Source organism: Schistocerca nitens, chromosome 4, assembly GCF_023898315.1.
Source record: "Schistocerca nitens isolate TAMUIC-IGC-003100 chromosome 4, iqSchNite1.1, whole genome shotgun sequence".
Lineage (NCBI taxonomy): Eukaryota > Metazoa > Arthropoda > Insecta > Orthoptera > Acrididae > Schistocerca > Schistocerca nitens.
Window position 1 is genome coordinate 573,687,343 of NC_064617.1, and position 288,358 is coordinate 573,975,700.

A 288,358-nucleotide genomic window follows, 5' to 3' on the forward strand; every position below is an offset into this window, starting at 1 on the left:
TGACCCCATTCATTCCAAGTATGAAGCCCATATTCTCCAGTAACCGTTTCTTGTAATCCTTCCGATACAAACGCATCTCATTTCCCTGTGACTATTGGAGTTTCATTTTCCTTTACATTCTGAATTACCCTTTCAACATCCTCATATACTTTCTGTACCTCTTCACCTTCAGCTTGTGAATCCGTCTTGTAAACCTGAACTGTCGTTGTGGGTGTTCGTTTGCCGTCAATTCTGATGAGAACAACCGCATTCATGAACTTTTCAGGGTAACACACTCTCTGCGCCACCCTCCTATACGTGACGAATCCGACCTCCAACTTCCGTTATACCATTTTCTCCTGCTGTTGATATTAGCGTGTACTCATCTGACCAGAAATTTTAGTCTTCTTTCCATTTCACTTCATCGGCGTGCACTCAATCTAGATTAAGCCTTTGTACCTCCTTTTTCAGATTTTCTAGTTCCCCTACGACGTCCAAACTTCTGTCACTCCAAGCAGCGACTGGTAGAACGTTGTCCCTTCGTTGATTACTATATCTTTTTCTCGTGGTCACCTTCCCATTAGCAGCCTGCTATCAGAGATGAGATTAGGCGCGATTGGGGGATTATTCTGGAATTCTTGGCCAGTGAAGAGATCATCATGACCCTTTTTTCAATTATAGGCCACATGTCCTATGGGTACACGTTATGTGTCTTTAATACTGTGGTTTCCATTGCTTTCTGCTTCCTCATGCCGTCGATCATTGCTGATTCTTCCGCCTTTATGGGCAGTTTCCCACCCAGAGAGCAATAGAGTGCCCTGAACCTCTGTCCACTCCGCCGTCGGCATAACGAGGATCACTTCGTATGCCGCAAGTCTTCGGTCACCAATTCCGATGTTTTTTAATTCAAAATTTAAGTGTTGGCGCTGTTTGAACCCGGGACCGAGAACGCTTTGATTACTTATCAAAGACGATACTATTCGACCATATGGTACCACAGGGTTTACTACGTGCACTCGAGATAGCTAACACGGCACTGTTACTAGAGGTTATTTGTGTTTGAAGTCGTGTTTTCTTGAAGGTTTGAGCTTGTTTTCTTGTCAGTTTCTGACACGGAGTCAATTGCGGGTTGGGTGAACGAGGAAATCGAATTTAATGATACTGAGGCCAGTTTGTTTGGCGACTATCTGAAGACGATGATCCTGAATACTCTCCTTAGAGGTCCGATCGTGATTCCGACATCTCAGATTCAGGCGTACCAAGAAAAAGATGACTATTTTTTAGATGACCGTGCTTTGGAAATAATTGTAACCAAAACGAATCGTTATGTCGCGCAGCGAATTATTGTTAGTATTGTCAACAAGAAATATAGAGAACACAGAAGACTACAACACTGGGTGGACACTAATTATGAAGAAATTCATTTTTTCCTCATTTTTCTTTTTTTTTTAATATTGGTCACAGAGTATACTGTACAAAAATTAATTAAGTAAAAGTGTATACCGCAACAGGTTTGAATTCTTTTTTGAGTGTGCTATATTTTCGTAAAGATATGGTAAAAATAATGGCAAACTGTACAAAATGTCACCATTAGTTCATCTCCTAGACGACAAATTTCACAAACCGTTTTGTAGTGGTGAGAAAGTGTGCATTGATGAAACTATGGTGCCTGTCAGAAGAACGCTGGGGTTTCAGCAGGATAACGCAAATGTTGTCTCAAACTATGTGTTCATGACGGTTACACCTCGCATATGAAAGTGTATGCTGGAAAAGAGATTGCCCCCGCAGATTATGAAATGTCTTCTAGTGTAGTGATGGAGTTGATGGATCTGTTGTTCAACGCTGGACGCCCTCTGAACGTCGACAGTTATTATCAAGCATCGCCTTAGCCCTTAAGGCGAACGAACATCCAACCCATCGCGACAATACATAGGGGAGTAACAGAAAGTACAATCCATCGACCGTAGCGAAAGTTAAGGTCAAGAAAGGTGAAATGTTATGCATGCAGAGTAACACAAGTGCTATTAGAAGAAAATGGAAAAAGAAGAGAGATGTCTTGTTGCTACAATACTAAAGAAGTTCCAGAAATGGTAACAACCGCCTAAACCAAAGGTTCTACCACAAAACCATCAACGATTTTCGAATATAACTACGCAAAATCCTTCACAGACATGTCAGATCAAATAGCATCTTTCGAGGAGCAGTGAAGTGGTACTGCAAGACTGGATTCGAGCTCCTCGCAAATACAGCAGCTTTTAGTTATCGTGCTGTCTATAAGCAAGTAATTGACAAAACTGTGCACGTAACTGAATTTCGAGAGAAAGTTCCACTTGCACCGACAAACACTGGAAACCCGAAAAATGTACCAAGAACACCAGGAACATCAAGTTCAGGGTATCATGTCTTGCAAGAACCTGGCAGCAAGAGAAACAGGTGCACAACAATTACCGATGAAACCCTCACAAATTTGAAGGCGATGAAGATTTGAACAAATCAAAGCAAGTCATCACAAACTGTAAACCTTGCCTGAATAAAAATTTCAGGTGCTTTAACTGTATTTTCATAATTCACACATATAACTGCTGTGAACTTGTAAACCAACCCGTTGAGTCAATATGTATTCCACTTTTGTATTAGTTTTTGTCTGGTTTTCCAAACAGTTAATGTCATGCGTTTGAAATGCGGAGAGTAGTATTGATTTCTGCCTAATTCCCATAAACGTGGCCTAGCTGGTATGATATTGAAGAACTTAACTTCAGAGGCCATGTGTGTAACAGTTATCACACCGGAAAGGGCCTCTTCCTGGTACATAACATTGGGTAGTTCATATCCGGCAGCCAAACTGTAAACACCCTGGAGTCATGTATGTTTATGTATTTATCAGGCACAGTTCCGCGTTTTATTAACTGTCTAGAGTATACTTCCACCACCTTTAGTGTAGATACGAACAGTGATTACTGTGTTCAGATGCGAGCTGAGTTGGTGAGCCTTCCGTGGCAGCTCAAGGTGGTGCTGGATTCGGTCGCACAGGCTAAGGCTGTTTCAAATGCGCATCACTGAAAATTTTAGTTTTCTAAGGCTGATAGTATCAAACCTTACGCTGAAGTTTAATGTTGTCAATTGCTTAGTTGGCCGACAGGTGTGGCCGATCGGTTCTAGGCGCTTCAGTCTGGAACCGCGCGACCGCTACGGTCGCAGGTTTGAATCCAGCTTCGGGCATGGGTCTTGTCTTAAAGATCAGGCATAGCAGTTGACTTGAATCGACTATGAGCAGAATTCCTGTCGTTTATCATTTGGCACATTTTAGTTGTCTACCTAGTAACAGGACATTTTTTTTTACTCAGTTTCCACAATTCGCGAGATGATCATGAGATCAAAGGTTGAACATTGACATGAGGCACTAATAGTTTCGATGAATTTTTCCGATCGGATTGCTGCAGGATCTCTGCTTGGACTGTACTAATTATTCCATGATAATGGTGGCTCCCCCCCCCCCCCCCCCCTCCTGTGGTTGTGGACTGGATCACTTGAAAAAACATAGCAAGAAACCTGTTTTCGTATTTCTTTATTTATGGGAAGACGCATTTCATGTACTCCGGTTGCTCTAAAACATTTATATTTTAATAAACATACGTTTTTGTCTCCTGCATTTGGAACGCGGAAACTGACTTTTGACGATACAAAGCAAGAAAATATAAGTTACAAGAAGAAAGGAAGCTAATTGTAGCGTTCAAAACGCTGTGGGGAAAAAATGTAACATTGATAAATGTCTAAACGTTCAAGCAAATTCATGACGGGTGTAAACGCGAAATGTGTCTTGACATAAAGAAAGCTAAATACAGTTACCTGGTTAATGTATTTGTTCAAGTAAGTTCGCCTCCACGGGCGATGAAGATCTCTGGTCAGCATTTAGTGCAAGTGGCGTAAATCAGAAGTGATTATTATTTCCCGCACCCATGGTGTTCTGGATTCTGGTAACTAAAGGAGAGGAGATCGTCGCAGTATGGTGGGTCTCTGATGTTGCAAACGGATAAGAAGAGGGAAGATATAAGGCCTAGATGATGACGTGTATAAAAGAATGGCTTTCTGTCTTGAAGTACCGCAGTTAGGGATACTGACATTAGCAGGGTCAAAGTTGAGAGCAGAGAAAAATAAACTTAATAGCTACAAGATTAAGATATGAAACGAAAGTTAAATTAAAATCCTGTTACGATGACATCGTCTGTAACTTTTCTAATTCATTAATTAATTCCGTAGATATATTCTTATCAATATAAAACTGCAGAACAGCTCACAGTATCCATGGCTCCTCACATAATGGCGGGTGTATGTTTGACGTTACGGAATGCAGTGTTAGTGACTTCCAATGACGAGTTTGTTTGCCATCCAAAATGCAGAAGTAAACATTGATCCAATGAATGATATCGAGAATCTAGAGACCAGATCGTCGAAGAGGCTGAAATGGCTAGAACATTTTTCGGTAGCCAAAAGGATACCTTATTATGAGGCGAGCCGTAACACAGGTTAGCTCTTAAGGAAGAATAAATGGGAACGCCGTAAAGGCCTGTTGATTGTGTTCGAAGAATGGAAGTTGTCACACTTCTTTATCCAGACTTCAAGACTTGCGAGAGGTGTCTACCGACAACATTTATTGGTTTCAACGAATTAGACTGGTGAAGTACCACCACTAGAGTAGGCAAATCTATTTAAAAAAAAAACATTTTGAGGACTTACTGAATCAAGGCATCACAACAATGGTGACAGCAAAGGTGTGGGCTCAGTTTGGTAGAATGTAAATCCGCGAACGATCACAGGAAGAAATTTGTAAACTGCTAAAGGCCTTCAAGAACAAGGAGGTAGTAATACCACAGATGAGATGCTCCGCTTGCGAAACATTGATTGATACTTTGAAGCTGTTAATATCTGTCATCCGGACAGCAGAAAAAATTCCTGAAGAATAGAAGGGAGCAATTATACGTACATCTTCAAGAAGGGTGATTCTCCGCTACCGAGAAATGTCATTACTTGAAACTGGTTATAAAGTCTTTACAATGTTGCTGCTTGACCGCATGTAACATTTGGCTGAAGGAAATTTACGCCACCATCAACGTGGCTACGTCATGGACGGTTCACTGTTGGCGACATATTTACCTTGGGTCAGCTGAGTTCAATGGGGAATCACACGTTATCACCGTTGAATTTGATAACCTTGCGACCACTCCATATTATGGGTAACGTTAGAGGAATTTCATATCCCATCGAAGTACATCCATCTAACGGCAGCTTGCTACTCTCAGATAACTTGTCAAGCACTGTACGGCAACCAGCTATCGTCACCAATGAAACTGGCTGTATTCCTTCACAACGTTGCTGCTACGCCACATGGAATAATTGGTTGAACGAATTTTAGGCTGCTATCAATGTGGATTCGTTCATGGGCTGTCGATTGTTGACCATGTATTTACCTTGAGGCTGCTGAGAGAAAATTTATGGGTTGTATCGGGGAATACACCTTATCTTCTATGGTTTTAGACACGTTTCTGGCACTAATGACCGCTCCATGTGAAAGGTCTCTGTTGGATTCCTTTCATGTTTGATTTCTCAAATTTGTTGTCTTTTATGGAATAAATTCCTCTTCTAAATTTACTGTGGCGTTTCTGACTATCTGGGAGGAGACTGAGTAGTGGAACGTGTTACTTTTACACGTAAACAAGAACGATCTGTCACACTACTACACTTTAAAGCACAGTTTATATGTAATTCTTATATGTAATTCATGTCACACAGTCTCATACGGAACCTACATCCGCCTTCTTTTATATACTGTGTATGATAAGATACTGTCATCCCCCTTCCCTTCTGTGTGAGAGGATGAATGATCAAATGTGTTTGTAGTTGCATGCTTGAGGGTAGCAGACAAGGCTGTCTGCTAGAGAACAGTAGGACCAACGTCGGAACAGGTAGCTACGGTTCCTAAAAGCAAAGAGGTTTCTATTCTTAGTATGGTCCGGTCCGTCCCTTGTCATGTTGGTATAGGAAGCTGCCCCTCTGGCCCCTTCCGTTTTGTCTTTGTGAGCCACCCTCAGGGAAGCACGCTCGGTAGTAGGCAGTTGCAGTCTGGCGGTAGGCAGTTGCAGCGGGACCGTGGCGAGCGTCTGAAGTGGTAAGATCTCCGGCTAAGCGCGTGTCTGCTAAGTCCATAGGACAATGGATTTGTTAAGTTCAGCCTAACTGAAAATTTAATCACCGTGATTTCAGGTTTAGCTCTAAAATATCTAATGCTATCTTAAATTGCAGCGGAGTGTAATTCTCGTGTCAAGTTCAGATTATTTTGCGGTAGTTGCTTTGTGATTACTTTGTGAGTAAGGTGGAACCACGTGTTGGTCAGTAACTCTAACTAAGATCAATCTTAAATGCGAATGCTTGTGTGATTATAACGTCTGGTCTTGATAATATTTTCAATATAGCAACTTTTCTTTATGTTCAACCCACGTGGGGTGTACTTCGTGAGACCAGTACCACGTGCTTATATAACTGTTTGACCCGTCAGGTTAACAGTAAGACGTTGATAACCAGTTCGAGGTTTTTCTTTTGTAATTTGCTTTTCGATCTAATTTATTTTAATTATGAGAATTGTTGTGGAGTTATACGCTTTGTGTAAACCAAGTTGACCACGTGAAGCATGTGGTGTAATCATCAAAGTAGCCCTCAGCTATTCATCTTGGGAAGATTTCACAAAGAGTTAATATGAATTTAGTATACCAGTGTGTGGTAATTACATGACGGACAGGATTGTGCTACGAACGTAATTTCTTTGACTGAAAATTTGAATCTGTTGGTTGTGGTTAACTTTCTCTTGCATGTGTTTCAATGTTCTTTGTGTGTTGTTTTATGAATCCAGTGTTGTATGCAGACTCCCAATCTTGGCTCCATATTTTATGTGTTCCGTAAGATTCCAGCCTCACATTTTCACAATCGTAAATAAGGCACCAGCTCAGTTATAACTCACGTATGATATGCTGAAATTTCAATGAACAATCTTAAAATAAATTTGCAAATATAAACTGATTTCTTTCTTTTTATTTAAATTCTCCTTATATATATATATATATATATATATATATATATATATATATATATATATATATATATATATATTACCGGTTGTTGTATGACTGTAAAAGATTATAATCAATGTTAGTCTGATTGGTAATGTGGTAAACCTAGACTAGATGCCCAGTCGTGAAACAGTTGCTTAGCAATGCAAGATTAATCGCCCCAGACAGTTCACAGCTTGTAACCCGCTTTTATTCTACTATTAGCATCTGATTTCAGCATAGCAAAATTCCTGTAGAAATATTACAAATCTATTCTCAAAAATGAACAAACCACACATAAATCGCAAAAATACATATTCAAACTAACCTAAATTAGTTCAAAGTATGGCTACTCATCAAGTATGAATATATTTACGATTTTCACTGAGTGATTGTGTATTTCCCTTCCTACCGCCTGTTTTTTCGACTAAGTTATAAAATAGGTACGGCGGCAGAATGTACCGTGAGCTCGGACTTGCGTATTGTACACATACCCTGCGATTATACCGGGTGTTTAGGTGAATATATAAGCAAATTGAATAAGCAACTATGTCAGTTCACTTTGTAGCTGGTCATTCAAATATGTGGGCTCGGCTACGTTTTCGACAATATTTTGCTTAATGTTGCGTGATTCCTGCACCCAGGCATCTTCAGTATCATTTTCACCCTCTACTGATAGATTATTCACCTGCATTATTGTGGGACTGTCAGGGAGCACTACGTTAACGTGCCGACAACAGTTCGTGCACAACATCAGGCGTCCTGATTAACACCGATTCAATCTGCTTACGTGGTATATTGAGGTGCAGATACCACGTGCCAGGTCAGTTTTCACCTTCATTTCACGGAGATCATCTAAATTCAGGATACAAGGTACGGCGAGATTTCAAACCACCAGGAATGAGCTTGGAAATACTTATTTTTCCAGTGTTAGCTCTACCTGCACCTGGTTTTTTATTAACTGCCCCTTCCCTCGTGGGATTCCTACCAGTTTTCTACTGGTAAAATTGCATCCTCCTGATCTTATCCACATAACGGAACAATTGTTCATCTATCACGGACGTGCTGGCACCTGTGTCCAGAATCACTGTAATTAAAATATCGTTTATTTTAGCCTGAAAGGCAGCCTGAATTAATTTTATATCATCCCTACTTCGCTGTCGCGGTTCAGTTATTAGTTCGTCGTTTAAATGCTGGCCATCATTGTACTTCACCATACACACGTTTACATTACGCGAGCCCCCTGCTCCTCCACTGCCGACCGACTGGAAGGGGCCTACAGCGGTCGGCCGGCCTCCCGCTGCAGGTGTCTCACCTGTGACGTCCACAACCCTCGCGCTCTCGTTTTGAGCCCAACACTGACTCTGTGGTACATACGCTTCGGCATTAGGATTAGGTGGATGCGGCGGTGGCGGTGGCATGAGTATAACGTTAAAGTGATAGATCGTTACATTATTACTTGACATTTGACTTTGTCCCTGCCAGTTTGCGGGCCCTGGTCGTTGCCAGTATTCGTTGGCAGTGCGCATGTTTTTTCTGAGGGACATTGTGGTTACCCCTCCTTCACCCCTCCTATTACGGTTGTATTGTTCATTGCCGTTTTTACTCCGTGAGTAAGTAGGTCGTCAATATTGCTTTCCTTTCGCATGGCTAGGTTGCCAATTACTGTTACTCGGCTGATGGTTATGTCCCGCCTGCCTTTTATTGTACGCTTCACTGTTTGAAGACTCATTATTTTTCGCGAACCCGTTAGTTCTGGGGCTGCTACTATTCGACTTTCGTGATTTATTGTGGTTTTGATTACTCTCCGCAATGCCATATTAGTTTTGACGAGCATCTTCTTGGATTAAGTCAAAACAGTCTAGTGCTGATATAAATTGTTCTACGTCCATGTCTGGGATATGCACGAGATTTTCTCGAATGGCGATGGGTAATTTTCCTTGAAGAAAACATCTCTTGCCGACATCAGTTCATCCCAATATCGCGTCGTATTAAGATTTTTCTCAAAATACTTTCTTAAATTCCCCTGGCGGGGGTTGAACAGTTCGGGGTTGTAGACCTGTTTTCTTAAACGTTCTTGTACATATCAGGACCTGAACCATGCAAGAAATTTGTTTTCAAAATCAGAAAACGACGTGCACCTTTCGGCCGTTTCTAGTGCCCACAGCGCTGCATCTCCTATTATGAAAGATGTGGCAAATTGGATCTTTTGCCTCTCTGTCCATGAGAGGCAAAACGTTTTTAAAACTTTTTATAAAGACAACAGGACGCACTACCTTTTGTCATCATTGTATGTCTGAAACCGTCTATGATTTATCAACGATTCATCAAGATTTACTTGGGGAAGAGTTGGTAATACGCCTGTATCTGTGACACCAACAATGCCCGTAAAAGTCGGTGGAGTCTGGCTTGGCTGACTCGCGCAGACAAATTTCTCGTCACGGGGTATATTAACTGGAATGTTGCCATATTCCTCGTTTGATAACTGCGCATGTGGTTCAAGATGTTGTCTAGCAGGATCAGGCCGCCGAATCAACACTCGGCCACCGCATCGTAGACACGCTTGATGTAGAGTTGGGCAACACGATTCTCTTTTTCCGATTAGATTCCTACGATTTAATCTTGCATTGCGAATCAATTCCTACGATTATTTCACGATTGATTCTAGTCTGAAATTGTCAATGGGGTTAGAATCGAACTGTGTCATGATAAGATATGCCAGAAATAGTTTATTTATGAGTAAACATGCATATGACTTTACTAGTGTGATTCTCGATTCATGCGTGTAATGCCTTAAATAATGAAAGGTCACGTTTGATTTGATTGCATCTATTGTTTTATTTCGGTCTGCCAGGAAAGAGGAATCGATTTGTGCTAAAGGTGGTGCAAAATTACGTGGTATGCCAGTTTGGTTATGTGGCTTGAACGTATCTAACTGCAGACGTCTGTTTTATAGTAACAAAATGTAGCAGTGTGGCAGACGTGGTTTGGCTCATATCATCGTATGTTTTTCTGTGCCTTCGAAGCATAGTGAACTAAGAATCGATGAGTCGTTGGAACTTGGAATCGTCACGACTCGGAAACACGCAATCGTTCTTACGATTCTTTTGAACGTCGATTCGTCCGTATCACGATTTGATTCTTACGATTCTTTATTTAAAGTCGTTCAAATGAACGACTCATTCACGAATCGCCACAACTCTAGCTTGATGATGCGTGGATTTAAGTTCTTCGTGGGGTCATCAACTGCCCGGCTGATGGACCTCATTTATCCCTTAAGCACCTCATGGGCATTGTAAAGGTTATTAACTGTGTCGTCAAGGTCACAGATTCTTTCTGGATCATCCTTGTTTTATTCTACAAATTCCGATACTTGTTCTTTTATCACATCAATCTCCTGCGATAGTTATGAAAAGATAGCCTTATCTCTTTTTTCTATAAGGTCGTTTAATTGCTGTACAAGAAGGGCATAACGCTCTTTTCTCACGTTCGTTACGTTTTGATTGTAAGATGTTCTTTACCTCACCTAAAAATGCTTTTAACGTTGTCTGTCCCGGATATCTAATTGTGCTAACAACTTCGCAAGAAAGTCAGGACTGGACCTCCTGCTACTGATGCACTATCAGCTGATGCTGTGACATCAGTCTTCGGTTGTGGTATAATTTCATGAACATGTGTGCTCACTTGAGCTTGTTTAGTGTTATCATTAAAATTGTGATATGTTGGTCCCTGTTGTGGTTCCTTTTGAGGAATTTACGAATGGGTATTCTTCAATGGGTCAGTTATTTGGAGCTCTTGGACATTATCGTCCACTTCCTTATCAGGTAGACCCTCACTCTTGGTCCGCTTCTACACACTTAAATGAAATTGTCTCACTATACACTAAAAAAGAAACACACAAAAGCTACCAATTTCTACTTAAATTCTAGTTCTTTTGGTTATGTAAGACTATCATTAACCAAATTTTTTTTCAAATTGACTCAGTACTTGAGCCTGTACATGAATTGAGCTAGTACATCTCCACAGAACTTTCTGCAACTGCAGTGCAAGTTTTACCTATTCTAGATTATTAATTATCGAAAACACTGCAAAACTGTCTTGTGATCTATGCTCTGAAGTTAACATAGTGCACATTTTACTTTAAATTACTTTACACTAATCTGGCAAGCAATTTCTCATGAAATATGCACTGCACTAAACTATTTAAGTCAGACACTCATTTTAGTAAGTCAATCGTTTTGACTTCACTGCAAAAATATGCAACTGTAAATTCATTAAAATATGTAGACAATATAAAATTTTTCACTGTGCTGAGTGCCTGGCCCCCTACGCATTTATTTCTTTTCATCCCCCAGCCAGCAGCACTTGTATTTGCGCTCTAACCTTTTGTAGTTTTTGGTTTATTGTTCTGGTTATACTTTTTTTCTCAAAGCTGCAGCCCAAGGATCGGTTACTGCAAACACTGCTTGTACGATTTTGATGGAAGTCGTACATAAAACAGTTTGTTTTTACAACATTAAAATGTGTACCATCTAGAATTTCTGCGTACACAAAATTTACATTTACTTCTAAGTTTTCGTTTGAGATTCTGAGTTTAATCAAAAACTAAATACAGCTGTATATCTGTTTGCACATCTGTTCGGATATATTTATGTAAGGGTTTCGAGTTGCACGCTTTGGGCTCCAGTTGTGGTGTAGCTTTATGTACCTCCACAACTGCGATATTTATATTAATCGATGGCACGTGCCCCACAAGTTGGTCGCCATTGTGGTGGTTCTTTTTAGGTATGTATATTGGTATTGTTGGTATTTTTATATTATGTAAAGTTGGAGTAAGTTTTATTTTGCCTGGTTCACAACTGAGAAATTATTTAAGTTATTGACACTGTTATGGTACCTCTAGCAATTAGTTTCCCGACAAGCTGTGTTTATATCAAAAGACATCACCAACACACAGTATACCAGATATACAGTTGCATGATTACTTTTGTTAGATTGTAATGCTGAAGAGATTCTCGCATTATCCGTTAAGCGGGGATCAAAATTAAATTACTGAAATCACGTTAAATGAATATGGTTCAATATTACAAAAAAAGACTGCTGTTACTGTTTCAAAAGAAGAACCACTAACCAAGAGAAATCTCCTACATTTACATTCATTTTTAATTATTTATCACAATTATCAAATATTTATTACGGCTCTAGGTCGTTATCATCTACAACAATGGCGTTGACCTCTGTGCCAGTGTTCCCCTATAAAATTTGCATAAATCATTTGTATGTACCACTTCATGAATGTAGGAGTTGTTACAGGAAGAAACAAAAGGCGAATGTGTCCATCCTTTTCGGAAAGGAACAGAGATTACAATAACAATCACATATCATATTAGTTGATTACATAGTCTTTTCGTTTTTTCTGCGATTATATTTATTTCGTTATGAAGTCAGTTTTATTACATTTGCGAAGTTCTTCAATATTATTTTTTCACGTTGTGTGGCATACCGCCACAAGTTGTTAAGACTTTATAATGAACATGTTTTGTTATACATACAGGGTGGATCACAGACGATAGGAAAAGCTGACATATGTGGAAGTATATGATACCAGAAGCTAAAACGTTGCAATGAACATGGAACAGCAACGAGCTGATTGCGAGATGACGTAGAATGTGTGATTACGAACTGCCAGTGACTACAGTATGAAATATTGTGGTGACTAGTATAAATGAAGCACATGAAGTGTAAACGTTTCGTTGAAATCCCATGCTATTTCGCCTCAAATACCATCAGATGTTGCAGATTTTTGGGGAATGTGGTACAGTCATGATGGGACACAGGCGCGGTTTGCTGCTGGTGTAGGATGACAGTCGCTAATATGATCCGAGGTGGACAGGAGGAGCAGAGAGCTGAACCTGTATCTCGACCTTCAAGGTCACCATACCTCAATTCTGTGGATTTTTCTGTCTGGTATCATGTCAGAACTGAAGAGTATACTCTCCCTTTGATACGGTTAATAAATGGGGACATCGGACTAAGCAGTATTGTCAAGATTTACTAGATGATCTGAAATAGTATGAAAGAATTCACTGGAGAGCCAGAGACTAATATACTATTGTATGAAAATGCAAGGATAGCATGAGGACCACCTCTAACTGATACAGTAGATTGTAGCTTGTAACTCGCTGAAGCAGTATTTTATTTCTTGCTAAGACAGGCAGTGAGTGAAATTATATTCCAATTAGATTGGGAATAACCTAGCGTTTGTATTCACATTAATAGTAACTAGGGCAGTTTGGCTTTAGGAAAAGTAAAGGGACGAGAGAGGCAATTCTGACGTTACGGCTAATAATGGAAGCAAGGCTAAAGAAATATCAAGACACTTTCATAGGATTTGTTGACCTGGAAAAAGCGTTCGACAATATAAAATGGTGCAAGCTGTTCGAGATTCTGAAAAAAAGTAGGGGTAAGCTGTAGGGAGAGACGGGTCATATACAATATGTACAACAACCAAGAGGGAATAATAAGCCGGCCGAAGTGGCCGTGCGGTTAAAGGCGCTGCAGTCTGGAACCGCAAGACCGCTACGGTCGCAGGTTCGAATCCTGCCTCGGGCATGGATGTTTGTGATGTCCTTAGGTTAGTTAGGTTTAACTAGTTCTAAGTTCTAGGGGACTAATAACCTCAGCAGTTGAGTCCCATAGTGCTCAGAGCCATTTTTGGGAATAATAAGAGTGGACGATCAAGAACGAAGTGCTCGTATTAAGAAGGGTGTAAGACAAGGCTGTAGCCTTTCGCCCCTACTCTTCAATCTGTACATCGAGGAAGCAATGATGGAAATAAAAGAAAGGTTCAGGAGTGGAATTAAAATACAAGGTGAAAGGATATCAATGATACGATTCGCTGATGACATTGCTATCCTGAGTGAAAGTGAAGAAGAATTAAATGATCTGCTGAACGGAATGAACAGTCTAATGAGTACACAGTATGGTTTGAGAGTAAATCGGAGAAAGACGAAGACGGAGCAAGGAGGACATCAAAAGCAGACTCGCTATGGCAAAAAAGGCATTTCTGGCCAAGAGAAGTCTACTAATATCAAATACCGGCCTTAATTTGAGGAAGAAATTTCTGAGGATGTACGTCTGGAGTACAGCATTGTACGGTAGTGAAACATGGACTGTGGGAAAACCGGAACAGAAGAGAATCGAAGCATTTGAGGTGTGGTGCTATAGACGAATGTTGAAAATTAGGTGGACTAATAAGATAAGGAATGAGGAGGTTCTACGCAGAATCGGAGAGGAAAGGAATATGTGGAAAACACTGATAAGGAGAAGGGACAGGATAATAGGACATCTGCTAAGACATGAGGGAATGACTTCCATGGTACTAGAGGGAGCTGTAGAGGGCAAAAACTGTAGATGAAGGCAGAGATTGGAATACGTCAAGCATATAATTGAGGACTTAGGTTGCAAGTGCTGCTCTGAGATGAAGAGGTTAGCACAGGAAAGGAATTCGTGGCGGGCCGCATCAAACCAGTCAGTAGACTGATGCCCCAAAAAAAATAAAAAAAATAAAAAAAAATTAATTAAAAAAAAGGGCGATAGTTCGTACTCAAGTTAAACGGCTGTTCGTAACTACAGTCCTGTACCAGATTTCGTAGCTAATAAACACTTAAGATAAACGTAGACCTTGGGTGCCTCTGGTGGTGCCGCTCATAACTTGTTGCCCCAAGCGGCGACTTGTGTTGCTTGGACCTTGCCGGAGTCTGTGGGATTATAGGGTGGTATAAAGTTGCAGTAATTTTCGTGTTCAGTACCTTCTATGGTGGGACACGTCACGTTCTCAGGTGGCTGCAGTCTGTTATCAAGACAAACATTATAAACAATGAACCTAGAGTCCCTGGGAAGTTGCGAAGCAGTTAGCGTAATATTTTTAGTTCAGTGAATACGTCCGCGAATACAAAAATTGTGAACAGATCTGATTTTGAGTCATGTGTGCTAAGATGTGCTGAGGAATATGATGCCAACCGTTCGGCTCAAGATGTCGATCCCGAGAGGATCATTACAATCGAAAATGCTATTTCAAGTGATCACGAAACAGGAAACGAACTTTCTACCGAAGAGTATGATGACGAAGATGCCATCCAGGTTTCTGGAAGAGAAGACGAAAACTGTGTGTTCAGCGCACTGAAAATGTACAAGACTTCTTGTCGCTATATCTTTCAATACGCTTGTTTTGACAGTTGCCAGTATTTTACAGTTTTTCTATAGTAGTAAACGCATGCTCTTTTCTTTTAGCTTAGACCTTAAAAAATGTGTATTCGATAGAAAATAATTTTTATTTGAGTTATTTTTCTTTGATAGTAGATTTGACAGAAAGATCGTATCTATTTTTGTAATACCTGTAGTTCTATATTTTTTCGCTTTATTTTGTTTCTAAATTGGCTCCAAATACAAAATTTTGTTTCATAATAAGTCTTAGTGTACGTATACGATCCACAACAACTACAACAAAAATCATTATCAGACACACCGCACTTTTTTGTTTTGGAGTCCCCAGGAATCCGCAGCACATTTAGTGTTAAAATTTCCGACCACGTCGGTTAGGGGTTAACCGCCGCTGAGCGTAGTGCCTCTGAACGGCTACCTCAGTTTGTCGAGAGGGTGTACGCACACCAATGCTTCCTGGGATGGGCCTTTTTGTTGGTTTCCTACCAAGCTTAATTAAATTATCACAGTGTTTCAAATGGTCAGATTAGCAAATGCTGTTCAATTCAGCAGTTTCCACACTCATTGTTAGCGTGTCGACAGACAATGATAATGGCTTTATTTTTTGCAAAATAAAAAGAGGGCAGTCCAGTACCCCCTGAATCGGCGAAATGTGTCCACGGGTCACATAAACATGGCTGGCCGGGTTTATCAGCTTTGCAGCCGTGGTGCGCCGCAAGCGCTGTGGTAAACCCGGAGCGTTAGCGCGCGGACAGCACATGTGTGTGCGGCGCTAATGGCCCTCCGCAGTCCGTGTGGCAATATTTGCTGGTCGGCTCGTGCTATTTTTGCGTGTTACCAACATTTCTGTCATTAGTTGTCAAGGCTTGCAACAAATTATGAGCACGTAATAAGTGTCTTCTATCGAATATTCATTGTATTCTGGTAGACAGCACAGGTTTCCTCCAGCCCAGGCTCAATCGAAATGTGTATTACGTGAGTGTCCGTTGCTAGGATTGTAAAAATGTGTGTTCGTGAATTAACCCAGCTCGCAGCGCCAAAATATTTCTGAAGTATTTAAAACAATATTGATAGCAGACAGTGTGATAAAGTTAGAATTTTGGTCACCGCCAGTTTCAGCTACAACTTTTCACTTACATTATTGCCACCTTTGCAGCTTCCAGCTGCAGCGAAATATCCGTCAAGCTGGGATCAGTGATCTTGTTCAATCGGTGACAGTCATGGAAGTTCAATAAGAGGAGTTGTCATCATGACTCATACTTGAAGCCGACGACCGCTTTGTCAGCTACCCCAACAGATTACCTTATGGTGGAAGTGTTTTCATACAAAACTACCAGCTTTTGTAATTTACTAGTGTACTAATCTGATGTGATGTTAAGTTCAAAAGAATTTTACAATTTAGTGTGTAAATGGACTCTTTCAAGAGATATTCTCTTTTATATACATGAATTTTACGATAAGAAGAGTAGTTAGTACCTTTGTTATAACTGTCTAACAATACAGTTTCAGTTACCATTATTTAGGCTTAGGTCAATAGGTTTTTGTACATTTATAACAAATCAAACATTCGTAACTGCGATTGGGAAAATTTGCAACACCGATACCAACACCCATGGCCGAGTGCACCAACCACGGTCAAAAACAATGATAACCAAGGTCCCGCGATCATGGTTAAAAGTAAATCGTGTTTAAAATGTTTTTGCAGTGCACCATCGTTAATCGCTGGTCATCAAACAGTCGTCAGCCAACCGTGCATTTGACTGCGGTAAACTCTGAACATTGGAATGGAACGTGCCTTGGCGATTCAAAGATATTAGTAAACATGAGTAGTAAATGTGGTGCTACAGAAGAATGCTGAAGATTATATGGGTAGATCACATAACTAATGAGGAGGTATTGAATAGAATTGGGGATAAGAGGAGTTTGTAGCAGAACTTGAATAGAAGAAGGGATCGGTTGGTAGGACATGTTCTGAGGCATCAAGGGATCACCATTTTAGTAGTGGAGGGCAGGGTGGAGGGTAATAATCGTAGAGGGAGACCAACAAATGAACACACTAAGCAGATTCACAAGGATGTAGGCTGCAGTAGGTACTGGGAGATGAAGAAGCTTGCACAGGATAGAGTAGCATGGAGAGCTGCAACAAACAAGTCGAAGGACTGAAGACCACAACAACAACAACAGAAAACATGAAATTGCACAGATAATAGCTGGTGAGTTAATTCTTTGTCACATTCTCTCTTTGCTGTGTTTTCCGTCGACAAGCAGAAGTGTGTAAACGTAACTCGGTACCTATTACTGATCTGTTCGTTTTTTGGAGAATAATGGAGAATAAAAGAAGAACACCGAATTTTTCGAAGTACGAGATAGTTGTACTTCTTGAATTGGTGGGTGCAAATGCATCCGTTCTTGAAAATAAGGAAACTGACGGCTGCAGCTTAAAGGAAAAACAGGGAATGTGGTCCCATTTGGAAGCGCAATTTAATTGTACTCCTGGTAAGATTTCTCATAAATTAATAACTTGTCTGGGTTAATCGTGAGCATAGGATACGGAACACGCTGGCTTTTAGTTTGAAATCTGAAAGTGTTAGTGATGTACCACTAAAACATGTGATAAGGCTATGTACATTTACAGTTGGAATTGTTTTATTTGACTAAATTTTAAATCCAATGCTGTGCTACTGTTAACTAAATATTACGTGATTAACGGAAGCTTTCTTGTTGAAAATTGTGAACATACGTTTCTCAATTAGCGCTGTGCCGTATTCTTCATATATGCCTACACCACTTTCTTTTTAATTAACTCATATGTAAACAACAGCCATATATAGATCTTAGATTTTTATTGCAGTTATAAGTTAAGAGTCTCAGAATGCAAAATGGACTGATAAATGTAAATAATATAAGAATTAATTTATGGTTCTACAAACTACAACAGTTATTAATTATCAGGTGTGACAAAAAGATCCTGTGACAGGCTGAAAACCTGTAAAGAAGACTTCGGAAAGATCTTGCAGCAGAAAAGTTGGAAGTGTATAAAACAAGTGGGGGGAAGCAAACCCAAAAAACCAAGATCCATGATCGGGCAAAACTGTTTGAAATTGTTGGTTCCTCAATGAAACTGTTAACAAATGCATACGATTCCGATGAACAGTTTAGTATGAGTGTGGATGTTGTTAATATGCAGTGCAGTGCAGTGAGGTCACACCACCTGCTTCAGTTGTCGAGTTAGCGCAGTGCACACAACCTGGCACTTCCCACATACCTGACGTAATACAAAATAAAGACACATCAAAGAATGTTCTGGTGGATGTCATCCAGGTGCTGTCTGTTTCGCAGTCTCTTGATCCATCCAAAGCAACATTTTCACACCGAAAAATACATGGCATCGTCGCAGGATGCCTGCAGAACCAGGGCCATCAGGTTCGGGAACAGTAATTGAAAATGTGTGCAAGAAGAGAGTGGAAGTACTGGAGGCCCAGTAACACATGATGAAGGCAGAACATAAGAAGGGGCTGAGGATCAAAAATGTAAAGATTCTGGGCCTAAAAGAAAAACTAAAATACTGGAAGAAGAAGAATGCCAGTAACATGTGATTTTTTTTAATGTATTAAAGTTGTCTCACAGTTCATAGGGGTTCTCTGCGTTTGTCCCGTTAGTGATGACTGCTACTATTCTAATTGTTGTCTGTCTAATATCTGCTTACAGCTTATATGATCTGAACTAAGTTTCATCCAGTCACATAGAATTAGAACTACTTCATAAATAAAAACAGTTTAACAACACTGCTGTTTACATAATTAAGCTACATGTCAGTTGCAGGCTTGTAGCCATGATGTCAGATGACATTTCTACTTAAAAGACTTAACAATGAGGTAGACTCTTAATGAAACAAAATAATAGTAATAAATCATCCTTCTTACTCTGTCTTTGAGCTGAACGCAATCTGCTAATGTGTGTAGCGCCAACAGTAAAATTCGGAGGTGATGGGTATTATGGTGTGGTCGTGTTTTTCATAGAGGGGGCTTGCACCCCTTGTTGTTTTGCGTGGCGCTATCACAGCCCAGGACTACATTGATGTTCTAAGCACCTTCTTGCTTCCCACTGTTGAAGAGCAATTTGGGGAAGGCGACTGCATCTTTCAACACGATCGAGCACCTGTTCATAATGCACGACCTGTGGAGGAGTGCTTACACAATGACAGCCCTGCAATGGAGAGGCCTGGGCAAAGTCCAGACCTGCCTGAATCCTATAGGACACCTTTGGGCTGTTTTGGAACACGGACTTCGTGCCAGGCCTGACCAGTCGACATCAACATCTCTCCTCAGTGCAACACTCCGTGAAGAATGGGCTGCCATTCCCCAAGAAACCTTCAAGCACCAGATTGAACGTATGCCTGCGAGAGTGTAGCCTGTCATCAAACCTAAGGATGGACCAACACCATACTGAATTTCTGCACTGTAGATGGAGGTCGCCACGAACTTGTAAGTAATTTTTAGTCAGGTGTCCGGATAATTTTATCACATACTGTACCACTTCGGTTTAGGCTTTTGTTCAGTTCTGACTTACTTTGACAAATCTGTAGCGTAGGTATAGACAGCCATTCGAGTCTAGCTCATAGACTGATAGATGAAAAATTGAGATATATTAGTGAAGGACAGTGACAGTCCATCACTCATACACATAGAGGGTGTCACACCTAACTCCACTACCTCATATATTACAGAAACGGAACAAACTGTTAAAAACGCGATTGGGCAGGGATGTACCTACGTCAGGGGCTTACTCAGCGGGCAGAAATCCAATCCATAAATGTAAACAGACATCACTTTCAGGATGAAGTTACTTTTTCTTAAATGACACATTTACGTTTTTTTCTACAGAAATGAATTATTTTGTTTTCTATTTACTTATGTTCTGCTTGTAGTACGTTGCTGTGACTAACATATCCTATTACGCGGGCATCATATCCAATAAAAATCAGATTTAAAATAATGTAATAAAAAAAATGGCTCTGAGCACTATGGGACTCAACTGCTGTGGTCATTAGTCCCCTAGAACTTAGAACTACTTAAACCTAACTAACCTAAGGACATCACACACATCCATGCCCGAGGCAGGATTCGAACCTGCGACCGTAGCAGTCGCACGGTTCCGGACTGCGCGCCTAGAACCGCGAGACCACCGCGGCCGGCTGTGTAATCAAAGAAGTTGATAATGAAGTTCAATTCTTGGCTACATTATTTGATATTTGATTTTTGGTGAACATGACGCAATGCATGAATATTAGGAGATGTTAACCACAGATACGTACTAGAAACAAAAAAATAAAATAAAAAAGGGGAAAAAATTTAAAAAGTCAAATAAATGAAACTAAAAAATATCTAACGTTTTCGAATTTAAGCTCTTTCTCTGACCTAAATGCATGTCTCTCATTTATTGTTTTCTATTCACTTTAGCGGTTGTTGCATCCCTTCACAACCTTTAGAATCGGTTCGCCTTCTTCCTTTATTATATTTTGGCATTCATTATTTTGTTTTCTTGGTTTTCAGTATTTATGCTTTGCGAAAGATTCTCAGTCGTCACGACGTTTCGTTACGGTATGACCACTGCAGTTGATACCATTGTTTGTACGATGTGACTCATCATAATTTTCAATTAAGGCCTGTCTGTTTATTACAGTATACTGATTTTATTGTTTTTTGTAATATTGTGTTGCTATTATATTTTGTTTAAGAGTTGCTATTAACCCATACCACTTACACTTCTTACACTTCATTGTTTACTGGACCTGCAACGCTCATGATCCCTGACATCTCTCTCGTAGTTATGATCTACATGACTACTATGCAGAAATGCGATTAATTATTTCTTTAATTTATGATGACTTAGTTTAGAAAGCAATGGAAATGGGCACTTAGGGTCTTCAAAGACCCCAGCTTCTTTACCTGACTCACTGTTGCCAGAAAATGGCGGAAGTTGGCAAAACTTATGAACAATGAAGGTTACTCAGTTGTTAAGCTTCAGATAGCATTGTTGATGCGAGGGAATTTGATAATGGCTGGCTTTATTAGGTAGGCACGATATTTGTTTTTAAATCTTACAGTTTTACATGTATGTATGTCATTGTTCATAAAAGGAAAGAAATGTCTGGTCCTTTTAACTCAAGTAAGTCAAAATTATGAAAACTGGGAACTTTAGCAAAATCTTTTTTCTTATAAGTTAGGTTAGAATTTAAATATAGGATTAATTTTTTGTTTAGGATTGATGAAAAACTTGTTTGGGTTGAAGAGGCTGGTAAGGTTCCTCTTGAGGTGTGGGATACTGCTGATATTAATAATGAAAGTATTTCTGATCTGAATGGTGATCAATACTTGCCCTCAGATAGTGAAGTCATAAGAGAACTAACTGCAAAATGGCTCAGTAAGTGCCGCTATAACGTAGCTGACAGTTTTTTCAGCGGCATACCTCTAGTGAGAGAACTGCTGTAGGGGAAAAACACCTATGTCGGAACTCTAAGGAAAACCAACATTGAAATTCGTAAGGAGATGCAGCCACAGAAGTAGAAGTAAATTCCTCTGTGTTTGGATTCTCTGATCCCATATCAATAATATCATACGTACCAAAGAAGTCAGCAGCAGTTATACTTGTCTCCTTACACTCATAACGAACTGTAGTTGGTTACGAAAAGAAGCCAGAAGTAATAGAGCATTACAACAAACATAAGGGGCTGTTGACACCATGGATCAACTTGTGGGAACCTATAGCGTGAAACGCAGAACCAAGCTCTGGCCCCTTGTACTCTTCTATAATATGATTCACATTGCTGGAATCGCTGCAATGATTATATGGTTGCATCATCACCTACAGTCCGCCCCGAGAGCTGAACGGTCAGCGTGACAGATTGCCGTCCTAAGGGGCCCGGGTTCGATTCCCGACTGGGTCGAGGATTTTCTCCGCTCAGGGACTGGCTGTTGTGTCTTCATCGTCATTTCATCCCCATCCGGTGCGCAGGTAACCCAATGTGGCGTCGATTGCATTAAGACCTGCATCCAGGTGGGTGGACCTGCCTCCCGGCCAATGACGCCAAACGCTCATTTACATTTCCATCACCCACAAAACATGACTTCAAATCAGAAGAGGAGACGGTTGCTGCTGCAGTCAGGCTTGTGCATCCTTACGCCAACACAAGACTTCTTCATAGGAGGTGCCTTCAAAATGGAGCAAAAAGTGGTCTCCTTTCTCTTGGATATGACTATGAGCCTAAAGGAATCAGTATACCTGTGAATCACCAACCCACCACCAAAAACAAAGCTGATTTTTGATCCCTGAAACCTAAAAAAAAATAAAACAATTTATAACTATTGTGGAAAACTTGTATGCAGTTCTCATTCCAGCCAGATTGTGATATGCTTAGAATGTGATAAAAATGAGTAAGTATATCTTGGTAACACGGTCCTTTCTATCACAGTAAAATTAGAACAGGTATTTCATTTACTGAAGATTTCATTTTCTTTTCGTTTTTGTTACGATCACTGTAGATACCACAACAACTGATAAATAAGAAAATATATCGGTTGTCTTCAGAAGGATAAAATAATACGGTATGTCCTGGTAATTTTTAACATGTAAGAATGTAAATTGTACAAAATAAAAGATGTTTTTGCAACAAAAAGCTATGTAAAACAAAATTATATAACGATGTACTTTCGCCCATACAGTATAAAATATAAATTTCCTTTTGATATATATGATGCACTAATAATAATATCAGTGTGTAATATAACAATTTGATGTTACAACAAGGAAATAATGGCAAAACCTATCAATAAACAAAGTGCTTCAGTCATATGAACTGGCGTACTGGAAGACCCCAAGTGACAAGTCATGTAACTTTTCCAATGTGCCCAGCGAATTGCTAATACAATGAATGCGTACATGACAATTAGTTGAGAAGAATCTGTGTGTCATTATTTTATTCTTCGTTCTGAATGTTTTTGATTTATTTCTTTATACTTTTTACAAATTCACATGTACGGTAAATTTCTTTTAAATAACGACAGTTGATGCTGCATAACAAATTGGATCTCTATTGTAACCTTTATAATTTTTTGATTAGTACAAGGACCTAAAAATGGTGTCAATGAGACACTGAAACTGGAAACTAAATAAAATTGTTAAATAAAATTACGCTATTTGTATCTATTTTCTTCATTACCAGTCGCAGACCCATTCCATTTAAACAAGATAGAATTACATAAAATATCACCACTAGTTTTCATTTCGGTAGAAAAGTTTTACATGTGTAATTAAAAAACGTGTCTGTGTGTTGATAGCGATGTCCCTTTACTTTTAGGAGTTGTGCATTACTGCTTATTGTGTGAGTTCCTGACATAATCGCATCCCTGGCCAACTGCTTTTTTCACATATTCTTTCGTTTCGGAAGTTTATGAGGTGGCAAAGTCAGGTGTAAAACACTGTACAGTGGAAAAAAGCTGTTCCGCTATTACAGATACGGTTTAGCTTGGAACATTTACCGATCCGCCTGGACAATAACAGTCAAGCGTATGGTGGTGGGGCACGTTGTAGTAATTCAGGCTAGTATCTCTCTCGTCCACGACCAAATATCATTTTGGTCGGCGTAGATGAATATTTGTGCCAGTGTATCACGTAACTGACTCTTTCTGCAGTGTGGGTTCACAGTTAGACTGGTGTTATTTTTATTCCTTTTTGCAGGCCTCCCGTAGGTAACGTACGCCTGATATCTGATGAAGTTGTGTGTAAAAGTCCACCAAACTGTTAACCATTCTGTCGATGGGTAAATTTTGTAAAATGGAGATGCAGGTAGATGTTGGAGTGCTCGTTGATATGAAAAAGCTGTATAATGGTGGACAGTCTCCTCCTCCATGTAACTTGCAGCAATGAAATACGACTGCACAGAATGCAGTGGAGGTACCATCTCGAATATGGAATTTGCGGAGAGATATCACTCGGCCTAGGGGCGTTTAACAACGCTTTAGTGAGTGTTTCCAGTAGATGAAAAAATTCTGCAAATTGTTCTGACCTACAAGATATCGAAATGTACTAGACGACTGCGAGGACTCAAACAGGTTTCGGAAATGGGTGAGGCCGTTGTTTGAAATAGTTTATTGAAGGACGACACAACTGCCAAAGCCACGACTCTGAGAAATTGTTTCCGCATTGCGGGGTAAGGGGGGCATCAGGGGGTTGGGGGGGGGGGGTAGGGGAATGCATAGCTGTCACATTAACAATGTGTTGAAATGCCGTAGTCTGTGGCATCGTCAAGTACTTTAAGAAGATGGAGCACAACTGCAGGATTAGCTGAGACGAATATTTTCAGTTGTTTGTGGAACGCAACAGTCTGGAGCAAGTGTGATTCGTACTTGACTTCTTCACTGCTCGTCAGTAGTGGGGAAAATGGCTACCTACAGAATGTGCCTCTGCCATCCTTATCATGTACTTCTATGAGCTGCGCAGTGTTTCCTTTGACAGGAGTAGTGACGCTCACTTCATCTTTACATACTTGCACGCCTTACATATAGGCATGTAATGGGAAGTACTCGAGGACAGAATGGAAAGTATAACGTCCCTCCCTTTCGTTAACAATTATATATTACTGTTTATAATCCACGATGACATCGTGTATAGACATTTACTGTTTATCAAGCAATGTATATTCAAGTGCAACAGGGGTGATAGCAAACAATTGTAAACAAGTTTTCGTAGATTTTTGACACCAGTGTTCAGGGGCGTTGAGATGTTGCGTAGTACCGTATTTGAAGTCCAGGGTGTTAAATGGCATGGCATGGGGTTAATAGTTATTCTATCAGAAAATGTGGTTTATTTATCATTCCACTTAAAGGTTCACACGTATTTCCACATTGACACATGAAAATGTCAACACATAAAACATAGAAATATATTCATTGTCTATCTGCCATACACAATGCGAAGAACTTAACAAATGTTAACTTGGCCCGCATCAGTAAGAGTCTGACGCAGTTAACATCTGCGAACAGTAATATATGATCAGCTTTTCTCTCTCGAAACTTCTAAACTTTCGATGAGTCAACATTATGGTAGTGTGAATTGCGTTTCTAGATCATTTATCGAGTATAGATCACTAAACGTTCATTGAGAATATGAATTTATGGTAATATTTTTTAATAATAACAGTTGATAGTGGATGTTAAAACTTCTGCAAATATTGAAAACAGTAAACGTCCCGATATGTTACAATACCGATGAAATATCAGAATTAGAAGTATAAAAACATAAATGGCACAATAAGTTTTGTCTACACTTGGAATAGCCTGTTAAAACTATTAATGAATAATGTAGTTTTGTCTAAACAGGATTTGGTGTAGAAGTTCTGCAAATCAGTTTTCATAACGCTTCTTTGCATGAAGTGAACGTATCGACGCACAAACAAAAAGTATAATTACGGAAAAATTTACGCAAGAGATTTAGAAACGTTCATAAATATACACAGTAATGGATTACGTACGTTTTAAACAGAAACAAGAAAATCTGGCCAGAATGTAGGTGGCACTTCACTAGTTGGGAAGAAGATTCTGTCTGACCCTGTTTTATTGATGGCACTGAAAAGGTGGTTTACAACAGCCCAAGCATAGAATGCTACCGATAGCGGGAACCCCTGTCTCAGACCTCGATGAAAGTTTATGTGCGACTTGTGGTAGTGATGGACCCTAATTCTTATTTTGGTGCGCAACCTGCATCCTGTTGTGATACAAAAATCTAGCGTGCAAAGCCGCTAGTCAGTTGGCCGTCTAAGAATTATCTGTCAGTCGTGAGCATTCTGGAAAACTAAAAATGCGAAAAACAAGTAAGTGTTGGCATGGCACCTCATGGCTCGATCTAGAAAATGGTTCAAATGGCTCTGAGCACTATGGGACTCAACTGCTGAGGTCATGAGTCCCCTAGAACTTAGAACTAGTTAAACCTAACTAACCTAAGGACATCACAAACATCCATGCCCGAGGCAGGATTCGAACCTGCGACCGTAGCGGTCTTGCGTTTCCAGACTGCAGCGGATCTAGACTGGTATTCTCCAAATTTAGATTAATTGTTTTTTCCATTGGTGCGTTAAAAATCCGAATGAATTGAATTGAGTTGCGTGATAGTTCGATAATGCTGCAACTTCCGCGGTTAAGTTTGGTTGGCTGTTATGATGGTGATATCATTTGTGAAAGTATGGTAGTTTGATTTATCGGCTTTTCCGGTCTGATTTGTGAATATCAGCCAACAGACAAATAATAATATATAATGACAATAGTATGTGATCAGAGTATAAATTCATAATGGTGCTTCATACAAACTTTGAACGCTTGACAATGGCTTTTATGCGTAAGGTCCGTTCATTGTAAAGTTTGACCGTGAGTGACTCTTTTGAAAACATTTCTTTATAGGTCTTCATAGACTGAAAAACCCGAAAGCTTCGGCTCGTGCTAGACCATTCATAATATTTGTAACACGGAACCTTTAGCCATGCCAAGACGCCGTTTAAATCGAACAATAGCTTGCAACATAAATGAAACACAAGAACAAACAATATCACAATATTCACAAAATTTCATACTAAATTACAGTACATAGACACTTACATTAATTCTGTTGCTGTTTGTAAATGTGAGTACGCCTAATGAGATTGCGCTCAATAAAGCTGAATAATGGCGGTGTTCCAAATTACTATCTGCAGCGATGACACATACGCGTCCTATCTGGACCGCTACAAGAACATAAAAGGTGCCGCTCATCGGAAAGACAACTGAACTGCGCCATTATTCTAATTTTTCAGCGGTTTCACGCCACAGTCGATGCTAATTAGTATCTTAAGTAATTCTTTATTTATATTTTCAACTTATACCTACGTTTTTGCATTATATCAACGCCCATCCTGCAAAAGTTCCTTTAAAGTAGGCCACTTACGAGATCGTTAAAAACTGGCATACGTTTGGTCCGGAGTAAATATTAAAGCTCTTTATAAAAGCACGGTACGTGGGTAGCGTCTTTGATTAGTAATAAAAACCTCCTCAAAACCGGGTTCGAAACCCGCCACGGCTTAAATTTTGATTAATAGTCATCATTGGCAGCCGAAGACTTCCGGCATAAGAAGTCAGCCTCATTCTGCCAACGGCCTTATCAAAGAATGCGCAAGACTGGACACAGGTTCAGAGCACTTGCCTCCCCTTGGGATAGGAAACTGTCCCTGAGGTGGAAGAATCAGCAATGACCAACAGCGTGAGGATGCAGGAGGCAATGGAAGACACTGAGTTAAAGACACGTAACTTATATGCACAGGACTTGTGGCCTGTAATTGAAAAAGTGTGATGATCTTTCCGGAGGTAAAGGACTCCTGAATTATTCCCCATTCGGATCTCCGGGAAGGGACGGCCAAGTGGGAGGTGATCATGAGAAAAAGATTGAATAACCTACGAAAGGATAACTTTCTTCCAGTCGGGGCGTCGAACGTCAGAAGTTTGAACGTGGTAGAAAAGCTAGAATATCTCAAAAGGGAAATGCAAAGACTTAATTTGGATACCGTAGGAGTCAGTGACGTTAAATGGAAAGAAGACAATGATTTCTGGTCATATGAGTATAGGGTAATACCAACAGCAGCAGAAAATGGTATAACGGAAATGGTTGCATGAAAGATGTCAAGAAATCGAAACAGAAATGATTGTCGGAATGACTGATTCAGCATATAGGGAAGTCAAAACAACCATCCGCGAAATCAAAGCAAGGGTGGTTACATTAAGAGTGCAACGGGAGGTTCACTGTTAAATGCAGAGGAGAGAGCGGATATGTGGAAAATGTACATTGAAGACCTCTATGAGGGGAAAGAATAAACAGGACTCAATGTAGAAGAGATAGGCAATCCTGTACTGGAATCAGAATTTAAGACAGCTCTGGAGTACTTAAGATCAAATAAGGCGGAAGGCTTTGATTACATTCCATCAGAGTTCCTAAAATCATCGAGGGAAGTGGCAACAAAAGGACTATTCACTTAGGTGTGCAAAATGTATGAGTCTGGTGACATACCATCTGAATTTCGGACAAATATCATCCACAGAGTTCTGAAGACTGAAAGAGCTGATAGGTACGTGAATTATCGCAGAATCTGCTTAACTGCTCATGCATCCAAGCTGCTGGCACATATAATGTGCAGCAGAATGGAAACTTAAATGATCTCCTGAATTGAATAAACAGTCTAATGAGCACAGAATATGGATTGAGACTAAATCGAATAAAGACGAAAGTTATGATAAGTAGCAGAAATGAGAACAGCGAGAAACTTAGTATCAGGATTGATGGTCACTAAGTACATGAAGGTAAGGAATTCTGCTACCTCGGCAGCAAAATAACTCGTAACGGACGGAGCAAGGAGGACATCAAAAGCAGATTAGAACTGGTAGAAAGGGCATTCCTGGCCTAGAGGAGCTCACTAGTCGCAAACATATGGCTTGATTTGAGGAAGAAATTTCTGAGAATGTACGTCGAAGCACAGCATTGTACGGATGTGAAACATAGACTGTTGAAAAACCAGAATAGAAGAGAATAGAGGCATTCGAGTTGTAGTGCTACAGAGGGATATTGAAAATTAGGAATGAGGAAGTTTTGTTTAGAATCGTAGAGGAAAGGAAGACGTGGAAAACACTGACAAGGAGAAGGCAAAGGACGATAGGACATCTGTTAAGATAACAGGGAATAACTTTCATGGTACTAGAGGAAGCTGTAGAGGGTAAAAACTGTTGAAGACGACAGAGATTGGAATACATCCAGCAACTAATTGAGGACGCACGTTGCAAGTGCTACTCTGCGATGAAGAGGTGGGTGCAGGAGAGTCAGAAGATTGATGACTAAAAATATAAATAAATAAATAAATAAAATAAAATAGAAGTAAAGGCTTTTGGCGTAGAATCTGCTTAAGGTGCGTTATTGGCTGGGGGCTCGGATCTGCTGTAAGATTTCCATTACTTATTCTAGGTCGAAGAATTTGAAATGTAGAAGGGTCGCCCTCTCCGTCTTACGCAGAGGTTTCGGGGTTCGATTAAGTCATGTCGGGAACTGCCCAGCAGCCGCGCTCACATTACTGTAAAATACCTGATACTACTCGGCTATTTAATCTTTATCTCCCTATGTGTACTATAAGTTCTGTAATTAAGAAATGTATGATCGTGGGCTTATGAAATTTGAATGCAGAATATCTCGACCTCATCACGTTCCATTTCGAGGCAATACTGGTATGGTCTTTTGAAAGACATCAGACGCTTCTGTGGCTTACTCCCTTAATGAATGAAATGAAGTGAAGTCCCATGCTTCTTTACAGAGCGTAGGGGAACGATGCGGGAAACCCGCACCGCCTTACTAGGCAAGGTCCTAATGGAGGTGGTTTGCCGTTGCCTTCCTCCGACCGTAATGGGGATGAATGATGATGATGAAGACGCCACAACAAGACCCAGTGATCTCGAGGCAGGAAAAATCTGTGACCCCGCCGGGAATCGAACCCGGGACCCCGTGCCCGGGAAGCGAGAACGCTACCGCGAGACCACGAGGGGCGGACGCTCCTTTAATATTCGCTTCTTATATACATACAGGTTGAAAATTAGTTAAATCGGGAAACTAAAATAAACTTTTTTCTCCATCGTGCTAATTACCTTTCAGCATTTTTTAATCCAATAGAGGGTGTAATTTCTCTCAGCACGCTTGTGATTGGGTATAACATATGTACGAATCAGACGAACGAACGAAACGTCGTTCACGTGTAATTGTTAATCCATTTTACTTACTGCGTGTGCACAGGCTGGAAGCAGATGATTGCCCACTCAGAGCACAGTTTTGACGGTGGTTGCTGGAACAGTGTCAAATGCATCCTACATTCCCGTTCTCTGTTCTGTTTATAGATAAAGCAACATTCGTGCATGATGGGGTCTTTAACATCCATATGTTGCATGTTTTGTGTCAGGTTAATGAACATGCCACATTTACATGCTCGTAAATCGTGGTTGTAAATAAATGTGTGGCCAGTTATTAGTGACTGTTTAAGTGTGCCAAATGTCCTATCTAGGCCTTTAAATGACAGGCATTCTTACAATTTCCTTGCCAGGACATTTCCAGAGCTGCTGGATAATGTTACACTCGATACAAGACAGCACATGTCGTGCCATCATGATGTAGCGCTGGCACAAAGTTATCTTCTCAAGGTTAGGAAGTGACTGATATTGTGCAGCTTGGTGAGGAAGTTACTGATATTGTGCATTAAAACACCCTCTCGTGCCAAGTCGTGCATTTGTGATTTAAAATTCTATCAAATTATTGACATGAAAATCCAGAGTAATAATAACGCGCAGCGATAATATTTGACTGTAGCGCTCGGCGCTTGTGTAGAATCTTTGACTCAAATAACAAGCCCACTGTTACGATTTCTTGGATACTTGAAATTACGACCAGCTTGTAGGGAATTCGTTGTGCATGTGACTGTATTGGTTTTATCATTAATATTTCATCATTAATCAGTTAAACATCGATTACGAACGATTAATTACGATTCTTGGTGAAGTAAATATCTCACACACGTCAACATTTCGGTTCAGCACTGTTATTTTGTGTAACGTCGTCTTCGTAACTTGATAACGATCTCAACATTCTACCGACTGTCGCCGAGCTTTAGCCGAGGCCAAGTACAAATCAAACCAAATCATCAAGAAGAAGAGGCGTTATACAGTGATGGTCCTGTACCACGGCCTACTCGAGTCTCTGATTTGAACTCTCTGGACATTTTTGTGTGACGAGAGACGCTCAACGTTGTTCACAAAATCCCCGTTCAATGAGAAGGGATCTGGTCGCCTGTATAGTAACAACATCTATAGGAATAATGGACGCTCTTGCAATCTTCGACTGTGTTAGACAGAAGAGGCATCTTTAAACCTCCGCTGCAATTGAAGCAGTCGTGTTTTCTTAATGACGTTGTCTCTAGGTAAAGAAGATTTAAAACCTGTTAGGCATACTTTTTATCCTCTCAGGAAATCACATTACAAAAGATGTTTCCTGAATTTTATCCATAGTGGATGCTGTCGAACTCCGCGACTGTTCCTTTATGGGGTTGTAGAAAAATATCCATTACCAGTCACAATAAAAGGTTGTTTATTCGTCACACGACCGGTTTCGGGCTTGCGCCCATCTTCAGGTGTTTATACATTCATGTACATGTTTGTACTGTTGGAGATCAAGAGAGAGAGATGGTGCTTCATCTTTTTTATCTCCAACAGTACAAACATGTACATGAACGTATAAACATCTGAAGATGGGCGCAAGCCCGAAACCGGTCGTGTGGCGAATAAACAACCATTTATTGTGACGGGGAGCGGGTATTTTTCTACAACCCCGCAAAGATGTTTCCATTTCCCCATGAATCATCCTAGAGTTTGTTAGTTTAATTAATTTTCGTACAAGAAAACCCTCTCTGCCGGTTTTAAAAGTTCTCACAGGTAAACATGACATTAGAGAAAAATATTTCTTTCGGTGTCTCTTGCAATCTCCCAGAACTTGTCGATTTAAATAATATTCACCGTGCGACCAACCAACGTCAGCCACTCTTGCAACCGGAATGAAAATGACGCAAAGTACAGGAGACAGTTGATCAAATGTAGCATAACTACCCCTCTATCATTTCCTTTATGTCGAAGTAGTATTGTTTATTCTCCCATTAGAGGTATCACCTGGATGAAAATTTTACATCTCTGGTCTGCGAATGAGTTTTGAACTGACATGTAGATTTAGGTTGTAGTCAGGGACTGGCATTCGGCTGCTCTACGGGGGGCGTGGGCCCTCTTTGGAAGGGTACGTGAAGAGAAAGTTTCTTCTCACGGTGAGTACACGTAATGTAGCCGCCCACACACGCGCTCTGCAAAGATGCCGCGCCCGAACGCTTACGCCCGCAGAACCGCACTCAGGACGCCCCTGTGTCACCATATGTATATCAGTTACACTCTCACAAACCGCGGCGTGTGGAGGCCCAGGATCAAACTGTGATGTCCTCTGTCCAGCGCCGCCCTATCACTAGCTGGACCAGAGAACGGCCTTTTCTTCTGACGCCTACAGACGAGCTTGCTAATTTCTCTTCGGAGTGGTCTGCCGGGATTCGCCTGCGCTGTGGCCTTCAATTCGGAGTATTTTCTCTGCTGTTATAGAGGGGGCGGCTTTCAAGGGCCGGTTTGGGAAATGCAACTCATCCTAAAGCCGATTATTGATGTCGATGTGTGGAAGCTCCCTCTGGCACACAGCCGGGCACTCTTATTTGTCTTGCCGACACAAATACGAATAGGCGGAGGAATGTTAAAGCTTTCTGAATACCAGGATGCCAGGTCACTCGACGCTGGCTTCGCTGTTGAAACAGCTCTCTCTCTTTCTTTCTTTCTCTCTCTCCCTCTCTCTCTCACTTCCTACGTGGAAGTTTCGAATAAATTATATTTTCATGAAATATAGTTGGGACGCAGCTTTTACGTCACGATTTCCACTCCCAATTGGCTGACCGTAAGTTAACAGTTCTGACTGGCTAAAGTGCACATTTAGGGGCGTTTCCTTTCCACGGACACTGAGGAGTATACGAAGAGACAATATTAATAAGTACATTCCGTTCAGAGTCTTCCACGAAAACAGTCTAGTTTCGTCACCGACGAGAGCGCTCTCTCTGTGAGATTTGGTGGCTTCAGATGTTAGCTAACTGGCGCCACACATTGATACACGCGGATTTCGCCTCCATCACGGAATTGTGAAAGGAGCAGACCACGGCTTCACGTCCCTGTAGGCGTCTTTTCGTCTGTGAGCTCTGCTCTGGCCCGTATCTGACAGATTAGGAAAACAGGACATGAATGCGAGGTTCTGTAATTCCAACTCGTCTAAATGGAAGAATGGGACTGCGGCTGGTCGATGATTTACAGAAAACAGATACAAAACAATCGTAGATCTGTGTAACAACTCTATTACGCTACCAGTTTCGGTGCCTGATTGGCACCATCTTCATGCCCATATACAAGGAACAAGATTAAGTCAGCCAGTTGTTTGTACTTACTAAATGAACCACTGCATCAAACAAATTTGCGTAGACATACGTACAATAGGCGTGGACACTTTGCACATCCGACAACTAATGTTCCGGCGTAACATCAAGCGCCGGCACGTCAGCATGGAACGTAATCGCAGAGACGACGTCAGCCAATAGTACACTGACTAGGAGTGCACCACAACAGAAGCGGCCTCTACCCGAAGAGAATATAAGCGCTGCTCCAGCGAGCCTCGGCCGCACTAGAAGAGCAACACTAGTAGAGCCACACTAGAACACCGGCACTAGACGATCTGCACTAGAAGACGTACTAGAAGACGAGCCGTCATTCTAACATTTGACCTGGAACTTGTGCCTTATATTAATTGCTTCCATGGAAATTGTTTATAGCGAAGAACACTTTGGGATGGTTGGCTTTACCATCAATCCCGTAAAACATCAAACTACCTGGGAGAATACTGTAACTCACACATTCTAATGTCTCAGAGAGATCGCAGAAAATTCCAAATGGCGCTATTTTATTATTTAATGCTTGTAAAATCTGGTGAGTGAACGTGTAAATGGCATTCTCAGTAGAGTGACCCACCTGAAACCCAAACTGTGATCATCTAAGGATGCTAGAGTTGATGCTAATTTGAGATACTATTCTAGAATATATCACCTTCTAAATTTTGGAAAATAAAACAGGTCTGTACCTATTGACATCTCTCTTCATCACATTTCTTAGAGAGTGATTAACAATGGCATAATTCAGTCTCTCTGGAAAAACGCCTTGAGTTGTGATGCACTACATATTTCATGTAAGACTGTGCTTATTACATGGCCATAAATCTTAATACTCTATTGGGAACACCACCAAAACTAACTGAGCTATAATTTTTGGGGTAATTTTCTTAACTTCAGAAGGAGAAGTTTGCCATACATTCATATGACTGAATTTTGGAAAGTTACATTTCCAACAAAGCGCTTCAATTTTGGTCTTCAACTGTTTGTCCCCATGCTTCCTGCTGTATTTATGAAATGATTAATAAACGCATTTGGTACCTGTGACGGACCATTTATTGACAGTCCATTCAGTTCATTAGTGAAGTTCTCTTCTTCTATGGCTGATTGTCCTGTATCTCGTTTCACTACACTCGATATAGCTCTAAGTCTGTTGTCGGAAGTATTGATTTTTGATACCATGTGCCTTTTCTTTGATATTTTAATAACCATTCTTAGTAATTTTGAGTAGTTTTTGTAGTGTGTAACTACTGGAGGATCCCTACTTGTTCTTGTCAAAAGATAGATTCTCTTTTTCCTTTCACAAGATACTTTAATCCCTCCTGAGATCCATGGCTTTTTACGTGGCTGTTTAGACTACGGTACACCGAAACTAGTAGCATAATAAAATTATTTCATAAATTTATGGCTGTTGGATACCTTTTTTCTACAAGTCAAATACAGTTCGTGATAGAAATTCTCATAGGGATTTCCTGTAGCTCCGCGATAATATTTCTCTTCTGTTTCAACCATCGCTTTCATTCATCCGAATAGATCGTTGCAAAAGTGGCCCATGTAGAGTCGTGCCCTAATCTTCAAATCCTTGCGTGACTGTGTAATACTAAGACAATTAATGCCTAGTAAAATTCTCTCTCTTTCATCGCCAAAGGCCGCCTTAAACAAGACAGTTTCGAATGACGGTTTCACCCATCCTTCCAGTTCAATGCAACCCTCCAGACGACGTCTGTGATGTAACCCAGTAATATCCGATTGTTTACCAACAGTTTATTATCGTTATTTTGGTTCATATGTAAATGTTTTTTTTTTCATCGTTAACACACTAGTGTTGAAACACGTATGTGTTCATTGCCAGCGATGGCGAGGCATGACAGGATCTCTGACCAGAGAGTTATTTATCGTTGCTAGTCTGCGCTTGACCGCGCGAGTCGACAGTTGGAGAGTAGTAGCAGTCTGGTACAGTTGCGTGTACCGAGTCGGCAGGAACAGTTGCTAGTTGCACTCTGTCTGCAGCAGTAGTAGTCAGTCGGCAGTTGTGTGTAGCGAGTCGGCATGCGTCCGCGGTGTGCTCTGCCCACGAGTCTGGTCAGGAATGTGGTGGACGATATGTATATTATTGTAGAAGGTAATGAAGCAGCATTGCGCTCAGCTAATAATGTATGGTAATTGTAATTAATTTGTTCAAAAAATGCCCCAATAATAATTTTTTATAAAGTAAATCTTTTAATTAAAAGTAATTAATTCAATTTTAAGAATTTTTCCACTCTGTTGAAGAAAAAGCACTTATTTCAATTTAAAGAATATTTCCTATGCATTTCCTCCAAGAATCAAAATTAAATATAGGCCAGCATTGCACGGAGCTGTGCCAAAAAATTAGAGCAGATATAGATGCAGTTTTATTGAGGTAAGAATTTATCAGGTTTAATTATTTCACAGGGCCGAAGGTCAGCGACGCTGCCCTTATAAGATTTATCAGGTTTAATTATTTTTGTTGAGATGATATATTCAGTTCATGGTTCATTATTTAATTAATGTTATTGTGGGTTTGTGATCAATCTTCATCCCTTAACGATATTTTGTGGGGAGTTTACATTTGCGCAATTTTTAGTCTTTAATTTTGCAAGGAGGTTACGCTTGGCTCATTTTACTATTCAGTTAATATGGACTAACTTTATTGCTTGGAGGTTACACTTGGCGACATCCGGACCAGGATCGTATTTCTTTGAGAATCTTCTGATAAGTAGTCATATATCTGCTCTTATCCACTTAAAAATAGTTAGCATTTGGCGCAACGCTTTTTCTAATTTGTCAATTTTTTTTCCATAGATCATCGGCAATTTGTTGCTCTTTGTTGTAATAGTGTTTGTTGGATTTTTGTGTTGTCTTTGTTTCATTTGTGAATAATTGTGATTGTGTAAAAATGCCGCTAAAAACTGTTAATAGTACATCTCGAGGTATAATGAGTGAAATAACCGACTTAAACAACCTGACCGATAGTACTTGCGACACGCAGTGTAATGATGACAATCCTCCATTTACGGACAATCAGTATGTACCGACCACTAATGTTGATTTTGATCCTAGGGATGAACAGACGAACTCAATTGTGTCCTCTGTTAATTTGACGACAATTGATGACGCGGGGCGTTCTGTTGCAATGAGCTCTGCCCAGCTCAACACAACCGGTTTGCAAAATTTAAGTAATGAACAGACAAATTTGTCTAATGAAAACGAACAGTGTAATCAGAATGCGTCGGATTTATTTAATTTCGATTTAGTGACCAACAGTGTACATCCGATTACCAAACATCTTCAAGAATCACAGAATGTCCAAATGGATACACAAAACGTGACAATTGCAGACAAACCATCACACAGTACTGAGAATAGAGATGTTCATTTTAGATTTGATCAAATTATGGCAATATTGCTAGAACAGAAAGAAGAATTCAAACAACTTAATAAAAAACAAGACAACCTTAAAGAAGGCCTTAAACAACAGAATGAAAGACAAGACAACAATCACAAACAACTTAGTGAACAGATCAAACAACTTAATGAAAATCAAGACAACCTTAATGAAAAATTAGACAACAATTCCAGACAGCTTAGTGAACAGATTAGAGCCGTTGCCGCGCAGTGTCATGATACTAAGGAACAATTACGCGAGGAAATTGAGGCTTGTGCTAGGAAAAGTAGCGAAGAAATTAGATCTGTTGCTCGAGAATTAAGGGATATGCAAACAGCTGCAACAGAATCACTTAGAGACGAAATTAGTGCAGTCGGTAAACAATGCTCTGAGAAGGCAACACAATTACGCGACGAGTTTAAGTTAATGACAGCAGAAGTTTCGCGCACAATGGATGCAAAGATAGACGCGAAATTCGACCAACAGAACACTCAAATTAACGAACGTTTTAATCATCACCTACAAAACAGTGATACGCGTTTCCGTAAATTTATACAGGAACAGAATAAAGTAAAACGACAAGTCATGGAAACAATCACAGCACAGAGACAAGAAGACAAACGTAAATTGTTCGCGAAAGCAAAAACATACGTAGATAACAATATTGCTACAGTGTCCGACGAAATTAATACCATCAAGCAGTTGAACACAGAATTGCGTGATGAAATTTCCGATCTAAAATCAAAAACGAACACACACACAGCAGACTTTCAGACAGTGACAGACAGACTCGAACAATTAGAACTAACACAGGATTCTGATGTCATCAAAGCTGATGTTAAAAAATTGAGCAAAACCACACGTAAAATACAAAAGCAAATTAATGCTTCTGACACAAAAACCGATGATCAGGTAAAAATACTGACTGAAAAATATGATGAATTGGCCAGTCGTATTGACGTTATTGAAAGTAATAATGACAGCAAATCAGACGATACTGCACCAATTTTGTTTAACCAAACACCTGAATTCCAAAATTTACAGCAGACAATCAATAAGATCGATTCATCTAATAACACATTGCGTAGAAAATTGTCAAGCTTACAGCAAGAGGTAACAGAGATAAAAAATATTTCAGTTAATAACACGTCACAGCATACGGCGAATTCCGAACATTTCTCACACTCACACAGCCAGTATAATTTAGGTAATCTACAAAGAGTACATGAGTTAGATTCCAAACAGTCCCAGTCAAATAGATTCTCATACAGTCCTGAACCTGTTCAGACATACAGAGACGATAATTTTGATTACAAACATTTTCTATCAGTGCGAAAATTTAAAGTATTTAAAAATGACAGAGCACAGGTACACGCTTTGAACTAGATCCGACAATTTGCATTTGTATTTTCAACAGCATTGCCTGTAATGCAGAAACTACAATTAGCATGGATACAGCAATTTATTTTTGAATTTTCACCGGCATTGCCTGTAACGCAAAAGCTAAAATTTATTTGCAGCGCGTAATAGACCTCAGGGGATTCATTACACTTTAATGAGTATGTGCCGTAGCGTGCACAGGGCCCCGAGCTGTAGTAGTGGTGTTTCATCTTTAGTTTTCTGCACTGCTGCCTTCTCTTCTACTATCCTTTATATCTATCAAAACAGCTCTTCAACTATCGCCCTATCTAGGATTAAGCATGAGTCAAGAACACCCGATATGACAAATTTTACCGAAAGTGGCAGTTCTTTTAGACACTCCCGAAATGAGAACTATCGCCGTAACTTTAATAACAGATAAAATTGTAATCATCAGTTTGTATAGCATTTTCTGCAATCGTTAAAATTATCAGCAGTCGCAAACACATTTTGGTAATAATAGAGGTTTTTCTCCGCAACAGCATCAAAGTCAACTGGTTAGAAAAATGGTTCAAATGGCTCTGAGCACTATGGGACGCAACTGCTGTGGTTATCAGTCCCCTAGAACTTAGAACTACTTAAACCTAACTAACCTAAGGACATCACACACATCCATGCCCGAGGCAGGATTCGAACCTGCGACCGTAGCAGTCGCACGGTTCCGGACTGCGCGCCTAGAACCGCGAGACCACCGCGGCCGGCCAACCGGTGAGCATACCTAACCAACAATGCAGTCTACAAGGTCAACCAAACTTTAATGTTTCGCCGCGTGCACGTATAGTCTCAGATCCAACAAATGGTAGCGCACAGCAACAAGGAAATAACAACGTACAGACAAAAATGGTTCAAATGGTTCTGAGCACTATGGGACTCAACTGCTGTGGTCATCAGTCCCCTAGAACTTAGAACTACTTAAACCTAACTAACCTAAGGACATCACACACATCCATGCCCGAGGCAGGATTCGAACCTGCGTCCGTAGCAGTCGCACGGTTCCGGACTGCGCGCCTAGAACCGCGAGACCACCGCGGCCGGCTTCGTACAGAAAACACACTACTTCAATTCCTATCGCAATGCACTGTATAGAAATGACTATCATGACAGACGTAAAATTAATGAGCACAATTTTCAGCGTACATATAATAACAGTCGGTCTCATCAGCAGTAAGAACATCAGCAACAACATATAATCATGAATGAACCAGACAATAGGTATCATCCAGAACGTAATACGTTAGGAAGAATTAACAGAACAGTACAAATAGTGGAACTGCCACAGCATCCTCCCGAAATAATAACACGCCAGATAGAATTTGATTAAATACAGTACAGGTTGTATATTCCAGTTCTGGTATGATTTTTTTTTTTAGTTGTAATTTAATTGAAAGCTTTGTTGCTTTGGTAAAAATAAAATTGGTTCTTTTTGTCGTGACAGAATAAATTACTATTAATCACACCAGATTTGTCGGAGAACAGCAGCAACATGTGTAATTGATCCAGCTTTAAGAAATTCTATTACCTTTTAGCGGAAAATTCGTGCGGTACTCTCCGACGTTAGAAAAGTCGTGGTGTTCCGTTCGGAGCAGGAGGCGGCTGTCTTTTCTCATTCACGATATCGAAAATTACTAAAAAAAATGAACAGAATTTTTTTTTTTTTCGGAGGAAGATCGCACAGAGAAAACAGACGGAAGCTACATGAAAGAAACCTAAGGCACCAACTAATTGGATTTGTACGAACACATAAACGGAACTGAAAGAACTTGGAATAAATACTATAACGATGTCGTCACGACAGCCACCTGTTCCGACAGAACACACGCTGGATCATAAGCTGCATAAATCTTTTAAACAGGAAAGATTATCACAAGTATAATTAATGAAAATAAGGTTGAGAGATTTTCTTTGAAATTAAATAAACTTCAAGGCTTCAAGTATTATATTATGAAACGGAAACTTACATTAACATGGCCACCCATTGTGGCGGTGGAGCGAATTTTCATGATATACATTCTCGCTTGTTTGTGGCTACATATATTTTTTTAATCACTTAAACTCTTAAAGTTACAATAAAATGATTATATCAGTATGGAGCACAATACTTTTGCGTCCGACTCGCAACACATTCACAGAAGAACATCTAGAGAGCGGCGCGGCTCCCTGCAGAAGTAAAAATTGACAATTGTTATTTTGAAACATAGGTGCATCGTTTTTTTACTCATCGATAGCAGCATATAACAGTTTATAGCTATCGTGATATTCTGCGCTTTTCAGGAGCGCGGCAAAGATATCTGGTTACAACATTCATTGGTATATTTTAAAAGTTCGCGCATACTGACGCGAATACAGAAAAAAAACTTTTACATGTTAAAAATCGCAGTGATAAAGGCTGTAATGTCACACAGTAAAGCAAGCAATAATTTTGACACGCAGAATCTTGTTCACGAAAACGTTATCTGAAACATGCTTTGTTGAATGCACTACTTTTATCGCACCCAGATCTTACTAGAAGTTTTTTCATTGCCACCGACAGTTCTAACACCGCTTTGGGCGTACATATTTCAGGAAATTGAAGAAGATGGTTCTGCAATAATTAAAAACATCGCATTTGCAAGTCGCATTCTATCACCTGCTGAGCGAAATTATTCTGTTACAGAACTTGAAACATTATGACTTGTTTGGGCTTTTACGAGATTTCGGCATTTTCTTTATGGAAGACACACTACAGTTTACACAGACCACAGAGCTATACAGTTTTTACGTTCTGCTAAACTTACTCACGACAGATTAAGCAGCTGGAAACTTTATTTGCAGGAATTTAATTTTACAATAGTTCACATTCCCGGCACACAAAATGTTGTAGCAGACGCACTATCTCGTTCTCTCGGCAACAATCAGCAAGACATCGCAACCAACTTCTGCAAAGCAAAGTTCAGCGTCATGTACAATCAACAAGTTGCATTTGAAAATTTTATTTCGTCGTCATTACAGGACATAGCACAAGAGCAAAGTAAAGACAACGTGTGGAAAGAGATTAAACACCTCTGGCAAGATAGGAATAATGTTACGATTAGAAACCATTCCACTGTACGCAATGACATTGTGTTTCGCCGCTCTCATCCTGACAACAACAATTGGTTATTATGCATTCCTGACGAACTTGTTAACAAATTAATCTGGTATACTCATTTAAGTTACGCACATTCCGGAGATAGAAAATGTTTTCTTATACTGAGACAGAACTGTTATTTTACCAACATGGAGAAACGTTTACGACGAGTTTTAGCGTCATGTAAAATCTGCCAGAAAGCTAAGTCAGACACAACTTCTCATATTCCTCCAATATATCCCATTGTACCTGTTAAATTAAGACACATGGCCGCTGTAGACATTCTTGGTCCGATTCCCAGAACTAGTAGAGGTTTTTGCTTCATCTTTGTCGCTGTTGAACTCACTTCAAAATTTGTTACCTTCAGTCCGTTACGCAAAGCTACTGCTAAAACTGTTTCGAAAGCATTTGTAAAACATTTTCCATTTCTTGTGAACGAATAATGAAAGAAATTGGTAAACTGTGTAGAATATATTGCCATAAAAGACATATTGATTGGGACACACACATACACTCATTCCAGGATGTAATTAATTCCATACCGAATGAATCTACTATGCTATCTCCGTCTGTTATACTGAAAAATGTTGAACCACATAACAAAATTAAAGAATTAGTAACATTTCCTACATCTCGTCGACTACGACACCATGAAATAATTGACATTGCTTTGAACAACATCAAACGTGCCGCAGAGCGCCGGAGAAGACAACAAAAACAGGTTTGTATACGCCGTGACTTTCACGTTGGACAGAAGATATTAGTACGTACACACTATTTATCCAACAAAGTAAAAGGTAGGTGCAGTAAATTTGAACTTCTATACGCAGGTCCATATCGGATTCGCAGCATTCCTCACCCCAATGTTGTACACGTCGAAAGTTTGAGAACCAGAAAATCGAAAGGAAACCACCACATATATAACATCAAACCCTTTATTGAATGAACATGCTTTATGATTTATCACACTGTAATGCCATTTCCTATTTTCTTATGACCACTTATATAATTATGTTTATATGACTACTTACTGATGATTATCGCATTTTTTCTTGGCAAGTGCTCGGCAAGGTAAGGCTAGCAGGTCGCTTTTCTCTTCGTTACACATTAGACCGTGCACATTTTTTCAAATAAACTTACAATTTTTATGACCACTTGTTGTTGTTGTTGTTGTGGTCTTCAGTTCTGAGACTGATTTGATGCAGCTCTCCATGCTACTCTATCCTGTGCAAGCTTCTTCATCTCCCAGTACCTACTGCAACCTACATCCTTCTGAATCTGCTTAGTGTATTCATCTCTTGGTCTCCCCCTACGATTTTTACCCTCCACGATGCCCTCCAATAATAAATTAGTGATTCCTTGATGCCTCAGAACATGTCCTACCAACCGATCCCTTCTTCTGGTCAAGTTGTGCCACAAACTCCTCTTCTCCCCAATCCTATTCAGTACCTCCTCATTAGTTATGTGATCTACCCACCTAATCTTCAGCATTCTTCTGTAGCACCACATTTGGAAAGCTTCTATTCTCTTCTTGTCCAAACTATTTACCGTCCATGTTTCACTTCCATACATGGCTACACTCCATACAAATACTTTCAGAAATGACTTCCTGACACTTAAATCTATACTCGATGTTAACAAATTTCTCTTCTTCAGAAACGCTTTCCTTGCCATTGCCAGTCTACATTTTATATCCTCTCTACTTCTACCATCATCGGTTATTTTGCTCCCCAAATAGCAAAACTACTTTAAGTGTCTAATTTCCTAATCTAATACCCTCAACATCACCCGACTTAATTCGACTACATTCCATTATCCTCGTTTTGCTTTTGTTGATGTTCATCTTATCTCCTCCCTTCAAGACACCATCCATTCCGTTCAACTGCTCTTCCAAGTCCTTTGCTGTCTCTGACAGAATTACAATGTCATCGGCGAACCTCAAAGTTTTTATTTCTTCTCCATGGATTTTAATACCTACTCCGAATTTTTCTTTTGTTTCCTTTACTGCTTGCTCAATATACAGATTGAATAACATCGGGGAGAGGCTACAACCCTGTCTTACTCCCTTCCCAACCGCTGCTTCCCTTTCATGTCCCTCGACTCTTATAACTGCCATCTGGTTTCTGTACAAATTGTAAATAGCCTTTCGCTCCCTGTATTTTACCCCTGCCACCGTTAGAATTTGAAAGAGAGTATTCCAGTCAACATTGACAAAAGCTTTCTCTAAGTCTACAAATGCTAGAAACGTAGGTTTGCCTTTCCTTAATCTTTCTTCTAAGGTAAGTCGTAAGGTCAGTATTGCCTCACGTGTTCCAGTATTTCCACGGAATCCAAACTTATCTTCCCCGAGGCCGGCTTCTACTAGTTTTTCCATTCGTCTGTAAAGAAGTCGTGTTAGTATTTTGCAGCTGTGGCTTATTAAACTGATAGTTCGGTAATTTTCACATCTGTCAACACCTGCTTTCTTTGGGATTGGAATTATTATATTCTTCTTGAAGTCTGAGGGTATTTCACCTGTTTCATACATCTTGCTCACCAGATGGTAGAGTTTTGTCAGGACTGGCTCTCCCAAGGCCGTCAGTAGTTCCAATGGAATGTTGTCTACTCCGGGGGCCTTGTTTCGACTCAGGTCTTTCAGTGCTCTGTCAAACTCTTCACGCAGTATCGTATCTCTCATTTCATCTTCATCTACATCCTCTTCCATTTCCATAATATTGTCCTCAAGTACATCGCCCTTGTATAGACCCTCTATATACTCCTTCCACCTTTCTGCTTTCCCTTCTTTGCTTAGAACTGGGTTTCCATCTGAGCTCTTGATGTTCATACAAGTGGTTCTCTTATCTCCAGAGGTCTCTTTAATTTTCCTGTAGTCAGTATCTATCTTACCCCTAGTGAGAAAAGCCTCTACATCCTTACATTTGTGCTCTAGCCATCCCTGCTTAGCCATTTTGCACTTCCTGTCGATCTCATTTTTGAGACGTTTGTATTCCTTTTTGCCAGCTTCATTTACAGCGTTTTTATATTTTCTCCTTTCATCAATTAAATTCAATATTTCTTCTGTTACCCAAGGATTTCTACTAGCCCTCGTCTTTTTACCTATGTGATCCTCTGCTGCCTTCACTAATTCATCCCTCGAAGCTACCCATTCCTCTTCTACTGTATTTCTTTCCCCCATTCCTGTCAATTGTTCCCTTATGCTCTCCCTGAAACTCTGTACAACCTCTGGTTCTTTCAGTTTATCCAGGTCCCATCTCCTTAAATTCCCACCTTTTTGCAGTTTCTTCAGTTTTAATCCACAGGTCATAACCAATAGATTGTGGTCAGAGTCCACATCTGCCCCTGGAAATGTCTTACAATTTAAAACCTGGTTCCTAAATCTCTGTCTGACCATTATATAATCTATCTGATACCTTTTAGTATCTCCAGGGTTCTTCCATGTATACAACCTTCTATCATGATTCTTAAACCAAGTGTTAGCTATGATTAAGTTGTGCTCTGTGCAAAATTCTACCAGACGGCTTCCTCTTTCATTTCTTAGCCCCAATCCACATTCACCTACTACGTTTCCTTCTCTCCCTTTTCCTACACTCGAATTCCAGTCACCCATGACTATTAAATTTTCGTCTCTCTTCACTATCTGAATAATTTCTTTTATTTCATCATACATTTCTTCAATTTCTTCGTCATCTGCAGAGCTAGTTGGCATATAAACTTGTACTACTGTAGTAGGTGTGGGCTTCGTATCTATCGTGGCCACAATAATGCGTTCACTATGCTGTTTGTAGTAGCTTACCCGCATTCCTATTTTCCTATTCATTATTAAACCTACTCCTGCATTACCCCTATTTGACTTTGTGTTGATAACCCTGTAGTCACCTGACCAGAAGTCTTGTTCCTCCTGCCACCGAACTTCACTAATTATCACTATATCTAACTTTAACCTATCCATTTCCCTTTTTAAATTTTCTAACCTACCTGCCCGATTAAGGGATCTGACATTCCACGCTCCGATCCGTAGAATGCCAGTTTTCTTTCTCCTGATAACGACATCCTCTTGAGTTGTCCCCGCCCGGAGATCCGAGTGGGGGACTATTTTACCTCCGGAATATTTTACCCAAGAGGACGCCATCACCATTTAATCATACAGTAAAGCTGCATGCCCTCGGGAAAAATTACGGCCGTAGTTTCCCCTTGCTTTCAGCCGTTCGCAGTACCAGCACAGCAAGGCCGTTTTGGTTATTGTTACAAGGCCAGATCAGTCAATCATCCAGACTGTTGCCCTTGCAACTACTGAAAAGGCTGCTGCCCCTCTTCAGGAACCACACGTTTGTCTGGCCTCTCAACAGATACCCCTCCGATGTGGTTGTACTTACGGTACGGCTACCTGTATCGCTGAGGCACGCAAGCCTCCCCACCAACGGCAAGGTCCATGGTTTCTTATACAATTATATTTATGTGATTACTTACTGATGATTGTCGTATTTTTCTTGGCAAGTGCCCGGCAAGGTAAGGTTAGCAGGTCGCTTTTCTTGTCGTTACACATCCGACCGTGCATATTTTCCAGATGAACTTACACATTTTGTGACCACTTATGCAATTATATTTATATAACTACTTACTGATGATTGTCGTATTTTTCTTGGCAAGTGCCAGGCGAGGTAAGGTTAGCAGGTCGCTCTTCTTGTCGTTACACATCAGACTGTGCATATTTTTCCAGATAAACTTACGTATCTTATGAATAATTACGCAATTTTATCTAGTGACATATTAATTTTATTAAATTCTCTCCCCATTAAAGTCTTTAATTCTCGCCTCTATTAACTACACAACATACAAGCTGTACACAAACAAGATTACGTTTCTTGTCGTTATACACCCCAGACCGTGCACATTTTCCATTTTTTATGTATCTATGATTGTTTTCCTGTTTTTTGTATGTACTATGAAATATTTAAGATATAACAAACACCAGTTGACTTTGACATTTTTGCCCTATGATATCTCAACATCGTGACTGTTTTACATTTTTGCTGCTGCTTTGTGATATTCTGTGTACATTTTTACATCTGAACACTGTCTATGTTTTTTGACATAATACGTTTTCTGTCATGCTATGCTGTATGCTTAATCATATCACTATAAACCAGTTTTCATCTAATGGGTATATGCATTAAATGCAAGACATTAATCTTTGTTCATCATTTTCAGAAAGAAATAACGTGTAAAGGAAATAAATTAAACAGAAATGGGAATTTCACCTACGGAATAAACGAAAGAAGATGCAAAAACCTTATGAGGACGAGTAAATGGATCAGGATTAACAAGCATTAACAAGAATATACTATACACATCGTAGAATAGCAGTCTTAACTATTTTTTTCTTTCAGAATACGAAGCGATTGATGCAGGCTGTCAGACAGAACTTCACATCTTAGTTTTAGTGAGGAAATATGCTAGAAATAAGGAATAGTTGTGTAATGAATAATGAAGTGATTTTTTTTTTGCAGATGATAATGAATGGTGATGAATAATGATGAAGAATATGCAGCTATGAATAATGAAGTTTTTATTTACAAGTGATGATAATAAGGGAGTTATGATAATGAAGTGATGGATAATGAAGTTTTTTCTTTACAGATGAGGATGATGTTGAAGTTTATGTATTTATGCTCTGTAGTTATTTAAGTATTTGTTGCAGTTCGTTTTGACAGTATGTGTTGTATTGCATAGTATGATGACTGAAGGTTTTGGGAAGGACAGCTAGAGAACACATTTTATACACATTTAACTACCTGTTAATTCGAAGTTCACTACTTTTCAGCATAAAATGCGTTTCTTCTTTCAGTCTAATAATCTATTTTTGTATATTTTGCAGGAGAAATTATTCATGAAATTAATGTACTATAAGCAGTTGTTCATTAAACCCATGTCATTTATGAATGTGATTACATATACTCTACTTGTTTCATAATCTTGATACAGCTGACTCATGACGTTACACATCTTCATTTGCAGTAATAACTCAAAAGCAACTATTGTTATTAATTATCGAACCCAAGGCAATGCATTGCTAGCACAAAAAAAAATGCTTTGTAAATGGCAAATGAATGCCACTGATTAATAAGATGAAATATGAAGACAATGTTTACTATAATTAGATTAATTATGCCATTTATTAACTCATGTTCTCTGTAAATGATTTCTGATGGTAATTGGGCAATGAATGCCAATGTTCTCTGTAAATGATTTCTGATGGTAACTAGGCAATGAGTGCCAATGTTCTGTGTAGATGACTTCTGATGATTGTAATTAGGCAATGAATGCCAATGTTCTCTGTAAATGATTTCTGATGGTAATTAGGCAATGAGTGCCAATGTTCTCTGTAAATGATTTCTGATGGTAATTAGGCAACGAGTGCCAATGTTCTGTGTAAATGACTTCTGATGATTGTAATTGGGCAATGAATGCCAATGTTCTCTGTAAATGATTTCTGATGGTAATTAGGCAATGAGTGCCAATGTTCTGTGTAAATGACTTCTGATGATTGTAATTAGGCAATGAATGCCAATATTCCCTGTTAAGTTACTCATGAACATTATTCTGTAATACTATGTACATGGTACAGAAATGTTCAATGACTAGGCGATGAGTGCCACCCATTACTAGTGTAATTCTCAATGAAGACTAGTATGTGACTTAATGTCCTTCACCTTATAACCTAATTTCCTGGAATTACTGCAATATCCGTTTGTCCTGTATAGCCTCATGATCATGGATCACTATCTTTGGTTTTTGCACTAATTCTACGTTGCTGTAACAGACAAGAATGTGGTGTTGACACGACATGCTGTCCACCACAATGAGCGATGAGATGCTATTATGATCCCACTGTTTGGTGTACCTAGTGTACTACCAAAAGGATAACATGGAATATTACTACGACATTTCAGTGTCTTGGCCACGCTGATTAATACTTCTGGGAAAAGAACTGTAGATTGTCTCACTTGGTGTTGTGCTTCTGTAAAAAGATATGGACTTTCAGTGCAGCTGCGTGCAACCTAAAGTGCTAAAACCATGACGCAATCGTTTCTATTCCTTTCCTAATTCTTGTACAATGAAAAAGTCATATACAGTGCGTGTGCACTTCCTTTCATTTGTTAATAAGATCAGTTGTCCTGAAATTACTAAAGACTTCTATAGTGCATGTGCACTTTATTTCGCTCCTTGATATGTTCATTTGTTGAAGAAAAATACTAGAGAGTATTTCAGTGCATGTGCACTTTATGCCATTTGTACTCATTACGTATACATTTTGTGGTTTTCTGATATGTTCTGTACTACAGTGCGTGTCCACTTTTGTCATTTCTCAATATGATTTGTACTCGTTGCGTATACATTTGTGATTTCCTGATATGTTCACTACTTCAGTGTGTGTGCACTTTATGCCATTTGTACTCAGTGTATATGTATTTTGTCATTACCTGATATCTTCTGCACTACTGTGCGTGTGCACTTTTGCCAATTGTGAATATGTTTTGTACTTATTGTATATATTTTGTCATTGTCTGATATGTTCTGTACTCAGTGCATGTGCACTATATTTACTTCATGTTCTACACCTATATATCTGTATATTCTGTGATTGTAAAGTTAATTAGTTAAGAAAAAATTTGTTGCTCATGGCAAGTCCAAATGACTCACCATCGCTGCCAAATTTTTGCCCCCCCCCCCCCCCCCCCCCCCAGTGGAGGGTTATGAAACACGTATGTATTCATTGCCAGCGATGGCGAGGCATGACAGAATCTCTGACCAGAGAGTTATTTATCGTTGCTAGTCTGCGCTTGACCACGCGAGTCGACAGTTGGAGAGTAGTAGCAGTCTGGTACAGTTGCGTGTACCGAGTCGGCAGGAACAGTTGCTAGTTGCACTCTGTCTGCAGCAGTAGTAGTCAGTCGGCAGTTGTGTGTAGCGAATCGGCATGCGTCCGCGGTGTGCTCTGCCCACGAGTCTAGTCAGGAATGTGGTGGACGATATGTATATTATTGTAGAAGGTAATGAAGCAGCATTGCGCTCAGCTAATAATGTATGGTAATTGTAATTAATTTGTTCAAAAAATGCCCCAATAATAATTTTTTATAAAGTAAATCTTTTAATGAAAAGTAATTATTTCAATTTTAAGAATTTTTCCACTCTGTTGAAGAAAAAGCACTTATTTCAATTTAAAGAATATTTCCTATGCATTTCCTCCAAGAATCAAAATTAAATATAGGCCAGCATTGCACGGAGCTGTGCCAAAAAATTAGAGCAGATATAGATGCAGTTTTATTGAGGTAAGAATTTATCAGGTTTAATTATTTCACAGGGCCGAAGGTCAGCGACGCTGCCCTTATAAGATTTATCAGGTTTAATTATTTTTGTTGAGATGATATATTCAGTTCATGGTTCATTATTTAATTAATGTTATTGTGGGTCTGTGATCAATCTTCATCCTTTAACTGATATTTTGTGGGGAGTTTACATCTGCGCAATTTTATTCTTTAATTTTGCAAGGAGGTTACGCTTGGCTCATTTTATTATTCAGTTAATATGGACTAACTTTATTGCTGGGAGGTTACAGTGTGTGCTCTTAAGGGTAAATAAAACTGGGCAAACTGGACTTATTCGGATTTTCCGTCGTTTAATTACATCCTGTCATTTTCTGTTATTTATGTGATAGTGCATGATAGGGGTCCATAGGCCATTTGCAAGGTCTACTTTCTGCATTATTCCTTGTGCAACTCTTCTTTGCATTACGCGCCTGAACTTCTGGAGAGTATGTCGGTCTCCGGTAGAGAACAGTCGGAAGCAGATACCAGACGGACTAGTGTAAGTCAAGGCTATATGACCGACATCTTGCACCTGCATTGTCTGATTAATGATAGGTTTTGCTGTAAATGGTCCAAAAATTTGTATAGTTATTAGAGTGCTGCCGTATTTTGGAGCGAATCGCTTCCACTGTGTCTTTGCCCAGCTATGTCTTAAAACCGTGTAATTCGATATTTGGCGCGCCTGTGCTACCACTAAACTCCCTTTTAATATCTGGAGTGGCAATAGATTCATTTTCTTTGTATGTTAGATAACCTTCTCTTAGACGGCACAAGTTTCTGCCCTTTTAAATACTTTGACTTGCATGGCGCCACTGATATTAACTGTAAATGTGATCCCATATACCAGTTGTTGCATTTCACAATCTATTACATCCGGCTGTAATTGCATATGAGCATATCTCTTATCTAAATGTCTAATACCGGTAGCTACTTCATACAGGAAGGCCGACTGGAGTAAGTGCCATTCGGGTCACACATTAACCAACTGTGGTTTTCTCGATGTATGATGCAGTTCAACGCAATAATTAAATTAAGGTTTAGGTTTAGTTCTGGACTGCGCAGTTTAAATGGCCCATTACCACGTATGAGTTCTGAGATTGGCAAAAAGTTTGGTGAGTTTCAACTTAATTTATTCCTGTTGCTTCAAGACACAGAACTCGACGGAGTATCAATGTTTAAAACTTTCATGTAAAAGAGTGGAGAAGTTATTCCTCTGCGGGATGAGAGCAAAATTGTATATTTATTGCCTAAACAGAACAACTGGACCGACAGATGGTACGTTATTCACAACTGATTCAAACCCAATATCGTCTGCAACGTCAGGTACGAATACTTCCTCCATCTGTTTTTCGTTAGAGTCTTTTGTTTTTGTGGTGCAAAATGTCCTGTTTACTTCCATAGTAGCGAAACGGAATGTTTGTGTATTCATAACTGTCAGACGGTCGGACGTTTCGTTTGACTAGAGGATCTTTGGATCGTATTTTAAGTCGTTTTTTACTTGATCATCTAATTTTTGCTAAGCAAACTCTTGTAGTATTTACAGGACACTTCTTTCACTCATCTATCAATTGTGTGTAACTGTTTGAGATAAAAAAGGTAGCTTTGTACAGATTTTGTTATATGTAAGTGTTCGTTGCACGTTTTTGGGTTTCCGTGGGTGTTCGAAGTTTAACTTCGGTGACAGATTCAAGGGAAGAAATGAGTTCCTTAATAAAAGACAGCTCCTCTCTGGTGTCAGTATTTGTCTTGACTGTAGTTTCTGAAGCATTTTAGGATGAGTTTGTGTATCAATGAATTAATCGTATGTTTCCTAAGCATTCTAGTTGCAGGTGTCACGGATATTTCAAAACTTACCTCGATGGAGTATATTTGTGTTGGTGCTTGTTCCGTTTCCCTAACAACCTGCTAGTCAGTTTTACTTGTTGGACTCAATTCGTGGTAACAGTAGCATACCTTGACTCCGTTATAAGCTTCTCAGCGTCTCCTATATTCCCGTCAAACGCAAGTACATTGCACATGTAACTGATCAATTTGGGTGCATGTGCGAACGGACATGGTTTAGACAGACCTTCTCGTATGTTAGAAATGGCTCGTTCGCGAACTAACCGGTCCAAAGGAACGGTTCACGAAGATGAACGGAAGGAGCGAGGAACGAGTTCTACACAACTGTCACTCATAGTTCACTGCGGTCACTGCTTTCTGCTTATAGTTCACGAGAACTGGAAACGGTCGGTCTCGTTCCCACAACGGCACGTCGGCCGGTCTCGTTCCCGTTCCCCTCTCTGTCTCGGTCTCGGTCTCCCTCGGCCGGACTCGTCTATCTTTGTGTGTCCACTTGTCGCAGATCCACTGCCGACTGCTCGTAGTTAGTTCAGTATCGAGTTGTTGTTCGTTTCGTTTGGTGCACACACCAATTCTAGATCTGTTTCAAACCTTTTTTGAACTCTGGACTTTTGGTTCTTTTCGTATTCTATTCAGCATCCACGACCGGTAATTAAAACACATTTTATAATTACGTAAATTACATAAAAATTGCGTTGTATGTAATGCAGTATTTTCAGGTAACGAAAGGGCATATCAGCTTACTGCACTATTTCGATAAACAGCAGAAGACATACTTGTAAAAAGGAAAGTTTTTTTGTTATTACACGTGCAAAGAAAGTCGGAACGGCACACACGAGCGGCCATTTTCCTTCTTTTTTTGATCCAAGATAAAACAGCATGTTCATTGTTACGGAAGGCAGACTGGCTTACTCCATAATCGAGTGTCTGGTATCACATTTTGTAAAGAGAATATGATAACTCCTACAAATTATTCCAGTGGCACAGGGTGGCGCACGAAAAATCGGTCCCACATACTAGACTGCTCATTGTCGCCCACCAATCGCCATCTGCTGAATGGAAGTTGTTGTTTGCATTAGCTTATTTTTTTGTATCTTTACTGCCTAATTAGTATGTGCTTATCTATTCCGCTCGTAGCGGTCAACAAATCGTGCGTAACTGGCCAGCAGTCTGTACTCGGGGCCGATTTTTCGTGCGGCACGCTATATTATTTCTCTGCGATCAGCCCCATTACGTACAGTTGACTAACGAGAGGTTTTGCAGAATCACGAAAATTACTTCTACTGGTGTGTGAGAATTCTGTAATGAATAAAAACTCTGTACTCCAGGGGGGAGGCAAGTGCCCCCTTTTGGCACCTTTCATCTTCGGTCACCTATGCTAGTCATTTTCAGCTTTTCTTAAGAACCATAAGCCATGCACAAATTAAAGTTGAAGGAGTAGAAAAGAACGGTTCCCAAAAAGGAGCAATCACCAGTGAACTATTTCCCAAGGATGAACAAGTTTGCCCATCTCTGTCGTATGGTCAGAGTTTAAAAATCATACACGTTAATGTCAGAGGGGACAAGTATTTCTAAATTAAAGTGAACCTCTGGAATAAAATTAAAAACTTTTAAATGGATGGTGGTTGACCACCACGTACCATACGCAGTGAATCATTACAGAAGTTGTTACAGTGCAATTTCTAAAATATCATTATGTCGTCTAATAGTGCTGATCAAACTCAATGAGTTCGCTACTTTCTCGATTTTACCTAAGGACTCAGTATGACTTGCTTTCACACTGGTTCGTAATTTCTTGACATGTTATTTCTAATTTCATACCAACGGCATCTGAAGTAAGTCAAAATGAAATTCATATGCTCGCTCTCATTGTAAACTTACATTCGAAATAGACTGATCACCACTGTTAGCTATCTGCTATTTGCAGTAACCGTAAAGGAAGCTAAATAGTTCGTAAGAGAGATTACAGGGCACTCTCACTTTTGATACGGTGTCATGCAGCTTATTTTCATAGGTAAGGAGGTGGGTGATCTTTATTACTTGGTTGCTATATTTGATACGATCTGACTTCATTCATATGATGAAATGGTTAGCAGCAGTTAACACTCTTATGAAGTCAGATAAAGCGATTAGTTCTGGTTACTTTGGTCTGTTGATCCCCAGCTGATCGCTTTTTTAACCAAAGAACTCACTTTACAGAAAGCTTTTGTCAGATAAAAATGTTTGTGCAGCTTTTCTTTAGCCATCTTTTGTCATGATGATGTTGAGAATGAATAAATCAATTGTTATTTAGACCACAACTCCTCCCAGTGTTCTGATTTACATAACCCTTGCCATTTTATTAGTCTTGGTTGTAATTGAAGGAATCAGATGCTTGCAGTTGGCGAACCGCTGCCGGGGTCTAGGTCCTTGGCACTTCTGTGATGCTGTCATTTGGCGTCCTTCCCAATCTGGTACAAATTATGTTGTCAAGAAAATAAAAATATGGTTCACTAGTATGTTGTAGATACTTATTCCTCTGATTGTGTTGTTTATGTATTTATCTGTTTTATTTACAAGGCATTTGGGTCAGTGACTTTTGAATTACACGTTGACCGTTTTCCCGTCGTTGAATACAGCGTTGTCGAATTATTTTTCTGGTGTTTACTAATGTGTTTTTTTGTATTTGGTTGTTTGTTGTCTCTGGATCTAGTGTACTATAGTCATAGTCTCGGACTGCAAACTGCTTTGTAAATTCTTTTTGGCATCTTTATATCTGATGTGTAATTCCTTTCGATACATCGAAATTAAACACATAACCAGTTTGTAGTTGCCATACACTTCTTAACGTGCTCTTAATGAAATTAACAGTAACAACGATTGTAATAAAAGGCACCTGCCCTACACAAAAACCAGCAGGACTCAGATTTAAACGTTATTACATTGAAGTCCGATAGAGACAGATCTTTCAAAATTTACTCAACCAGTTTTCACTAATTAAAACAATGTTCATAAAACCACCATTAATCAAATTTAACTGACATAACTGAATCACCCAAACCTTTTAAATATGCTTCATGACTTACATAAAAACTAGCTTTCACATAACTCATATCAAATTCTACAACTGCTTCCAACAATTAAGACAACTTTCATGGACTGATCTTAAGCAATTCTAACATATTAAAAGTATTATCAGATTTATAACTCAGCTAGGCTTCTCTTCAGTATTACTTACGGGTACGAGGTTAACATACATTTCATCCCCAGAGTATAATAATAGCATATTAAATAGTCTTAAAATGGGGCCGTTTCAATTTAACGTTGAAAATTAGTGGTGAACGCGAGCAGACCGAAAAGTTCTAACAAATACAGGAGATTCATGGACCAGAAGGTGAAGTAGAACTATACTCAACTTGGAGCTACAATTAAGCTTCCGGAAAACCACAACGCTCCAACGGAAAGATGGAATTGCAGGACACTAACCACGTAACCATAGACACCGATGAAGGTCCTTAAATTCCCCTCTTCCACCGTGATATCCCGATTGGAGTTAGCTCGCGTCAACCACTGCCAATTATCTGAAACATAAACACATCAGCGGCAGAACACATTCTGGCGCATTATACACTCAAAACATATCTGCTCAATTGGTTATAAATAAACCTTTAATTATGCACGGCACAAAATGAACCCAAGCAGAACTAACCTACGTGAACACTTGCCCAGTAGCGGCTCTTAATATTTTATAAGCCTATCCTTTAGAAAAAACCAATAAAATAATAACATAGAAAAAGGAAATAGGGAAAATTATTTTGGCCCGCTTTCGAACGCCAGGCACTGACTTACGCACTACTTGGTATGAACTCTAGCTACGCATTAAGCACGGCGTCACGTCTATTTGGCATGTGTAACTGGCAATCCCTTAAATGCCATCAACATATCAGGTGGCCATACCAAATACAGTGATAAGCAACTGAAACAATCAGGATAGTTTTGTGTACACTCGGATACTCTATTACCATGAACAGAACCCACCAAGGAACAATTCGACGAATCCAGTTCATTCACTTAGAGTAACATGTAACAGAAGTGAAGGAAATCTGTCCTTCAAATCTCAAGGAATTCCCAGTCATCGTCGGCAGCGGATCAGCGTTCCAACGGCTAAACACGCCGCAGCAACTGCCCACCCTCCGTCGTACCGACTCGGCCACTCGCCACGCTGCATGCATCCACAGCGCCACACGTCACTGTCACTCACACAGCTGATACCCAAACTCAAGCCCCTCCAGCAGAGCGCGCGTGAAGCAGTTAAATAGCCATCCATCAAAGATGCGAAGAAGACAAGTAGGCATCGAAAAGAAAATCGACTCACTACTACCGTGATGACAATCGATGGAGACTGGCACCAACAGTGCACCAGCTCAATATTGTACTGCGTGGATCTTCTGAGTTAGATAATACTGTTGTCCTCATGTTGCACGGATAATTAAAGTTCGTTGTTGATAGAGAATTTGAATGGTAACTAGAAGTAGGGCACAGGGACAAGTAGACTGGGAGCGGGAAAATGAAGAACATGTCATGGAGGAAGAGCGCAATGAAATGGTGGAGACACAGTTTGAACGTACTGAGGCGTTACTGTTGATCGATATTAGCAACAACGATGTCATGCAGCAAGGAAATCAGGGAGACAAAAGCGATATGGTTTATCTTGAGGGGACAGACAGTGTCAGATAGCTCGTGATAGAAGATGTGAGCGTATCACAACATATCGAAGTGGAGGTGATTATCAGAAAACTGGACAGAGATGACAGGGAGGTATCAGAACGCATTGATGCGGAAACGACACCTCAGATATCAAGTATGAGTTCGGTCGATCCTACACTGAGGAAAAGGAAGAGGATTTCAATCTGATGGCATTTTTAATGGGACTGGAGAAGAAAATTGAAGGACTAAATGGGATGGAGGAGAAGATTAATGAGATGAGGACGGACATAAAAAACATCGGTGCTCTGGTAAATCAGATGCGCGCGGAATACAAGTCATGGGCAAATCAACTCTAGGAAAACTTACATAAAGTAAACACCAAAGCATCAAAAGTTTAAAGATTGCATATGAGGCTAAGAAGATATCAGAGGGCGCCAAGACGGTAGCAACTTTGGCAAGCCGAGTAGCGGCTGAAGCACAGTAAAAGCACAGAAAAGCAAGGACGAGAGACAGTGATCAATTTGAACAAGAAAATCGAAAGTGTGGAAAAGCGGCAAAATGGCGCGGATTAGCGCATCGACACGAAAATACGTGAAGCCACTGATCATGCGACAGCGGTCCAAGGAGAAGAACCTGAATGAGGTGCTAAGGAAACAATTTAAAATGCGGCCAAGGGTGAACGCAACAGAACCGGAAACAACTTCGGACGACATGGATGACTGCATACCGTTAGCAGCGAGCAGACAACATGTAGAGTTGAACGTTGCATTTTCTCGAAGCCGTGGAGGCAGCACAGATGAGGGTATGTGGAACAAGGGCATCCAAAAGACTGATAATTTCCGTAGGACGGAAGTTGTCAACGAAACTCCATTCGATTTTCAACACTTCTTACAAATCCGAAAATTCCAAGTTTTCCGAAATGAAGGTAATTTTACTTGCCCACACACTTGGATATCGCAATGTGACCTCTCTTTACCTCCAAATTCGCCTTCAAAATACAAATTGGACTTTATTTGCAGGCACTTGCTAGGGTCAGTCGTGGAGAAAACGCGCGGAATATCAGCGACGTGTAGGAGTTGTCAGGAGTTCAAGGACAGCTTCCTAAATATCTACTGGTCCAAGAAGGTACAAGAGCGCATCAAGTACGAGATGATTATTGGCAAAGATTTCGCGAATTCAGGGTACAAAAGCCATTTCAAGTTCCTTGATGCAATGATTCACAAGAACCAGTCTATTGATATACCACGCTCTACCGTCTGTGGTGCGTGTTGTGCATGTCAGGATGTGGTTGAGGTGGAAGTGGGGTTTAAAAAATTTCTACTCCGGTCTGCAAACTGCCTCCAGTTTATTGAGAAAACATTCATTGATTGACCTAGCCGGGTACATTATGTGAGTTTAACGGCCCTAACGCGCAAACAGATTGAGCCGGGGCTCGAAAAGTGCACGGAGGCAACCGGCCAATGCGTCTGATCTCGTCGGGGGCCTGTCAGTAAAAGAGAGCGATCCACACGCCTCGTTCGCGCCGCTCGGCGCGGTGGGCTCTCACACGTGATCTCCTGGACTTTTCTGATTGGCTGTTGTAGGAGCTCTGCCTAGGCAAGCGACGCTTCCCTAAGCGTCACCCCGTCAGCAGAAAGGTTGTTTGTTCGTTGAGCACGTGAACAAGCCGTGGGATTGCGGCAAATACTGGAAAAATCTGGTGTGTTGCCAACCCAGGGCCCGTGCGCGGCTTTGTGAAGATCCATTGCCATTCATAGCTCACGCATTTAAAAAAAATTCCCTTTTCTGTTATTGAAAATAAAGGATTCCCGTACTCAGTCTGACAGCACCAGTACATTGTGGGTGCTATTCTGTAATTCTGCGCAACGGATTAATCTAAGATGTACCCTTTACCCTGTGGCTCCTTCAAGATGCAATTTCCACCCGCACACTACTACAGAAGTCAGACCGACGCTCCTAACGTTCTAAAGAGAAATGCCTGAAAAACTTTCAGCCATAAATATCTTCTGTAAGGAAATGACACAAAAATTCACAAAATTTCTTACGTAACTAGTGGGATACTTGGGTACTGGAGTAGCGCTACTTAGTGTAAGAAAAACATGAAACTAACGAAAATTCTTATTTCTTTTGCAAAAATTCTGAGAAATCACAATGGCACTTTTAGTTATGAACTGAACAAGTTATTTCTGGGTTCTTTTCGGAATGTGAAGTTACCTCTTAAGGATAGGATTCGCTAGTGATATTTCTGTACAAAGTTTAAGATTGTTAATGACTTGGCAGAATAGCTGAGAGCCACGCCTATTCAACTTGAATAATTATCCGTTAGAATTTTGCTAGGTACAGTCAAGGCTGTTGCATGTGAAATGCAGTGAAGTGTATTGTTGTGGAGGAAATATGGGGCTCGCAAGAGCTGTAACGCACAATACCGTAAGCTGTGATGACTGCCGTCTGCGCCGCTCGCTGTTGACAAATAAGATAACTCTCGTTCTATCTGGATTGACCTTTGCCAATCAAACTCTCCCTACGCCTTGATGAAGTCAAGGAGTCCTATTCGCCCCTAGTCTAACTATTGGCGTGGTACACTGGTCAGATAACCAGTCCACTGCGATGCCACTCAAAAATTCCCTTGCAGGCGTTTAACTGTAACTCTGTCCGTTCACACTGCACAATAAGTGTGGGGGACAACACAGTGAACAATGCTTAATCGCAAGGACTCAATACAGAGTCGCACTCCGATTCGCTCTCGACAGTCAAATACTGAGGAGAGACTTGTTCCTCGCTCTTTGAGTACACGTACGAGTGCACACGCTCTCGTTACGTGTTCTCGCTCCAAGAGCGACAACAGAATGGCCCCTCTCCATGCCAGTCGTGAAGGGGTATATCTTTCGATCTCTTCCATTACTCCTTCAGCTCAAGGCGTCAGGAATATCGTCTGCCAATCAGCATTGCTCTTCTAAAAAGGGAGAATGATGTTTCGTTTAAGGCGACCAATCCGGAAATATGTAACATCGGCGTTTGGCGTTTGCTGTCTCCCTGTGAAAACCTCTGAAACTGCATGCTATGTTTGTAAAGAATGCGTAGGCTGGGCGCTCCCACACAATGTAGCGGTATTTGATTTTAAGCCGAACACAGGCTTATTCTCCCCTTTCACTCGGGCAAATGCTGTCCGCTCCATGGGCGGTCGCCATCCGACGTAGATAGGCTGAATCATCCTCTGAAGGGAGCGGCCTCTCGGCGTGCGGTCAGCCTCTCCCGAACTAAAAGCTCTTGTGACTGTCGTGTCTTGAATGTGTGTGTGTACGCCAACCTCGAGTATCTCAGCCCCGTTGCGCACTTGTTATTTCCGTATCATTTACATGAATTCATACAACATTCACTTTATGTTATCGAGTTTGGGTTCGAATGAAGCGTCTTGATGTACGGAATATGATTGTTAGGGCAGAATATGTAAGCAATGAAGGTCAGGAGACCATGACGCCTTACAACCGGTTAAATCATATGTCACCGTTTGACCAAACTTCCGTCAGTATATCAAGTATTAGCTGACAGGTGTAATGTCGAGCTCAGTACATTCCGTAACACACTTTACGAATTCGCATTCTGAGCAGAGACTATCAGAGGACACAGAAGAAACTCTGACAGATACGTCGCAAGCCCTATATCGCGTCCGCAACATAGCAATTATAATAATAGGAGCGCAAATGTACGAAATGGAACGCCTTATGGAAACCATTCGCGGTCGGGAAATTTTATGAGTAATTAAATGGAGCAACGAAGAGACTCGAACTGCTATGCTTATGTAATACGCAACAGAAGCTGGAATGGAAGGAGGAATGAAGGCTATGAACCACAAAACAATGGTTGACGAAACCATGGATCCGGTTTCAATGACAACAGAAGATGTGGGCTATGAACAACGGAGGAAATGGAAATGGAGGTCGTTTCGAGGAAATTAAGATTCGGGGACCGAACGCAGGACAGGGGCGCGAGGAAACGTCAACCAACGTCAGTGACTAGTTGAATATGCAGAAAAGGCACAAAAACCATCTGCAATCGAACTCGGACCTAGCCTCACCAATGTCATTAGATGCCGGCCATAGTGGCCATGCGGTTCTAGGCGCTACAGTCTGGAGCCGAGCGACCGCTACGGTCGCAGGTTCGAATCCTGCCTCGGGCATGGATGTGTGTGGTGTCCTTAGGTTAGTTAGGTTTAAGTAGTTCTAAGTTCTAGAGGACTGATGACCTCAGAAGTTAAGTCCCATAGTGCTCAGAGCCATTTTTTTTTGTCATTAGATACGACGATCTTGAAGAAACGTTGCTGGACGAAAGAGCGGGGTTCACTCATAATGATGTGCATCCAGTCATTAAGGTAACCAAAGCAGGAAAGGAAGTTAGACCAATTCTGGACAGTGGCAGTGAGATTTCAGCCATCGCAGAAGATACTTACAGACAGTGTAAGAAACTGTAAGACTGGGCAGAACTATCGTTGAAGAGATTAAGAATAAAACGAGCAATAGTAGGAAAGGTAACTGAAGTGGATATACAGAACAGGCTAGAGCTACTTTGTCAATGTCACCTGTAGGTGAGAAACTTCCTGATTGTGCCAAAACAGACAACTGAGCTGATTATCAGGACCGATTTTCTAAGTGAGTACAATGCAATACTACATGTAGGTCGTGGTACAGCGACATTAAATAAGTAAAAAAGCATCATACTTCGGTTCATTGATCGGGCGACGTGGGCGCAAGTGCCGGCGAGGTGCCTTAAGATCTGCTTACATCCAGAAGACTGGCATTTACTAAAGTCGAATTCAGTGCTGAGAGATGAAAGGGATTGCCAAAGTGACACAGTGGACACTGAGGGCAAGATTTGTCTTGCGATACAGGAGAGGGTTTGTGGTATTGACAGTATTACCGAAGAGGATAGGGCAGAAGTACAAACCTGCCACTTAACAACATTGAAGTGTTCCTACCTAAGAGACGAGCCATCAATAATTTCCAGAATGCATTCCATGTCAAAGAACATCAGAAGTTCTTCATCCCACCTTATCCCATTCCAATCGCATACAGAGAGAAAGTCCGAAGAGCAGTACCGAGGGTGTTGGCAGAAGGGATCATAGAAACTGGTGTGTCTACAAGCAATAATCCATTTCAGGTAGTTGAAAGGAAGGATGGGTCGATACGTCTCTTGCTTGAGGTAAATCAACACGACAATCTTGCCAGAAACAGACCATCTGCAATAGCTGGAAGATCTCTTGAAAAGATTTCATGGGGGAAAGTGTTTTCGTCAATTGATCTCCGTTCAGGTTTCTGGGAAATTGAATTACACCCTTCGTGTAGTCAATACACGGTTTTCGTAGATGAAGGACGCTGCTGTCAGTTTCAGCGATTGTCCTTTGGCCTCAATATACCACCAGCAGCATTCAGTAGTGGGTTGAACGGAATTTTCACGGAAAAGCTGAAGAACAAAATCTCGTACTATGTTGTTGATATCCTCATCGCAAAGCCCTATTCGTATGAATACAACAAGGTACTTGGCGAACTGCTAGGAGAACTAAGACAACATGGTGTCACAATTAATTAAGAAAAATCTTGTTTCGGAACGAGGAAGGTGGATTTTCTTGGGCACGTGACTTCGGCAGAAGGGATAGCACTTAATCTGGAAAAACTCGAAGCAACTGTCCAATTCCCGAGACCACAAACCAGGAAGAATCTGAGAGGGTTCATGGTAGTCGTATATTTTTATAAGAATTTTATTAGAACGATGGAGAATGGCACTCCAAGGCTTTTTGCCTTAACGGGAAAGAAGAAGCCTTGGATATGGGATGACGCAGAGGATCATGAAATCAATTCTATTAAACAGTCCCTTCTGAAGGCATCTGTCCTAGCTCACCCTGACTTAACAGCGGTGTTTTTGCATGTGGACTGATGCAGCGAAAACATTTCTTGGCGTAGTAATAGTCCAACAAATTATGGAAGAGGGCACATTTGGGAGCCGGGTCCTTACAAAGTGCGAAAGCAATTACTCAGTAACTGAGTTGGAGGCATTGGATATCATGTGGGCTTTCTAAAAATTCTAATATTTCCTGCTCGGACGGAAGACCCATGTCTGTACAGATCACAGAGCGTAGGAATTTTAGCTGTTGGCCAAATTGGGACACGATAGGCTGACATGGTGGGTTCTGTTCTTCCAGCAATCTGACTTCAGCATCACACATGTCCTGGGAAGAACCAATGTAATTGCGGATGCACTTCCACGTTCACCGATTGAGAGACCAGATGCAAAGGGAGAAGATGCGGAGGATAGTCATTTTAGTCTATTCTACTATGGGAAGTCGCTTTCGAGAACTTCATGGATGCATCATTACGGGATATAAGAAGAAAGCAGGATAAAGATCCGTAACTGAGGCAGCTGAAAGAACGTTGGAAGAACCGCCAGGAAGTGGAATTACGAATGCTCTACCTTGTAAGGAAGGGGATCTTGTTCCACCGACGAAACGCAACAAGAACTATATGGAGCCTTTGTATACCAGACGAGTTAAATTAATAAGTTAATCTGGTACATCCACTTAAGTTATTGTCACTTTGGACCACGGAAATGCTTGCTTAAACTGAAGGATCTGTGACATTTTAAGGACATGGAAAGACGCATAAGGAAGGTTCTATTCATATGCAACTTAATAAAAATTCTGTCCTGATCTGAATAATTTGCCAACTGTGCAATGGCACATAGATTATTTTACCCTGGTAAATGAAATTATTAGCTTTACTCATGGGAACTTTACTTGAATGTACCTTTTGGTTCAATGCAAGAACAGGATGCGGAGAACGACATAAGGTGTGAGATTAAACTCTAATTTTATCTAAAAAAATATTTATTGTTCAAACTTTTAAGGCACATGTGAAAAAATAAAAAAAACTTCTATAGCATGGATTTACGAAAAAGTTTCACAAAACGCTTATTGCATCAACAATGGGATTTCTATCTAGCTTTTAGACATTATTTAACCAAAGACAACCTATTTTCTTAATTATTCTTTCTAGTTTCCCCAGGTATGTGCCGAGGTTCGCTCAATATATAGCTTATTATGTGCGTAGCGCCAATTCTTACTTTTATGCTGTCACGAACTGGCTGCCTCCTGCAGGCATCTATCTCCGACTCGAAATACGTCTGCTGTCTCTGCGCATCTCCTCACCACTACTCAAACTTTTACCGCATGCACCTAGCTCTGTTAGCGGCCAAAGATCTTACTACTCGAAGATGTACTACTCGTCCAACCTTGCGGTTGGGAACTAACGACATTTTTCACTGGCTCTATCCTGATCGAATCTCAGCACATACCTTTCAGAAGGACCTGAGGATGGTGTGTCGTATGTACTGTCATCGACAGCACAGCATATGGGACATGATGTTGATGTTCAATTCTCTTGGCGCTGATAACTGTGTTGAACAGAGAGCCAAGAGAGAAAGTATGGGAGCTACTGGAAATTCCCTTGCGGAAATAGATTCCACACCAAGAGATAACCGGGGTGGCGCCGTAAAGGATTCGGGTAGATGGAAGGAGCGAGAAGACAAGAAGGCTCTGGTCCATGAATTTCGCGTTGGACAGAAGGTTCTCGTCAAACCGTTTAGGCTCTCCAACAAACAGAAGAAACAGTGCCAGAAGTTCTTCAACATGTATAATGGAGCTCTTTGGATAGGCCATGTCGCGCACGACAATGCATATGAGCTGGGGTTCCTAAGGTCTGGACGTTCGGCAGGAATGCATCACATATCGTACATTAAACACTTCAGTGAATAAAGTTGGAAGTCACGACGGCAACAGTAACAGCAGGAAGAAGGAGAAGAGAAGAAAATAGAAGGGGGAACATACAGTGGCAATTTCTTATTCTGATCAAGCCACAGGTAGTTTAATGGCTGTTGACTTCCAGACATGAGCGTAGTTGTATGTTTTGTTTATTATAATAGGGTTAATCTCTTTAGATTTTTTTGTGATTCACTATGGTAATTAGCACAGGGTTTTCTCCTGTTACTCCAAGTAGTAAGAGTTTTGCATTGATAGAATATCACTGTACAATTATTTCTTCGTCACATATATCAAGTTCATAGATGTCTAGATGGTCATTCCAGAGCTGACTAATTATAATTGTTGAGAGTAGAAATGTGCCGATTTCACGACGGACACTTCGTTGTTTATATGAGTTCCATTTCGCATGAATTAATATGTTCTCATAGCATTATTGCAGTTTGCACGGAACGACAGAATCAGGTGTCACAAAAACGATAGAATTTTGTGTCTTTGAGTCCAAAACAAGTGCATGAATATTGGGGACGGAATTCTTCTCGTAACATCTTGGAGTTCAGGTACAATGAAACTTCTTCCCTTTATTTTGTGTGCATCCCAGTAAACGCCCTTGTACGAACCGCTATACAATTCGTAGCATAGTGTGTGAGAGAGGCGTCGTTGAGATTAGTTTGCGAGACGCGTGGAGATAATTGCAGGATGGTCGTGCATTGCCCACGCGAGAGGAGTGTTGACTTTCTTGCGTGTTTTCGCCATGGTTTGTGATCATTGCCCAGTGCAGTGTGTCTTTGCTGTGGGCTATTTGTTTTCATCGCCAGTGGCACGATGTATTTGTGGTGTGTTTTTCGTCTTAGGATGTCGCCTTCGATGCGAAGTTTCCCGCGATTTGGATATTTTATTCGAATGTGGTTATCGCGTCTTATGCGATTGTTGTCCTATTTGGTTATTCGCTTGTGGATTTCACATGTGGTTTACCGCACTATTGTGCGATGACATTCATGTGGGCTTTCGCGAGTGGTTCGCGAGTTCCTGAATGGTAAATCTAAGGCGATAGATTCCACTACGTGGTGTAAGCACAGAATGTGCAGTAACTTCGGTATGTTTTCTCAGAGTGAGTGACGGACACCATCAATTTGTGAGAAAGAGAGGAATGGTAGAAATGCAGCTTTTCAGTCAAATATCGATAATATTTGTTTCAGCAGATGGAGGGGAAAATATGTACAGCAACCTGAAAAATTTTTGTGTCAGTTTCAGCAAAAAGAGAATTTCGTAGCAGTACAGATTCACGCCATATGCCAGCATTAGTGTCACCATAACGACTAAGTAATGTGGAAGTAATCTCTAATATCTTGAGTAGTTTGTATGTCTTTTATAGTGATTGAGTTGCGTGAATAAGTTGTAGACATAGATGGTGTGAGAGAGACTGAAGTGAATGTGGAGTCTAAGCCAGCTTAGTACTCTGAGTTGCAAGGAAGGTTGTGGGAAATTAACAAACACTACCATAAATTACAATATCATGACCTCACCACTACTTAAGATTATAAAAATTTAGACAAAGAAATTCAATAATTTAAACTTATTGCTGTAATACAATCAAAGAATAATTGAAGAATAGAATCAACTTTTATTTTTGTCAAAAGAGCTCTGTAAACAATTTTTTTTGGAGTAATCTTGTAACGCAATCCTGTACAACTTTGTTAAAATTTTATCTGTATTTATCCTGTTAACATAGTTGTAAAAACACAACACTAAGCCCACATTGTGCAGACTACGATAGCTGAGTGGCTGGCAATGTATCAGGCAGTTGGAGAGGACACTGACACTGGGGCGGCTACAGAAGCTGGCAGTCATGGTGCACCTGGTAAATCGGGGCAGTCATGGTCGTTCGCCAGCCCTGTTATATGCGGGAGGCGCAGCTGGCTGCAGTCAGCATTGACCCACTTAGCGACAGCAGGGCAGCTGGTCGACGTGACATCATTGGGCTACGTGAATGGAGGCAGGTGCAGGCGAGCCTCTGCGCGCCATGTGATGTCAAAGAGCTGGTGCCCCTGTGCCATGCGACTATTTTCGCCGCCGCTTCGGGCTTCCAGGATCCCGTGGGCCCTACCGATGAATGGAAGGGCAAGGGGGGCCAAAGGGGTGATGATGCAGAGTCCTGAATGGAGGTACTTACGTGTAAGGAGACATGGGACGACGCAGACAGCGACAGCAGGTGCTGATTCACCCCAAACATGTGTCCATATGCTGCCCGGCTTATCCCATGAACGTCTTCGCCGATGGCAATGTATTGCCGACAGCCACGTCATCCAAGACGGTCAGTATTTGAGACACTAGTGATTGCTGTCCACACAGAATGAGGAGGTCCTGCCACACTGAGGCTGCTGCCTGTATTGTACGTGCCGAGTAAAAGGGGTAACCCAAGTTGGAAAACTCATCCTGTATAGTTGCCACATCTAAGCTGATACATGACATGTCTAGTGGTGTGTTTATTCGTGGGACAATTGTAAATTGAAAAAAACTGGACTCCTTAAAGACGTTTGAGAAAGGAGCTGTAGGAGGTATTTGTTGTTTTCATTAATTTGTTTTGTATGTGCCTTGCTATTTTCAATTTTACAAGTTTACATGTATTTTATGAGTTTTCTTACGAAGTTTTATTTTTTCTTAGTAAACTCATATATTATTTTTCATTTCTTGTACAGATGCACTTGATTTTTGTCATGTATGTGTTGTTTTGATGTGTTGTCACTTACATCTTTGACTAAAGGAACAGACTGGCACATGTTAAAGAACAGAACAGATGACACATTCCACAAGACCACTATGATTCTTTTATATTGGGTGAATGTGGGAACATTTGTGACCCATGTTCTGTCAAGGAATGAATGCAGACCAGTGCGTAGTTGCACAGAGGTAGTAATTTTCTATGGGGCAAGGAATCCTCATGACAATATTATATTCTGTTTAGGGAAATAACCTTCTCAGGCCACAATTTCAGATGAATGAGCAGATAAATGTCTGTATGACCCTGTAACCGTTTAGTAATTACGGTATGACCCGTGGTTGAATGTGGTAAAGACATGGTATAACATTGTGCTGGGGTTTTTGGTGAACAAATATCGATACATGTTTATTTATTTGATAATGATCCAACTCAAGCGTCACTATTTATTCTGTTCCGTGTCACACTAACCATTTTATAGTGTGGCACTCCCCAAGAATAAATTTGAGAGGAATGGGGACGGTGTGAGAAATTGCTGGGTGCTCTCACTTTTGATACGGTCTCATGCTGCTTAATGTTCACAGCTAAGGTTATTTTTATTACTTTGTTACTATATTTGATACAATCTGACTTCATTCTTATGATGAAATGGTTGGTAGTAGTTAACGTTGTTGCTTGTCTGCTCCAGTGAAGGCATAGTGGTAGGCTTTACCTGCGTTTGAAGGGAGAGGGTACCGTGTTAATTCGCTGCAGTGAAAGCGCACAGTGGCTGAGAGCCGAGGGGAGCTTTCTTTCTGTGGAACCTGGGTGAAAACATTTGCTGACAGCCAAGTCGCATGTTGTGCAGACACGTTGGGTGGCGCCGGCCAAGAAGTCGCTGCAGCTATGAGCAGGGCATTCCAAGATCTAAGCAATAAAGCAGAGTATGGGCCCTTGTTAGGTAGAAAGCCAATGCGATGGTGAAGAGTTTCTGCGAGTTCCGTGGGACAGGGCAGTGGTACCCAGGCGTGCAGGCTCTGCTACAAAACATACACTCCTGGAAATGGAAAAAAGAACACATTGACACCGGTGTGTCAGACCCACCATACTTGCTCCGGACACTGCGAGAGGGCTGTACAAGCAATGATCACACGCACGGCACAGCGGACACACCAGGAACCGCGGTGTTGGCCGTCGAATGGCGCTAGCTGCGCAGCATTTGTGCACCGCCGCCGTCAGTGTCAGCCAGTTTGCCGTGGCATACGGAGCTCCATCGCAGCCTTTAACACTGGTAGCATGCCGCGACAGCGTGGACGTGAACCGTATGTGCAGTTGACGGACTTTGAGCGAGGGCGTATAGTGGGCATGTGGGAGGCCGGGTGGACGTACCGCCGAATTGCTCAACACGTGGGGCGTGAGGTCTCCACAGTACATCGATGTTGTCGCCAGTGGTCGGCGGAAGGTGCACGTGCCCGTCGACCTGGGACCGGACCGCAGCGACGCACGGATGCACGCCAAGACCGTAGGATCCTACGCAGTGCCGTAGGGGACCGCACCGCCACTTCCCAGCACATTAGGGACACTGTTGCTCCTGGGGTATCGGCGAGGACCATTCGCAACCGTCTCCATGAAGCTGGGCTACGGTCCCGCACACCGTTAGGCCGTCTTCCGCTCACGCCCCAACATCGTGCAGCCCGCCTCCAGTGGTGTCGCGACAGGCGTGAATGGAGGGACGAATGGAGACGTGTCGTCTTCAGCGATGAGAGTCGCTTCTGCCTTGGTGCCAATGATGGTCGTATGCGTGTTTGGCGCCGTGCAGGTGAGCGCCACAATCAGGACTGCATACGACCGAGGCACACAGGGCCAACACCCGGCATCATGGTGTGGGGAGCGATCTCCTACACTGGCCGTACACCACTGGTGATCGTCGAGGGGACACTGAATAGTGCACGGTACATCCAAACCGTCATCGAACCAATCGTTCTACCATTCCTAGACCGGCAAGGGAACTTGCTGTTCCAACTGGACAATGCACGTCCGCATGTATCCCGTGCCACCCAACGTGCTCTAGAAGGTGTAAGTCAACTACCCTGGCCAGCAAGGTCTCCGGATCTGTCCCCCATTGAGCATGTTTGGGACTGGATGAAGCGTCGTCTCACGCGGTCTGCACGTCCAGCACGAACGCTGGTCCAACTGAGGCGCCAGGTGGAAATGGCATGGCAAGCCGTTCCACAGGACTACATCCAGCATCTCTACGATCGTCTCCATGGGAGAATAGCAGCCTGCATTGCTGCGAAAGGTGGATATACACTGTACTAGTGCCAACATTGTGCATGCTCTGTTGCCTGTGTCTATGTGCCTGTGGTTCTGTCAGTGTGATCATGTGATGTATCTGACCCCAGGAATGTGTGAATAAAGTTTCCCCTTCCTGGGACAATGAATTCACGGTGTTCTTATTTCAATTTCCAGGAGTGTATTTGTGAAGGCACGAGGCTCTTAGCGAGTTTATGGCCGTTCTTTGGAAAGTTCGAAATGGACGCAACAATAATGATCTTTTTATAGGGGTGTGTGTGTGGGGGGGGGGGGGGGGTTCAAAATGGCTCTGAGCACTATGGGACTCAACTGCTGAGGTCATTAGTCCCCTAGAACTTAGAACTAGTTAAACCTAACTAACCTAAGGACATCACAAACATCCATGCCCGAGGCAGGATTCGAACCTGCGACCGTAGCGGTCTTGCGGTTCCAGACTGCAGCGCCTTTAACCGCACGGCCACTTCGGCCGGCGGGGGGGGGGGGGGGGGGGTGATGGTTCCATCCAAGCCATACTTCTAGCGAAGACACGGCATTAACATGTGGTAAAAGAGGGCGCAAAACTGAATCTTTCCACCTTTTCTCCCAATTAATTCTTGAAGTCGCTGGTTGCTCAAATCTGTGTATGCAGAGCAGGGGACTTGGTCCCAGCTTCGAATGCCGAGCTCCAGCTCCTGATTGGGTTGTGCTAAAGTAGGTGTAGTCTAAGCATGCTAATGTGCTATTTTTTATTTATTTCTTTGCATAATTTGACTCCTGACTGTTTTAAGAGAATGTCATTAAAAGTATAGCTTCGTCAAATTACACTTTACACCTGAAAATCAAGTTTCAATGGAGGCATCCATACACCCACTGTAGCCAATCTCTGCGATTTGTCCATTTGCGACTCTGATCGTCGGTTCTATCCCTTTGAAGCTATTGTAACACTGAGGGTCGAAGAGAATATCGATATAGGTGCTGACCTTACCTATCAGACGTCTCAAATATATGATCCCGAAAAAAGAGGGTTGAAAAAGCGGTTATGGCGGCACTTAGCCACAGGAGTCAACGAAAGACAAAGCACAGCACAGTTACTATCCTCGAAGTTAGTGTAGATGGAAGCAAGGTGAGATGAACGGGAAACTAGATAATTTTCCTCATAAGGAACCACTGAAGAGTGAAGTTACTGAAGGGGCAACAAAACAGGCCGACTTTAAGGAGCCATGTTTTCAAGTGGCCGCCATTGTGAAGTGCATTACAGGAAATTAGATTTTCGAGGTTCACGCCATAGAGAACTTAATATTGACAATCTACAGTCGTGTTCAAAAGTATCCGAAGGACCTGAATTGCATTTCGCCTAATTCGAATTCAACCCACATAGCGCAGCTGTCTAGCAGGTCCTCCAATCGCCCCTCGGTACAGTCGTTTGACTATTGAAAATGGTACCAACAAGTCACCGCTAGAAAACACTGCTCTGTATCGCAATAACTCAAGATGTAAAGTAATATTAAGGTACTACAAATATCAGGGAACATCTTATCACAGATAAGACGGTTCTTCAGGCTTGTAAGTTCACATTTATTACAATAAATGACGTACATGAAATGTTACCACTCTCATTATTACGTCAGATAGGTAATTCACGTAGTAAGTTCGTCGTATTCATGATTTCCTCTTAAAAATAACATACCGTACTTATTATTTAACACAAAATGACATTAAAAATTTAAATTATTCACGAGCAGCCAGTTGAGAATATGTATGAACTTCAAATGATACGAAGAACCGTCTCGTTCTGCATATGGATTCAAACCCAGGTCATGCAGACTAAGCAAAGACTTCGTGACTGACGGAAACTAACAGTCATACCTGACTAGGCATACAGAGAGTGATATACCTCGATTTTAGACAGTATCAGTTAGCAAATATCAACTTTAAATTACATAACGTAAACATTGTTAACGGACGCGAATTCCTACCCAGCATCTATTGTCCTTGCTAACGAGCTACGAGAGATGTTAAATATTGCTTCTTCACAAGTAACTTACTTGAAATGCCGTGAGGTAAAGCTTTGTGTTGGACAGGGATTCGAACCCAGAACCTAATTGGATTCTCATCGAAGCACAACCAACTGTGACATATCGGATTTTCTCGGCAGTAGCTAGATGTTTTAACTGAAATGACGAGACGAAACATTATTTTTTTCTTTCCCAGGACTCCAACCTGGCATCTATCGCTGTTATATTCTAGAGAAAACGAACGCTAAAAATGGGTTTGTTACAAAAGCAGCGACATGTGAGCATGTTTGAACTAGAAATAATATGACGAAGAGTTCAGTGCTGACTGGGAATCGAGCCCCACACATGTCGTTGTTAACTGCACACAAAGAGACGTGAGCTACCGAATTTTTCTCCACCAGCAGGTCGGAATAACATCCTTGAATTTACAATGATTTCGCAAACAGTTCTGTGTCTCACTGGGACTGAAAAACGTGAGATAACGTTAGTGTTGACAACGAATGAAAATACATTAAAAATCAAAATTATTACCCACCAGCAGATGGGTGTTCTCATGCTAGAGCTTGATAATACATAATGAAAGCTTTAGTGCCGGGCCAGGATTCGAACCCTTTCACGCGCAATATGTGCGGATGTTGAGTAATCTGCAGTTTTGAACAAACAACAAATTGCAGTCGAGCTGTATTGTCACGTAGGGATCAAATTCCGCGTTAAGGGTGGTCTGAGTTGCATTCCCGGATCAGAACCCATTCTATCGACGTACAGAAGCTCATATAAAAGATAGAATAAGTGTCCTGTGACCCTACATAGCGTTTGTTTCGTCACTAGAAATAAATAACTAGTATAAGAAAGGTCACTGTTGATAGAGTTTCTACGTGTCGCGACTCCTGACTTTATTGTGGTTCAACCTAACGTCTACTTGGTAGAGAAGGAATATCATGTTTAACATGAATGTCAGACCACAATGCCATTATACCTTCTTCACTCGGCGTAGCCAGAAGAGAACAGAATCTGTCTCTCCTTATCAAAAATCATCAGCAGAAGTTGGAATCGTACCCAGGCCATACCTACATGAACCTAGCATCAATCCAAGAGACCACCAAATTCTCTTCTCTGTCACACCTTTTTCTATCATAACAATGTTGCTCCACACTACATGATAATTCTGACACACAGACTCCCTGTAGTGGTTTACAGCATGTTCAGTACACTCAATTACTTGGTTGACCGAATCGCCATGAACTTGCTGCCTCGGCTACCCAGTGCATACATTCGACTCTATTTTGTAATCACCGAAATATAATCACGTAACTGACACCTACAGAAAACTGCCAATAGTGTAGGATGCATACCTTTAAACAGGAAGTGTTCCTTTCGACTTGAGCTACTCTATTGCGCTATCTGTTAGTTAGAAAAGTCGTGCAGTTCAAAAGAAAAGCTGTAACTGTCTGTCTCTCAGAAGTCTAGATCGGGCCATATGCATTATCTCACAGCACTGTGCAATGCGAAAGTTCTGGAGTTGAGTTTTGGAGGTATTGTAGCTACGTGTCAGCTAGTAGCGTAACGGTAAGCGTCGCACAGTGTTGATATGTCATCGCGAGTTGGGGTACATTCACTGCTACACTTTTTAAAACGCCATACTGCTGTCTGCTGAAGTTATCGATCTAATGGAACTTTGAACATAATTCTCTTCACTTCTCAACCCAAAATAGGCGCTTGTGGAAGAAGGGCTAACTTCGGCGACATTTTGTTCTTTTCAGGTTTGATAGATGGCCAGGCTGCGGATGCATCACGAAACTTTTGTATTGTATATGGGGAGAGCGTATCATGCCAAAATACGTCAGAAACGTATTTTCTACATTAGCTGTCGCATGGCAGTGGCATTTTATTCTTCATAAAACCTTGTTAGACAGCTTTAAATCAGAACAAGTTTTCTACATGCATGTAATCAATAACCTGCATGTGCATTGTTAGACTGTTATAGATAACTTCAGAGAATTGGCATATATCGTTGATGATTAATTTCTCTCTCATGTTAACTAATGTTTTAGCAACACTGAAAGCAACTGTACGGAAATTGTGCACTGTATTATAAGAAATGAAATGCAACTACGCACGATAACCTTACGAAGAAAGTCTGATTCAATAAAACTGAATATCTGTACACAAACGTGCCTCCATCGGCACGAATTAGTAAAATACTAATCACTTAGATTTCGTTTGGGTCTGTATTTGAATGGTATGCTGTGTCATACTAATGTAGTACGCAAAGGTGGCATTTCATAAATAAAGTTATGTATTCCTAGAAACTCAAAATTTGTTTGTCAGCAGCGGAAAGTGACGTTACCTGTTGTGCAGCATTGTGAATTTTTCAACATTGCACTATGAGCCGAGACTATGTTCTTGCAATTTTCTTATCGATGTGTGATCTGACTGCTTGTAGCTCTTTCACAGAAGGGCTAAAAACGTTACAGTCAGCAAGACTGGAACCGCAAACCAGAACAGACGCTCTCTTAGGTTAGCACGTTTCCACAGAGCTAGGGAAGAGGCATGCGTCTAGGTCTCCTCTTACGAGACCAGTAGTGGCTGGAACTCGTAAACCACTATTTAAAGGACGAGATTAGATGCGATTTTCACGTGCAACGACTTTCCTGGGCTGAAAGCCGTGAATATACAATCTTTTGTTACAGCTCAAGCGTTAATAATTACTCAGATTATTCAATGGAAATGACAGGAAAAATCAAGTGAACTTTGAGGCTTAATTCCGTGCACACCAGGAAATAACTCGTCGATCACAGAGTTGCAAAATATACCTTGCCTTGTTGCCAAATCTCAGTTACATTACCAGCAGGAAGAAGACGAACCGATGTGATCCAACAGTGGGCTGGGAAGTGACCATAGCTGACGTCTCAAAGACGCGGCTGCTACGGCCTGGAATACGTAATCCGTCTGATTCACATTTCTGTAACTGGGTTTAGGGACTGGAGCGTAGTTACTAATAATACTCAGAACTGACTGTAAACTAAGCTTCATAAACCAGTAACTCTCATTGTTGTTTTTATATATCTTTCGTAAGTGTACTCAAAACTAAGAAAATCATTGACGAACGTTTTCGTGCCACGCCGATAATCGAGCGCAATAAACAAATAAAAATAAAAAAGTCTGTGTGCGTGTTTGTGTGTGTGTGTGTGTGTGTGTGTGTGTGTGTGTTACAGAGAGAGAGAGAGAGAGAGGGAGAGAGAGAAGAGAGAGAGAGTGAGGGAGAGATAAAAATAAAAAAGAATAAGAGAGAGAGAGAGAGAAAAAAATTGTTGCAAAGGAACTGAATCATGGTATGTAAAGAAATCTTTCATTAAAATGACATGTTCTACATCATTACGAAATGTCGTATTCATGATCTATGGAATAAGTATTAATCTAATTAATCTAATCATATCATATTTCTGACTACTCATGAAGAGGCACGAATTACCGAAATTTTCGAAAATATCAGTAACTAAATCTGAACATAAAAAAAAACAAGACGACAGTTTTTGTGAGAAACCGAGACTCCTTTAAAGACCCTTTCGTCCCTGTCAACTAACCACGAAAGATGTGTGATATACCTCCATTCAGAAGGAACAAAGCATTTAACGATGAAGCGCATGATGTGAAGTTCTATGACGGAGATACGAACCCAGCACGCAATCGGATTGTTAACGAAGTAAATTCAAATGTTACATATCGGTTTTTCTTACCAGCTGCTAGATGTTTGAATATAAAATAAGGATACAAATTTTTGTGCCTGAGCGACAATCGAGCCGCACACCTACCGTCCTTCTTTATCACCCACGAACATAACTTAAGTAACACTTGCTTACTCGCCAACAGTAATATGTGTGCGTGTTTGACCAGAACTAACGACACTTATTGCGATTGTTGGTAACACGTGAACAGACATTAAAAATGCACGTTAATTTTCACTAGCAAACTGGTATGCACGTGATAGGGCTTGAAATGAAGTTATGAATATTTTTGTACTGTATCAGGATTCGAACCCACATACTTACCTTTGGAGGAGACCTAGAGAAGACTGCAGTCTTGGGAAAAGGAACGAAAAGATTGAACTATACTGTTCCGAGAGATTCAGCTCCTCGAAAGATGAGATACGAATTCGAATCACAGTCTAGCACCAAATTTTTCAACATCTCTAGTTCAATCAAGTACAAGAAAAATAAGAGCCCTGTTCCTTTAAATGGCTATCGTTTCGTCACATAAAATAAAATTTTCTAATGTAAGTAATTCTACTGGAGACAGTATTTCTGTTTACCATGACTTCCGCCTATGTCATTTCCCAACGTAAACCGGCCCTGCCCAATTGCTAATGAAGGAACTCGATGTTTAATGCGGAATCTGGATTATAACGTCTTTCTCTTGAGGTTACCAGAGGTAAAGTAAATAGGTTTGTGCCTCTTAAAAGTAAATGCCTGAAACCACGCATTGCACCTGTGATAGTTCGTTCCACCAGCCCATTGTGGCCACATTTCCCAGCCTCAGGAGTGTGTTGTAACGGATGATGTCCTTGGGATTGGGATGTTTAAGGGGGACTTAACAGCTAAGGTCATCAGTCCGATGATGTCCTTAGCTTACAAAATTAATCACGGTGGAAAAAAAAAAATGCGAGTCTATTAAATGGTTATGTAGAAGCAATTTTATGACATGGAGATTATGCTATTCTCATGTCAGCAGGATGTAAAGACTCTTCGAGGCATGATAGCCTCGATGTAAAGCCATTTTGAAATATTGACTAATTCAACAAATTTCTTAGTTCGAGAAAATCCACTGTGAAGTGTGAAGTTACCGAATAATTCGATTATTACCGTCATTGTTACTATCATTCTCTTCATACAGTGCTTGAAGATCATTTAATGCCTTTTGGTCATTATAGAAGTAGTTGTCCAAGAATTGGTTCTTCCTCTGTCTACGGAGTCCTTTTCATGTACATATCAAACATCAGCAATTACTCGCAGATTACATTAAAACTATAGTAATTGATGAAGACGTTACTTGATAACAAAACGCGCTACCTTTCTTAATTTACTTGCGCCTAGAAATGGCTGTCGACTACTGCCAAACCAATAGCCAAGGGATCTTACTGCCTTCCGTTATACGTCGCTGTTAGTTCTTCCACAAGATTTGATCGACGTGACCTGCTTCAAGTTGTGCATGGCAGAGAATGTTTTAGAAAATTAATAGGTTTCCTTTGCAATAAACAGCAAAGATTTTCATTGTAAGCTATCCAAGTTCAAAATTTCGCATTAATAGTTCAGATTTAGTATTCACTTCTATAGTGCAAGAAAGTATTTCACAGTTGCAAAACCCGCATCCCACTCATTGACCTTATACTTAGTCGCTGACCATAAATTCTAGCTCAGAGTGACACCAGTTTAAGTAACCTAATGTAGCGAAGACTGTTTGCCAGTGCTCTTTTTCACCGGAAAATATGCAATTCACTCATTGGGCTCCAATAGTACACTGTAACAGTAATTTCTGTGTGTATGCAATGCATGCAGATTGTGGAATTTAGTGGTGCTCTCTCTTCCACTTCTGTATACAATATGCCTGACCTAAACGGGCCCTTTATCCTTACAGGCCCTGGGCAGTGCAACATCATACTGACAACAGTAATGTGCTTATACTGACAGCCTCACTGTTCGTTTTAGCTGATTTTGTAATCATTTAAATAGAACAACGTGACCTTCCAGTGGGAGACATTTCGTCCCCCTTTTCCTTGTGTGAAATTTGTCAGTAAGCGAAATGTGGCAGAGTACAGCCAGTAAACGATTGGCATATCACGATTAAGTGCCGTTAAGACGATTCCTTTAAACATTGCCGTAGCTGAAGGAATTTAGTTTCTTCTTAAATCGTCCTATGTAGCAACGTTCACAGATATCTCAAATAGGAAAAGCTCTTTATCCAGGTACGAAGGTTGTCAGACAAACTTCCCACGGTTTGTGTCAGGTTGATCTTTTCGTCTGGTAGCACTGCATAAGTATTTTGTCTAAGAGGTATCACAAGTAGTGTTCCTGTAGCTGTGGGAATCATTGGTTGAAAACGAGTTTAACACCAATGGGTACAGTATTGCCAAATATTAAAAATGATTATCAATCTAAGTCTGAGTTCATCCACAAACTGAGGCCTTTTTATAATACGGTAGCTAGACTGTGTATCCTTGTCTTCTTTGCGTGGGCATTGGAAGTCATTTACACGCACGTATACAATACTATGAATACTTCGAACACTGTAGCTATCGTTGCTCTCAAATCTAATTTTAGTAGATGAGAGGATACAAAGAAACAATCAGACTCATTGGTGTGGACAGAAACTAAAGGGCAAATGCGGGCACTACGCAGATCTGCGCTTTTTCTTCTCCCGATCTATACAAATAGTGTATACAAATCCGCGTATGCATTGCTTTCATAACGTTTCCCTCTTGTTTAGTCTACTAATGATGAAGTGGATCCGCACCCATGAGTCTGATTGTTTCTTTGTAACCTGCCATCTACCATCTTTGTGTGTTATTGCTAGGTGTCCAAAAAGCAATAAATTATGCCTGCTCCCACGAGGTATTAGAACGAGGTCGCAAGAAGGCTAACGCATTATAATCAAAATACACTGAGACGCCAATTTGTCCGTCGTCAAGGTGTAAAGTCGGTAGAAATAGTTGGGTATTATTGACTACATCACCGGCATCCCATTGCCGTCTTGTCTTTCGTTTGTGTGATGCTCATGGTGCAAGAAATATTTGTGTTTTGCTTGCTTCTGTGACGGGTTTCAGCCCACTTGATTCGAGCAATCTCACGAATAGACTGTCAATAATTGGAATTACGCAATAATACACTTAAAATGTGTATTTTTGCATTATGTATCCCGATGAAAATAAATGTAAATAGATTATATGCCTACTTGCTTATTACTCGCGCTTCTCTATGCTTTCCTAAGAAAATAAAAAGAAAAATAAAGGGAGAGAGACAGAGAGAGAAAACAGAAATGTATTTCATATATCAGCTCGGTGACGCCATGTTCGTCTCGTGATGTAAAGCAAGGATAGTTGATAGGTAGTATGTCGTTGTACTAGCGATATGTATGGCTACAGGGTTCTTCCTTTTCTCTCTGCAATCAACCAGAACAGAATTCAGTAACAAAGAGGTAAGAAGACATATGCAGTGCGACAATTAAACACTCAGTCTTTCTTGGTTATTTTGTTAATCCATAACAATCGTCTGTAATGCAGTAAACATCTTTGATTACTGATTTTTATTACTACCATTGTCATTGTTATTCGTCACCACACAACAGATTTCCTATCACTCACTGCTGCCGATGCACGTTACGAATGCATCAGGATGAGTGGAATGTGGGATGTTTCGTCACGGTGAATGTACACATTTCTCTCGGCGTCTTATGTTCAGGGTAATATGAAGATCTCAGTATGAGCAGACGACAACGGGATGCCGGTGATACAGGCAATAATATCCAACAATTTCTGTCGACTTAACACCATTACGACAGACAAATTGTTGTCTCGGTGTACTTTGATTATAATTCGTTAGCCTTCTTGCGACCTCGTTCTAATACCTCGTGGGAGCAGGCATAATATTTTGCTTTTTGAACACCGAGCAGTAACACACAAAGATAGTAGATGGAAGGATACAAAGAAATAATCAGACTCATGGGTGTGCATCCAGTTCATCATTAGAAGACTAAACAAGAAGGAAACATTACGAAAGCAATGAGTACGCTGGTTAGTATACATTATTTTTATAGATCGGAAGATGAAACAGCGCAGATCTGCACTTTACTTTCTGTCTTAATGGGCATGATTTTTAGTTTCTTCTCTTCTGAATTTTCAAACGAATTGATTATTACATGGCACAGAATAATTAGTTAACTGTTTATCTTACAGCTTCCATTCGCACCACCATTTTTCTACATTCTCGGTCAATTCATGAAATTCTACCTGTATGATCACAAGACTGCACACAGATGCAATCGATTTCGAGGTGCAAAGTGTTTGTTATCTTACTTTTTGTGAAAGGTGGCCAAAGTTTATTTCCAAAAACTTTTTATTGTACTGAAATAATCTTTTGTCACAAAGTAACAAGGTAAGTGTTTTATTTGTATATATTTTTCGGGAAATTGTAATCGTTATGGAAGATTATACACCTGAATGTTTGACACAACTGGTAGGAGAAAACGCTGCATATTAACCAAACCACACGCCTCCTCTCCGTATCCTGCTATGACATAAGCATGGGATTCTCCTCACATACCGCTACAGAGCTGTTCCTAGCACAGCTGAGAATTGGCAACAGCGTCACAAACATTTGGCAACACTGTGACAGTGCAATCACTTCCACGTATGGTACTGAATTGACTCGCTAAATTCGCTTGATATTCCCTTTCCATTTGAATGAATCATGCTATATAACCCTCATGTAAACTAAGACAGTGAGACTTAAAATTCAAATTTTGGCTAAAGAAATGCTGTTCTTCACATAAGTGACAACTTTTATTATCTTTCACGATGTGTTATGAGGTTGAGAAACCAATACCATGAGAGTGGAGTGCTCGCTGTAGTGAGTCCGTAGCCCCGTGGTACAGCCCGTGTCTCGTGTCGCAACTGCTCAATGAATCGTCAGTTCTAACAGTGGTAGGAGCCAGCGTGTGCGAGCTTTTTTTCTGATTTATTTTATGGAGCTACGAATTTCCAGAAAAAATTCCGTAACGAAATCGGAAGAAAACCCTTTACACTTCAAGTCCTCTTGGTAGCTCGACCCAGTAAGTTGTGTTAATGGTCATAGATCTTGGCTTTCTGACTGTCAAGCTGCTTCACAATACAAGCGTCTCTGAAGAAATTCGAATCGACCGTCAACGATACGAATTTCAATCTTGTTCTTCACATAAGACTCACATGCCAGGGTGATAGGTATGAAGGGATTGAACCTCTTGATTACTGTAGGGCCTCTATGCTAAATTTCCACAGTAGCAGTTAGGAACTCTCTGCAGACATTTACTAACAGCGGCTCTAGCGACTTACTTTTTCTCTGGGTAGCTTCAAATATGGGCACCTTTGTCGACTTAAGTCCAATTGAAGATTTTAAATATCACTTCTGAACAGCGTTCACTTCTCCATTAATTAATGTATAGATCTCAAAACAAGAAATATGCCTGAGTAGCTATTTAGCAGGTTCAGAAAGGTATTGACACTATGTTTTGCGTCCATTTACCAGAGGGAATCAAAGAAAGGAACCAAACACATTACACTGCATTTACTCTCTGTGCCTTGACTAACACATACAAATCCATGAAAAAAATAAATTATTTGAATAATCTCCTGTGCAAGGAAAAAGAACAGGATATGACACTTTAATTACAGGGCACTAGATCACAAAGAAATTAAGTATTGCATACTAGTGTAATATAATACCAAATAAAACAGTTTTGTGCCTCCGTTGCAATAGAATGTGCAACACAAATTGTAGACAGATTTTATGGGTCACCACTCAACAACATTAAAGCATTTCACATCGTCGAGAGTGAGGAGTGGAGCAGATGTTGCCGTCAGAAGGTAGGGCAGTGCCTCAGCCCCCGGCGGTAGGCAGCAAACGGGTCACAGAGAACTCAGACGCATGCGGTGTTCAGAGGCGGATGGTCGGCCAAGAAATCTCTCGCTAAAATATTGTTGAACCAAACTGTTAATACCAATGTGACAGAGAGCGAAATATTTTGTAGATACGCTTGCAAATACACTCACAGCTTCAGCACCGAGAGGAAAGGTGTGATAAAAATTACGTCGATGTGTGCTCTCGGTTGCCAGATGTCGTGCCAGCTAGTCCTGCATTTTACTTCAAGACTACAGTCGCAGTGGAAAATGATGCACTCAGATTGCACTCAAGACTTCCTCCAGGAAGTGACGCAGTCTACAATATAGCCAGATCTAGCATATTGACAGACATAGAATTCTGATGGCAGCACGATTGTATTGTCCAACTTGCGGATAATTTTTTAGTTTAAGACTGTACTTACAACACATATTGCACGCTGAACACCCAGAAAAATTAACAAAACAAAATTATTTTATGAGAGCAACGTTAGCTACAGCGTTCGAAGTATTCATAGTATTGTATACGTGTGTGTAAACGGCTACCAACGTCCACTCGAGGAAGACAAGGATAGACAGTCTAGCTTCAATATTATAAATACGCCTGAGTTAGGGGATGAACTTAGACTAGGTTGATAATCATTTTGAATATTTAGCAGTACTGTACACATTGGTGTTAAACTCGTTTTCAACTAATGATACCCACAGCTACAGGAACACTACTTCTGATACCTCATAGACAAAATACTTACGCAGTTCTACCAGACGAAAAGATCAACCTGACACAAACCGTGGGAAGTTTGTCTGACAACCTTCGTACCTGGATAAAGAGCTTTTCCTATTTGAGATATCTGTGAACGTTGCTACATAGGACGATTTAAGAAGAAACTAAATTCCTTCAGCTACGGCAATGTTTAAAGGAATCGTCTTAACGGCACTTAATCGTGATATGCCAATCGTTTACTGGCTGTACTCTGCCACATTTCGCTTACTGACAAATTTCACACAAGGAAAAGGGGGACGAAATGTCTCCCACTGGAAGGTCACGTTGTTCTATTTAAATGATTACAAAATCAGCTAAAACGAACAGTGAGGCTGTCAGTATAAGCACATTACTGTTGTCAGTATGATGTTGCACTGCCCAGGGCCTGTAAGGATAAAGGGCCCGTTTAGGTCAGGCATATTGTATACAGAAGTGGAAGAGAGAGCACCACTAAATTCCACAATCTGCATGCATTGCATACACACAGAAATTACTGTTACAGTGTACTATTGGAGCCCAATGAGTGAATTGCATATTTTCCGGTGAAAAAGAGCACTGGCAAACAGTCTTCGCTACATTAGGTTACTTAAACTGGTGTCACTCTGAGCTAGAATTTATGGTCAGCGACTAAGTATAAGGTCAATGAGTGGGATGCGGGTTTTGCAACTGTGAAATACTTTCTTGCACTATAGAAGTGAATACTAAATCTGAACTATTAATGCGAAATTTTGAACTTGGATAGCTTACAATGAAAATCTTTGCTGTTTATTGCAAAGGAAACCTATTAATTTTCTAAAACATTCTCTGCCATGCACAACTTGAAGCAGGTCACGTCGATCAAATCTTGTGGAAGAACTGACAGCGACGTATAACGGAAGGCAGTAAGATCCCTTGGCTATTGGTTTGGCGGTAGTCGACAGCCATTTCTAGGCGCAAGTAAATTAAGAAAGGCAGCGCGTTTTTGCTATCAAGTAACGTCTTCATCAATTACTTTAGTTTTAATATAATCTGCGAGTAATTGCTGATGTTTGATATGAACATGACAAGGACTCCGTAGACAGGGTAAAAACCTCTTCTTGGGAAACTACTTCTATAATGACCAAAAGGCATTAAATGATCTTCAAGCACATGTGTTCCAGCAACGGTATGAAGAAAATGATAGTAACAATGACGGTAATAATCGAATTATCCGGTAACTTCACACTTCACAGTGGATTTTCTCGAACTAAGATATTTGTTGAATTAGTGAATATATCAAAATGGCTTTTCATCGAGGCTATGATGCCTAGAAGAGTCTTTACATCCTGCTGACGTGAGAATAGCATAATCTCCGCGTCAGAAGATTGCTTCTACATAACCATTAAATGGACTCGCAATTTTTCCACCGCGACTAATTTTGTAAGCTAAGCATATCATCCGTTACAGCACACTCCTGGGGCTGGGAAATGTGGCCACAATGGTCTGGTGGAACGAACTATCACAGGTGCAATGCGTGGGTTCAGGCATTACTTTTAAGAGGCACAAACAGATTTACTTTACCTCTGGTAACCTCGAGAGAAAGACGTTATAATCCAGATTCCGCATTAAACATCGCGTTTCTTCATTAGCAATTGGGAAGAACCGGTTTACGTTGGGAAATGACATAGGCGGAAGTCATGGTAAACAGAAATACTGTCTCCAGTAGAATTACTTACATTAGAAAATTTTATTTTATTTGATGAAACGATAGCCATTTAAAGGAACAGGGCTCTTATTTTTTCTTGTACTTTATTGAACTAGAGACGTTGAAAAATTTGGTGCTTGACTGTGATCGAATTCGTATCTCATCTTTCGAGGAGCTGAATCTCTCGGAACAGTAAAGTTAAATCATTTCGTTCCTTTTCCCAAGACTGCAATCTTCTCTAGGTCTCCTCCAAAGGTAAGTATGTGGGTTCGAATCCTGATCCAGTACAAAAATATTCATAATTTCAATTCAAGCCCTATCACGTGCATACCAGTCTGCTAGTGAAAATTAACGTGCATTTTTAATGTCTGTTCATGTGTTGCCAACAATCGCAATAGGTGTCGTTATTTCTGGTCAAACACGCACACGTCTTACTCTTGGCGAGTAAGCAAGTGTTACTTAAGATATGTTCGTGGATGATAAAGAAGGACGGTAGGTGTGCGGTTCGATTGTTGCCCAGCCACAAAAATTTGTATCCTTATTTTAGATTCAAACATCTAGCAACTGGTAAGAAAAACTGATACGTAACATTTGATTTTACTTAGTTAACAATCCGAATTCATGCTGGGTTCGTATCTCCGTCACAGAACTTCACATCATGAGCTTCATCTTTAAATGCATGAACACTTTGTTCCTTCTGAATGGAGGTATATCACACATCTTTCGTGGTTAGTTGACAGGGACGAAAGGGTCTCTAAAGGAGTCGCGGTTTCTCACAAAAACTGACGTCTTGTTTTTTTTTCAAGTTCAGATTTAGTTACTGATATTGGCGAAAATTTCAGTAATTCTGCCTCTTCATGACTAGTCAGGAATATGATATAATTAGATTAATTAGATTAATACTTGTTCCACAGATCCTGAATACGACATTTCGTAATGATGTAGAACATGTCATTTTAATGAAAGATTTCTTTACATACCCTGATTCAGTTCCTTTGCAACAATTCTTTACTCTCTCTCTCTCTCTCATTATTTTTTATTTTTATCTCTCCCTCACTCTCTCTCTCTCTCTCTCTCTCTCTCTCTCTCTCTCATTCTTTTTAATTTTTATCTCTCCCTCACTCTCTCTCTCTCTTCTCTCTCTCTCTCTCACACACACACACACAAATACACACACTCACACAGTCTTTTTTATTTTTATTTGTTTGTTGTGCTCGATTATCGGCGAGGCACGAAAACGTTCGTCAATGATTTTCTTAGTTTTGAGTACACTTACGAAAGATATATAAAAACAACAATGAGAGCTACTGATTTATGAAGCTTAGTTTACAGTCAGTTCTGAGTATTGTTAGTAACTACGCTCCAGTCCCTAAACCCAGTTACAGAAATGTGTATCAGACGGATTACGTATTCCAGGCCGTAGCAGCCGCGTCTTTGAGACGTCAGTTATGGTCACTTACCTGTCCACTGTTGGATCACATCGGTTCGTCTTCTTCCTGCTGGTAATGTAACAGAGATTTGGCAACAAGGCAAGGTATATTTGGCAACTCTATGATCGACGAGCTACTTCCTGGTGTGCATGGAATTAAGCCACAAAGTTAACTTGATTTTTCCTGTCATTTCCATTGAATAATCTGAGTTATTATTAACGCTTGAGCTGTAATAAAAGATTGTATATTTACGGTTTTCAGCCCAGGAAAGTCGTTGCACGTGAAAATCGCATCTAATCTCGTCCTTTAAATAGTGGTTTACGAGTTCCAGCCACTACTGGTCTCGTAAGAGGAGACCTAGACGCATGCCTCTTCCCTAGCTCTGTGGAAACGTGCTAACCTGAGAGAGAGCGTCTGTTCTGGTTTGCGGTTCCAGTCTTGCTGACTGTAACGTTTTTAGCCCTTCAGTGAAAGAGCTACAAGCAGTCAGATCACACATCGATAAGGAAATCGCAAGAAAATACTTTCGGCTCATAGTGCAATGGTAAAAAACCTACAATGCTGCACAACAGGTAACGCCTCTTTCCGCTGCTGACAAACAAATTTTGGGTTTCTAGGAATACATAACTTTATTTATGAAATGCCACCTTTGCATACCACGTTAGTATGACACAGCATACCATTCAAACACAGACACGCTTCTGTACAGTTTTTTTTTTTTTTTGGTCATCAGTCTACTGACTGGTTTGATGCGGTCCGCCACGAATTCCTTTCCTGTGCTAACCTCTTCATCTCAGAGTAGCACTTGCAACCTACATCCTCAATTATTTGCTTGACGTATTCCAATCTCTGTCTTCCTCTACAGTTTTTGCCCTCTAAAGCTCCCTCTAGTACCATGGAAGTCATTCCCTCATGTCTTAGCAGATGTCCTATCATCCTTATCAGTGTTTTCCACATATTCCTTTCCTCTCCGATTCTGCGTAGAACCTCCTCATTCCTTACCTTATCTGTCCACCTAATTTTCAACATTCGTCTATAGCACCACATCTCAAATGCTTCGATTCTCTTCTGTTCCACCGTGCGACTGCTACGGTCGCAGGTTCGAATCCTGCCTCGGGCATGGATGTGTGTGATGTCCTTAGGTTAGTTAGGTTTAAGTAGTTCTAAGTTCTAGGGGACTAATGACCACAGCAGTTGAGTCCCATAGTGCTCAGAGCCATTTGAACCATTCTTCTGTTCCGGTTTTCCCACAGTCCATGTTTCACTACCATACAATGCTGTACTCCAGACGTACATCCTCAGATATTTATTCCTCAAATTGAGGCCGGTATTTGAAATTAGTAGACTTCTCTTGGCGAGAAATGCCTTTTTTGCCATAGCGAGTCTGCTTTTGATGTCCTCCTTGCTCCGTCCGTCATTGGTTATTTTACTGCCTACGTAGCAGAATTCTTTAACTTCATTGACTTCGTGACCATCAATCATGATGTTAACTTTCTCGCTGTTCTCATCTCTACTACTTCTCATTACCATCGTCTTTCTCCGATTTACTCTCAAACCATACTGTGTACTCATTAGACTGTTCATTCCGTTCAGCAGATCATTTAATTCTTCTTCACTTTCACTCAGGATAGCAATGTCATCAACGAATCGTATCACTGATATCCTTTCACCTTGTATTTTAATTCCACTACTGAACTTTTCTTATATTTCCATCACTGCTTCCTCGATGTACAGATTTAAGTGTAGGGGCTAAAGGCTACAGCCTTGTCTTACACCCTTCTTAATACGAGCACTTCGTTCTTGATCGTCCACTCTTATTACTCCCTCTTGGTTGTTGTACATATTGTAAATGACCCGTCTCTCCCTGTAGCTTACCCCTACTTTTTTCAGAATCTCGAACAGCTTGCACCATTTTATATAGTCGAACGCTTTTTCCAGGTCGACAAATCCTATGAAAGTGTCTTGATTTTTCTTTAGCCATGCTTCCACTATTAGCCGTAACGTCAGAATTGCCTCTCTCGTCCCGTTACTTTTCCTAAAACCAAACTATTCATCACCTAGCGCATTCTCAATTTTCTTTTCCATTCTTCAGTATATTATTCTTGTAAGCAGCTTCGATGCATGAGCTGTTAAGCTGATTGTGTGATAATTCTCGCACTTGTCAGCTCTTGCCGTCTTCGGAATTGTGTGGATGATGCTTTTCCGAAAGCCAGACTCATATATTCTACACACCAACGTGAATAGTCGTTTTGTTGCCACTTCCCCCAATGATTTTGGAAATTCTGATGGAAAGTTATCCATCCCATCTGCCCTATTTGTCCGTAAGTCCTCCAAAGCTCTTTTAAATTCCGATTCTAATACTGGATCCCCTATCTCTTCTAAATCGACTCCTGTTCCTTCTTCTATCATATCAGACAAATCTTCACCCTCATAGAAGCTTTCAATGTATTCTTTCCACCCATCTGCTCTCTCCTCTGCATTTAAAAGTGGAATTCCCATTGCACTCTTAATGTTACCACCGTTGCTTTTAATGTCCCCAAAGGTTGTTTTGACTTTCCTGTATGCTGAGTCTGTCCTTCCGACAATCATAACTTTTTCGTTGTCTACACATTTTTCCTGCAGCCATTTCGTCTTAGCTTCCCTGCACTTCCTATTTATTTCATTCCACAGCGACTTGTATTTCTGTATTACTGATTTTCCCGGAACATGTTTGTACTTCCTCCTTTCATAAATCAACTGAAGTATTTCTTCTGTTACCCATGGTTTCTTCGCAGCTACCTTCTTTGTACATATGTTTTCCTTCCCAACTTCTGTGATGGCCCTTTTTAGAAATGTCCATTCCTCTTCAACATTACTGCCTACTGCGCTATTCCTTATTGCTGTATCTATAGCGTTAGAGAACTTCAAACGTATCTCGTCATTCCTTAGTATTTCCGTGGCTCTGAGCACTATAGGACTTAACATCTATGGTCATCAGTCCCCTAGAACTTAGAACTACTTAAACCTAACTAACCTAAGGACATCACACAACACCCAGCCATCACGAGGCAGAGAAAATCCCTGACCCCGCCGGGAATCGAACCCGGGAACCCGGGCGTGGGAAGCGAGAACGCTACCGCACGACCACGAGATGCGGGCAGTACTTCCGTATCCCACTTCTTTGCGTATTGATTCTTCCCGACAAATGTCTTGAACTTCAGCCTACTCTTCAGCACTACTATATTGTGATCTGAGTCTATATCTGCTCCTGGGTACGCCTTACAATCCAGTATCTGATTTCGGAATCTCTGTCTGACCATGATGTAATCTAATTGAAATCTTCCCGTATCTCCCGGCGTTTTCCAAGTATACCTCCTCCTCTTGTGATTCTTGAACAGGGTATTCGCTATTACTAGCTGAAACTTGTTACAGAACTCAATTGCCGGCCGGTGTGGCCGTGCTGTTCTGGGCGCTACAGTCTGGAACCGCGCGACCGCTACAGTCGCAGGTTCGAATCCTGCCTCGGGCATGGATGTGTGTGATGTCCTTAGGTTAGTTAGGTTTAAGTAGTTCTAAGTTCTAGAGGACAGATGACCTGAGCAGTTAAGTCCTGTAGTGCTCAGAGCCATTTGAACCATTTACCGTTTTATAGTTGGAGCTACGATGGCGTGGTGAAAAGAAGTGCCTTGCATGTTTTTATCTGGAAAGTCTTTACTTTCTTTAAACAAAAAAACCGTTATTAACCCTTTGCATTTTTATTCTTCATGTCTACATATTTATTTCCCAGCATAGTCACGCTGGCGACCAATACATTTCCCAACGAGAGATCAGACTGTTGATACCGTCTTTGTAGAATGATTGACTTGTTAATGGAGTTGCAACCTCACCTATGCTAATACAATATGATTCCCGGGAGTTTTGATAAAAGATCAAATTATTTTCGGGGTGGTGCTAAATTGCTCTTAAAGTTGTGTGACAAAAAACTATCGTATGTCGCAAAACTTTAAATTTCTCTGTCTTACTTATACGCCACGTCTGTTACATCTGGAAGCTATTCGATGAAACAATGAAAACCAGAAGACTATGAGATCAAAACCACTAACTGTAACAGAAACGAATGATATTTGAACCTGCCGTATTATTCCTTTGCTGTGGATTCTAGTTGGTGTAGATGTAATCACTTACATTATCGTCTCTGAATAACCATTTCTTTTCATCCTTACGATCAATGATATTGTCGACCACTTGCATCTAAGAGGTCATAGGTCATTTATATTTTTTCCTTTATCTATGGCTGCAGCTTACTGACATAGCAGTGTTATTCGGTAACAAACAAGAAACTGATTTATCTTCCAGAATTTGCTGCAGCATGGGCGTGTAATTAACCCAGAGCCTGCCAACTAGAACACATTAATCACGGAGGTCAGGCGGGATCAGCTTGGTGCGTAAACAAACCATCAGTCTTACACAAATGCCCGGCGATGTTAAACACGTTACACACCTGCGGCAACAGTAGTACACGTCTCCCTTCAAGTAACTTTCTCTGTGTGTTCGTAAGTTGCTATAGTACCAGAAGTATGTCATATAAGGGATGAAGTTAGCAATGAGGTCCTTAAAATACGATGGATATTTTGGCAATCTAAAGAGAATTATTACTATCCAGACCACGTAAGAATTGAAGGAGTGATAATTAGGAATATTGTAATGTACGAGCTCCTGACTATAACTAAACATACCCGTATCTTAGGTAATTGTTGTGGCACTAGTACTCCGCAATTCTAAATTTTGAACTGAATTCGAACCCGGTTTATGTAAGAGTATTACACGCTTCGAAGCATGTTATGATTGAATAGTAGAAAAAAATAAACCATTTCCATAGTTAGATTTATTATCGTATATGTTCGTGGCTTTCTGATATAGTACTCAATGGAGGCAAATAAAATAAGTTCTAAAGCAGTTAACGACAGGTTGTGTTCTTTGAAAGTCAGGGCAAATTTTTTCGATGTTACCATGATATATGTTTATGCCCCTACGAAGGAATCAGATGAAGACGAGAAGGAGAAATTTTACTCCAAACTGGAAAAGAAAATCAGCAAAGTTCAAAGGCATGAGGCAGAAATGATCCTTTGTGACCTGAATGCAAAACTATTGAAAGAACAAATGTATACAAACACATTAGGAAATGAATGTCAGGATGAAGTCAGTAATGATAATGGAGTAAGGCCGACAGATGTCAGTCGTCAATGGTAAAATGATGATAGTAAAAAGCAAAAGGCATCCAAGGAATTATATTAAGAAATGCACATTGGCATCGGCAGATGGACTTACAGGAAACCAGATAGAGCAGGTAATTATAGATAAACGGCACGTGTCAGACGTGGAGGTCAGTAGCCGCAGAGGGACAGACGGAGACACACGCCATTACTTACTGTGGGTCAGATATAGACAGAAGGTAGACATGATGTGAAACATAACATGTAGGGGTACAGTGAAACACAATATAGCAATTCTCCAAATTAATCGAAAGTAGGAAGAACACCTGAGACATCGGGGGAGATTATCGCGACAAGAAACAGCACATGAAAGAAAGGGGATGTGGAAACCAAATGAGGGATACTGAAAACAGTCGTCAGTGTAGCTACTGGGGAGGGCAGCATACTGAAGAGCAATGACGTACTTCAATGAGAAATACTGACTGATAGTCATGAGAAAAATGAAACGAGACAAATAACGCTGCAAAGGAAATCAAGAATAGAGGCCGAAGACTGTAGATAGAAAGCAGCTGGTAAATTGTGTAGGGTGAACGGATGACAGTATGAAAGCAGGGAGGCAGAGCTGTTGGAGGGAATGAGAACAATAAGATACAAAATTTCTATGAAAGATCTAAGGAAATGGGCAGAGGATCGCAACCAAGAGCACTCGTCCATGAGGACGAAGAAGGAAAACTACATCTACATCTACATCCATACTCCGCAAGCCACCTGACGGTGTGTGGCAGAATACTAAAAATTGGGGAAAATAGCAGGAGCATTTAGCTGAGTTACTTGGTGGAAAGTAGAGAGTGAAGAGAGAGAAAGCTTTGAAAGAGGGAGAGGAGGAACTGAGCCTGGAACTGGAATTAGAATCAGAAGCGGAGGAGCAGGTACTCGAACCACCATACTTATAAGAAGTGAAGATTGCAATTAAAAACTAAAAGAATAATAATGCAGCAGGAGAAAATGGCATAAAGACCGAATGATTAATATTTGGGGTTGTTAATGAATTCATGAACGAAATATGGATAAACGAAGAAATGGCTAACGACTGCAGCATGGGAATAATCTGCCCACTACATAAGAAAGGGAACAAAGGCAGAGGGCAGCAACTACCGCGAGATTACTCTCTCAGATACAACGTGCAAGGAGTTTTAGCCTCATGGCTAGAATGCCGGGCGAAACTGTTACTTAGGTATTATCAAGTTGGATTTGGGAGGAATATATCCATAACCGACTGGACGCTTCTATTGAGACAAGTGTGCCGCGCGGGATTAGCCTAGCGGTCTAGGGCGCTGCAGTCATGGACTGTACGGCTGGTCCCGCGGAGGTTCGAGTCTTCCCTCGGGCATGGGTGTGTGTGTTTGTCCTTAGGATAATTTAGGTTAAGTAGTGTGTAAGCGTAGGGATTGATGACCTTAGGAGTTAAGTCCCGTAAGATTTCGCACACATTCGATCATTTTTGAGACAAGTGCTAGAGAAATTTTATTGAAAATGAAGCCACTACATCAGTTTACGTTGATTTGAAACAAGCATGAAACAGCCCAGACAAGGAATAAGATTCTCCCAAGTATGATGGATTTTAGAATCCCGCTAAAATTACTGAGATTGACCGAAATGACTATGTTAGCAACAGTTTGTAAGGTCAGAATAAAGCAAGAGTTGTCAGGAGAGTTTCATGTGGAGAATGGCTGCGGTAAGGAGATGTGATATGTGCGCTACTGTTTAACTTAGCAATAGAGAAGGTCCTTCAACAGATGCCAACAAATTCAGGAGGTCCATGTGGTGACATACGATGATGTAGCATTAACTGCAATAAATATCAGAGGCTTGAGGGATAATTATGCTCTACTGGAAGGAGCAGCGCGGAGTTTAGGACTGGTGGGGATAGAGTAGAGACTTGAATAACATAAATGGGACAGAATATCAAAGAGTGGAAAATGTAAACACCTACGGTTAATAGTAACAGAAGATAACAGGCCAGCATTAGAAATTCAAGAAAGGATGAGAAATTGAATCCAATATTACTATTCCTATCGGGATGTTCAAGTCCAGAATTGTTAGTAGGATTAAATACTAAATTCCAGATACATTTGACTGTTTAAGGACCTATAGTAACTTAGGGATCGAATGGCTGGGTGATGGCCACAAAAGAGGAAAGCTGGTTACCGTGACAGGAAAGGAGGCACTTGAGAATTATATTTGGAGTGTTAAGAGAGGAAGGAAGCTGGTGAGTAAGGAGAAATGCAGAACTCTACACGCTTTTTTACAGATAAATACTGTAGCGAAAATCAGGCAAGGAAGAATAATTTAGGATGGACATGTAAAGATAATGGCAGAAATTCTAAATGTTAAGAAAGTGGTTATAGGAAAGCACGACGGGAAAGAGGAAGACCAAGGCAAAGGTGGTTTGAAGGTGTGGAGGAGGATCTCAGAACAATGAGAGACAGGAATTTGAGAAGGAAAGTGATGGAAATAGAATAATGGAGGCAGGTTACAAGGAGGCCAAATTCTACAAGAAATGTAGCGAGGAACAGTAAGCAGGTATCTTCATAGTTATTGAAATTTAGTCATGTCTCATTATACTCTATGTCCCCAGTTTTTTAAAAATGAAAATCCTGTTATATCGGTTTTTTATAGTCAATATTTGTATTGCAAGGACTATTTTATATACACATAAATGATGTGGCGGACAGGTTGGGCCGCTATCTGTGGTTGCTCGCTGAGGATGCTGTGATGTGCAGAACGGTGTCGAAGCTCAGTTACTGTAGGATGACACAAGATGACCTAGAAAAAATTTCTAGTTGTGTTGGGAATGGCAGTGGGCTCTGAATCTAGCAAATGGTAGGATAATACCGATGAGCAGAATAAACAAACCCGTAATGTTCGGACGGGCATTAGCAGTGTCGTACTTGGCGCAGTCAAGTCGTTTAACTATCTGGGCGCAAAGTTGCGAAGCTATATGAAGTGGAATGTGCATGGTAGGATTGCGGTAGTGAGGACTAATGGCTGAATACAGTTTATAGGGAGAATTTTAGGAAAGTGTGGTTCATGCGTAAAGGAGAACGCATATATGAAGCTGGTGCGATGTGTTCTTGAGTACTGCTGGAGTGTGTGACATCCGCACCAGAAGACATCGAAGCAGTTCAGAGGCGAGTTGCTAGATTTATTGCGGGTAGGTTCGATCAGCATGCAAGTGTTACGGTCATGTAACAGGAACTCAGGTGAGAATAACTCGAGGGGAGATAACATTCATATCGAAGAACACGTCTGAGAAAGTTCAGTGAACCGGTATTTGAAGCTGTCTGCAGAACGATCCTACAGCCTCCAACATATATTTCGCGTAGTGACCACGAAGACAAGGTACGAGGAATTAGGGCTCATACAGAGGCATACAGACAGTCGTTTTTCCCTCGCTCTGTCTGCGACTGAGACTGGAAAGGGCACGTCTAGTAGGGGTGCTGTGGCTTGAGGAGTATGTGTGTTAGTGTAAATGTAGAGTTGTTCTTGGCTTGACGCAGTAAATGGCTCTGAGCGCTATGGGACTTAACATCTGAGGTCATCAGTCCTCTACAACTTTGAACTACTTAAACCTAACTAACCTAAGGACATCACACACATCCATACCTGAGGCAGGATTCGAACCTGTGACAGTAGCGGTCGCACGGTTCCAGACTGAAGCGCCTAGAACTGCTCGGCCACAGCGGCCGGCACCTGACGCAGAAATGGCGTTAACATAGATGAACTTTTCATTTCTTGTGGTAGTAAATAATAAACTTATATGTGGGATCTTACTGATTATACCACTTTTTAAAGTATTCGATATAACCGTGTACTTCGTTACAGTATATAAACTTAAATGCTATGACATTAAAAACTATTTGTTTTAGTCTCGTTGTTGGTAACGGAAATTCGTCAAAACCCGGCGAAGATTTTAACGGAGACATCTCTCTCTTCAGTAGTTAAGAAGTGGTTGGATGAGTTCAGACGTGTAGTACTCTCCTTGAGGGTGATTGACACCAACAATGTCCCAAGAATGGAATCACAAATGAGGGCATAGAAGCCTAGGCTGCTGCAGTTCCCAACTGAACAGTCTGTACTCAGATGCAGGAAGGATGTCTGAGCAAGTGGATCGGAATATTCTGAAAAAAAAAGACTCAATACCAATACCTAAAAACTTTTAACCACTCTAGCATTCCAAACCAGCACCATGTGGGCTGCAGGTATTAGGATTTATTTGACGTATTAGACGCAATAGGCATATCAGAATAATATGTATCGTAATTTTACATGACAACTCACTAAGATAAATTTTGAATAAGATTGTTGCTAGCTGACCCAAAACAAATTCAGAAACCAATTTCTCAGCAACATAAGCGGATCTTCCATAAGAATACGAAAATTAAAAACAATGAATAAATGTAAACTGTGGAAGGTATTTTAGTCTTCAGGAAAAATCCGATGAAGAAATACTTGAGAAAGGGCCTGCACTGCGAAAGGAAAAATAATCTTTTATTAAAACACTGACGCCATCTACGGTGATGTTATGGCAATGGGTTAACTACGGAATTTTCAGTACTATCAATTACGACATCTGCCACATGCAGCAAATCTGACACAATCACAGAATCTGAAGCACGTTGTACCCAGATATGTGCTATGTATGGTTCTGTCAGATTAACTTACTCAAAAATATTAGGTGCGTTGTAAGAACGTGAGATTGGTTGAGGGATGACAACCAGTACCCAGTCACCTCGCTTACGTATAGCGAAAGCACTGAATGCATCAAAAGCGGGACGACTTTTTTACTGCCTTCAGGAGTCAATAATGGTGCAGAGATTCTAAGAAAACGGTCATTTTAAAGTTCGGTGTTGTTAATAACCATATTATTTGCTGAAAAAGCAAAAAGCAATAGCAAACGGTTCTCACAACATCAAAAATTTTCTAATAGAGGAAGCTAAAAGAGTTATTATGTTTTTATTTTGTCATATTATAGGAATTTGTATCACGTTGTTACACAAACGGCATATAGTAATTCTCCCTTTTCCATGGTTTCCCTGTGCACATGTTCATATATTGCCTCCTCCACGAATTTGAAATTTTTTTAGATTTATAAGCAAACGGAAGCTGAGAGGTAATATGATCGGGCGTCAGCCATCCGGATTACAACAATACCGCCCAAACACTTAACTTAGTTATTGAGAGTAATAATCAACACACTGGCAGTCTCGTACCCCATTCCGTCCACCGAAAAAGGCAAAAGTTCACACGATGCCTCACGGCAGATGGATTTCATATTTTTTCTCACATCCATCGTATCATTGGTGTGAGAGGTCTACGAATTCACTGGTGCACGTGTTTCCGCAATACATATTTTATTTTCAAACGGGTACACGTCTCTAAAACCAAAATGTGTTATTTGTAAAGCGTTGCAACACACCAGGTGCACAGTGTGACCACACGTGGTCTAGGGGCAGTTCCAGTCCGGCTGTCGTAGCGGTCGGTCGCGCGGTGTTTATTTGTGTGCGCTGTAGCCAGTGTTTACAAGTCAAGTGAAGTCGGTGCCGCCTCGTGTAGCGTATACGACCTACAACTTGGTTACGTGGGAAGTGATAGTCTTTTCATTTTCCTACGTGAGTAAGAAGATATAAAACATGAACAACAATGGAAACCTTACCCCGGAAGAATACTGTGAAGCTGAAATTCGACAAGAACAACGAGCGGCCAACAGCCGCAAGTCAAGTGGATTCTGACTTGCTAAGTAGGCTCATGTAGTGTCAGTCATCTCAGATTATCGTAAAGCATGTTTGGCCACTTTGATGGTTGGCATTACGATCAGGCACTTTCAGTGCGGTCTCAGTATGTGAGGCTTCATGTGAACCAGCTGGTTAGAAACTTGTCGCCAGACATATCGACTGCAAGTATGACAGATTTGTTAGCAACATTTTCATGAAACATATTAATGTTACCACTTTAAGATAGGTATTTACTACATACAAGGCAATTAATTGTAAAAGTGCGTAATTGCGTATTTCACTGCATAGGCGTAGCATATGGACAGAGAGAGGGGGGAATGAGAAGACTGAAAGGGAGGAGAAGGAGGAAGACATACGGCAGAAAGCCTTCTGACTACGAACTAATGCGCTTGCATGGGATAAGTATGGATTGAAATGTCAACGTAATTAGAGCGTGACGTTTACAAAAGTCATTTCTCGTACATTCTTCTTACGGGCACATTTAAACTGATAAAATTAACGAAGTAGCCGAATAGGCTGCTGGCATAATAGGTCAATTAACACAGATCAATAAATGACGAATATCAGGAATAGTTCGTGTAGTCGGATATTTTTGTACTGGGGTAGGAAGAAATGTTACAACACACTAAAAGTCCCGACTGGTGAGGATGAGTGTGGCGAGGTCAGTCTAAAGGTCACTTTTGTACGTGTTTCCAGAATAACTCGGTAAGGTGGCCGGCAGCTGACACGTATTCCAGTACAACATTTAAATACATTAAATTTGCTAAAAAACTGTCCTGCATGTTTTGCTGTATGACTAATAGATCGTTCAAAACGAGAAAGATATTTGAAAAATCTCTTGGTTTATGAAGGTCATCTGTAACATTGCAGGTTGCAGAAAACGACAGTGCTAGGGACAGCTGAATCAGGATATATATATATATATATATATATATATATATATATATATATATATATATATATATATATATATATATATATATACACTCCTGGAAATGGAAAAAAGAACACATTGACACCGGTGTGTCAGACCCACCATACTTGCTCCGGACACTGCGAGAGGGCTGTACAGGCAATGATCACACGCACGGCACAGCGGACACACCAGGAACCGCGGTGTTGGCCGTCGAATGGCGCTAGCTGCGCAGCATTTGTGCACCGCCGCCGTCAGTGTCAGCCAGTTTGCCGTGGCATACGGAGCTCCATCGCAGTCTTTAACACTGGTAGCATGCCGCGACAGCGTGGACGTGAACCGTATGTGCAGTTGACGGACTTTGAGCGAGGGCGTATAGTGGGCATGCGGGAGGCCGGGTGGACGTACCGCCGAATTGCTCAACACGTGGGGCGTGAGGTCTCCACAGTACATCGATGTTGTCGCCAGTGGTCGGCGGAAGGTGCACGTGCCCGTCGACCTGGGACCGGACCGCAGCGACGCACGGATGCACGCCAAGACCGTAGGATCCTACGCAGTGCCGTAGGGGACCGCACCGCCACTTCCCAGCAAATTAGGGACACTGTTGCTCCTGGGGTATCGGCGAGGACCATTCGCAACCGTCTCCATGAAGCTGGGCTACGGTCCCGCACACCGTTAGGCCGTCTTCCGCTCACGCCCCAACATCGTGCAGCCCGCCTCCAGTGGTGTCGCGACAGGCGTGAATGGAGGGACGAATGGAGACGTGTCGTCTTCAGCGATGAGAGTCGCTTCTGCCTTGGTGCCAATGATGGTCGTATGCGTGTTTGGCGCCGTGCAGGTGAGCGCCACAATCAGGACTGCATACGACCGAGGCACACAGGGCCAACACCCGGCATCATGGTGTGGGGAGCGATCTCCTACACTGGCCGTACACCACTGGTGATCGTCGAGGGGACACTGAATAGTGCACGGTACATCCAAACCGTCATCGAACCCATCGTTCTACCATTCCTAGACCGGCAAGGGAACTTGCTGTTCCAACAGGACAATGCACGTCCGCATGTATCCCGTGCCACCCAACGTGCTCTAGAAGGTGTAAGTCAACTACCCTGGCCAGCAAGATCTCCGGATCTGTCCCCCATTGAGCATGTTTGGGACTGGATGAAGCGTCGTCTCACGCGGTCTGCACGTCCAGCACGAACGCTGGTCCAACTGAGGCGCCAGGTGGAAATGGCATGGCAAGCCGTTCCACAGGACTACATCCAGCATCTCTACGATCGTCTCCATGGGAGAATAGCAGCCTGCATTGCTGCGAAAGGTGGATATACACTGTACTAGTGCCGACATTGTGCATGCTCTGTTGCCTGTGTCTATGTGCCTGTGGTTCTGTCAGTGTGATCATGTGATGTATCTGACCCCAGGAATGTGTGAATAAAGTTTCCCCTTCCTGGGACAATGAATTCACGGTGTTCTTATTTCAATTTCCAGGAGTATATATATATATATATATATATATATATATATATATATATATATATATATATATATATATCCCACCTGGCTAGCCGCGCGGTCTAACACATTGCTTTCCAAGCGAGAGGGGGTGCCGGTTCCCGGCACGAGTCCGCCCGGCGGATTCGGGGCAAGGTCCGGTGTGCCGGTCAGCCTGTGGATGGATTTTAAGGCGGTTTTCCATCTGGCTCGGTAAATGCGGACTGGTTCCCCTTATTCCGCCTCAGTTACACTATGTCGGTGATTGCTGTGCAAACACTGTCTCCACGTACGCGGACCCCATAATTACTCTACCATGCAAACATTGGGGCTACACTCATCTGCAGTGAGTTGTTCTCGGGGGTGGGGGTTCACTGGGGGCAGAACCGCACAATAACCCTGGGTTCGGTGTGGGGCGGCGGTAGGGTGAGTGGACTGCTGTAGCCTGTTTTGGGGTTGTGTACCACTGAGGGCTACGGCGGGGACGAAGCCTCTCCGTCGTTTCCAGGTCCCCAGTTCAACATATATACCGGTACAGCTAATACCCAGTATGTGTGTGTGTGTGTGTGTGTGTGTATTCTACATCTCTCTATAAACCACTGGAACGATTTCAACCACATTTGGTACACATACTACTTATTGACTGTTTGGGGAGGAACCAGTTAATACAATTAGGGGTAAGGGAGGAGATGAGAGGGTTTGGTAACTTCTGACTTCTAGGTTACCTTTCATGAAGGACACGTTGTGCAGATTCAAGAGGCTATAAGTACAGATAACAATACCTTAGTAGAAACAGGGGATGAAGTAGGGGAGGCTGACGTGGAGAGAGGTAGGAGGAGGAGGAGATTCGTTGAGAGGTGGAGGAGGATACAGAGACATGGAGGATGAAATTTACACTAAATAGAGGCAGGGGGAGATGGACAGAGAGAGAGCAGAGGAAGCCATGCACAGAAAGAGTGATATAAGCACATGGCCAAAGAGAGAGGGATGTAGTGATGGGGAGGCGTAGATGGACCGAGAGAGGAGGAGGATATGAGAGACAGAGAGAATGGAAATTAAGATATGGATGGAAATAGTGGACGACAAGATGCTCAGAGAGGCGGGATCGGAGGGGGTGTGGCAGAAGCCAAGGTAGAGAGGGGTAGTGTGCAGGTGGAAAAGGAAGGGTGGGAGGAGGCAACAATACAGAGAAATGGCAGGAGGAGGATTTGTATAGGGATAGGGGGAGGAATATATGAACAAAAATAGATAGGATGAGATGGACAGAGAGAGAGTGACAAGGAGATGTGAGCAGTATATCCTTGCCTTGAAGGTGAAACAGAGAGTAAATTGCCAGTTTTGCATCACCTGGTTTCCGAGAGTTCCGGAACCTTTACAGAAAATTGACATAGGGATCAACATAAACATCATTTCCGCCCTTTCCATTGCTCATGAAAACCACACATTGCATGTTGTACCAATATACAGCGAGACCTCAAGAGATGGTGGTCCAGACTGCTGTACACACCGGTACATCTAATACCCAGTAGCACGTCCTCTTGCTTTGATGCATGCCTGTATTCGTCGTGACATACTATCTATCTACAAGTTCATCAAGGTACCTTTGGCCCAGATTGTCCCACTCCTCAGTGGCGATTCGGCGTAGATCACTCTGAACGGCTGGTGGGTCACTTCGTCCATAAACAGAACTTGTCAATCTATACCAGGCATGCTGGATAGGGTTAATGTCTGGAGAACATGCTGGCCACTCTAGTCGAGCGATGTTGTTACCCTTAAGGAAGTCATTCACAAGATGTGCACGATGTGGGCCAGAATTGTCGTCCATGAAGACGAATTCCTCGCCAATATGCTCTCGATATGATTGCACTATCTGTCGGAGGATTGCATTCGTACATCTTACAGGCGTTATGGCGCCTTACACGACCACCAGCGGTGTACTCGGCCCCACATCACGCCGCCCCCACACACCAGGTAACCTCCACATAGCTGCACTTACTGGACAGTGTGTCTAAGGCACAGTTTGCCTCCAAACACGTCTCCGACAATTTTCTGGTTGAAGGCATTTGCGGCACTGATCTGTGAAGAGAACGTGATACCAATCCTGAGCGGTCCATTCGGCATGTTGTTGGGCCCATCTCTACCATGCGCATTGTGTCGTGGTTGCAAAGATGGACCTCGCCAGGGACGTCGGAAGTGAAGTTGCGCGTCATGCAGCCTGCAGCGCACAGTTTGAGTCTTAACACGATGTCCTGTGGTTGCACGAAAAGCATTATTCAGCATGTTGGCGTTGTTTTCAGGGTTCAAATGGTTCAAATGGCTCTGAGCACTATGGGACTTAACATCTGAGGTCATCAGTCCCCTAGATCTTAGAACTACTTAAACCAAACTAACCTAAGGACATCACACACATCCATGCCCGAGGCAGGATTCGAAGCTGCGACCGTGTTTTCAGGTTTTCTCCGACCCGTAATGCGTAGGTTGCGGTCATCTACTGCAGTAGCCTTTGGGTGGCCCGGGCGAGGCATGTCATCGACAGTTCCTGTCTCTCTGTATCTCATTCATGTCCAAACACTATTGCTTTCTTTCAGTCCGAGAAGCCAAGACACTCCCCTTGTTGAGAGCCCTTCCTGGCCCAAAGTAAGAATGCGGACGCGATAGAACCGTAGTATTGACCGTCTAGGCATGGTTGAACTAGAAACAACACAAGCTGTGTACCTCCAACCTGGTGGAATGACTGGTACTGATCGGCTCTCTGACCCCCTCTGTCTAATAGGCGCTGCTCAAGCATGGTTATTTACATCTTTGAGCGCGTTTAATGACACCGCTCAACAGTCAAAGGGACTGTGTTTGTCATAAAATACCCGCAGTCAACGTCCATCCTCAGGAGTTTTGGAAACTGGGGTGATGCAAACTTTTTTTGATGTATATATTAAAAACGGGGTGATGCAAAACTTTTTTTGATATATATATTACATTAGGAATTAGATTAGGAAATGAGACACTTAAAGTAGTAAAGGAGTTTTGCTATTTGGGGAGCAAAATAACTGATGATGGTCGAAGTAGAGAGGATGTAGAATGTAGACTGATAATGGCAAGGAAAGCATTTCTGAAGAAGAGAAATTTGTTAACATCGAGTATAGATTTAAGTGTCAGGAAGTCGTTTCTGAAAGTATTTGTATGGAGTGTAGCCATGTTTGGAAGTGAAACATGGACGATAAATAGTTTGGACAAGAAGAGAATAGAAGCTTTTGAAATGTGGTGCTACAGAAGAATGCTGAAGATTAGATGGGTAGATCACATAACTAATGAGGAGGTATTGAATAGAATTGGAGAGAAAAGGAGTTTGTGTCACAACTTGACAAGAAGAAGGGACCGGTTGGTAGGACATGTTCTGAGGCAAAAGGGATCACAAATTTAGCATTGGATGGCAGCGTGGAGGGTAAAAATCGTAGAGGGAGACCAAGAGATGAATACACTAAGCAGATTCAGAAGGATGTAGGTTGCAGTAAGTACTGGGAGATAAAGCAGCTTTCACAGGATAGAGTAGCATGGAGAGCTGCATCAAACCAGTCTCAGGACTGAAGACAACAACAACAACAACAACAACATATGTTACACAAGCCTCGTCAGTAAATAAAATCAATTTAATAAATAAGTCATCCCTCTGAATTTAAAGTTGAGTCTATTGGCAGAATTCAGTGCGATGCATACAATCCGTACCAGTTAATTCTTGGTGGAGACTGGTTTGGTAAGGATGATATTGATGGCGATGCAGAACAAGGGCAACACTATTCCGGCTGATGCCATATTTCGTTGCGATTTGACGCGAACTAACACAAGGGTCTCGAACCATAGTGGCAAGAGTACCAATTTCCGTGTCCTCGTTAGTAACTTTCCTTTGCCGGATATGTGTATTTATCATACACGTATTTAAATGTATGACGTGTAGGGTGTGTACGTTGAGTATATCTTTCAGCGAATAAGTCTCTATCTCTCACTGAAATCGTTGGCATTCTCCGTAAATGAGAAGCATATCGACTTGTTCTTCGAGGTAATACATCATTCTAATTCGCTTGATTCGACGATAGTAGTCTTACCGTTCCTGTTAGTGTTGTATTGCGACACCGTCGAATGGTTTTTACATGAAAATTGTGCGTTAGATGGATACGCCGTATTCGGCGAATATTTACTATTTGCACGATATACGAGACAGAATTGTCAGAGCGTCGTCGTTTCGAACACCTTTTGTAAATGGACGTTCATACCAGCTATGAGACCTTCAAAGACCTTACTGTTACGCACCATTGGATTCATCTCGATAGCCAATATCAGAAAATAACTATCAAACTGTAGCATCCCATTCAAAAAACAAAGTTGACCTTCCTATCTCTGAAGCGACCCTACATAGCAACAAAAAACCAACGTCCCCAAATGGTCCCCGTTGTCCCAGGCAACTTTTGTTCTACAAACTTTTCAGCTCCTGTTATACTGACTCTAAGCACTGGCCATCTGAGATCATCAGTCCACTAGACTTAGAACCACTTAAACCTAACTAACCTAAGGACATCACACACATCCATGTCCGAGGCAGGATTCGAACCTGCGAACGTAGCAGCAGCGTGGTTACGGACTGAATCGCCTAGAACCGCTCGGCCACAGTGGCCGGCTAGTTATTCTTCGTGGAAAAAGTTAGTGACTCACCTCGATCAGTAAATTTGTTAGGAACGGGATGATTTGCTGTGTTAGTTTTTTCATTGTTTCCGAGTGGATATCTTCTGCTGACGAAGCATATCACAGCAGCGCTGGCCAGTCACACTGTACGTCTTTGGTCCTTGCGGCCAGTCTGTTCAAAAGAGAATGGGCCAAAGATAAACATAGTCGCGAAGCCATACCACAGGATGACACGTTCACTATGCACAGGAACTTCGTGCACAGCGACTGGAGGTGAAGTTTCCCACAAGCGGGAATTTTGTGTGTTCACCTCACCTGTCAAAGAAAACTGAGCTATGTCTGTCCATAGGATGGTCCAGGGCCAGTCCTTGTCAACTTCAATCTTTGCGAGAAACTGGAGAGCAAAGTCAACACGTCGTGCGACCTGCGGTGCCAGCTGCTGTGCGATATGGATCTTGTACGGATACCATTTGAGAAGGTTTCGAAGCACCTTCTGTATAGCGGGCCAATGGATGTTCAACTGTCGTGACACAGCACGCGTACTGCCTGACTATCGGGAACTGCGCTCAGCGTTGCCTGCCTCACCAACAGCGATTTCATCAACCACCTGTGGTGCAATCGGTCATCGACCTCTTCCCGGAGCGACACCCACTTCTCCAGCTAATTCAAACATCTTCATGATGCTCCGCACAGAAGATCGGGAAGTAGGATCCGTCCGTAATCCTTTCAACCGGTGATATTCTCGAAATCCAGCGGCACTGTTACTGTCGTTTTTATAATAGAGCTTCACCAATAATGCCCTGCTCCTTTCTTCCAAGCTCATGTTGACATATCAGCAAGTGCACTGCAACTGGTCAGATGTGTGTGACTATGAATCACTCTGACTGGTCACGGCACCAGGTGGCCATGGTAGGGACAGTATGGCGGCACTGTGACGCATGGAAATCATGCACCCCATACTCTGGACATTAATGCTACTAAGTTTAGTACTCGTACGGTAATTAGTTTCCGTATTATAACGCGTTCTGTAGGGAAAGTTTAATTATTCGCCCCCCTCTCCCCCCCCCCCCCTCCCGCCGGGTATAACCCACCAAAATACACGCAACAAGATTTGCCCACACAAGACGCATAACCTTGCAGGCGGAAAATAACTAATCAAAACGCAAAGTACCAGGAAAACACAAATATTTTAACGTCATGAATAATGACACATTGAACATTAAACGAAAATTAAGAAGTCCAAAACGACGATAATTTAAAATAGAGAAACAAATCACAACTTTATGACAGTTCCCAGATTGAAGCCATTGTGTTCTCCTACGAGCGACACACTCCTCAAATCTCTTGATCAGACACAGGAACAAGGAACTACAAAGACAGGAGGGTAAACAGAGTCCGATATAGAAGCAGCATGCCACACACATGCGTAGGAGCTGAACTAATAGTAATTATCACGCTCTCAGTGAGGAACAAGAGAAATCTTTACAAATGCCTTATGGTATCGGCACCGAAGCTAACGACCGAGAATGCAAAAACCATTGTACGGTAAGATACAATGGAAAAGCTTGTATTCAGCAGAAGATGCGTGAATGATGACGACACATAGCCTGCCTCCAAATCTGGTCGGCTCTCCATCACGCGGGGTCTGAGGCACCCTGCCACGCTTCGCGCGGCTGCCTCCGTCGGAGAAGACGTCCAGGAGATGCTTAGCCAGACTAACTTATAAGTCACATTGGTGGTACAACAGACCATCAGCCATTGCCCCAAGGATAAGGGCTGTCCGTGTTAGTTTGCTCACTGCCTCTTCTGGAAATCAGTGTCAATTCAACTCGCGGCTAGCATGATATATCCCCTTTATAAGATAGTTTGTGGCAGGTATCGATCGCACAACTGTTTACGAATGTGTACTTGTTTAGATGGGATAAAGGAACCCATGAGAAAACGAGAAGTAGAAGAAGACGAGAAAGCATAGGAACATAGAAACTGATGTCGATAGGCTGTATGGGATGTGGCACAGTTGTAGAAATCACACAGTAGAGAGAGACTACTGTAAAGGCCTAGTAGTCGAATTGCAGATGGACAGCCGGAAATTAATTAAAAGAATTACCAAAGGCTATCCTCAAGGGTCGATCTGTGGCCCAATCTTCTGGACCATAACAATCGAAACCCTCCTACAACTTCTGGATGGGGATGACAGGGACGACGGGATTGTCGCCTACGCAGATGAACTATTAGTTGTAGTCACTGAAAACAACAGAGCACAGTGAGAAGTGTAAGCCAATGGGATACTACAAACAATTACACAGTAGTGTCCAACAATAAACTCAGGATAACCGGAAGCAAAACAACATGGACATTACTGAAAGGTTCACTCCAAAGGAATCTTTCTGTTAAAATTGGGGCTGGCCGGAGTGGCCGAGCGGTTCTAGGCGCTACAGTCTGGAACCGCGCGACCGCTACGGTCGCAAGTTCGAATCCTGCCTCGGGCAGGGATGTGTGTGATGTCCTTAGGTTAGTTAGGTTTAAGTAGTTCTAAGTTCTAGGGGACTGATGACCTCAGAAGTTAAGTCCCATAGTGCTCAGAGCCATTTGAAGGATAAGCAGTACTATTTCTCGACTAATAACTATATCTGTGTGTGTGTGTGTGTGTGTGTGTGTGTGTGTGTGTGTGTGTGTGTGTGTGTTGTAACTTCCCCGCAGAAAATAATGAATGAGGATTGATCATAAACCCACAATAATATTAATTAAATAATGAACCATGAACCGAATGTAACATCTCAACAGAAATAGTTATATCTAGTAAATTTTTATAAGGGCAGCAGCGCTGACCTTCGGCCCTGTATTCTGAATAAAAAAAGCCAAAATTCTTACCTCAATAAAAAACTGCATCTATATCTGCTCTTAATTATACATTCTTCTACACAGCTTCGTGCAATATTGATTCTTGGAGGAAATGCATAGGAAATATTCTTTAAATTGAAATGAATGTTTTTCTTTAAAAGAGTTACTTTATAAAAAATTATTATTGGGGCATTTTTTTGAACAAATTAATTACAATTAACATACATTATTAGATATGCGCAATGCTGCTTCTTTACTTTCTATAACAATACTCTTCGTCCAGAATCGTGACCAGACTGGCGGGCAGAGCACACAGCCGACGCATGCCGACTCCCGCTCAGTACAACCGTCCACTCGCTACTGTCGACCGACTACTACTACTGCCGACTCGCTACACACTACTCCAGACTGAGTACTACCGACTCGCGCGCACAAGCGCAGACTAGCAACAGCTAACGATAAACTACTCTCTGGTCAGAGATTCTGTCATGCCTCGCCCATCGCTGTTAATGTATACGTCTTTCAGTGTGTGTGTGTGTGACTGGTGGTCAGCAGCTCGAAGAAAGCATTCCGAAGTGTTCACCGTTAGTCACATTCGGTGATGGTACTAACAAATCTCTCCTCTATCCTATCATCTTTTTATGCTCTTTTAAGAAGCTTTTTTAAGCAACAAAATCTTATTTATATTTTAACCTCATATTATTGTTACATTGAAAATTATTATTCTTTGTAAATGTTGTAGGTAAAACAAAAGAAAAGAAAACGACAGAAAGATGAAAAATGAGAGTCGTAAGATGTACGACCTGTTTTAAAACATCAGGTAACAGGTCTATAATTTGGCAATTAATAAATAAAAAAGTAAATGTCATACCCGCCCTATACGAGAGAGGTACATTGAACTCAACAGTTTTCATGCAAGATGGGTCCCAACCACACATAGCTCGTGAAGTTCACCTGCTTCTCCAAAACAAATTTGGAAGCGATCGAAATTATCAGCCGATCTTTTCCAAATGCTTGGCCAGTGCGATAACCCGCCCACATTCCCTGTGATTTCTGGTTAATGGGCTACCGAAGGACAGGGTTTACCAGGGGAACATTCACACATGTGCTGATCTGCAACGTAGCATATCAAGAGAGATAACCAGTATACCAACGGACAAGCTTTCTTCAGCTGTGCACAATGGAATCCTGCGCTTTCAGACCCTTATGGACACTGATGGGCGTAATATTAAGCCCCTTTTGTAGCAGTAATGGTACTGGAATATAATGGTATGATGTACCGTAGCAGAAGATTGAAAGTGTTTCAATTGAATTTATTCTGCATTATTTCTCCTCCCCATGTCCTTGACATTAATGCTACTCTGTTTGGTACTCGTACGGTAATTAGTTTCCATGTTATAACATGTTAAATGGCGAAAGTTTAATGATAGCCGCTCGGTACTTCCAAGCCAGGCTTGTGTTTCACTTAGCTGTGATTTATCAGCCCCTCTTAACGTCTTCCTTCAAAATATGTTTTCCGCCCCGTAAGATGTTTAAGTATTTACTGTTTCCGCCTCGTGGCGTGATTTGAAGCAGAATCTCGGTTTGCCGGTGAACTTTACAATCAGGTGTAAAAGGGGGGGGGGGGGGGGGTTTACTTGTCCACTTACCTTCTTAGCTTTTAGTAACTTATCACAATAGTTTTGTCTATGCTGCCAGCGTGTCGTCTGATAACGTAAGTTTTCACTCGTTTTACTTAATAGCTTTATCTCTGTTTATCAGACTACCATTGAATGTTTGTGCCTTGGGACGTGTACCCACAGATTACTTAGAAAACGGGGAGTTTGGTGAGCAGCGTGTCGGACCTGTCCTAAGTAATTTCGGGGCCGTTCGTCCGGATCATATTGCCCGTTGTGTGAGGGCATCATAACAAACAGCTTTAATGGTTTCTCTTTCCGTTTAATGAATTCCGTTTAGGTAAACCTGAATTATTTGTAGTGTTTTGTCAAACACATGCCTGTTTTGAAGACTGTATTCCTAACATGGTATACTTGTTGTAAAACACTGTTACTTGGAGTATTCTTGAGCTTAGTAGTTAATCCTTTATCCTTTGACAAAGGAATAGAAAATTTTATGAGATTGTTTAATGGATTATGAGAACTGTTCTTAAATTGTTTTATGAGATTGGATGGTTTTGTCACAATATATCAAGGTGATGAAGACTTAACAGGTAAAGTTACAGTCCCTGTGAGTGTCGGTAAAAATCCGATAAGAATGATGTTCAGTCCATATTTTGTCTGGTTCCCTGGTGCTTCCGCTTCTGGCCAACCTTATGACAGTAGTGATTACCATTCTTGAAGCAAAGCATGTTTGTTTATGAAAGCTGAGTTATATTGAACATATTTGTATTTAAAATTCTAATTTAATACTAGTTAGTATTGCATATGGATAGGTATTATCTGTTGTTTTTTAGGTTTATGTTTCAAGTACATCCTTCTGCTATGGAGCGTCGAGTCATGGTGGGACTGGGCTGTATTCGCTAAGACCAGTTCAGATACGAAAATAAAATCCAAGGATTGGCAGAGGGTGGCGACGTCGCAGAGCTATCGGTGTGTTTTCGTGCTTGCATGAGTGCAGGTGACGGCGGTGCGTATTGTCCAGGAGAGCGTGGCCATCGGTCACCGAGTGGCTTCCCTGTCAAGGATAGAGCAGACATTAAAGATACTTCTGTTTAGTGCCCCATCGCTCACTCAGCTGTGCCGCTTATAGGTGCAACTTACGCATTGGTTGTGATAGTCACGGATTCCTAGTTAAAACCTGAGGTTGATCAAGTCCATAACAGAACGATAGATTTGCAAATTAGTGTAAGCGCCTTAGATTATGAGAGTGTCAGAGGCTTAGTAATTGCGAAATCCGGTGGTTATTGGAAAGGAACCATTTCTCAGGGGCAAATAAGTGGGGTTGTAGAGAATCCACAATCAAGTTTTGCTAAATTACCTAAACCCTTCTTGAATGTGTTGTGCGGGGTAGAAAGCCTTGCTATCGATACTCAACAGGGGATGGTTAAATTTTTGTGGTTTAGTATCGTCTTAGAACAAGAAATTAACGTTTTTAAAATGTTTTGGGAAATCATTTCTCAATTGATGTAACCTTCGTGTCAAGGATCCTTGCCTTATAAGGTGAGTGAGGTCTGAGCGAAGAAAGGACGTTTAAGGGAATTTCCCATCTGCATGCTAAGGTAGATCCTGAGTACCAGGGTTAAGATCGATCTCTTTAATGAATATTTTGTTCGTGTCCAACATGATTACAAGAACATAGTTGAGTATATTCTCGAAGTGCACACGGCAGCTGCGGCCTTTGGACTAGAGTTGGCTGAGCATGAGATTGTTGCCACCATTTCATAAGGGATTAAACTGGAGGATCATTCCAGGGTCTAGTATGTCGAGAGGCCGACAACGTATCGTGACTTGGATAAACTAGTCACTCTTTTGGAGGGGGCTAAACAAGCTGATCAAAGAAGAGACAGTGAGAAGACGTGATCTCAGTCTTACACCAAACCCACCTCAGGCGCGGTTTCCGCTAGTAATATGAGGTTCCACCAACCTAGGTGTGTCATCGCTCTGGTCGGCTGGGGCACTTTGCACGCCAGTGCGAGTTCAACGGAAAAAAGCGTGGCGGGGACGGCGTGGCATTTCTTTCACGTTGTGGAGTGCATGTAATAAAGTAGAAGGGGTGACCCATAATGCTCTTCCGTTTGTGTGGGTGTACATGAGTCATGAGCCATTCTGTACACTATTAGATTCTGGCAGTAGTGTATCCTTAATGGATCGAAGGTGGTACTTCAGACACCGGACCAATTGTAAGTGTCCCAATAGAAAGCCTGTGGCCAGAAATTGTAGAACTATTAATGGTCAAGCTCTTCCTCTGATAGGACCCATGTGCATTTCTTGTTGTGTTGGTGGATTTTATTGAGTAATGGAGATAATGGTGGCAGAGGGTTTAAGCACCCACCTCCTCTTGCTGTGTGATTTCGGAAATAAAACAGGTCTGAGGTGAAGTATTGCTCGTGCCGCCTTTCTAGGAGGGCAGGTCTTTGTAATACTAACGTTAGTGGGGCGGAGTTCGATGTTGCACACATACCTCCTGATCAGGTTGAGGCTCTCCTACAGATGTTGCATTTTTCCCAGAAGTGTTGACGGATAAATTAGGTGTGACTTACCAAATCGAATATCGGCTGTTGTTTTCAACCATTTTCCAGTCAGCAATCCCCTTAAAGGCTATCTCCACCTGAGACGAAGGTATTGCTTTAGTTGTTACATAAAATGCTCGCTGAGGGGTTTGTAAAGCCGTTCACCTCGCCATTTGCATCTGCGGTATTTTAGGTGCCTACGAATAACTGGGGGGGAGGGTGTTGGGGGGGGGGGGGGGGTGCGGCATTTCAAACCCGTTGTGGACTATTGTGTGCTTAATCCTTAATCGTAGAATAATCTTAGAGTTTGTCCGTCTAACTTCTTCCGGCAGAAATTCATTCCAAAGTTTTCTGAGCTATTTCTTCCGTTAAACCTGCTGCGAAGGAAGGACAAGCTGTTTGTCAGGACAGACAGCCGGCAGGCTGTGTTTGATGTGCTTAAGATCGTTTAGTGTTATGCCCCTGCTCTGACCATTCCTGACTTCAATCAACCCTTCGTGGTTCAAACCAACGATTCCAACGTCGCCGTGTTGCTTCGGGAGGTGGGCTGTCCGAATTTTGCCTCAATGTGTGCAACATTAGGAGTTGCGATAACGTTGTAGAGGATATACTGAGCAGAATGTTCGAGGAGGAGAAGGCGGCTTCTCCTTCCCATAATGCCGAGGTGGTAAAAGACCTTGTTAATTCAGTCCTTACCGAGGTGCCGGTATTGTCTGCTGACCTTGAGCAAAAACAGGAGAAAGACCCCAATTTGCCCTCCATTAGGGAGCAGTTGAGAGCCAGTCAGCAAGTTCCCAGGTACGAATTACGAAAGGATATTCTCTGCCGTGACAGGTGCTGGTGTGAAGAGTTTTAAGTCTTCTTACCTGCTGTGCTTGCCCTAGATGTTTCAAAATATTATCATACTTCGGTTATTGAGGGGGTTGGGGGTGATCTGGTGGTATATAAAACCATTCACTAGATCCGTCAGAGTCTAACCTGGCCCACAGTGTATCGTGATGTTAGAAAAGTGTCTAGTCAGTATTGGGTACGCAAGATGACTGAACCCCATTGCAGTGGGCGTAGGGGGTTGCTTAAGTCCACTTGAACGGACGTCCCCATGACACAATGCACCAGGAACAAGAGTGGACGCAACATTCCTTTGGAAAACCAGATTTCGAGACTGGCGGTGGGTCGTCGTCATCCACAAATAGCTCCAAGATTGTCCACTGTTTGTCACCACACAGCGACTTGGGATGCTCGGTGACCCACTTCTCGTTTCCTGTTTGGGTGCAGAGACCATGGAGCATTTGTAAAGGCTGATTTGCTCCCCGCTGCGAGCGTGATATTATGACTGGTAGGTTCGTGCCCGTGTTTGTGTCTTGCTTCTTCTAAGTCGGACTCGGTTAAACCTACTGTTGTTGTTCCCTATTCCTGTGTCTCTGCAAGCGATTTTAGGACCGTTTCGCTAGAATGAAAACATAAAAGACTAGCTCCAATTTGGTAACTGTCATAGAGTTGTGATTTGATTGTATGATTTAAATTATTGGGCTTTGGACTACTTGGGGTTTTGTAATTTTTTTTAATGTTCGATATGTCATTCTTCGTGACGTTAAAATATTTTTGGTTGCCTGGCACGCTGTGCACTAAATCGTCAATTCGTTTTGAGTAGTTATTTGGAGCCTGCAATCTTATGCGTGTTAGTGGGCAAAATTTGTCGCATGCAATTTGGTGGGATATACTTCCAAGTAAAGGATGTGTTTAACTTAGATGACATTTATCTGTTCACGTCTCCCGTCTACCTATGATTTCCGTCCCACGAGACCGTTAAGTATTAATTGTTTGTGCCTCCTGTCGGAATTTGAAGCTGAATCTCGGTTGGTCGCTGAACTTCTTTATAATCAGGCCTACTTGCGGGTGGTTGCGTTGGCAGTTACCCTCTTATCTTTTAGTAACTTATCGCACCTATATTGTCTGAGCTGGCAGCGTGTAATCTGATGACATAAGTTTTTACTCCTTTCAGTTAAATGTTACTTCTCTGTTCATCAGTCTGTCATTGTATGTTTGTGTTTTGTGGCGCGTACCGACTGATTGCTTAGGAAAGGAGGAGTGTGGGAATCAGCGTATCCGGCCTACCCTAACTAATTTCTGGGCCATTGGTCCAGAATAGGTAGCCCAGTGCTTGGTGATTTCTTATCAGGCAGCGTTAATAGTTTTTATTTCCTTTTAATGAATTCGTTTCAAGTAAACTTTAGTTACTTATGGCATTTTAGACAAACACAATCTAAGGATGTTTATTGTTTGCCAGTTTTGAAGACTTTTTTCATATCATGTTATCTTTCTTTCTTTCTTTCTCAGGGTCTTTGTCCCACTCCAACACGGGGTCGGCTTTGTTATGACGGATTCGGCGGTGTTAATTGCAGAGGGTGGCCGGATGCCCTTCCTGACGCCACCCCCAACCCCCTGGGACGGAATTAGTGTGACCCAGCTGTCAGAGTCTAGTGTAAGTCATGAAATATTGCAAACGTTTTCAAATGTCTGTGAGTCGTGTAACTGAGGCGGAACTTGGGGACCAGACCGGTATTCACCTAGCGGGATGTGGAAAACCGCCTAAAAGCCACATCCAGAATGGCTGACATACCGACCCTCATCGTTAATCAGCTGGGCTGATTCGATCTGGGGCTGGCGCACCTACCCGAGTCCAGGAAGCAGTGCATTAGCACTGGCGGGTACTTGCTATAAAATACTCTTCCTTGGGGCATTCTTGAGTTTTGTACTTAATCATTTATCCTTTAACAAGGGAAAAGATCTTCCGAAGATGTTGCTTAATTGATTGTCAGCAACTGTTCGAATGTTTTGTCATAATATGTCAAGTCCCTGTAGACATAATTGGTGAAGGTACTCTTCCTGAGGACTGGTAATAAAAATATTGATACGAATGATGTTCAGTCCTTATTTTGCCCAGTCCTTACACTCCCAGAAAAAGCTACACCATAATGCGCAGTACTTCGGTCTTCCACTCCTGACTGAAGATGATAATCAAGCTCTTCTTTAGCCATCTGTCATCTGTCATTCGCATTGTATGATCATACAAAGCGATCTTTTGTCTTATATTCTATCTGTGTTGCTTTCAGGAGTCTCAGTCACTTGCATAATCATTGTGTCTCAGATAGTCTTGCCGAGATATTCTACTAGATTTTCTGAGATAGTCCATCTCATGATATATCAAGATCTTCTTGGCCATCTTTCATCTGTCATTAGTATTGTATGTCTATACCAGACTAGCTGACGTTCTTGTATTCCATCCCCTGTTGCTTTCTTGAGTCGTTATCGTTTGCCTAATCCTTCTATTTCTTTCATGGTCTCTCCGAGATACTCTAAGATTTACTGAGATAGTCCATTTCTACAATTTTCAGTTTGTTTCTATTTTTTCCAGTTATTTCCCAACACTCGCATCCGTAGGTTCCACGATACTTCTGTAGATATTTAAAGCAATTATCTTCTATTCATCACTCTCAGTTACACATTGTAAGTTACACGATTTGTTAAGATCCCCTTGAGTCATCTTCAGATCTAAGAGCTAAAGATAATCCATGTGCAACTGAGACTGATGAATGAATTAGAATAGTTTTTATATTAATGCCGATTCTGATTCTCTCAGAACGAATATGTCAGCTATATTGACTTGTATAGAGCACCTTCTTTACTTTCCAACTTACATTCGACCATAGAAGAGGATTTATCTTCTGGATCGCTGCTTTCCTATGGAGTACTCCTTGCTGTACTTCTCACTTACGTGTTTCGTTTTGCAATTGGATAATACACAGGTACGTAAATTGTTTACATGCATTGATGAGTGAGCCATTTACAATTATGTTCCCTACATTTTCTCCACAAGCGCAGTTATTCAGTCTCCTGATAATCAATTTCAATACCCACGTATTATAATCTTCTCATTATTATCTTAGCATGTAGCAAACACCCTCTCATTCACTGTTCACCACTACGTGATCATCTGGGAACAGAAAGATGTACAAACACTGATCCCTTGTCATCTCAATGCCCATTCTTGCACGTTTCTGATTACACAGGTTTCCTGGATGTATGTATTAAACAATGTATAAGGTAAGCAGCATCCATGTTTTAGTTTATTTGTAGTTCTGAAAGGCTGTGGCGAAATTTTATTTCCCACTTTGATTATACAATCTGCAAGCTTGTATATACTGCACATACTTCTAATATATGTCCTTTTACGCTCACCCTCCCTCAGCACCTCCAAAAGTTTCTCCAGTGGCATTGCACCATATGTCTTTTCGGTATACATACATAAAAACTAAATGGATACTTGTATTTATTTCCGGCGTCTTTGCCAGTTGTTGTCTTAAAGGAAAAATGTTGTCACTACAAAATCTTCCTTTCCGGAAACAACTTTGTTCTTCCGCATCCATCAACATTTCCCCTACCATGACTTTTACGATCCGACCATACAACCTACCAACAGCGTTCGTAAGTCTTAGTCCACGAAAATTTCCACATACCCTCTTACTACCTTTCTTATAAATTAGACTAATATACGTCACTTCCATTCCTTGGGCACTTATTCTCCCTCTACAATGCGTGCGTTATACAACTTGCTCAGACGTTCCGGTAACAAACTTCACGAATGCATCACTATTTCTATTGGTGTGTTTCCTAGTTCGGGAGATTTTCAATTTCTCTCACGGATCTTCCAACGTCTTTTCTTGTTATTGGGTCTGCATTTCTCACACATAAGTCGTTCTCGAAATCCAGTTATACTCATTATACCATGTTCTCTCATTCGTTTCCAACGTCTGTTTTTGTTACTGGGTCTACATTTCTCACACATAATTCATTCTCGAAATGCAGTTGTAGTCATTATACCCTGTTCTCTCATTCGTTGTCTTGAAATCACCGAGCGAGGTGGCGCAGTGGTTAGCACACTGGACTCGCATTCGGGAGGACGACGGTTCAATCCCGTCTCCGGCCATCCTGATTTAGGTTTTCCGTGATTTCCCTAAATCGCTTCAGGCAAATGCCGGGATGGATCCTTTGAAAGGGCACGGCCGATTTCCTTCCCCATCCTTCTCTAACCCGAGCTTGCGCTCCGTCTCTAATGACCTCGTTGTCGACGGGACGATAAACACTAAATCTCCTCCTCCTCCTCCTCCTCTTGAAATCATTTTCCAATTCTTTAATACCAATAACACGTATGTGGCCTCTCCCTCACTTTTCTGAAGCCTTTCACTATTTCTCAGGGTTCTACTAACTTTGTATCTCTTGTACATCTATCTGTCGTCTCACATTTCTTTTCAATCTCGTTTTCCCTATTAATAATTTACTTCTTTAACCTCCCTCTTGGTTTCCAAAAACTTCTGTCCTTCACGTGTCTCTTCCTCAGTCAATTCTTCTACATTTTCTTTTTCACTTCTATTTTTTCGTCAATGTTCCTCGTCCATCATTCTGGACTTTGTTTCCTGCGTTCGCCTTGAGGACCTAGCGCATCATATACTGCCTCACCACGTGAGTGCATCATTTTCATTTGTTGAAAGTTTTGTTCGGTTTTCTGCGTTCATTAGAACTTTTCAGCTTGCTAGATAGTCTCAGTTTATAAAGAAATTTCTTATTTTAGACTATTTAGATCATATCTAACGGCATCGAGAGTATTAATAGACGTACTATCTGCCTGAGGCATACCTATTTTCCCCATATGTAAAGATAAACTTTTCTCCAGGCTGGATGTGGCTGTAGTCAGATTACGGGCCTGTATACACCCTCCCTTCACTCAATCTAAGTTCAAAATATTTCTTTTTGAGGAGGTAATCTACGATTGTTCTTAAATCTCTTGAATTACTCTGCCACGTGTATTTATGTATTAATATATAGGGGAATAAACCATCTAAAACGTTCAAATTCAATGTAGTGCATGTACTTACTAGTCTTTCGCCATTTTAATTTGCAGCAGCCTTGAAACTCAGGACGAGGATTGAGGAGAGCGAAGGCACTAGGAAATGAAAACGTTAATTAAAATTTTTTACGAACTCTTATTTTATTTTTTAACTTTGCAAAATTTCACAAGTAATGAGAAGGCGCTACATTTGAATCATTTACGTAAGCTGAAGTAACTTGACAATGCTGTGTTGAGAACTTGACGTCAATAAGAGGAAAGAGAATAGTCTGAATTCTCGCACAATGTAAGATTTAAGAATTATAAATACTTTCTGAACAGCAATTTGGAATCCAGGTCAGTGTTCGCCTGTGCGCAGGAGAATAGCTGTTCAAATAATTGAATGCACTTCGACAGTACAACTACAAAAGAGAAAAGTTTACACTAAAATGCAATTGAACATGGAGCAAAAACAATCATGACACTAAGTAAATCAGATGAAAACAGTCGGATTATGGCAGCAGATAAATGATTTCATTTTAATATATCTCCTCTAACCAGCTTGTGGCTAACAATAATAATTTAAACCATTAGCTTAAATCGTTAAAACAATGTTCTGTAGCAGAAACGTTAAATGCATTTATGACAAGACTAGAACAATATTAGCAGACCAAGTTATGCACATAGTTTAGCGCATAGAACAGTTTCATATTTTTTTTCTTTTATTAGGACGACAGGGAGTGTAACAGGGAACATAAATACAAGTGACTCTGCTGTACACTGAAACTTGAAGTCCGTATAACCACTTGCAGGAGGAGTCATGAAATATGTTTGATGATTAAAAAATAACTTTTTTTGGAAAATCTGAAATTAATTGTGTCAAGTAGGAATGGACGCAGCAAGAGAATTAACCTTTAGTTATACTATTAATAAGCAGATACATCAAATACGTCCAAAGCACACCTTTATGAGTGCAGCCGAGAGACTTCTCCAGATTAGTTCCTAAATCTATCCGTCTACAACAGGCAACATGCTGGAAATTGTAAATGTCATATCACTGCACGTGCCTCTTCAAGCACCCCACGCTTACTGCAACTTGCTTCGGTCCACTGAACCTCACTAATATCTAATAAATCAGTATCAAATGATGCCGGATACGCGGATCTAAGCTGCAGTTAGAACAGATTAATCATATGAAAGTTGTAGTCTGCAGAATTTGACCACCACGCCTGACTAGCTTTTGATGACACAAATCAAAATCGTCATCTTGCAGTTTCCAGACATGTGATTCAGATGCGCCATTGCTAAGCACAGTCTGACACACAGAACATCAGTCTTACGTCACTGGGGTTGAGTACCTGACTGACTGCCGGCCGAGGTTGAGAAAGTGTGGCGACACAGAATGTCTTTACAGGGGCACCGTGGAGCCACCGAGACGGGCGCTGCAACGCATGTTGGCCCACGGTACCATGCAGAGATGATCACAATCGATCTATCGTACTGAAACCACGATCATACTCTCCCAACCTTTTCCATATTCTAACTGGGTTTTCTCTTTTGATGCCAGTCAATTGTCAGGATGAGCATTACTGCAAAGGGCATTTGATTACAAAGCATTATGTCAGGGTGCAAAACACTAAATAAATTACTTTTTCTCTCTGAACAACATGTGGGAGGGTGGGTTCTTCCTTGGCTCAGGTGTGAGGTAGAATGAAACAGCATTTTTACCTAAGATAACTTTTATTGAAGATTTGTACAACGGTTTTCTTACTGGATTGTTCTGGCTGGGAGAGCGGCAGCTGTGTCGTTTGCGAAGCCTTCATGCTGCGTGAGCGGCGGCGTCTGATTACGCCTGGCGGTGTGTGTCTCATGTCGCCGTTTCGCCCAGTTGACTGGAGACGCGCATCGTGCTGTGGCCCGTTTAATTATACAGAACGAAGTCGTGAATCGGATGGTGATACCTTGGATGTGGCGTCCCAGTGTTTCTCTTTTTATAAGCGGCCGCGTGTGTCAGTGTTGTTCGTCTGCCAGCGGAGGGGCGCGGCGGGGGAAGGCCAGTGTCCCATACTCGAACAACGGACTGCAGCTTGCCAGTCATCGGCTGTCAGATCTTCATCCCAGCTCACAGGTGACTGCTGATATGTGGCCGTCTCCTTCTCGTCCTCACGAGTCACCCGGGTACGTAAAAATCAGTCTTCAAGTAACCTGTCTTCTGGCGGCGAGGCTGCTGCTTGCTATTCCATTACAGCGGCGGACTTGGTGCTTCTGTGAACGATGTAGTCTCTTCCTGCATGACGGTCTTCAGCACCGAAACTGAGCTGAAAACTGCTCCTCTCTCAGGCCGACAGGTCTCGCGTAATTATTCACTTCAGTTTACTGGAGGTGAACGACTTAACGGTCATTGCCTCTTCTGTCACGTTGAAAAGCTTCTCGAAGAATCCTCTTAACGTCGGTCATTGGCTCTTGGAATGTAGGCGAGGGCCTTTGATCACATGTGACAACTGAGAAACACGTGAGCCGGTCGGGCGATGCCCTGACGGCTGAATCGAAAGCGTCCGCTTATGTGGGGAGGGCGATGTCTTCTCTTGCACGTGCTGACTTGCAAGCGCCGGACGTTGCCACTGCTGCTCTGTCCGCTGTTTGCCAGTGTGTAATTCTTCTAAACTACTCTAAGTTTTTCATTTATTTATTAATTTCTACTTCACTTCACATTGATTTCACTAATTTATTTACCTATCTTAAGTACCACTCAAAAATATCTTCTTTCTGCTTCAGCAACCACCTATGAACCTATTCTTCCATTAAAATCTCTCGTAAGGTCTATTTCCTTTCAAGATTTTATCTTTTCAATAACACTTGCAACTTCCCCATCTCTCATTTTGCCATTTCATTATTTGTTGGGACGTACACTGCCACTAACGTGCACCCATGTCCCTGCTTGGAAAAGAACACAGTTATAATTTTTCTCATTTATTTGTTTTCTCTGCATCAAACAGTCTTGTCATAAACATGTCACAAATTGTCCGACCTGATGTCTTCTCCATGGTCGTAATGCACCAGTAAATAGACTAGATCTTCCAGTGAAGACCAACCGTTTTGTGTCCGCACTCCACACTTCCACACCTGGTCTGTTGCCCAGGGCGAAAAAAACGTTAATAGCATACTCTTACCATAAGTAATTAGAGGTACTAACAAACATAAAAACATATTTCCATTTACATACTTTACATCCTGTATGTTCAAAATCCATTTGGTCAAGTCCATCGTATCATAAAAGTTTTCTGTTGGAATACTATAGTCTTAAATCAGCAATAGTAATTTCAGCAGTATGTAAATCAATATAATAGTAGATTCTCAGCATGTTCTCAGTATGCTGACAAGGAAATATTCGACACAGTCTCTGTCTGGTTACTGGTCATACACCTCGCAAGCACATAAGCTTTTTAGAAGGTGTTGTTATCTTAAAGTAATACCCAGTAAAATTGACTTTCGCCGACCATAAGAATGAGTAAAGTACTTTATTTCATCTTCCGGTGTTATCTGCACAGAGCTATACCGACAGCAGCGTCGCTGTTGTTGTCTGTCTTTTCTTCTGTGAAGAACAGTAATACTTTATAACCCAAAGACCCAGAGCCCTTAATTTAATGCGACTTTTTTAAAATTACTTGGGCAATTTTGTGTTTAACAAATTTGAAAAGAGTGCAGCATCTAACACATCGATTGTTTGATGAAGCTCTAATTGCGCCATAGCCGTAATAGACGCCTATCGTATGGTGATGTTCTCCTTGTGTAAACAGTAGAATATCTGACGGACTGACTTTATTGTACCATGAATAAAAAGTTTAAACAATCGCGAACGTAATCGATTTGGGTCACAGTAACAGTTTCGTCGTGTAAAATAGGGACGATGTTCCGAAGTTTGTCTCATACACTTGTCCTTATCCAAAAAGTTTGTATCCTTTATTTTTAGAAATTATTTAAATATAAATGTTGGTGCCATCTTTCAGAGCAGCCCTGCATCACGAATGCACTGAAAAACAGTGATATGAACATGTGGCGTCTGTCGAAGAAATCGTTTTATGGCGACCTCGTCATTTATATAGTAGACACTGTCAGTACCTCCAGGATCAATACTGCGAATAACTTCAAAGTAGATACTGAGAAAGTGAATACCACACCAAGCAAACTATCGTTTATAGAGAGGGCTACCACGAAAATTAGGCAGTCAAATACTGTTGTGCCTGACGGAATAACATTCATCGGCACAGTGGTACGTTCTTCGGCTAGCTTCTGGAGGAGGAAGGGTTGATACTAAACACACACAAAATATGAGATAATGTATTGTAATTGTCAATGCGGTACGGTCTGCGGCTACGATGAATTTTCGAAAGATTTTCTGATGTGTTCAGCTGTCATTCTCTTTATTTTCTGCACGATTGTATAATTTCGGGCTTAGGCCATTATCAGGTATATTTATTATAACCCGAAAAAGATGAAATACCTAACTTCGTTACAATCCATGACCACAGATTGTTACTGACGTTGGACGCTAATCACATTCTACAGTACAAGATAGTAAGCTCTTCTCTCAAAGAAACCAACTACTCAATACAAACTATATAATTCTGTCGGATCCAATTCTCACACTGCTTGCTGTGCTGAGACGATGTTGTCGACAATTATTGCAGTTTGGGCTAAACGGCACTCCGCTCTGACGTATGCTCCAATTTCGCTCATTCGTTGCTGCTTCTGGCAGCAATTATGCTTACGTGTGGTTCAGTCGCGAGGTACCAACTTTGGCTTGGGTGTCCGCAGCTCGTGGTCGTGCGGTAGCGTTCTCACTTCCCATGCACGGGTTCCCGGGTTCGATTCCCGGCGGGGTTAGGGATTTTCTCTGCCTCGTGATGACTGGGTGTTGTGTGGTGTCCTTCGGTTAGTTAGGTTTAAGTAGTTCTAAGTTCTAGGGGACTGATGACCATATATGTTAAGTCCCATAGTGCTCAGAGCCATTTTTTTTTGGCTTGGGACCTTGTTTTTCGGACACCACAAGTATAGTAACAAGAAAGGTAACTGCGAAGAAACTGGGGTAACAGAGAAAGAGGGAGCTACAAAAAAGACAAGAGTAATGGCAGCAGAAGGGGTGTGAAAATATAGAAACAGAAGCGGACACTTAGAGGATTCGTTTAACACGTAGAAAGTCAAAATAATCATAGGTGCAATTAAAAGCAAAGAGTAATTCCACTGTTAAACTCAAGAGTGCGGAGAGAGACACTCTACGAGGGGGAGTAGGTGTCTGATCAAAAGACAGTTTGGAAGACGTAAAGGATTCAGTATTAGAGTCAAAAATCAGCAGAGCTTTATTTATCTATACTAAGGATCGAGGAGCCACGAAGTCTAGATTGAACATGAAATGTTGTTTGTTTGGACTTATTACGCCTGTTCACATTATAAAAATTCTTCATTTATGTTGGTGCCATTAGGCTTCACACTTCGTTAAAATCTTTCTCAAAATGACAACATCCATACATGATATAATTAAAAACGAGTTTTCATGGTTTGTGACCGGTGTAATTGAACAATGATCATAAAACAAAGGCTCCATACCATTATAAATGAATAACTGGCATACTAAGTTGTACTGGCATAACGCCTTTGTTTTGTGACCATCGTTCAATTACACTTGCCACGATCGATGGAAAGCTGTTTTAATTATGTCTTTGAACGGATGTAGTCATTTTAAGAAAGATTTTAACAGTGTGTGAAACCGTAATGGCACCAACACTAATCAAGATCAGGTTACCTTCTATTCGGAAAGTGGATGCACTCAGCGACTGTATTGAGTGCTGCACTCTATAATTTATAACTATTCAAGATCGTTTAGTGATGTGAACAGGCTACATTGTTAACCGAAAGGCGTAATCAGTCCAAATCAAGAAGACATCATGTGTGATCTTGAATTCATGGATTTTAAATACCTAAGATAAATAAGGAATTTACAAAAGATCGCGTATCTCCTGGTTGACAATGTCAATAAAACAGAGGTTTGGTTGACTCGTAAACAGGGCTTTGGTTGACTTGAATTCAACTACGACAAAAGAAGTAGATAACATTCCCTCAGTATTTCTAAGACCTTTGAAGAAAGTTCCAATCAAATGACTTTTCAAGTTGGTTTATAGAATCTATGAGTCTGGAAACATTCCGTTAATCTTTCGTCCACACAGTCTCTAAATCCCTAAGAGGGCTAGGGTAGAAAAGTGCGACAACCATCGCACAATGCGCTTAACTTCTCATACGTTCAAGTTGCAGACAAGAGTAATACACAGAAGAATGGAAATGATAACTGAGGACCGGTAAGACGATGATCAGATTAGCTTTACGAAAGTTAAAGACATCAGAGCGAAGGTTCGGAAATTTCGCTTGATGGTGGAAGCAAGACTTACGGAAAATCAAGCCACGTTCTAGGAATTGTCGACCTAGAAGAAGCTTGCGACGACGTCCTCGGCACATGATATCCTAAATTCTCAGGGGAATAGGTGTAAGCCATAGGGGAAGGCCAGTACTATGCAGTAGAAGAACAAATACGGGAAAAACGAATGAATGACAAAAACTAAGTGCTCGGATTAGAAAGATTATAAGACGTGGATGTATTCTTTCTCCCCTACTGTTCAATTTATACATAGGAAGTTCAGGTTTGGGATTAAAATTCAGGGTGAGAGCATAACAAAATAAGATTCGCAGCCGACATTTCTACCTGAAATTGAAATTGGAAAGAACTATCAGGATGTGTTAAATGAAATGATCTGTCCAACGAGCACAAAATATGGATTGAGAGTAAACCAAATGAAGACGAAAATAAATAGGAGTAATAGTAATGACAATGGCGATAAACTTAACGTTGAAATTGTGAACCACAAATTAGACGAAGTGAAGGATATCTGCCGTGGACAGAGATTGCAAAAATAACCAAGAAATAATGAGAACATGTGGTGCAAGTGCTACTATGAAACGAGGAGGTTGCCACATGAGCGGCAGTCACGGAGGGAAGCATCGAACCAATCAGAAGACTGATGACCTCCCAAACATGTGCAGAATAATGTCTGAAAGCACACTGACTATTTGCAAGCATCCAGTATGAGGCCCTCAGCATAGCTGCAAATGTGTGCAGTGAAGTATAAAAATCAAAGCCAATGGCTATACTTATAATAACTATGCGTTGAAAATCCTGTAAGTGACATTAAACAAGGTTTGTCACAATGGAACTTTCATGGTGTGTAATACGTCGATCTTGAATAGGAGGTGGATTAATTACACAACCAAAATGGATATGAAATGGTTTATTAGGTAAACTGCAGTTTCACGTTTTGTTAAGTTTGTAGTTTTCTTTGCGTCATACATCTGTGTATGTGCGAGGGGAAAACACAGAATCAGTGTAAGGATATATATGGTAAGAAAACCGTTGTTGTGGCACGAGGTTAGGTCTGCGTAATGTCATAGTTTACGGAAAAATCAGAACACTACAAAGCCGTCGATCAGTTAACACATCATGTTTCACAGCTCTTCTACTGTGCCGTACCGATTCACATGCGTATTGTTTATCGTTTCCAACTGTCAACTGCAGTACAGTATAGGTCTGCCGTAAATAGAGATATTAACCACCAAGAGCAACGACAAACTGCTGAACGGTTTTTGCCTAATGAGTCCTGCCTGTCGTATCAGGAAGCTCATATCAGCTGCGATTCATATTAAACCTGTCAGCTTTCATGTGGATTATCCGCCATCATCACGTACAGTGACAATCGGGATTTGTTTCACTCACGCAAATACTGGCGGGACACGTGGAATACGTGGATAAGCTGTTCATCGGTCGCGATTTCCTGCCACGTGCTGAAAAAAAGCAGCTGATATGTCAGTTGCGACAAATCAAATATCAGCGTGTGTTTCAGAATTCCAATGCGGGAGTGAGGACCTACATCCAACTCTTAATGCGGGAAATCCGACAGATAAGCCTGAGATCATCGCAGTGAAATTAGCGTTTATACATTCGATTTTGGTTAAGTATTTGAACGCCGAGCGTCCGACATTCACCGCAAAATTTACGTGATAAAGAACACTGAAAACATGTCGAGATACTGTGATCGGCATTTGTCATTTAGTGAAAAGTTCTGTAGATCTCGGCTTCAAAAAATGGTTCAAATGGCTCTGAGCACTATGGGACTCAACTGCTGTGGTCATAAGTCCCCTAGAACTTAGAACTACTTAAACCTAACTAACCTAAGGACAGCACACAACACCCAGCCATCACGAGGCAGAGAAAATCCCTGACCCCGCCGGGAATCGAACCCGGGAACCCGGGCGTGGGAAGCGGGAACACTACCGCACGACCACGAGATGCGGGCGATCTCGGCTTCAGTAAGTGTTTCGGCAACATGAAGCTCGGTCACGACAAACCATGTGAGGTAAATAGCGCTAGGGTCCCAATAATAAAAACCAACAATGTTACACCTGCTTATTGCTAGGAAAAGAGTCATTTACGTTCGCAATGTAAACGAAGATCTTATGAAGTTGACTTCCCTTACGTAGTAATATACAGGGTGTTACAAAAATGTACGGCCAAACTTTCAGGAAACATTCCTCACACACAAAGAAAGAAAATATATTATGTGGACATGTGTCCGGAAACGCTTACTTTCCATGTTAGAGCTCATTTTATTACTTCTCTTCAAATCACATTAATCATGGAATGGAAACACACAGCAACAGAACGTACCAGCGTGACTTCAAACACTTTGTTACAGGAAATGTTCAAAACGTCCTCCGTTAGCGAGGATACATGCATCCACCCTCCGTCGCATGGAATCCCTGATGCGCTGATGCAGCCCTGGAGAATGGCGTATTGTATCACAGCCGTCTACAATACGAGCACGAAGACATTTGGTACCGGGGTTGTGTAGAAAAGTGCTTTCAAATGACCCCATAAATGAAAGTCAAGAGGGTTGAGGTCAGGAATTGGTCCACCTCTACCAATCCCTCGGTCACCGAATCTGTTGTTGAGAAGCGTACGAACACTTCGACTGAAATGTGCAGGAGCTCCATCGTGCATGAACCACATGTTGTGTCGTACTTGTAAAGGCACATGTTCTAGCAACACAGGCAGAGTATCCCGTATGAAATCATGATAACGTGCTCCATTGAGCGTAGGTGGAAGAAACATGGGGCCCAATCAAGACATCACCAACAATGCCTGACCAAACGTTCACAGAAAATCTGTGTTAATGACGTGATTGCACAATTGCTTGCGGATTCTCGTCAGCCCACACATGTTGATTGTGAAAATTTACAATTTGATCACGTTGGAATAAAGCCTCATCCGTAAAGAGAACATTTGCACTGAAATGAGGATTGATACATTGTTGGATGAACCATTCGCAGAAGTGTACCCGTGGAGTCCAATCAGCTGCCGATAGTGCCTGCACTCGCTGTACATGGTAAGGAAACAACTGGTTCTCTCGTAGCACTCTCCATACAGTGACGTGGTAAACGTTACCTTGTACAGCAGCAACTTCTCTGACGCTGACATTAGGGTTATCGTCAACTGCACGAAGAATTGCCTCGTCCATTGCAGGTGTCCTCGTCGTTCTAGGTCTTCCCCAGTCGCGAGTCATAGGCTGCAGTGTTACGTGCTCCCTAAGACGCCGATCAATTGCTTCGAATGTCTTCCTGTCGGGACACCTTCGTTATGGAAATCTGTCTTGATACAAACGTACCGCGCCACGGCTATTGCCCCGTGCGAATCCGTACATCAAATGGGCATCTGCCAACTCCGCATTTGTAAACATTGCACTGACTGCAAAAGCACGTTCGTGATGAACACTAACCTGTTGATGTTACGTACTGATGTGCTTGATGCTAGTACTGAAGAGCAATGAGTCGCATGTCAACACAAGCACCGAAGTCAACATTACCTTCCTTCAATTGGGCCAGCTGGCGGTGGATCGAGGAAGTACAGTACATACTGACGAAACTAAAATGAGCTCTAAGATGGAAATTAAGAGTTTTCGGACACATGTCCACATAACATCTTTTCTTTATTTGTTTGTGAGGAATGCTTCCTGAAAGTTTGGCCGTACCTTTTTGTAACACCCTGTATGTTCTGCGTATGTTATAAATGTTATACGGTACTATGTTTAGTTTCAGCTCTAAACAGCTGTACATAAATTGTCTTCACGTCTTCATGTGGGGTACGTTTTCACCTTTTTCGAGTATTTTAGTGAGAAAACCCTCGACAAAATAAAACTTATAATTCGTCTCTCTAACTATACTATCCACCCACATTAATGCGACCACCTCTCAAAAGCCTCTATAACCACCTTTGGCAGCGCTTACTGCTGCTAGACGAGAGGAAAGAGAATCATAGTGATTCTGGGAGTGGAGCCTTGCCGACCACAGAACCGTGGCCAGCTGCGCTAGCTTCTCAGTTGAGGCTCCATGGCGCGAACAGCCCCAACAAAGTTGTCACATATGCTTTCGACGGGTCTTAAATCCGGGAAGTCAGATAGTCAGGAGAGTACAGTGAACTCATTAAGGTGCTATTCGAACCACGCATGTACGCAACGAGCTGTGTCACACGTTGTATTGTCGTTCAGGTATATGGCACAGTGCCGAGGAAAAAAAAAACTTCATGTAGGGGTGGACAAGGTTCAAGGACAGGTACATATCTGCGTTTCCCCTCTGCGCCATCCAGAATGATGAGGTCACCCAGGGAATGCCACAAAAGCATTCCGCTGCTTTTAACGCACTGTCCTTCTTTGCTTTCGGAAGATACACGCTGATGTAAATCTCCCGGATTGACATTACACGTGATTCTTCTGAAAAGGCCAAAGATCTGTTCTCAGATGAGGTGCAGTTGCGGTACTTGCTTGAAAATTCCAACAAATAGTCAACATTGGTGCATGAACCAGTCGCCTGCTGCGGGGGCCCACACACAGCAACGTTCGCTGAACAGTCGTGGTGGTGGCGCTGTTGATAGCCCCTTGGTTCATGTGCACCAATGTTGGTCAAAATTTTTTGCTCAAGAGCGTATACTTACTCTGTGGGAGGGTATGTTATGAGCCCCTAATGGACTGACTGTAGTAAGGGCAAGACAAACTGACCGTCAATCATCAGTACTGGTCGTTGAATGTTCGTGCATTCTGAGACAGACTGTTGTCACCCTAATCGTTGCCAAAGGTGTCACACTGTAATTGCCTGACTAAAACTGTTGCGTTGTCACAGTGAACAGATGATTAACTAATTAACGCTGAGTGCCGACCACTTAAACCATGTCGTTTCTTATAATAACAGCCATTTTTTTTGTTTTTTAATAATAGGCAACACTGAACTGTGTCATTACCTACTTCTGGATTACTTTTATAAATTGTTACACATTTCTTTCAGACAATATTTTTTGTATAGGACACTGTGAAACAGTGTTTGTTGTGTATGAGTGTTTTGCACTCGCTGCCCTGACATGTAATGTCTTTGCCTATAACAAATACATAAAGTATTTTCGGATTCAGAAAATGAAGAAACGTTCTAAAAGAACTAAATGTATCAACGATTGTCTTTTACTATCCAAGACATACTCACTTGAATTCTTCTCGCACACAATCCAGACCAGTATTCGAATCGACGACATCATAATTCTCGCTGTCATTGTGGAAATCTGTCTCCACTTCGTGTAAATTTTCGTCGCCCACAAGAGAACGTGAAGCCGTCTTTCGTTTCTTTACGTGTTGATTGAACAGCTGCCTCCGTTCAGCAGCTTAGCTTTGTACTACAAACTACTGTTTTACAAACTTTACTTCCGTCGCAACACAGTGAATACCGATTGAGGCCACCAATATACGTGGGTTCGTATTCAAAACGGGAGAAATCCGGGATTGGCAGTTTACGGAAACTTTCGCGTCCCGTCAATTGATGGGTTTGACGGTCAAAGGTTTAATAACAGTATTTTCACTTATGTTTAAATGCGCTATGCAATATGAGACACGATCACAGATGTTTACCACTTGTTTTGGATACCATTTTGAATATCATTATGAAATCTCTCGTTGCTAGAAACATGTACCGTATGTGAAGGTAACAGTTGAAACCTCTTTATTTAAATGAGTGTGTCTGTACTTAAATTGCTGAATGACTAAGAAGATGAAACTTCTACGTTATTTGATTCTGAAACAGCTGTGTAAAACTGAACGTACACTGAGCCTACTTTCTCTTTACTTTTTTTTTATCATGTCAACACTGACCCACAATATGCCCACCGCAACGCAATCTGACTACTCAAAAAAAATTTTACCCGGACTTCAAATAATTAATTCAAAAGAATGGCCCTGACTAAAAAGTAATCTTAACAATAACCTCTACATTTCATTAAGCACTTACCTCACAAAAATCTTCATTACGCGAACTACTACAATACAGCGAGCGTCATTACTGCCAGCAAAATAAAAGTTTTAACTAGTAAAGGTACTAACTACTAATAGGCATGTGGTTAGCAAAGGAAAGATTTTGTTGCAAACCAAATAATGTATTTTTTACCTTATTGATGTGACATCCAGTACAAAGATATATAATCATGAACATTTTTCAATCTCCAAGTCGGGTACTTCCAGATCGTTAGCATACGCTAAAAAAAAAAAAAAAGGAAAAGAAAGAGGTGTTGCCGAAGGATGTAGATAACCTAAGTAGGACACTTCTCTGCCCTCGTTTGACCGATGCTTTGTTGGTGACCAGGTTCAGTCTGTGTGTCCACGTGCTAGCTGCGAAGCTGAGTACTGATTCGAAGAGCGCATACTTGTGTGTCCGCACGACTGGAAGAAGTAGTCTGTACTGTTTATAATTTAGCCTCACTAGTTTGTGTAGTAATTTTTCTGCTTTGTCTGTTGTTAGCCTTATGTGTTCCTGGAAATTCAGTTGTTCCTCTATGTGTACCACAACTTAGCGAGTATCGTGTGGTCGTTTGATGTTTGTGTCCCCAATTTTAACAAAAATGGTTCAAATGGCTCTGAGCATTATGGGACTTCACAGCTGAGGTCATCAGTCCCCTAGAACTTAGAACTACTTAAACCTAACTAACCTAACCGAGACAGGATTCGAACCTGCGACGGTAGCGGTCGCGCGGCATACGCTAACACTTCAGACCTCTACTCTCCATCAATGCTAACTTCTCACATCTAACATCCATCACTGCTGGCTGTTCACCTCCAACTGCCCAACTTCCAACTGCCCAACACTACTGGCGATTAACTTCCAACAACGAGTCCAACCAGCCACACAGTCTCTTACAAAGAAAGCGCAGTCAGAGATCCAATGCAAAGCGCTACACAGCGCTGTCAGCACAGAAGCAAAAAAATGGTTCAAATGGTTCTGAGCACTATGGGAATTAACGTCTATGGTCATCAGTCCCCTAGATCTTAGAACGACTTAAACCTAACTAACCTAAGGACATCACACACATCCATGCCCGAGGCATGATTCGAACCTGCGACCGTAGCAGTCGCGCGGCTCCGGACTGAGCGCCTAGAACCGCTAGACCACCGCGGCCGGCAGCACAGAAGCAGCCCACTTACACGGTCTCCATGATGCACATTCACGAATCCACGTTACTTCCGTCTGAAATTTATACCAAAACAGCTGATCGATATGAGACACTTACGCCGGTGATCTGTCAGAATAGGAGACAAAGAAACGTTCCTCCTCTCACTCTACACTCTCAGTGGCAGCGCTACTTATCCCTCTTCCTCTAAGGCAAGCGGTCAAATCAGCTTTGCTCACTTCAGAATTTACTAAAGTTAATTAAAACTAAGCAAATCTTAGACTATTACTTCTGCGTAAGGGATTTTGTTTGTTTCTGAGCATAATGTTAAGAAGCTCTTATAGTTAGCTGTCGTTTTCGGATTTGGCTGTTAGTTGCTTATTATTGCAAAATGAGGATGAGACTGGCGCACAAACCCTTGACTGGAGGCGTATGTGACCCACAGGCTGCAGTTGGACGACCGCTGATGTAGGCGGTCAGTTTCTCAGAAGTTGCACGTCTATTCGCCCGCTCATATTTCCGCACGCGTCGTTCACCCCTATCATCTATGGCCCGTGGTGCACTATACTTGGCGTCTGTTTTGGATAGCACCAGTTTGGCATTCACAATATACTTTATCCACGGCGGCACGAAAAAATTTACAAACGTAGACTTTTAGGAAATGCTTCCCCTCTGGTCCGAAAACCAATGACCATGCCCTTTTGGATGTTAGATACGTCGCTCCGTCTCCACATTACGACAACGACTGTCTTTTCGTTCGCGTCCGCCGACGCGCTTTATATACCCTTCACTGCTAGTGCTGCCACTGGCTGTCTGTAAGTGTTTATTACACGTCGCCGGTGGTCACATTAACGCGATTGTACCCTGAACATCTACATCTGACACATACGCCCCTAGCCTCCCTAACGTGCATGGCGGAAAGTACGTTGTTCCCATATTATTAATTACCATTCCTTCCCCAATGGAGGGAGGGACGAACTACTGTCTACATGTTTCTGTATGACCCCTGATTTTTCTTGTCTTCGGATTCATTACGTGCGATGTACGTTGGTGGCAGCAGAATCATTATGCAGTCTGTCACGAACGCCAAGTCTCTGAACTTTCTCCATAATTTTCGCAAGAAGAACGTCATCGTCCTTCTAGGAACTCCCATTTATGTTCACGGAGCATTTCCGTAATACTCGCGTGTTCGTCGAAGATACCGGTATCAAATCCAGCATCACGTCTTTGCAATGCTGTGAAATTTTCTTTTAAACCATCCTTGCTTGCATTCGAAATATCGAGCAGTACTCAAGATCTGGTTGTGCATATCATCTGTGCGTGGTCTCTCCCAATAGCAAGAAGTCGCCTTTGCTACAACTGAACTTAGGTGCTTCTTCCATTTCACGTGAGGTTAAATATCAGGGGGGTAACATTGCAAAGCCAATCACTCAACGACATCAATTGCTTCACGAGTAAACAGTCACAGCTTGCTGCACACACTCTCCGTCAGACTTTGCATCTGAAGAACTTGAGGAGATTTATTTTGCTTCCCAAGAAGAGCGACTTCAGGGAATCAACATACTCTACAATAAATATAATACACTCCTGGAAATTGAAATAAGAACACCGTGAATTCATTGTCCCAGGAAGGGGAAACTTTATTCACACATTCCTGGGGTCAGATACATCACATGATCACACTGACAGAACCACAGGCACATAGACACAGCCAACAGAGCATGCACAATCTCGGCACTAGTACAGTGTATATCCACCTTTCGCAGCAATGCAGGCTGCTATTCTCCCATGGAGACGATCGTAGAGATGCTGGATGTAGTCCTGTGGAACGGCTTGCCATGCCATTTCCACCTGGCGCCTCAGTTGGACCAGCGTTCGTGCTGGACGTGCAGACCGCGTGAGACGACGCTTCATCCAGTCCCAAACATGCTCAATGGGGGACAGATCCGGAGATCTTGCTGGCCAGGGTAGTTGACTTACACCTTCTAGAGCACGTTGGGTGGCACGGGATACATGCGGACGTGCATTGTCCTGTTGGAACAGCAAGTTCCCTTGCCGGTCTAGGAATGGTAGAACGATGGGTTCGATGACGGTTTGGATGTACCGTGCACTATTCAGTGTCCCCTCGACGATCACCAGTGGTGTACGGCCAGTGTAGGAGATCGCTCCCCACACCATGATGCCGGGTGTTGGCCCTGTGTGCCTCGGTCGTATGCAGTCCTGATTGTGGCGCTCACCTGCACGGCGCCAAACACGCATACGACCATCATTGGCACCAAGGCAGAAGCGACTCTCATCGCTGAAGACGACACGTCTCCATTCGTCCCTCCATTCACGCCTGTCGCGACACCACTGGAGGCGGGCTGCACGATGTTGGGGCGTGAGCGGAAGACGGCCTAACGGTGTGCGGGACCGTAGCCCAGCTTCATGGAGACGGTTGCGAATGGTCCTCACCGATACCCCAGGAGCAACAGTGTCGCTAATTTGCTGGGAAGTGGCGGTGCGGTCCCCTACGGCACTGCGTAGGATCCTACGGTCTTGGCGTGCATCCGTGCGTCGCTGCGGTCCGGTCCCAGGTCGACGGGCACGTGCACCTTCCGCCGACCACTGGCGACAACATCGATGTACTGTGGAGACCTCACGCCCCACGTGTTGAGCAATTCGGCGGTACGTCCACCCGGCCTCCCGCATGCCCACTATACGCCCTCGCTCAAAGTCCGTCAACTGTACATACGGTTCACGTCCACGCTGTCGCGGCATGCTACCAGTGTTAAAGGCTGCGATGGAGCTCCGTATGCCACGGCAAACTGGCTGACACTGACGGCGGCGGTGCACAAATGCTGCGCAGCTAGCGCCATTCGACGGCCAACACCGCGGTTCCTGGTGTGTCCGCTGTGCCGTGCGTGTGATCATTGCTTGTACAGCCCTCTCGCAGTGTCCGGAGCAAGTATGGTGGGTCTGACACACCGGTGTCAATGTGTTCTTTTTTCCATTTCCAGGAGTGTAATAACGTATCAGAAAAACAGAAACCACATCTTAGGGCTTAAATTACTTGACTTAAGGATACATGCAATCCTAGTATTTTATAAGATCCAGAAATTGAAAGACAATTATCAATTTTAAGTTCTGTGAGCGCTATTGTCGGAACAGTGATGGGATACTTATGTTCGAATAAGTGTGTCTGAGGGCTACCAAAAGAGATGTACTTGACATAACAGAAACCCTTCAAGTACTGTCCTCTCCCTTGGCTGCTGCCTCTTCTCCAGGAAGTACAGGACCTCTCACCGATCATCAAGTTGAATGCGAGTGTCGCGTCAGTGGTACGTCCAAGGGCAATATGCAGCTAGGCAGTGGCCAGGGAGACCTCAGGGTACTAGAGCCTTCCCTCCATGGCTGACGTACTGTGTCTCACTGAAACTGAAGCTGAACCAGTGCGACACACATCGTTCCATAGCCAGATGTGTTCAGCGTCAGAGAGAAAGCACCGCAAATGTGAAGTGTGTTAGTGGTCGTCATGGTGAATGCGGTAAGGAAAGGTATCTTTTAGGGAAATGACTTCAAGAAATAAGAAGAATCATTTTGTGCACTTTGATGCTCCAAGCAAGGGCGTTAATTATTGAGAGGACACAATCAACAAGTACTAGTGGAAGGGCTGAGTAACAAGATGAGCATCGTTTCCTTCTTTTATAAAATGTCTTGACAAAATTTATTACTGACATACCATTCGACAATTTACTACAAATATTGATAATCTCCATTGTTTGGACTAAACCATGTACTAGCTGCAATAATTATTTTTTTTATCTATTAAAAACGTGCAGTATCAGGAAAAGTTCATTTACATAGAGAATCCAAATTTTCCAGTATGTTACTAAAGTATTACAAAGGCAGTTTACTAGTGTTACTTTCTCATTGAAAGGAACAAGTACTTCAGTATTTTCGAAGTATTACTAAGGTGAGTATTAATTAAAACTTAACAAGAAATACGAGAAATTACTAACGCTTCTGCACGTCAGTTTTTACTACTGTCAACTGAAGCTCCCTTCTTGATAAACAAAAGCTAAACAATTAAAGCATAAGACAACAAATGCTGGTCGTAAGATCCTTCAAAAAATTGGACACCAATAACACTAACAAGACTTAACGTAAAATGATCCCCCTGTGGTATTTTCCCTTTTAGGTTGAAAGGACACAGTCTTAAGAGAAGAAGTAACTTGCTTACAAGGGAGAGGGTTTAGCACATTTGGCGAAAACTTAGAAATAGATATTACCAAAACAGAACTGCAAAACGGATGGTAGAGAGTTGAGCACCAAGCAGTCAATAATCACTAAGTCGTTGCAGCGTAAACAAGAGTCGTCGTCCGGAACGAGTGTCACAGAAATGTCAAAGAAAGGTCAGCATTAAGACTTCGACCTAGCAGAGCAAGGAAGTCAGGCAAATATCTGGTCAATCAAACCGTCTGGCCGGAATACACTAGTGACGGCTGGCACGCCGCAGTAACTGCCGCAGAACTTTATACTGTAAGCTCCCACAAACAAGCTCTGCTACTGCAAAATGTGCTCGCTGGAGACCTCTCCAAACTAACCCGAAACAAGTACGCTGTGCCTCTTACACCGTCCTCTCCACAACTTCCACTAACCCTCGTCCCCCTTCTCACCTACCGAGCGAGGTGGCGCAGTGGTTAGCACACTGGACTCGCATTCGGGAGGACGACGGTTCAATCCCGTCTCCAGCCATCCTGATTTAGGTTTTCCGTGATTTCCCTAAATCGTTTCAGGCAAATGCCGGGATGGTTCCTTTGAAAGGGCACGGCCGATTTCCTTCCCAATCTTTCCCTAACCTGAGCTTGCGCCCCGTCTCTAATGACCTCGTTGTCGACGGGACGTTAAACACTAACCACCACCACCACCTTCTCACCTCCACAGTTCCTTCTCCAGAGAGCGCTAGCACCCCAGATAGCCAGAGATGATGCTCAAGATGAGGTATCGATTTCGAAACAGTCTCTTCCCAGAGGATCGAACTCCCGGGAAATGTGATCAGAAAGGAAAGCATATAAATTAATGAGAATATGCTGGCTTCATCTGGCTGATGTGCATTCCTGACAGTCTAGATTGTCGGACGCGGCATCCTTCACTCTTACCATGACGGGGTGGGGACCTTGAGGACGCCGCCACAAGCTTGCTCGATACCTTACCTTCCTTAAGAGGGCCTTAAAAATTTCGGACATAGACCATGACGCCTACTTGGAGTTTGCAAGCCGGAGCCTGCAACTGTAGCGCGCATCTTCCCTTTGGTGGACCACAGCGGTCCCTCGCCCTGCCCCAGCTTTCTCTAATCACTTCCTTATTAACCTGATCTGAAAGCAAATCAGCTATTTCCCGCAGGTCACATAGCTGTGAACTTACAGAATATGCAAACATGAAGGACGCTGACACGGTTTGATAGCCTTCATGTCACTCGCTGCTGAAGGCAAAATCCAACTACAGAAAGGAGTTATTCCACTTCAGTTGCTTCTCTGAGTGATAAGTACAGCTTTCAGATTCCTATTAACCTTTTCCGCGAAAGACGTTTGGGGGTGGTAGTTAAAAGACGGATGGAATGCCAAACAAAACCGGCGAAACTGCTGAGAGACGAGTGCCGGGGCATTATCATTAACAGGGCTAAAAAGCGAAATTATGTTACTAAGGGGCTTAGTGCTGTGTCCCGCTGTCACTCCTCCGCTCGTCACTAACCTCGCAAAATGTGAAAAAGCGTCGACAGCAACAACAATATAACGATAACCCACCTAAGTCGGGGAATGGGACGAAACATAGTCGATAGAGAGGGTTTCCATAGGATGTTCGCAATGGTGGACTGCAACAATCCATTCTCGTCACCCACATTAGGCTTTGCACGTTTAATTTCACGGCATTGCTCAACCATCTACCTAACATCCCTGTAGAGGGAGGGTCATGACACGTGCTGTTTAACATTACCAATAAAATTACAGAGTAAAGTCATTTTCCACTGCCTATCGTCCTTGGTCGGTGAACACAAAATGCCCCTTTTAGGTTCGTTCTTGGACACTACCTCTCCAGATTGAAGATACTGTTTGTTCTGGGACAGTTCTGAATGGATATCTTGTGGTTGGACAAGGTCGCTAAATAACTGAGGCAACTCAGCTAAGATGCCACTGACATCGGCTTTCGTATCAGTCACTCGCGGAAAAGCATTACCTTCATCCCTAGACTTAAACCTATGGGTTAGCACGTCAGCAGCGACATTTTCGTTGCCCCTTATATACTTCACTAGAAACTTGATCCCCGAAATTAGCACCGCCCGTTTCACAATACTCACCTTTTACGAGGACGTGCTAGGACCCACGAAAGGGCATGATTGTTCGGTTCGAAGGTGAACTCTTGGTGTTCTTAGAATTTAAACATCTCTGTTCAAAATAGAACAGCAAAGGGCTTCAAGTTCGTAGGTGGAGTACCTGGCCTCAGTAGCTGTCAAAGCGCGTGATGTCTAAACAATGGATCGATGTTCTCCATCCCGTTCCTGCTACAACACGGCTGCTAACGCAGAATTTGACGTGTCGGTTTCCCATATAAAAGATAAATCAGAACTGAGGACGGCTAGTACGGAGGCGTTACTAAGTGACTCAGGCTCTTCAGTGCATCGAAATCCGTCTACTGACTTTCAGTCTACCTGATCGATTGTCGCTTTCTGTAAATTCGAAGGGGCTGGCAGCTCGGCGAATTTAGGCACAAACTTACGAAAAATTTTATCATACCGGTAAACAGAGCTACTCCCTTTTTAGTCGTAGGAGGATGAAAATTGTGAATATCCCGAGTTCGTGACTGGTCCATTCGAAACCCGTCAAACAAAACTAGAAAGGAAATCTTTGACCGCATTAAGTTAACTTTTGAAGGTTTAACAGTTAGGCCCGCTTCCCCCAATCTTGGCAACACTTGAAGTCCTGCTGTAAATGATGACTTAACGTCGACGGTTGTAAGGGGACTGGAACTTGATATCATTCAAAGCAGGATCGAGCAAGCGGGACAGAACCGCCGGTGTGGTAAGCAACTCTAAAGGGACACGACTAAATTCGCACAAGCCCTAATCTGTAACAAATGCCGTCGCAGCCTTTGATTCCTGCACCAGGGCAATTTGATAATAATCTTGGTTCAGAATTAGGACGGTGACGTACCTTGCCCCGGCAAACCACGTAAGAAAATGGAGCAGATTTGGCAACGGAATCGATTCCAAAACAACTTGTTATTACAAGCACCAAAAGATACGGTACTCAAGGCTAGAGGAGAAACGGGCAAGAGAAACTGAAACTGAACAGTATCAAAAAACGAACATCAATAAAAAAATTCATATTGAAGTTAATGAAGTGTGCCCAACGAGGGGAAGTATCTTTTCAGGTTGCAACGTACTAGCAACGGGTTACCCTTACCGTGAATAAACGCCTAGCTACAAATATCAAGTTAAACAAGACAGTATGTAATGAGCACTTCAATACGTCCAACGAACCACTCGGGCAACGGTTAACCAAAACTTGATAAAAATTACACAATAGTTGTTACCACTATCAAGGGGATCTCCCTTCTTGATAATCAAAAGCTGAACGGTTAAAGTATAAAACAACAAACACCGGTCGCAAGACATTTTAAATTAAACACCAAATACACTAACAAATGATCTCCCTGTGGTAATTACCTTTTTAGTTTAAGAAAACATAGTCTTAATAGTTCCAGTAATTTGCCTACAATGGAGAGGGTTCAGCACACTTGACGAAAATTCAGAAACAGACATTACGAAAACGAGACTGTGTAACGGACGGCAGAGTGTTGAGCACGAAGCACTCAGTGAAGCAAGAAAGCCGGGTAAATATCCCGTCAAACCACTCATCAAATGATCCGGCTGGAGTACACTAGTAAATACTGCCACGCCTTTATAACTACCGCAGAGCTCTATATCGTTAATGTCATCACAAGGTGGTCCGCCCCTGCAACATGCGCTCACCGGGAAATATAGCCAAACGAACTCAATATACGTACGCTTCGCCTAAATCACCGTTCTCTCCCAAGATTCCCCATATCCCTTGGCCCGATTGTCAACTTCATCGTTCCTCCGCCAGAGAGCGATAACTCCCCAGATACCCTAAAATGGTGCTCCAGCGCGCCAGGAACGAGGTATCGACCTCACGACACGGCCCACGCTTGTGTGTCTGTGCCTCAAGGCCTTATACAACGAGATAGAAAAGATTTTTACCGCTGCGATTGAGGAATAGAGTTTAAATAATTGCAGATCGTAGTGCAGTAAAAGGTGGTTCCCTAGATCTGAAGATGGCCAGCAGAAAGCCCGAAACCGGTTATTAGTTTTAAATAAATTATCATATGTTATACTGACTGATCCAATAAGTGACCTTATAAAAAATCTTCAGATCGCCGATACATTAATTCGTCAATCGTACTGACATTTTTGGAGACGACTTTACTCATCCAACAGTCGATTGAGAAAGTTACAATTTAGGAAGTGATAAATGAGATAATACATCCTGCGAAAATATACTAAATTCTTTCTTTTAAAACTATTTACAACTGACACTGCCCAAGTGCCACTCACCGATTCCGATACACTTCAAACATGTGTAGTCTACGTCAAAATATGCGACACGTATTTTGTTATACGTGCTCATACTGCCGTGGAAGTAGTTTTATCCTCCAGAAGAAAAAGCGGTTGTTACCTTTCTGAGCAAATATCGTCGAAACAGTAGGAGATATAGCAAAAAACATAATTTACATAACTGCTACTGTACTTACAACTGTGCAAACACATCTTTAAAAGTTCTGATATATTTCGAAATGCTTCCCTCACCTCAGTTGCAACGGTAAATTGTTTATGAGTAGTTAATCTAATAGTATATTTAACAGAAAATTCAACTGTATATGATAACGTTACATCCTGAAATCGTGGTAGTCAGATATCAGTTGGACGTTCCCCTTTACACCGCCGGTATACGGGAGCTCTGCGCTCCGTATGACGCTTGTCTTGCATGGCGATTGATGCGCCGTATGACTCTTGTCACTCATGGCGATTGTGCTGTTCGCAATTTCGCAGCGGAACGACAAAAGATGGGCTCCTGAAGAAGTTAATTAAAACAATAAGGTCTCGCTGTCTGTCGAGTCCTGGAATAACCAACGTGGAGATGACGGGACGCTGTTCCTGTTTTATTTCTTCATGGTCTTTTGTTTTGTTTGTTTACTATTTGTTTCGTTTCTTTGGTTGTTTGGATTTGGACACGACGTTTGACATCAACTTTCTTATTTCACAGTATTTAGGTTGTGTTGCATTATCTCTGATAGTCAGTGCAATAGTGAGTGAACGTTGTATTATCCATTGCAAAGAAGTGCTGCATACACATATACATTGTTCACCATGAACATCTGATTATTGCAATATTATTGCACAATTTACAGCATGTATCACAATTTTTAAAGCAATAATTAACAGGAGGTTCACATTTATCAGGTTTTCCTGTGATGTACCCCTCTTGAACCACTCATATCAAAACATGTTCACAAATCGAATAAAAACTGATTATGGTTCAAAGATTGAATTTTCAGTATATTATTCCTCATGAGCAAATTTACATCATAGCCGTATAGTAGGATTATATCAGAGAAATGGTTTCGAAAATTCTTCCACGGTCGGAATGTGTAAACATCATGTGGTTGGATTAAGCCGGTTTTTCCAGGAGCAAGCGTCATAATTTTTACGTCCTTATTACATTTGTCTTCGTTGTTAAATGTTTTTCCTTTCTCCTGTCCAGGAATCGAAACACAGAACAGATCGGTCACCAACAGCACGTAATTAAAAGTCCACAAACCACTTTACTGCTAGATCTGAATTTAATTTTTAGATGTTGAAGCAAATGCAACAGTATTATCGGTTTTATACCTCGCTTGTTGATCAATGGGTCCCAACTTGCCATCTGTATCCTGCATGGCTATAAGCAAAGAGGATTCTAAAACACCACTTGCTGATAGGATTCGCTGTATCGTCTAGCTATGGGATAACGAATTCAACGATTCAGCAAGAAATCTAGTTTTGGGTGTTGCTTTAAAGGATAGGGTGCGCTCTGCGTGTGTTTCGAAATTCAATCCAGATTGGTCCAAATTGTAGACATTGTCGTCTCCTACGGATGCAATATTCAGTTTTACCTGTGTCACAAACATATTAGATTATTCTACTAATGGTTCTTTACTGATTAATTGTTTTTGAGTAATAAATTTATTAATCTTTCTGGAAATAGTTCTACGCCTTGCTTTAAAATGGGGAACCTATTTCGTAGATAACGTGAGTAGGTGGCACGAGAAATTAACTTCATCTCTCGCCCTCATAGCCCTACGTTTCTGGTCCACATCATCAACAAGTAGTGATCCATCGCATGCCTTCTGGAATTGCTGCAATAAATATTTGGAAATCTGTAATAATTAGTCCCTTTGTGTCCCACTTTCAGTGACCTGTGTTTCCCATCATTATAGTGATTTTGTATCCTAAACCTTTTTAAATTATGTTGGACTGTTGTTAAACTCTTATTCCTCTTCTGCTTATGTCAAAACGAAACTGGCTTTTTTATATTCGAAATGAATTACCATTTTACTCTTCTTACTGTCTTCCACGACATCCTCATAACCGTCTTCAAACACCTCTTCCACTGGGCACTGTGACAGCCACAGGAAATACACTCTTGTCATCATAGGTCAAAGTATTGTATGTGTCTACAGATACGTCGGTGTTGATGGAGTCTTTAAAAAGGTTCCCTATATGTAATGCGAACGATGTTTCCTCGTCGGCAATGATAGAGTCGACATTGTATTTCGGATGATCCAAGCTTTGGTGTAATACGTTCTTGGATTCATCGTGCTTTATTCGGAATAAACGTGTTTTCATTCAATCTGTTATACTCTGTATACGCTATTACAATTCAGTCCGATGTTTGGTCTGCATATTCCGGCCGCCTGGTCATGGTAGCGGTGATTACCAAACTGCAGTACCTGCGCCTGTACGCACACAGTTGAAGTGCATGCATACATTAATGCATATCTCTCCAATTGTCCGGCCGTCCATTACTTCCTCATCATCGTGTTTCTGCCATGCGCGCGTGTGCGAATGTCTAGGGTACACCGAGAGCGTCCTCCTCGAGTGCCGCCTCCCCCCCCCCCCCCACCCCTCCCCTACCACCACACAGAGTACACTTCGCATTATAAGTCGCAATATACATGTGGCCAAAGTAAGTCCATATTAACGCTTCCTACATGTCATAGTTACCACAACCATTGTAATAATTTCCCGTAATAACCTCTTCGGGCAATTCATCGCAAATAAATGGAATAAGGAAAAAAGGATGTACAATGTATGACGATTCCTGCTGGAACAACCGGTTTAATCCAGCCACTTGATGTTTATTCGGTCAGACCGTGGAAGAATTTTCGAAACAAGTTCTCTGATGTAATCCTACTATACGGCTTTGACGTAAATTTGCTCATGAGGAATAATTAATAAACTGAAAATTCAATCTTTGATTCATAATCAGTTTTCATTCGAATTGTGAACATGATTGGATATGAAGTGGTTCAAGAACGGATACATCACAGGAAAACCTGATAAACGTGTACCTCCTGTTAATTATTGCTTTAAAAATTGTGATACATTCTATAAATTGTGCAATAATATTGCAGTAATCAGATGTGCGTGGTGCACACCGTGTATGTGCATGCAGCACTTCTTTGCAGTGGATAATACAACGTTCACTCACTATTGCACTGACTATCAAAGCCGGCCGATTTGGCCGAGCGGTTCTAGGCGCGTCAGTCTGGAACCGCGCGACCACTACGGTCGCAGGTTCGAATCCTATCTCGGGCATGGATGTGTGTGATGTCCTTAGATCAGTTAGGTTTAAGTAGTTCTAAGTTCTAGGGTACTGATGACCTCAGATGTTACGTCCCACAGTGCTCAGGGCCATCTGAACCAATTGACTATCAAATATAATGAAACACAACCTAAATACTGTAAAATAACAAAGTAGATGTGAAACGTAGTATCCAAATCCAAACAACCAAAGAAACGAAACAAACAATAAACAAATAAAAGAAAGACCATGAAGAAACAAAAAGGGAACAGTCTCCCGCCACGTCCACGTTGGTTATTCCTGGACTCGACAGAGATCGAGACCTTATTGTTTCAATTAATTTCTTCAGGAGCCCGTCTTTTATGGTTCCACTGTGAAATTGCAAACAGCATAATCGCCATGTGTGACAAGCGTCATACGGCGCACAGAGCACCTTTATAGCGGTATATAGGGGATACTTACAACTTAAATATGACTACCAAGACTTCGGGATGTAACTTTATCATACATGTTTGAATTTGTTGTTAAATATGCTATAGATATAGTACACATACACATTTTACCGTTTCAATAACTGTGAGGTGAGGGAAGGATTTCGAAATATATCAGAATGTTTAAAGACTTGACTGCACAGTTGTAAAATACAGTAGCAAGCATGGAAATCATTTTCTGTTATATGTCCCACTGTTTCGACGATATGTGCTCAGAAAGATAACAATCGATTTTCCTCGGGAAGGGTTTTCACCACTTCAACTGCTATATGGACACGTGTAAGGAAATATGTGTTACATATTTTGACCTAGACTACAACATGTTCGAAGTGTATCGGAATCGGCGAGTCCCAATTATGTAGTGTTTCTTGTTAGAACGCAGAGTGCGGAAGCCCACTCATGGCGTAAATATAATATCTACTAGTGACTAATGAACCACACTTCATTAAAGTGTAAACATGTAGCAATTGTAGCAACATTGTTTACCAAAGTACGAAGGGCGCTTACAACATGCTGAAAGATTTACGTACCCAGTAAACTACTCTGAGGAACAGAAATAACAGATCTTTTGAAACACCGTAACTTCCTCCGTTTGCAACACAGATGTTTGAAATGTGGTTCAAATATGCCTAAATTTTCTCTGGAATGGTGCAAAAGCTGGAAACCTCTTGACACACATACAATTCTAGTTTGGGAGTCGACGCCCCAAGGAGTGGGTTGGTTTCATTGACGCCCCTTATCCATATACCGTACAATTCTAGTTGTCTGCTTGTGGTGCATACAAATACTTCCAAGGTTGTCTCTATACAGAATCATTTTGAAAATTCTAAAATGTCGACAAAATGTGGATAGGGTTTCTTAGAGGGACTCTTTGCTGTTTTATTCAAGCATGTGTCAGTGTGCCCCAGAAGTGCCAAGAGTGTCAAAGCTTGTCAATAAACGTTGTCCGGTCACTCATCGCATTGGGAACTGCTGTTTTCGACCGCGAAATGTTTGGAAGTCGACGCCCCAAGGAGTGGGTTGGTTTCCTTGACGCCCCTTATGCCACCCCGTGAAGTTTTGCTGTGGCAGTTCTGAGATGCAGTGTGCCTGACATATTTTCCTCCGCCATTCATACAAAGATCGCGTAATTTAAACGCTGGGTGTCACAGTTCTGACTTCCATCGATTAGGCGGCAACACAAAGGGAGTAAAGTGGGTAAGAGGAGATGTGACGACCTATCGATCACGTGACTCGTCAACGGCGGCGTTGTGCAGAATAGTGGTGAACCTGTGTGCCAATGTGACATCATTAATCCATCTTACATGTCAGATGACGTTCGGAGCTCTGGCCATTTTTGCGCATGTGTCGATAGATGGCTGCTTGAAGTGTCGTCAACCTGGAGGGTGACGCCACAAGGCGCCACGCTTTTGAGCCCTTACTTTGGAAGCTTGTAGTCACCTTTGAGCCACATTTCAAACTTCGTGTTCGCACAGGGAGAAAAGTATGCGTTTCGATAAAGTGATCCTTTAACTCTCTTGTGCAGAGTAGATAACAGGCAGTAGTTTTGTATATCAAAATAACATTCCACACTCTTAATTCTACTTAGAAGCGCGTGGAGAAATATTTGTGAGTAAGTAAGCAAATGGAGAAATGATGAATTTCATTTGCAAACGCTCTTTTAAAATCGGATATCTAGGAACAGTTCAATTCTTACCTCAGCCTAAAGGCGAATGACGTGGACAGTGAGTCAGTGGCTTTGAGAAACTGCTGAAATTACATAAAATAGACAAGGTTCCCTAATCCAATGGAATTGCTGTCAGATCCTGACCAGAATCTGCCACTGAACTAGCATCTAATTTGTACATAGTATACAGCTGATCCGTCAAAGGAAACGGTGATCAGTTACTGGAAGCCAGGAATGGTTTCACCCGTCCACATGAACAGCAGCAGAAAGAATCCACTAAACTACCTTCCAATAAAGTTGACATCCGTCTGTTACAGAACCATAGAACATATTCTGAACTCAAACATAATGAGATACCTCGAAAGGAATAACCTGATCCACGCCAACTAACTTCCCATCCCCAAACGTTAGTATCTTTCCACAATTACGAAGATTGGAACTCTGATAGTGGCAACTATTTATTTACAGCTCGCACAAAATAGATACGTGCTTCAAAGTTTTACTGACCGTCAAAGTAGTCACCAGCGTTGTGTAAAACCAGTTGCCTACGATGTGCAAGTCGTAGGATACTCTTAGCAATGCTAGTTGTGTTGACAGTTCGAGCGGCGCGGTCTACTGCCCGACGAATTTGTAGCAGTTCTGAAGCGAATGTCGTGAAGTGTTTCATTCAGTCTACAAATCGAGTTGAACTCACGATAGCTTAAGTCAGGGGAGTGCAGTAGGTGGTACAGCACTTAGCATCCCCATCAGTCAAACAAATCAGCAACAGCTTGCAGTGTACGTGCTTGAGCATTGTCCTGCAAACTGATGGTCAGGTCCTGTAGAAAGTGTCATCACTTCCGTCTCTAAGCTGGTTGTAGGTTGTGTTCCAAAAATGATCAGCACAGAGACAGAAGTGATGACACTTTCTGCAGGACCTGACCATTATTTTGCAGGACAATACTCAAGCACGTACAGTGCAAGCTGTTTCTGATTTTTTCGACTGATGGGGCTGCTAAGAGCTATACCACCTACTGCACTCCCCTGACTTAAGCCCTCTTACAGTTTACACAAATATATTTTTCTAAAAGTGTGTGTCTGAAAGTTTGAGACATAAATTACATGTGTCCTGAAACTGAATTAGGAACAATAATAGCAAAAAAAAAAAAAATCTATCTCAACTTAGATACCATCAAAATTCACAGGATATAAGACTGTAGTAAGCCTTCACTTTTGTCATCATTACTTTTAGCACTATGATTCTGAACACAGATCTACATACACCTGGGGGGAGTGCAGTTTGTTTCTGTCTTCATCGGGTCGTCAGATGTCCTGTTACTGTTTTCATTACTGAGGGAGGTGGGCAAGGTGGGTCTTTACTTACTCAGCTTCCTGTGTTTTGCCGGTCGTACCCCCAAACCAGCGAGCCGTGTCTGATCTTTTGTCGGCATAATGTACAGTCAGCTCCTGAATGGTTGCGTCTACTTGACTGGTAGGTTCTCAGCAGTTGGTCAGTAGAATGCAAGCCCATGCGTGTGGGCAACAAGCTGGGAAGTATCCTGCGTTAAACGTAATTTGTGTAATTTCTGAATTCCTTGGCAATTTCAAGAACCAAAATTTTCATGCTACTTTATTGCCAGTAACTTGGGAACGGACACTTGTAAAAATATAAACACTTTTACTTTTTTTTTGTGAATGTAACGGGATTCTTAACTCCTTGGAACTCGGTGTAAACTTAAGGGTGACGTCGTATAACATCATAAGGACTCCTCATACTAAATTTATTTTTAATCATTGAATTCTTGTTCCATCTATGTATGAGTTTTTCCCGCCGATATCTGTCACCGTATATCCAAAATTGCTTACTTTTTTTTAAAAGAAAAAAGAGTTGCTTCTGCTCGATTAATAATGAAGTGGTGAGAACGCACTGCTGTCATGTTCATTTGTCACTGGTTACTGTTTGACGAAGTCAGGGATGTACACATCTGCTTGTTCTGCGGACTCCGTACATTTCAACTATGCGACTGACATCCAATAGGAATTCTTATATTAATTGGATCCGTCATAATTACCGTCACATAAAGTAGTTATAATGAAAAACACTATTGCTACGTTGATAAAAAGCTGATGGGTAAAGAGTGCTTAGTCAATGAAGAGCGTGGTCGCAACAAAACTCAATGAAATTAAAATTAATGCTCAGCTCATTGACACCAGGAAAACTTTTGCAATGCCGTGGATAAACTTAACACTACCTGATACCAGCATGCCTTTTCAGTTGACAAGAAGACAGTTGTGTATTGAAATTGCATTTCCGATCACTATAAAAAAGTCACAGGGACAAACACTTCAAAGAGCAGGATTGTATTTATCAAATCCCGTCATTACTCACTCATGTAGCCTTATCAAGGGTAGCTAAATAAGCTAACAGTTTCGTATTCCTAAAGAAAATTAAAAACTAAAAAGTACACAAAGACTGCACTCCTACTTCAAATATCGTTTACGCCGAGGGACTGTAATGCTCGGTAAGGGATGTTGTTCAAAATTATGTATGCGTAAATGTAAATATAATCGTACTCTCAGGAATATTATTTCATGTCGTTCGGTTCATTTTTAAGGGTGTTTTCTCTTCATTCCAACAATTACCTTTATCTCAACGACTGCACTTACTCCAAATGCCGGCATTCTTATTCATTATAAAAGTCCGAAAGGATCATACAGGTACCCTGATCAGGAAAAAAATGGTTGCAGTTTCACAGAAATATATGAAAAGTTTTTCCTTACCTTCGTTGTTAAATGTCCAACGCACTAACGAACAGCCTTACGAAGCTCACTGCCCAAAGGTTTGTACTGTAAAGTACGCGAACCACTGACCACGAACCTACGTTGTTCCCTGCAGGTTCACGTGCAGCTGTTTGCCGCGACTGCGTTATTGCGCATGTGGATAAGTTTCGAACCAACGTGCTGTGAAACAATTTATTATTGCGCATTGAGATCCACATGCTCCAATGGAAGCTACTGGCGTCGTTCTAAAGAACTAAGTCCTACAAGCGTCCACCATCTCCTGCCTGGAAAGAGAGATTGAAAAAATTGCAAGAGCTAGCGGTGAAAGATGGGCCGCCACCAGATCAATGGCTTGCCTCATGCGGCAGAGGACCGCGGTCTGTGTGTCTTTGATCTTGGTCGAAACAGATTGCAAAAGTCTTTGCGGATCGAACGTTACGTGAAGTGAGAGACTTGGGTGGTCTGCCCAGTAAAATGGCGTGTATTTGGGTTATTGCTTACTTCTAGGGCATCCCTATTTTATCACTTCAGATTTACTATTAGCTCTACGAGGGATAGTCACACGTTTTAATTACTACCTCCAAAAAGTCGGGCTGTAACAACGCATGTTGGTGATGGTGGTACCAAGGACGTACAGAGAGGCTTCCCATGCCTTACATCACTCTTACTGGCAGCAACATACAACACATTTTGTAACGTCAGGCACACCGAACTTTTCTTCTAGACTGATGCAGCAGATGTTGGAAAATCACCCGCCTTTTTTTATTTAAATATAAATAAAGATATTTTGTTAATAAAGAAACATGCATTTTTAAGTGCATTGTTAGTTGTATTAATTGTAGTAGTGATACAATCAGAAATGTCGAATTTTAGCTAGGCACCAGCATATTTTCACATGCAACATTTCGTATATTTAACATATCTGAAAATTTTAACATCGTATTTTCTCATCTTCTTCATAATTTGTATGTCAGCTGACTTTATTATTGTATTACTTATTTAGTGTGACTTAGTGTATCGACAGTACATCTGTTTGCCCAGAGTAAAATTAGTTGTAAAACAATAACCACGATTGGCAGGTAGGCTATGTATGTATATCAACAGTAGGATAGTCTTCCTTTTTTCTTCAGATTTCCTATGACAAACAACAAGGTAATGCAACAATAGGGCACCAACTCAATATAATCAAGTAGGCCCTTCTTATCTTAGGGCCTCTGGTAAATACTCTTTTCCAAGAAAGAAACAGAACCATACCGGAGTATTTTTCGTACCGTGACATGATCTCACTTATTCAAGTCGCAGTGAGCGTAGCCGGGATTTCTCTTTCTAAATTATCGGTAACAGACTGTTGCCTTTTCATGTACAACTTAATGTCGAGCTTCCTGCGTACGCTCCCAACTCATAATTTGACAACTGTCATGTTTATTAGTTCAAACGCATGCGTTCCTGGCTTGTTAATGGCTCAGGTACTCTATCACATGATTGATCTGGCAACTTCGCAGATTTTAATCCTCTGGGAAATATCTAGGACTATTGGAACAGCGGATAGAACGTAGCGCTCAACATTCCCGTAGTTTGCTAGCTCTGCGGGTTTTTGGAAATCGATTATTGGCTTCAGCTGGATATGACATACCTGGGGAAACTGGCGACTTCTCTTCTTCACTGAACTGAGGTCATAATCAAGGTTAGAGGTGGTGGAGGCATGATGTCTCGTGCGGTGACTAATTTCTTTCTCCGGAATACTTTTTTTCTATTTTTTTGCCACATGAGTCGGTTATGTTAGCTATAAAGATATTGCAACGAATGTACCGCTTTTCTTGAGGGGGTATAGTGCTCTCATGCGAAAAAGAGGTAAGCGGAACGATAAAGGCCCTACTGATTGTTAGGTCTGCCACACTTCTAGGAAGTTGCAACCGTTTTAAGGCGGATGCACAGCTGTTTTCTGAACATGCAGAGCAATGTAAGAATCATATTTCTCGCGACGTATATGAAAGTCGTAACCACTAATCAGAAAAACCGCGTAAATGCTAATCACTGTCACCAAATAATCTATTTTACCGGACACGGCGCTTAAACTTATATCTACATCTGCAAACGAAGAGTATCATATTGACTGAAACTACGAAACAGCAAATCGCTGATCTTGGAAACACTACGTAACCACCACGATTCAAGCAAAACAAAGCCATTCTCTTCCAAGTAGACGTTGACAAATCAATTTGAAAACTGTCCACAAGCCAAGTATGGGGTGAGTAAGTAACTCATTCCACTTGAGTGCGTCATGTGGGAGTGCCACTCATTCTGGAGCGTGGTGGTACAAATCCCCTCCTAGCCATCCGCACAGTTCAGGTTCTCCAATTCTTCCTTTCCTACATTCCTTGAGGCAAAAGTTAGTACTGCCTGTTTGAAATCGACACAGGCGGTTTTCTTCCCTAGCATTCCTAATGCGAAAATGTGCTGCATCGTCGAGGGGACGTTCAATCCTAGCCGTCCTTCCTCCCAGCAAACTCGTCCTTCCTTGCTTCCACGTCTGTTATTATTACATGTCAGCTAATATACGGTGCATGATAGTGATTGTGGTTGATGGGACCAAACAGCGAGGTCATCGGTCCATCAGATTAGGGAAGGATGGCGGAGGATATCAGCCGTGCCCTTTCAAAGTAACCATCCCTGCATTTGACTGAAGCGATTTAGGGAAATCACGGAAAGCCTAAATCATGATGGACGGACGCGGGTTTGAACCATCGTCTTCCCGGATACGAGTCCAACGTGCTAACCACTGCGCCACCTAGTACGACAGTAGTGCCCGTTCTGTATTAGATATAATAATATGAAATGTACATAAAAATATGAATTGTACTTGGTATATTCACCTTATATGACCTACTCGTATATGTTTGCGTTGTCTTCTGTGCACACATTCTACGTAATGAAAAATTTTATTGTTTTCATTTCTAACTAGCTGCTCTAATATGTATAGGTTCCCCCCAAACCCCCTCCACCACCGTTCCTGTTCATCTCCTTCTCCCCTTTCATTGTCCGTCCTCTACCTGTTCACCTTTCTCACTCCATCTCCTCGTCGCCTGTCTCTCTGTCCATTACCTCACAACCCTTTTCTCTCTCCATCTTCTCCTTTGCCTCTCGCTCTATCTTCTCCTACCCCCTCTCACTCCCTGAGTGCATCACCCCTTGAACCCTTTCTATGTCGACCTGCTCCTCCCTCCCCTTTACATCACCTGCTTCCCACTCTCACTGTCCTCTCCTAACCCCCTCTCACTCTGATCTTGAGGCTTGTATATTGACATTGCACATTCAGATTCTATAGTAATGTATTAATCATAATGCGATAAGTCGTCCGGTCAAGAATTTCTCGAGATCTTCGGTGAGAACTTTTCCCATTCATATATTACATACTACTTTATATATTACATATATTTTAAAACAGATATATAAGAACATGCGTGTATTATAATACGACGTTGTGTCAAAGTTCGAAGCAGTGAGTGAAGAAGATTCGGAGATTTAAGATTTAGAACAACCGAACATTATCATGAGACCCTCCCATAAGTAAATGAAACCACGCGCTTACTCGAATGTAACGTTGTACCAAAATTTGTGAGGAATAGGTGAAAAGCTTTGGGAGCAACGATTTTGAGCAAACGAACTTTTACATATTTCTTTATTTACATTTTTTTTGTATGAGGTAATCTTTCAAACTGGTTATCATTGTAGCAAACACGAATTATGCAGCTATGCTGTATTAACTCATTAACATGCATCACTTGAGCGGAAGGTTTTGTTCATTGTTGTTAAACTGCTTTCTGCGCAATTCATAATGTGTAAATACTGTCGATTAGACAGGTGACTCGTCAGCCATCTGCCACATTGTACCGCGAGGGTCTAATCTGAATTAATGGACAGCTCGTGTAATCCTTGCTCGTCCCAGGCACTGGCTGTGAATCTCTATTACACACTGTCACCATGGGAGGCATTTGGACATAAATATAAACAATGAGCCCCTGGGGCTCTACTCAGGCTGGACAAGCGTTAAACGAGCGGTTAGGACATTCATTTAGCAGTATTAAATGAACGTAGTGCCATGTATGTTACTGGAGCCACAGCTGTTAGAAACACTGTTATAAACACTGTTAGAAACGGCTACCACGATGATATTTGAAAGACTATTGTGCGGTCAACCGTAATTCGTGTTCTTATCTCACTACAGTTTTCAGATTTTTCTAGCTTCAAGACTTTTTCATAGAATTTCTGTAGTGCAAAAAGTAAGAAGTATGGGCGATTTGTACTAAGCCAAGAAACAGAAAAAATCCATTAATTGGCGATTCTTCCCTAAGGTATTCCAAAAAATAAAATTAATAATTAAACTCGCATTTAAGAAAGGAACTACCTTAAAATAATGTCACTTACCTTAAAGAATCGCATTTGATTTGCTTGGTAACATTTGAGAGATTACCACAAGATTCACAAATAGTAATCAAACATAGGAATTGAGAAAATTGGGATGTGACGAAGTTGTAGGACATACCATTACGGTCTAGAGTAACCTCAAAACTCACTTGAAACTTTTTAAATTTGTTGCTAGTAATGATCTATACCTGTTTCATACATAAGAGTTCATCTTGAATAGAAATAAATTTGCTGTGTGTGGTGTTCTTTATTCTCAGATAGATTCGATAGTTAATATCATTTCTGAGCGACATAATATGATCAATATAATCGTTGCTCAAAGAGGCACATGTACTGAAGGCAATTTCCTATCACTTTGAATAACGTGGATCAGTATATTCTAACCGATGCACTATACTCAATGTGACGGAAAGTAACGATCCTTCCGTTCATCTTGAGTCTAGTAGCATTCTGTTAAGCAACGATGTTATCGATATAAATTGTAAATGCCGTATGACTAGGGCCTCCCGTCGGGTATATTGTTTCGAACAGAAGATAATCTCAAGAACAGTGCTTGTTGTCAATGAATTTTTCATCCATCTTTCACGTGTTTGGTGTTTCTTTCATTCTTACCTTTTTTAGATCCAATGATGCTCATCACTGTTTGTGTGCTTAAGCATGACTACTCATGTGATATTTGTTTCCCATTCCATCAAAGACACGGAGACTGTCACGAATGGAGAGCTTTTACTCCACACAGCCAATTTGACTGAAAAATCGTTAGAAGTCTATAACAACATTCGGTTAAATTACGTTCTAAATACGTGGGTAAGGAAATAAAGATTACAAGTTATCTAATAATCATTGATATTAAATCCACTAAACATTAATTCATCTGAACAACACGAGAACGAATTTAACAACTAACTATGAAAATGCTAAAAGAAATTGACTTACAACGAAACCACACCTTGAAGATAATTAGGAACGTATTCACTAACATTTAACGCTTTTACGATTATAAGGGAGATGCTGTCTAAAGCACCTTCATGTCAACTTTTCCCTATTACCTAGCCTGTTTATTTTACGTGTTCTGGAAATGTACTTACATTTTTTGTGATATATAAGACGACAACGTAAAGTAAAAGGATTACGTGACTGTGTGCGGTCATCCTTGACAAGCCCTACAAGTCTTAATTTCGTTAGGCACAAGGGTTTATATATCTAGATCACCAATGCTCTTGGAATATAACGAAAATGTGGCACGAAGAGAACTTTCTATCATCGAAAGTAGTAGCTTTTATTGAGGTGCGTAATGTACCCTTTCTCTCCCCAGTATGGGTAATTACTTTATGTTTATTCATGACAGTAAAATATGACCGAAATCAAGAATTCACTACAATGCCAGCAAGATAAGGAAAAACGTAATCATAAGATATGAAAGAAGGTATTGATTCCTTTACTCTCTTCTTATTACCTAGAAAAGTCTGCTAGAGATCTTTTTATTTTCTTATGCGAGATTGATGACTATAAAACTCGTTGTTGTCAGTTCATTCTCAATGCAAAGAAATAATTTGAATGACAATAGAGTTCGTTTATAAACAGAGATTGCATTTACGACTTAAAAAATGGTGAAATGAGAAGACGATAGAGTGCTTATAACATGCAATAGTCTCGTCACCAGACTGACTGCTTACAACTAATTAGAAGACCAGGAAACATCCGAAAACTTCCTTAGTACATGCAATGCAGGGTTGCGGTGTGTTACAGCATAATGATGACATAAGTAAAATAATATTATTATTTCACTGATGAATTCAAGCTAGAGGCATAATGTAATCTTCTAGTTGCGAGGGTCAGCAAGAAAGAAGATAATTACTGTATACTACTATTGTAAAAAGAAAAGATCAAAACGGTTTTTCACGTACAAAAGGTATACAAAAATGACATTTATCATCAGCAATGTTGTGTTACTTACTTTTTCAGATTCCATCAGATTCAGTCAGAGTAGCTGCTTGAAGCGAAAGGAGTTTCAACAGGTGGCTGGCTTGCATGCGAACTACGACAAAAATGAGGGCAACAGTGATTATCAACAATCTACAGTAACTTATTAGGAGATGTTATACCGGGCTGTAATTCGTTGTGGGCTGTAATTTACGTATAGCAGCGATACATGCGTTGATGTTGAATCGATTTACGCTGGAAAAATTTGTTCCAATCTTAGCCACTAGGTGCTAATCTGGCGCTGTCAGTGAGATAATGACGTATAGATGTGTTTCCATATGAAATGGATTAGGAACAGGACGGGGGCAGAAAGGTTTAAACAAGTGAGAGAGGTATAACTTTGATTTTATTGTTCAGCGGTGCTTACACAATTTGCTCAATTTGAACACCGGATGCGTTGACGACATTCTGTACAGCGCTAGATTTTCAGCTTGTGGCCAAAATTGGAACTATTTTTTTCCAGCGTAGATCGGTTCGGTGTTAACCAATTAGCAAATCTACCAAGTTTCGCTTCCACACGATAATTAAGTCCACCTCTGTAATTAGTACACTTCAGTTGCTAGAACGACACCCTACATTAAATATCTTGAGTATGAATATGACGGAAAAATGTCGGTTTCATAGATCTTGAACACTGGTCTAGCCTTGAAACTAGTGAACGAAAAGTAACATAACTAGTAGAAGGTACAGTAGCGCACAGCTTAGCAGCTACTGTAGCTGCAGGGGTTGGACGAAAATATGTAAACACAGCGAGATATATATGCTTGAACATAAAGCAGATGCTAAAACCTCTGTAGGTTGGGATGTTGAATATGACCACGAACTGCACCTCTGAAATGCCCCCAATACGTTGCATGTGTCAGTCGTGGACGGATTAGAGTAGAGTATAGTTGTGAGTGCTTTATGTCGCAGCTAACTGAATTATAAGGCGGGCACATTGTTTGTGCTTCTATGCTGGCTGCTTCAGTAACCACTGTAGCCGAACTGTTTGGTGTTTCAAGAGGAGCCATATCGAAAATTTGTTCCCCATACGGTGAATGCGGAGAAACATAATCTGCTAAGTCAGAGTGCGGACTGAAGTGTATGTTGAGTAATCGTGACAGACGCTCATTGAAGGGGAGTGCGATGAAAAGTGCGAGGACGACAGCAGCAAAAGTTACTGCAGAACTGAGTGTCAGACTCTGACACATGTCGGCATTAAAACAACGCGATGGAAGTTCCGCAATCTGGGAATTTGGAGGCAAGTTTGCGACGGGGTGGTAAAATAATAAAGAAGAAGTGAGGTTGCAGAGTTCCAAAGAAATGTGCATATACAAATGTTGGTTAAAATATGTTATTGCAAATTTTGGCTCTCACGTAAATCTCAGGGGATGATTTCCACACTTGGTGGATTAGTACACTTCCACACCTGAGCATTTGTTACAGTTTTTGAATTAATTATTCACTCAGACATAAGTACAGTTTGTGTTAGGGAACAAGAATTAGGCGATTATTATACTACAATCAGTTTTTCACGACACAGTTCAATCACTACTTATTGGCGTCGTCCTTTCCTTTCACACAATTAAATTAACACTGGTGAGACGGTTTACAGTTTTACTTTAATAATAATTTGACTCCGAGCTACCAATAGCAGTAATGTAGGCTGCTATAAACGAAATTTATTCAAATAATACGAACAGAACCTGAAGTCCCTCTGTCCTCTTTGTTCTAACAGTTTTGGCCTGAAATCACAGTCCGCCACACGTTCACTTGCGACGGAGTATACGTCGTAAATCGTGCTCACACAAATAGTCGTAGCACTTCCAGTTCACCAAATAGATGCTTGCACACGTCCACTATTAAACAATACTCTTTGTCGAAATAAATCGGCACGAAAAAGAATCTCAAACGACCACATGGGCACCCTCAAGTGGGGCTTGCTCGCCACACACCCTCCAAAACGACCGACCAACGACTGATTATATAGGCTCTCCATTTTATAGGCTCGGATGTCTAACCCCTGATTATGCAAGTACCAATCTCACCATTTAAGGTTACAAATTTTGATAATACATCCCTCGATAGAAATAAGTACACCATCGAAACCACGCTAAAAAGTACATCTTATTTACTATGTTACATTAATTTCTAGGACTATTCTTTCGGCCGTAAATCAAGTTTTAGTTTTTGCAAAATTTCGCCACTTAGCCCAAATTTGTTTGTTGACATCTGTGCTGCAAAGTTTAACATAGAATTACATATAGCACCGTTTTTAAACGTAATCTATAGCGAGCTACACATTGCGCTGCTCAAAATCTTCATATCTATAATAATTGATTAATTATGGGTAACGAATGTTAATAATAATTTTCAAACAATGAAAACTATTACAAGTGTATAGTATAACTTAACTAGTTTAAAGTACGTGTGATGAAACCCAAAGTATTATATAATGCCGTTCTTTACTTCGTGAATTTTCTATTGAATTTTACAAACTATTTTCTCTCAAACTTTGTTTATTGCTCTTTACGGGCTTAATTACTTATGAATCTTAACATATGACTACGGCACTCGGTCCGCAATGACGAAACGTTTTTAATGAGTGCTCGCTCATCCCTGTAAGTTTGTATTTACTATTTTTATTAATCTCTCAGTATTCGTGATATTAACCAATTTTGAGGTAACTATAACTTTTGCGTCTCGTGACTTGAAATGAAGATCGATCTTTCAGAAGGCCCATTTTGCTGACCACAATCCACTGCCGCATCGCTCTTCACCGTAAGTTACATAGTTTTCGCGTAATGCGCGAAAAACCAAACAATGCCCTAAGCTGCAGGCCACGTGGTCGCCCAGCTGCGGAGACCGACCTTTGCAAATCTCGAGCGGGCGCGCCACGCGCTTCCACGAATCGCGCACCATGTAGCGCGCTCGCTGTCCGCAAAGCAATTCTTGCATACTAGAAATATTCATCTAGTAACGGGGGTTTGTACCGTCACAAGTTTGAATCTCAAAACCATACATCAGTGATGCAACTGCCCGTAACAGAAATTCGTGTGCCCCAAAGCTACAAAACCTGGTCTATGGAACAACCGAACAGGGTCGTATGGTCGGATGAACGTCATTTCACACTGTCTCCAAATTCTTGCTTAGTTTACGTCTGGAGTAAACTGTCCCAAGCCTAAGTAAGATGAAACATGCTTGCAGCCTAAGAGTGAAACATGGTGGGAATATCGTGATATTCCAATGTTACTCTCCAAAGCCGCATTATTGTCAATCATAATATGACCATTGTGAGTGATCATATTCGTGTCATGGTACAATATTCGTTCCCCAATGGTGTTGCTGCGTTCCAAGACAGGGTCCCTGTTCAATCAGCTCACATCGTCCACGGCACGTTTTGTGAAAACGAGGATGGATGTTGATGTCTCCACTGGCCGCCACAGTCAGCAGATCTCAGTACTTTAGAGCCTTTGTGGTCTACTTTCGAGAGAAGGATACGTGATTGCTATCCACCTCTACCATCGATTTCTGACATTGCTACTATTTAGCGGGTAGGAAGGTACAATATATCCTTGAAAACCATACAGGACGTGTAATTATCCATTCCGAAACGAACAGAAGCTGTTTTGATCGCCAACGGGCTTCCTACACCGTATTCATCATTATCATGTGTTGTGATTTTGATGTTTCCATATATCTGTCCAATCCCGCACATTCAGGTATTCTCCTGAGACGCGGTGTTCAGAGCACAGATCAGGGCCTCTCAAATACGCAAAATCGAGCGCCTGCAAAGTGAAGCACAGAGTGTTATTTGCATGGTGCACCGGTCTAAATTGGCTTAGTTCGCCTGAATTCATATTCCACGGTAAAGTTGCCGTAGTGTGCTGCCGAGTTTATTGAACACTGTGAAAGATAAGCGTTAGACAGTTATTAGAACACGGAACAACCTGCTCCGAAAAAAGCAAAGACTTCGGAAAATCAGTTAAGTCGGAATAGGAACTTCCTTATTTTTTTGGTTGTAATGAAAATACCAAATCTCTAATTTGGCACAATAATTACATGTGTAATAAGGTCATCTATTGAAAGACACTACGACAAACTGCATTCAGAAAAGTAAAGGAAATCATAGAGCATGCCACAGAAGAAGAGTTAAGGAAGTTGCAGACCTTTCAAGAAACGAAATTTGTATCCATAAATGAGGTTTTTACCAGTACTTAAGCATGTTTAGTTTGGTTGCAGGTCCAGTGAAATGAAGTTTCTATACATCCCGCTGAAATGTGTTTTCGTTTTCATTTTCACTTGTCTTATTCATAAGACAATCTTTTTACTTTAATTAAGGTCATAGAAGATGAAGCTAGCTAGCTAGCTACAAAGTTGCTGTACATTTAGAAAGAGCTGGGAAGCCGTTTAAGTGAGGACCATTAATAAATGATGTTTCGTTGGACGTAACAGAAACTATGAATCCCAAATTAGCTCCATCAAACAGCGCAGTACTACTTTCCGGTATGACAATATCTCGGTGAATCAAGAATATACATGAACAGTTGGCAGCCAAAACTGGAACACTCTTAGCGTTCTCTTTAGCCACACGGCTCAGTTAGTCAATTTTTTGCTTGCCGTGGACTACGGCCTACGTGTAACGTAAGATCCCCTGGATATGATTTCAGTGATGGACACTGCTACAGGGATGGGTATCTTAGAAGCGGTCGAAATGTCAGCTGAAGGAAAATGGTTCACTTGGGAAAAGCTGTTTACTGTAATCACAGACGGGCCGCCAGCAACGCGCGGGAGAGGGTTGGTTAGTTGACTCGGGTGAGGGGACCAAACAGCGAGGTCAACGGCCCCATCGGATTAAGGATGGATGGGGAAGGAAGTTGGCCGTGCCCTTTCACAGGAACCATTCTGACATTTACCTGAAGCGACTTAGGGAAATCACAGAAAACAAAACCCAGAATGGCCCCATGAGGGTTTTAACCGCCGTCCTCCCGAATGCGAGTCCAGTGTACTAATCACAACGCCACCTCATTCGGTGCGCTGTAGAGTACATGTCACGCGTATCAGATCCTCCTAACCAAGTATATTTTAAGAATGGATTGTGGGTAGTCGTCTCGTAACATTAGAAAGCTGTGAGGACTCTAGTGACACCATCAAGTGCCGTCTATGTATGAAGCATAAATCACCACCGATGAGAAGGAGGTACGCCGAAAGAGCGAGAAATTTCAGGAAAAAAGTGAGCAATAAGGACCATAGAACAGAGCATTAAACACAAACTGAAGTAGAGCACCATGCACCTATGAAATTGCAGGAAAGAAGTTTTTGGCGGAAATTCAGAACTATCTGGTATAACAGAGAAGCAACATCAGAGACGGATTTGGGAGTGACATATGATGTAACCGAACAGGATTTGGTAACACAAACTGGCCAGTTGTACACAAAATGCGACAGCGCATCATACATCCTGAGGAATACACTGCGCTACCTACAGAAAGGAAGGAGGAGACCCGTGGTCCAGGGATAGCGTCTTTGATTCATAATCAAATCGTCTTCCGTCCCGCGTTCGATCCCCGCCACTGCCTAAATTTTGATAAATAATCAGCATTGGCCGCCGAAGACTTCCGGCATAAAAAGTCAGCCTCATTCTGCCAACGGCCTTGTCAAAGGGGGCGGAGGAGCGGATAGAAGTTCAGGACACTCTCTTGTCCTAGGGGTGGGAAATTGCCCCTAAAGGCGGAAGAATCAGCAATGATCAACGACATGAGGATGCAGAAGGCAATGGAAACCACTGCATTAAAGACACGTAACGTGTATCCACAGGACATGTGGCCTGTAATTGAAGAAGTGTCATGATGATCTCTCCATTGGCAAAAGATTACAGAATAGTCCCCCATTCGGATCTCAGGGAGGGGACTGCCAAGGGGGAGGTTACCATGAGAAAAAGATTGACTAATCAACGAAAGGATAACGTTCTACGAGTCGGGGCGTGGAATGTCAGAAGCTTGAACGTGGTAGGGAAACTAGAAAATCTGAAAAGGGAAATGCAAAGGCTCAATCTAGATATAGTAGGGGTCAGTGAAGTGAAGTGGAAGGAAGACAAGGATTTCTGGTCATATGAGTATCGGGTAATATCAACAGCAGCAGAAAATGTGTAGGATTCGTTATGAATAGGAAGGTATGGCAGCGGGTGTGTTACTGTGAACAGTTCAGTGACCGGGTTGTTCTAATCAGAATCGACAGCAGACCAACACTGACAACGTTAGCTCAGGTATACATGCCAACGTCGCAAGCTGAAGATGAACACATAGAGAAAGTGTATGGGGATATTGTAAGGGTAATGCAGTATGTAAAGGGGGACGAAAATCTAATAGTCATGGGCGACTGGAATGCAGTTGTAGGGGAAGGAGTAGAAGAAAAGGTTACAGGAGAATATGGACTTGGGACGAGGAATGAAAGAGGAGAAAGACTAATTGAGTTCTGTAACAAGTTTCAGCTAGTAATAGCGAATACCCTGTTCAAGAATCACAAGAGGTGGAGGTATACTTGAGAAAGGCCGGGAGATACGGGAAGATTTCAATTAGATTACATCATGGTTAGACAGAGATTCCGAAATCATATACTGGATTGTAAGGCGTACCCAGGAGCAGATATAGACTCAGATCACAATATAGTAGTGATGAAGAGTAGGCTGAAGTTCAAGACATTAGCCAGGAAGAATCAATACGCAAAGAACTGGGATACGGAAGTACTATGAAATGACGAGATACGTTTGAAGTTCTCTAACGCTATAGATGCAGCAATAAGGAATAGCGCAGTAGGCAGTACAGTTGAAGAGGAATGGACATCTCTAAAAAGGGCCATCACAGAAGTTGGGAAGGAAGATATAGGTACAAAGAAGGTAGCTGCGAAGAAACCATGGGTAACAGAGGAAATACTTCAGTTGATTGATGAAAGGACGAAGTACAAACATGTTCCGGGAAAATCAGGAATACAGAAATGCAAGTCGCTGAGGAATGAAATAAATAGGAAGTGCAGGGAAGCTAAGACGAAATGGCTGCAGGAAAAATGTGAAGACATCGAAAAAGATATGATTGTCGGAACGACAGACTCAGCATACAGGAGAGTCAAAACAACCTTTGGTGACATTAAAAGCAACGGTGGTAACATTAAGAGCGCAACGGGAATTCTACTGTTAAATGCAGAGGAGAGAGCAGATAGGTGGAAAGAATACATTGAAAGCCTCTACGAGGGTGAAGATTTGTCTGAAGTGATAGAAGAAGAAACAGGAGCGATTTAGAAGAGATAGGGGATCCAGTATTAGAATCGGAATTTAAAAGAGCTTTGGAGGACTTGCGGTCAAATAAGGCAGAAGGGATAGATAACATTCCATTAGAATTTCTAAAATCATTGGGGGAAGTGTCAACAAAACGACTATTCACGTTGGTGTGTAGAGTATATGAGTCTGGCGACATACCATCTGACTTTCGGGAAAGCATCATCCGCACAATTCCGAAGACGGCAAGAGCTGACAAGTGCGAGAATTATCGCACAATCAGCTTAACAGCTCATGCATCGAAGCTGCTTACAAAAATAATATACAGAAGAATGGAAAAGAAAATTGAGAATGCGCTAGGTGACGATCAGTTTGGCTTTAGGAAAAGTAAAGGGACGAGAGAGGCAACTCTGACGTTACGGTTAATAATGGAAGCAAGGCTAAAGAAAAATCAAGACACTTTCATAGGATTTGTCGACCTGGAAAAAGCGTTCGACAATATAAAATGGTGCAAGCTGTTCGAGATTCTGAAAAAAGTAGGGGTAAACTATAGGGAGAGACGGGTCATATACAATATGTACAACAACCAAGAGGGAATAATAAGAGTGCACGATCAAGAACGAAGTGCTCGTATTAAGAAGGGTGTAAGACAAGGCTGTAGCCTTTCGCCCCTACTCTTCAATCTGTACATCGAGGAAGCAATGATGGAAATAAAAGAAAGGTTCAGGAGTGGAATTAAAATACAAGGTGAAAGGATATCAATGATACGATTCGCTGATGACATTGCTATCCTGAGTGAAAGTGAAGAAGAATTAAATAATCTGCTGAACGGAATGAACAGTCTAATGAGTACACAGTATGGTTTGAGAGTAAATCGGAGAAAGACGAAGGTAATGAGAAGTAGTAGAAATGAGAACAGCGAGAAACTTAACATCAGGATTGATGGTCACGAAGTCAATGAAGTTAAGGAATTCTGCTACTTAGGCAGTAAAATAACCAATGACGGACGGAGCAAGGAGGACATCAAAAGCAGACTCGCTATGGCAAAAAAGGCATTTCTGGCCAAGAGAAGTCTACTAATATCAAATACCGGCCTTAATTTGAGGAAGAAATTTCTGAGGATGTACGTCTGGAGTACAGCATTGTATGGTAGTGAAACATGGACTGTGGGAAAACCGTAACAGAAGAGAATCGAAGCATTTGAGATGTGGTGCTATAGACGAATGTTGAAAATTAGGTGGACTGATAAGGTAAGGAATGAGGAGGTTCTACGCAGAATCGGAGAGGAAAGGAATATGTGGAGCCGGCCGAAGTGGCCGTGCGGTTAAAGGCGCTGCAGTCTGGAACCGCAAGACCGCTACGGTCGCAGGTTCGAATCCTGCCTCGGGCATGGATGTTTGTGATGTCCTTAGGTTAGTTAGGTTTAACTAGTTCTAAGTTCTAGGGGACTAATGACCTCAGCAGTTGAGTCCCATAGGGCTCAGAGCCATTTGAACCATTTGAATATGTGGAAAACACTGATAAGGAGAAGGGACAGGATAATAGGACATCTGCTAAGACATGAGGGAATGACTTCCACGGTACTAGAGGGAGCTTTAGAGGGCAAAAACTGTAGAGGAAGACAGAGATTGGAATACGTCAAGCAAATAATTGAGGACGTAGGTTGCAGATGCTACTCTGAGATGAAGAGTTTAGCACAGGAAAGGAATTCGTGGCGGGCCGCATCAAACCAGTCAGTAGACTGATGACCAAAAAAGAAAAAAAAAACCTACGGAAGTAAAGGAAGATTCGCCAATGCAGGAAGTGAATCTGCAACAAAAACAGTACGAGGCTCACAGCCAGCTCCTGCAGGAAACAAATACCTTGTACAAAGAAGCAAACAATAAAACTCAGAACAGAACAGATCCGCGACAGTTTCATGAAAGCATAAAGAACATTATGCAACTCACTGGACTGGAAGATACACTGACGCTTACTACATCGCTAAGGTATCTAGTAAGGTATAAGCATCCAGAAGTGGGGTCTATTACTTTTCCTGTACCTGATTTCGTAGATAGAATTCATCTCAGAGTGAACTACCTGTCAAAAGAAATAGATAATCTGGAGAAGTTACTGAAGCAGGTTTCTGCCAGAAGAAATGAATCATTCTCAAATGGTTCAAATGGCTCTGAGCACTATGGGACTTAACATCTTAGGTCATCAGTCCCCTAGAACTTAGAACTACTTAAACCTAACTAACCTAAGGACATCACACACATCCATGCCCGAGGCAGGATTCGAACCTGCGACCGTAGCAGTCCCGCGGTTCCGGACTGCAGCGCCTAGAACCGCATGACCACCGCGGTCGGCGAATCATTCTCCTTAGATACTTTGTACAAACACTCTGTGGCGACGCATGGTCGTATAGTATTTGATTACAGGCGAGTATGCCAAAACTGCCGAACATATACCCGTCACCCCTATTGGAGATAAAGCTACGACAGCCTCATGTCATGGGAAGTGTCAGCATATTGCATGAGGCTAGAAGAGTGACGGAATCTTAGCAATTAGATGTAATGTGCCTCCAAGAATCATATACGAGGGCAAGAAACACCCTAGTACGCCAATATCTGCCCAGACAGTCACACACGGGTAGAGTCCTACGGCAGCTATAACAGTACCTTACCAGGCCCTAACAGTGACAAAAATATCACAACAGAACACGTGCTCTGTATGGAGATGTTAACTGGAAGGGAGAGTTGCACCCTGGTTTCCTTGTATTTTCCATTTAGTGATGAGATCGACGAGTATCTGCTAATACTAAAGGATATCAGTCACCTAGGACAAACTACGCCTCTCGTGTACTCCACTGACGCAAATACGATGTCAGTATTGTGATATAGCCGCCTGACTGATGACTGTGGAAGACAACCAGAAGAAGCCATTATGCAACTCAGCTTACAGATATTGAATGAACCTTACAGTCCGTCAACTTACGAAGTTCTAACATGTGTGAGACTGGTTCTGATCCTCGCATCTTCCACTATAGTTGCGCAAGGACGGTCTGTGAGTGTTTTAGGAATTTTGTGTTCAACCTACAGCCTGCCAGATGGGAATATAGAATCTCACACATGCATAGTTAAGAAGAGTGCAGCAGTACGGACAGTTATGTAATCAGACAATGATCTCAATTTTGGTTCCACCACTCTCCCTGTAAAGCAAACGTTATCGCTAACAGAATTTATTGTACGGGTTCAGGCGTAACTATATGTTAAGAAAAAGGAAAATCTTAGATTTTTGTTATTAAGATTTATTTTTTCTCCAAGTATGACTTCATGACATAGCAATTTTAGTAAAGTTACATACAGGACGGTAAAATATTGATACTGAGTGTTTACAACTGTGAAGCGAAATTCCTGACTACTATAAGATTATTTAATGGTTGATGACCATATCTGTGGTCGATAAAAATGCAAACAAATTAAATACAATTGGGACCAGAGATATCAATTACGCTAAAATGTACAGTGAAAATACCCAAAAATTGAATGCGGTCTATATAAGGTACGTAAATATCACTGCAAAGGAAATTCCGCAATAAAAACAGTTGAGTAATTTGAGAGTACTCGTATAAAGCACTCTGGAGTGTCTGATCAGTCCCTTCCGTCAGATCGGATACCTCGCGTTTCTGCTTCAGTTAAACCCAACAGTGGTGAATATGTTTAACTACAGGCAATGGTTGAATGTACAATACTCAGGAGAGATGAAGACGACAGCCATTCTGTGTCAATTGAATATTACTTGCTGTCGTAGCGCGAGCGAGTGTGTTTACCTTTGGTCGTTGGCGACAGTGGCTGCTACGGACGCGAGCTGTGAACCTGATAATCTGTTCTAAATCTCTCACGACTGTTAAACACCAGTTGGATATAATTTATACGTGTTCGGTGAAGCTGAGACGCCTAGTTATTCCCTAGGTAAGTTAATTGAAATGTTACACACTATTTGACTGGAATGGCACGTACATCGTTGCACTCAAATTGCTTACAAACGTTAACTGCCAGTGTTCGGTGAGATTATCTGTACTAGGATACTTTACAGTTTAGCTCCTTACTAGTTAATACGAACCTGTGGACAAGTGTTCACATAGTGACTCTGGCAATCGTCTCAGCGAGGCGCGAGGCGCCCTGCTCAAATAATCCACGATTTCCTGCAGGAGAAGAAGTGAATTACTCTGTCTGCAATTTGCCTTTATCAAAGCTAGTGGTCACAAGTTTTCTTTCTGGCCAATCAGAGCATTCGTACTTGTTATAACTCCATGGAACAGAGTTTTTGTAGCCTACCAAAGGCGTCGTTTCTTTCGTAAGCTAAGTAATACAGAGATAAACAGTTCTTTCTTTCATGTGAGTCTTAACACAGGTGTCTACAGGACTCACCAATGTACTGAATTGGGTTTTCTGGACGTATTATCTGGCATCTCCCACCGTGTTCCTGAAGAAAGGCTTTCCGAAGTGTCATCGTTAAAAGCAGGGACAAGGGGTGGCTTTTGCTGAAGGCCTACGCAGTGGATCCAGTGTCGCATTGTGTCTACTAGATCGCACTGAGAATTTTTTCGGCTTACACTGGACGAGCGTTGCCATTGTAAAATTCTCCTTCTCTCAGAACTGCATCTCATAGGTCGGGTCATGGAAATTACTTGAGTGCAGTTACTAGCGTGGGCCTTAGTGATTTATATTCACAAAATGTCGGTTTGTTTGTTTTGCTTATCAATAAAATGCATACATTTTCATGTAACTATATCATGTGACATATCGAGTTAAGTGGAAATGCTTCACGAATTTGATGTAAGGTGTGTTATTTGTTTGACACCTTCCGTATCACCACCCTTCCACGATAATTTTTTACTGAAGTTAGACAATGGTTGAGGCATTGCCTAAGACAGTTAAAAATTATACTTTTTCTCGAGCATTAAATATTGGTCAGCGATTTGATCTATATCTCATTCTGTTTAATTCTATTGGTTTGTATCAAGCGCTCAAGCACTCCGTCTTCACGCCACAAGTGGCCCATCGGGATCATCCGACCGCTGTGTCATCCTCAGTGGAGGATGTGGATTGGAGGGGCGTGTAGTCAGCACACCGCTCTCTCTGTCGTTATGATGGTATTCTCGACCGAAGCCGCTACTATTCGGTCAAGTAGCTCCTCAGTTGGCATCACGAGGCTGAGTGCACCTCGAAAAATGACAACAGCGCATGGCGGCCTGGATGGTCACCCATCCCAGTGCCGACCACGCCCGGCAACGCTTAACTTCGGTTATCTCACGGGAACCGGTGTATCCACTGCGGCAAGGCCATTGCCTCTCCTGGTTTGTATACACTATTTTTTTAACATAGTTAATTTTGTTAATGATTTAATTATGTCCTTAAGTGAAGACTATAAATTTTCATACTGACATTAATTTCTTTTTCTTATTTATTTAAATATGTTGTTTGTATTTTAGATTTTATTTCGAAGGTGAGGAGCCTCTCACATCGATCTTTTATACTATTTCCTCAACCACTTACTATTTAAATCAGTTCGAAAAATTAAATGACTTTATACATAATCCAAAAATGCAGTGTTTACATTCTGCTGCTTGTTTTACAAAAATTATAATTCTAATATTAATGTAACTAACACTAATATAAGCATCAAAATAATTTTTAGCAAATTCTACTCAAGTCAAAATTTCGATTTATGCAAAATTCAAAAGTAATATAGTCGGAGAATTGTGTACCTGAGGTTATACTTTAATCTCTCTAAACTATTAAACACCAGTTACATATATTTCCTATGTGTTTGGTGAAGCCGAGACTCCTAGTTATTCCATAGCTAAGTTAATTGTCATGCTACACAGTATTTGGCTGGTACAGTGTGTTTGTCGTTGTCCTCAAATCGCCCACAAAATTTAAGTGTCAGTGCTCAGTGCGATTCTCCAGACTAAGAGACCTCGCAGTTTAACTCCTTATAAGTTAAGATGAGCCTGTGAACAAGTGTTCACAACGTGACTCTCTCAAACACCTCAGCATGGCGCGAGTGGCCTTCCTCTGTGTGCAATTTTCCTATATCAAAGCTTGTGGCCACGCGTTTACTTCCTCGCCAGTCAGAGAGTTCGTACTTGTTATAACGCCATGTACTAGAGTTTTTGAAACCCATCACAGGCACCGTTTCTTTCGTTGGGCAAACTTCAGCTATGTAAACCCGAGATAAACAGTTTTTTCTTTCATGCAAGTTTTAGCACATGTGGCTGCAATGAGTCTCCAATGTTTCGAGTTGGGTTTCTCTGGATGTTTTATCTAGCATCTCCCACCATGTTGCTGTAGAAAAAGTTTCTGATGTGTCATCATTAACAGCAGGGACAAGGGCCAGCTTTTGCCAACCGACTACACAGTGGCTCTGGTGTCTCATTGTGCTCACTAGGTCGCGGTGTGAATGTTTTCGTCCTACACGGGATGGGCATTGCTGTTGTAAAGGTCTCCTTCCCACAGAAATGAGTCTCGTAGCTCTGGTCAGGGAAATTACTTGTGTGCAATTACTAGTGTGAGTGTTAGTGGTTTATATTCAGGAAATGTAGGTTATTTTATTAGCTTTCCCTATCAATAATATTCGTACGTTTGCACGTAACTATGTCGTGTGACATATCGAGTTAAACAGAATTGATTCAGGAATTCAGTGTAGGTTGTGTTATTTGTTTGACACCTTTACAAACGGAGGATCAGACCGTCACCAAATACTGAAATCAATTTAGCAAATATGGCAGTGTTGCGCCGTGTCAAAGACTGAAATGTAGCAAGTGTAATTACACTGAGCGACCACAATATTATGCACCATACACTGTACCATCACTGGAAGGACAATCCAAGACGACACAGTAAACGTGAGCATAAGGCGCAAATATAAGATCAATGAAGCTAACTGGGAAGAACAAAGAAGGATGTTTCAATGTCCAAGTAGTCCATTCTTGGGTGATAATGTATATGTTAAAGTGCAAAAACTGACAGTGGCAATACATAGATTAATGGAGGCATCGATACCTATCAGCAGACGTAATTCTAAGGGAACACCATGCATTTGGAGTGAGGCGCTATATCAGAGCAGCATGACTCAAGAAGAGAGAGTGCAAAGGTTGCATAGATACAGGTGTTTTAAACAACGTTTCAAGGAAGAGTTGTGGGAAACAAAAGTGGAACGATGGAAGCAATTCGTGGAGACTAATCTAGACACCGATACCTGGCATTTATCAGATAAATAATCTGCCAGAAAATCCGATCACCAAAAGTATTATCAGCTCTGAGAAGGAATGATTGTATGGTAACAAAGTTGGGAACAGTCAGGTGCCTTGCTAAAGGAAACATTACTTCGTACCGATGTAGAAGAAGGCGAGACACATGATCAGGTTACAGGAAATCTTATGGGAAGCATATAGGAATTGTGTACCCCTTCGCACAAGAAGAAAGTAGGCGTAAAATTTTAAGACTGGAAAAGGAAATATCTCCAGGACCAGATGGGAACTCTGGCGAAGTTAATACAAGCCTTAGGTGACAAATTAGATAGTTACTTGTATGATCTGTACAATGGGTGTCTCTTGCAGGGAAGGGTCCCTGTACTTGCAAGAACGCTGAAATGGTAATAATTAGTAAAGGACAAGATAAAGATCCAATGATACTAAAATCTTTCAGACCAACTTTACTTTTGAACATCTTCAGCATGGTATTTGAAAAACCATTATGTAAGAGATTCCAAGTTCAGCGACTGCTACGTGAGATGAGCTCTCACCCATATTTGTTTAAAAGAGGCAAGTAGATTAAAGATGCAATTAACCATGCGATTTCGCTAGTGGCAGATACTCATTCATTGTACACTCTGGCAATGATGATTGATATTGCTGGCGTTATCATAACCAATGGTGGCCATATTTCCTTGGTTGCTTTAGAGAAGTGGGGTGTCCAGAAGCGCTGTATAATTGCCTTTGAGATTATTGCCATGGGCGGCATGCTTCATTAACATGCACAGGGAAGAAAATAAAGATGACAATAAAATAAAGGTGTCCACAGGGATCAGTGTGTAGTCCAGAGTTGTGGGATGTAGCACTGGAGCCCATACTACAGAAGTTACATAAAGCGGTAACATAAGCGGTCTGGTGGCATTTGCAGATGATGTGCTGTTCGTTGTAAGTGGTGACTCCAGAAGAATTATGGAAGACAAATGTAATGCTGCCCTCCACTAATTTGAGGGCTGGTGTCAAAATGTTAAACTGCCACTAGAACCTCACAGAACAACGTACCTTGTGCTGAAAGGGAACCTAATAGGGAACCCTAACATAAAATTAAATGATACAACAATTAGAAGAAGCGCAGTAACGACAGCGTAACTTTGCACACCATGTAAAGGTAGGGTAGGTACCAACATAATGAATAAAATTACAGCCATTGCAAATAGGCAATTTCAGCTCCCCTTGAGGACAATTAGAGTACACCATCAATCTTTATTAACATCAGTCGTAGGTTATGGTGCAACCATCTGCGCTCAAAGACTGTAGTTAGTAAAGCCAGCCTCTCTAGTGAGAAGAGTTCAACAAGATGTGTTACTAAGGTTAACGAGGTCCCTACAGCACTATCCCGAATGATGGTTTGTTAGTAATTCTTCCAATAGGCTCATTGGACTTGGAAATTAGGAAAAGAGGAGCCTTCTACTCGCTAAAGAAAGGCAATCAAATGGAAGTACGGAGGGAGCTTGGAACTAAGGCCAGTACGAAAAAGGCAATAAAAGATCGCATATTACAACAATGGCAAAATGAAATGGACGCTTCAGGCATTGGCAAGAGAACAAATGAATTTCTCAATAACATCAAGGACAGATTAAAAATGAGAGATCTTAACCCATCGAGTGGACTGATGCTTTACCTGGCTGGCCATGGCCCTTTTGCCACATATCTATACTAAATCAGGGGAAAGATGAATGATAGCTGCGCCTTTGGCAGTGTGGGCAACCAGAACACACATTCTGGGGCAGTGGGAAAGAGCGCTCTGTGAATATGCAACGAGTATTGGACCCAGGTATTAAGGATATGGGATCCTAAAGCAGCACTAAGGAGCGAGTTGAACTGGTGCATCTTGGAAGATACTGCAGGTGCAATATGCAGGAATGCCAAGGAAGATTTCACGAGGCATTCAACCATAAATCACCATGTTTCCGTCCAGGTCAGACAATACACTCTGCAGATGGAGAGAATATAACTGAGCTTGACGACCACCGAGTGAAATAATGTCCCAAGAAACTACATTGCGTTGGTGCAAGTGACCTTGGAAGTGTAGGCTTTAAGAAGTACAGGGATGAGTGGAATTACTCGTTACAGTGGAAAACCGGCTGACGTCCTGCCCTACGCCCAAGGAATCCATCCGACTAAGACTGTTGACCAGGGTCCAATGAGGGCGGATCCAGTAGCGGAAACAGCCATGTACAAGTAAAATGCACCAAAATAAATGAACAAACAGAGAACAAATTCTAGTGTTTGTAGTAGATTAGTAGCTGTGTAGTTCGTTAAGGGTTCTAATGTAGTTTTTTAGTAGCGGAAGTAGTTGTAGTTTCTTTTCTGTTTTTAATTTCTCTTTTTTATAAATTAAGTATCAGGAATAAATGACTGTCCAATGAAATGTGGTTTGTATGGCGTATTTCAGTTTTTTTAAGATAATAGGCTGTAATTATGGAGAATAAATAAATAAAGGGTTTATTGGCCTACTGCCAATAAAAACACTAACATGCGGAATTTAGCTTCCATTCATTGTTTTTTACATACAGAGAATCTTTGTGCAAAAGTTATCGGTCCTCAAGACGTGATGAACGTAGTGGTGCTTGTCGTGAACTATATTAATTCTAACAGGTTCATTCACTGTTAGTTCGAAGAATTTTGAACTTCATTTGAGGAGGAGTATCCAGATATCCCCTCCCATGCTGAGGTACGCTGACTGAGAGAAGGAAAAGTGATTTTTTGGGTTTTTGGACCACGCGACGCAGTGGCTAAGTTACTGGAGGACAAAGGAGCCACGTTTCCATGACCCTTAATGGGTAGTTCATTTAGGACTTTAAGCATATTTTATCGCTCTTCTAAATGAGTTAAGTCTGACAATCCAAATAAAAGAAAATTATCTCATCAACTATAATGTCGTAAAAATAAACATTTCCAATGTAAACTACAGCTGCCCAAAACCAATCCTTCAGAGAAAACTAAGCTACACTTTCCTGAGCCAGGTATTTGATATATAAATCTTACCTTTAATAAGGAACCAGAAATTTAGGAAGTGCTTTATTCAGAACGATACTATGGTTTTGTATACTTCATTGTCCTACAATTCCTTGAAAATGAGTTTAGTCACCAATTCCAGCTAATGTCCAGTATATCAACAACAGCACAATGAAATCGATTTTCTTTAACGTACAAGTGTAGCATAACATTAAAAACAATAGCCCACAGTATCTGTTTACTAAAACATGTCGCCGTTTAATACTTCAAAGCATCTTTATACTTTACTTTCATTTACTAACAATAGGATTTCTCTTTGTTACAGGAAATGGTTGACTTGCTGCTAATACTTCATGAGTTTGTAAAGTCCTTTTCGATAGTAATTGAAAGTGAGCCTCCCAATTTACATTTGGAACTAATCGATTTGCAAGCCGATGACACTGAAAGGACTTATTTTACAAAACCAAAGATTTTACCGTACCCTGTCAGAATTGGCCGAAAGGAGAATTACTTAAGCTGCACATAGAAGCAGCGAAGACTCTGTGTTTGGTTCCAAAAGTGTACTAGAAAGGTTTTATTTTTCTCTTTTGTCTTTTATTAAAACCAGATTGTGTATAACTATATCTAACAGCAAATTAAAAACTTACTGTAAGAGTTGCTGTCAGCCGATCCCTTGTTTCGGATCTTAGTAGCATAACTGCAACTGGGAAACGAAGAAAACAGAATAGATAATTTTGTGCTGAAACTAAATGTAAAGTTATTATTACTGTTATCATAATAATTATATAAATTTTGTAATAATAATAATTATAATTATATAAAACTCTACCGTCTGCTGACCAAAATGTATGAGGCAGGCGAAATACCCTTAGACTTCAAGAAGAATATGCAAGCAGGTGTTACAGGTGTGAAAATTACCGAACTATCAGTTTAATAAGCCACCGCTGCAAAATACATACATGAATTCCTTACTGCCGGCCGGAGTGGCCGTGCGGTTCTAGGCGCTACAGTCTGGAACCGCGTGACCGCTACGGTCGCAGGTTCGAATCCTGCCTCGGGCATGAATGTGTGTGATGTCCTTAAGTTAGTTAGGTTTAAGTAGTTCTAAGTTCTAGGGGACTCATGACCACAGCAGTTAAGTACCATAGTGCTCAGAGCCATTTGAACCAATTCCTTACAGACGAATGGAAAAACTGGTAGAAGCCGACCATGGGGAAGATCAGTTTAGATTTCGTAGAAACGTTGCAATCCGTGAGGCAATAATGACTCTACTACTTATCTTAGAAAATAGATTAAGGAAAGGCAAACCTACCTACCAAGCATTTGTAGACTTATAGAACGTTTTGACAGTTTTGACTGGAATATTGTCTTTCAAATCCTGGAGGTGGCAGCGGTCAAATACAGAGGACCAGAGTCCATTTACAATTTGTACAGAAACCAGATGGCAGTTACAAGAGTCAGGCATTTAATGTGTATGTGTGTGGTGGGAGGGGGACTTAACGGGGGGGGGGGGGTATATATATTTCTGTAGCGTGCAGTAACCTCCGTTCTTCTGTTGATGCTGTCTCACTCTGAGGAGCTGCGTTTTCATGGACTGATGCTGGAAAATTCTCATCTATTTCGAGTCTCACTGTCAGTCACCTAGCAACAGCAACAACCTTCATAACGGAATAAGTAACAGCGCTTCTAGACCTGGAAACCTTGACTGGGCTCAAATCCCCGACCCTTGCCGTTATGATTCAGTTTTTCCTTAACTTACTTAAGTCGTTGTAATCAGAAGTGCAAATAATTTCTTCAATAAAGCGACCGCCTATTGTCATTCTGTGGCAGTCTGCTACGTCTAATGATTTCGAATCTTCCTTTCGTTTCGCACAGTATATTGCACTAAGGGCAAATATTTTACTCTGTAGTACAAACCCTTACCTTTATCAGCCAGCACCAACTTACACCTATCGGTACTTTTTTATTCGTGAAATTGAAAAAAGATGAAATTTTTTTACTAGTTCATTAAATGAAACTATAGCAACAGGTGTAAGATGTACTTAAATTGAAAGCCACACATATCTCCAAAACCATTTTACATTGCATAACGACGTTAACGTTACACTGATTTGGGAAATCAATCAATTTTTAACAGATATTTCACCTCCCAGTTTCGCAAGGTTTATATAACTGCCACGCGTTTGTGATAAGTAATGTCGTTTATTTGAAAAAATATGTTTCTTCCGTTTTCGAAAATCGCAATTACTTTAATGTGTATGCACGGAAAAATTATTCATACAACGAAGTGCTCTTTTGTTCATGCATCATGAATGTGCGCTATAATTAATCACATATTAAATACCGGGCTTACGTGGGACTCGACGTACGACTCTGTGTGTTGTAAGCCCACTTTGTAGACTGTGTGCTATTTTCCTAAATATCCTCTGGAATTGAGCTTTTTAGTAATGTGACATTGTAATGTGACGAGATTTCACGGCTTACTATGGCCAGTATGCAGGGGGATGTTTAGTAGTAAAAGTACTAGACAGTATTTGATCTAAATCTTGTTAAGATTCCAATGGAAAACGTCAGGTGTAAAGTTAAAGAATCTTGTAATACAAATCTCCCAGGAAAATTTTGAATTCTGTCTTAGTCAAGACTGCTAATAAAATCAGTCTAGCATTTGTATTAGTGGCATCTCGAGACAACTCATTGGAACTTCCAAGTTCAAACGCTGGTTTAAAATAACAAATACGAATATTTACACTGCGAACGTAGAAGATACGCACTGTCAGCTAGCCGTTGCAATGGAATAAACTTGTTGTGTGTGAACGGTACATTGATAAACCAAAACAGCGTTGGACTTTGTGGCACTCTCAGGGCAATGTACCTCAATAGGAATCGTATTATTCACGTTCCGACAAATTCGGAGCTGAGCATTGCACTGGAGCGAAGCCGTTGTATGTGAACAATATGTGTATCTCTACGTGAATATCTGTAGTAGGTTTCAGTACCAACCTGAATGTAGCTCAGTAATTTATATATATTTTTTTACAGGCTGCCCCAGAATAAATGCGTTTCAGCTTAACAGCAGCGTATAATATCGTATAGCGGGTCCAAATGCGGCGAAACAAACGTTGCACATCTCTGCGGTTTTAGGAAACAAACAACATAACTATATTTATTCATACATGTCCTACTGTTGATGACTTTAAGTGGAAACTTCAATGTAGGTCTCCCATTCATGTACCTTGTGCAAGCCTCTTCACCTCCGAATAACTATTACAGCCCAATTCCATTCTAACCAGCGTGCTGTATGCATCCGTTTGTGTCGATCTACAGTTTTTAGCCTCAGAATTCCGTTGAGCACTATACTGATAATTCTTCGTTCAGAGAGTGCCATAGCAACCGATCACTCCTTCTAGACAGATTGCGCCATGTATTTCTTTTTACCCCAATTCGAATCAGCATCTGCTCAATAGTCACGTCACCTTCCCATGTAATCCTCAGTATTTTCGTGTAGCACCACATTTGTAAAGCTTCTATTCCTTTCTTATCTGATCTGTTTGTCGTTCACGTTTCACTTCCGTGCAAGGACACATGCCAGACAAGTGCATTCAGCAAAAACTTCCTAACACTTACCTTCTTAATCGAAGTCAACAGTTCATCTTTTATAGGAAATATTTTCACCCTATGACCAGTCTGAAATCCCACGGTTCGGCCATCATCTGTTATTTTTCTGCCGAAATAGCAAAACTACTTTTAGCGCCTCATTTCCTAATGCATTCCTCACAGCATCAGCTGATTTAATTCGACTACATTCCATTGTACTTGTTTGACTTCCACTTATCCTGTTCTTATAACGTCTTTTCAGGACACTATTCACTCCATTCAACTATTCCAAGTTCGTTGCTGACCGTGACTCAATTACAATATCATTTGCAAATTTCACACATTTCATTTTCTCTCCCTAAACTGTAAGTAATTCTCCTTTTTTTCTCTGCTTTCCGTTACTGCTTGCACGATGTATAGATTGCTTCTCTTTCGCGTCTTGCGAGTCTACGTGATTTGTCTACAAGATGCAGATAACACGCTGCCTGTATTTTATCCCTGCTATCTTCAGAATTTCAAAGTATGTACTCCAGTGAACATTGTCAAAGCCTTTAACTAATTTACAAATACTATAAGAGTAGGATTGTGATTCTTTCTTCTCTAGGAACCTGATTTGTTCTTCCACGAGGTCAGCTTCCAGCAGTTTTTCCATTCTTCTCAAAATAAGTCGTGTCAGTATTTGGCATGAAAGTCTTATTAAAAGGGGCTGGACTACTATATTTATTAAAGTGGGCTTGGAATACTCATACCTGTAAGTACCGGCCCTGTTTGGGATGAGAATTATTAGATTATTCTTGAACTGTGAGGGTACTTCGTCTGTATCCTGCATCTTGCACACCAAGTGGATGGGTTTTGTCATAGCTGGCATTTTTTCAGTCGTCTCAATAATTATGAAGAGGCATCGTCTACTCCAGGGCTTCAACTTAAGTCTTTCAGTGCTCTGTTAAATCCTACTCGTAGCATCATATCTTCTATCTCATACTTCCTTCCCTTTTCTGTAATATTTTCTTCAAGTTCGTTTAGCCCTCCGACATTCTTCCACATTTAACCTTCCTGTTCTTTGCTTGCTTCTGGCTTGCTGTCAGAGGTTCTCATTGTCAAACAGTTGCTTCTGCTTTCTCCAAAGACTGTTTCGGTCATATTTGTCTTTCCCCTGCTTATGTATGCTTGTACAGCCTAGCTATTCCCGATTACTTATTCTGATTTTACTGTATTCCCTTCCCCTATTTAATTCGAACGTTGTTAAGTCCTTCCTCTTAAGTTCTCAGTCTCTGGTTCTATCAGTTTGTTCAGGTACAGTGTCCTTATTTTACTACTTTTTTGTAACTGCTTCAGTTTTTAACAGTAGCTCATAGCCCATAACTTGTGGTCTGAGAATACAGCAGACACTGTAAACGTCTTACAGTTTAAATTCTGGTTTCTAAATGTCTGCCTTACATTTATATAATCATTCGGAATCTTTCCAGAATCTCCAGATTTCTGTCACATACACAGCTTTCTTACATGATTCATAAACTAAGTGTCAAACCGTCAGTGAGAGAGCACATCGAGTTCCTGCTGCTAATAAGGCGAGTACACCATTCGTTTGTTATATATTTTTACGATCTCCCAAAGGGAGCGACTTATTTTCAGTTATCCGTGTGGTTACTAGTTTATGATTTTAATTTCTTGCATGTTTGAGTGCTTACTAGGTACAACCTTTTATTTCACTATATGTACAGATGCGAGCTGAGTTGGTGACCCTTCACTCACTGCTGCAGGAGGTGTTGGCTTCCATCACACAGCTTGAGGCTGCTGCCAAGGGGCATCACTGTGGCGGGGTCGGATGCGGGAATGCGAGGGACGTCTAGCACTTCCCACGTGTTGCCCAATCGGTTCACTGCTGTGGCCGCCCCGGGTACTGCCTGCCCTGAGGTTGACCCCTCACCTGTGGTCGAGTGCGAGATCATTCCAAAGTCTGGTGGCTGCGAAAGACTTTCCGAGGGGCCGATTGTAGAGCATCCATAGTTAGTTTGACGAACAGGTTTCGGGCGTCAACTGTGGCTGACGAAGTCTCTGAACCGGATGCAGACCTTCACCCTGTTTCAGAGGAAGCTTCTAGGCCCACAAGGTCTGGGCACTAACAGAGGGTGGTTTTGCTAGTAGTTGGGAGCCCCAACGTTAGGCGCGTAATGAATCCCCTTAGGAATATGGCTGCTAAGGAGGGAAAGGAAGCCAGTGTGCACTCCGTGTGCATCCCGGGAGGAGTCATTCCAAATGTGGTAAGGGTGCTTCCAGATGCCAAGAAGAGTACAGGGTGCAGCCAGCTGCAGGTGATGGCTCATGTTGGTATCAGTGACGTATGTCACTTTGGTTCGGAGGAGGTTCTCTCTGGTTTCGGACGGCGAGCGGAAATGATAAAGACTGACAGCGGAGCTCACCATCTGCAGCATCGTCGATACAATTGATTGTGGTCCTTTGATGCAAAGCCTAGTGGAGGGTCTGAATCAGATGCTCGTGTGGTTCTGTGACCGTGTAGGCTGTACATTTCTTGACTTGCGCCATCGGGTGGTGGGAATCCAGGTTCCGCTTAATAGGTCAGTAGACCACTGCACACAGGAAGCAGCTTCACGGGCAGTGGGGGCTGTGCGGAAAGGACTGGGCGGCCTTTAGGTTAGAGGGTCTCAGGAATCCACAGGAAGGGCGTCCGTCTAAAAGGGGGCATGTAAACCAAAGTAAGGTAATTGTAGTCACAATCGGTATTGTAGTTGTACATTGCCGTAGCTGTGTTGCGAAAGAACCAGAGCTCCAAGCCCTAATAGAAAGCACTAAAGCTCAAATAGTCATAGGTACGGAAAACTGGCTAATGCCGGAAATAAGTTCAGCAGAATTTTTTTCAAACGACATAACAGTGTTTAGAAAGAATGGATTAAAAACAGTTGGTGGTGGAGCATTTACTGCTGTCAGAAGTAGTTTACCATGTAGTGAAATTGAAGTAGATAGTTCCTACGAAATATCATGGGTAGAAGTTATGCCAGAAAATCGGACTAAACTATTAACTGAATCGTTTTACCGACCCCCCGACTCAGAAGATACAGTTGCAAACAGTTCGAAGAAAACTTGAGTCTCATTTCAAATAGGTACCTCACTCATACAATTATGATCGGCGAATACTTCAATCTACCCACAATATGTTGGAAATTTATACGTTTAAAGCCGGCGGCGGACATAAAACATCATCCGTAATTGTACTGAATGCTTTCTCAGAAAATTGTTTTGAACAATTAGTTCATGAGCCGACTCGAAGAGTAAATGGTTGCCAAAGGATACCAGACCTCTAAGCAACAAATAATCCTGCATAAATAGGGAGTATCCTGACAGATACAGGGATTGGCAACCACAAGGGAGTTGCTGCTAGGCTGAATACAGTAACACTCACAACCATCATAATTAAACGCTAAGTACATTATTTAAAAAAAGCTGGTAAAATGCTATTAATGCCTTTTAAGAGACAGTCTTCACTCCTTCTAATCTAATTATGTAAACGTAAACAAGATGTGGAATTATTACAAAGAGATAGTATCGACGGCAATTGAGATATATATATCACAGAAATTAATAAGTGATGATACCGATCCCATTTGGTACACAAAACGGGTGAGATCGCTGTTTGCAGAAGCAACGAAAAAAGCATCCCAAATTTAAAATAACGCAAGAGCCCCAAGATTGATAAAGTTTTGCAGAAGTTAGATATATAGCGCGTACTTCAGTGCGAGATTCTTTTAATAATTTCCACAACGAAATTCTGCCTCGGAATCTGGCAGAAAACCCAATGACATGCTGATCATACATAAAGCACCCCAGTAGCAAGACGCAGTCAACACCTTCAATACGCGATAACAACGGTCAAGACACTGATGACAAGGCTACTAAAGCAGAGTTACTAAACACGGTTTTCCGAAACTCCTTCACCAAAGAAGACGAAGTAAATATTCGTCAATTCCAATCAAGAGCAATAGCCAAGATGAGAAACATAGAAGTAGATATCCTCAACGTAGCAAAGCAGCTTAAATCACTTAATAAAGGAAATGCCTACGGTTCAGATTGTACACCAGTCAGGTTACTTTGAGAGCATACTGATACAATAGCTCCATATTTAGCAACTGTATACAACTGCTCGCTCATAGAAAGATACGCACCTAAAGACTGTAAAATTGCTCAGGTCACACCAATACCCAAAAACGGAAGTAGGAGTAATCCGCTGAATTACAAGCCGTATCATTAAAGTCGATTTGCAGTAGGATTTTGAAACATATACTGTGTTCGAACGTTATGAATTACCTCGAAGAAAACGTTTTATTGACACTTAGAACGGATTTAGAAAATATCGTTCTTGTGAAACACAACTAGCTCTTTATACTCAAGAAGTAATGAGTGTTGTCGACAGGGGATGTCAAATTGATTCCATATTTTTAAATTTCCAGAAGGCATTCGAGCTCGTTCCTCACAAGCGTCTTTTAACCATACTGCGTGCCTATGGAATAACGCCTCAGTTGTGCGAGTGGATTCGGAGTTTTTCCGGGTCAGAATGGTCACGGTTCGAAGTAATAGACGAAAAGTCATCGAGTAAAACGGAAGTAAAATCCGGCGTTTCCCGAGGAAGTGTTATAGGCCCTCTATCTTTCCTGATCTTTATTAAGGATGTAGGAGACAATCTGAGTAGCCCTCTTAGATTGTTTGCAGATGATGCTGCCATTTACCGTCTTGTAAAGTCATCAGATGACCAAAAACAATTGCAAAATGATTTAGGTAAGATATCTGTACGGTGCGAGAAATGGCAATTGACACTGAATAAAGAAGAGTGTGAAGTTACTCACCTGAATACTAAAAGAAATCCGCTAAATTTCGATTACGCGATAAGTCACACAAATCTTAAGGCTATAGATTCAACTAATTCGTAGGGATTACAATTACAAATAACCTAAATTGGAAAGATCACATAGATAATGTTGTGGGTAGAGCAATCCAAAGACTGCAGTTCACTGGCAGAACACTTAGAAGGTGCAACAGGTCTATAAACAGACTGCTTACACCATGCTTGTCCGCCCTATTCTGGAGTACTGCTGTGCGGTGTGGGATCCACATCAGGTGGGACTGACGGATGACACCGAAAAAGTTCCAAGAGAGGCAGCTCGTTTTGTATCATCGCGAAATAGGGAGATAGTGCTTTAGACATGATAACGTGGAGTGGCAATCATTAAAACAAAGGCGTTTTTCGTTGCCACGGGACATTCTCATGAAATTTCAATCATCAGTTTTCTCCTCCGATTGCGAAAACATTCTGTCGGCACCCACTTAAATAAAGATAAATTATCATCACGATAAAATAAGAGAAACCAAGATTCGCACATATATATTTAAGTGCTTGTTTCTCCCGCGACCCGTTCGATAGTGAAACAGTAGAGTGATCGCTTGAACCCTGTAGATGTAGATGTTAGCAATGATAGAAATGTGCTTTGTACAAAATTATATCATGCGGGTTCCTTTTTAATTCCTTTGCCCAAGGCGGTATCTTCTTATTTTTCTTTCTTTTCTAGTGCACTAAAGAAATTTACTTGTTATTAGCCCTATTTTAAATAAACAAATAATACCCTCAGGGCATGTCCTCTTAAGTTACTGAATGACGTGCACATACAAAGAAAAATAAATCCACTAGGTAAAGTGGATTTCCCCCTGTTCCCTTCTAGAGCACCGCTCCAGCTAGATGAAAAGTTCTATTAATTTCATTTACGTCGGAAGCTTGTAATACAGTACATGCTACAAGAAGCTTGATACACGAATTCTATTGTAAATAACGTGGACTGAACTGTAATGTAACGTTAGAGACTGTTGGGTTACTGAATTAGCCGTCACCACTGGCTAGACAAGAGGGAAATACAGCTTTATAAGGTGTCTGTTCATGTGATATTCCAAATCAGAGACTCTTCTGGAGAAACTTGCATTCCTCCACTGTGGGCCTTGTTTTTGTTACCTGTCCATATAGCACAACGTGCAGCATTCTGGATAGTGAAAGAGGCGAGCTATCGTGAGATCGTACACCAACCTGCCTGAACGTGTTTTTTAGCAGAGTTCCACGGGCGAATGCTGGGCTGGACCCAATTACACCTTACATCTAACACATAAACAGACGAAATGATCCACAGAAAAGTAGTACACAGAAATTCCCCCTCTTCAGTTACCTGGGCAACTGTAGCGTCAGGAAAAACACCCGTCCGCAAAGTTAAATAATACAAATAGAATTTTCAAAATCCTGAAAAAACGGACCTCATACCACGTAGTATGAGCTCTAGCGAAAAGAAGTAAACACTTTTGTATGTGTTTGTGGTTCGGAACTGCTTCTAGATCGGAGGTAGTAGAGAAAAATGTTCATCACAACACCGTCGCAAAAAGGAATGCTAGCTATTCTTACTGTACCTTAGCGTGATTTTGTACAATGTAGGGGATGAAGGGACAAGAGTTGAAAAGCCATGATAGCTGAAATGGAGAATTTAAAGCTGTCAGTCTTTTATTACTCTTATATTTCGTCGAGTACGGTGTAACTGTATGTTATTATCTTTGCGAATGTAATACATCAACGATTTTTCATAATTTACAGACAACTACAAGTATGTGATCATAGGAAATACGTATTACATTCGTCTATTTCAATTCCTAGAAGCCTCTTGCTATTTTCCATGTGACAGTGAATGACGGTTCTGTGAGGAGTCAATGCCCTTACTTCCTGAACTAATGATGGGATATACAGTCTGAAGAAATAATGAAATGTACACATCCTCCCAGATGCATATTTACTTATCGCACACAGGTACTTTATAATTACATAGATATGTTCCTAGCTACCTGAAAACGTCCTGAACGTCTATTTTGCATTAACCTGGCGTGCATGAGGTGAGAAATTGTTACACCAGCTATGAGGTATGGGATACCCGAAACTCTGATGACGAATTTTTCATACTATAGTCGTGTATTAAGTAGTTTTTACCTAGGATATTAATAATGATGTCTATTAAGAAAGATGAGTAAGTAAAATACTATGTTTAAGATAGAAAGCCTCTTTTTGGTGAAATAATGGAGGGTCTCTATTTTCTCAGAAATAGTACAAGTTTCAGAAGTTTAACAGTTTCTTCTACAAAATTCTAACAAACTTACAGTTTCTTTGAGTAATTAAAATAATGATATTGTCTTCTAAAACCTTTTATGTCTAGAGAACTGTTACTAATATTCTCTCAACGGGTATGAACACTTTTTCTAGGACAGGACCGATTGCGGATCTCTGGTACAGAACCCAGTGGAGGATCTGAATCAGAGGCTCAGACGGTTCCGCCACCGTGCAGGCTGCAGATTCCCCTACTTGCGCAAAGGGTGGTTGGGTTTCGGGTTGTGACGCTACATCACTATATTGACATTTTTATCGGTTGTAAACGGCAGTTAAAGTATTTTATGGATGTTGTTGTTGTTGTTGTGGTCTTCAGTCCTGAGACTGGTTTGATGCACCTCTCCTTGCTACTCTGTCCTGTGCAAGCTTCTTCATCTCCTAGTACGTACTGCAGCCTACAACCTTCTGAATCTGATTAGTGTATTCATCTCTTGGTCTACCTCTATGAGTTTTACCCTCCATGCTGCCCTCTAATACTAAATTGGTGATCCCTTCATGACTCAGAACATGTCCTACCAACCGATACCTTCTTCTAGTCAAGTTGTGCCACCAAATCCTCTTGTCCCCAATTCTATTCAGTACCTCCTCATTACTTATGTGATGTACCCATCTAATCTTCAGCATTCTTCTGTAGCACCACATTTCGAAAGCTTCTATTCTCTTCTTGTCCAAACTATTTATCGTCTATGTTTCACTTCCATACATGGCTACACTCCGTACAAATACTTTCAGAAACGACTTCCTGACACTTAAATCTATACTCGATGTTAACAAATTTCTCTTCTTCAGAAACGCTTTCCTTGCCATTGCCAGTCTACATTTTATATCCTCTCTACTTCGACCATCATCCGTTATTTTGCTCCCCAAATAGCAAAACTCCTTTACTACTTTAAGTGTCTCATTTCCTAATCTAATTCCCTCAGCATCACCCGACTTAATTCGACTACATTCCATTATTATCGTTTTGCTTTTGTTGATGTTCATCTTATATCCTTGTTTCAAGACACTGTCCATTCCGTTCAACTGCTCTTCCAGGTCCTTTGCTGTTTCTGACAGAATTACAATGTCATCGGCGAACCTTAAGGTTTTTATTTCTTCTCCATGGATTTTAATACCTACTCCGAATTTTTCTTTCGTTTCCTTTACTGCTGGCTCAATATACAGATTGAATAGCATCGGGGAGAGGCTACAGCCCTGTCTCACTCCCTTCCCAACCACTGCTTCCCTTTCATACCCCTCGACTCTTATAACTGCCATCTGGTTTCTGTACAAATTGTAAATAGCCTTTCGTTCGTTCCCTGTATTTTATCCTGGCCACCTTCAGAATTTGAATGAGAGTTTTCCAGTCAACATTGTCAAAAGCTTTCTCTAAGTCTACAAATGCTACTGGCAGGGCCAGCAAACTGGCAGGCACATCAAAACATGCCGTCGGGTCATGTGCCTGTTAATCACATCAATGTCATCCCGATGCCACCGCCTCCACCTCAGCCTCCGAACAATCAATTAGTCACACGTGTATGCACCGCAGTCCACGTCACCAATTGTGACTGATAATGTTCGATTAACCGATGTGTCTGATCACGTGTCGGCAGAATGCGACAGGCCGTCAAACTCTGGCCGACCTCTGTAGGCCCTTCCCAGACGGTCGGGAAGATGAATGAGGGGGGCAGACAGAGTGTGGGCGTGAATTTGCTCCGCTACAATGACGGATGCGAGATGAAATATGAACTGACAGTTGATCCGCGACCTGCGGGCCAACAAGAAATAGAACATGTGCAGGCTGCCTTTGCGGCAAAGATAAATGGGGTCGAAGTAATAATAGTATTGGATACAGGGGCGAGTGCTTCTTGTATTGATGAGCAGTTATCACGATCGTGTGGAAAAGTTACCGAGCCGGCCAGCAGAAAATTTTAGGATAGTAGGTGCCCTACGGGGCAGGGTGCAGCTAATAAAGAATCAGGCGCAGGCAGAGATTGCCCTGGAAAACGAAGCCATACTCTGCTCATTCCTGGTGGTCAAAAATCTCACAGTACCTTGCATCCTGGGCCTTGACGCGCTTGGGGAATTGAAGGAAAAAATTGACCTCCCCAGAGTCAGATGCACCTTAATCTATCTAAACAGACAAATTGATCTAGCATTAATGAGGACTCCGGACGCGTATGTGAACTACTGCCGGAACGTCCGGGTAACCTTACAGGATCCTGACGCGTTTAATCACAACAAATGTGTTGCAAATCAAGACAGCAGCGAACCGGAACCCGATTGGGAACTGGAAAATCCTATTACTAAGAAACATATTGTATAAAAAGTAGGCGAATCTTCGTACCTGCGCCTGTCACAGCAATCTGATTTGAGCCAAGTGCTGATCCAATTTGTACGTTTTCAGAAAAACCGGGGATAATAAAAGAGTATGAGTTCGACATGCAAGTAAAACCTCACCAAACTTTCTGCCGTGCCTCCTATTCAATGCCGTGGTCGAAAAGACAAACCGTGGGGAGAGAAATCAGAGAATGCTGCGGTGGCAAACAATAAAACCGTTTATATCCAGGGATACTTAAAGGGTTTAAGTCTAAAATGTGTAGTGTGTAAAGATAGATGTAAGTTGTATGCCTAGTTAGTAAGATTTATTTAATGTTTATTTGATTTTATAATTGTGCTTGTTAGATATAGAGTAGTTGCTAATTGTATGTATGATTGAGTTATGACTGAAGGAGAATACTGCACTTACACGCGCCGTGACAGAAAAAAGATTAGATGAATCTGCGTAAGGACGCTCTGCAAAGGATAAACCTTGAATAAGGAAGAAGCATTGTGCATGGTCGTCGGACGTGCAAATTAACAGCGACTCGCTGTACAAACGCGAGAATTCGCGTAATAAAAAATTTCAAACAGAATATCGCTTAACTTCCACACTGATTCCAGCCTGAAGGCGCTTGCAGGTACACCCGCGCGCAAGCAAGGCAGCTGCAAATGCAACAATAACAAAAGTTTCTCAATCAATGTTGATTGAATAAATAATACACATGTCATAAAACCTGCTGAACTCATGGGTCCAGAATGAACAACTGGTCAACACTTTAAATAAGAGGAGACATCTAGGTCAATCACTGAATACTAAGTGAGAAACGGACCTAGAAGGAACTGTAAATGTACCATATCTATATATAACATTAACCTGTAAAATGGAACTCATATTTATTATGTAATTCTATTAAAATGGAATAAACCATGTTCCTATTTAAAAGTGACTATCCGAATGCTCAAATAGTGAAAAGACGGGTAAACTGAACTACGAATTGGAACGACATAAAAGTGTGAACAGTTAACTGTGCAAGAACACAACATGTGTGACTGTGTTTAACAGTGGAAGACTGTTCTGAAAGTATAGTGAGCAAAAGAATAAAAATTAATAGCTCAAATGGTGTGCCTTTCGCAGAAAACAGTTTAGAGGCAAATCATGATAGACAGTTACAGTGTTTATAAATGTTTCGGCAAAGAAGTGAAACATCTGATAAACAGAGCCATAGCAGTGGACTGTGAAAATACGCTATAGGCAACGCACAGCGAACTGTGGTTTCTGGACCGGCTGATGCACGCTAGAAGCGACGCAGGCCAAGTGGTATGAAGCAAAAAGTGTCACTCAACTGAACACTCACCACAGTGACAGTGCGTACTGCGATTAAGTGAACACTTAGCTTAAAACTACAGTGATGTTAATTAAACCAGTGTAAAATGTGTGAGTTCGTACCAGAACTTATTTAAAGACCCGGAACTCGTTCGTTCGTACATTCCTACAATGGATTCCGTAAACAGTGAACACGAGTGACTGTGGAGTGTTTCGGAAATTAATGAATTTTCTTCCAACACTTACAGCAGGTATATTTACTTTATTATGCTGATGAACTGATACTCGGTGAAATGTTTACATGTTACGCGACGCGGCGAGCGGTCGGTGGTTGTCCTGTCCGGGTAGCGGACGCGGCGCCACGACCACCGATCGGCAACTGTTCACGCCTACGTCACCGCTTGGGCCAATGAACCAACGCCGGCTGCAATAAGCGATTACACTTGCTACCGTCTACGCCAGCAGCGACACACCACCAGACCAGCAACATACCGCCGTCGGCAAACTTTACTTCGATCAGATCCAAAAATGTTCTATCGACGATGAACTGATACACCATGTAAAACTGTAACTCTCAAATACACAAAGTCTAAAACATCTATCTGTACAAAAAAAAGACTGTTGTACGTTATGTAATTTCATGTTTTAATGATGATTTTTTGTAATGTAAAGGTTTATGTGTATATTTGTCTGTTAATTTGTGTGCAGGCGCTACACGTTCAATGTAAACCAAATTAACCGTAATAACAACAATCCGAAGGATCTGGATGGGGTTTTTTTTGCCTCGTTTTTTCCCTTACGCCTGTAACCCGAATGGGGGAGCGTAAATCAAAGTGCTCCCGGTCTTATCACACACAGGTACTTTATAAATACATAGATATGTTCCTAGCTATCTGAAAACGTCCTGAACGTCTATTTCGCTTTAACCCGGCGTGAATGAGGTGAGAAATTGTTACACCAGCTATGAGGTATGAGATACCCGAAAGTCTGATGACGAATTTTTGATACTATAATCGTGTATCAAGTATTTTTTACTTGGGATATTAATAATGGTGTCTATTAAGAAATATGAGTAAGTAAAATACTATGTTTAAGATAGAAAGCCTCTTTTTTGGTGAAATAATGGAGGGTCTCTATTTTCTCAGAAATAGTACAAGTTTCAGAAGTTTAACAGTTTTTTTCTACAAAATTCTAAAAAACTTACAGTTTCTTTGAGTAATTAAAATAATGATATTGTCTTCTAATACATTTTATGTCTAGAGAACTGGTAGTAATATTCTCTCAACAGATATGAACACTTTTTCTAGGACAGGACCGATTGCGGACCTCGCATACAGAGCCGAGTGGAGGATGTGAATCAGAGGCTCAGGCGATTCTGCGACCGTGTAGGCTGCAGATTCCTCTACTTGCGCCAAAGGGTGGTTGGGTTTCGGGTTGTGACGGTACGTCACGTAAATATTGACATTTTTATCCGTTGTAAACCGCAGTTAAAGTATTTTATGAATATAATTAGTGTAAAAGATATAGCTAATGTTTTTGAAACAACTGATATGCAGCGATAATTTAAGAGTAGCATCTTTATTTAAAGTCTATGAAAATAAAAGGTTCGAAAGAGACGCGATTGTACGGCCGAGGAGAAAGGACGTATTTTATGACACACACATTGTTTTGTTTCGCTATACGGAAGGCAGCCATTGAGCTGCTACACATATTTTATGTAAGTTATTCGTATTTCTGGTAACAAAAATATTGTTATTATTATCACAAATTGATTTTTTTTGTACTAGCTGTCACCTCAAATGCTCGCACTGGGTAACTATTTTTAACAAGCATTTTTCCAGTAATTCGCGCTGCGAGAAGCTCACTTCTGATGCAGCCTCTGGTCGGCCATTTCGCGCCGAAGTATTAATTTATTTTCATAGTGTTATCAGTAACTGTAAATGAGAGAGATTTCGTTGTAAGAACCATTTTAAATTGCAGCAGATAATTAATTTACATTTAACTTCATGTTTTTAAATTATACAGGTTCCATGAGTTCACTAAGTTTTATCTTAGCCGCTCCACGGCACCAATCGAAATTCTCTGCAGCCTTGCTTTGCAACCAATAAATAGAAATTAACAAAATTACATTCAATTCAGTTAACGGCAACTATATTTTAGTCATCACGTTCAAAATCTAGAGTTGGTAGATGAATAACTGCGGCCCTTCAAGAACCCGTTTCATATTTACTTGTTCACGTAAGTAAAAGTGATAAAAGATAATATCCCTGAGAGAAAAGGTCATGCTCAAACAAAAGAAAAATTCATGCTGATAAAATAAATATAAAAATATGTAAAACATATATGTAATTCTTTCATGTAACGTAATAAATGGCACCGACGTCACAGGGTTCTGCTGAATCGGTAAGGTGTCCGCTATACGCAGGAGGCAGCTACACGGGTAGCAGGGGCTGTGTGGTTCGGACTGGGCGGTTTTTTAGGTTAGAGGGTCTCGGGAAAACATAAGAAGGGCTTCAGTGACAAAGGGTGCAGGCCCAACACAGGAAGACGGTAGATACAGGAACCATTTGTATAGCAGTTGTAAATTGTTGTAGCTGTGTTGGGAAAGTACCAGAGCGCCAAGCGCTAATAGAAAGCTCGGATGCTCAAATCATTATAGGCACTGAAAGCTGGCTAAAGCCGGAGATAAGCTCAGCAGAAATTTTTGCGAAGAACCTAACGGTGTTCCGAAAGGATAGTCTGAACTCGGTTGGCTGTGGCGTGTTTCTTGCTGTTAGAAGTAGTTTCACTTTTCGCGAAACTGAAGTAGATACTTACTGTGAGTTGGTATGGAGAGAAGTCATTGTTGGCAACCGGAATAAAATAATAATACGATCCTTTTACCGACCTCCAAATTCCGATGATACAGTTGCTGAAAGGTTCAAAGAAAACTTGATTTCGATTTCAAATACGTACACGATTCATGCGATAATAGATGGTGGTGACTTTAATTTACCCTCGATAAGTTGGCGAAAATATATGTTTAATTCCGGAGGTACGCATAAATTATCATCCGAAATTGTGCTAAACGCATTCTCTGAAAATTAGCTTGAGCAGTTACTTCATGAGCCCACGCGGATAATAAACGGTTGTGAAAACACACTTGACCTCCTTTCAAAAATAATCCTGAGTTAATAACGAGCATCAAAACCGATACAGCGATTACTGAACACTGGGTTGTCGTAACGAGACTGAATATTGCAATCCGCAAATCCTCAAAAAATAAGCGAAAAATATATCCATTCAAAAAATCAGATAAAAATTCACTTGACGCTTTCCTGAGAGGCTATCTCCACTCATCCAATCTAATAATATAAGTGTATAACCAGATGTGGCTTGAATTCAAAGAAACAGTATCGGCAGCAATTGAGTGATTTACACCAAATAAATTAACAAACGAGGGACCTGATCATCCTTGGTAAACAAAACTGGTTAGAACTCTGTTGCAGAAACAACGAAACAAACATGCCAAATTTAAACAGACGCAAAATCCCGAAGATTGGCGATCTTTTACAGAAGCTCGAAATTTAGCGCGGATTTAAATGCGAGATTCGTATAACAGTTTGCACAACTAAACTTTGTATCGAGACCTGATAGAAAATTTCAAGCGATTCTGGTCGTATGTGAAGTATGTTACCGGCAAGAAACAATCAATGTCTTCTCTGGGCGATAGCAATGGAGATACTATCGAAGACAATGCTGCCAGAGCAGAGTTACTAAACACAGCCTTCCGAAATGCCTTTACAGAAGGAGACGAAGTAAATATCCCAGAATTCGAATCGAGAACTCCTGCCAACATGAGTAACGTAGAAGTAAATATCCTCGGAGTGGTGAAGCAATTTAAATCAATTAATAAAAGCAAGTTTTGTGGTCCAGAGTATATACCAATTAGGTTCCTTTCGGAGTATACTGATGCATTAGCTCCATACTTAATAATCATATACAGCCGTTAGCTCGACGAAAGATCCGTACCCAAAGACTGGAAAGTTGCACAGGTCACACCAATATTAAAGAAAGGTAGTAAGAGTAATCCACTAAATTACAAACCCATATCGTTAACGTCGATATGCAGCAGGATTTTGGAACATATATCGTGTTCAAACATTATGAATTACCTGGAAGGAAACTATCTGTCGACACACAGTCAACATGGGTTTAGAAAACATCGTTCCTGTGAAACACAACTAGCTCTTTATTCACATAAAGTGTTGAGTGGTATTGGCAAGGGATTTCAGATCGATTCCGTATTTCTGGATTTCCGGAAGGCTTTTGACACTATACCACACATGCGACTTATAGTGAAATTCTGTGCATATGGAATATGGTCTCAGTTGCGTGACTGGATTTGTGATTTCCTGTCAGAGAGGTCACAGTTCGTAGTAATTGACGGAAAGATATCGAGTAAAAACAGAAGTGATTTCTGGCGTTTCCAAGGTAGTGTTATAGGCTCTTTGCTGTTCCTTATCTGTATAAACGATTTGGGAAACAATCGGAGCAGCCATCCTAGGTTGTTTGCAGATGACGCTGTCGTTTATCGACTAATAAACTCGTCAGAATGTTAAAGCAAATTGCAAAACGATTTATAAAATATATCTGAATAGCCCTGAATTTGTCAGTTGACCCTAAATAACGAAAAGTGTTAGGTCATCCACATGAGTGCTAAAAGGAATCCGTTAAACTTCGGTTACACGATAAATCTTAAACTCGAAAATTCAACTAAATACCTAGGTATTACAATTGCGAACAACTTAAATTGGAAGGAACACATAGGAAATATTGTGGGGAAGGCTAACCAAAGGCAGCGTTTTATTGGCAGAACTCTTAGGAAATGTAACAAATCTACTAAGGAGACTGCTTACACTATGCTTGTCCGTCCTCCTTCAGAATACTGCTGCGCACTGTGGGATCCTTATTAGATAGGGATGACGGAGTACATCGAAAAAGTTCAAAGAAGGGCAGTACTTTTTTTGTGTTATCGCGAAATATGGGAGAGAGTGTCACAGAAATTATACAGGATTTGGGCTGGACATCATTAAAATAAAGGTTTTTTTCGTTGCGACGGAAACTTCTCACGAAATTCCAATCACAAACTTTCTCCTTCGGCTGTGTAAATATTTTGTTGACACCGACCTACACAGGGAGAAACGATCACCACGATAAAATAAAGGAAAACAGAGCTCGTACGAAAAGATATAGATGTTCGTTCTTCCCGCGCGCTTTACGAGCTTGGAAAAATAGAGAATTGTGAAGGTGGTTCGATTAACGCTCTGCCAGGCACTTAAATGTGATTTGCAGAGTATCCATGTAGATTTACATGTAGATGTAGACAATCCTTCATCAATTTTGTACCTCCCTTGGACGTGTAAAGAATCCCACGTACCTCAGGTGACTGACTAGGAGACGCTAACCCTGATTCCGGCTCTTCCAAATCATACAAAATACCCTCTTACACCGAATCACTTTCTTTACTTCCTTGAGAAACTTTGTCGATCTCTTCTTCGCGCGCGGAGTCACAGGACCTAGCATTTGAACAGTTTTCTAAACCTTGTTCTCGTAGTTCTTGTAGCCGATGTTCATTTTCTTCGTAAGACACCTTGAGAAATATAAAATCTAAATGCTATAAATGCCATATTATATCTCATAAACTTGCTGACAGCTCAAGAATGTTAACATCGACCACGATGTCGGGTGTGACGTACCTAGCCACCTTTGCACCCGCGTATCTCCCTCTCCTGCTGGCGCAACAATTAGCTCAACCCTGCATCACGCCCCCCTCTCTCCCTTACCTCCAGCTACTGTGAAAGCAAGCAATGACATTCAATAATCAGCCGTTCAAAACACTTTGGGTGTGACATACCCGACCTCACTCCCGCCAGGTTAGAGCTGAATGATCTTACATTATACATTAGTCTATAACCAACAATCAACTGGATTTCTGCTTCGCGCATACGATTCGTGAGAAGTTGTTGAGCGATTTCGGCCAATTAGTATTTAGTTACAGTGATGTTATAAACTTTTTTCATAATAGATGTTGCTGAATGATATTCTGATGACAATAAGGAATAACGAACGGCGGCTATCTGGAGGTATATGGTTCCTAGCATGTTCCTGTGTGTACCGGGTGATTAAAACAACAATAAAATCGGTTTGTAATCGCTTTCAACTCCCTCTTCAGAGAACACATTCTATCTGATATGAGGGCGGACTCATCAGTCTCTCTCTCTAGAGAGAGAGAGAGAGAGAGAGAGAGAGGGGGGGGGGGGGGGAGCGATGGCGGCACCCTCATATCAGTTACAGTGTGCACCATGAAGAGGGAGCTGAGAAATAAATGTTAACAGAAAAATTCGGTAAGTCGCCCTTTTTTCGAATTAATTAGTTTTGAAGTCATCCAACCAAGCCGATGTACATGCAGATTCAAGTGGCCATTCAGGTGTAATTTGTGTCAGTTGAGAGAAAGAGAGAGAGAGAGAGAGGAGAGGAGGGAGGGAGAGAGAGAGGGAGAGGGAGACAGATACATTAACTATAACTAAAGTTACGGTTTCAAAACGCAGGAAAAAAATGGAACCCAGCTAAGAATGGCGTAAAATTTAAACCGCATATTTTCAAAGCAGTGGGAAACGTTATGGAAGCAGAAAAATTTTCCGGGTAAATGGTGCTGTAGGCGTCGTACAGCAAATGGGATCTGCTACATTTGACAGATTAATCACAATATCACATATATGGTGTGAGGTTTTAATTGTTGTGGGACTGTCAGAACACATGTACAAAATGCCGTTCACCTTTTTCAGTAATAAGCTGAAATTGCGGATCAGCATATTCCACAAGAGATAGGAGTGTCTTAGGCGTCACGTTCAAAATTATTCTATAATGCATGCCTTCAGTTCAGCTACATTTGTAATCTGTGCACTGAACTCAGCATCTTTAGAAAACACCACAGCCAGCAGTCACAGGGATTTAGATTATGTTATACGGTCGTCAAGGCTGTCGGGACATGGTTGACAATTCTACCAATTTGTACATTCCTTACGCCAGTCCCTCGACGCTTAAAAACCGGTTTTATCGCAGGGCTTAATGCAGTTTTTGGACCAGGACAGTTAAAAGCCGATTTCCATGATTTTTGTGAGGCTTTGGTGTCAGGACGATTAATAACCAATTTCAGTGTTGCCTTTTATGTGGCTTTTAGTCTCAAGAAAATTAAAAACCATTCTTTTTTCCATCGAATGTGCTACGAGCTTGCTGCGGTGGATTGGCTTACGTAACTATCAGGGCCACAACTCTTTGGCATTCAACACGGAAACTATGTAGTATAGTGACGATAGCGGCAGACAAGCATAGAAAAAAGTTAACATTTTCACTTGTTAATCGGTACTAACAAAGAGCATTGTTATATGCTACTTTCTACTACCACTTCAACATACCATAAGCACTCGAGTTAAGGAGTGTCCACCTGACTGGGTGTTGTGTGATGTCCGTAGGTTAGTTAGGTTGTCAGAAGAAAGGTAACACTGCAGTTACATGAGGCAGTCAGCAATGAGTGTAATTTATGTTAACTTCCGTCATAAATAGTCCTTCAACGTATTCTCAGAAGTGGTGTCCAATGGGTACAGACCAACTGCAGTTTTAATCATACGTTCATGTCAAGTTGATGTAAAGCTGAAAATTTTGTAAAAACCGGTTTGCTTTGTACGTAATTTTGTATGGGTACTAATTTTTTAAAATGTTTTATACATGGATAGTATTTTATGTTGCAATCCTGCATTTGTATGATCTTGTTTTACTGTTTCCCATTACATAATTGTTAATTGTCGTCTTTCGCTTGCAGCGTAACCGGCCTATAACATGAAGTCCTATTTCATGACTCCGCAAATTTCGACTGTGTAGCTTTCCCCATAAGCTGATTCTATTGCATATTGTATTGCGTACACTTGATACTGTATGTAGTACATTATGTCATCGTTACGTCACAGAATGTTTCCAATTTTTATCTGATGGCGTAGGTAGCCATCCATGACACTTTAGAGTATGCTGTGTCTCCTTTATTCGCAGTTTGTGTAACCCTCGTCGTTATCATTACTCGATGAGTCAAATTTTAATTTTTAATTCCATCTCCTAATTCTAATGTTAAAGAAAAGCCTGACCCAGTTGCATTAGTCGAAACTGACGTCATATAGTTCAGACCACCATCTGCAGCATTGGCTTTCGTTATACTCCTAATCCAGTTACTATGTTGCAGCCAACATAGCATTATAACAAGAACAGGGAAGTCTGGCATGTCATTATAATGCCCCTACTTTCTTGTTTTACGTTTCTATTATTATGTAAATTTTGCTTGTCAGGGTTATTCATTATTATATTTTAATATTGGACTGTATCAGAATCTGGACTGTATCCTTTTGACTGTATTGTCAAAGTAGCGATCTTGGCAAATTGGATTTCACAAGAAGTGTACAGTACTAATTTGTGGTTAGCTACCCGCATAGAATGAGTTTCTCAGATGACCATAAAACTGTTAAGTATTGTTGAGTATAATTTTGTTACTGAATCTTAGATGCGGATTACTCGCTTCACGGCCTGTACGAAATTGTATATAAGCCATTTCTGAAAGCCATTCGCTCATAAGGACATGTCGATCTTATAGATCGGAAAACTTGTAGCCTTTACAAGGGATACAAAAATTATTCTGTGAGCGTATAACAAATGACAAACACTAATCAAGACTTTCGGACTAAATCAGCGAGCAATGTCTCGCAGCGGTTAGCATGCTGGATTCTCTTTTGGACGACGACGGTTCACAACCCGGTCCGACCATACCGAATTAGCTTTTACGTGATTTTCCAACATCTCTTCATGCGATTTCCGGGAAAGTTCCTTTGAAAAGGGCACCGTCATTTTCATTCCCCGCCCTTTCGTAACTCGAATTTGTGCTGCGTCTGTGAAGACTAGGCTTTAATCTTCCTTCTTTCTGGAGTAATTCCAAGCAAATATCGTATACCATGAGGAGTTATAAGTATACCGAGAGAGATATTTTGCCATCCACCCCCGTTAGCTGAGTGGTCAGCGCGGCGGAATGCCACGCCAAGGAGCCCGGGTTCGATTCCCGGATGAGGCAATAGATTTACTCCGCTCAGGGACTGGGTGTTGTGTTGTCCTCATCATCATTTCATGCCCATCTCCGACGCGCAAGTCGCCCAATGTGGCGTCGAATGCAATAAGTACTTGCCCTCGGTGGCCGAACTACTCCGAATAGCCCGGGACTCCCGGCCCACAGTGCCGTACGCTAATTTCATTTCCAGTGGTATTTAGTCGGTGGGACAACTGGGAGATGTTCAGTATGAATTATTTGAACATCCATCCTGTTCACTGCACTTAGTACCATATTACACCATTTCGCCCACATCTATATAAATTTAGAATTAGGGCATTGTGGATCGAAGAAAAAACTCAATTCCGTAGCAGGAGCCAGTCGCTTAACATGGAGGAACATTATACTGCAAGTGGGATGCAAATTGGACTACGGTGATATGTTAATCTAAATGACAGCTGTTTGCTGCTATGTTGGGAACAATTTAACTTTGGCACCGTACGTTAGGTTGGTGTTAATTGCATTACACATGGTAATTCAACTTCTTTCGCTGCTAACCTTTGTGTTTCCATTTACCTAACATTTTGCCGCTGCGCCCGACAACTTCGTCAAAGGTAAATGAGTAATGAGATCCCGTAGCCGTCGGTATTCATTAGCGTCCAGAGCTCACCCCGCTGTCGCGTACGGAAATTGTATTGCCGCGAAAGTGAATTGTTAGCCTTGACTATGTTCGTATTCCGTTCGTATGACGCAACAGAGGTTTTGCGTAACGGTGACGTACCAGAATCGGTTGTTTTTACGCTCTCTTTGTTCGATTAACGTTAAATATCAGATTAAGACATAAAAGCTGATTCCCTCCGCCATTTTAAAAATTGTATAAGGGACTGAAGTCTTGTAGAACGTTTTTCTACCGTTTGTGCACGAAAAATACTTTGAAATACAGGTACTGCAACATTATGGCCACACGTGTTCCGTCAACCAGAACAGACATTACCTAAACGATAGATCAATGAGCATTAAACGTGTCCACATCGAGCAGTTTACGATAATCTCATGAAGATGCGAAGCATGCAATTTCAAACAACCAAAACAACCCATCAGCTTTAAGAAATAGATATTAAATATCGACTCCCTAACAAAACAAAATGGGGGCCACACATTCATCAACAAACAAGTTAACGCACAGTATATTCGGCGAAAGAAGAGCCCTTGGTGACCCAGTGGGTCCGTCTGTCTCTACCAATTACAGAAAGTGACTTTTTTTATACGTTTATATGGAAACGCCGCAGTTCTGTCGCAGTTCTGTAGACCAAGATGGCCGCCAAGTGAGATCACAGGTATTTTCTTCGTCCGATAAAAGCATTTATTTAAGAGCAAAATAGTGCCAAATTTATATTTTATTTGTTTTGTATACTTGCTGTAGTGTCCGTTCTTGTCACACAACTGAATATTAGCGCCCAAGCAGCACTTGTTCTTGAAAAAACTTGTTCTTTAGCTGAAGTCCCGATAATAGCGACATAACCCGAAATTTTGCATGACATAAAGAAAATAAATTGAAGTTTTCTTGATAGTGCAAAATTCGCTTAAAAAAGACTGCTACTAGTTTCATCAGTGTCTATTGTCGCAATAAAAGTGTAATTAAACGTTTCTAAATGGTAATTAACTAACATATTTCGGATTGTTTACTAGTTAGATAAACGCGATCTAGGCCTAAATTTTTCGAGTTATAATCGTTTAAAAACGTGACCAAACACACCTGATAACGTAAATTCTCTAAAAGCAAATTAATAATAAATTCATTCTTCTGTCACTTTATCTCTAAATCAGTACAAAAAAAACAACCACCGCACATAAGACCTTTGTATGGTCTTTTGTTTACACACAACCAATCTCACGTCCTTGATCAATTTACAACCTTCTTTAAAGTTAATTATTCTTTCGAGACTGATAGTAAGTAAGAAATGTGGAAGCTGTTATAGGGTAGTAAGTAGAGGGATTTGGCGCCAATCTTGTAGGGTATATTTTCACTTGGGGGGGGGGGGGGATGCAGTGGGGAGAATGTTGGGAAAACAGAAGAGGCTCTCTCCTCGAACTGCGGAGTATGCAGTAGGAACATTTTCATTGGGTAACAGGAAAGGAAAATCTGTGCCCTTCAGGAAGAAAGGAAGGAACTCAAAAGTATCAAGGGAGATACGGGGGATTAGGGTGGTTGGGAACTGGCAGCTGGTAGGAGGATAGGCAGAAAGACAAAGCGATCTGACAGTTTTATCATCAATAGCAAAAACAGGTATCTACTACTGCCAGAGTTAAGTGGAAAAGAGCCTCAGGTAGAACGAGGAGCAGGAAATGTGCAGCACAATTCAACCAAGGCCAAGAAGCCTAGGAAGGTACAAAGTGTTAGGAAGAAGAAAGTGCTGCTGCTAGGTAGTAGCCATGGGCGAGGTGTAGGCCCTCAGTTACACGAACGTTTAGGGGCAGCGTACCAGGCCACAAGTATCCTTATGCCAAATGCAGTGCCAAGTCATGTGATAGACGACCTATGGTCTTTATGTAAGGATTTTACAAACGAGGACCATGTAGGGATAGTGGGTGGGGCGGGAAACAGTTTGGACAGGGATGGGGCATATGGCATAGGTGGTGACCTGGACAAGATAGCTTTCCTGACTCGTGGCACCAACGTACACTTTGTTGAGCTGTTCTGGCGTCATGATCGACCACACCTTGGTGGAACTGTGAGGCGAATCAATGTGGGGTTAGGGATGGCTCTGAGGACAGCCAACTTTGCTCATGTTTCTTTGGTGCCTATCGGGACTATCAACAGATGGGGTTTCACTAGACATGGCCTACACCTAAACAGGACTGGGAAGGGAAGACTGGTACAGCTGATTCATGAAAGTATAGGGGTGGATCTCAGGCCACACATAGTCAAATACCTGTTGTCATAGGTAGGAAAAGTAGGTCTTTTTTACGATAAATGGCCTAAAGAATATCTCCAGCACTTTAAAAAATACCGAAACAATCACTCACCAGAGAGATTTTTAACACCTCAAATACGACATATACGAGATGTCACAAAGAAAAACAAACCATTGGAAAGAGTAACATGGGGCATATCAAACACTCTACAAACCTCCATCAAAACATGCAATTAATAAAAAATTGAATATAACTATGATAATTTGAGCTCCAATCTTTGAACTGCATAGTAGTTTGTCTTATGGAGCACTGGTGTAGAGACACAGAAATCGAATATGTAGTATTATCATTGTATGAAAAGGCAAACTCTTACTGCAGAACTACTTCAAGGAGTGGAGGAGAATATATTTATATCAGAAAAAGAAGACAGTTCAAATCAAGACATGACCTCAGTACTGTACGTGAAGAGAAGCACTTTGAAATATCAACTACTTAATTAACAGGGCTTGATATCACCAAGAAATTAATCATTTTGTGTATGTATAGATCTCCAAGTGGTAGTGTGGACACTTTTTTCAATAAGTTACGAGAAGTACTAGATAAAGTCCCAAGTACAAAGGTCAACATAATTCTGTGTGGGGACATAGACATCAACACTAACATCATAAATGAATCCATCATCACCTTCATAAACATCCTTCAAAGTTCTGGTATGTCCCTATTCGTCAATAGTGAAACAAGGGTTATCATAACGACTTCATCAGTAATTGACCATGTGGCCACAAATATGGACAGAAAAAAATTTGATGTAGCTGTAAAAGATCTCGGACTACTATACCATCCCTGTCAAATAATAACAGTAGAGTCAGTGATGGAATCATTCCATAAACTACAAGCCTACAAACGACATATATCAGAAATCAAAATAAAAGATTTTTCAAAATAACTAGACAATCAAAGCTGGGATGAAGTGTATAAAGAAACCAATGTGAATATGAAATTCTCTAAGTTCTCCACATTGTTTAAATTGAACTCTGAAAAGGCATCTCTAAAAGTATGCATGTCTAAATCAACATCTCAAAAAAACAGATGTTTAACAGCAGGTATTAAGAAGTCCTCTCAAACATAAAACATCTCAGTTCCATGAAAAAGATATGCAGTGATCCAGATTTCTTATATTTCTATCACAGATACGAAAAGATCTATAGGAAGGTGCTGATTGCTGCAAAAATTTATTTAATGACAAAATAATATATAATGCAGACAATAAAAGCAAAGCAATCTAGGATGTTATAAAAAAGAAAATGGGGAGAGAAAGACCAACACAGAATAACATACTGCTAAAAGATGAGGATAAAGTAATAAATGATCCACAGCACTTAAAAAACTATATAAACGAGCATTTTTCATGTATTGCAGGGAAGTTACAAAAAAAAATCCAATAAACAATTATAACCCCTGTAAAGAATGTTGCACTAAATACAATGATGTTACTTCCAACCACAGAGAATGAATTCAGTAAAACAATTGAAAAACTAAAAAATAAAGAGTCAGTAGGCTTAGATGAAGTATCAATGTGTGCACTGAAACAATGCATAGGGATTATACAAGGTCCCTTAACAAATATTATAAATGAATTCTTCACATTAGGGATTTTTCCAGAGCAGTTACAACAGTCACGAGTTGTAGCTTTGCTTAACAAAGGTAAGGCAAAAGACATAGAAAATTACTGACCCATTTCCCTGCTGTCACCATTCTCAAAAATAATAGAAGCAATTATGAAAGACAGATTAATGGATTACCTTAATAAATACAGTCTGTTAAGCGAATCACAGTTTGGTTTCCAAAGTGGCAAAAATATGGAGTCAGTCATAGTAGAATTCACAAAAGTTGTGCTTGCTGCTCTTGATAAAGATGAGTGTGTCACAGGCATCTTTTTGGATCTTTCTAAGGCGTTTGATACAGTCGACTACAAGATTCTATTAAATAAATTAGGAGCATTAGGAATAAGATGGGTAGCTAATGACTGGTTTCGATCATACCTAACAGGTAGGGTACAAAGAATAGAGATAATACATACTTCAGATAGATCTAAACATTTAGTAAAACACCCACTGGAACCAAAGTACATTAATATATGGGTTTTGCATATTATGACCAATACTATCCTGATATACATAAATTACTTTCCAAGTAGTGTTACTCATGGTGAAAGAATCCTCTTCGCTGATGACAGCAATATAATAGTCATTGGGAAACAAGAGAACTCCTCGCCAAGAAAGCAAATGAAACTCTCAAGGAAATTTATGATTGGTCAATAAGAAATAAAGTGACGTTGAACACAAAGAAAACTAATGCCATGAACTTCAGTTTGAAGATCAAAAGTTACAATGTTAAATTAAATGTAGATGGCACCTCTATCGTCTGCATAACAAATGCTAAATTTCTAGGATTGAATATTGATTCTCAGCTGAAGTGGTGTGGACACATAAAGGTACTTGCAAACAGAATGTCATCAGCATGTTATGCCCTTAGAATCCTATCATCAGTGTGTAACATGCAGTGTCTTTTAGTTACATACTATTCATATGTACACTCAATTCTCAGCTTTGGCCTTCTTTCTTGTGGACCAAATGCACAAAATATGAACATAATTTTCATACTCCAGATAAGAGCCATAAGAATAACAACCAAAAATACTAGTAGAGCTCATTGTAAAGATCTGTTCAGAACACTGGGGATTTTAACTGTTCCATGTGAATACATTTACCAGTCAGTTGTACACATCGAAAATAACATTGGTAATTACTGTGTAAACAGCTCTGCCCATGAACATGCAACAAGAGGTAGACTCAACTTACATTTACGAAGAAAAAATAAGTATAAAACTCAAAACAGTATTTTCTACCAAGGAATAAAACTGTACAATAAATTACCAAAGAGATTAAAGAAATTTCAAAAATTAAAAGGCAACTAAAAAGTAACTGTTATGCAATACATTTTATACATTTAATTGATTACTTAGCTAAAACAGAGTAGGGGTTTGATAAAAATTTGTAGAAACAAATAATAATAACGATGATTATAAAATATCCAACATTCCACATAACGCTTAATGTTTTTTTCTTCGTTTCTTCATTTCTAGAGACACTTACCCCAAGCTATGCATAGCACAATACTAACACCTCTTCCTCTTCCTGTGCTCAGTATCTCACTCACCATGGAGGGATGCTAACTCAGTTTTTCAGGATAGCAAATCCGAAGTTGCAGTACAGAAAATGGCCAGAGATCACCAGGGTGCGCTCGTGTGTGTGTTTCTGTGTGTATGTGTGTGTGTTTGTGTAGTGAGTGAAGTATTATGAATCAATGTGTGTATAGTGTGTGCAGTGAATGATAGTGAGATATTAGTGAACAATCTGGCATTACATTAATTAATAAGTTATTTGTAAAAAAAACTTATTGTATACCAGCAGTAAGTCTAATGATTGTCTCTAACTAGAAGTCTCTCAATATATGTGTACAGGAAGTAGCTTATTTTAAATTGATCTAAATTTGTAAATACTTTGACAGGTCCTATATCCTTGTAAAAAGAGATATACAGATGAATAAAGCTACTACTAGTACCAGCACTACCAGTACATTGTTTGTGCTTCATAGTTGAAAGCTGGCAACAGCATAACAACTATGAGGGATGTTAATTCGTCGACATTTATTCTGGTCTTTAAGTGGAATTATGCAATGGAAAAAGTGTAAAAATGGTGCAAAATTATAGGTAGAAATGGTGCTAAAAGACGTCAATTCTCAATGATAAAAGTATACTGCAAAAGTTATAAATCTTCTAAACACTATTGCAGTTACCCTTCTGCTGACTTACATTCTCCAATTACGAACAGCATTTCTACCTTCTCTTCGTTAGTGCACATTCCACTCACAGGAATATAGAACTTAAGATGTGCCATGAATTACCAATATGCATTGTCCATATATAAGTAGTACAGATTGAATACCATCTCTTGCAAATGTAATGAAAATTTTTTAAAGGACGTCACTTTCGCCGTTGAAACTTCGACCTTTGGGAAATTTTAAACTGCTGCTGCAAACATAGAACGATTTTAAAGTCTGACATGAGCTGAAGTAAAATTTTTTTGCAGTACCACTTGAAAATGTCCTAAAGGCCAAAACTGCAATTTTGAAATAAATAATTTCTACAGTCAACGGCCATTGTGATGTTTAAGAATTTCTACTCGACTGTGAGCCCCGAACACGAAAAGTCAATCTGTAATGAAAGTCTTAGTCTTTGTAAGACATTCATTACAGTTGCAAAATACCGTATGTAACCTACACGTATTAGCAGCTGCGGAAAAGAGAGGACGAGAAACAAAGAATACAACATGTATTATCTTTCCATTTATTGTCAGCTTCACCATGTGAACAAGCTACAATAGCGCTGGTATATGCACTACGTGTCAGTACAGGAGAGTCAGAGTTGTTAAGTTTTCAATAATGTAATCTTTAAGTTAATGACATATTGTGACACTTTTTTGAACAGGTCTTGAAGTGGAGAAGTGGATTATCATACAAGATGCTGTTTAAAAACGCATATGGCTGTCCATATCAACATAAATGGGGCAACTGGGGTAATTACAGGCTGATTGTTTTAACTAGAGGTAACCAAAGATCTCGACTGCTACGCATCGTACGAAAAAATATACCTTAGATGAATAGTTGATATTAGTAAAGGGCAACTGGGGTAATTACAGGCTGATTGTTTTAACTAGAGGTAACCAAAGATCTCGACTGCTACGCATCGTACGAAAAAATATACCTTAGATGAATAGTTGATATTAGTAAAGGAACTACAACTGGCAGCCACATTACCACACCTCCTGCATGAACGTGGTCAAGTTTTTATCTTCAAATGAGAGAGGCCCAACTTTTCTTATTGTATATTCAGTTTCTAGGCCATTAATTACTCGTGGTGTTTCGCAATCATGGTAGATGGCTCTTTAATCGAAAACTACCTAGAGTGCCAGTTTCTGCAAATAAGAAGCGACACATTTAATTCTTCACTTCGTTTCCAATCTAAATATAAGATTTTGTGTTCTAACAGTTGACACTTATGTTAGAAATTGACTTAGGCATTGCAAATTTGATTGTACAGTGCTATATGTTCAGCCTTTTCAATGTCTGGTTAGAAATTATATATAAGAGTTTCAGGAAATACTGCAACCAGTTGCCATTTTTTTCTTAAATTTTTAGTTATTCATTACCAGTTTCGAATAACCTGGCGATTCATCACCAGATGATAGAACTTAGATTGGAGTATTGTGGGGGTCGTGCATCTATGGCAAATATAGAGTCAAAAAGGTGAGCAATGTATGTGGGAAGAATATTAAGAGTAAAAGATTAGCTTAATGGTATTGCTCACTGTTTTTATTGTTGTCGCAAACATAATGTAGGTTTTCCAGTATCGTTAATTATCAAGTGAAACAGACACTTTTCCACCGATGGCGACATTTTTTACAAAGTGTAAAAAACCCAAGAGTGTGGCAGTTGTTGTCTCCAAGGAGTTTTGTGGAGGCAGAGATTTTCTTTGCTCATTTTTCGTTTTGTGTGGCATTCGTAATAAAATGTATATTTATTATGTTACTTTCTTTACAGAAATTAGTATTATGCTTTTACATTGCATTTTTTTCTCTTATGCTATTTACAAGATCTACAAGAAAGTGATTAGGACAATATTTCTGGTAGCGAATTTATGTTTGGCATGTTTCTCATTGCTCAATAAAGAGGACAGTATACATATGGGGGGGAGAGGGGAGAGGGAGGGTGAAGGAGGGAGGGAGGGATGGGAAAGGGTAAGGAAGGCGGGGAGGGAGGGAGAGGGAGAGAGAGAGACAGAGAGAGAGAGATAGTGATTGTGTGTATGTGCGTGCATGTGTGTGTGTGTGTGTGTGTGTGTGTAATAAAGAGGTAGAGAGGGTAGTGTTTAGGTGTGGTATGAAATGGGTATGGGAGTGGATGAGTACAGGATTTATTTGTTTTTCAAATTTAAGGACTCTAAAATTTTGAAGAATGTATTATTTGCTAAATCAATTTTTCACATATGATGCTGTGGTGTGTTTCATTGTTATGCATTATAATTTCTGGCTGTTCCAAGAGGTCCATTTGTATTCCTTTGTCTACAATGTGCAGAATGTGGAGGTTGGTTTTTATATCTGTGACTGAATGACTAATTTGGGCTTGGTGGGCTGCAAAAGTGGATTTATTTAAATTAATTAAATGGAGTGGGTCAGTTTGCTCTTTGTATCAGGTTTCAAAATTTCTTGTTGTCAGTCTTGACGTGGTAGCAAGAACAGCTGTCACAAGTTAATTTGTACATACCTCATTTGTGATATAGTGGGCTGGTTAATTTAATGCTGTGAATTATTTTGTTTTGTATTTTTCGGTGTGTGTGTGTGTGTGTGTGTGTGTGTGGAAATTTATTTTAACTTTGTGTAGTTTGAATAGTTTTGTACGTTGATATGATGCATTACCTAGGAAAGGCATACAGACATATTTAGTTTCTTCTGGTGCTGAGGAAATGTTTGTTGATGGATTTTGCTTCGTTTTCATTTTTGTATCTAGTTTGTTTACTATATTTGGGTCATAAGCATTGTGGGCTCTTGTTTCTAAAATGTTTACTCCCTTGATTTTTACAGCAGGTTCAGAATGAATTTAGTTTACATGGATGAGTGCTGATTTGAAGAATGCTAGTTTATGCTGATTTGGGTGACATGGTGTATTATTTATAACAACATCTGTTGTGGTGGTTTTCCTGTAAATTTTCAATTTGTTTTTGCTGTTGTGACATGTTATGTTTAAGACAAGAAAATTAATTCCCTGTTGTGTTTGGCGTTCAACTGTAAACTGTATATTGGGATGTATACTATTTAGTTTATTGGCTAAGTTTTCTATATCAGTTGTTGTTCCATTCTATATTATCAATGTGTAATCAACATAGCGTTTATAATAAATAACTTTGTCGTTTTCCATTTGATTATCTTTAAAGAATTTGTTTTCCAGGTCATTGATATAGATGTCAGCTAGTAGGCCAGATAAACTACTGCCCATTGCTAAATCATCTTTCTGAATATAGATTTTGTTATTAAAGGAAGTGTGATTGTGACACAACACTCACTCAAGCAAATCCATCAGTTCATAGATTACTATGTAACTTAGGTTTTTATGATGCAGTAAGTTGTTTTTGATTATGTGGAGTATTTCCGCTATAGGTGTGTTGGTGTACAAGTATACTATATCATGTGATGTAAATTGTGCTGTAGTGGGAATAGTGATATACTTTATGCTGTCAATTAGTTCATAGCTGTTCTTTGTGGAGTAGTTGTTTGTAAACGAGTAGGTTTAACTGAGAATTTGATAAAGTTTTTGGTTATTTTGTATACAGGGCTATTTATTGAGTTGAATATTGGGCATAGTGGATGGCCTTGTTAATGGATATTGACTTGTGATCTGAGCTTTGGGGCTGTTGGGTTCATTATTATACAGTGTTTGGCTTCACTAGTTGTTAGGAGGAAGCTGCTGTTCTTTAACAGGTTTTTAATATCTTTAGTATTATGGGGTAGGATCAGATTCTAGTTCATGTATGTTGTTATTTTTTTTTAAATTCTAATGTTTTGTTAATGGACTCTGATTCATGCATAATTACAGCTGTATTGCTTTTGTCTTAATCACAAGAGTATTATTATCAACTAGTTTTTTATTAATTTGTTTTAATGCTGTAGGCTGATTACGAGTAATATTGTGAAGTTTTTTTGTTTTCATGTTTTTCTTTATAATTTTAATTGCTTCATATGGAAGAGCATTTTAGTCATTTTGATTTCGTTTTGCTGATAGGCAGGCTACCTTACTGTCAGTTATTAGGTCTTTGGCAGTGTTTTCATCACGTTTGGTGAAAATATTGTGTTTTAGCACTTTATTTAGCAAATTTAGTTCTGCATTGTTAAAATTATTGTTTGTTGTGTTCACTCCCCTCTCAGAGAATTAAGTTTTCAATCATGTAAGTTGGAGTAGGAGTTGGTGGAAGTTTGAGAGCTTCTTCTTTTGTTTACATGAATGTTTCAACATTTCTTTATTTACAGATTGTTGAACTAATTCTACGAATGTTACAATTTGGAACATCATAATGCGACTGCTTAACTCTAAGTGCCGTCTGTAGATGTCTTTGTTGAGTAAGTCTTTTTGTTTACAATGAGACCTAATTGCGTTTTTGATCCACATTGCTTCATATTTGCTTTTGGCTGCCTCAGCTGATTTACTCTAGTCATTGATGACAACTTTGACATAGTTATAAGTAACGTTTTCAAATACGCACAACTTATTGAATTTAATAGCAAGAGTAATTTTTATTAACTTCAATTTACACTTTCTGTGTGTATTCATTCTTCCTTTTACCGAGCTAGGAAACAAAACAAAACCTTTATCCATTCTGGATTTGGAATATTGCGACTGTCTTGTTAAAGGTTTTGGGTGTTACTGCCACCAATCGCCGTTTTTCCTTCAATTTTTATTTTTTCATGACCGCTTTTGAATCACCTGGCGATTCATCATCAGATGATACAATTTAGTCGGGAGTATTGTGGGGGTCATGCATCTGTGACAAATATAAAGACGAAAGAGTGAGCACTGTATGTGGGAACAATATTGTTGTTGCGAGATTAATTTGATGTTATTACTCATATTATGACACATTGTTATAATACAATTGAACATTACTCACATTATGCCACATTGCTATAATACAACTGAACATTACTCACATTATGACACATTGGTATAATCCAATTTAACCACAACTGAAATAGGAATCTTACAAGGGGAGGCCGCCAATTGTGAAATTCAGATCCGATTCATACTGCGCATAATAAAAGCTCACGGCCAGAGGTGTACTGTGGCAAAGCACCAAGATGCACTTCTCAGCCGTTGTCGAGAAAATCGACAGTTAAAAGAAACCGTTGCGGTGAAATACTCTCAATGACTAACATCTTCTACAGCGTCGTGGCGCAGCGGTAAGCGCTCGGGTTCGTAATCCGAAGGTCGCCGGATCGAATCTCGCGCCATTCAATTTTTTTTTTGTATTTGTTTTTTGTAATTCAAATGTGTGTATATACACACACACACAAACGCACACAGACCACACACACACAAACACACACACACAGACACACACACACACGTACATTATATATATATATATATATATATATATATATATATATATATATATATATATATATATATTAAATTCCCGGCAATCTGTTGCAACAATTATGCATATAATAAGTTGTTGAAAGTCGTTTGTCTTGGAAAAACTGGCGACTTCGAACATCATTATGTTTTCCGCAAACAAAGTTGTATTTCACAAATGTTATTAATTGTCTTCATAATGTTAACCATGTATAGTTAACGGAAGACGTAGAAACGATATTCCGAAACGAATAAGTATAGCGTAAGTCAAATGTTCGAATTAGAATAGAGACCCCACGAACACAAATTGGCTGTGGCAGATATGAAATATAAACTCCGTTACTCGCTCGTTACACTTGAAGGACAGACGTTGAATGGGCCGAAACGAGCTGCCGCATAACTAGCGTAGTTGCCTGCTAACTTCGAAAGAAGGTAGATGCGGCCCCTAGCGCAACTTATAACATCGTCGAAAATCAGTGCGGACGTGAGAGCTTTGGTACACCCTATTAAACAAACGGAAAAATGGAGGCGGTACAATTGGAGAGCGACCCGCTTTCACCAACATGCATAAGCAATTCATTAAGAGTTTATATATATATATATATATATATATATATATATATATATATATATATATATATGATCCGGCAACCTTCGGATTACGAACCTGAGCGCTTATCGCTGCGCCACGACGCTGTAGAAAATTTTTAATCGTAGAGAGTATTTCACCGCAACGGTTTCATTTAACTGTCGATTTTCTCGACAATGGCTGAGAAGTGCATCTTGGTGCTTTGCCACATTACATCTCTGGCCATGAGTTTTTATTATGCGCAGTATGAAACGAATCTGAATTTCACGATTGGCGGCCTCCCCTTGTTAGCCAATAAAGTAAGTAATATACATCCCAAAATTTGGTTTCTAGGGAAGCAGCCTACTCAGGCCGTATAAAATTCACATCAGTCTTTCCATTGTGTGCCAGCCAGTCCGCTGTAACTAGCTCTGACGTCATAAATGTTGCGCAATACTTTAAAAAACAAGTAAATAACCTGAAACATTTCTAGCGTGTCAGGAGTAATACTAAATCAATATGCATTGAATATCAGTTCAATAACTTCAACCAATTTCGAAAATTGGACGTTTTTCTGTAAAAATCATTGGCGTAGCAGAAAAGAGCTAGAAACTTAAAAATTTATATTTAGATTCCTTTTGCACAATAATTTGGTAGAAACAGTATTCTGGATCTCACAAATTAAAATTTTAGTTGAAATTCATTATTTTCTGGTTTTTGACTTAGAAATTAAGGAAGCAAGATAGATTAAGTAGGCTAACAAATAAGGCTAGGATGTTTAAATTAAAGTAGAAGGGAGATCCGCTATAATCATAAAGATGTGAGAAGTTTCAACTGAATAACTATAAAACTATAGAGATAGCGTATCTGCAAAGGCAAGTTCAGAGCTCGTCTACTGCGTGTAGTGTAATTAATTTAATTCTCTCGCCTAAAATATTTGACTTAGCTACGTCAGACTTTTATTACGATTACTTACCTGTGTGCTGATTGCACATTTAAATTGAGAGCTTCATCGGCCATCAGCAAAGGAAGCAATGATTTATTCGATATCTCCTTAGCCGTCCGCACCGCCGCTTTATATACAGGGTGAGTCACCTAACGTTACCGCTGGATATATTTCGTAAACCACATCAAATACTGACGAACCGATTCATCAGACCGAACATGAGGAGAGGGGCTAGTGTAATTGGTTAATACAAACCATAAAAAAATGCACGGAAGTATGTTTTTTAACGCAAACCTACGTTTTTTTTAAATAGAACCCCGTTAGTTTTGTTTGCAAACCTGAACATATAAAGAAATACGTAATCAGTGCCGTTTTGTGAATTGTAAAATGTTAATTACATCCGGAGATATTGTAACCTAAAGTTGACGCTTGAGTACCACTCCTCCGCTGTTCGATCGTGTGTATCGGAGAGCACCGAATTACGTAGGGATCCAAAAGGAACAGTGATGGACGTTAGGTACAGAAGAGACTGGAACAGCACATTACGTCCACATGCTGACACCTTTTTATTGGTCTTTTTCACAGACGCACATGTACATTACCATGAGGGGTGAGGTACACGTACACACGTGGTTTCCATTTTCAATCACGGAGTGGAATAGAGTGTGTCCCGACATGTCAGGCCAATAGATTATCAATGTGGTGGCCATCATTTGCTGCACACAATTGCAATCTCTGGCGTAATGAATGTCGTACACGCCGCAGTACATCTGGTATAGTGTCGCCGCAGGCTGCCACAATACGTTGTTTCATATCCTCTAGGGTTGTAGGCACATCACGGTACACATTCTCCTTTAACGTACCCCACAGAAAGAAGTGAACGGGCTGACCAATTTATGCGTCCTCCACGTCCTATGAAACGCGCGTCGAACATCCTGTCAAGGGTCAGCCTAGTGTTACTTGCGAAATGTGCAGGTGCACCATCATGCTGATACCACATAAGTCGACGCGTTTCCAGTGGGACATTTTCGAGCAACGTTGGCAGATCATTCTGTAGAAACGTGATGTATGTTGCAGTGCTCTCCGATACACACGATCGATCAGCGGAGGAGTGGTACTCAAGCGTCAACTTTAGGTTACAATATCTCCGGATGTAATTAACATTTTACAATGCAACAAATGGCACTGACTATGTATTTGTTTATATGTTCAGATGTGCTAACAAAACTAACGTGGTTCCATTTAAGAAAACGTAGGTTTTTGTTAAAAAATACTTTCGTGCATTTTTTTATGGTTTGTATTAAACAATTACACCAGCCCCTCTCCTCACATTCGGTCTGTGGAATCAGTTCGTCAGTATTTGATGTAGTTTACGAAATATATCCAGTGGTAACGTTAGGTGACTCACCCTGTATAAGAATGCTGTGCGAAAGAATAAGGCCCCAGTTCTCTCCAGACGCTGATTAGCGCACCACCTGTGCTGGGAGTCGCGTCACGTCGGTATCATTTCTATAAACAGCCTCGGATGCCGTAATTAGTTACTCGGGATATGCGTAACCATGAAATCGTTTTCGAGTGAAGTGTTAAATCTGGCATGACTTTAATGATCTATCTTCAGTTTGCGTACGTCGTATTTTCACGTGCTGCCGCAGGACAGACATTCTACCATTATTTAGCGTGGCGTTTGATGAACATTATCATCAAATTATGGCGAGCATTCACTTAAACATTTAATTTGAACAATTACAGTTGCATCAGCGCATTAGACTCTGAACTGCTCTGGTAGTTGGATTGTGTGGATTCTTTTTGGTCTGTGACTTTTAGAATATAGTGAACAATTTAGAGGAAATGGTTTTTGATTACCAATCCCAGACAATCTCCTAATTCCTCAGAGCTATAAGCTGTAGCTATAAATGAAGTGGGCACTAGGAATTCTAATTACAGGCTTCACGTTTTGCTAATCACTTTCTGGTTGCCAATATTGTAGTTAGAGAGCCAGTGTTGAGAAAGGCTGACAACAGCATTAAATAAATAAAAGGAACATTAAAATAACAATCATTCCACCCGCTGCCCCACATATGGTGCATCAGCCAGGAAGGAAACTGAGTAAAAGTGAAAGTGATTTTTAAATATTCGGATTTGGGAGTGAAATGCGACACGCAACTGAGTAATAGAACAGTGATAGTGTTACGTGTGCATGTGGACCACGCAATTGTATTAACAACCAATCTGGATTGACGGAGCGCACTGAGTCTAGCGGCACTGCCAGCATCACGAGAAGCCAGTTTCGCCTCACCGCAATTGTCCGCCGGAGCAACCTGAGCCGCGCCTGCAGTTGCGCGCGACGCAAACACACAGCAGCCGTCGAAGTGCCGTGTGCAGTTCAACGCGCCGCGTCGCACCAGTAATCGTGGTACGCTGCGCCGGCTACGCCGTATGTCGTGCAGAAGGAACTAAGTTAAGTGAAAAGCTGTTAAAAATTTTACTAACCTGCACTAAAAGACTGTCGGCGATGGAACCGCCAGAAGAAACTGAGGTTAAACTCAAATCAGAACCTACATCTGTTGAGCTAACTTTAAATCCAGACAACGGTTCAAGTGTCAATATGCAAGAAAATAGTAATGTTAAAGTGAAATATGAAGTATTGTCTCCTGACATTAGTGTGAAAAGGGGCAATGATTCAATAATAGAGACCCCTGTAGTAAAGCAGATATCAGAAATTGTTAATTTATTGGATGATAGTTTATCTGATGAGTTGAAAACGAAACAGTCATCAAAGGTGGTAGAGTTTCTACATCTACATCTACTTAACTAGTCTGCAATTCACATTTAAGTGCTTGGCAGAGGGTTCGTCGAACCACAATTATACTATCTCTCTACCATTCCACTCCCGAACAGCGTGCGGATAAACGAACACCTAAACCTTTCTGTTCGAGCTCTGATTTCTCTTATTTTATTTTGATCATCATTCCTACCTATGTAGGTTTGGCTCAACAAAATATTTTCGCATTCGGAAGAGAAAGTTGGTGACTGAAATTTCGTAAATAGATCTCGCCGTGACGAAAAACGTCTTTGCTGTAAAGACTTCCATCCCAATTCGCGTATCATATCTGCCACATTCTCTCCCCTACTACGTGACAATACAAAACGAGCTGCCCTTTTTTGCACCCTTTCGATGTCCTCCGTCAATCCCACCTGGTAAGCATCCCACACCGCGCAGCAATATTCTAACAGAGGACGAACGAGTGTAGTATAAGCTGTCTCTTTAGTGGACTTGTTGCATCTTCTAAGTGTCCTGCCAATGAAACGCAACCTTTGGCTCGCCTTCCACACAATATTATCTATGTGGTCTATCCAACTGAAGTTGTTCGTAATTTTAACACCCAGGTACTTAGTGGCATTGGCAGCCTTGAGAATTGTACTATTTATCGAGTAATCGAATTCCAACGGATTTCTTTTGGAACTCATGTGGATCACCTCACACTTTTCGTTATTTAGCGTCAACTGCCACCTGCCACACCATACAGCAATCTTTTGTAAATCACTTTGCAACTGATACTGGTCTTGGGATGACCTTACTAGACGGTAAATTACAGCATCATCTTCGAACAACCTAAGAGAACTGCTCAGATTGTCACCCAGGTCATTTATATAGATCAGTAACAGCAGAGGTCCCAGGAAGCTTCCCTGGGGAACACCTGACATCACTTCAGTTTTACTCGATGATTTGCCGTCTATTACTACGAACTGCGACCTTCCTGACAGGAAATCACGAATCCAGTCGCACAACTGAGACGATACCCCATAGGCCCGCAGCTTGATTAGAAGTCGCTTGTGAGGAACGGTGTCAAAAGCTTTCCGGAAATCTAGAAATACGGAATCAACTTGAGATCCCCTGTCGATAGCGGCCATTACTTCGTGCGAATAAAGAGCTAGCTGCGTTGCAAAAGAACGATGTTTTCTGAAACCATGCTGATTATGTATCAATAGATCGTTCCCTTCGAGGTGATTCATAATGTTTGAATACCATATGTGCTCCAAAACCCTACTGCAAACCGACGTCAATGATATAGGTCTGTAGTTCGATGGATTACTCCTACTACCCTTCTTAAACAGTGGTGCGACCTGCGCAATTTTCCAATCTGCAGGTACAGATCTATCGGTGAGCGAGCGGTTGTATATGATTGCTAAGTAGGGAGATATTGTATCAGCGTAATCTGAAAGGAACCTAATCGGTATACAATCTGGACCTGAAGACATGCCCGTATCAAGCGATTTGAGTTGCTTCGCAACCCCTAAGGTATCTACTTCTAAGAAACTCATGCTAGCAGCTGTTCGTGTTTCAAATTCTGGAATATTCCATTCATCTTCCCTGGTGAAGGAATTTCGGAAAACTGCGTTCAATAACTCCGCTTTAGCGGCACAGTCGCCGGTAACAGTACCATCGGCACTGCGCAGCGAAGGTATTGACTCCGTCTTGCCGCGTGTGTACTTCACATACGATCAGAATTTCTTCGGATTTTCTACCAAATTTCGAGACAATGTTTCGTTGTGGAACATATTAAAGACATCTCCCACTGAAGTCCGTGCCAAATTTCGCGCATCAATCTTATCGTCGGGATTTCGCGTTCTTCTGAATTTCGCATGCTTTTTCCGTTGCCTCTGCAACAGAGTTCGGACCTGTTTTGTGTACCACGGGGGATCAGTTCCATATCTTACCAATTTATGAGGTATGAATCTCCAAATTGCTGTTGCTACTATATCTTTGAATTTGAGCCAAATCTCGTCTACATTTGCATAGTCAGTTCGGAAGGAATGGAGATTGTCTCTTAGGAAGGCTTCTAGTGACACTTTATCCGCTTTTTTAAATAAAATTATTTTGCGTTTGTTTCTGGTGGATTTAGAGGAAACGGTATTGAGCCTAGCTACAACGACCTTGTGATCACTAATCCCTGTATCAGTCATGATGCTCTCTATCAGCTCTGGATTGTTCGTGGCTAAGAGGTCAAGTGTGTTTTCGCAACCATTTACAATTCGCGTGGGTTCGTGGACTAACTGCCCGAAATAATTTTCGGAGAAAGCATTTAGGACAATCTCGGAAGATGTTTTCTGCCTACCACCGGTTTTGAACAAGTATTTTTGCCAACATATCGAGGGAAGGTTGAAGTCCCCACCAACTATAACCGTATGAGTGGGATATTTATTTGTTTCGAGAGTCAAATTTTCTCTGAACTGTTCCGCAACTATATCATCGGAGTCTGGGGGTTGGTAGAAGGAGCCAATTATTAACTTAGTTCGGCTGTTAAGTATAACCTCCAACCATACCAATTCGCACGGAGTATCTACTTCGACTTCACTACAAGATAAACTACTACTGACAGACACAAACACTGCACCACCAATTCTGCCTACTCTGTCTTTCCTGAACACCGTCTGAGACTTCGTAAAAATTTCTGCAGAACTTATTTCAAGCTTTAGCCAGCTTTCTGTACCTATAACGATTTCAGCTTCTGTGCTTTCTATTAGCGCTTGAAGCTCAGGGACTTTCCCAGCAAAACTACAACAATTTACAACTACAGTTCCGACTCTTCCTTGATCCAATCACGTCCTGTATTTGCCATGCACCCTTTGAGATTGCAGCCCACCCCGTACTTTCCCGAGGCCTTCTAACCTAAAAAACCGCCCAGTCCATGCCACACAGCCTCCGCTACCCGTGTAGCCGCCAGCTGAGTGTAGTGAACTCCTGACCTATTCAGCGGAGCCCGAAACCCCACCACCCTATGGCGCAAGTCAAGGAATCTGCAGCCAACACGGTCGCAAAACCGTCTGAGCCTCTGATTCAGATCTTCCACCCGGCTGTGCACCAAAGGTCCGCACTCGGTTCTGTCAACGATGCTGCAGATGGTAAGCCCTGCCTTCATCTCGTAAGCAAGACCGGCAGCCTTCACCAAATCAGATAGCCGCTGGAATCCAGAGAGAATTTCCTCAGATCCAAAGCGACACACTTCATTAGTACCGACATGTGCCACCACCTGCAGCTGGCTGCACCATGTGCTCTTCATGGCATCCGGAAGGACCCTTTCCACATCAGGAATGACTCCACCCAGAATGCACACGGAGTGCACACTGGATTTCTTCCCCTCCTTAGCCGCCCCATTACGCGCCTAACATTGGAGCTCCCAACTACCAATAAGCCCACCCTCTGTGATTGCCCAGACCTTGAAGACTGAGAATCATCCTCTGAAACAGGGCAGGCAACTGCATCTGGCTCAGCCAGAGACAGTGCCTGAAACCTGTTTGTCAGACGCACCGGGGAGGCTTTCTGATCAGCCTCCGGGGACGTCTTTCGCTGCCTGCACGCCTTGGAACGACCTCCCAATCAACCACAGGCGAGGGCTCAGCCCCACTGCGGGCTGCAACCGCGGCAACCACAGCGGCAGACCGATCTGGGGACAGACGGGACGAGGTTGATATCCCCGTGATACCCAAGTCCGGCTCCCCACAGTGGTTCCCATTGGCAACAGCCTCAAGCTGCGCGTCCGAAGTCAGCGCCGCTTGCAGCTGTGAGCGAAGGGATGCCAACTCAGCCCTCATCCGAACACAGCAATCACAGTCCCTGTCCATTCTAATCTTTGTTGAACAACAGTTACTGAAACACGAGTCAGCGCCTAGATAACGCAAGGGAAACACGCAAAGAATATATTAACTAACCTGTAAAAATGCCTAACGACTGCGCTACAATCTGCCTGAATTTATGATTACAGTAACTAAAACTCGAAATTACACCTCATATACGAAACTCACACGCAATGTAAGTAAGAATCTACGAAGTAAACACTAAAGCGTGATGCTACAACTCTCAAATACTGTAATACGCCCGAAATTTATGAATTGAACAATGCAAGTACCCAAAAACACGCAAAGAAATTAAGAATTAAACTATGTAACAAATAAGTAAGCTAGGGATATACGACTTGCTGCTGCAGCTGCTTATCCAACGGCGGCAGGGAGAAGTTAGATATGACTGATCAATCAGAAGTTTCATTTAGTTTTGATGATTCTGGTGTTGGAGCTAGTTTTTCGTCACCTGAGTGTGATAAAAATCCAACTAGTGAGCAACCCAAAGATACGGGCGCTATTGATTTAAATGTTATATTACAAGCAATAGCTACCAGTATTGCTGAATTAAAGTCTGAAATAACTGAGGAATAAAAGCAGTAATGCTAGAATGACAGCTGAGTTAAAATCGGATATAATTCAGGTAAATAACAGGATTCTGGCCAGCCAAACCAATTTTCGTAAACGGTTTGAGGTAATGGACAATAAATTAGAATCCAATAAAGCTGAATTAGAAACTTCCTTCAAGACTGGCTGCAATAAGTTGAAAAAGAATCTGGATAGTTTAAATTATAAAATTGATTACAACCATGAGGATATTAAGAAAAAGGTTCCTCAACAGTTATCTGAGATGTATAAAACAATAAAATCCGAAGTTGCTGAGGTCCGCAAAGCCTTTCAAATCGAAGATGCGAAGCTGGAGCACAAGTTAACAGAAAAGATCGAGGCGGAATCTGAACTGTGCTCAGATAGGTTTAAAGATTTTAATATAAAAGTGAACATATGTCAAGCAGAGGTAGATGCAATCAAAACTCATACTACTCATATTGTGCAAAGAGTAGATAATGTTGAAATGAGAGTATAAAATATTAGTAGTAAAGTAGCTTCAGTAACTTCTGGTAATGGTAGCATACAACAAGTTGTAGCTGCAAATACCGCTTTTATCGGGTGTCGGCAGTTCTTGCGGTTCGATCCAGATAAAAATACCCACCCGCTAGATTTCTGGAACGATTTGGAAGATGTGATTCCTCCAACTTGGTCTGAACGAGAGCAAATCTTATTTATTAGAAGCCATTTAGCGGGTGACGCCATGCGTTGGTCAGCTGATGTTATGTTGAAGTGTAAAACATTAGCGGAATTTAAAACAGCTTTCATTAATGAGTATTGGTCTAGCAATAAGCAAAATGAAGTGTTGAGAGAATTTTGGAGTGGAAAACGCTTCAATGAAGGCAAGGACTCTATTAAAGAGTTTGCTAGGTCATGGACCTCAGGTTTGTCACATTTGGCCGAAAAGCTAAAACCTGAAATGATAATACTAGGTCTTGAAGCCAAACTGCCATGGTATTGGCAAACTACACTCCTGGAAATGGAAAAAAGAACACATTGACACCGGTGTGTCAGACCCACCATACTTGCTCCGGACACTGCGAGAGGGCTGTACAAGCAATGATCACACGCACGGCACAGCGGACACACCAGGAACCGCGGTGTTGGCCGTCGAATGGCGCTAGCTGCGCAGCATTTGTGCACCGCCGCCGTCAGTGTCAGCCAGTTTGCCGTGGCATACGGAGCTCCATCGCAGTCTTTAACACTGGTAGCATGCCGCGACAGCGTGGACGTGAACCGTATGTGCAGTTGACGGACTTTGAGCGAGGGCGTATAGTGGGCATGCGGGAGGCCGGGTGGACGTACCGCCGAATTGCTCAACACGTGGGGCGTGAGGTCTCCACAGTACATCGATGTTGTCGCCAGTGGTCGGCGGAAGGTGCACGTGCCCGTCGACCTGGGACCGGACCGCAGCGACGCACGGATGCACGCCAAGACCGTAGGATCCTACGCAGTGCCGTAGGGGACCGCACCGCCACTTCCCAGCAAATTAGGGACACTGTTGCTCCTGGGGTATCGGCGAGGACCATTCGCAACCGTCTCCATGAAGCTGGGCTACGGTCCCGCACACCGTTAGGCCGACTTCCGCTCACGCCCCAACATCGTGCAGCCCGCCTCCAGTGGTGTCGCGACAGGCGTGAATGGAGGGACGAATGGAGACGTGTCGTCTTCAGCGATGAGAGTCGCTTCTGCCTTGGTGCCAATGATGGTCGTATGCGTGTTTGGCGCCGTGCAGGTGAGCGCCACAATCAGGACTGCATACGACCGAGGCACACAGGGCCAACACCCGGCATCATGGTGTGGGGAGCGATCTCCTACACTGGCCGTACACCACTGGTGATCGTCGAGGGGACACTGAATAGTGCACGGTACATCCAAACCGTCATCGAACCCATCGTTCTACCATTCCTAGACCGGCAAGGGAACTTGCTGTTCCAACAGGACAATGCACGTCCGCATGTATCCCGTGCCACCCAACGTGCTCTAGAAGGTGTAAGTCAACTACCCTGGCCAGCAAGATCTCCGGATCTGTCCCCCATTGAGCATATTTGGGACTGGATGAAGCGTCGTCTCACGCGGTCTGCACGTCCAGCACGAACGCTGGTCCAACTGAGGCGCCAGGTGGAAATGGCATGGCAAGCCGTTCCACAGGACTACATCCAGCATCTCTACGATCGTCTCCATGGGAGAATAGCAGCCTGCATTGCTGCGAAAGGTGGATATACACTGTACTAGTGCCGACATTGTGCATGCTCTGTTGCCTGTGTCTATGTGCCTGTGGTTCTGTCAGTGTGATCATGTGATGTATCTGACCCCAGGAATGTGTCAATAAAGTTTCCCCTTCCTGGGACAATGAATTCACGGTGTTCTTATTTCAATTTCCAGGAGTGTAGAATTATATCTGCCCCTAGAGACAATCTGGATCGTTTCATTGAATATTTGGAATGTGTAGAGCGTGTGGCTGCCAATGAGGAGCAAGCACGTAATAACAGAAATGGTAATAACACTAGTAGTAATTTTAAGAACGAGCAGAATAGCAATGTAAACATCAGAACAGTAGGTGTTCGCCATCCTAAGAGAGGTAGGAATTGGAGAAATAATTATCAGAACCAACAATGGCATCCAAAAGATAGTAATTTTGTTCCGAACAAAATTATGCAAGTAAACAACAGTGCGGAAAGCAATGCTGTGCCAGTTAACTATAATGGAAATAAAGGAAACAGTAGTAGGCCGAGGCAGGAAAACTAGTTCCCGTCTATGAGGACACTGGCGCTCACCAGGCGGTTACTTTTCCTAAGCCAGTAAGTACAGTAATTGGTAAGACAGATCAGAATACTCAGACTGAACATGTGGATGAGGGGTCGGTAGCATCTAAGGATACAGCAGAAATATTAGATCACTCACAGTATTTGATAGATACCGTGTTAGAGACGCTTTCTAAGTGGGAAGAGAAAGAGAAGGCGCAGCAGTGTAACGGTAGGGAAGACCTACAAAATACTGAATGGTCAGGTGAAGAAGCAGAAGAAATTCATGCTTATATTTGGGATGAGGATGTTGTGCTCTTATCTAAAGTGCCTGTGCAGAATGTTGATACTGTACTAATAGATTTAGGACAGGAGGTAAGTGAGAATGTAGAGGATAGCCTGCTGGGGGTCGATGAACCCAGTAGCTGTGACCAGTTGTCACTTGAGAAGGAACCCGACGATAATAGTGAAAGTGGTTTAGCTGTAACTACTGTTATGCCCGGTGTGGAGGCGCAGAATCGCTCAGACTACAGTAATTTGGGTCATGTTCAGCAAACTAAATGTAATGAAGTCGTGCGGTGTTTCGATTTGAAATTAATAGACCGACTGGAAAAGGCAGCTGAAATGTAATTCAGGAAACCCCTACACACTTTGACCTAAATGTAATGAAGACAGATGTCGATCACTTTAGTTGGAGACAGATCCAAAAGGAACTATTGGATGAGTTTGAGGAACCACCTGTACAAACTAGAATAAGCCAACCTATAATAATAGTGAAAATGTTGGGTATCAATGTACGTTGTCTCTTAGACAGTGGAAGTGAGGTGAGTGCGATATCTCAGTCCTTCTTTGATGCATTACCTGGTAAAGACAAGCTTACAGTAATGAGGGTATCAGGAGTGAGAATAATTGGTGCTACTGGCAAGATGTCAAAAACGGGAAAGCAAGAATCTTTGCTGTCCTTTGATATTAATGGTAATTTAATTGATCATCCATGCTTAATTGTAAACAATCTCAGTATTGAGGTTTTAATTGGCATAGATTTCTTGTCGAAATATCAGAGTGTTGTTGACTTTGAACGAAGCCAGATAAAATGGTCTTGCCGATAACCGGTACCTTTTATTGATAAACATGTAGTAACTAATGATGAAACTTGGGAGCTACCTATACGAGTTCTGAAAAATAGGAGATATTGGTACGAAGGTGTTAATTTTAGTAAAAGTAAGCTAAACACAGAAGAAGAAGAAGAAGCAATTATTTTGGACAAGATAGGAGCTAAATTGCAGGAAATCGATAAAATTTCAGCTAATCAGAAGGAAGAACTGAGACAGGTTTTAAAAAGGCATCGTAAGGTATTTTCAAATCGACCTGGCGTGGTCAAAGGTTATGAATGTCAATTAAAGGTGAAACCTGGCCAAGTGTTTTTCAGGAAGCCATACCAATTACATGTAGCTAGGAAGGAGGCGGTTCGAAAGGAGATACAGAGAATGCTAGAGTGGGGTGTGATTGAAAACGCGGCCAGTGAGTACAATAATCCTCTTGTTGTTGTACCGAAAAGAGACGGGAGTGTCAGATTGGTCTTGGACGCTCGTTGGTTGAATGAAATAGTGGTTAGGGAAAGTGATAGATCGCAGAACATGGACGAGTTATTGCAAAAGTTACGGGGAGTAAAATTATTAACCTCTATGGACATCACGTGTGGATATTGGAATTTGCCACTGGCGGAAAGTTCAAGGAAGTACACCGCTTTTTTGTACGAAGGAGTTTGTTACCAATTCCGTGTGGTACCTTTCGGACTTAATACCTGTGTTTGTGCCTTCGTACGTGCGATGTGCCATGTTTTAGGACCAGCCTTAAGTAATAAAATAACAGTCTACGTAGATGATCTGTTAATAGCAACTCCTACCTGTGAAGAACACATAGTTTTATTAGAGGAGGTGTTAGAGGCTGTTGAGAGAGGTGGCATGAAACTAAAGATTGAAAAGACAGAATGCGTTAAAGAGGAAGTAGGTTTCTTGGGATATATGATAAGTAGGTATTTTGCCTGACCCAGGCAAGCTAGCAGTCATCGCAAAATTTGAGGCTTCCAGAAACAAGAAGGAGTTGAGATCGATGTTCGGTCTTTTCGGCTTCTATAGGCGTTATGTTCGTGATCAGGATTATAATGCGCCCTGTCTTCACCTCCTGCTGAAAAAGAATACCCCTTGGGTTTGGACAGCAGAATGTCAACAGGCGTTCGAGGTGCTTAAACAATCTTTAATTAATATTCCTATTTTACATCATCCTGATTTTGAACAACCATTCTCTATGTCTGTTGATGCTAGTGGCTATGGTATAGCTGTGGAGATATTCCAAGAAGAAATAGAGAACGAACAAGAAGTGCACAAGACTATAGCTTTCGCAAGTCGATCTTTACAGGAAGCAGAGAGAAATTACGGCATCTCAGAACTTCAAGCATTGGCAATTGTATTTGGGGTACAGAAATTTGAGCAGTATCTATTAGGTCACAAGATAATTGTTTACAGTGACCATAAGGCGCTGACCTTTTTAAAGACCTGTAAGTTGAGGAATGCTCGTCTTGTAAGATGGTCATTGTATCTCGAGAAGTTTGACCTTGAGGTTAGATATATTCAAGGGAATGATAATTTGGTAGCTGATGGGTTATCTAGAAGTGCGCAGCTCTGTGATAACGCGGGAATTACAGCAACAGACCTAAGTAAAGTACGAATGTTTGCGTTGCACGAAGTAAAGGAAGAAAGTGCATTAAAGAGGGTGATTACGAACTTGAGACGCGACCAGAATGCAGGTGACCAGCTGAAATTAGTAAAGAGCTATTTGGGAGATGCGAACTATCATAAGGTTTCGCAATACTACTGTCTGCATAAAGGTATTCTGTTTAGAAGGAAAAAGGTAGGTGTATCTGAGTGGAAGCTGTGCTTTCCCTCACAACATGTAGACTTACTAATCATCTATGTACACCTGAGGTATGGGCACTAGGGTGCAAAGAAGTGCATTGCCAAATTAAAAGAGAAGGTTGTGTTTGACAACATGTACCATCGTGTTGCCAAGCGTCTAGCATCTTGTGTAGTGTGCCAGAAAGTCCGTGCTGCTAACACCAGAATACAAGGGGATATGCATTCAGTAGAGCCAACTGAAACGCTAGAATTACTGGCTTGTGATTTGTTTGGCCCTCTTCCTGCTTCGAGAGGTGGGTGCACCCATGTTTTTGTTGTTGTGGATGGATTTAGTAAATATGTTAATCTATACCCAATTAAAAGAGCAAATGCAAAAACATTGGTAGAAAAGTTGGAAAAAGATTTCTTCGTGAACGTTGGCGTTCCGAAGAATTTGCTGTCAGACAATGGGCCTCAATTTACTTCTGATAGATTTAAAGAATGTCTGGATAAGGCCGGAGTGAAACGTCTGAAAATATCTGCGTATTTCCCCCAAGGAAATATGAGTGAACGTATTATGAGAGAATTGAATAGGCTTTGCAGGACTTATTGTGCTCGGAAACACTCAAGTTTGGCAGAGCACTTGAAGTATTTTGAGAATGTAATTAACAACTTAAGGCATGATGCAACTGGTTTTGCGCCTTGCGAATTGATGTTTGGCCAGGAACCACACAATGTGATTGCAGATATGGTAGAATTCCCTATTCTAACGTAAATATCCACAGACGAGAAGAAGTTACAGGCTAGGGCAAATATAAGAAAAGAGCATTGGAAAGGAAGAAGTGTCATGATGCAAAAGCTGTACCCACCAGTTTTGAAACAAGTCAGTTAGTCCTTGTCAAAACCAAGGAAAAATCAAAGAAAATAAATGCAGAAACAAAGAAGTTCATGTTCGTATACCAAGGACCTTTCAGGATCATAGGAAAACCACATGCCAATGCATATAGGCTAGAGTACCCTAAGAGTATAAAGATATTAGGTCTTAGGAACGTGATCGACCTAAAGAAATTTATAGGTAGTGAATTAATTCTGTAGGGAGGAGGTTGTTCTGTAACCTCTACACAGTGTGGCAGCTGTGCAGTCCCAGCTGTGTGAGATCTTCTTTCCTTTTCAGGTCTCACTCCTTCTTCATCTTTCCTATTCACCAAAGTTTCGAATCCTTCTTTGCAATACAAAAAATTTCCGACATGGCTATCAAGCCATGAGTTCTGTAACCATTCTCTCCACCGATTAGTGAAAAAAAAACCTAATGTGACAAACCTAACAGTCACATAAACAACAGAGAAGATGATGTAATTAATATACAAAGGTAACTGAGTAACAAATATGTATAGAACCCTGGTAATATTATTAGTACAAAGTTGTTGTTTTACTGGAAATGGTCCACCAACAGTAATTTAAAAAGATATACAAATTCGTGTACAAGCAGGATCTGAAGTGTCAGTGAAACCTATTGTATGCTGTAGAGCTAACTAATTAATAGTAAAAGCGATTGCTTAGTGTTATGAAAAATATGCAGATAAGTTGTAAAAATGAACTCACCTTGTGTAGCAAGGAATGGCAGTGAAATAGAATTGAGTAGTGTTTGTGGTTGAGACGTGAAGGACACGTTCTAGAAATATTTATAAGTTTGGAGCTGGCTATTATTTGGTGTAGTGTGTGACAGGACACACCTACACGTATTGAGGTTATGAGTTGGAGGCGTGAATGCGACCATAGGTACCCTTATGTTAGATGATACAGAGCAGCTCATGCTGTCCTATAGGTTTAAGGAATTTAGCATTACGCTCGTCCATAAATACTTAATGCACTTTAGTGGTAGGTCGAGAGAAACTACCTGTGGTTTCAGCGTCCGATCGAGTGGAATTGGATTGCCACGTGAGCAAACTGATCAGCTGCAATACACTATTGATATGAAATAAATGTGCTATCCTATGCTTTAAATGTTAATAGAGTGAGTGTTAAATAAGTACATACACTAGCAACATAATTGAGTAACATAATGGCAGACGTGAAACGTTATTTATAGCTCAGCATAAATACACTTCGATGAAGTAAGTACATAATTGCAGATGTGGAACTGACACAGCAGCAGAGGACCAATAAGTGGATTTAGTAGTCAACTAAACGTAGTGTGTTTTGAACACTCAGAACTGCACTATTACCACAAGTTACTCACATGTACAAAGAAGCTGAGAAGACAACTACTAATCAAATATACTCATACTATCTCTAAGAATAAGGTAATCGAAGATGAGTCAGCTAAGTAAATAAAATACAAATGTATCAGGAATGTACCGAGCATTGGTTCAGTGTTCCGGCCCAGAAATAATAAACTGAAATTAAATAGGATTTATGATTGTATGCCTTGAGCAAAAATTTTCTCTAGTACGTGACTAACGGCGTTTTGAGCCATTTTTTACCGATTTTATGACAGTTAAATAACCGCGAGAGTAAAATTGAAAAAAGTTCTGTTAACTTTGTTCCAGTAACATATTGAAAGATAAAACGTATATATCCCCATTCCATTGTGACCCACCTTTAGATATTAAGTGAACAGAGTCTGAGGCACTCATTTTGTTTGTTCAACAGGACAAACCAGAAAATGGCAGCCTGGTAGCTGCGTGAAAGTGTGGAGTGACTTGGACACAACTCACAGTGACCCCTCCCCTTTCCCCATGTAACTTAGAGTGAACGTGAAGGACGCACACCATAGCAGTGTTGAACGCCAGCCAAAGCGGCTACAACCACATGTATAAAAATGAAATTGTCATGATTTGTGAAATTTTCTTTTAGTTTTAGAAAAGACTGCTAAGATATAATTATCTCTTTATGTATCATGAATAACTGTGTTATTTTGTATGAATTTGTGTATGTAAAAATGTATTTAATGGATTTAAGATTTTCATAATTTTACATATTTTTATGTGTTTGTCCGACTAAGGCAATATGTATGCCAAACTGTTTAATTGATTTTGCTTAAATTTTGAGTGATAATGCTGCTTAAGAGGCAGTGAACATGCCAGCAATTTAAATAATAGAAGTAGGTAATAAGTTTTCTTTTAATATTTCTATATGTTTACATTTCAATTTTAATTTTCATAGGGAGTTAAGGTGTACTCTTGCTTCCCTTTTTGTAATTAATTTTTTTTCCATTTACACTAAAAAAAATTAAGTAGAGGGTGATGTAGGGAAGCAGCATACTCACGCCGTATAAAATTCACTTCAGTCTTTCCATTGTGTGCCAGCCAGTCCGCTGTAACTAGCTCTGATGTCATAAATGTTGCCCAATACTTCAAAAATCAAGTCAATAACCTGAAACATTTCTAGCGTGTCAGGAGTAATACTAAATCAATATGCATTGAATATCAGTTCAATAACTTCAACCAATTTCGAAAATTGGACGTTTTTCTGTAAAAATCATTGGCGTAGCAGAAAAGAGCTAGAAACTTAAAAATTTATATTTAGATTCCTTTTGCATAATAATTTGGTAGAAACAGTATTCTGGATCTCACAAATTAAAATTTTAGTTGAAATTCATGATTTTATGGTTTTTGACTTAGAAATTAAGGAAGCAAGATAGATTAAGTAGGCTAACAAATAAGGCTAGGATGTTTAAATTAAAGTAGAAGGGAGATCCGCTATAATCATAAAGATGTGAGAAGTTTCAACTGAATAACTATAAACCAAAGCGATAGCGTATCTCCAAAGGGGAAGTTCAGAGCTCGTCTACTGCATGTAGTGTAATTAATTTAACTCTCGCCTAAAATATTTGACTTAGCCACGTGAGACTTCTATTATGATTACTTACCTTTGTGCTGATTGCACATTTAAACTCAGAGCTTCATCAGCCATCAGCAAAGGAACCAATGATTTATTCAATAACTTAAAGTGGTGCATTACTAGCCCAGCAGCTATTTGGGAGAGCGGATTTGATCAGGCGTTCCCTTAGCCGTCCGCACCGCGGCTTTATATATAAGAACGCTGTGTGAAAGAAAAAGGCTCCAAACGCTGATTAGCGCACCACCTGTGCCGGGAGTCGCGTCGCGTCGGTATCATTGCTCTAAGCAGCCTCAGATGCCGTAATAAGTTACTTGGGATACGCGTAACCATGAAATCGTTTTCGAGTGAAGTATTAATTCTGGGATGACTTTAATGATCTATCTTCAGTTTGCGTATGTCGTATGTTCACGTGCCGCCGTGGGACACTCATTCTACCATTATTTAGCGTGGTGTTTGATGAACATTATCATCAAATTAAAGGCGAGCATTCACTTAGACATTTAATTTGAACAATTATGGTTGCATAAGCGCATTAGACTCTGAACTGCTGTGGTAGTAGGATTGTGTGGATTCTTTTTGGTCTGTGACTTCCAGAATATAGTGAACATTTTAGAGTAAATGGTTTTTGATTATGAATCCCAGGCAATCTCCTAATTCCTCAGAGCTATAAGCTGCAGCTATAAATGTATTTGTCAGATGAAGTGGGCACTAGGAATTCTAATTACAGGCTTCACGTTTTGCTAATCACTTTCTGGTTGCCAATATTGTAGTTAGAGAGCCAGTGTTGAGAACGGCAAACAGCAGCATTAAATAAATAAAAGGAACATTAAAATAACGATCATTCCACCCGCCACCCCACTGGTTTGCAGTTGAAAACCAAACACAACAGGAAATTAATTTTCTTGTTTTAAACATAACATGTCACAACATTAAACAGAAATTCAAAATTTACAGGAAACCCATCACAACAGATGTTGTTATAAATAATACATCATGCCACCAAAATCAGCATTAACTAGTATTTTTCAGATCAGCGCTCAACTGTGTAAACAAAATTCATGCGGAACCTGCTATAAAAACAAACGAACTAAATATTTTGAGAACAACAGCCCACAACAATGCTTATGACCCAACTGCAATTGACAAACTAGATGCAGAAATGAAAATTAAGCATAAACCATCAACAAGTCTCTTCTCAGCACCAGAAGAAACTAAATGTGTTTGTATGCCTTTGGTAATGTATCATATCACTGTGCAAAATTATTCAAACTGGACAAAGTCAAAAGCAATCTCCACACACACAACGAAATACAAAACAAAATAATTCACAGCATTCAAATAACCGGACCACTATATCACAAATCAGGTATAAACAATTTAACTTGTGACTCCTTGCCACTAAATGGGACAGACAGGGAAAAATTTAGGAATAAAATACAAAGAGCACAGTGAGGCACTCCGTTTAAATAATTTACATAAATCAAGTTTTGCAGCCCATCTAGCCCAAAATAGTCATTCAATCACATATAAAAACTAACCTCCACGTTCTACACGTTGTAGACAAAGAAATAAAAATGGACCTCTTGGAAAAACTACAAGTTTTCATCCAAAACAATAAAACACCCCACACCACCTTAAATGAAAAAATTTATTTAGCAGTTAACCCATTCTTCCAAAATTTAAAGAGTCTTTAATTTTGAAAAACAAATAAATACTGTACTCATTCGGTCCCATACGCATTCTGCACCTCGCCATACCACACCTAAACACCATCCTCTCTACCTCTTTTTTACACACACACACACATAATTTCTCTCTCTCTCTCGCTCTCCCTCCCTCCCTCCCTTCCTTACCTCTTCCCAAACCTGCCTCCCTCCTGCCCCTTCCCCCTGTCCTCCTATCTGTATCCTGTCCTCTTTATTGTGCAATGAGAAACATGCCAAACATAGCTCTTCGCTATTAGAAATATTGTCTTAAACACTTTTTTTGTAGATCTTGTAAATAGCATGAGAGAAAAAAATTTGCAATATGAAAGCATTATAGCAAATTTTGTAAAGATATTAATTTAATAAATATATATTTTATTACGAATGCCACACAAAACGAAAAATGAGCAAAGAAAATCTCTGCCTCCACAAAACTCTTTGGAGACAACAACAACCATACTATTTGGTTTGTTTACATTTTGTAAAGAATGTCGCCATCGGTTGAAAAGTGCCTGTTTCACTTCTAAATTATCGACACTAGAAAGCATTCATTATGTTTTCCAGAGCATTACTTGCAACAAGAATAAAAACAGTGATAATACTATCAAATTAATCTTTCACTCTTAATATTCTTCCCCCATACAGTGTTCACTTTTTCGTCTCTATATTTGCCACAGATGCACAAGCTCCACAATACTCCAAACTAAATTGTATCGTATGATGATGAATCTGCAGGTGATTCGAAACCGGTCATGAATGAATAAAAACTGAAGAAAAACGCCGTTTGCTAGCATTAATTCCTGAAACCTTTAACAAGACAGTCGCAGTGTTCCAAATACAGAATGGAAACAGTTTTACTATATATAACTTTCTCCAGGAACAACGATGTACATATAATAGTTTTCTGGTTTCATCGGAATGCCTCCTGTTGGTGAGTCCCCTTGCCTCTCACGATTGTGGTGCTCTATTTCGGAGAGTCCACTTCTCACTCACCGCTGGGGTACTTGATATTGATGAGTATTCATGACAGGTGAACCTGTCACAATCACTTCATCAGCTCTTAACCTTAGTGCGATGGTAGCGGTTTGTACTCCGCCTCTACCCAAATAGCGGTCAGCGCGAGAGTTACGGCGGATGGATGGAAACACACACCGAAATATGTCGCCCTGATGGCGGGATTCGAGTTCGCACACCGAAATCAAGCATTCCGATGGTTTCTGGACTCCGTAGAATCTATCGTCTCACCACTACACCATAAGACTCGGTACTTTGCTACAGCTTCTAAATGCCCGTAATTTAATGTGTCCCCTTCAAGTTTCTCAGAATGGTCCTGTATACTACTTCCCTAAGACACTCTTCTCCAGTTTTCTCGAGACTCTCCTCAGAAAGGAGTGTCCGCGTGCGAGATAGGCTGACAGTTCTTCTTTAGCCAATTGTTCTTTATCTCTTTTTGCTGCTGAAGACACATCTGATGAAACACCTACAAAACTAGATACATCCTGATAATAATAGCAAATAATCACAAGAGCTGTCAACAAAACATCCTATGTAGTCACACTGTCGGAGGGTCACGAAGAAATCTTGCTGTTTCTGCAATTTTTTTCTGCAAGGAACGTTGTTTACGTTAATCGTACATACTGATGTTGTAAAACGATCAGTGTTTGAGCCTGACGAAAATTTTAAAAACCTAGTAACAAGTGCAGGCTAATTTTTGTGTCGCACCAACATGATCTCCTTATATTTCCTGCCTATGAACTACGTCAGTGACGTATGCCCTTGTATACCGGGTGGTTATTTATAAGTTTCACTACTTGAGATTCTCGGAATGAAAAACGTCTCATCGAGGACAATGAAACATAGCGGAATCATTTGTAAGGACATGCAGAACAGTGCTGTAGTTATTCTACAGTTTAAAAGATTAAAAGTTGAGCAACAAAGAAATATAAAGGTACCAAACAGGAGTGTATTAGGAAACCGTGTTTATGTAGCAGTTTACATTAAATAAAAACAAAAAATGAAATAAAATTAGTACTTCATGTGACAACATTAGATGACATTAATCATGGAAAAATTAAAGAAAAAATTTAGCAGTTGTATCTACAGAATCTATGAAGTACGTAGGACGTCTCAATAAAATAAAATAATCGTAAAGTAGGGAAAAATGAAGGAAAATGAATCAACAGACAGTATGGGAAGTGATAGAATACTTAGAGTACTAAGTGAAGTTTAGAAAATGGAAACATAAACCTATGTCTTCTCATTTAACATTATATCTGGACTGTGGGCTAGATGTCTGTTGGTTTCAGGCCCTCCCACACATTTTTTTTTTTTTTTTTTTTTTTTTTTTTGCTAAGTGAAAGGCGTAGGACTGTGTCTGATAGTTGCGGCCCTCAATCAGTACATGCAGAGTAAATGTGGAGACAGAATTCTGCAGCCTCTAGCTGCGTTCATGTTCCGCCAGCCTAATTGCTCTGTCTCAGCCTGACTTGATAGACTTACCTTGATAAACGTATCTCAATCAGAACTTGTAATTTTGTACACATTTCTGTTGGCTGGTAATTGAATCTTATCTTTTCTACTTAAAACACGTTGGGCTGTCGCGGTCTTCACGTAGCACAAAGTCCTGTAGATACCTCTAGTCACCAGTGGTCCAACCCAGTTACTGCTCGCACTGAGGTTTGCCTCTCACCTTTGATCGAGTGGGAGGTCACCTCAGAGCGCGGCAGGCGGTGAAAGACTTCCCAGGGGCCGCACGTAAGGATTCTCCGGTTAGTCTAACAAACAGATTCCAGGTGCTGCCTATGACTGACTCAGTCACTCAGCCAGATGCAGTCGCCTGCAATGTTTCAGAGGAAACTTCTCAGCCTTCAACATCCGGACAGTCACAGATGGTGGACTATGGGTAGCTGGGAGCACCATTGTTAGGAGCTTTATGGGTCCCCTTAAAGACATGGCTGCCAAGAAGCGAAAGAAAGCCAATGTGCACTTTGCATGCAGTACATACCGGGTGGAGACGTTCCAGATATGGAACGAGTCCTCTCGGATGCCACGAAGAACACAGGATACAGCCGGCTGCAGATGGTGGCTCACTTCAGTACCAATGACGTGTGTCTGCCAGTCTTACTTGCAAAACGATAGCAGAGCTCACCATTTGCAGCATAGTCGACAGGAAAGATTGCCGACATTTGGTACAGAGCCGAGTGCAGGCTTCGAATCAGAGGCTCAAGTGTTACTGAAACCGTGTACACCATAGATTCCTCGACATGTGCCATAGGGTAGTTGGGTTTCGGGATCCGCTGTATAGGTCAGGAGTCCACTACACGCAGGAGGCAGCTACACGGGTAGCAGGGGCCGTGTGACGTGGACTTGGCGGTTTTTTAGGTTAGAGGGTCTCGCGTAAAGACGAAAAGGACTTCAGCCTCAAAGGGTGCAGGCAGAACACAGGAAGAACGCAGGTACAGGAACCATCGATATAACAGTTTTAAATTGTGGTAGCTTTGTAGGGAAAGCAACAGAGCTCCAAATTCTAATAGAAAGCATTGATGTTCAAATCGTCATAGGCACTGAAAACTGAGTAAAGCCGGAGATAAGTTCAGCCGAAATTTTTGCGAATAACCTAATGGTGTTCCGAAAGGATAGGCTAAAGTAGTTCATCTTGTTGCGAAATTGAAGTATGTAGTTCCTGTGAGTAGAGGCAGAGGCCATTGTTGGCAATCGGAATAAAATAATTATTGGATCCTCTTACTGACCTCACAGTTCATATGATACAATATCTGAATGGTTCAAAGAAATCTTGAGTTTTATTTCAAACACATAGCCGACTCATACAACTATAGATGGTGGTGAATTTAATTTACCTTCAACACGTTGGTGAAATTACATCCTCAGATCCGGAGGTACACTTAAAACATCATCTGAAATTGTGATAAATGCATTCTCTGAAAAATATTTCGCGCAGTTAAATCATGAGAGCCACGCAAATAGTAAACGGCTGTGGAAACACATTTGACCTCTTAGCAACAAATAATCCTGAGTTAATAGTAAGCATCAAAACGGTCACAGGGATTGGTGAACACAGGGTTGTCGTAGCGAGATGGAATATTGTAACTCCAAGACCCTTCAAAATCAACTAAAAATTACGGTTTGAAAAAAGCAGATGAAAATTCACTTGACGCCTCCTCTCCTTCCCAATTAACAATGTAAGTGTAGAACAGATGTGGCTTGAAATTATAGAAACAGTATCGGCAGCAATTGACAGATTTGTGCCAAATGAATTAACAAACAACCAAACTGATCCTCCTTGGCACACAAAACGGGTCAGAACAATTTTGCAGAAATAACGGAAAAAACATTCCAAATTTAAAAAGACGCCAAATTAACATGATTGTCGATCTCTTCCAGAAGCTCAAAATTTAGCACGGACTTCAATGAGAAATGCTTATAATACTCTCCACAGTGAAACTTCGTGTCGAAACCTGGCAGAAAATGCAAAGAGATTCTGGTCATATGTGAAGTACGCAAGCGGCATGGCACAGTCAGTGCCTTCTCTGAAGGATAGAATAAGAATTGTCGACAACAGTCCTGCCACAGTAAAGTTACTAAACACAGCCTTCCGAAATTCTTTCGGCAAAGAAAAAGTAAATATTCTAGAATTTGAATCAAGAACAGCAGTCAACATGGTTAATGTAAAAATAAATAACCTCGGAGTAGTGAAGGAACTTAAATCCTTTAACAAAAGCAAGTCTTCCGGTCCACATTGCATACCAGCTAGGTTCCTTTCAGAGTATGTTGCTTCAATAACTCCATACTTGATAATCATATACAACCATTCCCTCGAAGAAAGATCCGTACCCAATGACTGAAAAGTTGCGCAGGTCACATCAGTGTTCAAGAAAGGTAGTATACGTAACTCACTAAAATAGGCCCATATCATTAACGTCGATATGCAGTAGGTGTTGTGAACATATATTGTATTCGAACATTATGCATTACACCCAAGAAAGCGGTCTATTGACACACAGTCAACACGGAATTAGGAAACATCGTTCTTGTGAAACACAACTAGCTCTTTAAACACACGAAGTGTTGAGTGCTATGGACAAGGAATTTCAAATTGATTTCATATTTCTAGATTTCCGGAAGGCTTCTGACACGGTATCACACAACCGAGTTGTACTGAAATTGCTTGCTTATGGAATATCGTCTCGGTTACGTGACTGGATTCGTGATTTCCTGTCAGAGAAGCCACGGTTTGTAGTAACTGACGAAAAGTCAGCCAGTAAAACAGAAGCTAAATGAGTGCTAAATACAATTACAAAACAACTTAAATTGGAGGGAACACACAGAAAATGATATGGGGAAGGCTAACCAAAGACTGTGTTTTATTGGCAGGACACCTAGAAAATGTAACAGAGTTACTAAAGAGACAGCCTACAGTATGCTTGTCCGTCCTCTTTTAGAATACTGGATTGACGGAGTACATCTACAAAGTTGAAAGAAGTGCAGAACGCTTTGTATTATTGTGAAATAGGGGAGAGAGTGTCACTAAAATGACACAGGGTTTGGGATGAACATCATCAAAACAATGACGTATTTTGTTACAGTGGAATCTTCTCACCAAATTTCAATCTCCAACTTTCTATTCCAAATGCGAAAATATTTTATTGATTCAGACGTAGATAGAGGAAACGATCATCATGATAAAATTAGGGAAATCAGACCCCGCACGGATAGATACAAGTGTTCGTTTCTTCCGTGCGCTGTAGGAGATTGGAATAATAGAGAAGTATTGTGAAGGTGGTTCGATGAACCCTCTGCCAGGAGCTTAAATGTTATTCACCGTGTATCTGTGTAGATGAATCTATAGGTATGGTATTGCACACCATTAACAGTCGCGGCTTTCTCATAGTGTATCGGTATCACTATTGGAATAATAGAAAATTACATTGGAATAATAGAGAATTATGGTGAATTTGGTTCGCTGAACCCTCTGCCAGGCACTTAAATGTGATACGCAGAGTACTCATGTAGATTTAGATATAGATACGGTATTACACACCACTAGGCGTAGTTGCTTTCTCACAGTGTATCGATTTCGCTATTGTTATGGTCTCTGGTGTGGCGCCTCAGCTCGTGGTGGTCGGTTTGCTGGGCAGGATGAGCTGAGGAACGATATGTAATGCGCTTTCAGTGGGGCCTCTTGGCCGTGGTGTTAGATGTGGGCAAGCGACCCGTAGTTGGGTCGTGTTAGCCGTGTAAATTATTGAGTACCGACGTGGCTTGTGCTGTAATTTATCAGCTGTGAGAGCAATGTTAACTGTCATTTTGATCTGCCTTCCTTCTGTTTGATGGCTATGGATGCCCGTCTCTCCATGGTATTCGAAGGGCAATGTGATTCCAAGATCAGGTAGACATTTAGACTAAATCATTGGCTCATATTATATTATAATTTGTTTTACGTGTTGACCTTGTGTATCCGTGGTAATTGTGAACCTTTAGTAAGTATAAAGTGCTCAGTGTAAAGCTCATTTGGAATGATGGCGGTGTGCCTTACTGTATGCATTACCTGTGCTTGTTCGTCTCCCATTAATTCCTCTGATTTTTTAAGTAAATGATTGGTCATGTAATTTTCAACTCGAGGCGCAGTGAAATATTTAGTATTACCAATTATCACGGATGCTTATCTGTTGACGTCGCAATGTGTGTTGGTTTTGCTATTTTATTAGCCTGTTTACAATTTGCTTTTGTTCTGGTTTCGTTGAAGCTAACGGTAACGGCCTGTACTGTATAAGAAACTGTATAGTGCGTCTAATACATTCATGTGGGTCAGATAACTTTTAGTCTCTTCCAAGTCGCATTTGTTCTCTCTGAACGTCTATGGCCTAACGTGTGTATGCATGAACTTTGAATCTCATGCGAGTAACCTTGTTACTGCTTTATTGGTTCGTTGAAAAGAAAAATTTCTTATAATACTATTTCATTGCTTAAATTGTGTTGTAAAAATATTTGTAGCTGGTTTCTTAAATCTTTGGTTAAATTATTAAAACTCGGTTAAGTTGTCGTTGTTTTTGTTAAGAGCTCGTATCAGTTCTACCCTAAGAGTTATATATTTGATGCACTGCTATGAGTTGAAATTCTGCTAATTGAAATTTTTTGTGCTGTAGAAAACTGACGTTAATAATCTTTTGCAAGCCACTATATGTACGTGTTAACCTGGATCGAGCCCCACTTACTCACACCCCGTTGGCTTTCTTAACCGGCTGTTTACGTCATTCGGAGTGCATACACTCGACAGCTCTCGCCGCTCTTACCCGCTGTTTCCTCCAACCGCAGCAGCACTACCTGATGTTCCTGTTCAAGTTAAGTTAGTACTTGTAATAATTCCGGATTTGTGTTCGTTACCTTGTGGCCTTCACTTCAGGCAAATTTTGATGTGTGTTTGGATCCCAAAATGTACCTTAATGTGTTGTAAATTAATTATTCTTGTCATTCGAAAATGTGTTAAATCGTCAATTTTTCTGTTTCTGAACTTAAAATTATCTTGCCTAGATATTGGTGTTAAATTGTTCTCAATCGTTTTAAGTATGGTCTTAGGGTTTTTTGATCAGTCAAGTTTAAATCGTGTTATATTCTCACCATTTGGTAATGAAGGCCCTTCCGATCTGTTGTTTGGATTTACGTCCACCTTCAATATGACATTACCCTTATTTCATTCTGTATCTAAGGAGCTTGTCTTGCCTCAAACAATATTCTCATCTTAGGCTAACTTAAAATTTTCTGTAAAGTATTTAAATTGGCGTTGAATTGTAAATGAGTGTCATTGCTTGGCCTTTCAATTAATTTTAAAAATTTGCGTAAATGGCTGCTGTGTGTTGAAGCCTTGTAAGATAAGTTTGTGTTCTACCAGCGAAGTTTGTAGAATATTTACTGGTCCAGATCTTCTCAGTTTTCCTTCTGGCTGAATTAAGAGGCCGTAACTATAAGCGTTTCACACCACTTTCTGCAGACGGTGGAAGGGGCAGCAGATGGAGCATGAAGTATTGGCGTAAATGTCAGTTAGTTTTCTATGAAACAGGTGGCCAGTCAGGACGAGCTTCTAGCTGTTGGTTTACGCAATAAATTTTGTTGTATCTAATTATGCTTTGAAATCTTCTTTGGACGTGGAAACAGATACGTGACGGTGTACCAATGAGTGGAAAGCTGCATGTTTGTTACTCGGCGTTGTGAGCAAGCAGGTATTACTGTGTCTGTAGTTAAAGACTTTTTCTAAATTTCGAAACAATGTGTCTGTACTTACGTAAATGGCGAGAACAGGAAAATGATGGACTTTTTGCCAATCTCCAGTGTGGACTGAATATTTTTATGCTGGCTGTTTGAAGTTACGTTGGTTACAAGTATTACTCTTCATTATGACCATCTTTACCACAGATACCATTTCACAACAGTTCGCAACCCATTTCAGACGGTGGACCATGTAATGTTCAACTGCCTTGACACAACTCGTGCTCTACTTGTACATTCAACATTGCGTCCAGCATTCCCAACTATCGCTACATTAATCTCTTCAACAATTTTTGGCATAATTGGTCGTCGGTCTCTCTCAAGGGCAATTCCGAACTTGCTAGTTTATTCCAACTTCCGAGTCATGTTATTCATGATCTCCCCGTATTCTTTTAATGAGTCGAAATTCGCGAGAAGTAGCAGCATTATTGTCGGTTTTCGATAAAACTGCTTTACGAGAAGATCCTGTTCGCCTTGTCCAGGCCCACATTAACTGTACCTGTAATGCACACTGATACTTGTTTCAATCCTACATCACCTTTCCAGTACCGGCATCTAACGGCAGGTAAAGACACTAACAGCAATGCAAATGCTGTAGCACGATGTCTGAACATTATTCCTCTAAAGCTGGATATCCATAGAGTAAATAGTTTTCCGTCATCACTGGCTCAAGTATCTAAAGTTTAACTATAACCATTCTGTACTAAATTCGAGCATGGAGGAGAGAGCAGCGCCAGAAATCGTCTGTCGCTAAAGCTGGCTCAAACGGAAGTTGTGCATTGCTGCACAGAATTGTTAAGAGTGCTTAGCATTACTCCGGTGTGTTCTGTGTAAAACTGTAGTATAAGACGTTTTTATATCTACATGTGATGACAAAGAGAAGTACTCCTAAATAGCCACAGTTTTCATCTAAGGGTTCCGAGAAACTGACGTCTTTTGTAACTGGCCGGCGGTTCGTAAGTGTGTCATTTTCCATTTCTGATAAGGAAGACGAGAAAGCGCTTTTCTACTGCTTAGTTCCGCTTCACTGAGGGGCTGTAAATGATTACATGTTACCGAGAACGTAGGTTACTGATTTCAATAGGTGGACTACTCTATGCTGGTATTACAAAAACAAAGTGTTAACACCTTATAATGGTCCCATTTATTAGTTAATTAACTAATTTTTAAGTGACAAGTGCACCCAGTATTCCCTGTTGTTTTGAAAAGGAATCTTTCCCGAAGAATAATACAATTTCAGATAAATGCAGATAGCTGTAACCGAAACGTTGCTTGACAGCTTTCGGTCAATACTGATCAAAAGAAATTTTGACAAAAAGGACAAAAATAAGAAATAGCTAGTGAAATATCGAATAAATAACCTAAATCGGTTTAAATTTTAGATTGCAAGTTGCAAAAGAACGATCGCAAGCTAGCTGTATGGGCAACAATTACTGGTGGTTATTAAGTTAAAAATGGTTCAAATGGCTCTGAGCTCTATGGGACTTAATATCTGAGGTCATCAGTCCCATAGACTTAGAACTACTTAAACCTAACTAGCCTAAGGACATCACACACATCCATGTCCGAGGCGGGATTCGAACCTGCGACCATAGCAGCAGCACGGTTCCGGACTGAGGTTATTAAGTGTTTACCGTCTGTCATTACGAAATGATCACTGAATTGTCTCTCAGGACCCATCAGATAATTTGTACGAACACAGTACAAGTAAGAGTTATTTGGTTGCAAAACACTTTTCATAATGACCAATTTTATGTTACGGACTGTAATGCTAACTGTTACCGTTTATAGAAATGGGCTTCAGACAATTACTCTAAACAGTTCCGTTGAGGCAAGACAGAAAAGGCTTCCCTCCTTCCGCTAGTATACTGCAGTGTTGTTTGCTGCTACACCGCGGCCAGCTGTCTCAGCTTCACGACGCCTGTTGACCATATTTTGCTTCGCAATACATAACACACTAGCCGGTATGCAACCAGCTCTGTTCAAGTTCATTTACACAATGGCGTACTTTTTCACTAAATACGCTTAATACGCTACACGACCTTTGAGGAGAAAGGTTGTTCTAACACGGAGATAGATCGAGATCTTCGCTTTAGAGGGAAAATTAGGATCAACAAGGAACAATGGCTGCCCAACAGGGAAATTTTTCTTTTGTTTATTAGTAAGACTGCAGAACGCACTGGCGAAATATTGGGCAAGTATGGAGTTGAAAAAACTTAGAAACCCACCAGGAAGATAAAAATTTGTGTAAAAAGGGCAAAAGTAATAGGACAATCTGTGGCTAAACCGAGTGTATTTAAAACTTCTAGGACATGGTGGACTACTGTATGTCGATAAGAAACGCACCCACGTCTGACCAAAACAACTTCTCTATTGTATATAAATAAAGATTAACATGGAACATGTATACCAATAAATGTATTATATTCTTTCTTATTTAATCTTTCTTTTCACTAATAATAAAGAAAGATTAAATAATATAATAAATATATTTTATACAATTATGTAAATTAATGTAATATGTTATTACATATGAGCCTGTAACACCTCTTAATTAGTTAATTACTTAATTTTTAAGTGACAGGTGCACCCAGTATTCCGTGTTGCTTGGGAAAAGAATCTTTTCCCAAGAGTAATGAAATTTCATGTAATTGAAGATATCGTTATAACAGAGTCATCATAGCGTGACTGCTTTCGCTCGATAATGATCAACAGAAATTTCGACAAAAAATGTAGAAATAAGAATTAGCTAGGTAAATGTGGAATAAATGAACTGAACGTGTCAAAATTTTAGATCGCAAATTACTAAAGAACGATTGCGAGCTCGCTGTATTAGCAAAAATTACTGGTGGTTATTAAATGTTTACGGACTGTCATTACGAACTAATCATTGAATTGTAATCAGGCGAGAACGGAACCAGAAACACTGACTCGAGCTCAGATATAAAAACACAGTTAATACCATGAATCAAAGTCAGTCAGGAACCCTCAGAATGATTTGTACGAACATAAGAACGTAAATTTATCTGTTGGCAGAACACTTCGCATAATGAATAACTCTATTGTTACTGTTTATAGAAATGGGAATGTTCATAAATACTCATTTTTTATTCAAGTGATGTATTTTAGGAAAGTTTATAGTGTTTCTAATATGCGAAGTGGAAGTAATTGTACACTAAAAGTGTAACGTAATCTCCAAATGTGAGCAGGTTTTGCTATGTATTATATTATTTTAAAGTAATAGTTTGAATACGTTCACTTAAATTACTCATTTACTCTTTTACGTTTAGTCATTATTCTTTGAGTAGTTGTTCTACCAAGCAACAAAGTTCACTGACGTTACATGATAGTTTGAGATATTTCTCAGTTTTGTAACTAGCACTTCTTCACCTTAGTTACCGAATTAAATAAGCCCATCATTTACAGTTTTTTTTTCTATTTGTTCACTGGCAGTAATCTGTGCCATTGATGATTATACTGTAGTACCCTGTTAGGTAAATGATGGAGGTAACGTTCATTTGCACAACAACAGCCGCTGCGCTAAACTCTGTTATTCAATTAAGAAAAACTACTACACTGGTTAGCCTTGTAGAATCCAAAGGTGAAACTGGTCAGATGTTAGTTCGAGGAGATGCTGCTGGTGCGATCGACAAATTAAGCCAACAGACATGTCTGTATCCTCGCTCCCTATAACAAGTTTGGGCCCAAAGTAGTTCTCTTGAACGTTAATTCCTCTTGATGACAATGTACTTTGCCCATTTACAACAACGTAATATGTCTGGCCGTATATTAAAAATCCCGCAGTTCTTTCCTTACATTATGTGCACCTTATCTGTACTTGACCACTTGTCACTAGCAACTCTTCTGCCGACTGTTCCTGCTCGACTCCGAGTTTTCATGCCCAGCAACAGTACTCCTTATGTCAGACGTGTTCTTTGGCTCTACACAATAGAAAACTTCCCTTGCTAGGCCAGCATTTTTACTACACCACAATTACAATGCTCCTCTTTAATTTGTTCACTGGAAATAATTCTTCGGCAATTCATTATGACATCAATAACATGGTAAAAGGTACGTATAAGAGATATTACATGACAGTTACATTTTGGTTACAGGATTAAGAGCGTGAAATATTTGTTAGCCACTGTACTGTGTTTCAACCTGTTTAATTTAACATAAGAGGAATTGCCGTCTGGTATGTACGGATAAATCAACCCCAGTGGAGCATGTATCCAAGGAAGGTAACCATGAAATGAAATTCAAATTTAAGCGTCGTATCAAAATCATCACCCTACCATGTGCACATGAATATAGATGGTACTGGGACGTATAAATATAACAATTTTAACTCAAAAGGGGTATATATAAAATTAGATTAAGCATGGATGTCGGAACTGCAACAACAGAATGTTAATCGATTATGTTCAATCGACAATGTGGGCACTTCTACATACATCCTCGAAGCCAGCGTCATGGGGCGGACTGTAGTGTCCTCTACATTACTTATGTGTTAGGTGGTGCCTCGGGTTCTGACTGCAGTTCGCCTATTCACCTCTGAACACGTCTTGCGCAGCCAGATACGAAACGTTACTGGGAAGTTATACACCTCGAAAACACCTAGAAACTATGTATTAACTGAAAACAGTGAGATCAGTACTTGTGCTATTATCCGGCATATTCTGGTAAAACTGCTTGTATTGTCTGACGAAATTGCTGCTGGCTTCCCAAATTTGGGTATTTGAACGATCACAGATCTCCTGATAACAAGAGAGCTTGTATTAAGTTTCATAAACTCAGACACAATGTCATTTAGAACTACTATATATTTCGCTCCAGAAAGTGCTAAAGAGTACACAGATAGGTCGACTGCTACAGTCATCAAGGTTTTGTGAAGTATGATGATCTATAATTCACCATCATTTATTTAATGATTTAGCCTATTGACAGATTTGTCATGCTTTTGAAATCTGCAGCACGTTCTGTCTCTCATTTGGAAAGTAGAAGTATGAATCAATTTCATTTTCATATTTGGTAACACCAAATTTTCCTCCTATATATCGTGTACACAATATTAGTTTTTTTTCTGAAAACCATATGGAATGCACATCCACCAGCGATCAGATTTTGGATCCCGAAGGTAAAATAACATATAGTTACGAACCACATAGTGCTCCTTAATGTTTTAAGAGGTGTTACCTGCCAATGTGCTACCTGTCAACTGTTGTTTCCGTTGTTACATGGCGGTATCTATCAGTTTTGCCATGTTCTTACACATTTCAATTTGTGCTTTCCGTATGTCACATCTTTCTTAAAATTCTAAGGTCTCAAGACTGCTCATTGCAGTTTGCTAAATCTTGTAAAGCTTCCAATCAGTGAGAGAATGTGTCTAACAATACATTGTTTTTACCTTTGACATAATTAATTTCAAAGTCATGTGCCTGCAGGGCTAGGGACTATCTGGCTAACCAAAGATGCAAAACTTCGCATCTCAATAAAAACCTTAGAATTTTATGATGAGAGTAAACTGAAGTATGACGCCCAGCAGGGTAGTATTAGGACTTCTTAAACACTCAGACTACTGTGAGCGCTTCTAATTCAGTAGATGAGTAACTCTTTTGACGTAGGTTTACCATGTCTATCTCTCAGTTGGAACAGGTGAGAGCTCTTGAGTATGGGAGAAGCATCAGCTGCAGGACAAACTACGAGCGACTTATCTTTGTGATGAAAGATGTCGGAATTTATTAGAGCTTCTTTAATTCTGTCAGACGCTTCTTGGCAATACTTTAACCGTCACCCTGTCACCTGTTTTCTTAGAAAATTGAACATGAGTTTACAGTTTAACAGCTGATCTGGTACAACTCTTTCACAGAATTTATCTAAACCAATGAAAGCCTCAAACTGATTCTTAGTCTGAGAAGTCAGAATTTTTTTCATCGTATTCAGTTCATCATTGCACATAAGAATCCAGTTGGGTATAACCAAAGTCCCCAACAATTTGATCTTATTGTGCCCCAATTTTAATTTTTGTAAGCTGGGAGTATTTACAGTCTCATTAAATATGTGTAGTACAATCTCTGGAAGGTCATTAAGATCTTGCCACTTTTGTGTCCCTATCCACAAAGAGAGTTAACCTGTCAAGCAACTCTGGTCACAATACAGAGTACAAAGCGGCAATGTATAAACTTGAACTAAGCTATGGGGCGATACCCTGATAGCTTCTGCTAGCCTAGAAAAAAAACTAGAATAGTTTCTTAACTTCATGGACGTAGAAATCTGTAAATAGTGGCACAGAGATCTATGTGAGTTAGATATTAAATTCCATGGAATCTTTAAAATTGTTCTCCTATCGTTTTTAGTCAAACCAGGACACTTATGAAGATTTTGTTAAGAGCTGCGGTATCTGCAAAAAGCCTAATATTTCATTCTAGTTTGGTTACAGCAACTAGCAGACTACAGTATGGGCTCGTGGATGGTTCACTTATTTTCCAGTCCAGAATTATTGAGATCTCTTTGGTGATACCAGATCTGTCAGCGCAGAAAAAGAGTAAGAATTGTGATAACAGGCAACATTAAAGTGGCATTCATATCTTTGGACTATACTGGGCCTCCAACTAGCATGTCTGAACACACTAAAAAAATTGTTAAATAAGACTGCTGATTGTTGTTTAAATATACAGACTCGGGTACTTTATTCATGAATTGCTTCTTTATTAAGGTTTAGTTAACTATGGTTACTGTGTACATCTATAGTTAGTCTCACTGCTGACTATATTTATGTCTTAACTAAATTTACAATGGCCCACATCAGTTTCCTGCAAATCCACAGACAATTCTAAACTGCATGTTGCTTTTCCAGTGAGAAAGGGCAAACTGTACATCAAATACATGTCTATTCGCGGTTTCAACTACTGCTCTTGAATGTGAGTATGACGGTTACTCATAAAATTTCAGTTATCCCCACGAAAACATGAAGATGGGTTATTTGGGTCTTGTTTGATTCGAGCTGATAGTTAACATTTTATGGTTTCCCCTTGTATATTTCGGAATCCACTGTGATTTGTCGCTCGGCTTGAAGGTTCGATACAAGAGGACTGTTCCACATATTCGTAGCAAAGTAACGCAAGTTAGTTGCAAATTTGATTACGTCATGTTGGGCTACATTTTTCGTGGTGAACTAGATTAAAAGTATGTGCGAGTCCAGGAATCGAACCTCGGCCGTTCGTGGGCATTTGCTATTGGAGGACGACTCAAGATTCATCCTCGCAGCTTTAGTTCGGCCAGTACCTTATTTGCTGCACTCCGTTGCCAAGTGAAAAACTCATTCATCAAGCCATATGTGAGTTTGTTTCAAACACTCTAGATAGTTGTTTAATCGATGAGAGGATATGGAACAAAAGATCTCGAATGAACTTATGTCCGGAAATGTATGGTTTTCATGCTAGAGATCATTTATTCAATCATACTATATTACAGAGACTGCCGTCACATTCGTGCTCCAGCATGCAACCGCAGTACGCATGGTTTCTTCCTAGAGGGTTACACTGTTCCTCATACTTCACGCCCTAGCGCCCTCTTCTGCCATAGGAATTGGTAATGATGTGTCCGGTTTATTTCTCTTGCTGACTCACCTTCTAGGGGATGTGATACAGCGTTGTACAAAATGGTTGCGTGTTCGAATCGAGACCCTGCCGACATGGTGTTTGCTTACGGAGAGGCCAATGGCAACGGGCGGCGGCAGCGAGGTAGTAACAGGATACCTATTCCCACCGAAAAGAACCACAGCACTCAATGACTGCAACAGTGTTTCGCCGTTTGTCTGAGACGTCGTCGTCCCAGAAAGCCGGGAATCATGAAGGACGTACCTGAAATATACGGACCTGAAATGTACGGACCTCAGATATCCAGGAAAATGTGATTAACACGGTGGAAGGCAACAGCCGTGTCAATACCGGGCAGTTGGCCCGACAGTACAGGGTAAGACAGACGACCGTGCGGAACATGAACACTATTACTGCCGTTATTACTTACAGCGTGTGCAAGGCTTACTTGCGACAGACGTTCCACATTTTCAACAATTTCTTCACCACGCAATAACGAATCCGGGAATTGCACCATCCATCCTATTCACTGATAAGGCCATCTTTACTCGGAGTAGTATCATCTACTTTGCACATTCACTTGTGGTACAGTATGCAGAACAACCCCCCCCCCCCCCCCACTTGTATGGTGACAGCGAATCATCTGCATCGATGCAGCCGAAATGTGTGAACTGAGACAATTTGCGGCCGTATTTTGGGACAATACATCCTTCCACGTCGCCTAGCAGGCAAGAATTACTGCCTACCCTGCTGGATGGGGTGCCACTGATGACTCGAAGGATTATGTGGCTGCTACATGATGGTGCTCTAGCCCACTTCGTCATTAAAGTCCGGCCGCATCACAGTCCTGTGTTCCCTGGCCAATGGATCGGACGAGGGGGTCAAGTTGCATGGCCTGCTCGTTCACTGCATCTCAACCCGTGTGATTTCTGATTATGGGGCCGTCTCTAGAGTATCGTGTATGCAGAGTCTGTTCGAGATGTGAAGACACTGGAGCAGCGCATTCATGCTGCCTCTGACACTGTTCGCCTGCAGCCTGGCCGATGTGAACATGAGCTACAGAACATACTACCGCGCGTACACACATACGTTGAGGCACTTGGAAACCATTTTCAACACACTGTCACTATGGATGCTTGGTATAGCGCGTATTCGACCGCAGTCACTGTAACACTGTATAGTTGATAAATGGTCTCTAGCACGGAAACCATGAATTTTCACACATACGTTCAATAGATTTCTCATCGGTCAACCCCTTCATTTTGTACACCGTGGAAAAAATCACCCTGTATAACTATCAAACTGATTTTTTGTAATTATATCATGCGACAGCAGAACTGTGAAACTGAATGTAAGTTTATTTAATTATCTTTTCATACCAAAAATACCATTACATCCCCAATTACTAACAGAAGAGAGAAAACCTCCACGAGATCGGTCGAGCCGTTCTTAAGTGACGATATTTCACAATTGGCTCTAATTTCCAACTCTTCCGGTGGATTTTACAAAAAATTTCGTTCATAAAACCTTCTCTTGGCGCTTACGAACTCAAAAAAGACAAAAATCAACCAAAACTGTCGAGCTGTTCTTCAGTGATAATGCACACATCAAAAAATAATTTTGCATCACCCCATTTCAAAGAGTTCCGTAACCTGTTCAGAAAACTGGAATAGGGATGAACATAAACATCATTTTCGCCCTTTTTGTTGCTCATGAAAACCACAGATTGCATGTTGTACCACCACACAGCGAGATCTACTGAGAGGGTGGTCCAGATTGCGGTACACACCGGTACCTCTATTACGCAGTAGCACGGCCTCATGCATTGTTACAAGCCGATATTCATCGTCGCGTACTATCCATAAATTCATCAAGTCACTGTTGGTCTAGATTGTCCCACTCCTCAACGGCGATTCGAGGTAGTCCCTCAAAGTGGTTGGTGGGTCACGTCGTCCATAAACAGCCCTTTTCAATCTATCCCAGGCATGTTCGATAGGGTTCATGTCTGGAGAACATGCTGGCCACTCTAGTCGAGCGATGTCGTAATCCTGAAGGAAGTCGTCCAAGATATTTGCACGATGGGGGTGCGAGTTATCGTCGATGACGACGAATGTCTCACCAATATGTTACTGATATGGTTGCACTATCGGTCGGAGGAAGGCATTCACGTATAGTACAGCCGTTATGGCGCCTTCCATGACCACCAGTGGCGTATGTCGGCCCCACACAATGTCACCCCAAAACAGCAGGAAACCTCCACCTTGCTACACTCGCTGGACAGTGTGTCTAAGGCGAACAGCCTGACCGCGTTGCCTCCAGACACGTCCCCAACTATTGTCTAGTTGAAGGCACATGTGACACTCATCGATGAAGAGAAGGTGATAACAATCCTGAGCGGTCCATTCGGCATGTTGATGGGCCCATTTGTACTGCGCTGCATGATGTCGTGATTGCAAAGACGGATCTCGCCAAGGACGTCGGGAGTGAAGTTGCGCATTATGCAGGCTATTGCTCACAGTTTTAGTCGTAACATGACGTTCTGTGGCTGCACGAAAAGCGTTTTTCAACATAATGGCGTTGCTGTCAGAGTTCCTCCGAGCTATAATCCGTAGGTAGCGGTCGTCCACTGCAGTGGTAGCCCTTAGACAGCCTGAGCGAGGCATGTCATCGACAGTTCCTGTCTCTCTGTATCTCTTCCATGTCCAAACAACATCGCTTCTTTTCACCCCGAGACGCCTGGACACTTCCCTTCCTGGCACAAAGTAACAATGAGGACGCGATCGAACCGCGGTATTGACCGTCTAGGCATGGTTGAACTACAGACAACACTAGGTGTGTACCTCGTTCCTGGTGGAACGACTGGAACTGATGGGCTGTCGGACTCCCTCCGGCTTAAGGGCGCTGCTCATGCATGGTTGTTTACATCTTTAGGCGGATTTAGTGACATCTATGAACAGTCAAAGGGACTGTCTCTGTGATACAATAGCCACAGTCAACGTCTATGTTCAGGAGTTCTGGGAACTGTGGTGATTCGGAACTTATTTGATGTGTGTATTTGATACATATGGCCTTTGATGTTAATTTCCGAATTTTCCGTTGGATTTTCCAAAAATTTTCTTTCATACAAACCTGGCCAAGGCAATAACGAAAAAACCACCACCAACAACAGCCAAATCGGTTAAGTCATTCTCAGGCAATGATCTTTCATACATGCTACAAATATATTTAATTTATATAAATAAATGTTACCTGTATAGCGAGTGGCAGTAATAAATATTCAGAAATGTTACATGTTGTGTGAATATGTATTCAGTGTGATTTTTATTCCAGCGGAATAAGTTCAATAAAATAAAATATCGTTATGTAGTCTTTCCTTCCATTATGAAATCTGATCGGCACGCAACGTTGTTCAAAGGATATTTGAATACGGAAATATTTTCGATCTGAGCTATATTGGATGTCGCAGACGGAATTTCTTGTATTCATTGTCAGACTTGCTACATTTTCTTCTTGGTTATCCATTCAGCTTGCATCAGGCTCATCGGCTTCCCTTGGAAGGTAAAACATTTCATCTCCCTTGACTCCGGATTGCCTGAGGAGGGAGACTGACGGAGGATGAGGCAGCGGAGATTTCTTCAGGCAGTGAGTTCTCCAACGTGAATTGATAAAAAGGGCCTTTTCCTCGGGAAGGCAATTTTTCCGCCTTTAGTAACTCAGTTCCTTCAGCCCCACTTCCTCCAATCAACTGCATACTACTTTTGCATGCCTCCTGAATAAAACATTTATTTTATAGTGCAGTCTTTAAATTCATTGCAGACATCTAGTTCACTTTTGGAAAGCGTGTGCTGTCCTATGCCCGTTTCGCACGAATCCATTGGCAACGGAGTACGACAGTTCCATTCTATATCTACTCCATTCACTTTTTGCGGTACAGATAATTCCATTCTCTTTTGCGGGACACACAATTTAGGGAGACCTATTGATACATGTATTGTATGGAAAGAAAATCTTACCCCAGTAATCATATTAAATCGAATGAAAATTGAAGAAACGTTCTGACATTGTGCCTACGCCGTTAAATGATTTCAGAATCGGTACTATTGGATGTCAAATTTAATACAATTTTTACTTGACTACGTTGTGAATTTATAAAATATTATGAGTTTCGAGTGTCATAGCATTCAACTTTATATCTAAAATAGACAAAAAGAATATTTTACTTATAAAGATCTACTTTACGTTAAGAACAATGTGCAAATAAAGGGAAGAGACAAAGAATATACCATAAAATATCGTTACAGAGTGTATCACGGCACATATTGCACATTCAATTACTGGGTGTTCCGTGATGCTAGTATTTATCATACGGGGCGGTATACATTTGCTAGAGAGCACCACTGTGTGCACAACTATGTAATAAAGTTAATCCTATTGAAACAAATTGAAACAGTATACAGAAAAATCTTGGCAAGTTAACTTAATGGAAGTAAAAAAAATTTAACAACTGAAAAGTAAAAAAACAGGGGTGGGTACATTAGCAGATAAAACAATAATTCTAATGTGGAGAATTGTTACTTTCCTTTCTTTCCATACTGTACTTAATGGAAGTAGATAGAACATTTTATAAATAATTATTTTTCTGTATGTCTTCGAGCTGGGGATGAATGCTAGCACAACGGTAATATTATATTAAAATTCGCGAATTAGACAAATAAGCACTCCGTCGTCAGGCCACAAGTGGCCCATCGGGACCATCCGACTACCGTGTCATCCTCAATTGAGGATGCGGATAGGAGGGACATGTGGTCAGCACACCGCTCTCCCTGTCGTTACGATGGTTTTCTGTGACCGGAGCCGCTACTATTCGGTCGAGTAGCTCCTCATTTGGCATCACGAGGCTGAGTGCACCCCGAAAAATGGCAACAGCGCATGGCGGCTGGATGGTCACCCATAATTAGACAAATGAAAGTTATATTAAAAATTATAATCGCTTCCAAAGTTGGGACCAAATCAAGCGTAACAAGAAAAGTTCATTTCGTACAATATAATACGTTTTCTTGAAGACCTAATCATTCTCTTAGAATTACTTAGAAACATAGCAATCGTAGCTATACTAAACTCATAATTCACAGCTGTTTTCGAAAGTGCATATGCAAGTGCTGTTTTATTAACTGTAAGGAAAAAATCGTCCCTGAGTTGAGAAATATCGTTACTGCATTACCCATCACAACATGAGGAAGGGGACTGCAGGTGAGACCCTCGTTTGGGGATGCGCACCAGCCGAATTAAATTAGAAGCTTTTAATGGTGTCACACGTGCTCTGTACATGTTCTGTGATTTCACAAGCTTTCGTGCATGGTGCATGTGAGCGTGCAGATTGGAAATACCCTCGCATTGCGGTGACTGACACAGGAGGGTGGGGGCAGGGGTGGTGGTACTTGTGGTGTTATATAATTTTAAAGTCTTCTTCTCGTTTAGGAGATGGAAATAATCTTTTTCTGTTAACCGTACTGTTCTTTGTCTCAAGTCGACACCTTCGTGTGCGTACTCCGTGGAACTGTAAGCATTATAAAAACAGAGTAATATGACATAGAAAAGCAGAGTAAAATTTTAACATGTTGTTCATACACATTTCTTTCTCTCCAGTCCATATAAACTGCGGTTTTCCTACTGCTCCTTCTGTTTGACGGTATATATTGAAACATATTTTTGGGTATTTTCAGATATTCTTTGTTGTCCCACACTCGTTAAGTGTCCAGTCCATAAAAGTTGTTTACATTCTGTTTAATCCAATGTGGTGTCTATGTTTTCTGTTATTACCAACAAATCTTCATTTGTTCTTTGTTCCAAAATTGAGATCCTGCATGCTCGTCTTAGGCAGTCCATCTCTTCAACTGAAATCTTCCTGCGGTACCTTTGATTTTAATTTGCTTACATAGTGATTTGATACTTGTTACGTTTGGTTTTAGATCCGATTTTTGTTGACCACAAAATTGAGTTCAATATTTATATTGCCATCCTTTCTGAGACATATCTGTTTCTCAAGTCCGCTTCACTCGTTCCATCTTTATTAATTATACCTAGAAGGCAGTTGTAACTTCCACAGTTACCGACGTTATGTTTCCAGATCTACCGATTGTGTTCCCGTGATTAAGTATTTTGTCTTCTTGATGTTCAACCTTAGTCCCCATTTGTCATTGTCTTGTATTAATTTCATCAACATACTGGAGATAGCTTGTAAAACGGTAGCAATCACCACCTGGTGATACACGAATACAACGGTATACACAGTGTGATCTAATTCCATTGTACTGCAACGCTATCTGCAGATATATTTTCAGTAATGTTGGGGATGAACAACAGCTTAGTACAAATCCAATATTGGTGATTGAAATTACATGAGAATATCCTGCCGAAAGGAAAATTGCCTTTATTTTAGTGATTGACACCCCAATTCAAGTGTCACATCCATGGCGATCAGTCCCATCCAGCAAACCTTCTTCGAACTTTGTCGACGAACTCCGTCGATCCTGTATATTGTGGATTCCACACAGCACAGCATTACTCTAGAAGAAAACCTTTCAGCGTAGTGTTGCAGTCTCTTTAGTTCCATTTTCTCAGTGTTTTGCTAATACATCGTAGTCTTTGGTTTGCTTTACCCACATTATCTGAGTAATCGTTCGAACTAAAGTTATTCTTTTTCTTGTTTCTTTTTTGTGACTGCTTTGTAGCCCACGGTTCACTTCAGTCCGGCAATGTATTCCAAATGTTAAGTTTCAGGAATATCTTGCCAATGTCCATGACTCTTTTACATAACAAAATAGATACTGAGTGGTGATTAAAGTTCTTTTCTGACATACTATTAGTATTTTCTCTATAGTTCCCGCTTCTTAGTTAACGAAATTGACTCATATCTCCAATTAACGGCACTTTTCCTCTTTCAATGGTTTCTATCTTCCGTTCTAGCATCCCTTGAGACATTCATATTACCTAGGTTTACCTTTCATCCATTTATATCCTTGCACCTTACAGTACACAAACAGAACTCGTATTTCCACAACTCCCATTTTATTTATTTTCCCTCTTGATTTCTTTACATTTTATGCCATTTGTCTGTTTCCATACTTTATGCTAATTGTTTTTCTCAGGATGTTGTGCAAAATGTAGCGCTTTACGTTGTTGAATTGTTTCTCTAATTCAATAGATATATTGAAACTATCCTGATATCTATTTAGTCTAAGTCACGCACTGCTATTTGCGGCTGTGTCCAGAGTTTGTAGTTCTGCGAAACGGCTTCCATCCCAAGCTGATGACGACACTAGTGGTTAAACAGCCGTCGTTTATGCATCATAGTGACCTCATTAATGTTACCATATACTTCAAAGCAGAAAAGGGTAAGGTATTTTCACCTGTCTCTAGATGACTGGGTGTTTTTGCTGCCCTCGTCATTTCTTCTTCACTCATGAAAGTGGCGAGATTAGACTGAGCAAAGATTGGGAATTTGTAAGGGCGCTGATAACCGCACAGTTGAGCGCCCCACAAACCAAACATCATCTTCATCGTCGTCATCAAAGCAGAAAAGTTTTCAGAATCAGTAAATCACTCTTTAATTCCCAAATACGTCCTTCAATCACAAACGTAATCGCCACATGCATCATCTCCATAATCACCTTTTCTTCATCTTCTTCTTCATCGCCTTCTCCTTCTTCGCAGTTATCATCATATCCTTTTTCATCGTGTTCTTCTTTCATAACTATATTGCTTTTAACGAATAGTTGTTCTAATTTTCGTGGCAGTAGAGAAACGGGTCTGATAGGAAGCTGAAGTGCCTGGTTCTTCAATCGCTCATTCAAACACTCCTTTCTATGGCTCTTTTCCGTGGCACTCATTTTATTCATCACACATTTAGCAGGGGCTTATATATTGAACCACATTCACTATCTCCACACACCTTAGGTTTCTATCCGAATCATAAAGAATATACGATGGGTGTGTATGCACCAGTAACATAGCATACGATACGGATACATTTTTGTGTCTAAAATGCATAAAACAAATACTGTTGATCATTGTATCTCTGCTGGCTTACACTGTCCAATAATAGACAATGTAAGCCAGCAGAGAACCACCACCACAAGACAGAATAAACTAATAAGTTGGTCATTATTATACCATGTGCGACCATCCAAAAATTGTCAGGTATAAATAAATACAAATCTCTTACATTTACCAACAAGCATGTTTTAATTTAAAATCTTTGCAAGCACTTCAAAAATAGAGTTATCTCCTGCATCCACCAGCGCTTGCAACTTTCATATGTAGCTCTAAATATGGTCCTGCACCACCCACTGTAGAAATAAGGAAGGACAGAAGGAATAGGAATGAACTTCCTTTCGTCCTAGCATATTTCATTTCCCTCCAGAGAAAGACCCAAACAGAACTGTTACTCTTGTAGCAACTGCCAATGGAGATCTTGCTTCTGTAGGCTCCCTATAAAGTTTACATGATCAGTATAATACGGCAGCTGAATTCTGTACTTCACAGACAACACGAGATTTATTCATTCTGCAAGAAGGTGACAAAATACAGAGTTATCCCCCACTCTTCTCACACACAAAAAAATCATGGCGCTCTCTTTCTCTCCACATCACGTCGTACACTGTTATGTAACTATTGTAATTGCCCCCAGTGTACAATAACAGCAAATAAGAAGAGGCGGCGCAAATACCTCTATGCCACAGTATTTAAAGAGATCATATCTCCTACGATAGATCCGAATTCATGTGCACACTGTGACATCACTGCAGTTGGTCAAAAGAAGACAGCTAGGACAACAGTAGCAATCGCGTCTTGAGCTTCACAAAACACAATGTACTGTGTGCCACATAATCCACTATTGATGCTCTGGGGTTAATTAGTCCCACTGAGACCATATTCAAGATCTCATTTCAATGTCAGTGGTAGCATCAGTGACCATCAGAAGAGGCTTTGTGTCCAGATTTGAGTTGCCGTGCAGACATAATAGAGAGACATACGTACATATTCAATATTCGTGTTTATCACAGAGTTTTTGCAGAAGGATCTCCTGTCAGCACTCTACTGCATAGATCATGTGACGTGTATGAGAAGACCTACATCTGTTGCATACAAGCACTAGCAAATAATCAGCATACGGCAGAGTTCTTTGGATGTTGATAACACAGAATACTGACCAGCTGCAGCTGTGAAAGTGTTGCATATTCTCTAAAGGTACTAGGTGCTTGTAAAAATGGAAATGATTTCAGAGGAACCAGGTATTTTGTCTGCAGGACTGAGCAAGTCTGTCCCTGTGACCATGAATACCACATCGTCTTACCCACATTGCTTAAACTGGGTATACTGTACTATATAAACTAACTTGGATATAAGACACCACTTAAAACCACATAATTTACATGCAATCTGGGTACACCATGCCACATCAAAACTTATACAGCATGCGTAACTTGGTAAATCATGCTGTGCTATCCTGTACTCGTGTGTGACACTCGTAGTCATGGGGGCGCACTCTCTCGGTTCTCTCTGGTACGTTGAGCAATGTTTCCATCCATTACATGAGTATTGGTTCTTTAGAGTACTCGTATATGCAAAGCCTTCACAATTGTAGTTGGTCAGTATTCTGTGTTCTCAATATACAAAAACACTCCCACATGGTAATTAGTCGCTTGGGCATGTATACAACAGCTGTAGACCTATGAAGCGTTGCAGAATTCATGTAATTGAGTGCTGACGGTTGTTCCTTCCGTAATGACTGTATGGTCAATATGAGAATTGAGTATCATGTGAATTTCACTGTATAGTGTCAGCCACATGTATGCCAATCTGAAGACAATGACTCTTCGATGGAAATTAATGCTGCTTCGGATATCAAATGTGGTCACAGCCCCTCAGCACAAAAACTGGATGATGTGGCAAATAGTACATCGTCTTCTGTAAAGCTGAAGAACCCAGTTATGATAGTCCTACCAGCCACAGTCTTGATCAACCACCGTCTTATGACTGACGAACATAACAAAGTCTGTGAGTATATGAATTAGAATGTGTGGTAGCAAATGTCTTAAATACATTGGCTCACTTGACCAGGTGTGTTGCATGGAGTATGGTGGCTGTGATTCTGATGGAGGACTTCCCAGAATAAAGACATGTTTGCTACATTCCTTAGTCCTACTCCCTACAACGATTAACTGCTGGGGATGGTAGTGTGTGTGTGTTCCACGTCAAGTGTGTGTGTGTGTGTGTGTGTGTGTGTGTGTGTGTGTGTGTGAATTGTGTCCGTGCAGGTGCTTGTTAAACTGTCAGTCGACAGCCTGTATGCACTATAATAATGTATAGAATCAATGATAGGATGTGATTGGTCATGGAATAAGGGTAATTGCTACCCCCACCCCCCACCCCACACACACACACACGTTCTCAGCAAAAAGTGTGAGTAAATATGTCCCCTGTTTATCATAGCAAGAGGTCTGCAATTGCATCTTCCACATTCCCAGCCAAAATGTGAACGCAATTGCTCTGAAAACTCGTTCGGTAAGTAGTGTAATTGAGCTCACAAATAATCCTATTTTACATACCAAGAACTTGGTAATAGCACTATCCACATCTCCAGCTAAGTATGAATGCAATTATCCTGAAGAAACATTCATTAAACATTAACTGTCAGTATGCAGTTTGCATGTGTGGATTTTAGTGTGATGCTGATGGGCCGGCTCTAGGCGCTACAGTCTGGAGCAGCGCGACCACTACGGTCGCAGGCTCGAATCCTACCTTGAGCATGGATGTGTGTGATGTCCTTAGGTTGGTTAGGTTTAAGTAGTTTGAAGTTCTAGGGGCTGATGACCTCAGATGTTAAGTCCCATAGTGCTCAGATCCATTTGAACCATTTGTACTGCTGATGTCATATTTTATCAGATTAAGTTTTATTTTTTGTACATGTAATAAGAAGACACTTTGACATGTAAAAAGAGGATACTTCCTAAATTTTGAAAATTTTTGAAATGGTGGCAGTGTTTTTAACGTAATACATGCTTGCTGACGATTGTCTTGGTGTGAACATACTAAGTTACCTGGCGCCACAGGTTATCTGTAGCGTCTAGCTGGTTCACCACAGCCGGCCGCTTTGACCGAGCGCTTCTAGGTGCTTTAGTCCGGAACCGTGATGCTGCGACGGTCGCAGATTCGAATCCTGTCTCGGGCGTGGATGTGTGTGATGTCCTTTGGTTAGTTAAGTTTCAGCAGTTCTATGTCTAGGGGGATGATGACCTCTCATGTTAGGTCCCATAGTGCTTAGAGCCATTTGAACCATTTTGTCCCACCATAAATGATAGAATCTGCGTAAATGTCTGTTGGACTAGGTGTCAGTTCCACTAGGTTCCCTCACTTCGATTTACAGAACATAAGTGATGCTTCGTATGCCCGACAAGCGTGCACAGTGCAACGACTTTCTCTACACCTCATCAAGGATTGGACTCTGCGTGGGGCTGTTTGACAAGAATGTACATATATCCTGCAAACTAAAAAAATATTTTGACATAGCATTGACCAATATGAGCCTAGAGCAAATGAGAAAGATCAGACAACGAACAAGGTGACAACCCGTCAATTTTAAGACATGCAGTTGGCCTACAAATGTGGTTGGTGCGGTGACAGGTTGAAGAGGTGTTGTGTGGAAGGTGGGTGACCTTACCTTGACTGAGACAGGCATGTGGGATACATTTGACAACATCATAAAGAGGACTGCAACAGAGGGCAAGTAGCTGAAATTGGTAAAACTGGCAACAATGTAGTCTCCACCAATAGCAGTACAGCCTCACTACTGACATCATCAGGCAGCAGTGGCAGGACAAGAACATTTAACACGGTTGTACATACATATTTCTGTTCCTTGTATAGTCATCCTGTGGAGAAAGAGAGCCGCGCGGAGTGGGCGCGCGGTTTCAGGCGGCATGCCACGGCTTGTGCGGCCTCTCCAACCGGAAGTTCGAGTCTTCCCTCGGGCATAGGTGTGTGTTATTCCTGGCATAAGTTAATTTAAGTAGTGTGTAAGTCTAGGGACCGATGACCTCAGCAGTTCGGTCCCTTAGGAATAGACACACATTTGAACATTTTGAGAAATAGAGGGCATGTTTCTTGCTTTGCGGGTCTACTGCACACATGAAAATAATGTTAAACAATCACAATAATCTTCTGTGGATATTTCATTGTGGTGTGTTAATGAATCTCCATTTATACAGCTGTTCTGAACCTGTCGACTATTTGTTCCTCAACTTTTTAAGATAATTTGAAACATGACATCACAGGCAACTCAACTGTGCAAGAAAACAGGATGGCGATAAATATACACTTGTTTCGATTGAGCTGTCGATGCGTCTACTCTGGTAGTGTCGGTCATCTGCAGTGTTATCAGCACATGTTGCTGTAGCGTCTCTGATATTCGGTGATGAAATATGTTACAGCATAACTGATACTGATAATATTGTGTTACAAGTGACAGCATGAAATATATTTCGAAGAATTACAAATATGATGCTGGGACCTAGATTCAAGTAGGCTATATTCTTAACTTATATGTATTTTCTATTTTAAGTGTATGGAATTTAAGTTGGAGAAGAAATGTCAGTCGTTTGAGTCTGAATCTCATGTTTCCACGTTTGGCCACGAGTGAATGGCCGAAACCTTTTCAAATTTTTCCACAAGAAATACTCCCTACCAATCCTCATAAATTCATCGATAAGCGTTTCTTTTTTTTTCAAATACCGATCTCCTCTTCACATTGCTGTTTCTCAGCGCAAATAAAAATTTGATTGGTTGCTGTCTAGACGTTCGTTTGGAAAACATAGAACAGTACTGGCCATGCAAATGAGAGTAGATGGTTTATATAAAGAAGTAAATGCTGCACGATGCCGGGTGGAAGAAGGTTCACATAACTATAAAAGATGTAAACATCATGCCCCTCTGGGTTTCACGTGTGAAGTTCTTCCTCTAAAAAAACTGGATGTATATACTGTAAAAATGCAAATGATGTCAATTTAGCGGTGCTTCTGCATTCATCTTTCCCTTTCGCCAGCCTAATGAAGGGGTGAGATTATTTTGTCTGTTCCGTCTGATTTATCATAAAGTGCTGGAGATCCTCCGTACAAAAGGAAAAAGTGCTACGCAGCCGTAGCCCGCTGCGCCCGTGTTGAGGAAATTGCTCAGAGGGTATTACGACTCTTCTTTCGCGCTCATCATATTTCCCGACGACGCGTTAAAACACAAATTTCTCAGCCATTGAGAGCTAGTGTAATTTCATCCCATTTGAACTCCAACTTTGAATGTGGGTCGGAGTGCCGAAAGCAATTTAAGACCTAATTGGCCGGCGCCGCTCACCACAGGTTCGTGTTCCTTCCGCTGCGGAAGAGCTGTCTCCTTTTCATCCCGATGTTTCTGAAACGCTTCAGCGCGGAGAGGTACATACACCTAGCCATCTTAGGAACATCGTGAAATTACATTCCAGACCAGAGCTGCTGCGTGGATAAAGATTGCTCTACATGATTTCCACTAACACTTTACATTTTTTGTAGTAATTATCCCTCTCAGGCCAATTTAAATATTTTATGAGTGTATTAAGTATGAACCATAACACTATTTTCATATTACCGTTTACTGTAAAAAAAAGAACCAAGTAGGTGATTTTCTGGTAACATAACTTCTCAATTATCCTTGGTTCCTCCTAGCTGTGTCCGTTCATAAGACAAAAACTTTCAGAAACTCCTTTCCTGTTGCAGACGTCCGTATCTAGACCAAACGTACTTGCATTCTGAGCGTGTTTCAATGTCTTCTTATTTTCAAGAGGAAGGTGAAGCCCTTCCGTCTGTCACCATTATAACATAATCCAAAAGTTAACGTTCATGGTAAATTTTCCCTCTCAGAATTTTTGAGAAGGCTACGTATTCTAGAATATTGTCCCATCTGAGCCACAAATTGTATTCTCAATGAATCAGATTTTTGTTTTCAGAAGAACTGATCAAATGTGGAGTTTATTTACACGTTCACTGGCCAAATTCTGCAAGCATTAAATTACAAAATAGTACTGGTTCGAAGCCTTTTGTTTGGGTAACCTTTCTCCTAGATATTCTGAATTTTTGTGGAATGGAACAAACGCAGAAAATTGTGGTTAAGAAATCAGTCAATGTAATGATTGGAGATTATTGTGACTGGGGAGAAATCACTTTGGGGAATTTTAAAATTTTCCCAAGTGAATTAATTGTTCCCACAATTTTCGGGCTTGCACCCGATTTTTAAGAACCTTCAACATCGCAGCGCGTCAGCAACCGTTGGATACTATATTAAAAAAACTAAAAACCCGCCTCGATTGCGAAAAAAGCACCTAGTGTTGAGTGTTAACACAGGTTTCAGCGTAGATAACTACACCTTCTTCTGAACAACAATGAAACCCACAAGTGCCTAAGAAGACCTTTGTCAATGATTAAAAGAACAACATAGCTATACATTTATAAACGAAAAAGAAAAGGAAAACACAAGCAGTACATATGTACAAAGTCAAAACCACTACTTAACTTAATGGTGTACGCTCCACCTTACACCGGCCTATGTTCGATGGCCCATGACCCGCCATAAACTGCAGCTAAAAACGGTCGCACCCGCTCTTGAATTCAGGTTTTACGTGCATTTTATGTACAAGAATAGACCGCTGTATTGTGGCAACGGATAACGCTTTCACAAAACAACAGATTGATCATTAATTACATGTTTATCTACTTTCTTACAACACATTCCACGATATTTCAACTGCGCGCCTGCCATCCTCTTCAGACGAGACAACGAAGACTGTCGAAGACTGCCTTCATTTCGCCCTATAAAGTGCCTTGCGAGTATTCCGCGTATGCGTCAGAATTGAAGTGGATAGATCGACAATTCGCGGTGGCTGCGCCCTAGCTAGCAGAACCACGCAACTCAGCTGTCCTGTGCGTTACCACTCGCTGCGGCTGTTGGCGCACCCTGTCGTCTTCATATGAACTAATCCTGGAGATGACGGGTTTCCAAGCACTCTCCAATTGGTAGCCACTATCGTGGTTCAATTTATTTTCCGCCAGGCGTGTTTTCACGGATTCTTTGATAATGGGATCCCAAAACGATGTTGCTGTGGTCAGCATCATAGTTCTATTACACTCTATTGAATGTCCAGTGGAAATACAGTCTTCAGCAGTAGTAGATTTGTTTGGTTGAAAAAAAAAAAAGAAACAGAGTGCAACATTGATGTTCAGTGCAGCGGTCCTTCACAGTACGTGTGGTCTGTCCTCAGTGAGCCATAACACACTGACAACATGATGTGTATATTCCGGCGTTTTGCAATAACAAGTTGTCTTTCGCAGACCGCAAAAGGTCTATCATCCTTAGATGTAGTCACTTTCACGTGACATTTATGGTTGATTCTTGTTATTTTAAACGAAATGTTGGCACAAATGGAAGAAAAGCTAATGATTTTGCCGGTGTGGTCTCCTTCTTATCCACTTCTCGAGTCTTGGTTTTAATTGACAGTGCCCAATTAATCTGCCGGATGGGATACCCACTTCTTCTGAACACTGTCTTTAGGTGGGTGAGCTCTTTAGGGAAACTGTCTATATCTGACACAATGCGAACCAGAAATTATTCTCAATAAATTTTCTGTAATATAAAACAGTAGTTTTGAAGTAAAATGCAGTAAAATGTTTTTTCCTGGTTAGAAATAAGCGGACGTTTCTTCTGACTATTATTTTTATAGCAATTTTTGGGCTACTTTAATCTTCTGCGCGGTCATCACTAAAACTTTAAATGCTCAATCAAACAGTATATCATTCTGTACAGAACTAGGCCTAATTTTTGTTTGGTACATCCCCTGTTTTGCCTGTGTAAAGACTATCCAATGATTTTAAGTCACTGCCGAATAGTCCTTAGCGGAACGATAATTAACTGTAAAACCAGTATTTTTTAAAATGATATCTAAGTATACTGCTTATAATTCATGCACTGCTACGAAACACAGAACTTTTTATTATCGTCTGCATCACTTTAAACCGTCTCAACACAATCGGTTCGCTTAAAGTCAGGTTTTACGTGAAATTTATGCACAACATTAGACCGCTATATCGTGGCAACAGTTAAGGCTTCCACAAAACAACAGATTGGACATTAATTAAATGTTTATTTACTTTCTTATAAAAGTTGAACCGAATCTCGCAAGTCTGAAACATAGATGTGAGGCGCATTGAAAACTCACATGAAACGCTTTTTTTGCACGTAAAATACGGATGGAGGTAGATTTTTAAAGGCGAGTTTTCTATTTTATCGTAAGATGTGTTTCTTATTTATTTGATTCCCTTTCAACTGAGTCTGCATATTCTGTTCACGAAGAATAAATTATAGTTTAGCTCGACTTTAAACAAATGTATCTCGACAACGGGTAAAGACAACTAGATAAAATCTAACAATTTGACTTTAACCATTCATCTACCTTCGTGCAAAGTTTGAACTGATTCGCACGAGATTGAAGTATAGAAGTGGAGTGCTTCAGAAACCTCTCAGAATGAAACCTGTTTTTTGCGCGTAAAATACAAACGCAGCAAGTTTCTTTCAAACGGTTAAGATTTATCTTAGGCCGAGATCCGATACACCGGTGGACCAAATTGCAACCATCACCCTCGCTACAATCTGGTGCCTATTTTTGGACATAAGATACGAACGAGGGTGACTGCTTTTGCACATAAAATCCGAAGGGTTCACAAACAAAAGATATCATCAGTTGAGCATTAATATTTGTCCAATAAAATTCTTTCGCAAAAGGAATGAATCGATTCGTACAGTCTGCCTGCTGCCAGCTCCAGTTTGCCGTTCGATCCTTACGTATTATGCAGTAACATCGCTAAGCCAGATTTTCGAATAACTATACAAATGGCCGCTGGTCCGTACTAAACCAAAAACATTTTCACTTCTTGTATTTAGTTGAAATACGAACCGAGTTCCAAGAGTACCCAAAACGGCTATTCTGCGCGCGACCTTTTCATACATGTTTGTTACAGTGATTCCGCGTTGTTACGATAACGTAACTTACAGCGAAAAGATCGAACAGAAATTGGTACACCGGAACACTGTAGTCTCAGAAACAGTTGACAAGTTATTGTATTTGGGATAATGGGATACAACGTCTGTACTTGCAAAAAGAGAAATGAACAGTACAGTAAAAGTCACCAGTATTGCGTTTGATAACATATATAGAGATTTGGATGTGTTGGAACTAATTGTTGCAGTCAGTATGTATTAAGGAGATGTCTCATTGATTTCACCGGTCAAAGAAAAATTTTTTTGAAAAACTTTTTTTAATTTAATAGCTGGTCTTTACAGATTTTTGTGAGCTGAATCCAAATCTAGCCTTAGTTTTTTTTTTTTTTTGTATCATCCATAGTTTTCGAGCAATATGCTTTTCATTGTATTGTATAAAAATCTTACGCTATACGGTAAAGGGGGAAATTAACGAAACGCTTTGTTACAACACAAGCATGGTTTTTATTTACCGTAAGCTACTTAAACAATGAAATGTATCAATAGAGGTTTCACTTGTCAGCTGGCATTGGTTTGTATTTTCTTTCTCATTTTTCTTTGAAGCTTCTTATGTACCATTTTCTACGATGAGCTGCTTACTGAACTCGGTGAAGTGACCAACAGGAGTCCCCTATCACGTTCTTTTCTTTTAATCTAAATCCATGCAATTCAGCTTTTTCTTTCGTTAAGTTCAGATCCCTAACCAAATCGTTAAGCTCGGTCTGAGTAAACAATTTAGGCTCTAGACTTTCTTAATTACAATGGAATTTATCAGAATCTGGTTCACCTAAATTAGACTGTACATCAGAAAATACTTGTGTTGGAATAGAATTTAAATCATCTAGTGGTTCAGGAACCGGCAAATCGACACCATGCCCTACTGGTCGGATGGCGGACGGAAGGTTAGGGTGTTTCTTTGGTGTGTTTTAATCACATATTCACCACAAATATAACAAAAACTGTCAGCAGAGTTTGTAGAACCACGACTAGAGATTGTACTGAACACATGTACATAAAATGGGAAACTGATGTTAGGTTGACAGTAAGCGAAACACCATCTGTTAACACAGAAACAGTATCGACCTCTTTTAATTAATTTAACTACATAAAAGCTGTTAAATTCTTTAAGAAATCTCTTAATTTAATAAAGTTAACCGTAAAATGTGAAGATATGATTGGTGTTACAGTTTTTTGGGTCATATTTTGATTTCCCACCCTAAGAAACAAGAAAAAGGCATTTCCTGCAAAGATTATTTTCAATCGTTGGCCTGTGTTTTTGATACACAAACTATGAAAAATAAAATTATTATTCAGTGATGGAAAAAAAAATTGTTCAAATGGCTCTGAGCTCTATGGGACGTAACATCTGAGGTCATCAGTCCCCTACAACTTAAAACTACTTAACCGAACGAACCTAAGGACATCACATCCATGCCCGAGGCAGGATTCGAACCTGCGACCGTAGCAGTCGCGCTGTTCCGGATTGAAGCGCCTAGAACTGCTCGGCCACCGCGTTCGGCAGTGACGGAAAGAGAGCTGCAAGTTTAATAATAGAATGCAGGCTATGAAGACCGGCATTTGAGTTATTGCTGATATTTGATTTATGAGTGGACCAAAGCATATTTACCTGCCTAAAGTTTCGCCTCCCAGTGTTGGGGACAACATCAGATTCTTTGACGACTAATAAAACAATTTCATTCCCTTAAGATCTCAACCAGCCGAACTGCTGACAGCCAAGCGTGAGCTGTCCGTGAAGCTGCCCGGGGGCTCTGTGGTCATCTGTATCACCAACGGGCACGATGCGCGTGCAGTTCGCGAATAGGGCTGAAGACAGCCGATAATACACGATCGGCTACTGACACTCGAGTTCGCAGTAACGTTCCTATTCTTTGCATTGTCGCAGTTATTACAGTGGGAAAAAGCAATGAATACGTACTACACAATGTAATATGTGCAGAGTATTTGATCAATCATTGCAGCAGCTCCCTCTGTTCCTATCAACAGAAGTAGCCTTAAACACCAGTCCTGTGTTACACAAAAATGCCATCGAATGGAGAAACAGTAACAAAAATGCCATCGAATGGAGAAACAGTAATAGCTTATAACAGTTTTGTTATGAAGGCAAGCGATTGAGTTTACGCTTTTGTGCACGTTTTTATGCGCCATCTGGTCTTGCAGGGCTTTATATGTAAGTTATTTGGTTTTAAAACAGTCTTGGTGTTGTACTATGTTTGCCCGTAAGTGAAATTTTACTTTTAATTTTTTTTATCCCCGCGCAACCATATGGTATTTCATATTCCACTTACTTCTGAGCGTGAATGTATCGTTCCTCTTTCGTTCGAAAAACTAAAGACAGGTAAACACGTTCAAACGATACCAACAGCGACAGAAGCGCGATTAACCGTTTGCAGCTCTATATAAGCACAATACAATGACAAAGAAATAAAGAATATAAAACATAATCTTTTCACTGTGTTATTTCGTAATGAGCATTGCAATGCCTCAAAGTAATAAACTGCATAGTTTTACTGCAATTAAAAGTAGTGCGAAACGTTCCATATTATGCGGTTCCGTTCAGCAGCGAATGGGGCAGGTTAGGTTGGGGAATGGGGAGGGGCACGGTGGCGGTACAGAGATCAAGAAACAGACAGTAAAATACCAAATTTCTTTTTCACAAATACAGAACAAGGCATAAAACAATAAGCAAAAGCTCATGCTTTCTTATTAAACATTTATTATATCAAAGATCTATTAACTTAACACATGTAAACTTACAATTGAGTGTTAAGTTGTAGTTTCACCTTGTTTCTTATCAAAGCTACAACACCAGACTTTTGACCAGTCATTGCAGTAGTTCCAACTGTTTGAATCAACGAAAGTTTTTCCGAACGGACGACATATGTGTCAATTATGTTCCTCAGACAAGGAAATATATTGGCAGCCATGGATTTATCGTGCATTGGCACTAAGTCAAGGATGTCCTCAGCGTCACATCATCCCACATATACCGCAATTTGAGCAACATATGGTTTCATCCAAAGTCATAGAGCAAAAGCCAAATCTTTATTGTTCTTTCAGATCACTTTCCATGTCTTTTGCCAGTTTTTCTATGCGCTATCGAACTATTGTCCGCGCATGAGGAACAGTTTACGACACCGGAACGGTCTCTGGACACAAGATTGATGCAGCAGGAAGGAAAAACTCATTAATAAATCCACAAACGCTGGAGGGACGCACTGTTTTCGGCTATTTTAAGAGCGATGTGGTAGCTCTCACTCAATTTGGCATAATTGTCGATGACATTGTTCTCTACCATTAGATACTTTACAACGAGCGGTAAAATCAAGGGCCAAACCAAATTAAGTATTATAAATAAAAGAAACATTTTCAAGAAATAATAAATACCGGTACCTATATTAATTTCCTTCTTTCCCTCCGTTTCAGCTCTAGTACTTTCCCTCCATTTCCTTAGTATGTAAAGTGGTCACGAATTTCTGATGTAGTCGAAAATATCGCTTCACATTGTACTTCTTCGACACCGAAAAAATAGCGATACGAAATTAACGCAGAGGGATCTCCTTCCCACTGTGGATTGAAACGTAGGGATTGGAATTATATCTGTGTTGAGGATCTTTACTCCTCCTCAGCCAGTTCTCGCTCACTAATTTAGCCCTAGGCCAATGACAGTTACACACCGACAACACTAACGACACTAAGTAAACGGGTCTGTCCTTCCACGCACGCATCGGTAACAAACGGGCGGTGATTGGCTGACAGCGCGCGCGGGCAAGGCGTGTGGGCACTCTCGGGCGTCAGCGCCCGCTATAGCAAATTTGCCCACTCCCGGTTTACATGTATCCACCTAACGGTCGCTTAGTGACGTCAGCAGGCCATTGCCTAAGAACGCAGAGTCACCCGGACGTGTGTTATGCAGCTCGTAGCGGGGATGATTTGGTGCTGTTTGTTTTAAGTACTTCTAAGGACCACAACTTGTCTAATTTCAATCCTTCTTCTTTTCTGTTAAAGTTGTTTCGGTGCTTTTTGAACTTAAATGGCCTGTCTCTATCCCCTAGTGTACTGTTGGTTAGATCCTGCTAAAACCACAGTATGAGAGAAACGAAACTGTTAGTTCCCTGGCCCAGTGCACACATAATCTGCTACTGCAGATTTCCACCTCTATCCTAGGCGATTTATTTCTATATTTTCGTTAAGGAGGGTGCCAATGCTCCATTTCGTACTGATACGGAGAACGGGCTTTATCATTTAAAAAACGGCTTCAGAAGAAACGGCTACTATAACAAACAGGTAAATGGACCCGTACAGCCTAATGGGTCTACAGCTTCTAGTAAAAGAGCCAACCAAAGGTAAAGTTTTTCTTCGATTTATAAAAGTGTCGCTGATCACATCTGCAGAGTACTTGGGAAACAATGTATTAATGCAGTGTTTAAACCAATAAGACACGTGCGCGAATATTTGACCACTGCAAAGGGCCCAGGCTCGCCAACTGCCACAGCTGGAGTATATAAAATCCCCTGCACGTGCGGACCAACTTCAGTTGGTGACGACTTGCAACCGGGGACGATTTCTTTACTCGAAAACTTAAATTTCGAAGCACCTTGGTTTACCGATAGAGTTTCACAGCTTTTAGCGTCTTGTCTATTTTGACCAGGAAATTAATTCGTACGTGGTATTTAGACACGCATGAGAGCATACGTTACCTTATCTGTTGAACTGCCACCGTATTTTGTTAATACAGAAGCTTCAGATATCAGTTATTAACAAAAATACTGACATTGAACATTTCGTGAAAATATTTGAGGTGTAAGAGGTTTGTACGAATTTTGGAACTGTAAAAAAAATGATTTTCTTAATGTCAATGCAAAAAGATCCTCCACAGTCATAACGAACTCTGACATGAAACATTAGTGTTTTCACTGTTACTGCAATATTTCATGTAACATTACTTTCATGTATTTGTGTGTGCGTATGTGTGTGTGTGTGTGTATGTGTGTGTGTGTGTGTATGTGTGTGTGTGTGTGTGTGTGTATGTGGTTTTTTTTATAACAGTACGTTGGGCGCCAATGTAGAGAAAAGTTTGACTAGTTATCATTTCTCTGAAATGCACACCATGTAGAGTCTAGAGTGATGTCTCATGTCAACTCCTCTAATATGACGCGTCAGAGACAATTGCTTGTATTAGCATCGCAGGATTAAAACTCAAAATCTGTTTTTGGGCCCGCATCTCGTGGTCGTGTGGTAGCGTTCTCGCTTCCCACGCCCGGGTTCCCGGGTTCGATTCCCGGCGGGGTCAGGGATTTTTTCTGCCTCGTGATGGCTGGGTGTTGTGTGTGATGTCCTTAGGTTAGTTAGATTTAAGTAGTTCTAAGTTCTAGGGGACTGATAACCATAGATGTTAAGTCCCATTGTGCTCAGAGCCATTTTTTTGTTTGTTTTTGGAGCACAGGTTACCTTTGATATTTGCCTACAACAAACAAACACGTTTAGGACAGACTTAAGGCGTGCGTGTGGTGGAACCACTGGAACACGGCAGTCGTTTGATGGATGCCGCATCGATCGTTTACTGTGGCTGACAGCCGCTGTCATCCGAAATGCTACCGAGGCAGCGAGCGGATTTACGTGAGATGATATTTGTGCACTGGTTGCGACGGATTGCGATATGTGGCGTATAGATGAGACATGTTGGCGTATGAAGGCTTCCCGTACGTTTACAAAGGATGCATGCACTCACTGGCATGCACAGAAAGTGCTAGATCCAACACATATTTGGTTTGTTAGTGATGTAAAAGTTTTCAAATAACGATGACACTTTCGGTTAGACTTCCATCATGAAAAGCATTGGTATCGTGATAGCTAGTAAGTGACCCTTGAGTATTAATAAAAAAAAATCTTGTTGTATAGAAAGATGTAATCTAAACTTTCAGATTACAGAAAGATTTGTTTTCGGAGTGGGTTGTTGTTGAGCAAAACACATTTTCTTAGTTTTCTTTTTATTCTTCAGGCTTGTTTCACTGAAGTTACACCATCATCAGTGGGTTCTATGTATCTTCTGTATAACACGAAAAATGCTATTTACTACTAGTACACATATAAATTTGGGTTTATTTAGTCAGTATTTACACACTTGAAAAACAGATAAAATTTAGTATATGTACCTTCTACAACATTGTAACCTTCCCACAGAAAAGTTCCGAAACCTCCCAACAGTAAAAAAAATATATTATTTATATCATTCACATTCAGTGTAACCTGCCAACAGTAAAATTTCGTAACCTACCAATAATACAATACGACTAATCTCTCAATAAATTTGTAGCTCACTTACTCGTATAACCTTTCAATAACAGACTCTGAATTTAAACTGGTAAATTTTGGACGTCAGCAGCGCTGCGTCATGGCCCTGAAAGATCATTCTCAATAACAACGAAAATTCTTACCTCAATATGGCCGCCGGATAACGCGTATATATCTGCTCCTATAAGAAATTTTTCTGGCACAGCTCAGTGCAATGCTGGCCAATAGATTTGTCATGTATAAAAAGAAACAACTGATTTCTCTTTACAATAATCAGGATGACCATGGATTGGAGAAATTAGTAAAATCTTTAAATTGAGTAGAATGATTGGCAAAACTTAATTTTTAGAAGAAAGATTATTATTAAGAGATTTCTTTTTAAAAGCATTTACATGGGACTTGATATAACAATACTACATATGCGCGAGGCTGCTTTTACCTTATACTACAACGCTCAGGCACCGGCATCGCTCCACACGACCGGCCCAGCCAACTCGATACACCAGACTGCTCGCTAGCTACTACTTACTCCCACAGCCACACAGTTTCTACTGCATACAACACTGCTCTCTGGTCTGAGATTCTCTTATAGCTTACATATCGCAGGCAGCGCGTGAACTGTCCATCGAAATTACATCTGCTTGAGTGCGCTAGCAACAAATTCTTTAAGTATGGACCTCTTACAACATTCTGCTGATTTCCTCCATTTTATGTCATTCAATGTAGTTGGTCTGTTTTATAGTTTGTCATCTGCCACCATATAGAACTTAATGTAGAACAGTTATTTAATCTGAAAATTTACGACTGGGTTTGTTAAGGTTATGCCTAACATTAAGCAATACTATGTGGAATATTGTGTGGTTGTGCCTCTCTCTCTCTCTCTCTCTCTCTCTCTCTCTCTCTCTCTCTCTGTGTGTGTGTGTGTGTGTGTGTGTGTGTGTGTGTGTGTGTTTTGGTTAATGATTGTGAGTTTTATTTATTTAATTACTACTTTTTAATTAAATTAAATTTATTTCTTTGTTACTTATTCGCGTATGTATGTTTGGAAGGGGTGTGGTGTGTCTATGGGTTCATGTTGCCTGAAAGTTCGTTGAGAGCAGAGAACAGAGTTCCATAGCAGGGAAGTGTGTATTCATTTATTACTTTTTTTTGTTGAATTATGGCTTTTTATTTCTGAGAGTTTTCTTGAATTATCAATTTTTGTGAGGGGCTGTTGCTGCGTTCGACAAGTTTCAGGTCAGTGTTGATGTTCTTTGGACTGTTTTTCATGTCCATAAAGTGTTCAGCAAATGAAGAGTTACAGCTGTTCATGTGTAATGCTCGTCTGCTTGTCTGCCCTATACAAACTGATTTTCAAACTTGGTATGTCAATCGGTAAATACCAGATGTGTTGTGTCTGTTTGTGCATGTGTTGGTTGCTCTTAGTTTTCTCTGTGTTGAGTTGTCTGTCCTACAGACTATTTTTAGTGCTTGTTTTTTTTGAATATGTTGCCTATTATATGGACTACTTCGTTGTTTGAAAGCGGGAGTGTACCATTTGCTTGTTGATATTGGTGTTTATTGTTCATGTGTGCTAGTGTTCTCTCTCTCTCTCTCTCTGTGTGTGTGTGTGTGTGTGTGTGTGTGTGTGTGTGTGAGAGAGAGAGAGAGAGAGAGAGAGAGAGAGAGAGGGAGTGAGTGTTAGGTGTGGTTATGTCTGTGTGTCTATATGCTGGTGACAGGTGGTTTGTTTTTGTGTGCCGAGTGCCCTCTTCATTTCTGTTTTAATTTTTTGATTCAGTTTCTCTATAATGTTTGTATCATATCCATTCTCTGTATTTACTTGTCTGATTGTCTGTAATCCTGCAGTTGTTTTCACTCAGTGGAGTTTTGTTCAGTCCGTGCAGCATACACCGGAAACTGGCTAGTTTGTGCACAGTCGGATGATTCGAATTTTTATGTATGGCTGTGGCCGTGACTTTCCTGGATGTGGAGGAATGCTGATTGCTGTTTTATCTGTGTATTGTGAGATGAAGGAAACTTAACGTTTTGTTATTTCCTGTTTCTATGGTGAGTTTTATTTTGGTGTGAACTGTGTTTATATAGTTTTGGAATTGCTGGATGAAACTGGGTTTCAGCTAACGTGTCTGAGGAATAAAAAGAAAAATAAGAAATGCGTTTTAGTCAAGATGGACTCCCTCCAAAAACAAATAAATCTGTAAGAACTTCAATCTCAAGACGATATGTTCACAATACATTGTAACCCAAGCCTGATACGACAATCACTCTTTAAGAAAGAAAAAGACCCTCCACGACAGACTTATCCGAATGCGGCAGAAATAATTAAAAGTTTTGTAAATGTACAGACAAACAAATGATTTCAATTTCAGAAAAATTTGGTAATTGGTTCAAAAGAAAGAGCTGCACGAATTAAGCAAGTCAATAATGAATTGGACCACCAGTGACCCTTACTCAAGCAGTTATTCGGCTTGAAAATGACTGACAGAGTTGCTGGAAGTCCTCCAGACGGATATCATGCAAAATACTGATCAACTGAAGTATTATACCGTCATAATCCCGAACTGATTGCAGGGTCCTGCCCATAATGCACCAAACGAACTCAATTGCTGAGAGATCTGGCGACCTTGTTGACGAAGGTAGCGTTTGGCGAATACGAAAACAACAAGTAGAAGCTCTCGCCCTGGCCGGAAGGTCATTACCTTACTTACTTGTAAGCCCAGGATGGCTTGTCATGACGGACAGCAAAACGGAACGTCAAGCATTGCCCACATACCACTGTGCTGTAAGAATGGCACCGATTGCAGTCACAAGGGTCCCTCTAAGGAGAGAAATGTACATCAGACAATCATTCTTAGTTGTCGCGCGATATGGCGGGCGACTGTCGTATTGTTGTCCCTCCATTGTCTGGGACATCTCCAGACACGTCTTCGGCCTGGAAAATCACTGACTGGAGTATAATTGCCTTGTGATGAGTACCTATGACCAACGAAGACATGTCTGGAGATGCACCAGAGAGCGGTGGGATACCAATCTCACTGTAGCGGTAGTGATGGTTTTGGGGTGCGATGTCTTTTCGTAGCAGGACCCCCTTGGTTGCCATCCGCGGCTTCATTAAAGCACACCAGTACGTTGACTATGCTCTACTCCCCATTTTATTACTGTTCGTGGGAAGCAGTCATGGGATTACATTTCAGCACCCCACCCGCACACTGAGAGAGTTTCTGTTGGTTGTCGCCGTTCTTGCCGAACCATACATAGGCCGCAAGATTGCCGAATCTCTTACCAGTTAAGAACTTTTCGAGCGTTATGGGCAGACCCTATAACCAGCTCGGGACGGCCTGACGCACCAGTTCTATAGAATGTGACACGATATCCCGCAGAAGGACATCCCAACAACTCAATCAATTTATGTCCAGCCAACCAACTGTTTTCGTAAGGGCCAGAGGTGGAACAACGGTTTATTTAGTTGCATAATTTGTGAATTTTTTTCTTGAATAAATAATTCAGTTTCTCTGAAATTGTAATCATTCGTTTGTGTGTGCATGCACGTCACAGACTGAGCGAGGTGGCGCAGTGGATAGCACACTGGACTCGCATTCGAGAAGACGAAGGTTCAGTCCGACGTCCAGGCATCCCGATTTAGGTTTTTCGCGATTTCCCTAAAACGCTCCAGCAAATGCCGGGATGGTTCCTTTGAAAGGGCACGGCCGAGTTCGTCCCCCGTCCTTCCCTAATCCGATGAGACCGATGACCTCACTGTCTGGTCTCCTCCCCCAAGCAACCCAACCCATACACATCACAGCCACCGATTTCCGTTCCACTCGGATAACTCCTTCGTAGTGCGAGGTCTTTTTTATTTGTGTTACAGTGTACTGCTCAGATACCAAAAACAGCAGTGCCTCAACAAACGTTCTTTTCGTAATATTGCAAGGTATTCGAGGAATAGATTGAATATTTCATTCACATCGACATAACAGGGGTGTGTAAAACGAAAGGGTGAACCTAACTTGCAAATGATGAGTCACTGCCAAGTAACATAGCTCTATGAACCTTGACGATACATATTTTAGTAAAGAAGGTAACGGGAAAAATACACAGTGAGACAAATTATCATAATCGACAGTGTTCCGAATGCGTTACATGTTCATACCTCTCGTCGTATGAGGGTACGTCTGGAATCACTACACAGTATGAATCTGCTCTTATGCGAGAAGAGCACGCAACCCCACTTCCAGTAAGTCCCTGCCCTTTGCTCCTGGCACCATCGTAAACAGTAATCCCTATGTGCGTTCGTCAACGGAACACAGCGCACCGGACTTAGGGCAAAGATACCACCGCAGTGCAGTCGACGTGCCACTGCGGGGCGTCAGACTTTGCTACGTTCATGTTACGTTTTAACTGGTGGAAGACAGTTGGTATTTAACTAAGTTCATACTGAAGGTTACACTCATAGTCGCTAAACCCACGCAAAAGACCGTATCTTTATAATTATACGAGGTGTAGTACAACAAATTGCATGCAATGGAAGTAGGAGATATGCGGAAAGATGGACATCTCAATAACCTTTTCGGAGATGAAAGGTTAATTTCTTGCTGTTTCTACAGTTAGCGCTAACTGGTTAACAGTACGACCTACATCTTTATTCTGCCACAGAACTGACAACCAAGTAATGGTTTCATATTGCTTAGTAGTCAACAGAAGTAATTGTAAGTGTCTTTCTAGTCTCGAAGAATGAAGAAGCAATAGAAGGATCCTTATTTCCACCAATGTATACTTCTATTACAATCCCTAGTTAAACAAACTGCTTCCAGAACTTCGCTTTTTGTTTAGGACATAGCTCTAAAAATAAATTCATTCAGCCTCGTAACGACAAGCCATTTGCTGCACCGTCTGTGGCGGAAGATATTTAATACAATTATTACACAATCATTGGTAAGGCTATTCTATACGCAAGTGGTGTTATGAGAGACGACTGCCTATATGGGTCCTTAGCCATTAAGTGTTTTCTTGTTTTGTCATTATTTTCCTTAAGAAAATTGGACGGCGAAGGCAACAGAATCATATCCCAATCTTACTCGAATACCGGTTCTTTACATTTAAATAACAATAGTTGTCTGGAATAGCGTCGCCAATAATTTCCTCTGTTGGCATCTAAATCGTCAGACATGTCCCATGCTTGTTATCTTGGATTAAACCGCCTTGTTTCGATGATATCAGACTTCCTCTTAATTCATTCTTTTACAACTGTCATACTCCAAACAATAAATCATTAGAATTTTATCTTGCTGTTCCGTAAGCTGTACCCAGAACACTTTTACACAGTTCTCAAAACTTTATTCAACATTTTAGGTCTTTCATACTTATGATTTCATCTGTCGTACTGCCACTTCCTCACCACTGCTATTATAACCGGATGTTAATAGACGCCTTCACTCTGTTATCACACGAATTCACAACCAAAGGCAGCCATCATTCTGTGGCACCATATAGGAATCGTTCTAAATCTCTTCACATTTATCCAACTACGAGTGAGTGCTGAAAAGTAATGCCTCCTAATTTTTTATTCTGTTCTCAATATTGGTTGAGGTATTCCATGTTATGCATACTGTTCAGTCGTCTTTCCCCTTTGCTGACGCATGCTACCGCTAGAGGGCTCCGGACTGTAGTAGGTAACATGATGGTGTTTGACGTAACTGTGTCTGAGTATTGCGAGACCCTCAGAAAACTGAAAGTATGAATTCCATGAGTTCGTACAAACATGGAGCCCCCTCTCCCTGAGAATGAGAGATCCAGATGACAAACACGTGCGCTGCGATATCTGCAACAATCCGACGCCTTGGGTTCACTGTCGACGATCATCCCCATACAGTCCCCAGTTGGATCGATCCGATTTTCATCTGTTTCCAGAAAATAACGAACACCTCGAGCCCATCACTTTCATAGTGATGAAGCGGCACAAGCAGAAATGTGTTCGTTGCTTGTGTGGCTACGTTGACCAATTAATATGTAGAAAGAAAGTGTAAAGATTCGGAATGTTAGTAACATTTGTTTTATTTAAAAAGCTTTAAGAAATTCCATGTACGGAAATTTGGAAGCATTACTTTTCTGTTTAACCCTTAGAACTCTTCCCTGTGAACCTCAGCATCGTCAGGAAGTAATCAGGCAGTGCTACTAATATTATATGAGAAATAATTTATGTAAACTGAGAACATTTACGGTTTTACCAAACTCCCGTCCAGCGTAACGTGCGGATTTCAGTCAGTCACGTGATATACGTGATTGTCATATACCCAGAAATACCAATGTATGATGGCTTCGTGATCAATCGAGTAAAGTCTGTCGAATCCCAGAAGTATATGAAGATGTAATTTTCCTTTCCACTCTATTATTTAACAGATGTCGCATGCGAGAAAGATACATTTTTTTCGCGGTAGTCGTATTTGATACGGCTTTGTGGTTACTTGAGAGAACATTTATTTCATCTCTAAACGTGATCTCGTTTATAATATGCTCCCCAACAAAATTTGTGTTTTCGTTCATTTACCTCCTTCTACGAGATGTTTCCGGTACTGTACATGCCTACGTCACAAGAGGAGATGAGGGGATAGAGGAAGTGTACAACGAACTGAACGGTAATTCCGTATGTAAATGGACGTTAAAACTGCATAACACTGAAGCACCAAGGAAATTGGTATATACAATACAGAGATATGTAAACATGCAGAATACGGCGCTGTGGTCGGCAACACATATATGAGACAACAAACGTCTGGCGCAGCAGTTAGATCGGTTACTGCTGCTATAATGGCAGGTTATCAAGATTTAAGTGAGTTTAAACGTGGTGGTATAGTCGGCGCACGAACGATGGAACACAGCATCTCCGAGGTAGCGATGAAATGGGAATTTTCCCGTAAACCATTTCACGACTGTACCGTGAATATCAGGATTCCGGTAAAACATCAAATCTCCGACATCGCAGCGGCCGGAAAGTGATCCTGCGAGAACGGGACCAAAGACGCCTGAAGAGAATCGTTAAATGTGACAGAAGTGCAACCTTTCCTCAAACTGCTAAAGATTTCAATGCTGGGCCACCAGTAAGTGTCAACGTGCGTACCATTCAACGAAACATCATCGATACGGGCTTTCGGAGCCGAAGGCCCGTTCGTAAACCCTTGATGACTGCACGACAAAAACCTTTAAGCCTCGCCTGGGCCCTCCAAAAACGATATTGGACTGTTGATGACTGGAAACATGTTTCCTGTCGAACGAGTCTCGTTTCGAATTGTGGATGGTCGTGTACGGGTATGGAGACAACCTCATGAATCCATGAACCCTGCATTCAACTGGGGACTGTTCAAGCTTGAGAGGATCTGTAATAGTGTGGGGCGTATGCAGTTGGAGTGATATGGGACTCCTGATACTTCAAGATACGACTCTGACAGGTGACACGTACATAAGCGTTCTGTCTGATCACCTGCATCCATTCATGTCCATTGTGCATACCGACAGACTTGGGCAATTCCAGCAAGACAATGCGACACCCCACACGTCCAGGATTGTTACAGAATGGCTACAGAAACGGTTTTCTGAGTTTAAAAACTTACGCTGCCCACCAAACTCCCCAGACATGAACATTATGGAGCATATCTGGGATGCCTTGCACCGTGGTGTTCAGAAGAGATCTCCATCCCCTCGTAACCTTCAGTATTTATGGACAGACGTTTGGAACTCATGGTGTCAGTTCCTTCCAGCACTACTTCAGATATTAGTCGAGTCCACGACACGTCTTGTTGCGGCACGTTTGCCTGCTCGTGGGGTCCCTACACGATATTGGACCTATGAACCAATTTCTTTGGCTCTTCAGTGTATCATGAAGAACTGGAACGCTGTAGTAGGGAAAGGAATAGAAGAGAGAGTTATGGGAGAACACAGACACGGTAAGAGCAATGAGACAGGAGAATAACTGAGTTCTGCAATAAACTTGGACGTGTAGTAATGAATAAACGGTTATAAAAATTAAAAGATGGTGTATTATTTTTGGATAAGGACTTTATATACGCAACAGTTTCTGCTGAATTACATCCGGATCCGAGAGATTTTCGGAAATCAGATTCTGGGCTGCAAGATGTAGCCAGGAGCAGATACATACCCAGATAATAACAATTAAATTTATACTTCTCTTTCTCAGAAACACCTTTCTTGCCAATCATTCAGTAACTTATATCCTGTGTACTCTGTCCAACTATAGTTACTTTCCTACCCAAATAACAAAACCCATTTATTGTTTTTAGCCTTTCATTTTCCGACCTTTAATCATCTGATTGGATTCGACTACATTCCATAACCCATTTTATTTTGGTCGACTTCCGTTCATGACTTGACCCATTCCATTCATTCGGCGATCCACGTCCTTTGCTATCTACGGAAGACTTACAACGCTATCGATGAACTTCATACGTTTTACGCCCTCTACCGGAAGTTTCCAAAATTCTACTTGGTATATTTTATTGCTTGTTCGATGTACACATTCAACAATATCGCGGATATGCTACAACAACGTCTCACTCCTTTTTAGAATATTGGTCCCCTCTCATACCCTTCGACACTTACAACTGCAGTATGACTTCTGGACAAGTCGCTGATCGTCTCTCTGTATTTTCTCTCTAGTATCATAAGAACAACAACAAACTTTATAACATTGGTATCCGCAGCTGAAGTAAAGCATTTCTGAAAAATAAATCCCGAACAGCTGTTCTATGATCCATTAATAGTGCTACATCTAAATAAAGAAGCATAGCAAATGAAGGAACTAAGAAATATAAAAAATTATTAAACTATAAATTTTTTTAATGACAAGAATATAGGGAGGAGAATATGAATTCATCTACATAAGGATGTAAACGACAGAAGCAAATTTACATACAGAAATCAACTTAACTTAATTTTCAGACACTTACAGGCACAAGCTGAGCACATTGGACGTTCCATCATTCCCACTCATGCTGTAATAACTCGTGAAAGTAGTGACGAAAGTAAAAAGTTAAAGTAGGCGGAATGAAGAAGACATCCATAGTAGGAAGTCAGCTCCAAGCAGAACAATGACATTGTAATACCAGAGAACGGGGTGCTCAACGATGACAGCGAAATTAAATACCAATCGTGATACAGTGACAGAGAAGGGGCCATATAAGTGAATAAATATTTGCAGTTTCACACAGCGGCCGTCTTTTCCGAGTAAGCCGCACATGCTCGTTTACTTTGTACTCAGATATACGCTCAGCATCCTGCCGGAATCCGCCCATTATGGTTCTCACGACATGTCAGACCCTTCACATCTTTTATCTGTACCTTTATGTATTCTAATTTTATTTTACGGTCCTTTCTTGAGTTCTTCACTACAACCTGTCTCTTATCACGATTACTATTTAATTTCACTTTCATCGGGGTGCCTCTCTTTTCCTGGGTTTATAATATTATGGGTCTGTTATAATTGACTTCCTTTATGACCGTCTTCTTCATTCTGCTACGTTTAACTTTGACTTTCATCACTGTTTTCACGAATAATTACAGCATGAGAGGGAATGAGTGCAAGTCTAATAAGCTCAAATTTTGCCTGTAAACCATCTGAAAATAAGTAAGCTGACAAGCTGACTTCTATGTTTTCATCTCCGTCTGTCAGTTACGTCCCTTGCATATGATGTTACGTTCGCCTCCTTACATTCTTGCCATTATACAAAAAGAAATTGTTATTTAGAATTTCTTTATAATTCTTAATTCCCTCATGGGTTCTTCTTCACATGTACTAGAAGATGCAGCTCTAACGTTACGCAACCGGTAGTACTATTAAAGGAGCATGTAACAGCTGTCTGCGGTTTATTTTACAAGAGCGCGTACCTTAAGATATTAGAGTCAACATTATCAAAAGCTTTCTCAATATTTATGGGTACTGGAAACAATGGTTTGGGTTTCTTCAACCACACTGAAGCGCCTAGAACCGCTCAGCCACTGAGGCCGGATACGCTTGTCTGCCCTCTTCCGTACTACGGCTGTGTGGTGTGGGACCCACATCGGATGTGATTGAAGGAGGACGTCGAAAAGTTTCAAAAAATGGCAATTTTGAATTATCGTGAAGTATGGAGAGAGTGTCACGTATATGATACGCCAATTGGATCGGTATTTATTAAAGCAAATGCGTTTTACATTGCGCAAGAGGTGAAAAGAGTGACGTGATGAGATAGATGGTCATACTAGAGAAATTTGAATCGCGAGCTTTCACCCCAGAGTGTGAAAATATTTTGTTGCTAGTATCCTACAATAGAGAATGATCACCATAAGAAAATAAGTGAAAGATTTAAATGTTCATTTCCCCCCCCCCACGCAGTTCGAGAGTGGAACAGTAGAGAAATAGCATGAAGGTGGATGTATGAACGGTCTGAGAGTCACTAAATTATCGTTTGTACAATAGTCATGTAGATGTAGATATTGCGTGGATAGTGTACTGTCTTCGTAAGAGAAGAGCTCGATTTATTTTCTATATATATCATTATAACTCAAAATTAAGTTTGCTCTACGAGCCAGCGACTAGTGTTAGACACTGGAGTCGCGAACAAAATTGTTCAGGTTGAAAAGTTGGTTGAGTTTTGGCGAGTCGTCTAAACATCTGTTTGAGTGGGTAACCATTACTGTAAAATCTTGGCAAAAAATGCCCGAAAAAGCTTAGTTACGGCGCTGACTCTAGGCTCATGACACCTATTTGCCGAAAACATGTTCTTAACACCTGCGGATTATGTTTTTTCCGAGTATGTACGCAAGTTTTGGTAACCAAGGAGTCATACTAAAGGATTATCTATGCAGTCCTCTGAAGTAAAACCTCGAGTGTAACAGGAGACATTTCATAAAACAATCTTGACATCATCGTTAACTGTTACTAAACTACTGCTATTACTGCTTGGTTCGGGCAATTTTATTTAAAATATCCAGAAGCTGTCTCTTCATTTTATTCTTGTTGTTGTTCTTGTTCTTCTTGTTCTTCTTCTTCTTCTTACTTCTATTATGTAGGAGGAACGTTAGAAAGCGATTTGAAATGAAATGATAACGTCAGGTTGGTAGTAGGGCAGGGTAATCCTCAACTTCCTTTTATTGGGAGAAGTTGGCGAACGTGTAGCTCATCTATAAAAGAGACGGCGTCTAGAGCGCTAGTGCAACCCATTCTTGAATACTGTTCGAGTTTTTGGGATCCTAACCATGTCAGGTTAAAGGAAGACATCGAAGTAATTCAGAGGAGGTCTGCTAGATTTGCTTTCATTAGGTTCAATCAGCATTCAGGTATCACGTAGATGATTCATTAACTCAGATGGAAATCCCTGGAGGGAAGAAGATACTTTTTCCGCATGGCACTTTTGCAAAAATTTGGAGTACCGATATTTGAGGCCGACGGCAGGGCGATTCTACTGCCGCCAACATACATTTCGCGTAAGGACCAAGAAAATAATAAAGGAGGAATTACGGATCGTAAAGAGGGCTTTAGACAGTCATTTTTCCGTCGCTCTATTTGCCATTGGAATAGGAGAGGAAATAACTAGTCGTGGTATAAGGTAGCTTCCGCCATGCAATGTACGTTAGTTTGCGGAATACGTATGTAGATGTAGATAATTTCATTCACGTGTAAAACCATATGCTCTAAAATTCATTATTTTCTATCTAGCTGTTGATATTTTATTTAGTTATGACGGTTTATAAACTTAAATTTAAATTCCATACATTACATTTTTATTGATTTTTGCTAAATTATGCATAAATTAATTGAAACAATGGGTCTGACAACGGTGTAAACCATCTTGACCTCACTGTCTCCAATTTAATCTTTGGACTTCTTTTTGTTTGCATTCGACGAGAAGTTGTTTTGTAATGGAGTCAAGTCATATTTTGTGCTGCTGTAGAAAGGAGAAATGTTTAGTAGGAATTTGTAGCTAAAGGGAGAGTGTTGTCAAACTTATATCTGAAGAGTTGAAAGTGAAAATGTTTAAACTGTAGACTTTTCAGGTTCTTTCGTAGTTACTGATTCATTCGAACTTTCACACTCCTGAAATAAATAAGCAGGATGCTACGTGTGCAGTTACCAATATTGGCATAATTGCTACCGTATTCTGTATCCATTTAACCGTTTCAGTTCTTTCCCATACGTCTTACAGTCTTCACACGAACACAGCATATACTTTATTACCTAACGTTTTCTGCACGTTGTAACTGCGCCACGAAATGGACTACGCCTGCCAATATAGTCTATTTTGCGCCCACGCGCCCACACTTCAATAACGAACCTGTTGCCGGGGCGAATATAAACTTTAATGGCTTTCTGATGCCACACATATTAGGAGAAACTATCTAACCTAAAAACGTACTACTCGTAATTCCTGCAGTTGAGGAATTTTCAGGAAGTAGGGTCCACAGATCAATGTGCCCTTTTCCGGGAAACCATTTCAAGTTAATCAACGGCTTATGTAGATCCTATGGTGTCATTATCACAGAGATAGAGGTCAGGGTAGCGTTTCCTTGATGTGTGTGCACGCAGCACTTGTCATTCAGTTTAATGACGCTGTTACTGTGTTCTAAATTCAGAAATATTTTGTACTGAAATTTAAAGCAGATGATTCAGCACAGCTCCGTGTACAACATTCCCAATTTGTAAAACGAAAGACGGTAATGGAGTATTACAAAATTTGAGACTATCAACAGTGACGTTGAGCCCACTGACGTCAGAAAAAGAAAAGATGTCAAGGACTTACTTATCGACATGGATGATGAAATTAGTTCGTGACACAATATGCTTGAAGATAGCCACTAGCATTTAGAAAATAGACATCCATGCAGGACAGGAAGAAATAGAAAAAGAAGAAAAGAAACGACGGTTCTTCAGTAACTAGAGACTATACCACAGAAACTGTCCGTCGTAACGTACGGACGACAGCATAAAACTGTGGTATTTTATTTGTATAGTTGTGTTTTGGTACCAATTTACTTCCTGTTATTTTACCTCACTGGGGATCCATGTTCGTAGGTATTATTGTGAATAATATGACCGGTATGTGTTATGAAGGTTACAGTTACATTTACTGAAATTAATGTTTGCTCATTATAGCATACTGTCGCATATTTATGAGAAACATTATTTTTCGCAGTAAGAACATAGGTTAAAATGATCTAGTATCGTAGAAAGATATAGTTAATAGTACTACACACCCTATTAATATATACTTGTGTATTAGAATGAGGTTTTTATTCAAATATATTAATATGAATTATTTAAACTGCCCTATCTCACCGTTCTGTCCTATTAGCCTTCCTTTCGGAAAAAGCCTCAATTATTAGTTGCAAATGAAGTAAATTCCGATGTAATGTTGTACAGTAGTGTCCTTAGTCATCAATAGAAATATCTGCAGTCTTAGCCCTAACAATGTGTATACATTCCTTGCTCAGTTATGACCTGTAGTCAGTCATTTTCCTGAATAGAAGAAAATGAGCCAACTGCAAGACAGTCAGCGAGGTAAAAAGTCTTAATTCTTCTGAACAAAGACAAAAGTATGTTCAGAGCACAGGTAACTGTACAGAGACTGAAGAAGCGTTTTAAAAGTGTGTCTGTGTGTAGTAGATAATAATGAAACACCTTCTCTGCTAGGCACATAGTGGTACTTGTTCTCAGCATGGAGGTAATAACAGCTTGGCAAGGAGATGGTGGTAAGTCCTTTAAGAAATGTCACCTAGTCATGACTGCTCATATGCCTAGCACACAAGTGGCTCTCTTGAAAAACTAAAAATTTTGCGAAAAATGGTAGTCAGAATCTAGAAGCAAGTGGTCTTCAGCTTGTTAATAAGTCTTACCAGGCAATCAATACGCCTGTGAGTAGGTGTTTCGTTTCAGCTATTCGATAAGCATGTACCACACACTCTACGACGAGGAAAGAAGCAGAGAATAAAGAAGTAACTTATGAGTAAATCGATTTCTAACGACTTGAATACGTTGTAGTGTGGAGCCTACTAAGTGACACATATTTTTTTTATACGTGCCCATACGACCGTTAATGGGGTGAAACACCACTTTGAAAAAGTTGTCGTTAGCATTTCTGAAGGAGTACCGTTGATAGGTTAACAGATATTTAAAAAACTCGAAAAAGAGTTCTAGGGTTTTTAATGTACGTTTCAATGGTGCACCCACATTTGTGGAAAAAGTCTTCTTTTCGAAATACCTTCTGGGAAAGACTCACTATACAACCGAACATAACAATGCGCACTGAAGAGGACACACATCGGTCGCGCATACAGCGATATAGAGCCCAACTACATTATTTCTTTTGAATACAACTTCATCATATATAACCAGATTGTGTGTTAACAGTGCTATGAGTGATGCTATTAGTCTAATGTTGAAATGAAAAAGAAAGTAATTGGGAGGAGGGTATTTCGGAAACAATGACTTTCGTCAATTCTGTATGCAGCGTTGTAACACGCAATTAAAGCCATGGAAATTTTATTTGAAGTTTTCTTTCTTTTATATCTGTCACCATTTCAATGCTACTCATTCAGAAATGTTTAACTCAGATTTTTCAAGGGTGTTTTTAACTACATTAGCGGCCGTAAGGGCACAACAAGATAAAATATGTCTCTTATTTTAACCTACAATATATTCAAACCGGAAGATAATCGAAGTGTATCTCTTGTATAGGTTACTTGTTGCTAATAAAAAGTATTGGTATCTTTTAATTTGACATATCATTGTTCTGCTATGTTTGCCAGAAAGTAATGTTTAGTACTACATGGGAAGCTAAAACTCAGAAAATTCGCTGTTTGTGTATACTGTAAATAAAAGGTAGCCTTTCTCGTTTCTTAATGTGTATGTCGTATGAAATTACTTTCTGCGAACTGTCACCTAAATGGGATGGGTTCTCTATCATTGTTCATGTTGGATTGCATCGTTATGCGAAGTATATTCGTTGTTTATTGAGTGTAGCACTTCATGCGGGTCACTACAATGACAGCATACTGAATGTACTGGGCTTAGATTGTCGTAATGCTACAAAATCAAAATGCATACCTGAGGAACTACGATCTGTTATTCCAGAGAGGTGATGTGTTTCACACTAGCGAAGATTAATTGGTGCTCATAGCCCCGCAGGTGTGCTTTTCCTAGTCTTGCTCTGTGCTACCTATCTGGAAGTTGAGTTCCCTACATTCTTAACAACAACAGTACCAGAAAATGTAACCCACTGTTAGAGATGTTTGAATGATTTTCACTTCTAACTCCTGACTCGATCTTTTCCTAAAGAGGAAGCCCTACATCAGATTGGTACATTTGTCAGTGTCCATCATTCTTGAAAGTTAGTGACATCGTCATGGAATCATACATCTATACATACATTTATAGGTGCGGCTCCTACAGCTTTGACGCTCTGTACTATCTTTGGATGACGTTTCTAGACGTGGATTCCTATGTAAAACTTGATTTACTAAGTCCCCTCTAAAGCCTCTACAAGTGTATAAAATGTACGTCTAATTTTATAACTTGTATGGATGCAGTTATTCTTGCCAGGTCAAAACCATTTTAAATTGCACTAGTATCGCTAAGATGTGCAGCATCCCATTGACCGGACCACCTTTACAAGAGTCACACGCTCTCACGCTTCATCAGAGAACGGGAGAAATTTCGGGTAAGGAGCAGGAAACTGGCACACAGTTTTATTGCCAGAAGCACTGTTCCCCTGAAATGGAAACTGCTCACCAAAAAATATTGTACATCGTAGACTTTAACAGGCAACCACTTCGATGAACATAATCGAAGTTGTGTGTATTATGGATATCGACTACTACGTCATATGTCCATGAGCGACTAAGGCGTCTACGCCATTACGTCCATCAGTGGGGATTAATAGAAAGTACAGCGTGGATGGTGGAAGTTCAGTAGATCCTCGCTTCCATTTGGCTGTGCGCAGTCTTGAAGCAAGCGGAACACTTTACGCCTCCCGAAGGACTGCAGCAATGCTAATGGGAGTCGTCGGCCCTCGCGCTCGCGCGGTCTAACAGCATTACGGGCGGCCTAATGCACTCTGGTGGCCCGCAGACCGCCGACTCGCCGTCGTCCGTGTGGCGCCACCGGGCTGCTACAGAACTGCGCCTCGGCTGCCAGTTTCCGTCGTACTCCAGGCCATCATAATGCGTGATGGACGCTACCTGACGGATACAACATTCATTTTCTCGGACGTACTGAATAACATTTCATCCCTACCATGAGCTTGTCCCAGTACACAAAGTTACCTATTTCCAGTTTAGGGGCACAAAACTATAATTGACCCTAAACGATACTAATTAGTGAAATAAAAACCTTTACGAAATAATACGCCTTAAAAGGGATTAAAAAGTATAGAATAATTCCTCCTAACGTCATACACATTCATTACACCATACACCATACAGATTGTAGATACTATTGATTTTTGCTAAATGAACTTTGCGATAAGATTAATCTGCCCCATGATTCGAAGTTACCTGGAACACTTGGCTTCATATGCTAATTTCCTGTTGTCTTGAGCGTGACTACCAAAGGACTTCGTTACATCAAGAAGATTTCCTCATAGCCAATAAGATCACTTACAGGAAAGTCATTTGTAAATTGGTGTAAAATTACTGTGGGGCCGAACGGTTGAGATCATTGGTCCTTAGGCTTACACACTACTTAATCTAACATTAACTAACTTACAACACACACACACACATCTGAGGGAGGACTCGAACCTCCTACGGGAGGAGCCACGCGAACCGTAGCAAGGGGCCCAAGACCTCTCAGCTACCCCTCGCGGCAACATTTACAGGAGAGAACTGGGCAATTCTATAGACCAGAAGACAGATCTGGCAAAAATTTAATTATCTTCTGGTTGCGGATTATTCACTTCTGATGTAACTTCTCTGCCACCTGACACCTTCTTCTTCTGTCCTGGCTTTCCTGAATTTCATGTTCGTTGCCTCCATTACCTCCTGCACACCAGTTTGGTAGTTGTGGGTGACCTGTTTACTTGCGTTGTGATGACATCCATTGTAGTATCCTATTTGGTATCCTGTCTTAATTCATCCTATTCACATGACCAGACCACGTCAGCTGTTTTTATTGGATGTTGTCACAGATAGCTATAGTGCATGTTTTGCAGCAAGACTTCTTCGAGAACTTGAATCCAGTCAGTCGTCTTAATATACTGATGCCATTGATCATCCACCATTGTCGCAGGTTTAATTCTACATCACAAGAACAGTGACAGAACGTACCTTGACTTCAAAATTTCATTACCTAGTTTGATATTATTCTGAAAAGTTTTTTTCTACAAGACCAATGGTGGAATTAAAATCCTAAGGCAACCATAATTTAGAGATAAATCAGATAGATTACATAATTAATGAGAGCACATAATTTTAAATAGCTAATTACATGCAGGAGAACGCCCAAGTTCCTTAAGCGATTAGCTCATGAAGTAACAGGGAAGATGGTTAGTCACCATGATCATTGAATGAGGTTAGTACAGCTACTGATATGAAGTTGAGCCATTAAGCAATTAAAAGGGGACTGTCAAGGAAGAAGTTAAAATAGTAAAAAGATGGAATGACAGGCAAGAGGAGCAAAACATTTTTCTTAATTTTTCAGCCGAATATTAACCACTTTCAAACATTCAAAATGCTAACATAATCTACATAAAAAGAGCTATTCAGAATATATATAATGAAAAACTGGATACTTTTTAGTTTTTATTGTCTCTATTGTTCTGAAAATACTTCAAAAGGAAATGTAAGCATAAAGTTAATACTTCTATAACTTTTTGTAATTTTTCATTCATTTATCTAACATTTTTCTATGTTGAGCATTGTAGATAAGACTTTTCTTTCCACACATAACTACAAATCCGTCTATAGACATGACTAGAACACTGTAACGGAATAAAGCTGCGTTTACCAATAAATTACAGATTTTCATAACAATATAAATGTTAAACATACAGATTAAACATAAATATAAACATAAACATTTCAAAATATTTAAATGATGTTTTTTCATATCTAATAAATGTTTACAAAGTACACCCCAGGAGTTGTTAGAAACGCTAAACGAAATGGAAATAAAGCTGTAGAATTGAAAGAACAGTTCAAGCTTTGGAAAAATACAACCATGAACAGATTATGAAAATTACAGGGAAGGAGATCAACCAGTTACCAATGCTATTGAACAAGTAAAGCAGGGAATCAAAGGATTAGATGATAATGTGTTAAAAGGTACTGAAGAAGGCAGAGAAGTTGAAAAACAAATGATTCCATATTGCCGTCATATAGAACATTTTGGAGATATACAAGAAATGAAATCATATGAAAGTCCATAACGTGATTATATATTAAGTGAATCAGGAATACAGGATGCGTGAAGGATTTATGAAGAAGAGACTAAAAGTAAAAACAAGAGAGATACCAGTAAAAGAACAATGGATACAATAATGGATAGTGATGCTATAAAATACATATTACTGAAAAAATGTTAAGGTATATTAATCACAGTGCAGATGAAGTTTTTGAAATGAGACCCATTGGTATATTTCAATATGTTGATAAAGTACCATTTTATTTCAATGGAGATAAATTAATTATTGGTGAAAAGACATGTGAAGGAACAGATGGTTTAATGAATCTTTATCTTTTCATTCATTTTCTTTTTTTATTAATGAATTCTTTAAAAGCCAGTTTCTGGCGTAGAATTTATTTTTTAAATTTCTTCTTTCTTTCTCCATACTTTTATCTTTTCCTTAATTTTGTTGCCCTTTTATTCTAGAAATTCTTTTAATGTTTCATTAACTGCATTATTTTGAAATGGAAATTTTTCAAATAGTTCAGAAAAACTAAATCCAGTGTTTCTTTAGGGAAATCAACTAACAGAATACTTTTCATTTTATGTATTTTGTTTCCAATCTACAACAGTGCAATAATTTTGTGTTGTACAACAATTCAGTTAGGTCTTTACATTCAATATATGAATAAATTATTTCTCTATTCGTATTAATTACATCATGCATTTAGTATCTCCAAAAAATTTACTAATATAATATTTTAAATCATTAAAATGACTTGCAAACATTCGTTTATCTTTCTTATCTTTATGTGCGTCCAGAAATTTTTGTAGTATCTTTTCATCTAGCTTGTAATTAAAATGTTCTTCAGTTAATATAAATAATTTGTCATCATTCGAACCACTACTGCAATAAGTCGGAAGACCACCTACTAAAATTAATTTCGATTGAACTCCACAAACTTTAAAAAAATTATATTAATTAGTCATCATATAAGTTATTTGCTCTTTGTCATTTTCATGTCATTATTCTTCCCGGGACCTTTGCTTCTGTAAAGTTTGGAAGGTAGGAGACCAGATACTGGCAGAAGTGAAGCTGTGAGTACCGGGCGTGAGTCGTGCTTCGGTAGCTCAGATGGTAGAGCACTTGCCCGCGAAAAGCAAAGGTCCCGAGTTCGAGTCTCGGTCGGGCACACAGTTTTAATCTGCCAGGAAGTTTCATATCAGCGCACACTCCGCTGCAGAGTGAAAATCTCATTCTGGAAACATCCCCCAGTGTGTGGCTAAGCCATGTCTCCGCTGTATCCTTTCTTTCAGGAGTGCTAATTCTGCAAGGTTCGCAGGAGAACTTCTGTAAAGTTTGGAAGGTAGGAGACGAGATACTGGCAGAAGTAAAGCTGTGAGTACCGGGCGTGAGTCGTGCTTCGGTAGCTCTGATGGTAGAGCACTTGCCCGCGAAAGGCAAAGATCCCGAGTTCGAGTCTCGGTCGGGCACACAGTTTTAATCTGCCAGGATGTTTAATGTCTTAAGATTTCAACACAATTTGGATGTCCATCTTCAATTCTAGATAGCTGTTTTTGTAAAATCTTTATCTCAGTTCTAATAACATCGTAAGTGTAATCATAGTCAGCAACATGTAATTTGAAAATAACAAACGTTGATCTTAACATGTTCATTAACTGTTTGAGGTATAACATGAGGTAATATACTTTTTATTTCTTCATTTCTTTTGAGTGAACTTTCCAAAGCTCTAACAAATACTCCATTGAAATTTTGAATTTCATCTTCTCAAAATCTGTTTAAATTTTCTACTTGAATTATTTGTCATTTATAAATCACTTTTACTTCTATCTTAATTATATATAACTGCAGTAAAACCAAAAGCAGACAAGTAGAGATACGAGATTTTAATACCAGAGACAGACCTATATGACCACAAATGAAAGAGACATAATTAAAAAAATTAAAATTGTCAGCTAAATATTTTATCAAGAATGGGTGATTTTGAAGCATATGGATCAGGATGGACATTAAATAGAGTTATTGGTCTACAACTAGGAATTAACAGATATGTTCCACTGAGATGATCATCTCACAATGAATTACCAGATAAAATGAAAAATTAAAAAGCATTTATTAATGTAAAAGTAAAGATCAAGATTGTTTTCTTTGAGGTAAAATTTTGGAGTTCCTGTGGTGATTGATCATATTTCAAAAACTGAAAATAAAATCAATGTATGTTTGACGTTTATTTGGTTTTGAAAATAAAATCTATTTACCTTTGACATTTATTTGCTTGATAAAGATATTAAGTGTATCCATTAAAAATTATGAAAAGTCTGAAAGAGAATTTTGTGAATGCCCTTCATTTCAAGGAAGAATATAATTCACACTTCTGTTGCATTAAAAGTTAATATAGGTTTGTTCTGAGTCGAATTAATAAACATGAAGTAAAATTTAAATAACATGTGTGTTTTCTCCATTTTATTAGTGATATTTCATTATCACACATCAAGCTGTTTGTTAAAAAACATTAAAAGTGAAATGTCAAAGAAAGTTTCCTGTATTAATTTTTAAAATTACACAAAGTTCCATTTGTTATTTAGACTGATTTTTAAAGTTTGCTATTGAAGATGGACCACTGTCAGCTGAAGATTCATATACAATGAAATGTCAAAAACATTAACTATGTTTATTGTGTTACTATACCAAATACCTAAATGAACACTACAATGATCTGTTGTTTTTAGAGGACTAAACTGCCATAAAAATATTTATTGAATATATAGAAATAGAGGTTGAAGGAATTGAAAAATTTATTCTGAAGTTGAAGAAAGGTGACCATTAGGTCCTAAAGAACAATCAAAGCCTGATAAGTCAGAACTTCATAGACTGTGTAAATGTCATACTCACAGAAAAATAACAAGGGTCGGTATAATGATCATTTCGCCAGAAAATATATAAATAAGGTAATAACTGTAATGTAGAGTTAAAATGTCCGAGTTTTGCACCAATTTATTTACATAATTTATCAAAATTTGATTCACATTTGTTTTCAAAAGAACTTGGTTATGAAAAGAAAGAAATACATTTTTTGACAAATGACAAAGATACATTAATTTTGGTGAGAAGACAGAAATTTAGAAAATATTTATTGACCCTTTACAATTTGTTGCTTCTTCACTAGACAAACTTTCATCAAATTTGATGAGAGATCAAATGAAAAAAATGGAAAATCTTTCCCAGAGGGATTATTGAACTTGGTGATCAGAGAAGATGTACATCCATATGATTACATGGAAACTAGGAAAAATTTGAAGAGACACAATTACCACCAAATGTATAATTCTACAATAAACTCTATTACTGTGAAATAAGTGATGAAGATAATAAGCATGCAAAAATAGTATGAAAAATTTAAATTTTGAAAATCTTGTTGAATACCGTTACCTATATCTTAAGTCATGTATTGGTACTGTCTGATGTATTCGAAAATTATTGAAAATCTTGTATGAAACATGTGATCCAGATCAATCTTGGTACTTTAATGCCCCAGGATTAATTTTGGATGCAATCTTGCAAGTGTCTAAGCAACCACTTGATTTATGACATGATTATGATATGATTCTAAAAGTCGGAAATTTAATAAGATGAGGAATATCACAGTGTTGTCAAAGACATGTTAAAGCAAACAATAAGTATATGAAGCGTGTTGGTAGTAAGAAGATATAAAATTATTTAGCTTATTTGGATGCAAATAATTTATATGGTTATGCTATGAGTCCATAATTACCATATGGTAGATTTGAATGGCATGAATGAAATAACTTTTACTGTAGAAAAATCAGATACTGCTACAATTGGATATATTTTTGAAGTAGATTTAGAATATCTAAAAGAATTATTTGATTTACCATTAGCACCTAAAAATAGAGTTGTAGATGGAATGAAAGTTAGCAAGTTGTTGAGTGGTCTGAATGATCAAAATAAATATGTAGTTCATTATAGAAATCTTAAGGAGGATTTATCATTAGGAATGATATTAAAAAAATACATTTGTAGACATTTAAAATTAAAAACTGGATTGTTTACCATGTATATAGATTTAAATACACAAATGAGAACTAAAGCCAAAAATGATTTTGAAAAAGATTTCTATATACTGATGAATAATTCAGTATTTGCTAAGAGAATGAAATGTATTAGATAGAGTAGATAAAAAACAGTGATATCGAGAAAAATGTGATCAATTAATAGCAAAGCCAACCTTAAAGAGAGAACTATATTTAATGAAAATCTTGCTGCTATTCATATGAATAAAGCAAATATTTCATTTAATAAATTCTTCTATGTTGGTATGAGTATACTTGATTTATCGAAAAACTGATGTACGATTTTGAGTATAGAACAATGAAACTGAAATATGAAAATAATATTTAGCTGTCTTATCAAGATATGGACAGATATATCTATAATTACAAACTGAAAATTTTTATGAATATATGAAAACGATAATTGATAAATTTGATACCAGTTGCTATCCTCAAAATAATATTTATGGTATTCCTCAAGAAAACAGGAAAGATTTAGGAAAACTGAAAGATGAAACTAATGGAAAAATAATGGAAGAATTCTGTGGTTTAAGACCAATAATGTATGCTTGTAAAGTTGGTTATAAAACAGAGAGAAATCGAAAGGACTTAAGGACTCTAGTGTCAAAAATAGAATAGTCTTCATCATCATCATCAGTTTTCTGCTGTATTAGCAGGTCCTTTGCCTCTCCAGTTTCTGTGATCCATTGTATCCTTCTTAAGGCTGCTGTGTGTTGAACTGTCCATCACATCATCCAGTATCTGAAATCTCTTCCTTCCTGGCTCCCTCTTTCCTTCTACATAACCTTCTAAAACTGTTTCTATCAGTCTGTCATTCTTTCTTAATATATGCCCAATCAAAGTTCTTTTTTTCTTTTTATTGCATGTATAGAACAGGCTTAGAAGATTATAAAGATTGTTTGGTTAACATTAGAGAACAGTACAGAAGAATTAAAATGATTGGAAGTGAAAAACACGAAAAATACACTGTTGAAATAAACAGGAAAGCATTAAGTCCTCATGATAAAAAAGATATGTTTTGGACAATAAAGACATACAGAACCATTGCTAATTAAAACAATCAGTCTTAATTAACAGTTTCTGTACATTTGGTGACAATAATCAAGCAGCTCAACAGCTTAAGTGTCTCAAAAGAGATTATCGAACTAACTGTGTTTGA